This window comes from Dicentrarchus labrax, unplaced genomic scaffold, assembly GCF_905237075.1.
Source record: "Dicentrarchus labrax unplaced genomic scaffold, dlabrax2021, whole genome shotgun sequence".
Taxonomy (NCBI): domain Eukaryota; kingdom Metazoa; phylum Chordata; class Actinopteri; family Moronidae; genus Dicentrarchus; species Dicentrarchus labrax.
The window spans coordinates 8,347,147-8,588,380 of NW_026136715.1; the positions used below are offsets into that span (position 1 = coordinate 8,347,147).

Genomic DNA, 241,234 nt, shown 5'->3' on the forward strand with positions numbered 1-241,234 from the left:
AGAGTCTCCACTGGTTGCTTGGCAACCTCACGGCAAAGACAACACTCAAGGTAGAAATGGAAATAACCCCCTGTAAAACCACAAATTGTTGGAATGATTTACACAGAAACAGTGAAATTAAACCATATTATCAGTTGGCCAAGGAAAGTAGTGACAATTTGACATCCATTAAACTTTTTACACCTTGTTTCGGAAGTAAAATAAAAACCTTTAAACAATAAACGTCTAAAATGTACACATTTATACAAGCTATAGAATGATTTTCAGTGCAGTATTGGCAGTCTCTCCCTTGTCCCATCCTTGTCTGGATGCATAACACTGTTTCATTATTATTAAATGCGGCCATGAGACTTGAATGCATATGAATACACCACACAAAGCTGATAACATTAATAGAGTCCAATTAATGTGTGTTCATTAAAGTGCAATTGTTAAGCTCTGTTTTAATTAAGCAAAAAAAAAAATCATCTCCATTCAAGATAGTATGTATGCATAATGGCAAAAGCAAATAGATGAAACCTCTCAGCCATAACCAAACTACTTCCAGTCTATTCCTCTGAGTCGCCTATAGAGTTGCCTGCAGTAAAAGAAGGCTAATTTAGTTCAGACACACACACACACACACACACACACACACACACACACATATGTACACAGAGTATAGCCACAAAGAGAGACAAGGCGAATTGTGTTTACATTTTTATTACAAGTGTCAACTCCAGATGAGGAAAAAGTTGTTAAAGGGGAATAGAACAGCGATTCCATTATGTTTTTCATGTGCCCCAGGACAGTTTATTTTCTATTAGTGAACATGAACTACTGTCCCCAATAGACAGGCACAACTGGGGGAAGGTTCCCGGCCACATATCACCTTCAAACTGATATCAAATAAGCTGCCAGGAATGTGTTATTTGTGACTGCTTTGAATTGCGAGAATCAAATCTAAAGAATTGTTCAGAATCTTTTAAATAATATCATTATTTGCCTCATCTGTTAAGCAAAAAGCATTTTTCTTGTGTACAACATACTCCAGTAAAGTGTGAGGCTATAACTCCTACCTTAATCATCTGATTTTGACTGCTTTCATTTTGAATTTAGGATATTACTTTTATTTTTAAAGCCATGTATTATGACAGGTGCTCAGAGATAATGCTATTTTGACTGGCTTTAAAGGTTATTTTACAGATAAAGAGGTAGCACTGCACAGATTTCTTAAACTTTTGTAAGAAGCTGCAAGAGACACATCTGAAAGTCACCTAATGAATGTCACACCAGCTCCTTTGAAAATGAATCAAAAAAAGGAAGTTGTGAGTGCTGCTGGTATTTTAAGAAATAGAGGCACAAATTTGAGGATGCGTGTTGACTATGTTGACATAAATCCCACTGGAGTGTAAAAGATTCTTCCTTATTTCAAACTTTTATTCCAAAAAGTTAGTTCTTGTTGAGAATTTGAAAAAACGAAATCTCTTATATGACAAAATATGGCCATAAAGGTGGCAGCATATTATGTTACAGACAATAAACAACCACAGTACAATACATACTGTGTGCAGTATACAGGAATAAAAAATTTAAATCTCAATATGTTTGTAAAAAAAAAAGTTAACAGAGAAAAGAGTGCAAGGATGGTAATAATATGGAAGTCACACACCAACTTATTCAGTTTAAGTCCCAGTGGATTTCTTTTGGGGTTTTTTATGCAGCCTCTGTAGCATTGGAGAGAAAATGTACCTCCATGAGTTCCTGATCTATCCAAAGCTTTCTTGTCCGAGTCTACTTAAGAACAGTCAGAGAATCTTTGGACCTTTAACTTCAATAAGCTTTGTATTTCTGTATAATATGAATATATAAATATAAGATAGGGGGGATGGTTCAACAAGCAAGACTTGGGGATGAGACTACTGTTGGACTTTCTGGGTTTGCCTTGCAATAATATGTCAGATCTACTCCTCTGTGTAAAGTTAAATTTCAATCCAAGTTAAATCAGTCACTGAACATCTTCAACAACATACAAATTTCAATCCATTCGCAGAGATTAAAAATATATTTGTTGGTTTCTTCCCAGAGTTGGCATACATCATTAACAAGCATTTGTCTGCCTTAAAAAGACTTCAGTTGACAAAACTGAGCAAAATTAAAAGACTCAAATTATTAAAAACTTAAGGGCTGCAACTCACAGTTATTCTCATTATTGATTCATCTGCCGATAATTTTTCTTAATCAGTCATTTAGTCTAAAGATTGTCAGAGAATAATGAAAAAGCCCATCAGGATTTCCAAAACCTCAAGGTGATGTTTTCAGATGGAATGACACACCCCAACCTAAAGATAGTGAGTTAATAATCACATAAGACAAAGAAACACTGCAAATCACAATTGAGATGCTGGAACCAAAGAATGTTTTTTGGCAATTTTGCTTGGGAAACCAGTGGTTTTTAAAGTATGGGATTGTGGGCCTCCCCTCAGACAAAGTCCCTTAGTTTATACTTGCTTAGCTTCGCTCAGTTCCTGTATGCCTGTGGGATCATGATTATGTTACTTGAATCCACAGATACTCAACAATTGAGCCAAGATAGCCTGATGTTTGATGTAACTTCAGACTTCACTAAAACATAAAAAGGTCCGCCCTGGCATTTATTTATCTCTTTAACCAAATCACACACATTTAGGCTATTCTTGTGACCTCCTTTTGATAACTAATTGTGATATTTGTTCACATCCATTCACTGAGCCTTCCTTGAAACCCCCAACAGGAGACACTTGCCTCCCACTTTGAAAACCTCTGGTTTAAACAGTATGTTGAGTAATTCATCTGGTCTGAATGTTCTGCAATAATACTGAATAATGGTGGTTTAAGGTCACTGTAGCACTGTACCTGAGTTATTTTGTAAACTGTAATGTAGAACCACCATCTATAATACTGTTGTCAGCTGCATCACAAGCTCCTGAAGGGTTTGTAAAAGGAGCTGCAAAATCACACATTGTTCTGATGGAGACAACGCTGTTTACGAAGCCCCCTTTGTCACAAAATGTGTTATGCGATGAGCTTTCAGTGAATCTAAAAAAGCAGTTTCATTCATCAGCAAAGGCATATTAATCTATCCTCTACAAATGGGTGATGTCATTGATTTAGAGGAGGGGCTCTCTAAAATATCCAACACATATCATTGCCATTATTATCATTATATGAATCTTCACAGCGCTGTTAATATTAAATAAAAGTTTGCAAAGCATAAATTACCTTGGACCACATTATAGCTCAGTGTAGAAACTTGTCACTACCAAACAATCACAATGCATAATTGCGTTAAGTAAATGTTCAACAAACTGCTTAGAATCCAGCTGTTTTCTACTAACACAGCATGTGGCATTCATACAAGTCTGATGCCTCAGACAGGATGATTTGCAGTCGCTGTATTTGTGTTATTATAAAGTGTCTTATCATTGCGAAGGTAAAATGTCTGACTGAACTCAAGAGATAAAAGAGAGGCAATCAGGATGAGTACAGAAGGAAATTATTCATATAAAGAGGACAACTGATGAAGTGGTAATAACGGTAAACATTCTGTTCTGTTAGTGGCTACCATTTGCTTCAAGGCACTGAGTCTCCAATGTTTCCCATCATTACTATAAGCGGAGTTCCCTCCACAGGAGCACTCAGTTTAGAGAGACAAACAAAAGCATGATGTAAATACTCTCAACAGTGAAGAAGCTCCTCTTCGATTCTCTCTCCCCTTTCTCGCCATGATTAGCATTTCAAACAGTCCTTGTTTTGCATCAGAGATCCATGCTTGTGTGCATGGCCTCACAGCCTTGCAGGTGGTGGCCTGTCCAACCAGTCGGGGAAAAAAACAGCCTGTGTGTGTTTGTGTGTGTGCTGGCATGATTGTGAGAGTGCCTCTTCATGGTAAGGAGTAGTCCAAAGGGATCTGACCTCTTTACAAAGCTCAAAGTAACTCAACGGGACAGCATTGTCTACAAATGCTACTTAATCATAAATTTCTCAGTATTTGTGGTTTCTGCTTTGATCGGCAGAGAGAGTCACAAGCCACTGACAGGATTCACATTCTGCCTCCTGAAAATCCACAAAATCTCCTTTTAAGTGTCTGCCAGCAGGCCCATCCAAACTTTGATTGAGTGCATCACAATGTGCTCAGCATATCAAGCAATGATAGGGACTTTTGCAGTAGCTTTTTTGAGTTGGAAAAACGTGCGTCATTTTAACTTAAGTCAATTGCTAATAGATTGTCCACTTCATGAAATTAACCCCAACCAAAATCCTGCTCAACCCAAAATAAATTAAAATAATGAGTTCCTGCAGTTTAAAGCTCAGCCAGGAGATATCTAATTAAATCTATATTGTTCTTTGCTCTATCTGACGGGGCGTTCACTGTCCTCAGAGTCCAGTGTTAGTTAAGGTGACTGCTGCAGGCCGGGAGGGGCTCGTGCTGATTAGATGAAGCTTCTGTTTTGCTACCGTGCCACCTGAAAACAAGAACATGTAGAGTTACACAATTATTTTTATATATTTTACAAAAGATGCTGAGGGATAAAATGTTATTGTATTCCGTTCTATTTTCAGTCAAACACTTGCTACACCCAGTAGGCAAAGAGCTAGTCCCTATCTCAAAAGTTTGGAGTCTGGTATCTTTTTTAAGCCTCCATAAAACAAAAATCACAAGAGCAAAAGTGGATTGTGGTGTTTATCTGCTTTAACGTAAAATGTGATTGTTAGCATTCCAGGCTTACTGCCTACTGTAGTAACTGAGCGATATTTCAAAAAGCAAAAAGCATTATTTTGTGGGGTTTAAAGTTACATTACAAAAATATCTGATCAGGACTGGAACATCTGGTGTGTGAACCAAGATGCTATCAGAGTTTAGAGTAATATGCTCTCCGGCCAACGTTTACGTTTGGCATACTTATTGGTTATTCCTCATCCTCATATCCTTTTTTTTTTTTCTTGTAAAAGTGAAGTATACAGAAAATCAGCTAGTGACAGTTGGTTCCCTGCTTTTGTTTTTACCTGTGTGTGTAATGAAAGACAATTTTTTTTTTTAAATAACTAAAAATGTCAAGAGGTAAATTGGCCTTTGTTATCACTGTAATCTGTATATGTACAATGCGGGCGAAAAGGTCAACTATAGTCTATTCCAGTGTTGGAAAGTACATTTCCTTAAGTAGGCTATTGTAGGATACTTAAGTACAATTTTGGGGCACTTAAACTTTACTTAATTTCCATTTCGTATTTCCATTTCACTCTGTCTACTATGGTAAATATTCTTTTCACCCCACTACATTCATTTGATGATGATAATGCAACAAACTACCCTGCAGTATATACATTAATTAAAATGATATCAACCTTTATCAGCTGCGACATTAAAGGGATCTACATTAATGCATCAATAATTACTCTCAAATGGTTCATTCTGCATAATAAGTGCTTTTACTCTGGGTACTTGCTTATATTTTTGTGCATTAAAGTAAAATTCTGAATGCAGGACTTTTACTTACAGTTTTTTCTACACTGTGGTATTTCTACTTTGGTAAAAGATCTGAGTATTTCTTCCACCATTGCTCTCTTTTGTTTCATCCTATTGTTTAATAATAATATAGTATGATGGACCACATGACAACTGGGTATCTTTTGATCACTGGCTGTGTGCTGGCAGTGCTAACTTTTCCCTGTTTCTATAAAATGTTTCCCCCATGAATCATACATATAAAACAGTTCAACAAAAAGGCAATTTCTAAATGCAGTGGGGTTTCCTTTGGCCGTCAGATTTAATTACATGGGTTTTAGTGTTCAGTATTGGTTTACAGCTTATTTCATGTTTGTCCTCTTGGCCCCATCATTCACCAGATTATAGAATTAAGTTTTCTGAGCCCACTGTGCCTGGTTGAGAGCGAGAGGGTTGATATGACCAATGGGAGCTGTGATTATGCTTGATTGTGGTATCCTTCGGCATCAAAGGGGAGCTTACTAAAATAAAGCTTTATGATGAGTATTCACAAGTCTGTCTGCCCCTGTTTTGCATAAGAATAATGCAATAAAAAAGGAGAGTTACCGTATGAGTGCATTTAAGCAACTATAAATACCATGTCTTAAACTCAAGCCATTTTGTGTCATGTCTTTTGTAAAGTGTTGGTGCCGCTGTGACTCAGACTAATGCAGGCCCTCTCCTCACCTTTGTGGTCTTTACTTTGTTCCCAGAGATACATGACCAGCCAGTGAGGTCAGGGAGAACTCTGCACTCCTCCCCCTCAAGACATGGCTCCATTTTACACCACCACTTCTGACGCACAATAGAGGCTGGAGAAAAACACACCACAGCGGAAGGTCACTTTTTAGATGGAAGGACTTCAAAAAAGGCTTGTATGGAATAAAATGTCTCAATCAGATGTCACACTCTCTGGTCCTTGACAGCCTCAGTATCAGTGGGCCCTGGTTAACCTGACACTGCTTTGGCAAATAATATATTCATGTCATGACAGAAATTTCTGGTCAAGAGAGGTAAAAGAGGGTTCCAGTAATATTACCTTCAACACAAGAGGGCAGAGCCCTTGTTGTCCCTGCCACCTGTCCTGGGAAGCAGGAGCACTTGACTGTTTGAGAGCGTTCTTCAATCTTGTTCCTATTGCAGCAACGATGAGCAGCGACCACTTCACAAGTCCCTGTCCTCTCCTGTTTTGACCCTGTGGAAGAGAATTTTGAGGAAAAGGTGACAATTTTTATACTGTTTTGCATGTAAGTAGAGGCAGCTTGAGTGACTTAAGTCTCTCCAGAAGGCAGTATTATAGTCAAACTGCAGCGATTTCTTGGCTTTATTAGATGTTACATTGAAATAAATACAGCAGTCTTTCTGTTACACGCATGTAGGTGACCAAGGAAGCAGGCCTAATTTTTTATGTTTCTAAAGCTACAGCACCACCAAGTGGATAAAAAGCATCATGAACAGAATAAACATTAGAGGAGAATTATCTGCCCCACATCTGTTTCTGCATCATTTGCTACAAACATAAATAAAAGAGATTAAATGTTGTTTTTGGTGGTTATTAAACTACTGATGATTCATGCTGATACACTTAAAGGAACAGTGTGTAGGATTAAGTGGCATCTAGAGGTGTTGTTTCAGCTTACAACCCACTCGCCTAACCCTCCATTCCAAGCTTGTAGGAGAAACTATGGTGGCTGCTAAACTCACAAAAAATACAAAAAGGCCCTATCTAGAGCCAGTGTTTGTTAGAGCCATTGTACAAATATGGCGGTTTAACATGCCGGCATCAGTAGAAGAGGACTCGCTCCCTCTGTAGATAAAAACTCATTCTAAGATAACAAAAATATAACAATCCTTACTTTCAGGTGATTATAAACTAATAAAAACATACCTGTGAATATTATTTTCCATTTCTGGCGATAGAGCCTCCTAAATGTTACACGTTGGACCTTTAAAGTGGAGTTTAAAATCAGACTAGAATCAAAGCAGAGCTCAAAAAATGAAACGTGACAAATCTAGTTTTCTAGTTATCAGGTTGCGGAACTGGTGAAAAGTAACTAAGTACATTTCTCAAGTGCAAACTCACTCATAGGTACAAACTACTTTACTTTACTACTACATTGGGAAAAGTATATAAAGTAGTTCAAATGCTGCTAATGCATTATGTTTTATATAACAATACATAATAATTCAGTCACAAGGGACATTTTTCTGCAGAACCAGTACTAGTTACATTTGATACTTTAAGTCAATGTCTCTGATGATTTTAAGTAAACTTGTAATGGAGTACTTTTGCATTGTTTTATTGGTACTTTTATTTACGTACTCCACCACTGCAACATGTAACACTGTGCTGGATATAATTACCTTCAGCTAATTAAGTGGCAACAGTCAAAGTGCATTGCCAATAAAATCCTTTTTACAGTATGTTAAGGGATTTCTAAGGGGAAGCACCCGGGGTTTCAGGTTCTTGTTGCTTTAACTGAACTCTCAACCAGGCGACCAGGCTGGTGACCAGGAGCTATAATGAGTCCCTGAGGGGGTGTGACTGGTCTGGTTGGGTCTGACACATACCTGTCTGTCCTCGGGAGCTTTGGTTGCCAGCGGACACTAGCTGGCTGCAGAAGCCTACTATACAAAGAAGCAGGAGGCTCCAGTGTAATATGCTCAGCTTCATCTTGCCTGCACAGAAAAATAGGTTCATTAGAATTATGCCAATAGTTTTCCCTATTAAGTGCGTGATCATAATGCAAAATAATATGGCTTATTAATGCTTTGGATGTCTCCTGACTACTGATATGTGGTTCATAAGATCATTGTATCTATTTGCTCAATTATGACTCTCACATCACCAAGCCAAGCCAAAGCAAATGAAAGAAATGCCAATTAAAGTGCAATAAAAGGCAACTTTGGAAGCAGATGAGAGTGGGTCCTTACACTCATTTCTGACTCACATTATCCCCTCAGCTGTAAACATCTCTGCATTCAAAGCTAAACTCTCCCTCCAAAACAAGTTGCATTCCACATGAGTCACAGAAAAACTGGGACGTGGACTTTCATGTCAGTCTACAGCAATAACTAATTCAGGACAAGAAGTAAAACATCACTGCTTAGTTTGCTGAAGGCGTTTTCATTCAACACTTAACCCCATATAACTTCCAGGCCTTTAATTAGTCAGATTATTTCCTCGATCTATGCTTATTCAATACGATAAATGTCCTGCACAATTTCCCAGAGCCCAATCTTCAAATTGCTTTGTTCTGAGTCCAGAACTTAAAGATATTAAACTTGCGATAATGTCAAATAGAGAAAAAGCAGACATTCCTAACATTTAAGAGGCTGTTGCAATGCATTATTTAAAGTCAAATAAAGTTTAACACATATTTCTCATTTATATTCAGTGATAGTGGCATCATTCCTTATTAATCAATAGCTAATTATCCATCCACATGACTTTTTTTTGGTCATTTGTGCAAAAACACCATGCCAGTACTACAAACTATCACTGTATTACATACACACATATGCATACTGTGTTGTACAATATCATCAATTAAAGTCAGTCTGCCTGCCTTATTACACTTTTACATTTAATTACAGAATCAACAAGATAATGCACCAAAATAAAAGACATATGGAAGTTAGTTCAACAGTAAGTTAAACCACCACTGAAAACCGACGTTTGATAGTGATTGAAATGGATATTTAAAATATTCAACCACCTACCTGTGTTCAGGTTATTGATATACACGATAAGCCGCTGCTGACGCCTCCATCACTGTTTGGCTGCACATCATGCATACCATATAACGATCGTCTCAGCGAGGATGCAAAAGTTTGCATCAGCTATGATCCTCAAGTTTCTCAAGTTTTTCTGCCTCAATTCAGCGAGAAAAAAAATGCTGTTAAATAACGCCCCAGCTGATAGAGATAACAGCCAACAGCTCAATGAAAACCTGCGCTTTCACACATCAGCTCCACTCCCTGGAGTTAGTGTAGCCTACCTCTCAGGCAGGATGTGATGTGAGAGATGTGTTGGTCTGTGAACTCGGTGGGATCACTCCGATGAGCAAAGCCTGTCAGCTTTTCCTGTCGGGAAAATTAAAACTTAATCAAGACAGAAACCATCTGTCTGCCGGACAATATGCGGCCACTTTCATTAGCGCCATAAGAAGCTTAAAGTGAGTATTGACATCCTGTCGCACAGGGCACAGAGGATATAAACTGCATCTGAAGGCCAAGTGGTTTGTTCTCTTTTTTAACGATATGTGTTATTTTTGTGTTTTCTTTGAGCCCATATTTGAAAACAGACATTTTATTTATGCAGTCAAGCGGCAAGGGTGAGATTTCACACCCCTTAAGGTTTTCCTCATAGGGTCCCAAAATGAAAAGATTTGCAATCTACTCATTAATCATATCACACCACTCAAATTAACATTTTAAAAAAATTAATTAGTTCTCACCACAAAAGTAACACAATTGCACAAAAAAATGAAATATTTTTAACTGCTTCGTGATTCATCTAGAAATAGATATAAAGGGCTGGGCTGTCTGTAGCCTCATATTAAACTGCAGATTTGCATTGATCCTTTCATATAACTCTAATAGGAAAGCAAAGTGAATATGCATATTCCCAAAAACACTGAAATTATTCTTTTAAGTCATATACTGTCATATAAAACCATTACTTCAATAAATCACCCACCCATTTGTTATTTTAATCTCAATAACAGATTTCCTCTCAAGTTTCCTATTTTGGTGTGTTGTGGGTGTCCAGTTCCTTTTAATACACTTAAAGTTCTTGAAAAATAAACAGTGAAGTCGCCAGTTTTAAGTGAAGAAAGATAACAGAGGCTACCTCTACAACCATGATAATAAAACTTTATTAGAGCACAGTGCACATCATTATTCTCATTTGATTGACAGAGAAATAGCTACAATATAAGTAAACACAGGACAAATACACAAAGAAGTAAACAACGTTACTAATAGAAAAAACAATGTTGTTAAATGACTTCATATTCATATGATAACCAATCATGTTGCACAAGGGAGACTCATCTTATTTACATTATCATATCGATGTGTGCTACTGCAACATCACAGTAACCTTGTGATGCTAGTTTGCATTCAGATGCAGTCAATCTGAATCTGTGCCGCGCGTCGTAATGTTCAGGCGGTGAAATTGAGCTTGAAGAGAACCGTCTGGGGGGTGGTGACGTCGGCCACAGCCAGTTCCTGTCCATCCGACAAGCCCAGCTCTGCAGCAGAAGAAAAAAAAAAAAACATGTTCCAAGTATCTTATCACGAATATCAGCAGCTATGAGTCACTTTGGACTGACTGGGAATGGTCAGAGTACCAGTTCTTATTACCTTTCAAAGTCTTGCAGAGGTTTGGCCTGGTTCGTTCCTCGATGGATTTAACCGACTGGAATAAAATTGCAATAATAGTTTAAAGGGTGATTTATAATGAAATGCGGGTTCTCAAAGAATAAATACTGTACCTGCAAATACAGCGTCTTATTCTTCCCTTCCAGAGTTGTGGTGATGGCCGGGGATTTCATTTGTCTGGAAAACATTTTGTGCACAATTTTAACAAAATCATTTAAAGTTTTCCTAAAGAGGCCAATTATTTTTCTTCTGAATACTCACAGAGAAGCGTTCTCTGTTAGGTACTCTAACACCTCCTGTAATTTGGCAGAAGGAGGGAACTGGAGATCCTGAGGAACTTGGCTGCAGGCTGAACAATTTTCCTGCCAATCAAAGATGATAAAGAGTGAGCTGGTTATTCTCTGTGCGGCAAAATGTACATGAGGGTGAAGCGATTACTGACAATTTGGGGCCAACAAACCTTTCGTTCAGCTTCAAAAGTGTAGGTGTACAGTCCATCCACGTCATTAAAGACCAGGTAATTATTTAATGGAATATATGCACTGAAAAATATAATCTGAAGTTTAGTAATGTTCATTTGACAAACTAGCAGATAATTGGGGTGAGACATTAAGATTTGTTCTGCTCCTAACCTTGTCGCAATTTTAAAAACTTCTGTGGCACAGGCAGCTACGGAGAACAAAAACAAAATTAAGTCCAGCAATGTGAATTGTACAATTGTTTTCAGAACAATAAATCATAACTGACTGTTCGCTAAACGCTTCCTTCAAACAGCAATTTTTTCTCCCCTTAAAGGTTCCATAGATCATCAGCATGTGAGGATCCATCATTTTTCCCTGGGACATTTAATGGTCTTGGTTTGAAACAAGAACCCTGCTTTTGTTTACATCTGTAAGACCGACAGTTTAAAGTACTTTCAAGTGGTAAATCTGCCCTTTATCACTGTAAACTGGATCTGTGCCTTGTAAGTTAGCTCTACAGGCTACAAAGAGATTACAAAAATGTCTGTCAACATCCCTGAATACCAACAACTACTGCCTCAAAAACATTTCATACCAGCAATAACAGCATTAGTTGATGCCACAGCAGGAATGATCCTCTTCACAACTCCTGTGGCACAAAAACAGTCGAGTTAAATTCTAGCACACTGTTAGACACTTGTGAATGAGACAGTTGTCGATTGTGGTGAGAAATGTAACATTTCCCCAAAAATAAATATTGTCTGATGTACCACATTAGCATTAAATAAATTATTGTCTTTTAATTCACAAGTTCACCTTGAGTGAGTCTGTATGTCACTCCTGTAATGCTAAACTCCGCAGCTCTTTCTTGGGATCTTTCGAACACCCACTGGATGTGCTCTGGGTTGTCTCCATCTAAGCTGGTCTCTAGTTGAGAAGAAGACCCTGATTGTTAGCCTTTATTGTAGAGATGTACAGGCAGAAGGTTACATAATGTGATGAGATTGAAATAAAAAAAGATGTATTTTAGCTTACCTCCAAATGGCTTTTCTTTGGGCCACTGTAAGATTCTGGCATATTCAATGCAATGTTCTGGTAGCCTAGGCATTGACGCAATGGTGCACATGGGGAAATTAATCTGTGGATAGTAAAATTAAAGTCAAGAATAAATCATTTAAATTCTGCACAGTGAAGTCAGCCAAAGTCTACCCCTGCTATAATACAAAAACTATAAACTTGAAGCTGCTCATTAAGAAATTAATTTTATACTCTAATTTCTATGTTTTGGCTGGATCTTTGGTGCAAAATGGTCCCTACTGTGCTGGTTTTGCACTTCATCTGTCTGTATGTGACACGTTTTTCTCTAATTTTCTGGCACTATGTCTGGTCGGGTTGTTATCACTGCTTGTGTTTATGACCCAAGTCTTTTTTCGCCACAAACAAACAGCTGCTGCTGCAGATGGAAATGGGAAACATCACCTCCTGTGCACCACAGACGCTTTCTCCCACCCAAAAGGCAAGATGAACAGCTGATGTGAAAGCTTTCATAAAAACTTAATTGGCTGGTTAACTATTCTGTCATATCATTTATCCATTAATAACAGAAACAAATGGCAATTAATGTATTTATATGAATTTAAAGTAGAAGATAAATTGCTGTTAAAAAGTGACCTGTGGTGGGTACAGCTCCAGTGTGCAGTCGATGCATGCAGTCATGCCGGGCAAAATGACTCGAGCGTTTCCTTTGAAGCCCTCTGTTCCTCCATCAATGAGGGGGATGATGGAGCTGGGATCCAGGACTCCATCTTCATAGCTCAGGAGGGATATCTAGAAAAGTCAACATCAATCATAACTCACCACAGACTACACTTATGCAAGTCTGATCAAAAAGTATATTAAAACTGAGATACAATAAACTAAATCAAACATCTCTTTCCTACCAGCATCCCGTTCATCCAGCGTCTGGCAATGATAGAGTCCAGTCCACAGACGATGATGTGGAACTCTGCAAAGAGAGGAGTGTTTTAAACCTCTGAGGCGCTTGCTTAGTGAGCTCTGCTAATGCATAGACCATGTAAGAAAAACGCTTACGCCTGTAGAAAGAGTCATCAAAGTCTTGGATCTTTTTAAAGTGACTGCATGTTATGAATAAGGAACACAAATCGGGGGACAAAATATTTTATACAATTGAAACAAAACCTGATACTATAAGAAAAAAACTAAAAACTAAATGTTTTTTTAATTGTTGCGGCAAAGGATACGGGACAACTTTACATCCAGGGATACGACTGTTGATAAAGTCAGCAGCCACGTCTGCCTTTGGTCGTCCAACATCTTTGGGTCTAAATTGATGCATATAAGAGTTAATTGTAGGACATATGAGATGCTGAATGTAATCTGATTTTATGACACTGGAATGGTTACGATATTACAGCGACCTAGAGGAAAATTCAGGGCCATCAGACTATTACATCATTACATAGTCATATACATCATACACATTTTGATCTTTGCTAAGCATTAGGTAATGAATTAAAGGAAATAGGGATGGGGCCGATCCGATCCTGTATCGGTATCGGGACCGATACCAGCGTAATTCACATATCGGAATTTCCCGATCCAACCTGCGCAGATTTTCTGCCGGCCAGTCTGCTAGCTGACTGCAAACTGTGGAATGGATTTCCTGAACGGAGGCGCAGCTCAATGAGACACAGAGTTAAGAGACAAGCCTCCGCACAGGAAATCCATTCCGCAGTTTGCAGCCAGCTAGCAGGATAGCATTGAGCAGCATTGTGGCTAGCCAACATGTCCGTTGTGTGAAAATACTTTATACTAGAAACACCGCAGAGCAAGACAGCAAAATGCAATGTTTGCAAAGCCGTAATTCAGAGCTCCCTCACGTCGTAGAACACTACGAACGCAATCAAACACTTAAAAAAAGCACCACACGAAAGACCACGAGGATGTTTTAGGCGAGCTGTCAGGAATCACTTCTGGAGTCATTCCAAAAACAAGGTAAACTCCAGGCAAGGGATTACCGAGTGTGTGTGTGCGCGTGCGTGAGTGCGTGCGAGCGTGTTAGATGTTTACAGTTATTGCACTTTTCTTATATTTCAGATAATTGACATTTTCAAAACCTTGATTTGTTGATGCTACAAGAGCCAGTGTACTTGATCTGTGCTGTTCAGATGCACACTGTTTTATTGATAGTGTGTGTGTAAGATGTTTACACTTATTGCATTTTTCTTATATTTCAAGACTCAAATATTTGACATTTTGGGAATTTAATAAATATCGACATGACAATAAATTTGAAACCCTTACAGTTGCATATTTGTTTTCAGAATGGGATTCTTCCTGTTAACAGGATTTCCTGTTTTTCTGACTTCCTTTTCTGACCTTATGCTTGCCTCAAGTTGCCTTTTGGGACATACATGCATACATACGTACTTATCATACTTGCCTGTTGAGAGGAGTTTATTCATATTATCTCATATAAAATCAACAACAATGATAATAATAATATTAAAGAAAACAGAGCTCTGGTATCGGAATAGTAAAATGTGGATCGGTGCATCCCTAAAAGGAAATATTATAAAAATGATTGAGCAATGTAAATAAGTATCTCACACCTTTTATTTGTCAAGTATTAAACCACTGTTCAAACTGTAAAGAGGGGGAAAAATGGAGGTGAAACATACCTGAAAAGAAACTGCCTGTTGAGGTTGGACACGTCAATTGTGTCCATATCAACGACGTGAATAAGGCGAAACCCAGACAGAGCCTAAAGCACAACAAGACGATGTAAGAACTTATCTAAAAAGAGCAACCACTGAAGACAGTTTGTGTTTGCTCCGCTTACAGGATAACGTACAATAAAGCTATTTCCTACCAGATTTTTGAGGAGTTCACATCCAAGTCCTCCTGCGCCAATGACCAGAATCTTGCATGTCTCCAACAAGAACTGTAGAGACTGTGGAGATGAAAGAAGTACAACAATATTTAAGGAAAATGTGCTGTGATTTGCAATATGACCATAACTAGACGGTGTGACCACACTGATTCAGTTAAACATATGAACAGAGTGCTCTCCGTCTCCGAGACGGTATTTCTATGTCACCTCAGTGCTTGGCTCGAAGTCAGGATGGGTGAATGGGCCGGGTCTCTCCAGAAACTTCTTCACATGATTCCATCGGCCATCCCAGTCGCAACCACCGTCCCTGTGTCCACCATCTACAGCCATTCTGGACACAAAACACCCCAAAATACACTGAACTTGTACAATAACGTAAATGAGCTCATTTCTTGTAACTTAAACCTTTAATAATACTAGTTATTCCTCATAACATGCATTTTTCAAGGGAGACATTTCCTGATTGTTGTGTGAAGAAGGTAGTGAAATAAAGCAGCTGGCCAAAAATAGATGAGAAAAAAACAAGCCACCATTCTAGATTTCATCTGTTGTGCATAAATGATGGCACCTAAACTTAACTCTTATTGATGACTGATAACTCAACAATCTAAATCAAACACTCTAAGTTGGTCATATGAGTCCCCTGGACTTGCTGTGAAGTGTAGTCTAAAAATAGTGCCTCACTTAATCTCTCCAGATCACCCAACCTAGTGGTCTTTGACTATCTGCTGGGATAGTGGGTCCCAACTAGGGTTGCATGTGGTAAATAAAATCATACTGAGATTATTTTGACAGGTATTGTGATTGCAATATGAGTCATGATTAGTGGGAATGATCCCTTTTGCATCACAATTTTCATTTTCACTGAAAAAAAAACTATTAAAATCATGATGATGTGATATTTTTCAGGGTCTGTGTACCAAACAGAGAACACGATTTGTAGGCCAGGGCATCTCTGCAACACGATAGTACTTCGTTTTATATATAAAAATGTAGCTTCTGTACTTGATTATATTGCACATAATACTTAGATTAATTGTTCAGCCCTAGTACACAAGTGTTTATTTGAATGCATAACTGACTCTAAGTTTACTTGGTTGTCACTTTTGCATTTTAAGCACGCACACACACACACGCACGCACACACACACACACACACACACACACACACACACTCGAACCGCGCTGCTGCAGGATTAGTATGTAGCGTGTAAAATGGTACACAGCTATAATGTGTAGATCATTCCGGGTTTGTCTTGCAGGGAGGACACAGGGTTGGTGCAGCGCACTGTCTCTGCATTATGTTTGCCACTGTCAATAGATACGTTGTGTCAATGGATGCATTGTACAACCCGCTAACTGCATTATTAAGGGTGTCCCTTGCTAGAAAAATGTTCATTTTCATGAACTGGTCCAGCAGTCGCTGCTCAGAGTGCAACGCAAACCTGCTGCCAGTCAGACCTTTATTTAGCAATCGTCACTAACTTCTCAGTGAGGTCCTCTATTCGCCTTCTTTTCTTCTCCCTGGAAGGAGAAAGCAAAACGGGGTTCAAGCGTGCCGGGTTAACATCAAAAGGCGAGAGTTTAACTACCATAAAATCATCATTTTCGTCCATTAAGACTTACGGCTCCACGGCATCCGCCATACTTTCACGGTCCCATGTCCTCGATTGTGACTGCTGTGTTTCCGAGTGTCAAAGCTGCACACAGCAGCAGTAACAGAGAGACGTTATTCCTCATTAAACTGAACTGCATATTGGACTGATTCTGTAGAATATTTATGTTTCCCCATAAAAAATGACCGTGAATAAGGTAAAAGATGTTATATCAGATTATATGTAAATGTTTGCATTATATATATATATATATATATATATATAGTTTACATGAGATTTTCGAAAGCACAGTGTGAAACGCTGCTATATTTTATTATTTTATTTTTTTCCGGTTGCAATTATATTGTGCCAATATATTGCTCTATTTATTATTGATAATATTTGTAGTAATTTAATGACAATGATAATAATCGTAATCATAATCATAGTCATAATAATAATAATAACCTTTTTATATTTAACGCATTTAAAGATAATCAATTTAACAAGTTTTCTGAAATCTAATAACTAATTTAATAACTTTCTGGGCGTTTTTTTTTTTTTTTTAACGTTTTTGATTCATTAAACTTAAATAAATCAAGATGCGCATTCTAGTGCGCAAGTCCGCTCCGAACCTTCAAGAATCTGACTCTCGCGAGATCTTGAGACTCCGGGCCCTCGTTTTGACTCCGCTCCTCCCCCGAGCTCAGACGGCGATCAGCTGACCTGTCAAAATATTACGCAGCGCGTGTGGGGGTATGTTTGTGTTTGTGTGTGGCTCAGAGCTAACACGTTGAAGAGATGGCAGCCAAGATGGAGCTTGCACCCCTCAGACCGTGGGACGACTTCTTCCCCGGAACTGACCGATTCGCCAAACCTGAGTTCGGAGACTTGGCGAAGTGGAACAACAGAGTGATCAGTAATTTGCTGTACTACCAGACGAATTATTTCGCCGTGGCTCTGGCGCTTATCCTCATTGTAGGGTGAGTTCTGGCACCATGTTTAATTAGCCCGCATACCTTCTACCCACACCCATCATGACCACGCAGGCTATTCCTGTAACCTCCTCTGAGACACTGTCACTCTTTAGTATCATCTGTCCTTTAGGCATTTAACCTGGCTCGGGTTAACGTTATAGCAGTTCACGTTAAACACATTTTAGCTGAAACTAGTTAACTTGAATATCTTCGTGTTCAGTAAACAGCAACGCTCAGTAATGCACTGCATGTTGTCAAGCGGAAAACAACAGATCCTTTTCATTTTAAAAAGTAATTAACGGATGTTGAATTAGTGAGTGATACCACATTAGATCTGGAGCCTCCTACGCTCACATATCCCTGCTGCTAGCTGGTCGTGATGGCTGTATTAAGCTGGTTTCATAGTTGTTGTTTTGTTTTTTTTTAATACAGGATGATGTAGTGGAAATCATGAGTACAGGCCTTACTGCAGCCATCTGCCCTCCAATGGCTTACACCAGCTGACCAGGATGTTAGCTATTGTTGATACTACCAGCAGGTTGTGCTATTTATTATTTTTTTTTTTTTAGAAATCTTTCATGTGCAATGGGTCTTCTTTCATGTTCCAATTATTCAGGTTCTTTAACCCGTTTGGCATGTTTCTGGGAGGAACTGTGGTGGTTCTGGTTTTCATGGGTTCAGTGTGGGCAGGAGAGAACAAGGCCATCGTCAAGAACTTCAAAAGGAAGAACCCCACTCTGTTTGTCATCGGGGTCATGGCCACCAGTTACTTCCTGCTGTCTCTGTGTGGTGGCGTCATGGTCTTCATCTTTGGAATCACCTTCCCTATGCTGCGTAAGTCTCACTGCAATTGTTCCACATGGTTTTCTTTTTACTGAAGGGAATAGAGGAAGAAATCACTCCCTGTGTGATACAGCATTTTTTTTTTTTTGTAAAGCAATACAGTGTCCGAATTCAAAGTGTGACATTTATGCACTATATCGTGAAAACTTCCCACATTAAAATGAAAAAATGACCATAGACTACTTTCTCCTGCCAGTCCCACATATAGCGACATGTCACATTGTCCCATTCTTACACTCATGGCAGAAGCTGCCATTTAAGGTGCCAACTGCTCATCAGAAAGGAACTAATCCCATTCACACACACTCCCACCCCGATAGCACAGCATTGGGAGGAATTTGAGGTTCAGTAGTGGGACAGCTGTAGAGGTAGAGGAGCCGAGGATCAAACCGCCAACCTTCTGATACCTTCTGCCCCTATAAGATGCAGTGTGTCATATTTCATAGGGGCGAAAAGTCCACACAGTTGTTAGTGGTGACCAGCGTTGGGCTAGTTACTCATTTAATTCATGACTCATTACTTATTACTCTCTGCCAACAGTAGTTAGTTACACTGCTGGTTATATTACTTTTCCCACAAAGTTGATAATTGTGTCTGTGGATTTCAAATCAGTAAAGGGCGACAACAAAAGTAATGTTGTAATTAAATATTTTTGGGTTGGGTAATATTATTACTGAAATCTATCTGAAATTAGTTGCTCTGTTAGTTAATAGGGAAAGTGATATTATGACTGTAATATAATTACTAGTAATTAGTTACTGCCCAACACTGGTGCTGACGCAAAATGATGATGAGTCATATAAGGGCCCAAAATCTCATTTTACTGCTCACTGTAGACTGAATATATTGAGTGTCTAATTATGTAAGGAGTTGTGACACAGCCTCGGTTTAGGCAACGCATTATCAGTTTCTAGTATTGAAGAGGATTAGGGCCTGTGAAAGTTTAGATTTAGCTATACAGTATACTCTGACATTAATCTTCTTTGACAATTTGGACACATAATAATTCAATAATTTGAATTTGACAAAAAAAAAAGGTTTTATTTAGTGCAAATGTTCCACAGCTTTCAGTCACATCTCGTAGCCTTTACTAAAGGGTCCAGGTTGCCTAGTTGTCATGGAGATGGTTCAGTCGTTACCATATGAATATGAAATTGTGGTCCTGTGATAACATTGTGCTAAGAATCTTAAAATCCGTAATGAACATTCAAGCCTTTTTCTTTTCTATTTCTTCTCTTTTAAAAATGTTTTTGCCAATGTTGCCCTAACCTCTCCTGTAGGTACTTCAAAAACAAAAGAAATGCGCTGTTAGTCATTTTTAATAGTTTGCTTTTGGCTCCAACTACTCACACACCCACCTGTAATTTTAGGGCTTGGCTGCTGTAAAATTAGATTTAGTTATGAGGAATCACACACCCGTTGCTTTCTCATTTTTCTGTATCTTCTGCAACGCTGTGATTTTAATACAAAAATGAATTTTGAGGCATCTGGTTAACACTGTTTATTTTACTTGCATTTTGCTTCACTACACTTGAATTTAACAGATGTGAAAAAAACATGTATTCTTTTTAGGAACTACTTAAACTTCTTTTAGAAATCTTTTATAGATTTGGTGTTTTTTTTTCTATTTTACTTTAAACTCCCTACAGTATATTGGAAACACTTGTTGGCTAATGCAGGGAGATGTTGAGTCATACTGGGATTCATAAACTGAGGTTTTTCTCTGGGTGAACAAGTTTTTCCGAATACTCTCTCATTCTGACTCACTGTTGGGATTGGACAGTACAGTATTACTGACATGCCTTCACTCGTGACACAGAATGTAATATAAAGTCAGCATTATAGGGCGAGCTATACTGTAGTTTAGAGTCATAGTGTTGGATTTTGCTTGAGCTCTCAAAATACATTAAAAGTCAGACCGTCAGCAGAGTGGTTTAGATAATTGATGTGTTGGGTCGTTAGAACAAATGTAGCAGCTCTAACATCGTGGCGGATAGATGAGACAGTTTGATCACTTCCCAGGAGGCCTGCCCGCTGCTTGTGTTGACGGGTTGCCATGGGTTGTTGATTTGTACAGAACTACATTTACTGGCTGATGTCATGCACTCAGTATCCGCCTGACATGGGAATAAAAGATATGCCGAGCCTTAAACCGGCTTTAGAGTTGCAACACTATGATATTTTGTTTCCTTTTTTTCCGAGATGTATTCAAGAGAAAATCATGTAGAAACTAAAATGTATCTTTTCATTTTCACATTAGGAAAAAAAAACAAATAACTTGTTGTTTTTCCTGTAGTCTGTCTGATTCATGCCTCGCTGAGACTGCGCAACATGAAGAACAGACTGGAGAACAAGATTGAGGGCGTTGGGCTGAAGAAGACCCCCATGGGCGTCATCATGGACCTCCTGGATCAGCAGGAGGAGAAAATGAACAAGATTCAGGATTTCATTGAAAGCAAACTGAAGGAATAAGGCTTTACACCAAAAGTGTGCCAAGGGAAGTCAGTGTCATACAGTGTGGATGAATTCAATTTCCATCATTATGTGTCTCACATTTGTATCCCCTCTATTAATACATGTAAAGTTACTGATGTAACATTCATGCATTCCCATACTTTTTATCCATTTTACCTTATTCTCTTGCACTTTTGTGTTTACATTATCTGAAGCATAAGGATGGATAATGCCATTATAACAAGTTTTGCACAATCACAGCGTGGATTGGATGTTGAAAGGCAATGGGCAGTAAAGGTTACCAAAGGTGTCAAAAATAATTCCAAAAACAAATCATTTCCCTTGATAACGCACTTTGTTTCACACAATGACTGACTATTTATTTCAGAAAAATAAAGCAGAATGTCTGAACACAATATCTAATGCAGTTGTAAGATGCCATTTATATTTGTTCTCAAAAAGAAATTAAAATCCTCTATGTTTGCTACCTCAAAACAAGCATGTTTAATTTTCTTCTCACTGAGTAGACCCACAGCAAGACCCAACATCCAGTAAACTGCTTTTTGAACAGCAATAATTCCCATCTTGTTACTTCAGGAGCTGTATGAATACTGATCTGAGACCAGTTTGCTTTTTGTGGAGACAGTTACAGTATATGCCCTGACTAAAAATACTTGAGTTTAAATATTCCTATTCTCAAGAGATTTGTGCGTACAGTTCCTGACCATACAGGCTGGCCTGAGTGTATCCCTTCTGATCACAGCTATGCAATATTGAAAAATGAATGGCACATGCAGCTTTATTGTTTGAATATTCTATCATGGTATGTAAACATTTGTTGTTATTTCTGATGTATCTTTATTTTAATAATATAGCATGCAGAAATGTATAAAATGGCAAAAAAAAAAAATCATAATGAAAAGTACATTTGGCAGTGATACAAAATTACTGATTAAACTGATTGACTTTAATTACTGTTTGCTCTCATTGGAAAATACTGGACTAGAGACATACGGACCTCCCATTTAATTTTGGGATCAAATCCCTTTTTTCCTTGTGAAAAGAATCCAAATTAAATTTGTCATCTGTAATGTTAAGTGTTCATTTTATACTGCTACTCCTGATTGTTGATGAGTAAGTGCAGTTGTTTCCTGTTGTTTTTCACACATGCACACTGACTGCAGTTTGTGCATGCTACTTTCACAAATGGCAGTTCAGAGAGATCCTTTATGTTTTATGGATGCTATATTATATATTATCTGTGTTTATGTGACTTTTTCATTCTCTTCAAATCACAAAACTTTTAAGTAAAACATGTCTGTCCTCTATAAAAAATAAAAATAACCTGATTTATGTTGCAGTCTTTTTCCAATTGAGTCTCAGTGTGAATATGTAGATGTGCTTATTTATAACAAAATAAAGTTGTTGTTGTCTTATTTTGGTTAAATCTTCCTGAGAAACAAAGTTGTGAATTGTAGGCTATTGCTGAAACAAATGAAAAGCTTATTTATAACACAACTGAATTAATGATTATCCCCTCCAGGATTATGCAATGCCATTTGATTCAGTTTGATTAATTATCCACATGGCATCAGTTTTTTTCAGAATTCTGACTCATCTCCCTTTCTTCAAATACCCTCCCTGTATAAAAAAAAACAAAAGGTTAGTAATTAGAATTTTTTTCATATCTGTTCCTCTAAGAATATGAAAAGTAGAAAAGAGCAACTGCGATGATTCATTTGGGATCCATTTAGTTTGACACTGATATTAATAAAAAAGAAGACTACAATCCCCACACAGTGTAAGTCTAAGTGTTTTATAGCAAAATGCAAACATATGGAACAGGTTATGCTCCAAAATGAATTGTCTAACAATCAAACAAACCTATTCTAAAAATATCATTTTAGCACAAAATCTAAAGAATGTGTCATTATTTTGGAAATATACGGATGTGTATGTAAGATTTTCACCTGCATTCTCTGTTTTTTAGAGATGACAGCTGCTGAAAAGGTAACATAATAATAATGTAATAATATGTTTTGGCAATGAACTATTTAAATTTTATATCTTTATTGTTATGATAAAGACAACAGCAACAATTTAGTGCAATAACAACACAAGAGTGGAACAACAACCATCCAATATTTGTTATGTATTATGACAATATAGTTCACTCTTACTGCGCACAGTTCGTTTGAGTAGTTTTCGAGTGACTAATGCCTAATATGTGTAGAATAAACATACAGTATGGTGAAGAAAAAACACACAGCTGAAGTTGTAGCCTTAGAAGAGGCTTGTTTCACTTGATTCCAGGCATTTAGGGAGCGGCACCTGCAAGAAGCAACAAAGGAAAGAATAAAAAGATGACTTGGATTTCTAGACCAGTAGATGTATACATGGATACTTGGTGTAAAATCATTATAAATCATATTAGAACACCTTATAAGCTTTAAAGCATGTAAGATAATTTAATGGTCTTCTCCTTTAAGAGCTGTGACACTATCATAGCAACCCTTTTTATCAGTTAAAAAATCCCAACTTAATGATCTCACAGTTCAAACTCCTGGATACTTACAGATTTAAGATAGGCCACGTTGCTCTGTTTGATTTCACTTAGGAGCTGATCACGGGGTGTGGGATCAACCTTTGGCGGCACTCGTCTGCGAGGGACAGGCTTCAAAGTCTTAATCACATCAGTCAGGTTTGCTCTTTCATCTGCCACCTCGTCACTGCCTACATCCTTCACTTTAGGAGTCTTCCTCAGTTGGAAACTTGCCCTCCCTGGTCTTATGTCATCCATCTCCAGAAAGGGGTCACGTTTCTTGGGAGTCCTCTTCAGCTGGACATCCCTCAGTGGGTTTGCTGGTTCGGCACTGGGTTGTTTGGGAGTGCTGTTGGGTTTGAACTGCTTCTGAGGCTTAGGCTGTTCTGCCTGGTGGTGTATTTGAGGTACAGTGCTCAGTTCTGATGATGGTGGGATGAGCCCATGCTCCTGCAGGAGTTCTAGAGGTGGTATGTACCCTAGCATCTCAAGTAAACCAGGAGGCAGGTTAAGACTGTTCTCGTACCTCTGCATCAGCTCCCTCTGCTCCTTCTGTTGCTGCTGCTTCTGATCCTCCTTCCTCAGCTGCCTCTGGCGGTCAAGATTTCTGGTTAAAATGTTGGTCACCACCATCCTCGGCCCCGGCTGCTCAAAGTGATAGCCCATCTTCAGGAGGGTGTTGTTGGCCTTGAGCAGGCGTGAGATCTCCATCTCGGCGTGGTGACCCAGCATGTGCCTCTGGTTGTGAAAACGCAACTCTGTGAGGGTCTCATTGAATTGGAGGCAGCGGATGATGGCGACGATGCCCTTTCCGGTTATGAAGTTGGACTCAATATTCAAAGTCGTGATGCTGCGATTCTCTCGTAACATGTTGGCCAGGTTGAAAGCTATGTTTTCATCGACACCGGTGTTGGCTATACTGAAGGTTTTCACATACTTGTTCTTCTTCAAGGCGTTGACGTAGTCTAAGAGCATCTCTTTGGGAATGTTTTCTATGTTGTTGAGGTTTACTTCAGTGACAGAGGGGTTGTTTTTGCGGACTTTGTCAAGTGTCGAATCCAAGTTTGTCTCATTTCCCGAGGGTCTCGATGTCATTTTTATATTATTCAATGCCAGCTTTGGAATTTTTAACTTGTTAATTTTTCTTTCTTCCTTCTGCGGGAGCTTATCATTGGCTTCATTTGTCTCAGGCTCTTCTGGAGCCTCTTCGGGAAGCAAAGAGTCTGTTGTTTTAATTTCCTCTTTCTCTTGAACTTGTGATGTGCTGTCTCCTGAGGGTAACTCCTCCTTCTTCTCGTTTGTGTCTGAAAAAGGCTGATTGTTATCTGCATTGTTTTCTGGTAGTTCTTCTTTGTTGTTGTCTGGAGGCTCTACATCTTTGTCTACATGTTCAATTTCTTCTGTTTTCACAGATGACTTCGCCTCTTGCTCATCTTTCACATCCACCTGTTTGTCTTTTTCCTTCCCCTCATCAACCTCTTCAATAATTTCCTCAATGATCTCTTCTATAATTTCCTCTCCATCTGTACCATCTACAACTTCTTCCTCAATGACTTCCTCTATTACTTCATACACTTCATATTGCCCATCTTCTGTGTTTTCTTCTTTTTCTTTCTTTTCAGCTTCCTCCCTCAAAGTTTTCTGATGAAAACAACAAATCACACCAATGTTATTCTATTGTGCTATTTGAAACACTATTTGGTGTTTTTCATTCTGCCTGTAACATTTCATATTATAGGGTTCATAGTTTCGAAGGTAATACTGATACTTCATTCAATTCATCTGTGAACTTTTGAGGGTTTGACTTCTTACCTCACTAGGCAGCAGAGTGGCAGGCACTCTTTCTTCCTCAAGCATACGTGTGGACTCTTTCTCCCAGTAGAGGTAATCAACCAGGGATCTGTGGTCAAATGTCCCTGTAGGAGGCTTCTCCGTCTGATCCTTTTGTCTCTGTCCAACCGGTACAGTCTCATCTGGGGCAATAATAACATCCATCTCACTCTGGAGCTCCTTAAGCTCCTCGGGTGAAAGCATAGCAAGGATTTCATCCTCATCAATGTCCTCTTCGTTGAGATCCTCAAGGTCTCTACTGTTTGACATGTTTGTGCTGTGTAGTTTCTTTCTTCTGCTGTTATGAAAATGGAGGATAAGTTCAGTCTAATCTATGACTCAGGACAGAGCAAACTGCTTCTGACTTTGACTTCAGCTACAATCCGTTTGCTCCGGCCTCATGTGGAGTCTAAAATTAAACCCTGTGAAGTGCATTGGAAGATATTTAAGGTACAAGCAGGGGAAAGACACGCTAACATTCTTCTTTCAGCCCCTGCTCCCAGCTGGCCTAGCCATCAGGATCTTTTGGGATGACAGTTGCTTCAGGCAAAGGGAAGTGTAGGACTGACAGCAGCAGGTGGACCATTTTCACAGGGCTGGTGGGGGGTATGGACACAGAGCTCCTCCGAGTCTCCCAGAGCTCTGTAGAAGCCATAACCTCTGAAGTGCTGCACAACAACAAAAACATGAGCTCAAGCCAGATGAGGTAATTTGTCTTTAGGGAAATTGATACTAACAGTTGAAGAAGAGGCATTTCTTCTGTCTGACTTTTTTTTAGATCAATACTCAAAGCAACGTTTGATACATAGCTAGTGGGAATTTCTTGGCATACTTGCCGGAATAAATGCACAAAAACACTGTACTATCCAAGGTGTTGATACAGATACGGACAGTATCTCAGACTTGATCTTTGACCGATGTTATTTTTATTTTTAAATGCTATAATATGATATGATATAATATACAGATCTGGATACAGAGTCATAAACTTGGATCTTTCCAGATACAGATCCTTTTTGTCCAGTGCCTGAAAATTAACATTTTATTTATATAAAATAAGAAATCAAAAACCTTACAGAAATAGTTTTACATTTTTGGGAAACAAATTTACTTATTCACTCACTTACAAAGTTCAGATATAAATGGGGTGTCTAACACCTCATCTAACTCTCAGCCAGAAATCAAATACCTTTAAGCCTATTTTCCAAAATGTCAGAAACAGAACCTGAACCGGTTGTTTACCAGCCATACAAGCCTCTCAAAGAAAGTGACAACAGCCATTTATGTGTCACACATGTATTTATTCACATCCTTGTTCCCAGTGGAAAATATTTTATGACAACATCTAACAACATATAACTACACACTGACTGTACAAATGTGTGAGAAAACAAACAACAAGACATGAATATGGATTTTACGGCAGTGGTCTTCTGTTAATATAAAAACAAGTTCTTATTTAAAAAAAAAAATCAATATTCTTACATGCATTTTAAAACACATTACGGCACCAAGAAAGACAAATGATTCTATAAACAATATTGACATAATACATTCTGATTCAAAGTTTAAAGAAAGTAAGAAATGGAAATTCATCGAAGACACAGTCTGCTCTAATGAATGGTCAATTCAGTTCTTGTCATGTCACACTGTGAACATGTTCAAGCTTTGTTTTAAATTTGGATGAAATATGTAATTATTATTTTATCATACTTAATGAGATGAAAGTGGTGAAAATCATCTTTATTCTATAACCTACTGTTTTGTATAAGGCAGTAGCTAGTTCTTGTTAAAATACATGGAGTTCAGTAAAAACACATGTTGTCTCTTTTTTCATATTTAAAACACAATAGGGTTTGAATCCAGTGTGGTTGTGCAACACCTTAAAGTTTCTTGACACATTCTCATCTGCCTGTACAATTCATCCAATCCAAGGCACATGGGAAAGTCATTCAAGAGTGTCATCACTGTGTTCAGAGGTTACTTTAACATGAGGACAGCGTACACATAGACTCTGCCAAAACAGATGAACATCTCCCAAGACATGGTTATGGCAGCATGTGTATAGCCTGTGTTTTAACTTCATCCCCTTCATGTGCTGCTGGCCATGGCTTTTGTGCCAATGTTTGGTTTGGTCCTCTTCAGCGGATGCTCATGTAGCTTCCATCCAGGTGAAATCTGTACAGGCAGCGACACAAGAATATGTCAGATTTACTGTAGTTCAGGTCTTTGAGGAAAAGGAACACATGGCTGAACCTTGTGAGAAAACTGAGGAATGGAAATGGAAATGCAACACACCAAAATGTCCACAATACTTTGTGAAGGCATACATGGTTTTGGCTTCATAGAGTGAATGGAAACTTCCTGCTTTTTAGCCACGCTAGTGGTTCAATGTCAGTCGGTCAGTTCATCACTTTGGTCCAGACTAAAATATCTTGCTATAGGATTGATTGCCATGACCTGTGATTCAGAAATGTACTGATCCCTGGAGGATGAAGCTATGGGGATCCCCTGACCTTTCCTTTAATGCCACCATGAGGTTGAATTTGTCTCTTTTTAGTGAAAAGTTTTGACAACATTTGGACAGATTGCCATAAAATTTGGACATTCACTTTCCACTCAGGACGATTGGTTGTAACTTTGGTGATTCTCTGACTTTTCGTCTTGTGCCTAACATTGAAATAATTTATCTAATACTTTGGTTTCTGACCAAATACATGCAAAACTAATTCCCATCATCCTCAGCTGCACTAACATGCTAAGCTAACATGGTGACCATGGTAAAGAGTACATCTGCTAATCATCGCCCTAATTAACATTGTCATTGTGAGCATATTACCACGCGGACATTAGCATTTAGCTCTGCCTAAAAACAGCCTCACAGATCTGATAGCCTGGCTTTAGAGTAGCTGTAGGAGTCTTGTTACTTTCTAATCATGAGATAAACACCTCTCAGATATGTGCTTGCCTTGGTGTAGGTCAGGTGCAAAATCATCAAGATAATGAGTGAAACATTTTCGAGCAAACACAAAAGCGATGCTGTGCCTGAAGAAAAAATCAACAGACCACACTGAAAATGTGGATGATTTGATAAAATAAGCTATACAGGAGTAACACACGAATGAAGAAGGGATGTCAAAATGGAGATGACTGGCAAACACGACACAAAACCCGCTGTGTTTTGTCTCACCCTTAAGTGCTAGAATGGTTGTCTGATGGTTCATCTGTACTAGTGGCCTCAGAGCCAACCACCTCAACTGACTCAGATTTTTTAGGCATTGTGTCAGAAACTTTGTTTTCTGGAGAACATCTGCACACGTGGGCGTTAATCATAAGTCAAGGCAAGAAGGAAGAGAGGCAGGGAGAAAAAGAGAAGATCCTCATGGTTACATTTTTTATGAGCTACATTGTTGCAGGTCATACAAACAGAATACAAGATAAAAGCGCTTTCTTAAAAATGCAGAGAAATACAATGTGGTGTTTTATCTAGAGGCAGAGCAGACAACAGAAGCAAAGGCCTTAAACTGCAACAGGCCTGCATTAAAGGAAACATTGGCAGAGGACAATACTGTATCCTTAAGCATTTTATCTAATATTCCACTAACAATTAAACTGAAAGAACAACCCCCAGCTGTGTGTGACTGACTCACTTCCTCTTGCATCCACAGCTCAGTATAGAGGTTTAGTAAACTGCAGCACTCACCTGTTGTGTGTGGGACTGCGGTTGTACGGAGAAGCAGGAGCTCCAGGGTGTGGGTACTGAGGTGTGTCGGGTGAATCGTACTCTGTCAGGCCGACTGCCAGCTGGTTGCGCCAGTTGCCTGTGCTCTCCACTGAGGACACTGCAAACAAGGCAAAAGCAAAAACACTCAGCTAACGTTGGAGTGTATCTCAGTAGTAATTGTTGTTATTGGAAACACTCTTCTGTCCATCTTAACGTCACTCTTGCAAAACAAACACTCAACCTTCACATTATGTTATAACAGTACTGTTACTGCCACGTCACACTGAAACTTTTCAATTTTATGTTGTAGACCTACAAACGTGACAAACTTGCTGTTTTACTAAAGTAGAAGTACCAGTTTGTGCGTTTTATGTATCATAGTTACATTTAAATAAAATACTTTTAACCCCTTTCCTTAGGGTGCAACTTAATTTCCTGATCCAAACAATAAGTGAAAAGCTCAACTAAAACCAACATAAATAAAATAGTCACTGGGGGGTTAGCAGCTCTTAAAGCTTGATGGAGGAATTCAAAGTGAAGGAGAATTAAATATGGAAACAAAATAGCATATTCACTGATATCTATTAAGTAATAAACAACCTACAGCATGTATATGTAAATATATTTATCCTTAATTTAGAATAAGACCAAAAACTGGTTTTATTAAATTGCATTGTCTTTATTTTCCTTCCTACACAAGTATTACTGATTTGATTTTTAAAACTGCACCTGATGAAAAGGAGGTGGTTCTGCTGGAGTGGCTGAAGGCGGCTGGCATGGTCTGGTAACCCAGGCTGAGCTGAGAGCCACTGTCGAAGTCATATCCAGTCAACATCCCCCTCCCTCCTTCCCTATGACCCTTGCTTCGGTGGTACCAGCCTTTCAGATGCTCCGCCACCAGGGCCTTGTGCATGTTCTTGGCCAGCAGCTCATTTCTCGGCCCCTCTCTGTTCCGCGGCGGCCTCACAGTTGCGTAGGGATTCTGGGAAATACTATCTGCCCGGTCACTGCTGTAATGCCTGAATCTGTCATGTCCATGAAACCCATTTATTTGGTAGGAAGGGTTGACGTTGTAGTGGCCTTCTACTTCATTTTCATACACGTAGGCACCATTAGCGTAAGGCTCCATGTCCGGGCAGGGGTAGCCAGCGACATAGTAGGCACTGGGTGCATAGTGTGCTGAGGTCTCACATGAATAACTACAACCAGAATGGTGCTGGACCAAATTGGGCATACTCCCGGTATTTCCATACACTTCTACTTTCCTGTGGAGACGATGCATGGTTGAGGTTCGGGAGTCTAGTGTACTGTAGTGGGAGTTGGCCGCCCCGCAGTAGTCCAGACTGGACTGGCTGGTGTAGGATGAGCAATCCTCTAACACCTCTGTGCTGTTGCTGCGGTGGGCTGGTGACAAGATAAAGACGGGCTTCTCTGAGTCTGTGTCTTTTCTTAGACGGGGCTGTGACTCCAGACTTCCACTGCGATGCCTGAAGCAATGAGAAGACCCCTCCGACCTGGAGAAGGGACACAACTTTTAAACTGTCTTCTAAAACAACAAAATCAGTGATGGAATAATATTTCTGGATGTATTAGTTAGAATCAAGGTTAGGGTTGAATGTTAGGGGGTCAGAGAGAAGCAGGAATTTGGTTGAAGTGAAGTTATTGTTGAGGAGAAGGAAAGATTGGGTTAGCAATGCAGGGGAGCAGAGATCACACCTGAGCTGGCTGCTGCTGTAGGCATTGCGGGTCATAACCGGGGTGGGAGGCATGCTGCGTGGATCTCTAGGAGGTCTGGGAAGGGTTTTATAGGGACTACTGTGGGTGGAGGAGACCTCTCTTGGATTCTGGTAGTAGTGGGAAGCCTCCTGGCCTTCAAAAGCTAATCTAAAAGGGTGTGGCATTAGGAGAGGATCCAAAAAAAAAAAAGGAATGAGATGTGAGGAAAGGAATGAGGCTGCAAACATGACACGGCACATATTATGGACTCTGCCCAAACATGATATCATTGCTTAATTACAACAGTTCACCTTTTCAGTAAAAGTGTGAAACAAGTTACACATCACACAAAACCTCATGGTAACAATTAGCCTGGGGGCAGGAAATGTGTTCCCCAACCTGCTGTGGTTCTTGCTATGGTGAATTTCTCTAGGAGATCCCTGTCTTTCCACATCATATTCTGCTCCCAGCGATCGCATCGGACTGAGTTGAGGGGAACCTTGCACCGACCGTGACCGTGGCCTCTGACTGACACCATCTGAGTCGTCTGAATACAAACAGTAACAATACTGACAGTTGCTCTTTAACAAGTACTCATAATACTGATTATTACAGCAGGTCAACTGATGATTTTAATGCACCAGAATGTATGTCTGACTCACCATCATCCAGTGGGAGACTAGACAGCGAGCTGCAGTCTGAGCGGACAAGTTCATCTGGAGAGAAAATAACTTTATGTTAACTGTGAATGTATCTAAATGATAATCCGGCAACAAGGATCAACCTGCACCATACCTGCAATGATCACTGAGGCCCGCTGTGTGGGCTTCTTTCCCTTCTTGATTCTGTACTGGTTCATCTCATCCTCTATCTGCTGGAGTTTGTGCATGGCATCTAAACAGTTTCTCCTCCTCTTCTTCTTGACTGTTTTGCACAGTTCTGGCTCATTTGCAAGCTTTTTAGCTGCCTCCACAATCTTTTGCTGCAGGGCGAATCTGCTCTCCAGGTTCCTCAGGAAGGGATCCTGCACAAAAAGACAAGCAGCACATCCCCAGAGAGAACAATTAGAAACAAGACTTCTGCTACACATAGTTTAATCAGATAATAACTATTATAATAATCGATTTTCCCTTTATGTCAACATAAGGTTATTGATGGTATTTTTAAATACGCTTCAGATGCAATACTCCTGTAAATTAGTAGCTGAGTGCACTAACTGTAAACAAACAGGACTAGTGCATTTGTCTGGGACTATTTTCAGCTGTGGGTTTGGTGTGCTAGTAAGTATTTGCAGCATCAGAACAATGTATGTGGGATCAACTCAAAATAAACTACAGTGCCCATGTTCATCTTAATGAAGGAGCATGTCAGGAATGAGATATAGCATGCTTTGCCCACACAGACAATACTTGGTAGTAGGATCAAGTCATTGTTGATTTTTTTTGTGGGATTTGTTCACCCAGCAAAATGTAAATAAAATAACTCAAAAAGTGTAATATATGAACTTAAACATACATGATACAGACAAACAGTGTTACACAGATAAGACATGAACTGCTGCTGCATTTGATTAAAGTTGAATACAGACCTCATTGTAAGGGAAAAGGTCATCTAACTTGAAAGCAGTGCCAACTCGCCGTCTGACGTGTGGCGGTCTTTCACCTGAAGAGAGGGGATACTCTTTTGGCAGCTTGCCAGTGAGCTCCTGAAAGCACAAAACAACAAGACCCTGATGAACTGAACGTAACAGCAGAAACATCAATCTGCCCGCTGCGCAGAAACATGGTTTAATAAAATGCAGCTGACTGAATGTGGCTGTTTAGAAAACAAAGACAAATATGTGCGAAATATAGTACCAGAGTAAAGGAGCGTAATACAAAATTATTTCTCACCGCCTCTCTCAGGCAAATCTTCTTCAGTTCTTTTGTTTTCTTCGCCAAAATATCTTGGATCTCCTGCTCTTTTTTTCTCAGCTCAGACAGTTTCTCTTTCTTCTGTTCTTCACTCATTTCAGAGTCTGCGGAACCTGTGAAAACAATATTCTTACTACTCTAGCTAGCATGGCATACAGTAGCCTTACAACACCCTCTACAAATGACATCCATGTCATGATACTATATGTGATATCGACTCTTCAAAATGTCACCTTTACTTTTTAATTTGCAAACAACTCAGTGTTTATCCTTCACAGCACAAATATGATCATGACATGCTCATGTTTGTTCTACAAATAGACTTAATAGAGACTTGATTCAATGAAACAATAGACTGACAATGAACTGAAATAACTATAACCAACCTGTAGACACCAGGCTCCCATTGCTGGCTGTTATTAAATTATTCTTTAGGCCAGCATCTCCCAGTCTGTTTATTTTTGCTCCTCCGTGCTCTGTGAGATCCATGGCAATTTCCTCTACACTTCTTGCTGTTCCTAATTTAGCCTAAAAGAACAAAGAAGAAAATGCACAACAAAGATTAGTGGATGGAAAAGTATTAAAAGCAATTTAATAGTGACTGATAACTGATAACACTTACTTTGCTTTGCTTTCTGTCCAAGTAGAACTGGTGCTGGCTGATAGCCATGACCCAAATGGTTTTGATCAAAGAATGGCTGGCATACCACGTGTGGATGAGTAGGCCTGTCTGCCCAAAGGTGCGCTTGGTTACTGCTCTCCTGTTGCGAGAAACACACCGCAAAAAAAATTACAGGTTGAGACAGAGTTTTTATCACAATTAAAATAAAAGGTACTGTCATATTAATGATCTCTTTGGAGAGAGTGCTAAGTAACTGTTAGCACAACTAAAATAAAAATCAAACAATCAAACAGTCGGTTTAAGAATTACAAAGAAGAATCTTACCTGTGTGGATCATTAACTTCTACAGCAAATTTCTTCTCCCGGAAGTACAAGTTTTCCAGCTGTTTCCACTGGTAAAGCTGCCGGTAAAAATGAGAATTAACAATTAAGACAATCAGTTTCATGCTCTATAACTCACGACCTGAAAGAGAGATGAAAAGCAGCGTAAAGCCTGGAATAATGGCTTTAAAATGTGTCTATGTGTGCCACAGTCCTGGTGAATATTATTCAAGTTTCTAAAAAACCATCTATAGTATGATGGCCATGAACATCACATAAAGTATTAGGGGGGAAAACGTAGTGCAGGTGTTTAGAGGGGCCTGTCTCAACCACAGTCATTAAAAAAAGCCAGACTGTAACATGAACTGTCATTACAGTCTGGGCCGCCTGGCATGCCAAGTCTGCAATAATGCAGGTGTTAGAGAGCAAAGAGTGCCACATAGGGACATTACACAAAGACTCATCACTGTATACAACACTTTCCATGGCTCATCACGTCTATCCCCATATCACCCAGGTGCTCACTGACAACCGCCAGATATGAACAATCTATTTGGGTCAGTGACTCACTGTGTGTCTGGACAAGATCTGAATGAGACACAATCTTAACAGACAGCACACAGAAAATGATATTGCATGTGGATGCTTTGAGGAGTATTCTGTATCCCAATGCTTCTACTGTACAGGGTTAACATTCAGTAAGAAGTATGGAGACTGGACAGGCAAACATCCACCCAGTTTTATGACAAAAAATATTTTAAGATTTATTGATGAGTTAAAATCAACATACAAAGTAGTATGGCGACCAGACAAAGAAGTATAGTATCAAGTCTTACCAATATAATAGATGTCCAATAGTCCTGTTTCTTAGTTATTAAATCCTCCCAGGCTTTGCTGTCAACACAAACACATACTTTGTTCCCTCTTCTGTCAGCTCCTGACTTGTTTCCTCAGGTATTCTCAGAACATGCTTGATAACGCCCAAATCCAGCCCCTTTTCACTTTGACATCACCAGCTCACTCCCTCTTCTCCCCTCTAAAACACCTCGCTGCACAGCTGGCCGCTTGCACAACTTTGGAACTCAGCAGACAGAGATGGATTGCACCATGTCGAGTGATTGAACAGGACAACAGTGTTGGTAAATGAGCGTGAATTGATTTGAACTTTCCAACTGTTCTGTAACAGCACCCGCACTGCATGTCTGCACCCAGCTACACAGTCGCATACTGGAGTCACAGACTGGACAACATAACTGACAGATCACTCACATGGGTGTTTCTTCTATTAACTCACAAGCTAAAACAACACCACTGGAACAAGAAAAGCGGGTTCAAACTGTAAGGTATAAATGTTTCTCAAGGACTTTTACACAAAACTCACTAGCCTCATTCAGGCACACTGCCAAAGCTCTCTATACTGAGATTTTTCTTCAGTTCTTTCAAGTCTGGCCTCGTCTGCTGCAGCTGAAGCCCAGCGTTTATTGGAGTGAAATAGATGATGCATGAATTAGTGCTGGTGAATCACCACGCTATGTGCAAAAGCAGCAATCCTTACGCATGCCCTGTGCTATCATGTCCACAGTCAGACAAGAAAAGCAGAGCAATAGCGAGAGCCATTTTAGAGACAGAGCTGCAGGAAATGTTTACCTTTCGAGGTTTTAATTTATCCTGCAGGTCATACTGGCCAATGCCCTTATAGCTGATTCCAAGCCACCACGGGATCCCTTGTTTATCCTGTAAAGCAAGAACACAGCTTGATGGTTGACACAGTTTTAGGTGCAGCAGCTGTCATTTCCCATTAATCACAGCAAAAGCCCTACCTTAACTTCAAAATAATGCACACCATATGTGGGCAACGATTCCACCAACGTCAAATACCTGAAAAAAAAAAAAAAAATTATCAAAACCACCAGCTGCTTTTTTAACATGTGCATGCGGTTTACCTTGGAAATGTGAAAAGATAGAACTGGGAATTTGATCTCTCAGTGTGATTCACTGGACTGCAACTGAAGAGGAGTTATTGATTTCTATCAGATGATGAGAAAAGGAGTGCCAGAGAGAGTCGGCAAGAAGGGAGGGCTAATAGAGGTGAGAGGAAGATTAATGAGCCTAAAGCTATATAACATTCATCGTCTAATTACTAAGAGCGAATTGCAGCAAATACACAGTTTTTTCTGTACTTACTGCACAATGGCCTGTCCTCGGGAGACTCCTTTCAGCTGTTTGTAATATTCAATTACTCGATCCTCACTGCAATGTCACATAAAAAAGACACCTTTTTACTAAACAGACGTACATTCTCAGATTAAGCCCTTCTGTATACTATGTGTATGTAGCTCCATAACTGACAAAATGTAGTAAGGTTATCAGAAATATAACTGAATACAAAATAAAACTAAATGTTTAATTTTAGCTTTACATTTTTCCTTGTTTCAAAACATTTTTTATTACATTTCCTTCACTCCCAATCATTTGCTCAGTTCACAAAATTATATTTAAAGTTATATAATTTATTTTATTATTATATAATTCAAATAAGCATTTCCTGTAAGCATACCAGTATGCAAGTGATGGGTGTTCCTTGAGTACTTTGGTGGGAAGAGTTGGAAGTTTCTTCAAGTCAGCTCGAGTGTTTTCATCACTGAAACAATGAAAAAATGTTGTGATGACAATTTTGGAATCTGGAGATATGCAATTATTTATTATTGAGCTTTTTTCTTCAAGTGTTTCTGCATCTTGAGCTTGGCCAGAGGGAAAGGTGCAACAACCACCAGGTCCATAGTCTGCTCCATGAATCCAAGTCCCTCCAACATCCTCACATTTAAAAAAGGTCTATAAAATGACTTAACTGCACTCTTTGACTAAGTTCTACCAGTGGTGGAATGTAACCTAGTACATTTACTCAAGTACTGTCTTTAAGTACAATTTTTAGGTACTTGAGTATTATAGTACACCTCAGTAAATTTATCTGACAGCTGGAGCTACTTGGAAGATTAAAGATTACATATACAAAACATATGATCAGTTTATGAATGGTTAAGAATAACTGTCTGACAGTATATAATGTAGCTATCAGCTCCACCTCGAACAGCCACAACATTAAAATTCTTCTTACACATTCATGCATTAGTAATGTTAATTCAATAATGAAATATGTAAGAGAATACTGAAGCACCCGTTCTGCATGAATACTTTTACTTGTTGATACTGTGAGTACATTTTGCTGATATATAAATAAACTATAAACTGGCATTTCTTTTATTTTCCAACATCTAGATGCTGCTTCAAAGACTTTTCCACACAGCCAGGACTAACATTTTGGTGGGAAAGTACTGAATCCTTTATTTTTTTGCCTTGCAAGTAGTCACTTTTAAATATACTGATTGTAAAAAATGGGGAATTAGTCTATAGCAGTTGTAGTTAGAGCACCAACAGCTAGCGTAATAAAGAATCTACTCGTATGAAAAGATGTCTGTATTCCTAAACCATCACACTTAATCACATGGTCAAAGCCAGGTGGCCACCAGCACCAAGTCCTGCAGTATCCTACACATATAATATCAAAGAGCAGTTCTGTTTAACACAGATAATAGTTTCTCTCTGCAATGTAAAGGTGTCTCTGCTCTGCAATACTTGGCTTCTATCAGCACTATGAGATTCATTAGTTGCCTGGTGCAAGCTTCTCAGCAGTCTGTGGTAAGCCTCACATAACACTGCTATTGATTTTTGTTGTCTGCACTCTGGAGAAACAAGTGACCTATTGAATGTCTTCGCTAAAAGCTCACTATTAACTTGTCCTGCTGCTGTTAAATACTTCTTACCCAGCTGATAATATGCACTTACCTTGTGTAGTCTCCCTTCGCCTCCTAGTGATAGAGAATATATCTTATCAGATTGCATGCTTTAAAAGGATTTTAAATGCAGCAATTAATGTATGTATATGAGACTATTAAAAACACTAACCTGCAAAGCATTTGCAGCTAATTTGAAGACGTTCTCACTTTCCACTTCTATAATCTCCTGGGAGACATAAATGATCAACAAGGAAACAAATCAAGGGGATGCAAACTGCGTTCTAGATCCAAACATAGAATCTTCTCTGTGTTGCCCTACAATAACCTCAACTTATTCTCAAAATGAACCCTTGTGTTTTTTTCTACTTTCTTAGACTGTCTACTTTACATTCCAGCCAACAGAGTGAGAAAACTGTGCCCTGCAGCCACTGTCTGCGGAGCTGAGGTGCTACAAGGGTCCAGAGACACTGAATCATCAGGGAGCTGCTGGGAGAAAAAAATAAACTAGCAGAATCATTTTGCATTGCTTAAAACCCCAGAAAAACAAGAGAGAAATACTTACATTGTAGACAGCAGATTTTGCATTCAGGAAGAATAACTCCACTGTTATGATGTCCTTAAGATGGGTTATGTTTTCTACGTAAAACCTATGAAGGATAAAAGCACATGCATACACAACAGTTTAATGGTTAAACTGAGATAACTTATCACTATGTTATTGCTGATTAAAGGAAATCCTCCACTTTATAGTGTTATGTGTATGCTTCTATAGGCAGTGTGAGGTTTGGGTGAGAGAGTATGATGATGAGTAAAAGCCTGAAAACCACCAGAAAGATGCGAGTTGGAGACATTGATAAATATTCAAGACAATCCAGATAAGAATGTTTAACACAGAACTACCCAGGACATTTTGTTGACAACTGACAGCTATGCTCCACAAAGTAGTGCCCCCCGCTGGAGAAATTAATTATTACCTGACCAGGAAGTTGAGGGCAATGGGCCCAGACTTCTTTGAAAAGTCATGTTCGAGAACTCTGCGGTCCATCTGCAACCATTTACGCTGACCACTGCAAAAGCAAACACACTGAAGCATCAGAAAGCTGTGTTTTGTACAGATGTGCGCGCACACATACACACACATATGGACATCTGTAAATATTCAGAACACTGAAGAAAAAATAAACTTCACATTTTACATACTTGTCATCAAAAAATGCCAGTCCAAAGAATTCCTTCTCTTTGAGGTTGAAGTGGGAGGAAACCAAGTCGAGGAGTTCATACGACAGCAGCTTAGGCTGTGGAAGACGATTCAGATTTAGTTGGAAATACACTGTTATTCTAAATATTAGGTAAGAAAGTGTCACAGATACTCGAGAAAACTATTTTTTTCTGTTCTCTCCCAAGAGAAGTAAGACTGAAGAAACAACTAGAGAGCAGTCAGTCATACTGGATTGGGGATTTAGTGTTGTGCTCAAGGTCACTTAAACAGTGCAGATGTTCGGGGACTTAACCCAGATCATGCTTCTGAAGGGAGGTCTTCCAACTCAGTAAGTTAACCTGCTGTGCCACCCAAGCATATATTTTTAGGGAATGTGATGGAGGAAACATACATCCCTTCCAACCTTTTAATACATTTTGGAATATGTTCCCACTTAAATCATGTCACATACATTTTCTAATTACATTACTGAAACATGTCTGTGGTATTATTTTTAATAACAGATTTATTTTTGCCACTTGGGGGCTGACATATTTTTTTAAGTTGGAGAACATCTTAGAAACAATAGTTGGTTACACATTGGGCAGATACAGAGCAATGTTAGCATTTATTTGAAGTTGTGGATTCTCTCCTTTTAGCTATGGAAAACTGAAACAATGAGCCGAAAGACACTCATTAAAGCTGAGGGGAACTGCAAAGTGAGGTAATAATTCTTTGTGGGTTCATCATTACCAGCAACCCCTTTCACATTAGTCATGTGTCTCATGTCATTAGACACATAGTCATTTGTTCTACTGTAATTATAGAAAAATATTACTTTCACTATCACTTTAAGTTGGGAGCGCTCATACCTGAACCAGCAGCTCCAGCTTCCTGTCATCCAGCAGCTGCACTTGGCACAGTCTGCCCTCAGTCATCTGCAGGGAGAAGAAAAGAGGAAGATCAAGGCTTGTGTCACATTGCAAGATATTCCTCATCACAAGGCACAATGACATCAGGTCTTGTGTTTTGGTAATGGCCTGATACGTCTTGTAACACTAAAATATCTAGGAATTGCAAATTAAAGAGGGTGGGGATAAATTACTCTGAGGACCTAAACTGAAAAATGGCCTTGGTGGTAAATACAGAAGAAAAAAAAACCCACTGACGTTGTTAATGACAGTAAAACCATTGTTTCAAGGATTTGTTGCCATAGCAACCAAAGGAAGGATTTTAAGCTCATTTTGAACCTTTCCCGCTTAACTTTTACTCTTTTAGCTTCTCAACCTTTCTAGCATTTACGTAAAGAAATATCCTGTGGTGGGAGTCAAAGACTTACATTTTATTATTTATTTTTGTTTTACAGATTATGATTTTACTCACAAAATACACGATCATTATATATATATATATATATATATATATATTATATATATTATGATCTACAGATTGGGTTCAGACTTGAATGACTTGAACATCATAGTAATTAAATAATATAATATGAGGTAACATAGCATTACATTTTCAATGTCCTGTATAATGAGTATAAGGAAATTTGCCAATAATAGTAATATTTTGAAAAAAGGACTACTTGTAATGGAGTATTTTACTTGAATACTTCTTCCACCACTACTCATAGCTTCATTGTTGCAAATCTTTCACCTTGTTCAAGAAAAGATCAATGCATCAAGTGCCAACCAGCACGCGACTGTTTATGGCAGCAAACCACAACCTCCTATCAGATTCTGTCTTAACTCTGCATCCATTAAATTCAGCACTCTGGTACTTGTACCCACACGATAAACAGGAAATCATGTTTGCTCGTGCAAGATCATTTTGACCACAATGCCCTTCAAAGAAAGCTGCTCTTCACAGAATCAAGTTGACCTACTAAGAGATACTGAAAGCATTGCACGTTGGATAAATCAGATAGCCAGTAAAAATGACAGATTGAGGTTGACCAGTTTCACAAGAAAACCTGCTCACAAACTGGAAAAAAAAACACATCAGACAGATTCAACTGCTTCCTCATCTGACAGAATGAGGCTGATCACAACTTCACACACTTGGAGTGAACTGAGCAGCTGCTGTACCTGGTAAACCTCTCCGGGGAGAGTGCAGGTGTGGATGCATCCCTGACCAGATCTCATCCTTTAATACGAGTCTCCTCTTGGATCCAGACCATGAAATTGTTAGCTCTGACGGAGTAGCAACAGACGACCGGGATTAACCAGCAGCTTGTTTCAAACAGGTTACTGACTGAGCAGCCAGGCCTTCTTAGCTGTGTGCAGCGACGGCTTATACAGTGTAGCCAGTTTATGCGAAATCAACAGCTGACTGAATGAGGGCAGGCTGGGTCAGACTCCTGACCACACTTTAGGGTTTACTGCCTCTTAATATGAACAATTGGGGTCAGACAACCATACACAAGTGGTCAATAAAGGTGGTAAAGCATGTCTGTCCTGTCTGCTAATACAGTTGAATTTACTGAGACATTTTAGACGGTTCGTGTGTTCTTCTGTGGCTGAATGCATATCAGAATCTTGATATCAGGTTTCTCTTCCTTCCTTTTCCTGTGCATTTTAACTGAGTGATGTTATTTGATAATGGAGGCACGAGCGATTCCCACAAAGGTGACTGAAACAAGTCTAAGAGGCTTTACTTTACACACACTCTACTTCTCATCTATTCCTTTCTCACATTGCACTAATAAATGATTAAACAAATTCCCCCGTTTCCTGAATGGGCTGGACATATCCTGTCACTCCTTTAAATTACACCATCTGTATTGCTTTAACGAGCACTTTGTCAATTACAACCTCTGAATGATGTGTCTTTCCTATCACCACAGCCATAAATTCTCTTTCGTGATCTAAATTAAAAGTGCAAATTCAATAAATCCAAGTAATTCGGTGTGTGGCTTCTAGTGACAGTCACCAGGAGTATTATTACATTGATTTGAGCTTGATTTAGTTATGACTGCATCATGGTGGGGTCACACAATTTGTCTGTGTAATAAGCATGACAGTACTCCAAGCTGGAATGTAAAGTAATGGAAGCGGCCACTAGATGGTGCAGGGATTAATATTTTAAGTGGAGAAGAAGTTCATAGAGAAAATGGCCTCTTAAACAAGCATCTACCACTGAGGAATTTTCATAAGCAGTTATTAGCTTAGCAGACGAGAGTCAAATTCAGCTGGGATGGCTCGTGCTTATGCAATATAGATGAAGTGAGTGGGAGGAGGAGCCATGATTTTTAGGAATCTACACCATTAATCATCTGAGGGCTATAATCACTACAAGAACTGCTATTTATATCTGAGAGAGCAACCCAGCAACCCTGACTAACCCGGCAGTTTCTCTGTCACAACACAGAAGACACTCTTTTTCAAAAACACAATAATAGAGATACACAATAATTACCAATCCACACTAACAACTAGGGCTGCAACTTATGATTAGGTTTTAAAATATAGTCAAAAATGTTCAACACAACATGCTTGGAACCCAACTTGACAGCTACAAATAGCTTGTTTTGTCAGTCCAAATGTCAAAACCCAAAGATATATAGTTTACGCTCACATAGGACAAAGAAAATCTGTCAAACCTCACGTTGGAGAAGCTGGAATTAGCAAATATTTGGTGTTTTTGCTTGAAAAGTGACAATGAATTGATTTTTTTGTTGATTGATTAATCAGCAAAACATTGAAGCTCTACAAAAAACTGCAAATAATTTAAATTTTAACTTGTCATCTTATGATTTACTTTTCACCAAATCAACCAACCACAAACTACTCATCCTCAATAAATGGCCGTCCTTGGATCCTGTGGGGTTAAGACAAGCACTGAACCTTTATGTAAAAAAGACACGGAGGGAAAAGATGAAAGAACTGTCAGTCTTTGTGTTTGTCTCTCCAGAGACTGGACAGGCGCTGGTTGAGTATTGCGCCGCAGGGTGCAAGTTTGGCTCTAGTCTGGAGCCTGAGGTTGGCATATAGACAGCTTGTTATAGTGTGCTACAGTGAAATATCCCATTGGAGACTTGGAGGCGGTACTCATGTGGCCTCCTTCACAAAGAAACAAAGAATGTTGATTTCAATAAGACTGGTAAGATGTAATCCTTTTCACATTGAGCAGATGTTGTAAACCAAAAATTAACACTTTTATAATTTTAACAGAGAAGAATAACGCCAAGCTTCAAAGTTGTACAAGACGCTACTGTAACAGGAGAGAATTTCTCTGTCTCCTGAGTAAACTAGCTGTCAGTGTTTAATACGTTACGGTTAAATGTCATGTCCAGACTGCAGCCCGTCTTATCTCAGTTTCCCGTTTTCATGCATTATTTATGAAGGCTGGTATCACACGCAAGTCAGTGTCTGCTCTCTGTGCTTACATGTTCTTTTACAGACACCCACTGCAATCAGCCAAAGCCTGAAATTATCATAGTTTGCACATTCCCACGCTATTTTAGTTTATATGTGAGAAAACCTGTGCAAATTAATATGACAAAATTTTAAACTCAACAATTAAGTGTCTACTGACTGGATTCGCACCAGAAGACAAAAAAAAAATCCAAATAAAACTTTCCTGTAAGTTCAAGTGAAGACAAATAGACTCCCTAACAGGATGTGACATCCAATACACTGGTTGTAAAGGGAAACACGCTAAGTTCTGTGTTTTGAGAACATGAGATTTCACAGTTCCTCTGTCATGTTATGACAATGTACAGTGTGAGAAAATGGCTTTCTGTAGCTGTGGCTGACCCCCATTGCATGATTAATGACTTCACTCCATGGATTCAAATATGGTATTTTATAGTGTGAAATAACTGATATCATCATTTGATTTTTGGTGTTACATAATGACAAGAAAGTCTTAGCTCTCCTAAATAAATCCCACTGATAAGATGCTTAATTAGTAGGCCTACGTGTGTTGGCAGTGCCAAAATAAAAATAAAACACAAAAGGCAAAACTACACAACAGCAACCAGCCCTGGTTACAGAGGCTGTGGGCTGAAGGATACAGCACAGGATTATCTCAAACCTCATCAGATATCTCATCATGACTCATGTTGTCAGCGGTCAAAAGGTATCTGTCTAGTATCATCTCCCAAAGAGAACCAGTCTGGCTGTTTGTGATATCCGGGAAAATTCGCGAACACAATGAGACTCAGGATATTAAGGAAAAATTAGAACCTAGAAGAAATATTAATTTTGTTTTTTTTATAAGGCAGTACCTCAAGGGCAGGCTGCATCACAGAGGAGTGATTCATGTGAATGATGTCATCATGCAGTACAAGTTCCTATTCCCAACACGAAAAGGACATCTACAGAGGCAGCAGGACATTGTGATATATTTTCTCATGACTGTCCTACAACTGCAAGTGGCAGCAGGGACAGTAGTGGTCAAATCAGTCTCTGTAGGATTGTAATGCTAGCAGTGCAAAAGCAAAATAAGTACACATATCCAAGTGAGCCATAGTGATATTTGTTATTACTTAAAGGACCAGTGTGTAGGATTTACTGGCATCTAGCGGCGTAGTTGCATATCGCAGCTCCCTCGCTTCACCCACCCCTTCCAAGCACAAAGGAGAAACTACAGTGGCTGCAGGAAAATGTAATGTCTCCATCACGTTCATGTTCATCATGTTTTCTCCAGAGCTGTGTAGTAAACTCACAGAGTGTCAGTTGCTGTCGTCAGAACTGACCTTGAGTGATTGTGGCTGTGTTAAAATGAAGAAAATCTACATGTTCAAAAAAAGAGACAGTGTTTGCATATTCCTATATGATAGTCAAAAATATTCACTTAAACACTGCTCAGTGTCTGTGTCTCCCAGCCTACCTGTAATAGTATTTGCAGAGAAATTCAAAATGTTCATTTGACCCAGATAAAATGCTATTTTTAAGTCTAAATAACAACTTCTCTTGTTAGCAGGTGGAATGTTTAAGAAGCTCACCACCTTAGTTTAGCATGTAAGCATTCCAATATTTGCTGCTAACGTTTGAACTGAACACAAGTAAAGTATAGCTGAGGCTGATGGGAATGTTGTTTCGGACAAATAGACATTTTGATCAGATGATAGAGATAAAGCCTAAGTTAGTACTGTTCATCCGGGACTATGTATGCGATCCACCCAACAGTCTAATAGTGAAGGAAGCTAAATATTTAAACAACTTTCGGGCCCCTAGTGTTCATTTAAACCCGACAATGCAAAAGTGCCAAATACAATACTGATGACTTTGCAACTGCTAGACTCTTACTAGTAGTGGGGCTTCGACTGTAAAGTTTGTCCTGATATTGGCCCTGGAAGAGAGGCATTACCTTGCATGACATTTATATTTTGGCAGATCTGTTTGTCCAAAGCCACTTACATTAAGTGCATTCAAACTCTACAGGAACAAGAGCTAGATATCATCAGAGGAGGCCATGGCAGCTACTAGAAGCAAATGGTTTTTTATCCATCGGTTATTCTGTGCACAGCCTACACTTGGGTCTGACAGAGGTGCTGAAACACTCATTAACTTTCTAAAATGAGTTCAATGGGTTCTTCATCTGGAGAACAAGACTGAGCTCTTTCAATACATTTCACACTCTTTACAGTTTGATATTTTGTCTGTAAGTAAATAAATATAAAGTAATTAAGTATACATTTTGACATCAGCATGGTACAAATAAGTGTGAATCATGACTGAATATTTACACTGCATTTCAAGGCAGTCTACACAGTCTATCCAAAATGATCTAACATTTAGACGTTTGTGTTTCTCTATGTATTCCTGGATCTAAGATACACTTGTTTTTTTTTTTTGGATAGGATTGGATAAAGACTAAAATAAATTTGAAAGACTCTTTTATTGGTGGACTGAGTTCTTGCAGATCAAAACAGTCGAGTTACTGAATTAAAAACCTTTAAAGAACACACCAGGACTTATTCAAAATAACTACTACTAATCTGCCAGCACTGAGCTCTTGCAATTATTGAGAGCTTTGCCACCAGTTGCCCTCATTTCTGTGGGTTTCACAGCTGTCCCCACTGGCATTCCTGATATCACAAACTGCAGAGTTTCATTACAGAAAACTGCAGTGACTTTCTGCAGAGCTCAGGGACGATGCACTGAGGCACGAACGTGAATGGGTGGAGAAAATGGAACATGACCAAATTACATGATCTGGACCGAGAACCAGAGTGTCTGCAGCCCAGTGAAAATAATCACATCAGAGCAATATACATGAGTGTAATCACATTATATTTATTGTCTTTACCTGAACTGACAGCATGTGCCAAGGATCAGCTGATAAGTTGAAAGTGGATTTGCTAATCAATCAGTTTTGATTTTTAGGACTGCAAGTGAGAGAGACTAAGTTCTAAGTCCTCACCTGCCAACCTGTTTCGCTTCAGTGATGCTTCTCAGCTTTCACCTTATTATATATATATCAGATTTATTCCCTCTGTGGTAAGTGTATGAATACAAGATTACTTGCCTGTCCAAAAATAGATCTCTCCCTCTGTCTTTAGCACATTTTCTTTCTTGGGAGGCTTTGATTCCTAAATGGAAGTTTGCCAGCTGAGTGCTGAGACATTTCTCAGCAGCATCAAACAGAGAGAGGAGCATCTCAAACTGACAATCAAGTGATCATGGTAACATATATTTAAAAGTGTACTGAGTTTTAACTGAGCCTGGTTAACGTATTGAAGGAGTTAACTGACTTTAGTGACCTGACGCCCTTTAAAAGAGTCAGAAATGCCCTCACAAACTTGACTGGTGTGATAAATGGCACAGGACATCCTCTCCAACAAAAAGGAAGAGCGACAAAGTTTCACGCTGGACACGTGTGTCATACAGACATCACAACAACAATTCCTGTTTACATGCTTTAAATACACTGAGACATGCGTCTCTTCCTTCAACTGTAAGATAACATCAGCAGGTCACTGTCAACCATTGCAGGGTTCATCCTTGTTTTTTACCAGTGTGGTAAAAAATAGACATCCAGAACCTGAAAGAACAATACAATAAAATGAAGAAACAAATCACGAGGTAACAAGGAAGATACCTTGGCCTACCTGCACCAAAACTATAACAACTAAGCTACTACTGTCCTCGTAAAACTAAAAATACTATATAAGAGTCACTCTGGGCCACCAATTATCACCATAGTCAAAAAACACACACACTTCAAAATAGAAAATTCTAATTATGCACAAAAAAACATAAAAATGTCCAATAATAAAGCACTGCTTTGGATAGGGATGCTTCACAGTGCTGCAAATGGGTAAAATGATGATTCATCCAGCGTTTTTTAACATTCACCAAGTCACACTATACCTGAATCAATTATACAGCCTGTATCTTCATAATAGATTCAACCAGTCCAGTCAAATAGCTTATAAACTACTTTTTTGACTTAAGCACACATCTAATAGTGCCACCTCATATCCACTACTATCACAGTATTGTCTCCTATAATGAGACTAGCCCATCTCAGGGCCAGTTTCCACTGTGCAGGGAGAACAATGAATGTGCTACTGTGGGCTACTGTACTGTACATGGGTGGTTTCCACCTGAACCCCCATGACTATACAGATGTGTCAAATAAAACCACACTCCTCCTTGTTTTACTGAGGAAACACGGCAGCCGCTGCGGAGAGCCAAACCCATGCTGTTGTAATTTTCATTGATGCCCTCTCCCCGGATCACATGCGTCCATGACTCGGTCTACTTTTGTCTCCTCACATAGCTCACTGAGGCAGGGTTGAGTCTGCTCCATCACATCATATATCACAGCCTTACCTTTGCACTCCTTATATCCCGCTTAGCTATCGATGAGGAAAAGCCTATCCTGCATATTGATCATCCCCCAGTTCAGCTTTCTCCCCGGCTGCTTTTGCCAGGGAGGGGAGCCACCGTGCAGCCGCTGTCCGTGTTCATCCTCCGGTACTACTGTAGCGCACACACTCGCCTCGTATTGAGCCACACTCACCACGCCTTCACCCGCCGGCTATTATGTGAACATCCCCTCCCTTCCTCCCTCGCTCCCTCCCTCCTTCCCTCTCATCATCCAGCAGCTGCCGGCCGGCCTGGTTCACACTGAATCCCCATAATAATGAAGTGTTATAGCCGGAAGGCTGTGTGCTTCATCCCTCGCTTTCCTTTAAAATGCCTATGAGGTTATGTTTAATTTGATTATTTTATTTTTAAAATATTTGTCAGCCCTTAAAGCAAAATATTTGCTCCCTGCTTATCCTGATCAACAGTGACCTTATCACACAAGGCGGTTTTTTTTTCTCTCTATTATCTCCAATATCTTACAATATTCAATTATGGGCCCATTATGTCTGTTATACTCCACATTTCATTTATGGAAGCCTTATTCTATCATATAACATCCGTTTATCGTTTATTTGGATTTCCATTAGTGGTTACCATGACAACAACTACCCTTCCTGGGGTCCATGTTAAAAATATAATGTGTAATTAACAAACATTTTACAATATCACAATTACACTCCACCAGAATTACAATAAAACTAAACATTATGACAGACAAATACAAAACCTGACACTTAAAGAAAATATAATCAATCAGGTTATTTAGATTTAGTGTAGCAATAAAATACGTATACATACAGGTACCCAACCTGTACTGTTAGTACAAGAAAGAAGAAAAAGGTCAGGTAATAAGGGGTTAAAAACTTAAGAGGGGCATAGAAATAAATTACGCTATAAGTGCTTCATAAATTACTAAGTGACTATTTATTCATTAGAGGGTATAGTTATGTTTCTGCTGGGTGACAGTAATGACTGGGAATTTGCATGTAAAGTTGTAGTTTTAAAGGTTATTTTTATGTTTGTAAAAAGATTATTTAATACTGGACTGTAAAATAAAGTGGTCCTTTGTCCAGCCCCTGTTAATCCGTTGTCCCCTGTACTTTTCCACAGGGAGTATTTCCTCGGTACCGTGTGTACAAAAAAATTAACTTGCAGGCTATAATTATAACTCTCAATTAATTTGCACATCCAAAGAAAGTTAAGAAATATTTGATAAGGTAGCATAGCATGACTTCTCCTCACCTGCCTTGTTAAATAACTGTGGGAATAACATACGTCATGTTTTGCTGTATCCCTGTAGTATTTTAACACCTTTCTTGTAAATATTGTGACATTGCTGCCTTTTAGCTTAAGTATGACTTTAATGTGGGTTCCTGACAATCCAGTTAACAGGTTTTCTTTTGTATGCTTTAGCCTGCTTGGATGCACTGTATTTGCACAAAGGATTCTTTTCCCTAAGTACATTGACGTGTGGCAATAAACAGGATCTGAGGGATGAAAAACGTGAGCTGCTGAGGGGGATGTCTTCAGTATGTGAGACAAGAGACAAAACACAGGAAATGGTAACTGTCAACAGTTCAGACATCTTTGGTGTTATCACAGTTTGTATGACCATCAAGAGCAGCTGCAAGAAATGACAAATCATTGCTGAAAACCGACACTGACAAATTAAATTATTATTACTATGTATGTCATGTCTTGTTTTCAGAATATTTAATGCCTGAAAACCAACCCAAAAAACTTTGCAGCTTAACCCTTCAGTTGACCTACATTGAAATGTGGGTCAAAGTCAACATTCAGCACTATTTACAAGAGAAAGTTTACATGTTGCTCAAAAGCACAACCAGATTCAGTCGCCTGTTTTCAGACGTCCCCCTTGGCTTTGTGTTGAGCAGAATATATACGCTGAGCAAACTCAAAGACCAGTTTAGTGGCTGTTATTAAGCTACCAAGCCAACTAATACGTTTATGTCACTTTACACATCAGTTAACAGCTTTGACATGTGCAATACAAAAGACACGATACTACTGAACCAGTTTATTGGTGTGCGTTTCACATGTGATATTCATTTCTGCTGAGGAGTGACGATACCCCTGAAATATTCATTAATGTCTTTACTCTAACTCAGCTGGTAGTTTTCCAAAGAGACAGGCACAGTGTCCCTTTTAAAAGCTCCAACAACATTTAATTCTGTTTAAGATATTGAGATAGATATCATGGAAAACACTGACAGTTACAATAAGAACAGCTGATAAATTGAGGAAGTGTATTGTTACTGCTGTATGTCCTCACAGTCTACAGTAAATGCTGTCGCCTGTCAGCAGAATGAGGCTTCCCCACCCCCTTGCTCTTGGATGTCTGACATCAGACATGAATAAGTATCTCATTAAGATCCCCCAAAACCATCTGTCCAGTCAGTCTCCTCCTTACAGGAAGATGCTTTCATAAACAAAAGAGTAGAATTCCCCCATTACCCTCGTTACCCTCATTAGGAATTTAATTCTATCATCAATGGCAAGCTGTACTTTTAATACATTCAGGGAACTGGGGTACGTCTAAGACAGTGCTATTTTTTGTAATAACTCTTACCAGAACAGTGTAAACATTTTTTTCATTTTGCAAGTCAGCAAGAACAAAGTTGGTTGCTGTTCATCATTCAAGTTTGTACACAACTAACAGATCCACAGTTGTTACAGAAGAAAATGAATACACAGAATGTACTCTCCAAATCCTCATCAGTCTTTTTGTGCACTAAAAAATGCATCTACTTCATAACTACTGCATGTAAGATGTGTATATATGCATAATTTATTGTCTGTGCAATTAACTTTCTGCCTCCATTTAAGCATAGTCAAATGTTGCTTGGCAGAAGGTTTATGCAAATCCACCCACACCACCAGTAACAACAACAGAAGCTGAAAGAGCTGAGAAACAACATGAACTAAAAATCTGTGGTCCCATACAGAAATTCTTTAAGTCAGAGTGCTGCAAATGTTGTGTTCATAGATTCTGATAACATTTTGAACAGTAAATGGAAAAAATGATCTCATGTATGCGATCAGAAAGTTTTGGAAACATGAGCAAGTCTCCTAACACAGTGTGACACACGGAATAAAAAAAATCCCCTTTGCACTTCACATTTTGAAATAGCAACAAAGAGAGGACTCTTCATTGGGCAACAATAGCCACCTGAATTGTTTAAATTATTCTGAATTGTAGCATTTAAGCACATTCTTGTTTTAACATTCTCTAACTATCTATTTTAACTTACAGGGATATAATTAAATGTGTATTATAAATCAGGAGATATTAAACTCACAGACCATATGGTATCTCACTATCCTCAAGAAAAACACACTTGAAACTTTGCAGTATACTTACTCCAAATAGCATGGCCCAGTTTATTTTTCTATTATGGTAATTAGTATGTTGGCCACTGGGTCTGCTTCTTGACTGTTTTTCAGTTTTCTTCTCAAGACAAACGGATCAGTGGATATGGATCATTAATGTCATGGAACAACCGGACACCTTTGGCTCATATTTCAGGATCTTGTTTTGACTCCAGCGTACAGGACGTGCTCTGTGGCAAACGGCTGCAAGTCACTGATGATTGGCTGATGGCTGTCTACCATGAAAGACTTGTGGGTGAAAACAAAAAAGGTAAATAGGACTGTCTCTTCACACCTGAGCAGTTTCTGAAGGTTTGGGTTCAGAACATTTCTATTGTTGGCCTACAGTTCAGTTGATGCTCTGTGTTAGGCAGCGATATTTAAACTGGCTGTAACTGCCTATTAAATAAAACACTGTGTAAACAATAATATATTAGCCTTTGTAATAAAGACCATGTGTGTTATCTCATGGCACATGGCCAGTATGTTGCTGGACATTTGCTTTCAGTCTGCACTGAGTGTGCTACAGCCTGCATGCACATGTTGTAATGATGGGGGGGGGAGAGGGGAGTGATAATCATTTATCACATATGTAACCTGTTGAATTTTTAGGGTTTGAGAAAGCCATCATCGTAGGTTTTGGCTGTCACAGGTACATGTTTAAGTCAGTAGACCCCCATTCAGAATATGTCTGTAGGGCAGGTTTTCATTCTGGTTTACATAGGAAGGTCATACAGGTCAATGCAGTGCTCACACAATACTGGGTTAACATTACTTCAGTACTCATGGGAGCAAAACCACTGGGTCACTAATCAAACCCAAGACAATGGGTTGTCTTGATCCAGTGTTAGTGTTATTTTTCTAGATTACTGCTGTTTTATTAACCCAGTCTACAATATGGTTATTTTGACCCATTATTAGACACAACAAGCATGTTTTACCTTAAAACTGTCACAAATGTATTATTAGTATTACTAAAACCAGTGCACATGACATTCAAAACTGCAAAGGACATAACATGTAAATAGTGACAATAGGGACATGTGAGATTAAAAGGAGAAGCATTTTAATTTGGCTAAATGACCCAACATTAATAAAGAAAGCAACAATAACACTGGGTTCAAACAAACCACTGTCTTGATTTTGAAAGCTGACCCAGTGGTTTTCTACCCATGGGAATTAAATTTAGCGGAGTATGTCATCTGTGCGATATTGACTCAGTGATTTTGGTGTGTATCCAAATCTATTTCTCATCAGGATGATATTCCTTGTAGGTTTCAACCGAATCATGTTTCAAAGGCAGAACAATTCAAACTGAAGTATCAAATATTTATATTCTATACTCACTTGAGGAATTACAAAGGGCATTGTAGTCTACAAACTCTGGGGGCCTCCCTCAGCTGGAGGCCCTGGGTAATCAGTGCCGCTATTCACCCCAAAACAACACCCAGAATAATATGTGTTGTCTAGTCTATTGTGTGTCTGGCTCTGTCCTCTTTGACTGATTTTGAAACCCCTGCAGGTCCTGCATCACGTCTCCTCTTCTGACTGTAACTGAGTTTGCTTTTTTTTATATATCCCTGTGTTGAATAAAATGCCTTGCACAAATACTGGAAGAATTCTGATTATCTTTCTAGTGATGTCTGTCTTCAATTATAACCAGGCCATTTTAACCTTTATTTTTAGTTTTTTAAGTCTGTGCTTTCCAGCAGACGCATATTTGCATGCTGTTTGCATTGGCAAAATGCAGACTTAAACCAGTTCAGCAGGATGAGGTGAATGCAAATATTGAACTTGAATTTCCATTTTGTAATAGAAAGTGCCCCCTGTGGGCCCACAACAATGCTTTTCCTGGCTTTATACTGCCCCCAAGTGGTGGATAGGACTCCACTGAGGAGACCAAACTTGGTGAGCAGAAAGCAGAGTGCGGGGCTGAGAAGGAGACAAGCAGCAAAGTCAACTCAGTGTGCCTGCACAGGAATCGGAGGGAAACAGAGACATGAGGGCCGACAGAGTCTCCAGGTCTGTTATAATTTGGGTGCATGATTTCACAATTTGCAGACTGAACTGCTAACACGAGAAATACAACTAACAACGTAATGAGTGCTGCTCAGGTGTGATTCATTTTTGGTGTGGAGAGTGCTTTAGAGAGAGAGGCTTTAGATGCAGTGGTAAAGTGATCTGCAGGTCAAAAAAAATCCTTAACAAGAGCTGCAACATATCCGAATGGAAATCCTTGTCATGATTAAACATGATGATCAACAGTGGCTGGTTCATACTGGAGCATGCAGCGGTGTTTCAAGGTCACTCATTACACTTTAAGTCCCTGAGCATAATAATGATAATAATTCACCTGTATTGATTTTTCATGCATCAGTAAGTGCTTTTCCAAAAATTAAACAGCTTCTATCAGTCACATAGGCTGCATTTTTTGTTTAATTACAGGGATATGGTGGAGGATAATTAACCTTAATTCGGATAATGCAAGTTTTCATCCTAATATTATAGATATTTATGAATATGTATTATTGTGGTACGGTCAGGTGTAATTTGAGGTTACTTTCTCTAAAGGTTGCCTGTAAAAGCTTTACAATCCCGCAGGTCGCAGACCAGCTTTTTTTGTGACTCAAAATCTGTGTTTGCATTAAATCAATAAAAAATAAGCAGTGGCGATAAACAGCTGTCCACATTGCGTAACTATGACCGAGGGAAATGAAACTTTATGACTCTGGAGTTTCGCTGTGCGAGCTGACAAGACCGTGTAAAATCCCCCCACGGATAGTTGCAGCCAATGAAAACCCTGCTGACATTGACAGCCGAGGTGCATCTTGGTAGCTGCAGTTCGTGGATCCCCTGCAGCCCGTCGGCAGCGCTGTGCTCGCCGCTGTGGAGGGACTACAGAGCTCTGGGTCCTGGACAGAGGCGGCTCGCGTTGACAGCGGTTGGTACTGAGCGAGGTATACGGCGGCACAAATACCATCCGTCTGTGTATGTGTGTGCGTGTGTTGTGTGTGTGTGTGCGCGCGTGTGTGTGTTTTTTTTAGGGGTTTAACGTTACCAAAAAGTTGACATCTGCAAGTATGCAGTCCGAGTCGGGGATAGTTCCCGACTTCGAGGTCGGAGAGGAGTTTCAAGAGGAACCTAAAACGTACTACGAACTGAAGAGTCAACCCTTGAAAAACAGGTCAGTTCTTTAGCTGAGGACAGTTATTTCCCACGCTGCAGCGGTTTTGGTGTTCAGGTGATAATTAGGCTGCAGGACTTTCTGACTGTTGTCCGGAGTCCCCCAGCGTGTGTGTGGAGCCGTCTCCACGGGATGGTACTGGAGCTGGTCCCGAAGCTCTGGAAGTGGGATTCAACTTGCCTCTCATTCCTTATGGTTATCCTGCTGGTATGAAGTTATGCAACACTTGGGTGTTGTCTTGTCAACATCAACTTCAAATATTAGCCTTGCAGAGGAGCAGAGAGGTTAGTTTGGTGAGATGCTGCTCACTTTTGTTGATGGTTGATGTGCGAGCTCAAGCTGATGGGTGGGTTTGTTTCCATTTGGATTCTCTTAAAAAAAAAAATCATATAACAATAACAGTGAGTGGCAGTGTGCGTGGAAAACATGTCTGCAGGACAATGACTGGTTTGATTTGTCTAATGCTATTATGTGTTTTAGTTGGGGAAGTATTGTTACATTTAATTATATTACATTATAAATTACATTAATCTAAAAAAAAAAAAAAAAGAGAGAAAAGATGCTTTGTACCAGAATTAGCTACTAGCTGATTTCCTTCTGTAGTCCATGTGCAGGTGAAAGAAATCAATAAGCAAACCTATAATCTCCACTGTGGTTGTGGTCAAATGACTAAAGTCCATCTACAGTGGTGATACAGATGCTTCTTGCAATGGAGAGTTTCTTAAATTCACTGCAAAAAGTTTACAGTTAATCTCTCGGGCCTTTCTGTTTATTATATTAGGAACTGCTGTTGGAGAAAGTGCCCTGACAAAACCAAACCCTATTCAGAAAATAAATAATAATAGTTCCTATGGTGCCTGAGGACGTAAACATAAACAGTGCAGTTGTGACTTACCAGAAAGCTATTTTCAGCTTTGGCATATTGAGGCCTCTCCAGTCAACATTAAGTTGAGTCAGGTAAATGTGGTCTGCTTTCACCCATTTTTTCTGGAACAACTGCACAGTGAGCGTGCTGTCTGACATGTCCGTTTGTATGCATATATGATGTCGTATTCAGATGCTATTGGTGCAGACAAATTCATAATTATCTGTTCAATGAAGGACCAGTTTGACAATTTGGGAATTATTCTCCTTTGCTTCTTTTTGCTGAGAGTAAGATGAGAAGATTGATACCAGTTTCTCTCACGTACCTGTGTTAAATATGAAGCTGGAGCCAAGAGATGATTAGCTTAGCTTAGCATAAAGACTAAGGGAAACAGCCGGCCTGGCTCTGTACAAATGTAACAATATCCGCCTACCAGCACCCCACAGTGACGACAAGACTTGTCATTTTTACACTTTAGTTTTTGTATGAAATAAGCAAACAAGACATAATGTGTTAATTAGTGAGTTTTAGAGGTGTCAGTAAGAGGTTTCTCTTTTGCAGACCCAGGCTAGCTGTTTGCCCCTGTCACCCACCTTAATGCCCAGCTAAGATAAGCGGCCTGCTGGCTGTAGCTTTATATTTATGTGACTGGTATCTCTTTTCTCATCTATATCTCTCAGCAAGAGAGTGAATGACAGTATTTCCCAAATGACGTGATGAACTCATACAGTTATAATCTCAAATCTCAATGGACGTGTTTCGACTTAAGTTACAAAACATGTGCTAATTATAGATAAGAAACTGAATATTTTGGTCTCTAAGGAGTGATTTACTAACAAAATATATAAACCTGTTCTATTTTTAGTTGTGACAAATCAATATGACTCCTCTTTGCAGGGAGATTTTAATGCATTATGAAAAACTTTTCAGCTGTGATATAACCGGGAAGTTGTGAAACTCACCACTTTGCCTCTGATAGCGAAGACGACAATGATGACGACAGTTCATCTATTAACAGATTTGTGCCTAATTATCTGTATTTTGTGTCCACGCGTCTCTGTTATGTTGTTAAGCGGTAATAATACATGGCTTCATTGTCAGGGTGAGACATACAGAGGACAGTACACCACTGTGTTAAGACAGAGCGCTTATTGCAGACGTTTGGTAGACTCCTGATATTTTTTTTTCACCCTCTGGCTCTTGACATTTTGTTGCAGATTTGTAGTTTATCTCCTTTCTCTCTAAATTCAGCCAAAACACAAGTTCAGGGAGGGAAAAACTGTCATCTTGCACAGCCGCTAACCTTTAACCTAGTTTGGCATTTTTTAAACTAATTTCTTCATTAGTGAAATGTCATTACACTGATACACATACATGGGCTGAATCTGAGCTGTGTTGTGTTGTTGCTGGCAGAGCAGTACTTGCAGTCAGTTTCAGTTTAAGAGAAGTGCCTGTGCTGGTTGTGTAGAATTACAGATTTCATGTCATTTTCCTTGAAATATGTGAAGTTGTCTGAACATTTGTTTCGATTGAAGGTATCCCACTTCCTCTTCCCATCACATGAGGATGACCCAGCATAATAATAGTCATGCTGACTGTGTTGTGAGACATTGTTGCGCAAAATGGATAAAATTAGTTTGATTGATTATTAACTTGTGTGATGTCTTGTCATAGCTAACCCTCCCCCTGACGTTTCTAAATTTAAAAAGTTTGACAAAATGTCATTTGTTTTTTTGCTGTCTCCGTATCAGTTTGACGGAGCGCTCAGACGGCTGCAGACGATGTGCGAGACTTTTTGTGCCTAATATAGATGTGAGACAGGCGGTGAAACTAGTCTTCTATGCAGTGTAAATAAGCTGTATAAATTTAGCAGTGGATGTGTTATATCTGCAACTGAGTTGGGGGATCAGTTTTTTCAGGCGTCCTTAGCATGTAAATCACCTACAAATATTTATGCAACAGTCAGATTGAGAGCCTCAGTTATGCTTTCTAATGCTTGGGGTAGCTGGATATTTTTCAAAAACTTCTTATAGATCCATATTCTCCCAGGTATTGAATGGGTGACAGGGGTTTTGAATTAGCATGAAAATGAGACTTTTACATTGCTGAATATAAACATGTCTTTCTATGAAAACCTTTTTAATTTAATATAAGCCAGTGTAATAATGTGTAATGCCTTGTGCACATGAAGACCCATGCAAGAGTTTTGTCTAAAAAATATTCAATTTGAAATGAACACAATTATGATTTTAGTCTGGAAATATTTGATCAAAGAATAGGGAAAAAAGACTAAGAATATGATCAAATGTTCAAGGACAACTTTAAAATATACAGTTTGCTACAGATACAAATCAAGAGTACTGAGGTTCAACATGGCTGGCTTGGTATCAGACCTATAAAGATATTGAACATATTTCAATATCAAACACATTGTTATTCTACCTTTATAGTGTGTTGGCTGCAAACTTGTGTCAAGATTTGTGTTCATGAAACTGGGGACAGACTGTAATTACGATTCAGAATGAGTGTTTAATATATCAAAATAAAGGCAACGTAATCTGCGTGTTTAGGAAAGCTGAGTCAGAGGGGGTTATGAAAGTCGGTGTTGGTAACAGCTTGTTCCCTTGGGGAGTCCCAGACAGAGATGCCGGAGAGGCCAAACAGTTTCATCTATGATCTAAGACAGACCGAAGAGCTAAATGACACGGACAGGTGCTGGTGGAGTAAAAGACGGTCAGGACAACTGGCAGGACAACCTCTTCTGTGAAATAATGATATAATAATAATAATAAAGAAACGTTTGTAGCACATGTGCGCTTTACATTGCTACACTGGAAAATCCTCACAAATGCTGGATTTTTTTGTTTTGTTTCGCTTCATGAGTGTTGATAATAGGAATATGTGATCTTTGTCAGCCTCTGTTGGTGACCAGTGGGAACTGCAACTACACTGAAAACATCACCTCCTACACATCCTCATATCTTACAAGGCAGTGTGCCCTGTTATTGACACAAGTGATTAAGTTACCGAGAACAGTAGTTTCATAATGATGCCTGATGCAATACATTGTAGGGCTGTAACTAACAATTATTTTCATTATTGATTAGTTTGCAGAATATTTCTTGATTCAGCTATTTCTTTTTTTAGTCTATGAAATGTAAGAAAATGGCTGTTAAAATATCCCAGAGCCCAATGTGACGTCTTCAAAAAGCGTCTTTTGACCAAGGAGGACCCTAGAGTCACTGAAAGCAGCAAATTCTCACAGTTTAGAAGATGAGACCAGATACTTTTTGTTATAATATCACTTAAACGATACATTGACTAATTCTTTCAGCTCTAAAATACTGTGATTGTTTGATATGGACACACTGACCATTGTGTTCTGTGTGAAAAGACAGCTTGCACAACCTATACTGTTCAGCAAAATAAATAACTCCATAACACTTTCCCAAGAAAAATTATACTCGGTTACAAAAGTATTTTTTTTAAGGTTATTGTGTGTAAAAATGATGACTGAGTGTTTCAGCTCTGAATCATTGTTATGGTTTCCATTATAATGTGAGAATGTGTTGGTTGTTGTTTTCACCCTTGGAGAAAATCGAGAACAAGCCAGCCTTCAGAGTCTAGGGAAGAGCTGCTTTGTTGTGTTTGTACAACATCCTTATTTACATGAACTTTAAAAAACCTTATGGACTCACTCAACCTGCTGTAGGAAAGTGTATGTAATCCTCATCCTGACTGTCCTTGGATGGTCTGGTTTTCTCCTTGTTGGAGCACAGAGGGAGGAGAGGGAGCAGGAGCTAGAGCAGGCCGTCCTGCTGAAAACAAGTGAAGGGAATTATGAAGGGCACAGAACCTAATTACAGAAATAAGACCCGGCAAGTTTGAGTTATTCCAACCGGTCTTGGCTTCCCGGAAATACCATGCAAAGAACCTGATTATCTCTTTGGATGCTTTAACAGCTTACCCTGTTTTGTTTTGGCCGGCTATGAATCCCTTTAGCAACACTGTTAATTTGCAGGGAAATGGGGTTTACGCCAATTAGAATTTGCTCCAATTACATGTTATTTGTGACATTTATTTTACTTTTATTTATTTGTTTTTTATGAAAAGGTGATTGTTTTGGAGAACATTGCTTGGCTAGGTTTAAGTGGCAATGACAAGTTTAACAGAGCGGCAGGTTTTGCAGAGGATGGTGGGAAACCATAACATTTTAAATTTCTGATTATATGCTATTTTGTACATATCTGTATTTATAGTTTTGACCCTTTGTGAGAGAAAACAAGACAATTGAAGATATCACATTTGGTTTTAGGAAATTGTAAATGACATTTTCACTATTTTCTATTAATCGAGAAAATACTCGGCAGATGAATTAGCATTGAAAATGATCGTAGGTTGCTGCAATACTTCCATCACACACTTTTGTTTAGTGTGGTGTACTGTTTGCAGTACATATGATATCAAACATATAGAGATCTATCTACATTTAGCTGTGTTAACCAATAGAGTGATTTTCACACTTGTATGTCTGCTTATCTATCTCCTTTACACTTCATACAATTCATGAATACACAATAACACATCTAAATGTAGATATGTAAATGTATCTGTTTGGTATTGTATGTGCTGCACAGTAAATCACACTACACAAGACTGTTATGCAAGTATGGCTGCAACTTAGAGTTACATTATTTCATGAAATGTCATTATCGATGAATCTGCCAATTATTTTCTTGATTGAGTGTATAAAATATGCAACATAACATTTCCTGAAACCCAAAGTGATGACTTAATATGTCGAAAACCCAAATATAATCAATTAATTATCACTTCAGACAAATTTTGACATTTCTGCTTTAAAAAATTACTTACATTTAATTAAACTTAATAAATGTATATGTTTTCAATTCTCAGTCAATCATCTAATCCATTATTTGACTTACTGTCTTGGCTCTATAAGTTTTAACATTGGTTTTGCCTGTCATGTTCTATATTTTCACATTATTCTGTGTTGGTTTTGTTTGGTGATGCTGTGACGTTGTTTTCCACAACCTATATACCAAGTATATAATTTGCAGAAGCTGTGTATTTAACTCGTCACACCAATGTAAATACAGAGCTTCTGCCCTGTCAGGTGTACTTGGTTCAACTATTTACCTAGTGGTAGCTGTTTGTACAGTTGTTTTCCTCTCTGTGTTTCTCACCTCTTTAAAAAAGAAAAAAAAATCTGTTTCAAACTGTGTTAAACTGCATCCCCTGGGCGCAAAGCCTACATAACTGATGGACTAGACCTGCATACAGATGCTTCCCATTATCGCTGATTTGTTTGCTACTAACAGCCTTCTGGGGGTGACGCCAGCTGCAGCACACTGGGGTGTTGTGATCAGCAGGAGAGTCCGAATGGATCAATGTACTGTCATGTAGGGTCATAATCACCGGGCCGTGTTCCAGCTAAGAGGTCGTGTAGTTTACGAGGAGGGCCTGATCTGTGAATGAGCCACCTGCAGTCAGACAAACAAAAGGAGAGGATCCTTCAAGCAGCTAGTTGCAGGACAGTGTTTTTTCTGGTTGCTTGGCTGCCATCTAACATGAGATCTCACTAGTTTGCCCTTTCTCACTGTTCTTGCACAGCGCTCCCATTATAGCGGTGTGATGTTCATAAGTCAGTGTGTATTCCCACTTTTTTCCCCAATAAGCAATTACAGAATTGTCAACATGTCAGAGAAAGTGAGCTGAGCCAAGAGATGAACAAGCAGCTCATGGTGGGAGAATGTTGTTTCATGTATGGACTTAAGTGATTCCTGGATATAGTTTGATTTATGGTCTGATAAACGACAGTATGCAAACAGTGTGTTCAAGTTGTTTCTACACCATTATATTGATACTTATATCACCATGTATTTCACTAAGAGTTTATTTAACCTGATATGAAAAGACTTGATTTGCCCGAAAGCTGAAGACTTTTCTCTACTTGAAGAAGAACATGTCAGCCTTATAATCGCTTATTATTGCAGTTTAAACACTATAATGAGCAAAGAAAGCCTCAATATCCAGTATAAATCATATGACTGATATTGACTTATAATTGACTTATGAACTGAATGACTAACTGTTTCTCCATGGGTTGAGAAAATCCCCTTACTTCTTTATGATCTCCCGTTTTAAATCATATAAAAATAATCTTTGAATAATAATTTATGTCTGATGTGGTTTTTTCCACAAGACATTTCCTAAAGTTACAGTCCTCATGGAAAAATCCAGAATCTATGAATATGTAAATACCTTTCATTATCATCAAGTTTAACTACTAGACATTAGACCTACAGCCAGTCTATTCAGTTTACAATGATAGAAACTGTGAAAAGGGTCGAATCCTTATATTTAAGAAGCTGGAACCAGCAAGAGTTCTGGCATTTCTGCTTAGAAATCATCAAGCTAATATATTTTCTGTCAATCAACTAATTGATGTGATATTTGCAGCTCTACTAGACACTCAATGTCTCATATTACACTGAAATGTCCATTCTCAGTGTATTGGAAGCTTTCCACATCACACTTATGTAATCTGCATACTGAACCACGAGTGGCTTCCAAACTAGTTGTAATGTCACACACTGTTCAAATGTACATGTCTTACATTCTGATTTAATGTGAGTTCGGAGAATCTTTCCCCCTTCAGCAGATCAGTGTACACAGCCTTCTAGTATCTGCATACTGAACCAGGAGTGGCTTCCAAACTAGTTGTAATGTCACACACTGTTCAAACGTACATGTCTTAGATTTTGATTTAATGTGAGCTCAGAGAAACATTACCCTTCAGCAGATGTACACACAGCCTTCTAGTATCAAACTCTGCACGAACACCATTCTGCACAGTTAAGCTCAAATATCCAAGTGAAGTAACAAAAAAGCAAAACACATTTTTGAGTGGAGGTGCACTTAAAGCTAAATGATTTAAAACTGGATTATCTGAAAAATGCATTCACACAAAGATGAAAACAGAGCTGTTTTTTGGAGATTCTTGGCTTTCTAAACTCAAACTTGGTTGTAGGCTGTCCGCTTAACGGTGGCAACACATGTCTCAAAGTGAAACAGTATCTGTGTGGTTTTAAAGCAGCGTGTTGATGGACAGTGTGTTCAGTGGGCGCTTGCCCTCTCCTCTGCTCTGCTGTTGCACTGGACGGGGCTGGTCCTCTGCCTGGGACTCTGTGTGGCGATTGGAGATTCCAGGCCGGGCCCCGGAGCCTCCCCCCTCTGACACACTTTCAGCGCTGCACCACCAGCATGACTTTCATTGCTTTCCAAGGGCGGGTGGTGCACCTTCAGGAAAAAAACAAACAAATATGGAGGCCGTAGGAGTGCAAGTGTACCGACCCTGCTCATTTGACCGTCTGTGAGTATGGCACCTCTGCATCTGTGCTATTATTTGCATGCGTTAAGGCATGATTTTGGAATCTATTGGTGTGTGTACAACTCTATATGTACACATGAAGGACAGTGTGCACAGAGCTATGTGTGATAAGTATATACAATCATAGCTTCAGCTGATTTCTCCTTGTACAGTGTTTCTGTGTTGAATAGTTTTGCCTGGTTCTGATTAATAATCAAAACCAAATAGTTGTTTGTCAAATCAGCGTTGTTGAACTTGATTATGGGTATGTAACTTATAAGTGAGAACTTATAAAGTTTAAAGATTTTGTGTCACTTTAAATATTATAATTCATCTTTTGGAAGGTGAAAAGATAATCACAGAAGCGTTTGAAGATGTTTGTGTACAATAGTAACATAAATTATTTCTGAATGTAATGCTATTAGTTTTTAGATGAGGTTTTTGTTATGCCATTATTGTCCATTAGGCAGAGCTATTAGGTCCAATCAGCTGTAGTATTAATGGTGCAATGTGTCTGTTCTGCACATTATTTTCCTTTAACAACTCAGTGTTTTGACTCAGATCAGACCTGCACTGAACACTGTTGCTTATCTTCTCTTCTGTCTGGACGCAAAGCTGTTTAATTTCCCTGTTTGATTAATGTCTGTTGTTGTCTGTCTGTCTGTCTGCCTGCCTGCCTGTCTTTTAAACCTGCATCAAAGACTCAGCTCTGACTGTTTGACTAATAATGAGTATGATGGAGTAGCGTAGTGAGCAGAATCAGAGGAATCATGAGTTGGGTGGGTGGGGCTCTTCAACACTGTGCAGCCATTGTTGTTTTTTGTGTTTTTTTTTCTCTTTGAGATACACACAAACATGAGAGGAGGTGCGCGCACACACACACACACAGAGTGAAAAAGTTAAAAAGGACAAAAGAGCTTTTTATGTGTTTCAGTGGTCTGTTTGGTAAAAAGCCAGCAAACAGCCAAAAGGAAGAAACAGAGAGAGAGAGAGAGAAGTGGAGCTTTGCTTTGCAGAGAGGCTTCTGGTCATTCATGCACACACACAAGTCAATCTGATAATCAGGAATGCATTATAGAAAATTATAAGGAGCTACAACTCACAATAGATCTCTGCTATAAACCATTCTCCTCTATTTCAACACATGTTAGGATTAATTTCCTGTCATTATTCAAGCGTAATTAAACTCTTCAGCTACAGTCCTTTGATGGTGTTGATATTGTTAACTTTTCAAATGAAGTACAGCCTGACCGATACATCAGTATGGCTGATTTTATCGGCCGATATTAGCTTATCACAGATTTGTTTGAGGGCATTTAGAAACAGTGTCGCCATTACATGTGTTGTCCACCAGAGAGCCCTGACAACTTTATATTATGACTGTAAACAGTGAGAACATATGTTGGTCACAGTTCTTTAAAAAAAATAATTTAAGGGACTCTCATCAAAAAGTTGCTTGTGTTAAACAAGAAACAAATATCTTCTAAAATATTGTATAAATATATATAGATAAATGCTATTTTCAAGATGTGACAGCACAGTTTGAATGTAGTTGCCCTGGCTTTACAAAGATTTTGCTTTTTCACGTTTAAGCCATGCTAGTGGCTCCAGGGATGGCATGCTCAGTCTGTCCACTTTGGTCCAGACTGAAATATCTGAACAACTAAATGATGGATTGCCATGAAATGTTGTACAGACATTTATTCTGCCCAAAGGACAAAACCCACTTACTTAGCTTCAGGATAACATTCTCTCTGAGCCGCCTTGGCTTTACGAAGCACTTGTTTAAATTCTGCTTTTCTCACCAGCATTAAGCATTATTTGCCATTACAGTAAGTATAATTTCTGTTAATATCATTATTTGTCTTAAGAATCTAGTAGTTGGGCCTAAGTACCTTCTAAGGCCTCACAATGCTGTAATCTGTCCCGTTTAAAATTTCTGCTTCATTATTTATAGCTTTTGTATTATCATTCTGAAGTCGACATAAAGGGAAATGTGTAATGTACCATTACTTGTATACTCAATAGTTCATTAAGTATATAAATATGTATATATATGTGTATATAGTTATATATACACTATCAAATATTGTCTGATTTTTTAGCCATAACTAAATAATTTTAGTGTGAACTTTAAGTGGAAGGTCCACGTGTTTAAAGACAACAGGTCTGTCTTTGCTCTCTTTTTCTCTCTGGTGCCTGGAAGTGTTGCTACACTGCATAAGGGAGGGTTACTTTAAAAATGGGATTCGATACAATAACTGTTAAAAATGTCAGTCACTTAATCCAGGTATCATAATATTAAAGTAAAACAACTTGGTTTTGGATTACCTGTGTAAATGAATAGAAGAGAAAAGAAATGTAAATAAAATGATGTGTATTCTGTAAGACAACAGAGCAATGCAACGTTAGAAAGAACTAAATATGGAGAAATTGTCACACAGTGAAAGCAGTATTTTCACTGGAGGCCATGATAATGGGTTGGCAACTGTAAGATTAGCTATGGTTTCACTGTGCACATGCATGGTAATATATCGTCCATTTAAAAAAAAAAGGATTTTAAAATTGTAATCCTGCTAATAATCCCCATTTTATAATGTAATTGTAATTGATTACAGTTACCTTTTTTTTATTCTGATTATTTAACTCTAACTACATTTAATCTGTTACTCCCCAAGCCTGGCCGTCATTGTTGTTGTTGTGTTTGAGGTGACAAAGAATGTGTGAATGTGAAACTATTGTGTTCTCTGGTTTAAACTTGAGGGGCAGCAGATGTAAAGCTGTTAAAGAAGCTTTCTCTACAGAGACGTTGACACTCAAGTGTCTTCAAGTTGACTGATAAGTTCAGGTTCACTTTTAAGACTCAAAACAAATAAAACATTAGAAAGTGAAAAGGAAACATCAGTTCACTTTTAAAGTTTATTCCATCTGGAAATGAGGAAGAAAGGGAAATGAAACTTTCAAAAATTCAAACACTCAAACAGCGAGGCAGGTTAAAGAAAGAAAAGAAATCAAAGGATTCAGCTCCAGCAGGGGAAATGAACAGAAAGAAAAGCTGTTAAAACATTAGATCCAGTGACTTTTGTTTGAAACTTAAGGGATGAAAGGAAACACAATCGCCCAAAGTCACACAGACAAAGGAATTATGCATATGAACACTAAACCTGATTCTATGTATTGGGTGAAGTACAAAGGACCTGGACGAAAAAAAAGTAGCTGTCGGATTGAGAGACCTCAAGTGCTGCAGTACTTTCAGAGAACAAGCTACAGTCTTTGTTCTGCTGTAATTCAGTCATTAAACCTACTTGTTAATTGATTTATCCGGGATCAATAATCAGTTTATCTGCATCAGCATTGCCTTTAGAAGTGAGTGAGACAGTTTATGGTAATCTTATAAGATGAAGTCACTGGTATTTATAATGGTCAAAAAAAGTGGTTTTATGTTGTATCGTAGCATATTTTTGCTCTTGTGCAGGGTTCAGTGGGTGTGGTACCAGACAATGAGATTATATGCAGTGCTGGGGAGGGAGAGGAGAATTATGGTATGTTGAGGGCTCAACACCCACTGAATACGCTGTCGACCGAAGCTGTGTTTGACTTCACTGGCTAATTAGTGCGATTACTGCACAGCTGGATTGGCCAGACGTTTTACTGAGTTTTGTCAAAAGGATCACTCACTCGATGAAGGCTTTATACCGACAACTTCTGCTTCAGCAGAGTCTCTCTATTTTAGGACTGCAGGACTCTGTCTGGGGAGTAGCCGTCTAAATTTAAGAGAGTGGGAAAATTGAAGCAACCTTTTTTCACGAAAACTGTTCCTCTTTTTGTTGTGTTACATTCTCTCTAATGGAATACAGCTTTGTGAGTGCAGGTGGAACATTTTAATTGATGCCATAACAATGAAGTTGATTCATTTGTTGCATTTATCTTTTTAAGAAACAAAATAGTAACTGCAGGAAAGAAGGGGTGCATTATTTTCATTCGCCAAGTATTTTCTCGAGTATTTTCTAAACCCAAAGACATTTCATTTACATCATAAATGGCAAAGAAAATAAACAAAATCTTACATCTGAGTAGCTGGACTTTGAATTATTAAACTCCCCCTCCCCCAAAAATCTGTTTTTCTTCTCGTTCCTACAGTTGGATGTTTGAGCTTCACTGCAGAACGATGTATGTGCAGAGTTTGACACTAGAAGGATGTTTTCACAATTATCTGCTAAAAGTGGAAAGTTTCTCTGTGCTCATTGCAAATCCGATTTCTCTCACCTACAAGCATGATTCGTAACATCCCAAATAATTCGGAAGTCAGTCCTGGTCCAGCATGCAGCTTATACAAGAGTGATGTAGAAACTTGAAGCCACCCGTGTAAATACAGTAGGAGACATCTTGTGTCCGGCAGAAACACTTTTAATAATTGCATACTCATAGCTTCTGGACTTTTTAATGAGGTAGAAGGAGTAGATGCCTTTTTAATGATTTTGATATGAAAATAAAGACACATTATTGTACCATGCAGTTTGTTTACATCTTAATAAATGTCAGGAGGGGATCTTTAACAGATTATTTCAATAATTGATTCATTTTCTTTCATTCAGTTTATCAATTAATCGACTAATCGTTGCAGCTCCACGGTTTAGATTTTCCTTTTGATCTCTGCCCCTTTCAGTCATCCTCATATTAACCTTTTATTTCATCTTCTGTTCTCCGCTCCTGCTAATCTTTCTCCCCTCTTGTCTCTTTTGCTTGACCTCTCTTTCCTCGTCTGACCTCTCTCTACCCTCTCTCTGTTATCACTCTCTTGTCTTTTCACCTCACCTTTCCAATTCCTCTCCTCTTTGCTTTCTCTCGCTATCTTCACATCCCCACTGTCTCTGCTCACTCATCTGGCATCTTTCTCCCCCCCCCCGGCAGCAGCCCGTCGGACCAGCACGGCTCCTCCAAGCCCCCGCTGAGCTCCTCGGCCATGACATCACGCATCCTACTGAGGCAACAGCTGATGCGGGAGCAGCTTCAGGAGCAGGAGCGGCGAGAGCAGCAGAGACAACAGGCCTCCCAGTACCCACAAACCACGGCGGCTCAGACCCCTGCCATCAATGTCAGTGTCTCGGCCAGTTTACCGCCTGCTGCACAGGTGCCAATGGAGGTGCTCAAGGTAAGGAACCGTGGTTGTAGTTTGTGATGGCAGGGAGGAAGAGGGAGTATGGCAGCATGAATGCATGGGTGATTAGTCAAAGTTATTACAGTATATGTATAAAGTTTCCACCTCTGGAATTAGAAGCTGCATGTGTCATTGTTGCAGTCTGAACAGTTCAGGCTGCTCTGTATTTATAGAGTTTATTAACTCGTGTGTGTGTGTGTGTGTGTGTGTGTGTGTGTGTGTGTGTGTGTGTGTGTGTGTGTGTGTGTAGGTGTGTGTGTGTGTGCGTGTGTGTGTGTGTGTGTGGACAGTCAGCCAATTGTGGTTTTACTATGACTGTGTGTAAAAAAAAAAGCACAGGAGTGAGTGAACTGTGTTAAAATGCGTATATGGGGATTATCTTTCCCGAGAGAATTCCTCTTTAATGCATGCTGTGCTTCCAGCCATTTGGATTTAGCCATCTTTAATCCTATTTGCTCAGCTAGATTCACATCTTTTCATAGCTTTGATTCCCTGGCAGTCCGAGGGACAGGAGACTGTTAAGATTTTCTGTACGAGTAGAGACCGTTGTGCTTGAGGGTACATTTTAACAAGGCACTTTGGTAAGTTTGTCCTCTTCATGTGTTTCCATAGAGAGTTAGTAATCTTATGAAATGTTGATAGAAATGTGTTCGGCTGTGTTGTGTGGCGGTGAAGATGTGTATGTGTTATTCAGAATTTATGTGATGTTGCTATTTTGTGGTCACTTTTATTCTCTTTTTTTGGTGGTTTTTTGGTAATTATTCAGTGATGAATGGTATAAAAAACTCAGTGTTTGTGATTTGGAAAGATTTGCACAATTCGAAGATTTAGGTTTTTTTAAGTTTTTCTTAAAAAACACTTTAGTGAGTCCTTTCAGTCTCTGTTTTGTGTTTGTAAATGTGCTTTTTACCTCCTTTGCGAAGGGGATGAAAATGTTTGTGGAGTTGGTCATGAGAACACATGCATATCTGTATATTCTTGTGTGTAAGTAACTTTCCAATTCTCCTTTTTTTCTTAGAAAGACTAAGTTTAATTTATTTAAATGTGGGTTTTTTTCAGTATATTGACTTTTGAACGAATATGTGACACTTACATATGATCATGTTTGTGTATTCGACTTTCTTAGGTAATATTTACTAATTTAAAATACTAAGTGCCAAAAAATCAGATTTTTGTACAACATCACTGGTATAGATCCTTTCTTCACTTAATGTTCATTTGCGTAATGTTATCTCAGACATTGTTGTTTCGTAAAATATCACATTCAGAAAGATAGTGTAGCTGCTATCAGGCTGTTTGTACTGTAGATCATAAGCACACCCCTCGGTGGAAAAGAGTAGCTTTAATTAAAGGACACTATAAAGTTTTAATTGTATAATCTGTCATTAGGTAGAGTATTGTACGGATATACTGGGAGCTATTGAGTAATCTTTGTTTAACTAAATCCATCCACAACACTTTCAAAGATTTCATGGTTACTTGCTCAGCCACACTTTCATCACCCTGGATGTGTGTGGCATGGGCCAGCAGTGAAGGACAAATACAGTATATCCATTGAAAACATTGCCCTCCTCAGGCAGCATAAACATTACTTACTCTCCATAATCTGCTGCTCTTTGAGAGGTTTAGGACGCCCCCAGCCCGAACCCTCGCCCTGTGTACAATACATCAAGTTAGAGTAATTTTTCTGCTTTGGCGAGAGCTTACAGACATTCTTCATTGACTGAAGCCCTCAAATGAAAAGGCCGTTCAAGCTTGGCGCTGTTGAGCTGGGTTAACCTGCTCCCCTGTCTGTGGGTAGATTAGCAGAGTCCACACAAAGCTCAGGGGTACCAGGCAGAGCTGCTGGACCTCAAAAAGTGCAAACATTAAGCTCAGATGAGTTTATCTAAAGACTGATTGGACCCTTAATTAACCAAGTGACCTCTGACCTTCTGGGGAATAAGTAAGGGATCAGTTTAGGGATCAAGACAAAGGCGAGCACAGCCTTACCACACACCGAACGCTAATTCAGTGAAGAATGCTCGTAATTAGCCCCCACTGCTTTCATTTCGTGGCATATTTAAGAGAAAAAAAACACTGCTTTGAAATTTATGTAAAATAACTTCCTAAAAGGGTTAAAAGAAAATTATTTCTAGACATTTTTTTTCAAAGGATTTATGGTGCCATGAAAAGAACAAAGTATTCTTCTTTTGGATTATACACTCAGTGCAGCTCGTGATCAGTGTTCATCAAAAAGTATACAAAGATGCCACACAGATATCTCATTTGGGTTGATTTGTGAGTTGATGTAACAAGACATTTAATTGAAATGCTCATATTGGAATCTTTAATCTAACAAATGACATGTTTAGTGTGCATTGTGCAGGGCAATCATTTCATGAAATTCAACATATAATCTTAGGTGCATTGTTTCGTCATCGGTCAATATTGCTTTTTTTTATTACAGCCGTGGATAAAACAGCAATCGACACTGTCAGATCCTATGTTTTAAACTGTTATGCTAATTTTAACACACAACATGTACCATTTAAGGACACATGGTTTGTCTTTCGTTGGTAATTTGCCGAGCTTTTGCATAATGACAATATATCAGAGGTGGAGAAGACCACAGGTTGCTCTTGATCTAGCTGCTCGCATTAGCATCACAGTTGTTGTCTGCAAGTTCCACGGAGAACGTTAGCAGCTTAACTGTGAGACAAAGTGGCCTATTCTTCTAGCCTGCATAGCAAATGGGGGCATTCTTGTTAATGTATCCTGGTAGGATCATCATGGAATGCCCAAAGCACCCAAGTCAAAAAAATACAAATCAGTGTCCTCTCCCAGTACAGCAGGGCGCTTTGTGCTTGTTTCTGCAGAGTGTTTCTGACTCTTTGGGGGTTATGTTGCTGATGCCCTCTGGGCTGTTGATGGCTAAAAACGAGCTGATAAACAACAAGCTGTCTTGTTTGCTGTGGTTGCAGATGCTGTGAGTTAGCAGTTTATGTCACATTTCCTAACAGTGTATTTTGGAAAGAGTACATTGAGTGAAGTTGGGTAGAATTCAAGTTCTGCTGGGGCTGACAATCTCTCTACAATTTAATGCCCTGCCCATTGGCTTTTACACAAGTTGACAAACTGAGTGTTTAGTGTTAGAGACGTATCACAGTTTATCCTGGACTCTTATAGATCTAAGACTAATGCTTATATATGAACCCCACCATGTTTAGACTCCTTATACATATTTTATATTCAGAGACAAAGACTCTGTAGAAGTCTGTGTAGATGTGTCCACTTTGTATACGCTCCATGAAAAGGATCCTTTTTCACTGTCTCCAGTCTGAACAGACACTTTTTCACCCCCAGATCAGTTCCTTATAACAAAAAGCTACAGTATGTATTGACAAGGCCGGCATGTTCCACCCTGAGGTCTGTAGGTCCCTAGGGGTTTCCAATGAACCCAAGAGCCGTGAGATCATCTAATTATCTGTGATAATTTAGGAAATCCCTGAAGACAAAAACACGCTGGAAAAACCACCAATGCTCATTTTAATGTAAAGACAAAATTCAGCCTGTTGCGACTATTCTATTTTCATAATTGATTGATCTTCTTATTATTTCAACAACAACTATTGAATTAAGTCCAAAACTGGAAGATATTCAGTTAACTATCATCTGTGACAAAGGGAAGTAGCAAATCCTCACATTTGACAACCAGGGAAAGAAAAATACTTAAACCATGAATCAATTGAAGGCTGTTACCAACTATTTCATTGTCAATTAATCTGCTGGTCGTTCCCTCAATTAATCTCCCAGTCTATAAAATGTTAGAAAATTCTGCTTCTCAGTTTCCTAAAACTCAGGCTGACGTCTTCAAATTGTTTGTTTTATCTGACCCAAACTCAGAGATATTCAGTTCATTATATCAAAAAAACAGCAAATCCTCACAATCTGTCCCTAAAAAAAAAAAAGAAAACAAAAAATTAAACAATCAGATGATGATCAGTAGAGTTTCAAATAATTTTCTTTCAATAATAGACTAATCCAATGACGGACTGATCATTTTAGCTGTGAACATAATATCCGCACTGAGGAAATCATAGAGGAGGAGTCAAGATCTTTACAGACTGAAGCCAAACTGTTGCATCTAATGTAATAGAAGGTTTATATAGTCATACTTGGGTTTTATGGGGGCACCTTTTACTTTGTGTTGTGCATATAATGTCCTTAATGACCTCTTTGTTCCTATTCTTAGTGCAAGAGAGCAAGAGAGAGACAGTTGTGTGGGGCTCCTACAGTAATCCTTTGTACAGTGTCTTTGTTTCTATTTTTAGACGGTGACAGCTATCATTTCTGTGGATGTGTGAATTTACAAGAGACAAGGACACAGAGAGAGAAAGAGAGACAGAATCAGTGGGTCTTTGTCTCTGTATAATACAAAATCTGTAATACTGTACATATTAATAACAATAATAATAGTAATTAACTTTATTTATATTGCACTTTTCTTAACAATGTTACAAAGTGAAAACAATAAAAACCCTGTGTGCATACAGCAGTGGTTTCCAACCATGATCTAAAAAAATAAATCTGAGATGGTTAACAGGACAGAAAAATTGCTCTTTTTAGACTTTTCTTACTGTTACTGTGACTTGTGGAATATAAAAATGTTTGAATAATGCTGTAGTTGTACTGCTCACAAACTGTATCAATATGCAACCTGTGATACGTAGAAACAAAATAGGCAAAATGATGAACGACTGACCAAAAAGAAATGCAATTAACATTTTTTAGGAGTGAAAATATTAGTTTATAATGTTATGTTATATTTTGCAGTATTTGGCAAAACTGCAAAAAAAAAAGGAACCAAAGAGAACACAGAACCACAGGATTTACAAGAAGAACTGTGTTGTCACATGTTTTGATTATTATTCGTATTATTTCGTAATTCACTTCTAACAATTACTTCACCAGATATTTTTATGAGGCAGGACAAGTCAGGGCTGCCCAAGATGGGGCTCAAAGTTGGTTTCTAGTGAAAAAAATAAATCAAATATTAAATTTAAAATATTATAATATGCCTGGCTATTTATGCTGTTTTATTTTTTGTGAGCTAAACATTCCCTTTCAAATATGTAGGATCCCTAACTCATTATATTTCATAAGCTAAGCATGGCAGGCACTTTGTGACACTTTGCACAGGGAGTAAGTCAATTAAGGGGACTCGGCATCCTAGTACCATTTTAGGTTTTTTAACAATACAGTAGAATAGGTGTTTGCTTTTTGCTCACGGACCACCATTAAGTTTCAGTTTTGGCCTCCAAAGGAAAATGTTTGGGCACCCCTGCTCTAAGTGGTTGAGCAAAAGCTTCAAAAATAAAATAAAAACAGCCAGGATACAAGACAGAAAGCTGGGACCAAAGCATACTTAAATATTTGTATACTCTAGACAATACCACTAATTGTATTTATCTGCTTGTTTTGTAAACCTGCTGTAAACCCGACCTTCAGAGACTCAAAGCAAGATAAATAACAAACGTTGCCATTGCTAAAGCAGCTCTGGTCGCTCTCTTTCTCAAAACCAGCTGCTATAAAATGACGATTGTTCCCACACAGAGAAGGACAGCACACTCAGTAATCCTCCAGGTCAGTGGGAACGCCTAAAGTGTTGGAACTATGGCGGGAAGCAACTGATGAGACAGACAGGATTAACTATTTTCTTATGTGATTTATTTATATGAAAACAGCTGACTGACTGCAAATTAAAAAGATGCCACTTTGACTGCAGGAACACAACAACAGTGTGTGTTACGTCTGTGCTTTTTATACTGAGCATTTTAAATAAACATTAAATTACATTCAAACACTTTTAACACAGCTAGGACTAAATTCAAACACTACATTATGCATAATTGTAATTCTTTTAATTTATTTTTTGTATTCTGTTAAGGCAACACTTTGCTTTTTAAAATTTACTGAATATTAATCCTTTCAGATCCCTTATTTAATCTTTAAAGGTTTGACTTTCAATTGGCTTTCAACTAAATATTTAAATTTAGATATTTAAGAACTAATAGATATTTGAGACTGACATTCAAATAACTGAAATTTATGAATTTATTATTTAGTAGATTGACAGAAAATTAAAAAAGTATTTAAAAAATGTGTTGATTGTTTACCATGGACGTTTGCTGCTTTTCTTTTTCTTCTATTATATTAATTACTCAAAACAAGTCATTTGAAAATGTCAGCTTGGGTTTGGGGAATTGTACATTTTTGCCTTTTTGTGACACTTAATGGACCAAACAATTAATCAAGAATGAATTAAAAAAAATAATAATCTAACGATTACATTAAAAATCAACAGACCTTGCAATGTAATTGTCAACAAATGTCCCGAGATAAAGAAAAACTTTTTTTTAAATCACAGACACTATAGGGGGAAAAAATAAAATAGTAAAGAAAGAAATGATAAAGATTCATTCAAATATTTATTAGACTGTGCCAACTTTTGTCAGACCAGAGTCAACCCTAATTCAATTGAATTCAGTCAGTTTAGTTGATAAATTATTAACTAGTATTCACTAGTATTAGGTTGTTTACCAATAGTTTATGCGTGTGAGTGCAAATAATTGGATTTCCCATTTATGGCTGCAGTTCCTCCATCTGGATTAGGTTTCTGAACACTCTGCTACCCTTCACAGTCTATTTTCAGGACCAACGTCACTGTGGTCCATAATGTATAAAGCATATCATTTTTTTGATAAAGTAATGCTTGTGACGACTTTTGTGTTGATAATCTGATAACAGTGGTAATGATCCTGAAGAACTTATAATTAGAAACATTATTATACAAGAGTTAAACACCATAATGAATGAAAGCAAAGTAAAGACTAAAGGAGTTTATTAGTGACTTTAGCCCGCAGTGTGATGTGGTTGTTCTTAATGAGTCATTGACGTGCTGCAAGTATGCCCCTCTCAGTAGTGTCAGCTATACGACCCTGTAATGATGATTTTCAGCCCAAGGTGATCTCAGTCATACCTGCGGGATATATGGTAATGCACCTCTCACATGAGTACCCCCTGCAGAACAATGATACTGCGTGGAAAAGACACTCTGAAAGAGTTGTTGTTCCGGTGAGAAGTGAAAAAAAATTGACAGTCAGAAAGACGGTCGTATAACCTGACGTGACGTCACATGAGTGGGTTTAATATTCAAAACAAAAGGGGAATGCAAACAAAGAGATGACAGGTGTGGTAGGTGATAAACTAGTGTACACTTCACTCTCCACAGAGTACACAAATAATGTTTAAAGGTTACATTGCATGAACGTAATGTTATAAGGAGTACGGTCTAGACCTGCTATATATGATAAAATTTAATTGAATTGAACGTGCACAAAGTGGACTTGTGTTTAGTCACATTATATTATCTTGATCATCACTGTGTTTTTCCACAGATATTGAGTATCCATGAGCAACATAAGTCAATGCATTTTCTCTTTTTCTTAAGCTCTGTATATCCTGTATTAAGCTGCTGTTGGGAGCCAGTTAATTTTTTATTTATTCGTTCAATAACCACATCATTTAACTGTCAAGCTCAGTGTGCAGACTACAGGAGTTTTCACAGAAACATAAGAGGTAGCTTAGAGTTCGTCTAGAGCCTCTGACCTCCTCAGCGCTGTTAATGAATCCAAATCCTCTGGGCTTAAGCAGAACAAATACATCATTTTAAAAAATGAAGTAGCTGAGGCTGTAATTCATTGATTTTGATTTTGTATGCCTGTTGTTGACAATTTAAAATGTCTGATTAAAAATGATAAAAAAAACGTATTTTAGAGACACGAGGAGATGCAAGCTGCAGACAAACAAGGATTTAACAGACTTTATTCTTTGTGCTGTGTTAAACTGGGAAAGCACGGCTAGCATCCACGGGGTTAAAAAAGTGGATGCGGCAAAGTGATAGCCCCAGGCAATTTTCAGTTAAAGGGCCGGCCTTGCAAAACAAAGGCACTAACTGTTAGCACCACATCCTGACGTCAAGTGATCACCATAAAGGAATAAATTCAGATTTTACATAAAACAACACAAATTTGAAAAAGCTCATTGTGCTTTAAAGATTCCCTGACATGCATAACTAATTACTTTTCTTGCCTTTTAAAAGATGAGCTGGATGTGTCTGTCCTCATACTTAGCAGGCTTAGTCTTCTGGTGCAACCAAGAGGGAAGCAGCTACAGCACTTAGTTTAGATAGGAGTTAAGCACAGAAGTTTAGGTTTTTTTGTTCTTACACTGGACGGATCAGTTAATTGTAAATTATGCTTGAGATGCTTGGATACTATCCTTATGAGGTATGTGTAAAAACTAAGTTATCTTTTATCTTTTTTGGAGAAGAGAAATCTTTTTAAATTATACATGGGAAATAAAATGTCATTACGAGACTAAATTCTTACCTAATTTACTATCTTAAAGCCAATACAGTTGTGTCATTATCCACAACGGTGCTTATTATGTGTCTACACATACATCAGTTGTTATTTTATAAACCACAGAATCTGTTAGTCATTGCATCAAAACAATTCAGGCAATAGACAAGAAGGTTTAAATATAGAATCCAAATGTGAGCAGTGGAATTCAGCAGCAGCACTGCTCCATTTAAAATGTGACAAACACTGTCTCTGAAGTTTGTTTATTTGCCTAGAGTAGCTTTTCTGTATCATTAGTGCTGTGTGGGGATTAATGATCCACAGCGATCAAATGTATCCATAACTGGGGAGTGCAGATGGGTGTGTTTGTGTAATTTTTGTTACTTAAAATATGCAGACTATGAATGTAGAAAAGCAGACAGTAGCAGTTAAAGAAAAATATGTAGAAATTGTTTTCTACTGAGACTCTTTGAGATAACAACACTTGAGAGCGTCTCAAAAGAAAAACACATCGAAGGCTTTGAGATCTGTGCGTGAGTTTATTTTAATATTACAGTCAGTTCTGTGCAATGCTAGGGACAGGCACAACTTTGAGGTATATTTAGAGTCTTTTAATCTAATAAAAGACTGCATAGACAAAAAAACATGAAATGTGACTACGAGAATAATATAGTATCAGGTGGGATTATTTGAAATGAACGTCTCCTTCTCAGCGACATTTCATTCGGTGTGACTAAGTTGCATATTTATATGATTTATTTCTCTTTCCTTTCTCCCTTATTTTCCTACCAATAGGTCCAGACTCACCTGGAGAACCCAACCAAATACCACATCCAGCGCTCACAGCAGCAGCAGGTGAAGCGGTACCTGGGAAAGCTTGGCTCTCAGGTGTTGAGCTTGCCCTGCCCCAACCAGTCCTCTGACCACGGGGGCATGCCGCCAGGGCCGGGCAACAGCGCCCCCAACAGCCCTATGGCCTTACTGACGTTGAACGCTAACTGCGAGAAAGAGGTGAGTTACTTACGCAGACTTATCACAGCGTCTCACAGTGACACACACATAGACTTTTCATTTTTGTGACGTTGTACTCGTTTAATCAGACTTATTTGTTTGTCCTCTGCCCTTTGTGTTGTCTTGTTTTAGATGGATGATGTCATTGATGACATTATTAGTCTGGAGTCCAGTTACAGTGACGATATCCTCGGCCTGATGGACCCAGGACTTCAGATGGCTAACACGGTATGTGTGTGTTGAACATGAATTAATTCTCAACAGTGAGCCTGTATAAAGATCGAGCACTTTGCTCTTTTAAAGTTGGTCACATGAGGGCATTCTGTTTGGTGTGTTTTGGGATAACAACAAATGCTTTGCTTTAGCTGTAAGCTGAGTGGCTACAGTCGTTTGATTGTTAAAGTTAGAAATACTGTTTTATTAAATACTGATTTATTTGGGGAATCATTCCTGGTGTCTTCTTGTCACTGTGAAGTTGCCAGGCAACCAGTAGAGACTCAAGGAAATCACAGCACCCAGCCAAGCAATATTCCCACACGTAACATGTGTCATTTTTACACTTTTTTAAACAAATGAATTATAGTGTGTTAATTAGTGAGCTTTAGAGGTGCTGGCTAGATGTTTCCCCCTGTTTCCTGTCTTTATGCTGTACTTAGTGGCTGTAGGCTGTAGCCTTACATGAGAGTGATGTCTATCTTCTGATCTATCTCTTTTCCAAAATGAGGAACTATTCTTTTAACAGCGGCATCATGACCATTTGCATATTTAAACATTTGTTAAACTTTTGTCACTGTATAATGGATTGGTTTAAGTCACCACCCTTCCCATCATGCTCATCCTGTGATGCTGATTAACATCTATACAGAGGGGGTGGTGTGATCCTTGCCTAATGTCTTTACTGTGTGTCTTCAGATCCCTGTGCCGGCTAACCTCATGGACATGTATGGTAATCAGGGTATGTCCCAGCAAGGTCTGCCAATTAGCAACTCCTGCCCTGCCAACCTGCCCAACATCAAAAGGGAATACTCTGGTAAGCAAACTGACACAGTAAAAGACATACACACTTTTAAATGCTTGGTTTCTGTCATTACAATATATCTATAAAATGTTTACAGATCTGAGCTGTGAGAATTAACATTAATATCCATTCAGCTTCTCTATTGCATGGAAAACACCAAGGCTCTAACACTGCATATGAAGCTGTACTCTCCAGGCCTTTGCAGCCCATAATGTAGCATTTTATTAATAGTCCAGTTCTTGTAATCCTCCTCAGTGTGGGGGTGTTGACTGTACATGACTGACCTGAACATTTTTCTATCACATAGTTTCACAATCCCCGGCCATCATGCATATGCTGGATAAGTCTGGATCCTGTGGCAAATTTGACAACTATCAAAGGCCTGAAGGGTTCCCCGTGGGTACGTGTGGTTAATTGGCTTCAAAATGTTAGCCGCTGCACATTCTTTAATACTTGCACCTGCACTGTTTTGTTCTGTTTTATTGATCATCGTTACCATTTCTTTCAGAAGCTGAGGTAAGAGCAATGGCAAAGGAAAGACAGAAGAAGGACAACCACAACTTGAGTGAGTTTTAACTGCCCTTAATTATATATATATATAATTCTGTAAGTGTGAATGTTTGAAAATACTTATGGTTGCCTTAGTGTCTTTTTCTTTGTTACAGTATAAAAAACACTGAAAACAAATTTTCAGATGATGTTATGTCAACTAATCATGGATTTTTTTTTCTCTTCTGTTTATGTTGTGTAGTTGAGAGAAGAAGACGGTTTAACATCAACGATCGAATCAAGGAATTGGGAACTTTAATTCCAAAATCTAATGACCCGTAAGTTACTAATTTTTTTGCTTTATTTCTTATTCAAGACAGATTTCCTTAAAAATAAGACTCATCTCTATGTGTCTGTCTTTAAGCCTGAGATTGAGTATATTAATTATATGTTCTGACTGTACACTTTAAGGTTAAAAGCATCCCTTTAAGGTCACTCTTTCCTCATTCTCTGCCCTTCCTTGTGGTTCAGGGAAGATCACAGCAGCCCCTTTTGTTGTGTCTTTTCACCCGTGGTTGTTTTGCTAAACCCCAGCTGGGTGCTCCACCCACACAACCGCCTTCATGCACACAAACTCAGTGACTGACCTTTCACAAACAAACCTCGCTTAACATAGTTCTTATTATGGATAACACATGATGAATAAGAACATGTATGGGACATGTGCTTGTTAGAATTAAATTCATGACTTTAAATGCCCGCCTTTAAGGCTTTTGACCACTTCAAACCTAAAACCAAAGCACCTATCAGTTGGATTTATAACAGGGATTTTCTCTCATTTTGTCTAGAAAAGATTGATCTTACCCAGCGCAACCTCCAGTTCTTCAGGGAGCTCAAGGTCGTCCTTATGACTGCTTGTGATCTCAGTGACCTCCGCGGCATAAATGTCTAATGCAGCATTCCCTTCTCAGACTTCAAATCACCCCTGTGACCTGCAGCAGCTCTGCTCCTTATTCCTCCTCATTATTCTCTTCTGTCTCTTGTTTGTCTAACTGAACAGCAGCTAGTGGACAATTAGAGCAGCCCGAGTCTAATGGAAATCTGTAATCTGATTTTAGAGATCGCTGTTTGTTTGACATCCAAAAACTATACGATCTAAGAGACTGTACAAATAATGGCTCCTCTGTGATTTTCAGGGACATGCGCTGGAACAAAGGCACCATCCTGAAGGCGTCGGTGGACTACATCAGGAAGCTACAGCGAGAGCAGCTGCGAGCCAAGGAGCTTGAGAATCGCCAGAAGAAGCTCGAGCATGCCAATCGACATCTGATGTTGAGGATACAGGTAAACAAACTTCCATGACATCTTTTGATGGGAAGGCGGAGTCAAAGAGTTGTAGAACTGCAGTATCCTATAAACTAATAATACAATTAGAAGGGAAACTACAGTATGTGTCGTGCACAGAGTGTAAAGAGTGAAAGATTTTACTCTTTAACCCCTCATTCCACTGATGTCAGAGGAAATTATTACACTTTTATGAAATATAACGAAAAACGAGTAGGGACACTAATTTGCAAAGCAAAGGCCATGTATTCGAGGAAGCCGGATGTTTAAACCATCATCTTGAAACTAACTGATCACAAGACAAGAGGCGCCAGGATCTGTGCGCACAGCTGACATTGATTGATTGATTGATCACATTGAGCGTTTGCTTTACAGTAATTCTTTAGAGCAGCAATTTAGTTTTTCATTGTCCTGCTTTTGTCAGGCCTCACTGTTCGTCATCTGTTCTTATATTGCCTTCTGAATATCCTGCTTTTGCTTTGCATGTCCAAGCACTTTGCAAACACTTTGTAGGTATTATTATCATTATTATCTGGGGAAAAAGAAAACCCTCAGAGTTTTTTCGACTGGAAAAGTCAAGACAAAGGGCTCCATCAGTCACAGTCAGTTGGGGTTTTAAAAAGAAAAGTCACCTGCACTTAGCACGTCTGCCAACTAATTTCCTTGGGGAAACTCTGGATTAGTAAACTGTTCCTTTATTGTTGACCATCCATGGAGAAAGTGAAACAGTACAGTGATCTGAGACCCATCCTGGCACAAGAATAGAAGACTGTGATTGTGATAGACATTATGGCAGAGAGTGAAACTCTTCACTGACTAACCTGTGTGTGTTTGCAGGAATTAGAAATGCAGGCACGGGCTCACGGTCTTGCCGTCGGATCCTCAACACTCTGCACTGCTGAACATGGGGCCCGGAACATTAAGCAAGAGACTGCTCTGGAGGACTGTCACCAGGACCTGTACACGCTCCACCCCCATCACCAACACCACCCCGCCTGCACTCCAGAACAACCCGGCACCCTGGAGCTAAACGAAGCCCAAACTAACTACCAGGAGGGCCACTACAGCGTTCACAGCAAGCCGGGCAAACTCAACGACATCCTCATGGAAGACACCTTATCACCGGTGAGAGGGGGAGACCCTTTGCTCTCGTCCATCTCCCCAGACGCCTCAAAGGACAGCAGTCGCAAGAGCAGTGTAAGCATGGATGAGAATGAGCAGTGCTGTTAGCACCCCCTACTGGAAGACACCTCGTCTGCATCTCCAGCCCCTCCATCCTGCTGCAAGTGTTCCTGTCAGTAGCTAACACACTCCCAGCTGCTGGAGAGGCTTTGTCTTGTTTGTGTTATTTGTGTCTGTTGTGTTTTTTTTTTTCTCCCCACCCGTGTTTACATGTACTGAATCTTTTCCATTCATGTTTTTTGTTTTTTTGTTTTTTTGTTATATCTATGTCTTTTCAACCTTGATTTCAAGGACTGATTATAAAGTATGTTGGCTTTAATCAATACTTTGATGACAATGAGTTACAAAAATAGAGGTTTTTATATTTAAAAAAAAAAAATGCATTTATCTTTGGATAGAGGCTAGATTATGTTTATTTCTATTGATTCCAAAGAATCTAGGGAAGTTATAAATCATGGTCAGAAGTGTAGATATTTTGTGGTGAGATGAACACTGCTTTTTAAATCACTAGCAATAATAGAAGAAATAAATCTATTTATTACTATAGTGCTTTACACTCCTTGTGTCTTAGATTATACTTGAATGTGTCAATGCCTTATTAAGATGTGTATACATCAATGTTGTATTGCTATGCACATGTTTTGGCTGTTAGCTGAGTCTTTGTCAGTCTTCCAGTTGAAATTTCTTCCTTGACAATATTAATCATTTATAGATTTGATCTTATTTATGTATCTATGTAAACAGGACTTTATGTACACATTCCCCAAGAAAGATTAATTTATAACAAGGTATTTCAAAGAGCCTTTTTGAAACATCTGAGATAATAATGAATAAAAGCACGTTAAAAAATATGAAGCTAAAATGTCTCCTTTAAGAGAATTAAAATGAACAAAATCAACATTGATAATGGCTAATTTTAGTCCTTTATTCTGTGTCACAATGAGCAAGAAAGCAACAAAACAATCCAGTAAAAAGAAAGAAAGGTCAAGTTTCACCAAATAAATGCATCCTTTAACCATCCAGTGCTGTCTACTCAGCAGGGTGTACGAGATATATTACCACTGTACATTCCTCTCTGCCAAAACCACTGAAATACTTAAATTTAGCAAAGAATTAAATAAAATATTTTTAATCTCTAGTCTCAAAACTAGTAGGATCTTAGCTCAAATCAAAATTAAAGACCCTGTTGTAGCCCTGACACACACAAGAAGCTGATTTCACTTGATAGATCTGATTATCCATCCATTTCCTAAATTATTGTTTTTTTACACCACTGCGGTGACATTTCACATTCAGTATGTTTTTTTTTTTCCATTATGTGAACATTTATATTGCCAAGGAGTATAAGGAGACTGCTTTGGGATTTTGTATGAAATGCATGACATTGTCAAAACACTGGAATGACCTCTGTAAAATGAAACATGGTTTGTTCGCCTTTTTTATCTAAGCATAAACTAACTATTGTATTTGGCTTTTCAAATGCATACAGAATATTGTATGAGATTGTAGATTCTTTATGGTGTACGGTTGTTGTATATTTCAGCAGTTTGTTTTCAGCAGTTGTAGCACATTGCATAAATATGCCTTTGTTAAATAACTACCTGCCATACATCGAGAGCCCTGTTACAGCACAGCCTCCATTTTGTTAAACTATGCAATGGTTGAAGTTGTGCCTGCAGAGCAGCATCATGTCTTGATAATGTGATCTCCTTATGAATTAGTCTAAAACAGTATCAAAGTAATTGTCTTTTTAATTGATTTAAGTGCCTTACAGTCGTTTCTGTTTCCTCAGTGATGTAACAGGAGTTGTAGACAATGATGCAACATTTTGTTGATGTTTATACTGGTGTATGGTGCTTCATGGATTAACTGATGAGTGCCAAGGTATTAGAAAGCAGTAGGAAAGGGCCTTTTGTCAGTACAAGATAACACTTTTAGCCTCTCAGACTCAAGAGCCACTAGAAAGTGTTTATTATGGAACCCCAACATGTTCAGTATTAAATAAACAAAGAAGGCATTATGAATTAAACAGAGTAAAATATATATTCCAATACATTTGAAATAATATAATAAATTATGAAAACCCATCCTTATTATTAAATGTTATTTCATCATTTTTGTTTTCATATTAAGTGCTTTTTTATTTATTTTAATTTTTACTTCTGTACAGATTTTTTTATTTCAAAGTGCCCTTTTCAAGTCTGTTAATTTAATTGGATAATGGCATTTTTCCCAATGACTATTTCATTTCAAAATTGTCTGAGGCAATCACCGAGTCCCCACTACAGGTTTAACAACAGATACAACATTTAGCCAGCTAGCTTATCAGCTCCAGTTAGTGAGAGCGATGCCAATGCTAGACTAATACTGACTACCTGCAGCAGCAACCAAACACAGAGTACAGGCACAGAAACTAACCTCTATTTTTGGATAGGTTTTTGGATTATTACTCAGCATCTAAGCGAAGAGCCAGTGTTTACAGCAGCAGCTAACTTATTCATTCAGAGTTATCTTGGAAATGTTTCTAAAGTTATTCCTCAGAGAAAGACAGTTGATTATGTGAAGAGCGAGAACATAAATCTGTGTAGTGGTTGTAGCCAACAGGAGCTAGGCAGCTGGCTGGCTGTGTTGAGCCTGCAGAGGAGGAGACATGTGAAACTCCTCTCTCATGAAAAATAACATTTTGAAATGACATTGGGGAAAGTGCAATGGTATGAAAATAAGAATGATGAAACAACATTTCATTGTAATGAGTTTAGTTTTAATCATTTGTGATATGATTGCGTTAGCAGCGTGACGTGGCTTTACGTCAATGTCGGTTGCTCCAGACCAAAATATCTCAAGAATGATTAGATGGATTGCCATTTAATATTGTGGAGACATTAATTGCCCAGTGGATCCTTATTACTTTGGTGATCCCCTGACCTTTTATCTAGTGCCACCAGCAGATTGACATTTTTTACTTCTAGTGAAATGTCTTGACAACTATTGCACAGTGACATTTGGTTAAGACATTCATGTCACCGTCAGGATACATTGTAATTAATGATCCCTGAACTTTTCAATTAGTGGCATCATCAGGTCATAATTTCAATTTCTCTGATACTTTTCCAAATATGATTTATGACCAAAAACCTGCAAAACTAATGACATTCCCATCAGTCTCTACTGTACTCTCTGTTTGGTGCTAATCAGCAAATATTAAACTCTAGACACCTGCTTAGCATCAGTTTGTTAACATTGTGACTGTGAGCATGTTAGCATGCTGATGTTAGCTCAACAGAGGAGCTAGCATAGCTGTAGACTCTTAGTCTTTATATTATATTTTGCTTGTTTATTCATATGTTTCACAATATCTTATTTATTATTTAATACTGAACACTTCGGGGTGGGTGTGCATTTTGTTTTATCTTTATTGATGTTAAATACCACGATGAAGGCAGTGTTTCCAAAGTTGTACTGAATATTCAGCATCATTATGAGACTATGAAGGTAGTTTAAAGTGATGACTGCCAAAATGTGTTGCCAAAATAAAATATACAATAAGTTTATGAATTGCCATTTTAACAGCTGAGCTAATGCACCTCTGTTAGTGGTGTTTTTCATCCATAGTTACAAGCAATATCTAAAAACATGATGGCAACCAGGCCGTATGTAGACCACCAACGGGTGAAGTATATTGTGAAAGTTCATTCCTGCAACACTGGTTTGACAGAAAGAAAAATTAAAGTTCTACTTGGTAACAGTTTTTCCAGAGCTTTCAACTGCATCTCACAGTCCTTCTCAGCAGATGGAGATAGCTCAGCTGTCATTATGTGACACTGAAGTGGTATGGAACCTCTCTTGTTAAGACCATGAGATGTAGTTAAAAGCCTGGAACAAGCTAGTAAATGGACTTTGAGTTGAATTTAGTTTTTTCTTTTGTCATAGCTGAATTATGGCTTCAGTGGAATGCAGAATGACTTCAATCCCATGTACTGAGCCTTAAATAGTGCAATACACACAGGCCTGTAGCATTGCCCTTAGACTGAACCCAGATCAGCTTTTTTTTTGAGTGGAATAGATAAATCATCTAAACCCTGAAATGTGACTGGTTAGAATGAACATTGGTATCACACGTGGTAGCGGTGGCACTTAATTTAAAGCCATCACTATGACTGATTTCTCATAATGAATCTTCCAGCTGTTAATTATTATGGCACATTATGGGTAAACCACTAATGAAGAATCATCTCTTCTGCTCATTCCTGTGGTTCACACAGACAATGTTTTCTGCTGATGTTGCTACTGTTCTTATTGTTACAGTTTATATAAAATGAATGTAGCAATAGTTACTGTACGCACTGGTTTCAGATTAGTGAATTCAAACTCATTGGTACTCAATGTGGAAACTATCTTGTGAGAAATATTAAAAGTTTATTTGAATCTTTGGAGAGCTTGTGTTTTTCTTCCTCAAAATCTAAATTAGATAACAAGATAATGTTTTACCTATTTACCTATTTAGCATTTATAAGCAGTACAAAGACATTTTGTAAATGGTTTATAGCATACTATAATTTAGTAGTTGTAAGCAAATATAAGGACATTTTAAATGTTCATTAACGTATTTGTCAATAATCATTACTCCTATGATATACATTTATACTTATTATTTAATGTTTTAAATGCTGAATACTGAAACGGTTAACCTATTTGAAGTTACAGTTGCAAAGACTTTTTGCTAATGTTTTAATTTGTCCCCAGAAGAAGCACATCAGTACATTTCTGGTAAGCTTGAAAGGACATTATCCTCAATAATGTCATGGGAAAATGTTGATAAAATTAGAAAAATGTTAACGAACATATTTCATTTAACAGAGGAATGGTGTTTTACCTGTACTTACCAAGCTGAAAAGGGCAAATGATTGTTGACAGACAGGTTTCATGGTTTATTATTATACCTGCACATCCCAGTCCTGTGGGAAGAGGCATCCTCAAAGAGCCAGCAGAGTGCTTTAGGGGCTCCTTGGGATTTCTGCACCATGGCCAGGGTGCAGTCCTGGTGCCACACAGTCAGCTCCAGGCCCAGGTCTGCTGTCAGTGGCCCCCTCTGGTGGGCAACATACACTGAAGGACATATCGATGTTGACCGCAGCACTGGCAACAATTGCTATGCTGTCAGAAAAGATGGAAATATATCCTGGTTGTACATTTTTGTGGATAAAAAGTGTTTGTATGTATATTCTCATACATAATCTACACCTACTCACGCCTATTGCACAATTTGCAAACTTAATAGGAAAGTTTAGAGGCTCTCCTCATTCTAAATCATTTTAAGCTGGTTTAACTTAAAGTTCCAGTGCTGCTTTAAAAATGTGATTGAATTAAACTTAGATTGAATAATTAGTTTAAAGATACAGCTTGGAGTGCAGCAGCTTCCTGCTCACACCCTCTGTTGTGGGCTGTTATTGGCATATGGTAGTTCAACATGGCAGACTGCTCCTGAAGAGGACCTGCTCCCTCTGTAGATAGAAATCGGTCTTAAAAACGCAACAATTCTTATTTTCAGGAGATTAATGAAAACACACGTTTAAATATTAGGCTATATTTAGTTTCTGCCAATAGTTCCTCCTTAATGTTAAATTTCTAATCTAAATACAAAATATGATTTGGATAATAATTTGTGTCTGTGTTTTTGCCACAACAAAAGTTTAATTGATTCATAAAATTGGATCTACCCTTTCTCCTTCATTGAAAAATCCAGAAGCTTTGAATATGCAGCTATTGTTGATTTAAAAAAAAAAATGTCATTATGAAACATTAAAATAAATTGCTGGACACAACATAACTGATACATTCTCAGTTTATGTGCTTTCGAGGTTTCAAGTTTCAACATCACATTTGTGTAAATTACATATTGGGCCACAATTGGCTTGTAGTAACAAGTAGTTGTGATGTCACAAAATCATGCTAGTATGAACACTCTCAGATTCAAGCTTACAGAGTTAGCAGAATAATGTGTCAAACTCTGCAGAAACATCTGTGAAGGTCAAACATCCAAGTAAACAATAAACAAAACACATTTCTGACTGGAGACAGACTTTAAATATTGCATTACAACATCCCTGGCAGAGCCAACAGACAGAAGTTAGTAGAAACCAAGAAAGAATTGGGGGTTTTGGAGGGAGCTGGGCAGTCTAGATTTTGGTTGTTGAGAGACACTTTACAGGTCTGTCTTTAGTAGCTAGAGAAGAGTCAACTGTCAACTGTCAGTTGACCTTTAGCAATCCCATTATGCAAATACCGATGCTAGCTTCTACTACATACCTGGTGTTGTGAAAATCACTGTAGATGCCTTAGCAAGAAGTCATATTTGCATTGTTAATGAGCAAATAACCTGAAATTGTCCAAACTTCAAAATCTATGCTCATAAATTCTCAGAAATATGCTGATGAAATTAGCTGTATGTAGCTTTTGTTTCCAAGAACTATGAAAATCAGTTTAATGAAACCTGAAATTTGTAACATTGATAATCTCAATAAACATTTGGTATCTGATATCTTCTTAATAAATTTACAATAAGGGACTGTTTTTTTGTTGTTGTTGTTGTGTTCAAGTGCTTGTGTGAAACTCCAGAAAGGAGCTCCTCAAACATATTTTTAAAAAGGATCAAAGCTTGTTCACACAAATGAGCCTACTAGCATGTAAAAAAAATACTGCTCCATATTCAATATAAGATAGCAAACATTGTTTATCAATCAGGGGTTTAAATGCACCATAAGTTGGTTTCTGCTTGCAACACAATCACCATCTACAACTAATTCTAGTCTAAGCACACTCATTTTTCTTAGCATGAACTGCCAAAGATAGAAATTGGTCAGAAAAATGTAATGTAAATGTAATTGTGCTTTCCACAGTTGGCAGTAAGGTTAATTACACACACTTGGGTGTTCATGGTCTACCACATGCATGACTATCAGGAAAATCATTCTCTTGATCAGTGATCATGCAATGACAAGCACATTTAACATCTCAACACCTAACATCATAGTAAAGTGGCAACTGAATATATGTAGTTCTCCGGCGATGCAAAGATGTCGCCAAAACCACATCCAGTTCCAAGCATGTAGGAGAAACTACAGTAGCCATGAAACTCGCGAAAAAGGAAAAAGGTCCAATCTGGGGCCAGTGTTTGATTTGTCTGTGGTCGGCTACTGTACAAACATGGCTGTCGAAGATGGACGGTAGAAGAGGACCGGCTCCCTTTGTAAAAAGGATTACGAAAACACCACAATTCTTATTTTCAGGTGATTATACACCGATGAAAACACACCTATGAATATTACATTCCATTCCTGCCAATAGATCCTCCTAAATGTTTGTGGTTTCATTTAGTTCTTCACCCCACATATGCCTCCAGAGAAATGTTACTTGTTGTACATGTTACTTCTGAGATCCAGAATTTTTTCTGCACTGAATGATTCTCATTGTTCTGACTTGTTCTCATATAGCTGAAGATAATAGGCTGATACTGATACTGTATGCTATACTGTAGCTTTAATTCAGTGTTTACTTTTTTAGGGATTGACAGAGACAACTGCTAAAATGCTGCCTGTAACTCACATCAAACTTTGAGGTACGTTATTTGAGTTCTACTTTATACTTGACTACGTATGGGGAAATGTTTTAAATTTTCTTGGACTACATTTATTTTACTGTTTAAAAGTTAATTGCTACTTTTCTAATTGTTAATGTTAGATACAAAGATTATGATCAAGGTAATGCATTATTACAGATTAAACCACCTATCAGTACATTAAGCTGTTAGAATTTGCTCCACCTTGACCAAATACAATATGAAAGTAATGCTTAATGTATCAATAATGATAATTAAATGATAGAATAATATAATACTGACAGTGACTTTTCAGCATAAAAATTAGCCTATTTTCAATTTTAAAAGTATTCGCTGATAATACTTCAATGGCATACTTTTATTTTAAGGGGAACTTTATGTATCAAAGTTGTAAAAAAAAGTTGTATAAGGCCTTTTGAGACTCAAGAGGGAGCTATGTGAAATTTGATACTTGGTCTTGAGTGATGTCAACGTTGGTTTGAGCTGAATTCTACCACTTTGAAAATGTAAGTCATTTTTGTAGCTGCTCCTCATCTCAGCGTGAGTCTAGCAGCTCAAGCCTACATCAGCCGCTACAAGCATTATACATCTGAATCTCTAACTGACTGTTGCCAGCTGAGTTGCATTGTGGGTAATGAAGGTGCCAGATTTTGAGAGGGAATATGAACATGTGGAATGAAAAAGACGTGTGTTGATATATTTTTGTCCCTCGTGGACATTATACATGTACAATGCTAAATCAGTGGACTACTGTTTCAACCAAACATTTGAATGGGGGAGGAGTTTTACTTGTAATGGAGTACTTTTATGCTACTTTACTTTACTATGGGATCTGAATACGTCTTCCACGGCTCTATGTTTCACACAAGTGACTGCAGCCCAAAATAGAAAGGTATTTCACCTTATATTAGTTACTATATTCCCAGTCTCCTAAATGTCTTCAGCCTACTCTATCATGCTTTATGGAGTGACACTGGGAACGTAAAGGATGCTATGGTTCAACATGCTGTACATAACCACCCCCACTCTGCACTCTATCCCCTCTTCCACCCTGACAGGATTGCTCATTGGCATTTGAGTACTTTGCTCTCTGTGGCTGTAACAACAAATGAGGAGGCTGAAACATCATAAACTGGTGGCAAAGGGTGGCAGTAGTTACCTGCTTGAATAATGTTGAGGCACACAAGCTGGAGATACATTTCCACAAGGCCAAATATGAAAAAAATCTCAGTAATGCAGGCAATTTTTTACATATGTGGGAATAAGACAAGACGGTCATGCCATTTGTTGAGCATTCAAAGATGGATAATCTTTGGGATTCTCTTTGAAGTGAACTCTTTGTGTTTAAAGGTCAGAGGTGAAAGGCCAAGGAGGAATCTCTCAGCGATAGCAAACTTCTGATATCTCCATTGCAAGCTCTATGAGTTCTCCCGCGTCTTGACAGGAGCCGCAGCAGTTACAGTCCAGTTCCAGCTTGTAATTGCAGCAATCCTTTCCCTGCTGTTCTCTCTCACTGGATGTCTTGATGTATTTGTACGAGGGAAAACAGCGTCTCACAGCCCTCTCGCATGTATCCGGTAGCAGGACCATTAACTCGTGAAAACGGCAGTGCAGACAGGCGAGAAGAAGTGCTGCACAGTCATCTGGTGGCGGTGACAAGGTGGTATAAAAGGAGAGAAGGTTAATGATTTGGTGAGAAACTGAAGTCAGTGTCAGGGTGTCTCAATTTAATTACATCAACTGTTGTACTTTAGATGAGTTACACAATACCTCCAGTGTCAGGCTGGTATGAATCATCAGAGGAAAAATGACTGCTGCTGTTTATAAACTTGTCAGAACACAATGAGAAGCTGGATCCACGCCACTCACTGCCACCCCGGGCATCATGGGAACTGGGATCAGTGTCCAGTTTGTCTGGTTCTTGCTCTGAGATGGTGCTCAGTCTGCGTACCCCACTGACTGAATTGCTGCCCATCATCTTTTTAGATGGACTGCTCAAAACCGGCTTGGGGGTGCTTCCTTTGAAAGGATGATGCAAGCAACAGAGGGATCATTTTGGATGCACAGACATTACTGATGTTATAAAAATTCAGTGATGGTTCAGCAGCCCAGTCCAGTCTCTGTCAGGCAACTTACTCAGATCCTCTATGAGGCTGTTTTAATTATTCAGAGCACCATTAACATGCAGTATGTCAGCGAGGTGAGACTTGGAAATGTATAATGGAGGAGGTTTGCTCAATAAAACTTCAGCGAGGAGAGATTATTGATTTGCAAGCTTTTATTTGGATCTAGTTTCCTGGATTGAATCAAGCCTGAGGAAAATATATACTGTGTGAAAATATACTCCCCCACTAACATTTGGCATGCACCACTTCTATCAATCACTCGGCCATTTTAACTTACACACTTTCATTGCAGCAGTAACTAACAATGACTTAACTTGAGCAGTATTTAGCCTAATTAGACATAAACAACAACAACCTACCATCACACACATGGTCCCCTATTTTCTCAAGCTCGAGACAATCCTCATCATTCACAGGAAGCTTTAAAGGAGATGTCATCTTTTGCAGAGCAAAGTGGAGAGAATACACATGGAGTGAGAGACACATGCATAGCCCTTATAATGGTATTATAATTTAAATATCCTGTCTAAAGACAGCAATGAATCATTATTGCATTGTTTTTATGTGAAATTAGAGAATCATGCAGGAAATGCGTCCCAAAGTGCCAGTATACTGAGGTTGAAAATGAACAAAGCACATATTCCTTAATGAATTCTGTCAAATCATTCACTATTAAGATTACCTGCCTGTACTGGTTAAATATCCAACAGTGTAATCCGTAGCATCTGCAACTGTGAACCCCTCTGAGCTTGGACTTGAGCACCTCCCATCATCATGCACACACCCACATTGTGAGCACACTCCACACCGATCAATACTCGCCACTCAGGAAGCACAACTACAAATCTGTGATGGCATAATGCACGGAAGATCCATTCAATTATGGCATTATATGTCAATGGAAAGTCAAGCCAGGCCACTTATCAAACACCTGGATGCAGAAAGGAATGACAGACAGGACTTGCGTAGAAAAAGCTTACCGCAATTTATTGCCTTGACTCCTCCAGTGCTTCTAACACCACAATGATTTTGTAGGCCATTTATTATACCACATCTGCTGACAGCACATGGGCGAATTTATAAGATTTATAAAAATGGACATACCACAATACCACAGTGGAAACTTTGCCACCAAAAACCATTTGCTTTCTTCCATTACCTTCCATTAAGAAGTCATTACTGTTGACTGAGAAAATCCAGTCAAAACGACACCCAGCCATAATTTTATCATGCAAAGCAATGATTAAGGATCACCATCAAGGCAATCCAAAAACCAGATCAAAGACACATAGACTATTCACATTTATCATGAGGAATTTATTATTCATAGAGATGCATTGTTTTACAATAATGGTAAATCTATATTATCTACTTTTACAAGCTCAGTTAGAGCGAATTCAGCAATGTCCGTGGAATGGGTGAAAAAGACCAACAAGAATAAAAAAGAAGCTAAGTATTCTTTTGATCAATTGAACATACCTTAAATACAAATATATCAGGTCACGTTGGCAGTGAACGTTTTCATTTTTAAAGTAATATTTTTTTTTTTACTTCCTCTACAAATCTTTATGACTACTAAAATAAGATCAGGTAGCGTGGCCCCAGCATATCATAAAGTTGCTATACAGAGGGAGAGAAACTTTTCATTGTGAAGTGCTAACTATCAATGTTCCCTTTCCTTTGGCTTCTCTGCTCATCATGGTCCTTTTGTGTACAGATATATAAAAAAAGAAAAATCATGAACAGACAGTTTCACAAATATTGTGATCTCACTCTACTGTACAGACAAAAATGAGAGCTAGATTAACAACGAAAAATAAGAAATGCTGATAAATACAAAAAAAAAAACTCCCCAGAAGAGACTGTTTGGTTACGTAGATGAAGCAGTTGTTTTTGGAAACTTTTGGAATAAAAAGTCAGACACGCCGTGAGTGAGGCGGCCTTGCAGTGGAGAGCTTGGACCTCATAGAGAAGGCACGCGATCGAAATGAAGGTTGGGTCTCTCCGGACTGCCGTTGTCTTCATCCTGGTTCATCTCTGGGCTGTGGCCGTGTTCGTCTGTGCTCTCCGGAGATCCATAGGGATAATTTTCACTTATCTCCTCGTCCTCCTGCTCCTCTTTAATGCTGGGGGGAAAAAAATGCAATCAGAACTTGTGATTACATAATTACATTAAATCACAGCTGTGTCAAACACACTTAGAAGATACGGGAACGTAGCTGCGGCGATGAAACTTACAAAGCTTGTGGAGGGGACTGTGTTGCACTGCTGTCACTTTGGTATCCAGATCCATTAGCAAGGGCTCCATTCATTTGCTCTTGGAGAATATGAGGCAGGGAGTGCAATGAGATGCTGCCCATAGATGCTGGGTGGTAGAAAGAGTTGTTGCCGTCTAGACCACCACTCTGAAAGATTTAACATCGACAGCCTTTATATTTATATTTTAATACTGCAGCTGTAACAATTTTCAGACTACTGCAAAATGTAGTATATGGGCACTGTTCTGCACTTCATCTTTGTATGTACACTGCAGCAGCCTCATGTTATACATACATCAGCTTAATTTATAATCCACTATTCAAATGTCTCTTACCTGATGAGCAGACCCAGCTGAGCTCTGACGGTTCTGTGAGTTCTTCAGGAGAGATCTATTAATACAGAGATGCAACAACAGTTATATTTAATTTAGCATTAACACCTAAAGGAGCAGAGATAAGTATCACACTTTGGGGCTGGCAAGAACAATATCACTGTACACTAAACCCCCATCCTCTGAACAGCAGTTGTTTAATCATAGCTTAGCAAACATATCCAGCCTGTCAAGCTTTGGATTTCATCCCATGTTGTGTGCACCATCTCTAGGAACTACTCAGTACAGAGTGACACTCGAAAGTCATCTAAACCCGTATCTAAAGAGTTTGAAGGGGATGTCTTTTTTTTTTTTTTTTTTTAACCTCCCCAAAAACAAAAGAGCAAAAGTGTGATGAATGGATTAAACAGTGTGTTCAGTGTATAATATTACAATGCCCAGCTAAAACTGCTGCAACCTCAGCTAAACTTGTTATCTGAGATAATGTTACATTTGCCAAACACAGTGATTAATCTTCATCCTAAAAGCCTAAAAGTGAAACGTACTGAAAATATGAACAAAAAAAGCATAAATCCGACCTCTCTGTCTTGCTTATGCAAGCATGTAAAAGCTCAGCAGCCAAACAGAGTTATGTTATAATGAAATATCAGTCTGATTTTGACATTTTTCATCATCATACATAATGATACTAAGACTACCAAGCTCTAGTGTAATGCTGACTTTTCATGCATGTAGTCAATAAATGCGTATTTATATCCCCTTTTTACAGGGTCCTCGTTTTACAACAGGTCAGTTGCAAATATTAAAGGGTCTGCAGGAGAATGTTTCAACTAACTTGTGGACCTAACATGAGCTGAATCAGTGTGCTAGCTACAGCTGGTAAGTGACCTTTGTCAGCTGACAAAACCTCCAGTGTTTGGGTAGAAGCAACCAGCCTGCTTTTGTCTTCATGTCTGAAATCAGGGACCTATGGTTAAAACATTTTCAAGCAGTGAATTTGCCACCGTTAGCATTATACACTACATATGTACTGTGCTTGAATGGGAAACATGAGTGGCGCAGCAACAGTAACCATGGGGGGCGGGGCTTAGTGAACAGTCTAATGCCCTCAAATTGCTGGCGCTATGAGCAACTGCCAATATACACACTGCGCCTAATAAAATACACAAAAGTTAAGAGTTTGAGTCATCGTGGCAAGACACAGCAAACCAGATGGGATTATTGATCATCTACTGACAGTGGTGTTCCAGAGGGATCAAGGCTGTGTGAAATATCTAGGTTCGGCTTGCAGACTGGCGCAACGAGCAACAAATGTGGCACTTTGCTATATTCGCAAAGGCATCCATTTGCTTGTATGAACATGCCAAATTAGATTTTCTTTGCAGCACACTTAGACTTAGAGACTCCTTTGAAACCTTGCTTACAGTAAATACTGTGCCTACTGATTAGATGGAGCTAGAAGGTCAAAAATGTCAGCCTTGTTTTCACTTTGAGAAATACCTTAAAAAGAAAAAGAAAAACAAACATGGTTCTGGCTTAATGTTCAAGGTATACCTACCCATTACCAGCAGTCTTCTGGGGCCTTCTTCTGTGGAACTCAATCTCATCCACTGTCCACACAGCTCCCTTCACATTTTCCAAACGTACAAAGCATTTATGGAGGCTGAGATTATGTCTGACGGCATTCTGGAAGTTTAAAGAAAAAAATACAATTAGGACTTTCATACATACATACGTACATACCTAAGTTTATCTAGTTACATTAAACTAAAAATTTAAACTCAATTTAGACCTGTCCTGATTAATATGCTAATATCCAAAGTAATTTAATATGAAAGAGTTCATACCTTCCAAGTAGCTGCATTGCGCCTGAAATATGCAAAGTTTCTTGTGAACCAGTTGTAGATTTCATTTAATGTCAGCTGATTGCGAGGTGATTCAAATATTGCCTGAAAGAGACCAAGAGCATGTAAGAGATACTAGAAAGAAAACAATAAAAGGTTTGAAAGGCCAATATTGTCATGCAAAAAGGTGAATTCTTATTTTCAAAAGGTATTTTAATATTTTTGTGGCTTGTTAAAGTGAGTGAAGCACACATTACCTGTCTTATGAGAGAAGCATATGTAAATGGAGGTCTAACTTCTGTGCTCAAGTAGAACTCCTTATTATCGACTATATCTGTGGAAAGACATTAACAAGCAATATTTATACATAAACATATACAGAATGAATGGGAAACAATACAACTAATATATAATAAGTAATAAAACTGAAATAAAAGGTATTAGAAATAAGAAAATAAACCCCTTCTCTGTGTCCCTATGAGTGTATGTTCACATGCATCTTAGCAGTAGCATGTTTCAGCTTGAAACAAGCAATAAAAAAAACTCCCTATTAATGAAGTCCTAGTTGCTCTGACTGTTACCTTGGCTCACAGAGCGGCTATATCGCCTCCGTACAGGGGTTCCAGTGAACAAGCTATTGGGAGTGAGGACTGAAGGGGATTCCGAGAGTGGTGTCAGGGGAGTGGATGGTGCCGTGGCACTCTGAGACACGCTCATCGGAGGAGGGCCTTTGGGCAATGTTGCCTGAGAGAAGGATACATTAGACACCAGATTGACCTGAAAAAACAAAGCAGTTAAGTCAGCAAAACGTCAGTGTAGCTACAAGCAAAACAATATTTATTTTAATTGTATGAAACAGTCATAGCAGGTACTTACAGGCTGCGCTGCGGGTTTGGGTTCAGAGGACTTGAGATGAGCCATCATGGCTTGCAGTCGTTCTTTATCCTTTTTCAACTGTGTTAGATGAGAGGACCGAAATAGAAGTTGAGACTTTGTGAATTCACGGTTTGTGTTAAATGACGAAATGACATTCGGTGTGGGAACTACTTCTTTTCTGGCATCCTGCAAAGTGTAATTATCTAAAGACATCACTTCTGTTTCCAGGCCTGGTGTGAAAACACCACCACTGCTGACATTTAACAGGAATTCACTGTCAGAGTTTTTAGAAAACTCTTCCTTTTCTTTTTCAGTATAAAAAAGTAATAACCCTGTCTACCAAGCAATGGTTAAGTTACAGTTTTAAAAGTAAACCACTGTTAATAAATCAAAGATGTGTGGTCCCTTTTGTTGTTTGACTTAAATAGTTAATAGTTATAAGAAAATAAATCAAATACCTGCAGTTCCAACTGCTGAACCACTTGCATCTGAACACGACACTGTGCTGTACTCTTGTCATCCAGTGTGTGTTCACTGTTCAAATGCCTGCAGACAAACACATTTAAAATCAAGACATGATTCAGGAAAACAACATGTTGTACAAGCGGAGAATCGTGGTAGAGAGCATAAAATAATAATTTCATTTGAAAAACATTTCAATACTTTTTTACACCAACAAAATAGGAAATACTTCATAGTAATGTTCAGGAATAATGCTGACATTTACAGTTCCTGAATATATATACAAAATATTGAACATACACACATTTCATTCCTATATATTTTCCTATATCTGTGCCACTGCACTGTGAATGAACATTACGGCAGCTTTAGAGGTATGCAAAGTATCACCACTCACTTGAGAAATGCCTGAAAGTCTCCAAAGACAGTCTCACAGCCAGGCCATTTACACATGCCATTTCCATACAGAGGATGGCTATTCTGTGTGTTTTCATCCAGCGACCCACTGCAACCAGGACGAAAGTCAACCACTAATAAATCAACATCTTGGTACTGCTCAAGCATACATCAAAATTAAAGTTGTGACAGGATAGTATAAAAAGCCAAATCACCTTTCTTTCCTCTTCAGAAGAGCGTGATGACCGTTGGTGGTAGATTGTTGACTGGAAGACTCTCTTGTGTCTCCACCAGTGGACATGATGCTACCGTTCTCACAGCCTGAAATTGTATATATATAGACACACACACTATTAATAAATGGTTGTGTTCTGATACAAAGAGGTGCTATTACACTTGCATGAGTCACTTTGTAATGTCAACCAAATTAGCTTAAGATCATAAAATATACGCTCAGCTGCTAGTTTATTAGGTACACCTAGCTAAAACTAATGCAGTCTAATACAACAGTCCTGCAATAAATCCTGCCTTCATGAAGGTTTGTTTTTTGTTGAAACTGTTTTAGAGAGGTGTTTAGTCAACTTTCATGATACTTTTGGAGGATACAGTTTGTGGTACTGTTGAACTATACTGCATTATACTGAGAGGTGCTTCAGCCTACCAACATTGATCCTGGCCTCACTGTTCACTTAATACTGTCAAGCACAAGTGAACACCAACTACTGTACTTGAAAGTATTTTACCTAAATTCCAGTTGTTACACAGCATACCTGACGCTGTAACAGGGCTGGTGGGTAGGACAGACAGCAGGCCTTGTCTCTGCAGGTTGAGGAGATGTTGCTGCTGCACCTGAAGGAGCTGCTGCTGGATGGCAATCTGCTGGGCTGTCAGCTGTGACGAAGAGATCACACGTTTGTCAGAAAATGTCTTCCACTTTCTTCACACTGAATACAGCTTGTTCTGTTTTTTTTTTTTTTTTTACAGTTTGATTCAGGAAAGAAATCTTTATCTAAGGTAAATCTATTCTATAACGATATAATAGAGAATGCATAGGACCAATAGAGATCACACTGGGCATATTTTGTAGGTTTGAAACATACACAAAGCCTCACTGGGCGACCATAATGTCAGGGGCTGTCTATCACTTATCTTATGAGGGTAATGAAATCAGCTAAAGTCGTTAGCTATTTAAAGGGAAAAAAAAAAACATATATTTGAGTGGTGATCAAGCCTGATGCTGCTTATTTTTATCATAATGTTCTCTGTCAGTCAAACATTGTGAGCTGAAATAGACGCTATCAACTTTTTCCTCCACTATTGTGGTGTCCAACAGACCTAACAGAAGACATGCTCACTCTAATTTCATCCAACTGGATAAAAACTATGTAGAGCACAACACATGACCAACACCTGCTGCCTTGTGGATTTTTGTTAATTGCCAGCAGTGGATACATATTAAGATTGCAAGTGAATGACGGATTTCAGAACATACTGGGATAGCCATAACTGATGTCAAACAAATAAATGCAAACAACTGAGTTAACTGTACTGTTTTTTTGGCTTTTTTTTTTACACATGACACGCACATTTGAGCCCAGAAGACTGCAACTGTGGGTACTGGGAAGGAGCAACATGTGGCTTTTGAACATGTGACGCACCCTAAATGGATAAACCCAAGGCACTTGAAGTGGAAAGATAGCACGCAACAGCCATTAAACTAATTGGAAATCATTACAAATAAGTATCTTCCACAGCTACAAAACCTCCAATGTAATCCAGGTCTGTTACTTTTATAGTTTTACCCTCAAGTGTTATTTTTGTATTACGTACACACTATGTAGAGCAAGGAACAACGTGTTACTCCTTGTTGTCACAGAGAACTGGACATTTTGAAAGTGATATCCGGTATGAGTAACTGGTTAAAATAATTATTATAATTTAAGTGTTAAGTATTCTGTTATTTAACCCTTAGTTCTACTGACCTGAATCAGACTAGTCCTATTTCTGGAACTGAATATCTTTGTGGCATAATAAATACTGCTATAATGATCAAATATTCATGAACTGATAAAAGTTACCTCTTGACTAACAATCCCAGCATTCTTCTGTTGCAGCAGCTGCATATTTAGCTGTTCTTGCTGATTTTTGAAGACCTCTTGGATTTGCTGCTGCAGAAACGTGATTGAATTTGAGTTAAGAAAAATAAAAACATTGAGTTCAATGCGGACTATGACAAACACGTAGCTTCTCTGAAGATACATTACCTGGTGTAACATGAGTGCTTTCTGCTGCTGGAGCAGGGCTTGGAGCTGCTGAGGACTGAGGATCTGCTGTTGTGGTGTCTGCTGCAGCTGCTGTGGGGCCTCTGCTGGTGGGGTCATCATGGACGACGACGCTGGAACCTGCTTTGTCAAAAAACAAACAAAAAACAAAATAGAACGGTAAGTTAAAATCTATACCACAAAAGTACATGAAAACACACAAGAAAATGAAACACTGTAAAAGACAAAACACTTCAAAAGGCAGATTTAATAGACACAAGCCAGTTACAAAAAAAGAAAAATACAATATACAATATGTAGGCTATTCTGGGTGTGTGCATTTGTGTGCAAGCTGCTTTCATTCATCCTATTTGGACTGCATTCTACTGCAGACAATCAGTACGTTTACATGTAAACGAGAAGCCGTATCTCTTTAATCAGGGTGACGGATTATGAGACGCAGCACAGGAGTGACCTGATTTCTTTTTCATACATTTAACAAAGTTTCTAAAAGGGTTTTTTTTTTTTTTTTTTTTATCAAGAGCAGTGAGCACCTGTGCAAGACAAAAACTTCAGAAAACAAAAGTTTCACTGTGACAGCAGTGGGGAAGGAGAAAAACAACCAAGATTACTGGTAGTGATCCATCCTTGTATCCAAAATAATTAAATCCAAAGTACTGCTAAAACTGAAACTGAAATAAACAGGTCTAAATAAGTTCCACAGCTGAATAGTAGGTTATTTGTGCAATTAAACACATACGCACACAGAAAAAAATCATGCGCTTTCTCACTACAGTCTGTTTTCTCACTTAACTGAAGCAGTGTTCTCTGATGTTAAAGAGAAAAAAAATCCTCTTCACCATAAAGTGTCAAATATTTTTAAAAAGAACAAAAGTAACAAATGAAAGATATATAAAAACAGTAATAAAAGAAATGCAGCCATACATGTGTTGTACAAAACATTTGCATGGAATTGGATTGTATCGGTGTAAGTGTCGGCACTGTGTCTGATTTTCCCCTGTAATTATAAATGTAGTGAGCATACTGACTCCAGTAAATTGTTAACGACTTCTTATGGACCCCACAGACACGTATAATGTCAAACTGTCAAACCTATTCCTATGTAGGGCAGCAACTAGCGATTATTTTCATTATTAATTAATCTGATAATTATTTTCTGGCTTAATCGATTATCTGCTTTGTGAAAAATAATTTCCCATAGCCTAAGGTGATGCTTTCAAATGTTTTGTTTTGTCTGAGCAACAGTCTGAAACCAAAAGACATTCAGTTTACTATCATGTACGACAAAAGAAAGCATCAAATCCTCACATTTATAAGCTGGAAATTTCTCACATCATAGCTTAAAAAAATGCTAAAATGATGAGTACATTATGGAAATAACTGTTGCTTGATTTTATTAATTCAATTAATCAACTTATGGTTGCAACTCTACTCCTATGCCTCTAAATCAAAAAATAATTTATACTTACTCACAGTACTGCTTATTTATCATTCTCAGTTCACTGGTCGATCTAGCAAGATGAATTTGGCTCTACTGCCATTTCAGCTAAAAATGAACCAAACAAAAACAACTGCATGGCATGTCTAAGAGGAATTCTCCATCAAAACAACAACAACAACCAGTACCACAAAAACAACAACAACAACATCCTCTGCTAGGCATGCAGCAATTACCATACCATCCCCCTCACTGTCAAGCCTAGCAGCTCAAGGGATGTTTACAGTAAACATAAACAGAGTAATCAAAATTGCACAGAGATATAAATAATGAATAAAAAAGCATACAGAGCATGTTTATGAAAACAGAACTTGAGATTCGTATTTTAATTAAGGTCTGAACCACAAACAAACATTTCTCTCCAAGGCAGAGTCTGTTTTGAATCGGGTAAACAAACTGACAGTGAATTTCACACAGGCTTTGGGCTAACAATAACAGATGACTGCCTCCTAGTTTGTCCTTTCTTATGAAATTCAATGCTGCAGAGGTGGCCACCAAAGCAATGAAAACAGGTCTATCCCACAAACAGAGCCAGTTGGCCCCTCTATTTTTCTGTGGACACCATCAACACAACAACAGCCCTTGCCTAATCCCTGTTGCCATGGTAGCCAGCAAGTCCAAACATCTTCTGTTGTTGTTATTGTTGAAAGTCATACCAGTGAGCAACTGAGTGTAAACACAGATCTGTTCCCGCAAGACTGGTCTTGTGAACTCTGAGATGACTGACAGCAAATAAGAACACTGAGAACTTGCAGAAAAACAAACACAATATGCCTTCACTTATCAGATTTAATTTTACTAAAACATCATAATGGGTGTGGCACAAGGAAAAGCGGCAATTGTAAAAACACACACACTTGGTAATAAACTCCACTGAACATTTAACAGCATGAGATCTAAAAATATTTAAATAACACATTTTCATTGACAGAGACACATTTTAAAACCTGATAAAAAGCAGTGTCCTGTGATAATCTCATGAAACAAATACAAACAGAGTTGGACAAACCTGTTAGTCTCCATTGAAAAGTCTGCTTTAGTTGCTGAAGGAAAAATGCTGCTCAGCAATACTGCTCTGCCTGACAATCCAACAGAACCTCGCTAACCCTAAATGATGTGAGCATAAACAAAACTAACAATATACCACTGATCCCTCCGCCCACCAGGAGTTGTGCTCTCCCTCCCCTTCTGAACCTCAGTATAACCTCCCCCCATCCCTGTGCTCCCCCTCAGCATAAATATAAAACACTGCAGTTTGGAGACACAAAGTGAGAGGTTCAGGGATACATTTACATGTCAAAAAACAAAGTACCCCGCATTCTCATACAGCAGGGAGCTGTGAGTCCTGTGTCTGTTATCAACGTCTACCTGGTATGTATGTATGACAAGAAAAGATTTGATGTTTGGATACCAGACCAGCGGTGAGGAAATTAATATGTAGGATATGTAATTGTGATCCACAGTTTAGTGAAGTAAAAGCAGCTGCATCAGTTTCAACACATATTTGTAGAATTGAGAACAAACATTTACACATGTCCCTAAGCAGCTGTATGGTACTTTAACAAAGTAACTGCACCCAAAGGGAAAAACTAAACTTTTCCAAACACAACATAATTCCTTCACGGCTGCAGCAAACAATTCATAATGTATGAATCAGCCAATCCACTTTTTGATTAACCGTTTGCTCTAAGAAAATGTCAATCACAATTTTACAAAACAAAGTAACGTCTTAAATGTCCTTGTTTTGTCCAGCCCAAAAACCAAAGATATTCAGTTTACTATCACATGAAGCAAAAAAAAAAAGCAGCAAATCGTCACAATTAAGAAGCTGGTAGTCTCAAATGGCTCACTGGGTCCAAATTTTAACATCAAAAATTGTCTGAAATCAAGACTTTGCTGTCCGAGATCCTGACTATGCAAGACTATGTGTTCTTTCAATTTCACCAATCATTTGTTACAATCTCGACATATCAAATAATAACAATATCAACAATAAGCTATAAAATGTACTAGAACCCTGAAGTATGTTTGAATAGGGCTGAAACTAAAGATTATTTTCATTATTGATTAAGCTGTAGATTAGTTTCTTAATTTACCAATCATTCGTTTTGTCAATAAAATGTGAGAGAATACTGAAAAATTGTCCATCGCAATTTCCAAGAATCCTAAGTGACATCTTTAATGACAGTACTTGCTTTGTCCCACCAACAGTCCAAAGTGCAAAGGTATATATAGGATAACTATCATGTGAGACAGAAAATCTACAAATCTTCACACTCGGAGAGCTGGGGCCTGGAAATGTTTGTATCAACTACCAAAAAAGATGTAGCTTAATTTTGTGTTGATCTACTAATTAATTAATGGACAAACCATTTCAGCTTTATACATGTCTGGTGTAATCATGTCATATTTTTGTTGAATATGCAAAGACTGTGCACCATATATATTACAACATTTGTAAACAACAACAACAACAACAACAGAAAAACCTATGCTTTTAAAAAATGATGCTACTGTGTTGTATGGATGCAGCTGGATATGACTGACCCTGGGTGCCTCTGGAGGAGGAGTCTGGTTGCTCCTCAGTCGACTCTCATTCTCAGTATTATTCCCGTTCTCTGTCTGACTTGCTGGAATGGCGTGGATTGTTGGTTCTGACCCAGACTCATGCATCTGGACTTCACTGAACTGAGAAAGGAAATAAATATAAATGAAAACAACAGGCTAAAGCAGAAAACTATCATAACATAAAGGGTGCAGATAAACACAATGCCATTTATTTGGATGTGTTTGACAAGGCTTTTACTTGAGAAGGTGATAAGAGGTCCATTTTCTGAGAAAAGTGTAACAACAGACTCTGAAATAATCCAATAATGCACTCTTGCAGCATGTCAAAGAAACTTAAGTTGTGTTAAGTGACAGCACTAAAAGTTAAGAGCTACAATGTTAAAGCTCTACCCTCCAAGACAAACATTCTCTTCTACAAGTGAGAGAGAACATGCTAGGTCTATTTGTTGAATAACCAAGTGCTGCCATGACTACTGTAAACACAGGGGCCCTGGCTCCGTGTTTATGTGCAAACATATCTTCCTTCTGGAACAATTTACCATTAACCAGGTGGTGCGATAAACGGCTGTGGCAGGTAGTACAATACACAAGTAGGCTTTTATGTATACAGCTTGGGAGTGTTTGAGTCAAACGTTAAGCAGCATAAACAAAGGTAAATAAAGTAGGCAAACAAATAATGCGAGCAGATGGAAACCTACACAGAAAGTCATAAATGAAACACACAGCACACAGCCTCGAGAATAATGTCATTATTTTCAGAGTTACTCAACTATAAAATTCACATACTGAAATCAATCAATCAGTTAGGCATCGCTGGGTGCCAACATCAACATTTAGGCAACATCTGACAGATGATCTGATTAGACTTGCACTAGACAAACTCATGACAAAAACTGTACCAACAGTTAGCTCCAGACAAATTAAAGAAGGAAAAAGGCACGGTTTCCTGCATTTGAAAATGACTAATACATGAATACTGAGTAGTTAGTTATGTCTAGCAGCAATGTGTCATTCATAGACAAGTCATAACTTAGTTAGTTTAAACTGATTCATCTAACACTGAAACTTATCTAATCAAAAACAGGCAGTTGTTGGTGAGGTTCCCACTCGGTTTACTTTTGCTTTCAGGATCCAGATTAGTTCTGAAGACAAAGGGTAGTATTTCCTTTCAGACATTTTTGAAGATGTCAGGGGTGCTTCGGGTTGTAAGAACCCGACTGACTACTGGGTCCGCATCAGTTTCATTATGCATTATTTTATACAGACAGATATTATGTGGCTAGTGCTGTATTATGATAACTTAATAGCTGTGCTTCAGTGCAGCTGTTTTTGAGATGGCCTGTTTTAATAAGCCTGTGATTATTTTTTACTGTATTTAAAGTATTCTCACCACAGAGGCAACTCTCCAGCTGTGGTGGCCACCACTCTTCAAAAGGATGTAAAGGAAACACTGCAAAGAGGCCTTTTCCTTAAGAAAGAGTAAACAATATACACCCTCTGCCTCAAGGATATATTTTCTGACAGGTGGTCTCACACATGAGCTATTATCTGGTATCATCAAAACATCTACGATGACAAACTGTACAGCTCTTCATTAATTCATTTAAATCATCAAATAAACAGTCATACTGTTCACAATGTCTGTTTTTGTATACATTATCTCTGTTTTATCTTTCTTTATATTGTTTGTATGTTTATTTATTGTTACACACCAATATACCAATGCAAATAGCTAAATAATGTATATTTAAATCAGTGAGGTTTACATATGCTTATAACATGTGGATAGGAATGATACGGATATTACATTTATCAGAATTAACTTGGATTTTGTTTTTTTGTTTTTTTGCTGTGAGGCATTATAATATCAGCATTTTATAAAGATCACAAACACTTAATATCACCCATCCAAGTATATTACTTACAACTACAACTAGACTGGATGGAAGCCCTATTTGATTTATCAGTTTATGATGCACTCAATCAGTTATTTGGTCTTCATTGTCCAACTGATCATCATCACTGATCATTCAAAATCTTGGGTTGACTCGGCCAGACCCAATACTGTACAAACTTATTATTTTCGTTCAATAATGTACTCGAGGCACATTTTAAGAAGCTAATATTACCCAAAGTTACCGTACACCTATAACCTCTACAACACAGCCCACCATTTCACCATCAACACCTTTAAACGTTTTACTTAAAATTCTGAATGAACGTCGTCGATTAGCGTTATAGCAACGCAATTAACCATTCAGTTAGCTTAACGCGATATGAATGGCACCGATATCCGTTAACAGCAATCACTGCGGTCCGAGGTTTGCGTTGAGGACTCGAACCACTAACTAGGGAGAAAACGGGAGGTTTATAGGTTAGCATGTTAACTATGTTAGTGTTGTATATCCGCTGTCTTTCATAACCTACGTTAGCTGGACTGCGAAACAGTTGTCGAACCAACCTTGCGGGTGGCGTTTATGTGAACCGTACAACAAAAGCTAGCAGCCTGCCCCGACGCTAGCTTGAAAGAAACGTTTCTCTCGTCTCTACGGTTTTAACACCCGACAAAATCACAATGAACCTAACGTCACATTCAGTATTCATTAAGCGGGTGTGGGCGCGTTGTTGAATTAACGTTTACTCACCGACTTATGTGCGGGCGGACAGTCTTCGGAGTCGGGGTGGTGTCTGTGGATGGACCCTCGGAGCAGTGGCTTCCTTGGTAGCGAGCTAGCCACAAGTTGCTAACAGAGGGCGTGGCTTAAGTAAAAGTAAACAATGGTGACGTCACGTTCACACGCGAGACCGTTTCAGATCGCCTGGAAATGCGACGCGGAGCCGGAGAAACTCTCCCAAAATAGGTAACATTATTCTTTCTTTTCTTTTTTGTTGTAGAAAATGACACATTAACAGCTCGTGTGCTAAAGGATTCCTCTACAAACTGGCAGTTAAAAAGAAAAGACGAATGAAAGACAGGAGTTAAACTAATCATCTATTATCGATATCGATATTATCCACTGGAGAGCAGATACAATTGAGTGACCTCCAAAATGAAATCGATCATTTCCACATGGATCTTGCAAGGGCGAGTGGCTAGAACCGGGAGAGAATTATGCAAATTTGTAACCTCTAAAAGGAAAATATATGACATAATTAAAAATTGATAACAGAAGTTCCTTCAAGACAAAAAAATAACAATATGAAAACCAACATATGTCACAACTTAATATGGTTTCAGCTGAGTCCATCCTGGATAACATTAAATCTTCTATATAGTTAAAACATTTCTGTGGCAGGAATGATTAACTCTATGAGGGAAGGGAAATCCCCTGAATCATCACTTCTGATGTGATATTATGAATCATTTACTTTTTTTAAACTATTCGGACATCCCCCATCAAACTAAAGCGTACAGTAACCAGATGCACGCAGAGAGGCATGCATCTCAGTCCTGTGCAAATGCGTGTCTCACTGCATCACTCAGCACTCAGAGTAAGAATAAAAAGGCATTTCGTATAGTTTGTACAATCCAAATGTAGCTCAATACAAGCATCCTGCTTAGTGTGAACATGTTAAGTGTTTAGAGGCAGACTGATACCCATGGTACTGTATAATAATGGTCACAGAAATAATCTTTATGTAGTTATATTTCTATGTGCAATTACATTGTAAAGACAAGGCTGTCTTCACGTGGAGACTAAATTCTTTTGTTGCTCCAAATGTAGCTTTCTTGTAAACTATTTCTTTTTATATCTATGCTTTGAAGCAACCACAAGAGGGACACATTTTCTTCCTGGCCGTCGTGAAATGGTGGCCTACTCCTGAATGTGCATGAGCCTTTATGACATAAAGGCCTTCCAGTGCCCCAGTTAGAAATCCACACTCATTGTTGCCCCTGTGGCCATGTTGTAGGATTTATTTTTGCAGCAAAGTATTCTGTAGGTCATTTCTTTCGTATGTATTTTGATAATTTGCATAATTTCATTTCATTCATAATTTAGATAGGGAACTACATGATGTGGTGCACCTTGTTGTCTGTGATCATTTGACCTACTTTTAACTTTATTTTTGACATTAAAGTAGGCCATCATATATAGAAAAAGCTGTCCCTGTGCTTCTGCTTCACCCAGGTAGTTTTCAATCATTAATTCATGTTTATAGTTAATGCTAAGAGTAACCAGCATTTTAATATTATCTACATATTATGATTTGCTGCAAAAACCTAGTGGGAAGGAAAAATGATTAAATCCATGTACACATATTTGGATCTAACAACAGACATTGGAGGATTTTCTGTCAATGAACAGCCTGTTATCTTTATTAAAAATAAAAAACAGGGTCTAAAAGGTCCAACGTAATATGCTGTTTTTTTATTCAATGCAATATTGATATTCTCATGACACATACAGTAAGTTTTCCAAAGAGCAAAAGGTGAAAGTTTTGGCGTCTTTATTTCTCAAACACGTGTAAAACTAATACAGAAACATGACTATATTCAAGTCCAACATGCTGAACAAAGATGACATTCTAAACTGCTGGTAAACACAAGGCACCATCCAAGATCAACAATCAGTTACAAAGTCTGAGATCTGAAATGAGTGGTAAACTGTGTATGTGCAAGGGTACATTATTGTTTTTCACTTATCCTATATGTGCTTATAACATTATCACATGGACAACAGGAGAATAAAGGGAAAATCAAGCAAGTTTGGCAGAGTTTGTGGTCTGAAAATTAACTCCTCCTGTGAATAGTCTTCAGCAGAAACATTTGATTTGATTAAGAAATCATAGCAGCAGTCTTTCTGTGGGTTTCACTGCATACTCCATAGCTACATATAAATGATCTCAAATGTATAAAAAAGAAATATGCTCTACTCTATGCAGTCTAGAATAGTCTCACTCCCTAACTCATACTCTCCCTCACACATAAACACAATGACAACTAATGTGATTATGATTTTCAATAATACAAATACAGCTGTTTACATCACAACACCACAGAAAAAACAACGTTAAAGCATGTGGATTTGAGAGACATTGAAAGTGTTTTTCGGTGCAACAGTCGTAAACATCTCTGATTAGCTTGTTTCATACTGATTTGACCCTGCTGCCGTGGTTGCATCACTTCAACAAATATTCATTATTTGTACAAATACACTAAAAAAGGTCCAAAGCAGTCCCTCAAGATTTAGAGCAACATCTTTTTTTTTGTGTGTGTGTGTGTCTCTCCCCGTGAAAGATTTTGTGGCTTCATGTGTTTATTGTTCATAATCTTTCCTAGGGCCAATATTATCTACAAAGGGTAGGTTTCACCAATTTAATTTTGACACAGGTCATATGAACACATACAAACCCCCCACATAATTTCAACGTTGTCATCTTCACTCAGTTACTATTAAAAGCAGAAAAATGAAACCAAAAACAAATTCAACAACACAGCTTTTTTGTCCATTAAAAAAAGTTAACACAAAACCAAGGTGTATTTGGTCTCAGTTATCACTACTCCACTTTCTGGTGTCTTAAACACACAGTAAGAAACAAAGTGCTTGATTTAGGACAGATGCTTAAAGAAAATGACATCACAACACTGCAAATTTGCTGCAAATTCTACAAAATAGAAATGATTGCATATATTTCTCAGCATCTACTCATGATGTTTTGTGTACTGAGGTCATTTTATTGTAACAAGAATATTTCTTTCACAATCCACTCGTATCCTAAAGAAGAAAATAAAAAAAAAGAATGTGCAATTTTCTGCTCATATTTTAGCATTACAGCATACTAAACATTTATGTTCTCCAGTATAGGCAACAGTATTTTGGCAGTAACATACAAAACAGAGAAAGGAGCTGACTAGAAAAGCTTTGTAATGTATTGTTAAGATAAAGGTTTATGGAACTAGGCCTCCTCTTAGATCAAAAAATGAGATTTAATTCAAAGACCTAGCTTTGTCTGTGCTTAGGAAACTGCACAAAATACATTTTTTTAAAAATCTGACTGTACATGATCTGCTGTTTTTGGTTTTGCTAAATTCTACAGTATAAAACATACAAACACTGCCATAGATAAAATCAAACTAAAATGCTTTTTGCTTTCGACTAAAATAAAAGTATTTTGGATATTGTTATGAATGACAGTAGTGCTCAGAAGATGGGAATCTCCTTCGATTGAGATTCATAATCCATGGGCTACATTTTGAGGTAATTAAGATGACACATTAAGCAACTACTGTACGAACTACACATGTGCCAAGATATCACCCAAAACATGTTCATAAGCAATAAAACATGTATATCTCTAATGTCTTGATCGACCTCCCTCAAAAGCGTGGTGCTCCTCATGTGCTGAAATATAAGCAAAAAGAACAATTACTCAGAGTTTATGGTTAAAGTGATTAATCTATAAAAAAATAAAATAAAAAAAACACATGATAAATCATTGTTAATAATCCAAGCAAATACTCACGTTTGTAAAACACCGCTTTAAAAGGTATTTGTGGAAGGAGCTCATGGATCCTTCCCAAGATGTTTGACTCTGTAGCACAAGAAGCATTTCCATTCCAGACCTGAAAGACATCTTCTCTGTCTCTTACACTGACGCTGACCCCGACTACTTCATCATCTGCAAGACCAGCAACAGACAATGAGATTAATGTGAGATTTCAAGTATTGTGTTTATATTACAGCAAATCCATTTTAATAAAAGACCTAAAACCACTGCACTTATATCATAACTCAAATCAAGAACTTTACCTGAGGCACAATAATCACTGAACTGTTCTCCAATAGTGGCCAACAGCAACTCCTTCCACACAACAGACTGTAAATATGAAGACAAACTTGTTAAATAGTAAATAATTGATGAGCAAATGATACATAATAAACACTTATATTGACTATGTAACTCACAGTGCATTCTTTGGGTACTTTCATCTTCCAAACACCACCTTTAGCATTGCTTTCTTCTTCCCTATATGAAAAACAAAAAAGCAGGTGACATTACACAAGACAATTTGAAACTGCTTCAAATACTATACATACAAAAATAAATTAAATATAAACTTACCAGAGTGGTTTTCTTTCGCCTCTCATCAGATGGTAACTACATCTCAGTGGCAAGCTGGAGACGCCGGGTATGTTGTTGTAAACTCTCCAAAAGTTCTACTCCAGTGCCAAGGTGAACAGAAGAAACAGGTTATTTTATTGAACATTAACTGGCACTGGGAGCACAGACAGTTGGCCTTGTTAATATTTCTCATTTTTATTGTGTAGAAAATCGCTGCCAAAACTCCTTTCCTTATTGCTCTGAACAGCAAGCAAACTAATTTATGAATCCTTGAGCTCTTTAACGTATTATTATGCATTATATTATTATGTTTCTATGTCAACAAACATAGATCATAGTGATATTACACATGAAATGACACATCATGCTGACAAAAAAATGGAAAGAAAACCCCAAAACAATCATGGTAACACCAGCATAAACTCAAAACAGCTTGAAAATGCTGTGTGTAATGTTATTGAACCTCAGCCTGATGATTAACTTGTATCACAGCATGTTGGGATGCTACTAGCCAGTGCAACTACTAAACCCTGCATACTGTTCATCAGCGAAGGACAGAGCATTGAGTTTCTGCTGATATGTGCTGTGGCCTTGGTGCGTTTGAAGAGAGGGGGGTAACAGTAATCTTGTTAGTTTAAATAAGAAAACTTAAATTAAAATTTGGCAGAATGTGTCAACGCTGTGCTTACTATTGCTGTGCTCTTGTATCAGGACCATAAAGCATCTTACCTGGACGGTCTCCACGGTGTAGATTTTCTTTAGGTTCGACTCACATTCAGCTGCTGTTGTTCCTGGTAGAGATCTGACAAAAACAAGACAGACATTTAATTAAACTGCATTTATTTTATTTGCCCCTACAACAAAAAATGGTTGTAAAGCTCTCAGGTCCTCTAATGTGACATTTTCTAAATACATTCATGTCAGTGCTACATTACTCAGACATGTTTCCGTGAGCTGAGCAGACAAGCCGGTGGGGGATGTGGGGGTCAGATGACAAATCAGTCAGTAAACAGTAAACAACATTGACCCCATTTGAACACAGCCTCTGATTTGTACAGTACACACACTGTGGACGATAAAGCTTATGTAACTCACTTGTTGTGTTCAACTCTGCTGTGATTAATTAAGATTCATTTGGAAATCACTCTTATTAAAACATCTGAAAATTACATTGAAAACTTATATAAATATATAATAAAGAATAACAGTGGCAAGTTTGACCTACATAATCCAGCAGGGGAAAAAAAAAAGAGAGACATATGAGCAATGACTCAACAAGTTTTATAACAATAACACCTGTGCTCATGAGAATACAAGTAAATGCAAAAGGATGAACTCAAACTGACCTGGACTGAAATCAAGTGGAGTCATTATGTTTAGCCAGTTAGTCACATTCACGCCCCTTTTGTTTATTTTAAAATCCCTCAAGTAGAGGACTTGCGTATGTAGGTCAGAGAGGAAAAACAAGTGGGCAGAAAAGGCGCCTCAACACCATTAACAGGCAATTTTCTGTCATTTATGAAGACAAACAACCTCTGTCGGTGTTAAACACAACGTTACCTGGGTTGACTTCCAACAGGCCCTGATAAATTCGTCATCTTCTTTGTTCTCATTAAAAGATCAGCTGCTACAAAGAGTTTACCCACTTGACCCTGGCGAAAGATTAATAACATAACGGTGGGGGGGATAACTAAGCAGCGTCTTACCTATCGAGCCAGAAAGTCCACGGAGAATGTAAAGGCAAAGTGTCGTTTTCATTGTTATTTGAAATCCTTCCCATATCTCTGTCGCTGATGTGAATGTTGTGCTCCAGCAGAACCGGGCTGCTGCTGGGTGATGTGCTCAGCGGTAACGCAGCTACTGGGACTGCCATTGTCACCTACTGAAACCTGGAGGACTTCGTCAGAAAATGTAGATGTTTCCCACCGGGGGGGGGCTGCTATCGTTATATATAGGTTCGTTAGGTAAAATTAACCCCGACCAGCTGCTGACTCATTGGTCGCTTCACCGGTTTGCGCCGTCACAACAACAGAAAAACGATGACGCCCGCCGACTAGCTGCGGCATCTACAGCCCACCAGAGCGACCCAGAAGTCTCTGTCACTGGAGACTGCACATACTTTAACTGGAAATATAACTGTTTGCACTCTGGCAACAAAACAATGTCTTCAATTCTTGCCACAGGGCGGGCGTTCAAGTGCTTTGTTGATCTCAGGTTAAACTGGAACGCATCTTCCGCAAATGCGAATACGTAATTTTTTTTTTAGACATGCGCAGTCAGCGCTGCCTCCAGCTTTGTTGGGTTGCTACCTGCTACTGCTAACTAGCAAGTATTTCCTGCCTGTGAGTGGACACAGCTATGGACATCGACGCGCTATTGGAAGCGTTCCAAGGCAATATTTACAGATATTTGAATTGATTATTGATCATTAGTGAAGGGGTTTGACATTTGTTTTGTTGCCTTCAGCTAAATCGGCACTGTTCGCTAACTACGTTACGTATGTTACCGTATTTTAGCTTACTAACAGCGACTATCGTTCAGAAAGAGACGTCTAAGGACCAATCTGGTCTGTCTGTGCCTGTCTTAGCTTGTTACATTTTATTTGCACCGAGAAAGGAGTTGGTCGCAATCTTCACTTCTGACCCATTTATTGTCTTTCTGTTAGTTAGAGATTATGTAAACAGCTAGCTGGGTAGCGTCACAATAAACATGCTAACTTACCAACTTTTGCAGGAACTTTCCAGTTAGTAAACTGAAACTGGTGTTTGGCGATTTTCTTATGTGGCAATAATCTGGTTTCCTTCCTCGTTGAGATTGTTTTCACTTGTCACAGTTGATGTTTGGCACTGTACAATCATTTAATCATTGCTAATGTGCAATTAATGTGCCAGAAGTATCCTGAAACTAAGCGGGATTTAACATTTGTGCAGAATAATTATTGACAGAATGCTTTATTCTCTAATAGTCACATGCTGCCGGGCTACTTTTAAAACTTTAAACTTAAAGTTAAGCTTAATACAGGTACAAACAGTATTTTGATCTATTGGCGTCATATATGTGTGCTGTTTGTATTAACGTTATTTCTAATGAACTAATTCCTCTGTGTTTTCATGTGGGTATTCACAGATTTCGAGAAGAAAGGCAAGCAAGAGACCTGTCCTGCTCTAGAGCAATTCCTGTGCCATGTGGCCAAAACAGGGCAACCAATGTGAGTAGTCCACAAAGGCTCAAATAAAACATTATAAACTTTAAAACTTCACACACACCAATGGTGAAATGCATTTTCTTGCAAATCTTGTTGCTCTTATCAGGGTTTTTGTAAAAATATGTTCCAAGACTTTTCATTGTTTTGTGTGTATGACATGCAAACTTGCTTTTTCAATATCTTCCAGGATCCCGTGGTCACAGTTCAAAGCGTACTTCGTGTTTAAGTTGGAAAAAGTAATGGATGATTTCCAGGCTTCAACACCAGAACAGAGAGGGCCACATAATCCCAATGTAGACTATGTTCCCTTCGAAGAGATGAAGATGAGGATCTTAAAAATAGTGGATGGTTACAATGGGTGAGTAAAGCTGATAATAAGCAACTGCGCAAATGACAAAGAAATCTTTCCTCACAACCATATATGCAAAACTAAATAATGTAACAGTTAAGTTATATGTATACATCAGTGTCTGTCCACAACATTATTAGTGTTCTTCCTCTTTTATGTTTTCAACTGGATGAAACCATAACCGACTGATATTTTTGTGTGCATTGAATCTAAAAAGAGATAATATTAAAGCCTTCAAATCAAAATCAGATCAGCTACAATCACATCTGAACCGTTGTTTCTATTTGCCAGAGTCGTGTTACTTCCTCCTCTTCAGTATTGTACTTAATGTTTTGCATGTGGCTCTCCCAAAAACAGATTTGCATATACACTTTTCATTCTCAAACCAAATCTTGAATTTCCACATCCAACTTTCAGCTCTTTCACACCCAAAGTCAACAATTACTTTAGTTGAAATAGCAGAACAAATAGGAAACAACTGCTATTCTCCTTGGTGCATGAGTTGGAGTTACACCTAACATTTTAACAATAAAACATAATATATATATATATATATATATATATATATATATTATATATATATAATATAAGAAGCAGTATGTTGAAATCATCATTAATTGTTCATGCCAGAACTTGCGACCAGCTGTGACTAGTGTTGACCATGTTTGTCCAGATTGATTTTTCTTTTTCATTGTGCTGCCAGGTTTAGCAAGTGCTGATGCTTGCTGTGTGACTAAATATATCTCCTGATAACATTTCTAGAATCCCATTTACCATCCAGCGTTTGTGTGAACTCCTCACGGACCCCAAGCGCAACTATTCAGGAACAGACAAGTTTCTCATGGGTTTAGAGAAGGTGAGCACTATCTATGTAAAAGTCCACACACTGTAATGTTTTCACTCATAAATAATATTTATGAATGTTGTTTTAAACAAAGTTGTCTTTGTTTGTTTCTTTCTTTGTCTTTAAATGGAATTCTAATATGTTATGTTATGTTGCAGAACGTAATGGTGGTCAGCTGTGTGTACCCCACGTCAGAGTAAGTACATCAGCCTTTAAGCGTTTGCTCCCCTTGCACTTCTGGCTGTGGTGTTTCTGTTAAGCTGCTTCTGATGCACATTGACAGCTCCCTTGAATTTGCTTATTCAGTCACACTTACAAAGTTACAATTAACAGCCAGTTGTTTTTGTGCCTTTCTACTTCTTTCGAAGGAAAAATGGGGCATCCAGTGTAAACAGAATGAATGGAGTGATGTTTCCTGGTAACTCTTCTCTATATTCAGACAGGTGGGAGCCACATACTTGTCAGTGATTGACTTCCACAAATCTAAAATAACCTCATACACCAACAAGTGGAAAGTTGAATTATTTTAGAGCCAAATATCCAAAAACCAACAAGGCTATATAGTAAGGGCAGTTGCCTGTCAGTTTGGGTCTTAGTAATTCTGCTGATTTGCCATCTTGTGATATGACATGCGTGGTCGTTTTCTTCTTTTTTGCAGTCGAAATGTAAATGGACCAGGCACACCAAAACCGCTCAACAGACCAAAGCTGTCGAGCTGTCATTCGCTTTCGACCAACGGGCTTCCTGACTGTCCTGTCAGTAAACAGCCGGAGCCAACCACAGAGGAGGTGGAGGAGCACCATATCAGGTGATTGAAATAAGAATGGTACATATATACGACATTGGGAATGAGTGTATAGTATACTGAGTGAGTCTATGCGATATTTTTGTCATTTAAAATGCAGGGACACTGATAATATATGTCAAGCCCAGACATTTCCTCCATTGGGGGAGTTTTTCTCTAACCAAATCCAGGGTCTAAGGACAGACAGTGTTGAATAATGTACAGATTGTAAAGCCCCCTGAGCCAAATTATGATTTGTGATTTTGGGCTATACAGATAAAATTTGACATGACTCGACTTGAATACATGTGGTACTAATAGCTTTAATCTTAAGTATAACATATGATGAACCGATTCCCTGTGTGTCTGTCATTACTGCAGTGATTCCTCGCCATCAGAAGGTGAAATTGCACCAAACAGCGGGATAAAGAACAAACACCCGGAGGAGGAGGAGGAGGAGGAGGATTCTGAGGCTGACAAGCATGAGGTCAAGAGGCTCAAGTTTGATGAAAAGGAAGAGGATGAAACAGAAAGCGAAGAAAAGGAGTCATCTTGTTGTAAAGGGTCAGAGAGCTTGGCAGAGACAGCGGAGTCTTCAAAAGACTCTTGTGGTCAAGAGTACGACAGTGGAACATCTTGTGACAAACCTACTATTTCAGAGGATCATGGTAAGTGTTGTCTCATCTTAACTGACAGACGTATACTTAAGTATATTGTTTCAGTGCATACACTGTGGGTATGTGTGGTGTCTTTATAGACAGAGGGCTATGCTTTAGCTGAGATTAACCTTTTCAAAACAGTGAAAAGGTTAACCGTGTTGTTTTAAAATGGATCTCTGTAGTACAAATCTCTGTGCTGCTATTGTTTTCATAAAGTGAATATGAGAGAATCTAAACATTAACATGTGAGTATTAGAATGAATGCACAACACCGCTGTCTCTTTTGGCAGTCAAGTTGCATTGTGGTTGATGTAGGCGGCAGGTTTCGACAGGGAAGACGATTGAATGGAATAAAAAGGACGATATTGTTCTGCTGCAGCGATTTTTATCTTCTTTTTATGTCTTGAGTCTGGCAATGTTACGTACTTTTTTTAAGGTATGCTTGAAACAAACAAAGTATTTATACTCGTGCCGAATGGCCACACTGCCATCACAGCCTCCTCCTCCTGGCTGACTCCCACTGCCTTTGTGATCTCCTTCCAAGAATGCTGTCTTTTGTGTGCCTTGTCTCAGTAAAGTGAATCGTACGATTTGGTATAAGTATAAACCAGCACACTTTTGGACTGTCTCTCTTCAAAAGGCATTCACTGTGTTGCAGTTTGTTGTTTACACTTGAAGTGACAGAGGTAGTTTTTAGAAGAAAGAGCTTGAGAGAGTGCGAATGCAGCCAACCCTCCAATTTCCGTGTTGGAAATGTGTGGGAGGAGGGTTTCAGATGTTATTAGCCAATCTGAAAAGCACTTAATTTGAAGCCAATTGAGGCCCTATTCTGACTTTAAAGTTTATTTTAAACTCTCTTAAATTGTTTCTCCTGGTGTAATTGTGGACTACCAGAGTATAATAAGTCATAATTATTTCCCTCATGATGCCAGTTTCAAGGTTTTTTCCCTCATTTCATAGCACTGATGTTTCAATTTATGCATTCAGATTTAAAGGCCTACAAGATATATTAGTTAACACCCACAGACTGTTATTGTTATTCAGAATGTAACAGTAGAATGTTTGAAGCTGCAATGGTTATTTGATCAATAGTCGATAAATAGTTTTGAGTCATTTGATAAGAAATAATGCCCAAATTCTCTGGTTCCAGCCTCTCCAGTGTGTATGTATTTAGGTTGTTTTGGTCTTTAGTAAACGGAATATATTTGGGTTTTGGTCGGACAAAACAACACGTCCCCTTGGCCATGAAAAGTTATGATGGAGCATGCATTTTTCACAAATTTGTGACATTTTATGAAAAAACAACTGATTATTCAATAAAATAATTGCCAGACTAATCTGTAATGAAAATAATTGTTTGCTGCAGTCCTAATGTTGTCCATTTTGGTCCTCAGAATCCAGCAGCACACAGACAGAGCCTTCTGAAAGGGAAGAAGACTCATCTGAGAGGGAGGATGTCCACAGTCCGAAGAATGACAGCACTGCAGATCAACCCGAGGAGCCTGCTCCATCAGAGAAGAGTACAAGCTTTGAGCAAGAAAATGGGGAGAGCAGCAGCAGCAGCAGCAGCAGCGATGGAGAAGGCCTATCCAGTGACAAGCAGGTCCCTTCTTCTAGTAATTCACCTGAGTTATCAACAGAGGGCAACGCTGACAGTTCAAACAGTACAAAGACTGCAATAGAGCCTGGAGAACATGACTAACTTGAAGTCCAGCCTGCCAACTGACTGTTTTTTTACACTGTATGATACCACCCCAAGGGTATATCTGTAGCACTGTGGACCTCTAGACTTCAGGACCAGGGGTGATGTGGACCTCGAGATTCCTCATAGCAGGATCTTATTGTCCTCTAAAGTTTCAACTACTCAAGGCCGCTCGATGCCTGGTCTTTAAACTGGAAGGAAATGATTTAAAGAAGATTACGGAGACTCTACTTTTTTCACTGTTGACTAAAAGTTTTTCTAATCTTTTTTTTTTTTTTTGCTGATTTTTATATCTGAGCATTATAATTTAACCTTGATAACTGATGTATTCTACCTTGTCATTAGTCATTTGGCATGTATTTCCAAAAAAGATACATTTGACAGTGTGAGTTGTGTTTTGGCCTGTTGTTTTGACTATCTGATGAATGTGTGAGGACACTTCACAGACGTCTGTTTGCTTTTTCTATGAAGCACATACCATAAGATGTATTTCTTATTAACATTAATATTGCACTTGTTTGCATTGACCCCCTTGAAGGATGTGGAAAATGTCAGTTTTGCTTTGTCACTGTATGAAGCCAATATAAACACACAAATTGCCAGTAGAAACCCGTTTGCTTTGGTAGAATAGTGGTTTGGCTTAAAGGAAGCCATTTCTGCATCCAAATCTGTCAACAGAACACAAGGTACTTTTACACTTTCTGTATGTCATACCTTAGTTGTACAAATGTCCCTTTTTGATAGCTTGGATTTTTACAGTACGTATCTGTAAATCAGTTTTTGTAGACTTGTAATACATGTCCACTGCCTTTGTAGAACTGATAATCGCTGGAAATTGAATGCTTGAGCTTGTATCATAGTATTCATGGAAAGCAATAAATGCTAAAATTTAAAGTGTGGTATGTTGAGTTAATATTAAGGGAGTTGTTCTTTTGAGTTGCAAATCCAGTTACGTTTCATACCTGCAGAACAATGAACTATGGGAATTACCTTTTAGCCACGCTTGAGGTGTGTCTCTTGAAATAGCAACCTATTAATAGCGATATGGGTGACTCCTACCTCGTCTGTGATTTCTTAATTATAAACAGGGGGAATGGTCTTAACCCTGTATTAAAAACTATCTGTAGTCATGTCTCTCCTAAAAGATGTTGTTACAGAGGTGGCTCTGGTCTGGGGGTGTACTTTCAGCAGCACAGAATGATCATAGAAATATTATTGAAATACTACTGGCCGCACTATGATCTTCTCGCTTTTTCTGGCTACATGTTTATACTTACCACTTTGATCATGACAGTGATACCATTCTATATAGTATATAAGCTACAATGTAGTATATAATTGAGTATTTATAATATATAATGTAGAAAATATTATAGATCCAACACGTAACTGACAGAAGGGCGGGGCTGAGGAAAAAGTGCAATTAAAAATCTGCTACTTCAGCACCATGGACAGTGCCATGGATTTATCAATAGACAGCACACAGCCATAGATTGTAACCTGCACAAACCTCAGTCAGATAAAGGATCAATGAGTCTGGCAGACTAGACTAACCTATTCAACTAAACAACCCCTCTGCCGAGGAGAATGCATTTTGGTCATGGAGTGGCATCCTCCCTAAAATCATCGAAGGCTCCTACCCCATACTTCGAAAGATCCTCTTGTCAAACACTAAGTCATGACAGTACACCAGATTTCTGTCTTCAGCTGTACTTTGACTTTAATGTTGGCATAAAGTACTAACATGCTGATTGTACACCATAACATTCACACACTAACATACCGACATAAGCCAAACATACTACATTATTAGCCATTTAGTATTTCAAGTTAGTAAGCTAACATGCTTAACATTCACTACGTTCAAAGTATAAGCATGGTAGCATGCTTTTTAAATCTTGTTTTTGAAAGATTGTTTTTTGTCATGTTAGTGGCATGGCTCAAGGGATGGCAAAGTCTGTCAGTAGGTCAGTCCACCACTTTGGTCCAGACTAAAATATCTTGATAGATCGCCATGAAAATGTTTACTGATATTCATGGTCACCAACGAGGTGAATCTTACTGACCTTTGTGAACCTCTGACTTTTCCTCCAGGGCAACCCTGAGTTTGACATTTGTAGTTAAGACTGAAATATATATAGTTTGAGAAGGTCTGAGTTTTAATTCATGCTGTGATGAATCTCAGCATCTACTAGGTAGAGACATTCATGGTTGCCTGACAATGTATTGATTTGGGTGATCCTTTAACTCTTCCTTTAGCACCACAATGAGGTTGACGTTTTTGTTCTTTACTGAAATACTATTGGATGGTTTGCAGCAAAACTTGGTACACACATTCTGGTCCCCAGAGGATTGATTGTAATAACTTAAATCTAGCGCTATCATCTGGTCAAAATTTTATTTCTAATACTTTGGTTTATGCACAAATACTTACAAAAGTCCTGACATTCCCCTCAGCCTCAGCTAAACTTTGTATTTAGTATGAATTAGCACAGTTTTACATGCTAACATGCTGAACCAACACAGTTGATGGACAATGGTGTGGGCATTTGGCTCAAGTACAGCATCACAACATGATAACATGGCTGTAGAATCTTGTTATTTTACTGAGCCACAACACAGAGGAAGTGTAAGTGTTATGGAGATGACACAGGAGTGAAAATGAATGGGGACCAGTCCTGTAAATGTAAATGCAAATACAAATGAACTAGACCTGCTGAGTATAGGAATGCAACTTATGTAAGATGATTGGATGGAGGAAATATGGGTGAGATTTTAAATATCTCTTGTGTGAGAACAGAGAGTGTGGATCATTTTAATCATGCGAGGATGACATCCAGTGACACTTCAGATGGCCTTGACACTTCTAAGCTAAGATTATCACTATCCCTGTTGTCAGCACATATCGCTGACATATAAGGTATTGGGCCAGGCCAAGATTTCACCTGTAAACAATGGCTATGGTTACCACTAACACTGGCACTGTTATACCAATGAAAACATGCATTTATTTCCCTATTTCCATGGACAACTTCACTTCGTAATCCTCGAACAAGGCCTAGATGTATCCACCCATTTCCCAAATACAATTGCCCTCTTGATGCCTAAATTGTAATGTAATGTCCGTTCATTAGTGAATTTAGCTGCAACACATTTATTATAGGCTTCAGTGATACTGAAACAAGCATGTAAACAATAATCAGGGTAGCGGTAAATAACCCAAAGGTCAGAGCATTCATGAGTTACTAAACACTGTGTGTGAGTCATCAGACTGGTCAGTAACTTCCAGGACTACTGGGAAAGATTACTTAAAGGTGTACATCAGCGATTTAGTTATGAACCACCATTAAGGGACTAAGAAGAGACAGATTAAGAAGAACTGTCAAAATGTAAGCAGCTGTGCCTGAGATATCCTGATTTTTACTGTCTATAATGGATGAAGCTCTTCCAGAAATGATGAATACTACATTTCCCATAATGCAACTACTAGCATCTTTTCATTAAAAACAGACCTTAATCATGAGGTTTCTTTGCGTGTTTTACCTTTACACACACGTAAATAGTTTGAGTCATACCATGCAAACATTTATACATACAGTGACGACTGTGCTGTTAATAAAATGTCTATTATACAACAGACGTACTTGAAACCTGTTATTAGGGAGTGTGTTTTTTACATAGCTAACATACAGTGTAGGCCACAAGGAAATCCTCTAATGACCTGTCTGTAAGATAATTGATTGTGACAAGTGCCCATTTCTAATCCCTTATCAGTCTGTATCTCATCCTCACTTTCAGATGGGATTTGCTGCTATAGAGAGCCCAATAACAATTCAGCTTGTATGGACTTCGATGTAATTTTGATCATTTTGGTCTTTGCTGATTGGCTTCAGTAGTTAAGGACTATCATTCCAGGATTTTGTAATGTAGAGGGAAGCTTTGAAAGCATTACCCAGGTCAAATAGTTTTGTGTAATGTAAGAAATAATTTCAGTCTTTGGGGAATAGAAGAAAAGAAATTCCACAATGGGTCAGCGCCTGAGCGAGGAGAGTGACCCAGACAAGGAAATTGATGTGGCAGAGCTTCAGGAATGGTACAAAAAATTTGTTGTGGAATGTCCGAGTGGAACTCTCTTCATGCACGAGTTCAAGAGCTTTTTTGGCGTCACTGATAACAAAGAGGCTGCAGATTACATTGAAAACATGTTTCGAGCCTTTGACAAGAACGGCGTAAGTACAGACTTCTGTTGTGTGGACGTATGAGCTTAACACAGTCATTTGTCTCATTATAGTGTTGGCACTACACTTGCCACAGTAGTAGTGAGATTTGTTAATTGCAATTAAAGCCCATTATTGAGCATATCCTTTTAGAGCTGGAAACAATTAGTTTTGATAACAATTGGGTATATAAGGCAAAACAACAGCTTATGAAATGTGTATATTTGTTTTTGTTTTTTATTATTCAGTTTGTAGCATAAATAATGAACTGAGAAAATAATTATTAGTTGCTATCCTATTATTGTTTCCTAGTAAGAAGACTCTTTGTATTCTCTCTAGTAAATTACAATACAGGCATTTAGAGACTCTCTAAAGTCTGTAAAGTCTATTGCTGTACAGACATTTTGTCTGTCAGAGAAACATTTTGCTCATAAACGTCCTCTAAGTGGCCCTTTATAACATTGTAACTCTTTTTCTTGATGTACACAGGACAACACCATTGATTTCCTGGAGTATGTGGCAGCCTTGAACTTAGTCCTGAGGGGTAAACTGGAACATAAGCTCAAATGGACATTCAAAATGTATGATAAAGATGGAAGCGGATGCATTGATAAAACAGAGCTTCTTGAAATTGTGGAGGTAATATTGACTATCATGCAGTAACTATATGCAACTATTGATCTGTAAAGCTTTCAAAACATGTGGAAGAATATTTCAGGATAATAAATTGTTGTCAATGTAAGAGTCATTCTGACATACTTTCCTTTCACTCTCAGTCCATCTATCGACTGAAGAAAGCCTGCCATGGAGAGCTGGATGAAGAATGCAATCTGCTGACCCCAGACCAAGTGGTTGACCGGATATTTGAGCTTGTTGATGAAAATGGAGATGGTGAGTTATTGCAACAGTTTTATGACAGCTTTAAATGCCTTATGAATAATGCAAAAGAATAATGTGTCAAGCTGCTGTAATGGCATTGTGGGGCGTTAATGCTAAAGTGTGCATGTGGTCATTGTTGTTTGTGTATATTGAAATGAAAGGTGTGTCTCAGCTGTACAAAGGTACTCACCTTATTAAAAGTAATGAATTCAGGAATGAAGAAACGTATAGTAAAATAAAACCTAGAGAATAACCGTCTCTTGTCACGCAGGGGAGCTCTCGCTGGATGAGTTCATTGATGGAGCACGGAAGGACAAGTGGGTGATGAAGATGCTGCAGATGGATGTCAACCCTGGGGACTGGATGAATGATCGGAGAAGCAGTGCTGACTTCTAAGGCTGGAACATGGACTGTCAATATGTCACATACACACATCCTTCATGTGTGATTTTGTATCTACTGCAGTTTATATGTATATAAAAGAAGAAAACACCACAGAGATTCTGCCATTGTACTGCTATATTTTGCTTGCAAAGTGGCTACCTGTTTATTACTTTTAGTTCAGGTTTCACACTACAACAGTAGTTTTAAACTCATTTATAGAAATCTATGGACTAGGTCTGGTTATACACCTGTATTTTATAGAAGCTGCAGACGTACAGTGCTTACTTATATTTTCTTTTTGTTTCATAAAATGGATTAAATAAACATATTTAAGCCCCTACATAACCATGGTTCATCATAGAGAGGTGCTTTCACTTATTCAGGATGATTATAGCTCTTATCAGGGTTGTGTGGGGCTGTGTACAGACTGAGATTGATTGACATTTCCGTCAGTTATTGTTACACCTGTTAGGGTGGGACAATGGACAGGTTGCACAGCAGACATTTTGACTTGTCAAAGACAGAAAAACACACGTGGACCAACACGCACAGTAGCAGGAGCTCCCCTGCAGAATGAACTGGAATGCAGCTGTACGCCTGTCTTTCCTGCTAAGGCGTGCCAAAATGTATACTGTGCAACCAGTCTATTAATAACTTTAACATTTTTATTGGTGCACTCAGTTTGGTCACATAGTCCCCTCACAGCTCAGCCCAACTTTAGCCCGAATAGAGATCTAATGAAACAGGATTTAAACAAAAACATCTGGGAGCATTTGTGGGATCTTTAAAAACAATAAACACAATTTAAAAAAAGAAATTGTCTGTTTTGTTTTTTTTACATACATCTGATGTATTCAGTAAGTGAACTGTGCATTCATTTAAGAATTGTAAATAATATCATTTCAAAAGTAACTACAGTCATAGATATTACATTTTAAAAAACTACTATACTACTATTACTAAAACTACTTTGCAAGATTAGACTGTTTTCAGCTAGAAATAGTCGGTGGGGTGAGTTTCATTCTTCATAAATATTCTTATGAACAATGTTTGTACAAAAAGGTATTAAAATTGTGGATTTAAATGCATTTTTTTTTACACAATATCACACAGAAAGCAGAGCAACATGAAACAGAAAGAAAACTATAAACCACTCCACGAAGTCTCATATTTTCTCGCGACTCGCGAGAGGACAGACAGGATTCGTGGCTAGCTTCCGCCTTGCTGACAGACGACCCTACTGAGCTATCACTGCCTTTAAATAACACTAAGACGGCAACCTGCTGTCAACTGTTTTGTAAGTTATACGATAACCTTTACTGTTGCATGATACGTCAACTAACACGTCTAAAGCTAAAGCTGAATGTCGATAATCCTACGTTGTTTTAATGTGAGTCCACGACTGTACACACAACTCCCCGGACAAGTGCTCTACAATCTATCAATGTCGTCTGAACTTAAGAAACCAGTCAGCACTATCAAAATGAAGGTAAAGCTTACATTCAGAGGAAAAAAAATAATTCAGTGTTGGTTTTTCATGTGCATAAAGAGGTGTTCCTGTCATAGTTTGCCTTTTCAGTACACCAATGTTGTTTGTTTTTTGTTCTGTCGTTATGCTTCCTCACACGGTGTAATGCTGCCCCCTCCTGGCCAGCCTGAAAAAGACAGCTGGAGACTGAATTATGTCACTGGGAACCTGTTCTCCTGTCCTGAAGACGAGGCTTTGGCCCACTGCATCAGTGAGGACTGCCGCATGGGGGCAGGCATAGCTGTGACGTTCAAGCAGAGGTTCAGAGGGGTAGATGAGTTAAAGGGACAGAGTGAGTCAGACCTTTTATTAAAAATTAAGCTGGAGGGAAAATGTCTTATTTCAATATGGCAATGTGCAATATCCAAATCAGTAAAACGTGTGCCAAGACACCATCGCACTGAAGTTCTGTGGTGCTGCAGAGATGTCCTGGCCTACATATATTTTTCTCCAGATGTAAGGAAACATGTTTGTTTGGTACAGACCCCAACAGATTAAAAAATATAAAAATAAGTGAAAATAAATGTGATTTTCTTTTGTTGTTTTTTAAAATTTTTTAACCATATTGTGCAACTCTAATGGATGTACTTCTGCCTCCACCATCCCATCACATGAAAATATCCTTTATGTCTTACCATTTTGTACACATTTAAACACATCTGTGGGTTAGGACAATTCTTTGCTTGCTTTGTTCACCAGTGGGTCAGTGATGTTTAAGGGGTTTCAAAAACCATTATCTTTGGGGTTTGTCTCTTATTCTAAAGTGGATGTTGTCTTTTTATATCCAAACAGAAAAGCTGACGGGACAGTGTGCTGTACTGAAAAGAGACAGACGTTTTATCTACTATCTGGTAAAGATATAATAGTTTATTTTAATTGTTCCCTTTGCAGATTTTCAACAAATGTTGTAGTTAATCTTTGTATTGTTGCCTTCTTGTTGTTATATTGCAGATCACAAAGAAAAAGGCCAGCCAGAAACCGACCTATAAAAGCCTGAGCGATAGCCTGGAGCAGATGAGGTCACACTGTGTACTGAATGGAGTAACAAGAGTATCAGTGCCTCGGTTTGTAGCATTTCCAGTCATTTAGTGATACTTCATTAAATCATGTTCAAAAGAGAAATACTCATTTGCTCAATTAATTTAATTAATCTTAAACAGGACAAGATTTATGTTGGTTCTGTTACTCTAACAGTTGAACATTGTGGTCTTTCCTCTTTGTCTGACAGTATTGGCTGTGGCCTGGATCGTCTGAGGTGGGAAAAAGTGTCAGTGATACTGGAACAGGTGTTTAAACCCACAAACATCTCCATCACAGTCTACAGCCTCCCTGAGAAAGCAGAGACCACAGCAATGAAGGAAAACATGCGCAGATAATTGATGGAAACGTTTCTTTATTTTAATATTAAAGTTTGTGTTCTTTTCTGTATTATTCCCATGTATTCAAATGTTGTCATAAATGACATGGAAATAAATGTTGTTTTTTGCAAATGAAAGTCAACCGAACCCTTATGAACTTCTGTACATAAATTATACATAGCACATATTTCCACTGATTATTACTATCTCCAGTCATCCAAATGTCCCCTCTGATTCAACATATTGTCCCAGCACACTGAGCCTAAAATATCAGGTATCTCTTTATTTTCCCATTCATCCACCTGGCAATTACATTGTTTATTGAGCAAACAGTGTATTTGCATTTCTTTGTGGGCATCATATAACTTTTAGAGTGCTCATTGTAGTCTCTGCCAATGGTTGAGGTATTGTATGATCCATTATTGATCTACTGGGGGTATTGTACTTTAATTCAGCCGGGACATATTGGAGGTACCAGATGTGAGTCAAAAGAAAGAGGGACAGGAAACCTGACACCAGAAAGTCAATCCCACACACCCATTTTCTGTAGGATGGGAATGCCTTTATACATATTGTGGAACTGAAGTAGGAAGCAGAGAGCTAATGACACGCAATCTCCATTCACAGCAGTCTATTACATTCATTCGATTAAATACTCTAACTAAAGGGGGCTCCATTTAATATTTTGACGACATGTACTCACTGTATGTGAGTAATTAAAATAAACCTCAGTAGCAGTGAGACTGTCTGAACAGGCTCTCTAGTTTGCTTCCTGTGACCCTCCCACTCTCCTCTGGGGCACCTTCAATAATTCATGAGGAGAAGGCATTAACCGCTGTACACTGCGGCTGCCTTCCCATTTGCCCCCCATATATCCTGGCTGGCTGGAAGACTGTACTTCGGCATCACTGCAACCAACCCCCACTCTCCTCCTCCTCCTCATCCTCCCTTCCCATCCCCCTTCTTGCCTGGCAATTAGACTCCACACTGCAGCAGAGCCACCTAGCTGCAGTGAGTGCACGGAAATCTCCCTATATCTGACCTGCTGTCACACCTTTAGCATGCTACAGCTCGTGGGACCGTGCATCCAAATTTCTCCTAACCCCCCCACTTAACAGCCCCTGTCTCTTTGTTCCCGTGCAGCTCCTGCTTGTCCCACTGCGGTCCACTGATTCCCCCGCTGATGCTCTCCCCCATTCTCACTCTTTTCTCTACCACATACCCCCCCTTTTCTGTCCTCCATTCCTTTTTTTTTTTTCTTTGCCCGATGCGTATGAAATTGCAGAGCTCAGCATTCTTCTCCACTGGCACTTAAAAAAAAAAAAAAGAGAGATGAGCTGGGCGGGAAGGGTTTCTGGTGCACCACATAACTGGCCCCCTTCCAATTAAAGAAGAGAGCTTATGTTATTGAAGAGCAGCTTAGCCAATCAGGAGGCAGTGCAGGCAAAGGCAGCAGGAAAAAAGCAGCAGAGCGAGTGGGCAAGAGGAAGAAAAAAAAAACTGCAGTGTGTGAGTGTGTGTAGTTTTTATCCCTCCCCTGAGCAGATCTTTATCAATTTGTGTACTCCTGTCTTGGGGTGCATTTGAATGGGTATCTCTGTGTGTATATGTGGCAGAGTTTATAGGAGGACAGAGTAAAGGTGTGTCTAGAGGGCTGTGTAAGACTCCTGACTTATTCATTCTGAAACTGGAAATAAGAGAAAGTAAGAGAAGATTGATTATTTTTCTCTCTATCTCAAAGTGTCTCGGAGCCTGTGGAGAAGGGGAAGAGCTTGGTGTCCAGAGGAGAGGAACCTGCACAAAAAGGTAAGCAGCTGGGCTCCTACCACAGGCATGCTGGGTTTTTACACTTCTGAAGTTGTTTTTGGGTTGTTGTTTTTTGTCAGTGTTGTTCTGGCTCCTCTGCCTTCTTTCAGTCCTTCTCATATAATTACATATAAGTATGCACATGGATTTTTACTTTAATGCTTTTTTTTTGCATTATAAGGACTTGAGAGAAAAGCGGAGGTAAAGGGAGAGGATGAGAGAGAGGGAGGGGGAAGGTTAGTGCGGGACTCCCTGATGCTTCTAGGCAAGTTTCTGTGCACACGGTTCTCTAGTGCTGCAGTATCCCATTACATCCCTGAGCGGAGCTGCCTCAGCATCCAACCAGTTCCAGGCAGAGCTGCTCAAAGCATTTACTAGCTTTCTAAAATAACAGTTTTAACTTATATATTATCCCTGGTTGGGATAAGAGTAAAGTTTTGTCCCTTATACTGTAAATTCAGTGCACGCTGATAAGCTCAGCGCTGCAGCCCGTTCTGTCGTGCATGCTCTCATTGTGTATTCTGGGTGTCATTGGGGTTGCTTAGATAACAGATTGAATTGGCTCTGATAGCGTTGGAGCATGGTGATGAGTTTTTGTTTTGTTTATCCAGTGTTCTGGGACTTCCTTCAGTCAGAGCCTGCAGCAAAAGTACGCTCTCTGATTGGGTAAACTAGGCTTACTGACTACAGTGTACCAAAGAAGCAGAAAAAATAGTATTATCATATCTTTATGCCTTCACTGGAGTATTTATGCACCTAATATATGGTTCATCATTACTGTTAAATGAGCTCAAACAGCAGAGGAAAGTTAAGCTTTCTTTGTTTGTACTGAAGGACAGGTGATTCATACTAACACATTTTTTTTCCAGTATGCATTCATTATCAGCTTTATTTACACACATTCACAGTTTATTTAATACATCCCACTGTCGTTTTTTTGGAAGTCTGACCTTCACCATTTGTGAATGAAGATATGATACTGTCCAGCAGTGGGCACTGTGTGTTTTCTCTGTTGAAAATGTGTGAACACTGGCCTGCTGCAGAATGGGAGGAAATGTGGATGGACTTGGTGTGTTTTGTGTGGGCACGCTGAAAAATGTTATTTGACAGGATTAAGAGTACAGTCTGTACTGGTGTTTTCATGTTACTTAGAAGAAAGGCTAATACCTTTTACCCTCGGATAGTAGATGTAAGCACATGACATCTATGAACCTGACCAGAATCACTGATCCCAGTAACTGCTTTTAAATAAGGTTTAAATTATTCAACACTGAGTTATATGCAGGGATAAGGAGAGGACTGGGAAGGAAATGATAACTCATTTCAGCACCATGGACAGCTCAGAGCAAAGGCTTTTGATAGGTGCTTCCTTCAAATTCCTTGAAGCAAACCAGTATTTGGTAATGAGGGTTGGATGATAGTTTCAGGCAAAGCTAATCCTTCTAACTATGTCTATTTAGATGACCTGACAAATGTCAGGCTGTACACATTTTCTGTCTCCCTATTTGATATCGCAGTTGGCTGTGCCCATCCATTCTTTTGCCTCTTCAGTTGAAGACATGAAGAAAACACTTTTCATTATTCATGCACTTCTCCTTTTTTAGAACACGGCCCGTCTTAAAGAGAACTATGTTTTTGCAGAGGTGCAGAAAACTCATCTCCTAGCTGTTTCCTTAAAAAAAAAAAAAAAAACCTTGGCCCTTCCTGTTGTTGTCTACCTGTATTATCAATGTATGCTCTAGGTGGGAGTGTCAGTGCTGTGTTTTTGTTCTACCTTTCTTTTCACTGCAAAGCTCAGAGTGACACATCAAACTGTGGGATGAAATTGACTGCAGCAGCAAAATCGTTCAGGTTTGACATCTGCTTATTACATGGTTCTATTTGGGTGGTAACACAAAATCAAAAGGATGATATTATTAAAAGAGCAGAAATAATACATTATGTCTGCTGATAGTGGCTAGTAGCCAATTATGTTTCCCAGAAATCAATTTAAAAACTGTTAAGGAGGTGGTAAAAGACAGCGGTGGCATGTTACATCAGTGAGAAGAAAATATAAAACATATACTGGTTGCAGCCCATACAGTTCAGACATCTGCTGTCACACAAAGCTTTGTTTCATGTCATGGTTGAGAGCGAGCAGGAAAATATCTCTGCGGGATGCAGCCGGCATACTGAGAAACTCATTCAGATTGCAATGATCAGAAACCTCAGCTCTTTAATGGGAAACGGAAATGAGACCCCTCACTGTTCCCAAGAATTAGCCAGTATCCCTCTTGAAGATAGTAGCAGAGTGTGAGAGATGGAGGAGATTTAAGCACTTCTAATTAGGTAGAATGACTGGTTTAAACACACAGAGTTGTATCTTGTGATTCAAGTATAATTAAGTGTTGTAGCAGCTTCTTGAATCAGGCTTCACTACATAAACAGCCCCAGCCATGTGCTAAAATTTACTACAGTAAATGCTAGGTTGGGTTAGCAAGGTACTTTTCAAGGTTTATCTTTGTATTGTCTATTCTTATGTATGTATATAAATCATATACTGTAACTCTTTCTAAGATTTGTGGGTGTTTTGGAGGAAAGGAGCAGCTGTTGGGCTTGTCATTGCTTATCCTCTGTCCCAGACTGTGCGACATGGGTGTTTAGTTTGCCCCTATAAATGATGGTGTATGCAACATAGTGGAGCAACAACGGCTGTCACTGTGACATACTACAGTTAGCAACAATCCCCAAACTCTCCATGTCAGGACAAGGAGAGGTGCTTTAAAAACTCAAAACCCTTGTCTAGGCTGCACAGATGAAACACTGCAGATGTTGAAGGTGAGCAGACCCTCTTGGGGATACTACAATGACACTGTGATGCATACAGTGAAGTGTCGGAAGGACAGTGTGTGTGCCCTCTCCATTACCAGGAAGAGGGCACTTTATCATAGTCTCCAAGGAAAGGTTACAGGATGTATTTATGTATGTATTTGTGTAAATGTGTTTCTAAGCGTGCATGTCGGTGTGCATGTGAGTGACAGGAGAGCAGGATAGTTTAAATGAAGAAAATAGGAGTAAGTGTTGGACACTTGGACTACAGTCAGCTTGAAGAGTCTGGAGAAAAATTGGCATGAAAAGGACAAAAGCAATGAGAAGACAGTGAGGAGAGGAAAGCAAGACAAATGATACAAGTATGGGCGAGAGAGGGTGAGAGAGCGACAGATTGAGAGATTGTCAGAGGCAGAGCAAGAATGGAAGAGAGTGGGTGTGCATAGCAGAGCTACGAGCACTGCAGTACATTGCAGTGCCCAGCCCCCGCTGTGTTCTCTGCTCACCATCCGGTTCCATGCACTGAAAAGACCCCTGCAGCAGCAGAGCTGCACAGCACAGAGGGCTGCCTGCTGATGAACAGCAACCTCACAAAGAGCTTTTTGACCCGCCATTGTGCATTCTGAACGTCTGATGATGCACGGATTTTTGGAAACACGGTGTTCACGACAAAACAGCCGACCAGCGCCTGCCAGCGCATTGTCATGTAGGGAGGGGGAGTAGTCAATTCACGCTCCCCCTGGATTATGTAAGCATATAACACACTCACTCTACCCGATACCAGCTGAATCATACCACCTTCCCTGGCCATATTTCCCTCATTAGGAACATCTGCCTCAATGTTTGCTTTTGTTCCAGAGGTAGCATCTTTGCAAACATAGACAGACATTTTATTGAACTTATTGAAATAGCAACAATAGGGAGACAAACAACATGTGCCCTTAAATAGCTGGTGTTTGTATACCTGTGGTTTGACATTTTGTTGATGATGCCCTATGTGGTGAGAAAGAAATAATGATTCCATGAATAACTGCTGAGACCTTCATCTGATGTGGGCCTACTTTAAGGAAAAAATGCTATTTATTTAGTTTAAAGTCAGGCCGTGTGCAGTATGCATGAATGACTCACACAGGGTAGCCTCACACTTAAGTTCTGTTAGATTAATTATACAGCTTTTGGCTGGGCAAGCAGTACTCTCTCTCTCTTTCACACACAAACAGATACACGCAAGGACACAGACACATGCATGCAGATGTGAGATGAATCTTAATCCTGGAAATGAAGGAGAAGCTTGTTTCTGCTTCCATAAACAGTTGCTACGTTTCCATCCCACTGCCTGCCTGGGGGGGGACGGCCGAAGCGTGAGAGCTTCCCTCTTTGTATGTTCTCTGGTTTCCCTCTGCTTTGCTGATGTAGCTGATTCACATTGCGTAAGCGTGGACTCCTGTGACAAGGTCTGATTGTGTCTCTCGCTGTGTTCAGGAGTAGTTGAGTCAATTACACCTCGCCAGACAGGTGTTTGAGCTGCTAAGTGCGTTTGCCTCGGCACATCAGACTGTGTTTGCTTCTGATTTGCAATGGAATCAGCACCAGGCTTTAAAAAAACGATAAGGCAAAAATATGTGCTGGTAGTGAGTCACGCTGCAACTACGGATAGTAATCCAACTTGTAATCAATGCAAATGAATTCATTCACATCAAATGTATCAGATGTTCTTATTATTGTGTTTATAACATTACTGGGGAAACATATGTTAACATTACAATGACATTTTTATGTAGGTCATCAGGTGCATTACACTGAAAGCAGTGGTTTAAAAATAGATTTAATATGTTATTAACATGTGTAGTGATTTTCTTCCTTCAGTAAAAAAAAGTAAGAGGACATCCAACCTTTAAAAAAACAAAGAGAGAATTGCTACAGTCGTGTCTTTAGTCCTTGCAACAGTGCACTATTCACAAGGTGGTGCTTGGTGGAAAATGCCCTCTTTGACTATGGATAGTTGAAAATGTAGACATGAAGGGAAAAAGGGAGAAACACTCTGTGGTCTGTGTGACAGAGACAGAGAGAGTGGGAGAAAGCGGTAGTGTATTGTAGTGTGGGTGAGCTGCAGCAGGGATTCGGAGTGCTGCATTGAGCTGCATAATTAATGTTAAGAGGGTGGAGCCAAAGGCGGAGATAACTTGCCATGAAGAACAAGCCGCTGCAATTCTTCGTGAAACAGAGCTCCTTTTTTGTGTGTGTGTGTGTGTGTGTGTGTGTGTGTGTGTGTGTGTGTGTGTGTGTGTGTGTGTGTGTGAGGAATCACTCTTGAGTAGGGGCGAGTATGGAAGGGATATTTTGATGCAAAACCAAGGAGGCACGGTCAGTCGTTTTGGTCCAGCTCTGTGTCCCCGTCCCATCTGCTCCCTCGGCCCTCAAAGCCAATCACTCTCCACTGAGCTGCACACCACAGCCAAATGCCCCGATGCTGGCTGCACGGCTCTGTTAATCATCCAATTTGTAGCAAAACAGCTTCCTATATGACACATCTGGTGTAACTCTCATCTGGTCTGTCTGAATTGAGTGGGAGTGGCTTTATTCTGCAGGATGGTGTTATATTTAGTCATCTTCTTTACAGATTCGAGGTTGTTGTTCAGTGTTGTCTACATGATGAGATTGTGCTGACTGCTTATAAAAGGACACATTCTTACAGGAGGCCTGCTGTTTTTAGCCTCTTTGTCTTTGGAGACAATCTCTATTATTCTCCGCTCGGTTTTATTTTTAAACACGGTTTCCCCGCATTAGAGACATCTCCCTCCTCAGTCGTCTATTCGGCTTGCACATACAAGCAGCATGCATGTATATTTAAGCCTGCACATAGATACACGTGTGTTTGACAAAGATGCAGACGGGGTATGTGGTAAGCTCTTTGGGATGTGAATAAATGTTTATGGAGGCATGTATTAAATACATCCAGGGTTTAGTACTGTACGTATGAGAGTGTTTGTCTTGTGCTGTCAGTGCTCCTCTGTCTCTAGGGCGATATGGCCTGGCCGGTGACCACCTCTATACCACACTGCTCTACTTGCACCACTGTCACCTAACCTCATCATCACTGTAGCTGTTCTGAGTTCTTGACATCCATTATGCTGCAACATGCCCAACCTTCATGTCCTCACAGATTTACAGTAAAGCTTTGCATGCTTGTAAAATAAAAACCATTCTCCATATGTTGTATTGAATGTGTTTTATATCCTTTTTTATTTTCAACTCAAAGCGTCTGCCAAAAGCTACTGTGGGGATCTGTCCTTGTCAAAAGGGCTGAGGGATCACACAGAGGCATTTGAAATGCACCCTGTGTCGGCTCCAGGCCTCACTATACACAGAGCGGAAGCCAGTAATGACAGCAATTTCATTCCAGTCCCCCAAGAGCCTCAAAATCACACTTAAATTACAACCTCAGCATTATCAGGTGCAAGAAGAGGCAGATAGAATTGAACCTTGGAGGTGGAAGCACAGCAATGGTGCAAGGTGCATCTTACTGCTGTAATATCAAGCTTGTTAAGGGGCAGTGATTTAATCTGTCTAAACAGCAACAGTTGACTTTATCATAGCCTGCCAACAGTTGTCTAAAGAAACATGCCTTCAGGGTTTAAAATCTAGTTCAAGGGTTTTGTATGTATTTTCCTCTGTTTTTTTTTCTTGCTAGCCCATTCCAAAAGGCATCTGGCAGCAGAATCTGAAGGTTTTTTTTCTGCTTAGAGAAACAACACAGGGCCTCATTAAATATATTTTTTTCTGTCCCCTGAAATCTCAGAAATGAGGAGACATTTTCTGTTTTCTTTCTCTCTCTAGTCCTTTGGGGTTTTGCAGTGGGAGAGCTGAGTTGCCATTTCTTAGAGTTGCCAAGTGAGAATCTGCCCATCTGACATTCAGAACGCTTGGAGCGGTGCAAACATCAACAGAAACCTTTTTTTCCTGCGAAAAAATAAACTCAGGGTTTGAAATAGTTCCGAGTGTGTGACATACTATGAAATGTCTTGAAATTAGTTTAAACTGCAGGCTGCTGTTGTGAGGAATTTTGTAATTTTATTGTTTTGTGCAACCTGCAAGCTTCAGTGATCTTTGCCTTTTTGTTTGTTTATAAATCAGAGGTATACAAGGACTTATGTTTTTCATTAGAGCAACACTGTGCAATGCAATATCAGCCAGAGAGCGAAATAAGGAGAAGCGAAAAGAGAAGAGGAGGGAGAATACTTTAGCTGTGTGAGTAGGTGCTCAGCATGAAGGCTTCTTCTTTTCTCTTTGAGTTTTTTGAGGCCAGTGTGCAGGCGAAGGACATGGCATACAGAATATAAAGAATAAGAAGGAGTGCTCATCACGGATACTTTTGAAAATGCATTTTATTTGTTGTGGAGCATGCTTTAGTGTTTGTACCTTTGACATATGATTTAAGGATGATCTCTGTATAATAAAGCGCTTTACAGCTTTTTATCAAGATAGTTTTGTTCTAAATACTAAATGGAAAAAGAAAGACAGAGTATTAACCAATGGTTCAATGTCATAAGTACATGTACTTAAGTGCTGTACTTAAGTACACATTTCTCTTATTCCACTTTCTTCTTCTACCGCACTACAATTATCTGACAGCTTTTTTTTACCCCAATGCAGCAGAAATGATTAGTTGATTAACTGATTGACAGAAATTTAATTGCCAACTATTTTGGTAATCGTTTAAGTTCTTTTTAATGTCAGGGTTCTGGCTTAAGGGTTGAGGATTTGCTGTTTTTCTTTTTAATTGTTTTAATCATTTTTATTTGTGATGGCATTTCTAACTATTTTTAGATTTTTTACAAACCAATCAGTTGATCAATTGAGAAAATAATCAGCAAATGAATCCACAATGAACATAATCATTAGTTGCTGACTACAACAGTAAAATCCTACTTTTACATAAATGCATGAGTAATAATAATCTAATGATATAATATATAATAATATATTAGTCACAGGGAGCATTTTTCTGCAGTGGGTGCTTTTACTTTTACCACTACTGTAACATTTTCAATGCAGGACTTTTACTTATCATTTTTACAGTTAAGTATTAATACATTTTACTTCTGTAATGGAAGGATCTGAATAATTCTTCCACCACTGGCACCACCAGTACTAAATCACGTCTGTTGGAGTTAGATTCATCAGAAAGGTTTGACCTCCAGTGTGGTATCACAGTTTTTAGTGGCTTAAATGAACATCTCAAGTTGTGTGAGTGGCAGGTCACTTATGGTGCTTTGTAAATCTGAAGGTGCTCTGCTGAGTGTTGGACCATCCTCTTCAGTCATTCTCTACTCAGGTCATTGTGCTGCTGCCATTCCCAGAATAAAAGATTTTCTGTGTTCATTTGTATTCAGCAAACCTCAGACTGCCTCGCGAAGAAGTGTCAGTAGCAAACAGAAACAAACGTCTACTAATCTAACTTTTCTTGGTTTTTAAAAAGAATGAAGTATTATGTGTGTTTTGGCTGTGTGTGCCAGCCAAGTTGAAGAAATCTTGCAGATTCAATCGCTCCCAAAGAGATTATTGACTTGACAGCAAATTGGTTGGTGTCTCCAAGAGGATGATGGAGAATTGCAAAATCTATTTCCTCCCATGATAAGGCTGGTAATAGTTGGGCCTCGCAAGAAGGACACGACTTTCATTGTACTACATTGATCAAAATAATTGCTCCCATCCCTTTGTCCAGTCACACAAGCCCACTCACAGCACTGTTATCTGGAGCTGTTCGTAAATACCTTTTTTGCAATCTTGTTCTCATCTAGAGAGTTTTCTTGAATCATTACACAAAGTCTCGTGATACAGAGCTCCACATTGCACATCGTGTCACAAACTGTGTGTGTTTATTGGTTGAATAAGAATTGTTTTTGAATTATATAATGGCTGTGTTAATCGCCAAGAGCTTGCATGAGAGTGGTTGTATAATATCTGACAGCTCAGGAGGAAAAATAGGTAAACAAAAGGGGGAAAACACCAAGATGCCACTGTAGTTGCCATGTATTCTGCTCTATGCTGGAGGCAAATTTGCACTAATTTGAAGTGACTCACAAGTCTAATTCTTTTCTCCATGTCAACAACATTTTGGTCTGTGCATTACCTTTCCTACCATTACAGAATTCCCTCCTTGCTGTCTAAAACAGCTGATACTCTCTATATGGACTGACATAATGATTAATGTAATTTGATAAGCAATCTGCCAAACAGGAAACACACAACCCTCTGTGTCTCTTGAGAATCCTTTGTCCATCTTGATCTCTAAAAGGCCACACAAGTGCTCACCCTTATCCTCTGCTGTCACTGGTCTCTAAGATCTTTTCTTTCTTTTTTTCATTTTAGGGCTGACCCTCGCTCAAATTCTCCTTTTGTGCCTGCCAGTTACAGACACTCGTCTGTCATACTTGACTCTTTAGCCAGCCAATATTGAGGACAGAAAACTGACTCAACAGCTTTAACCAAAAGTCTGAGCACAGCATTATTCGTGAAGAGGAAACCAGCACTGTGCCGAATACCAAAACCATTGCCAATTCTGATCACCTGTGACTGATCACAAAAAATTAGACATTTTGTGTATCCTATTTTAGCTGTATCAAATCACTGTTTGTATCTCACCTGATATCCTTTGGGAGACAGAAACTAAGGAGCAGTGCAATTCAGAAATTAATTACAGCATTGCCCTCACCAGATAATTAAAATCTAGCAAAGTAAACTACATCTGTCTGCAATACCTATTTTACAAAATGAGTTGTGTTGCTGTGAATCATTTTAAAATCCATTTTGTTTGTAGATAAAATTCTCAGTGGTTTTTAAACTTATAGACAGGCAGCATTTTAACCTGTAAGTGTCGTGCATCCTTGTATATTGTCTGCTGTTATGTAAAGCTGACTGCTGTAGAGAGTCTTTCAATGCAATGCAGGGTACGGTTTAGTTTATCTAGGACATGGCTGGTTTGTGCCCCCTCATTGAAATGCGTCAGAGGGGCTGTGAAAGTCAGCTTGATATTTAGTTGTTGTTGGGGTTTTTTTATCTGCCTCTCAGACTTTCTTACGAAAATGTCCTTGACACAGTGGGCAGTAATTCAGTTAGATGTTCTGCCTTAAGAAATTCACGGGCGGTGCATGGGCAAAACATTCACCTGCCACTGCAGAGACCTGGGTACTGCTCCAGCTTGGTCATGTGTTCCAACAAACACAATTGGTTATGACGGTAGGTGGGAAGCCGGTGAGGGATAATGTCCTCCTCGCTGTATAGTGACTCCTACTGGTGAGTTTAGATGACTGCATTGAGCATGGTTTGATCTGAAGGATACTACGACCTTTGTGCTTGTATCATTGAGGAGTCACATTGGTGAGCATTGACAAGGACCACAGAGGGAATTCAACAGACAATTACAAGCTGAAAAAAAAAGAAGGGGGCGTTTCTTTATGGCTGTCCCCCCCCTAAATATGAACCTAGTCGACTAGTAGTTAAACAGCTCTACATCTTTGATTGGTATATTGATAGAGATTGGACTGATGGGACACCACACCTATCCTCCTTACAGTTTACTTGAAGGCTTCTTAAAATGTTATGTACTGCTCTTTGTATTGATATCCTTCTTTTATCCAGCCTCATCTTCTCTGTTGATTTGCAATACCCTTTCATCACTGTGCATGGCCCAGTTTGCAGTCTGAATCCGCACTATGAAAAAGTTTGATTGTGTGACGCAATTGAGAGCTGTGATCGGTTAACACTGTCTTTGGATTTGACGGGACTAATTTATTTGACATCTTTGCCAAAATCTATGCTATCAGACATGGGTAACTTACTGTAATTGCTTTAATTTGTTTTTCACATTCAAGAGTTCTTTATAGTAGCATACTAACACAGCTGTTAAATAAAGTAGGTAGAATATTTTGTGAACATGCTTTGCATAAACATTTGCATAAACAGTGAAGAGGAAGAACTGCATCCTTTACTTCTGTAGTTGTTCACGTTAAAGTTTTAGGAAGAGACTCTTTGAAGTTGTTGTAAATATCATCTTCTGTGTTTTGCATTTTCCAGGCGGAGCTATTATTTATACAATTAAATCAAATAGGTTGGAAAAACAGGGAACTGTGGAAATCTGATTGACTGTTGTTTTTTTAAAAAGGGAACGACTTTTCGGCTTGGCTCAGTCTCAGCTGGCAAGCTTGCTGTCCGACACCATGTTGGCCGGGTTTCCCCAGTGCCTCATCACTATGAGAAATGAATGGACTTATGAGGAATAGCTGATTGTGCTGTGCTCAGTCTGAAAGCAAAGTGAAACTGCATAGTGCCATTACAGAGTAATTCATACAGACACTGAAATTGACATTTTTCTCCTTATCTAGTTCCCCGCATACGGCTGAAAAGTTTAAGAATCTCTTTACAAACGTTCTTTTCATTTTTGCAGCCTCACCATTTTCATATTACAAAATGAAGAAATGAATCCAAATTGGAAAGTTAAGCTGCAATAGAAGTTAAACCTACTGTGCATTATGTGTTGGGGCACATTTTAAACAGCTTGTGCTGCCAGCTAAGCTGCAGCTCCTTATGGGGTTTTTCAGACATACTGTTGGAGCGTTTAGTGAAGGCAAAACGGAGCCCCTGATTTACGAAGCATTTGCACTGTGTAGAGTTTGTATAATATAATATATATAATAAAATGACAAATTCAGACTGCGGTTCAATATGACTTTTTATGTTTGTTTTTTGCTTTTAATTGAACTTTTTAAATGGCTGCTGTTTATAGTTTTAAACATAGGCAGAATCACCCACAAATAAGGCAGTTATGAAACACAGAGGGTATACTAGCTGGAATAATTTCTCCTCCAACTGTGTGAAGCTAAACTCATTTACAGATATGTCAGTATTTATTTAATGACAATACTAGATGACATTAAACGCTGCTGGTGCGGGCTGTAATGATGCAATGTGTTAAATTTGATGCAGCTACTAATCAAGCACTGCTGTTTGGAGTGCAGTGCTCTCTTTTAAAGGGGCAGCGTTTATCAAATTGTTTTAACTGAATAAGACTGACATTCTTTTTGTCTGAGCGACTGAACAATGATCAGTTTATTTAATCAAAGGAGGGTGAAATATTTGGAAAATGCAGGGCTGTATACACCTTTCAACTCTTTGAAGCATGTTTAATTCCACAAAGTTGCATTTATAAGATCCCTTATTATGACCTTTATGCTTCAGTTAACATTTCACAGCAGACCGTGGAGAGAGAATGGGTGAAATACAGTCTACGTGTCTCACGCAGAGACATCAGGAAATGTCAACAAAGCAAATAATTAGACTGGTTATTCTTTGACTGGGTGACTGACAAGACGCAATATTGAGGTTGACATGCAGAATAACTGATAATCAACAACATAATGAGAACCCACAGTGACTTTGTTCTCCTGACATATCTGCAGTTTTGGGCACAATGTAGTTTCCTGAATGCTGTGGTGACAATTGCATATTTTCTAACACCCAATAAGTTATTGAATAGCTGAGTTACAAAATGGACCAAGCCATTAGTCCTTTGACATATACCAAATGGAGGTGATGCTAATTTTACTAAATGTAAAATTAAGTCAGTTAATCCAATGGTTAGGTTTGTACCAAATGGTCTACTTCTAATGTTTTAAAATGGTTGCCAGTTGCGACTGTATATCTATAAAGGGAATATTGTGGGGAGTTATTTTTTTTCCCCCAGAAATAGCATTGTAAGTCTGCAAACTGAGCCCATGGTTTTGTCAGCGATTAGTCAGATGTCAAGTCAGGCCTTAGCCCTAAGAACGAAGGCACTGCATTATTGAAGTATGGGACATTTTGTCTCTGAAGGAGATTACATGTTGAAACACCAGTGAGGGTGAAAGATCCAGAAATGGGAAAGAAAGAATCATCCTTACATTACGTCATGTGGACTCTCAATATTTAATGAGGGAATATTTTTGTAACATCTTTTAGCCCAGGTGAATCAGACAAGATGCATACAGAAATATCATCCTGCTCACATTTACTCTGTGAAGAGACTCTTTCACTTCTAAATTTAAAAATATCACATACTGTATATATCATGGATATATCAATATGATGCATGTTTTATACATTTTGACCCACAGTTTATTTTACCTGCTTTCAATCTTTCCAACCTGCTATGACAATGGAAATCAACTCAGACTTAAGGATCAATGTTGTTCTGCACCCCTGTGCACATAGCAACCACTGGCTTTGACAAGCAGCAGATGGTGTGCTATACAGTGATTTACTGCTGCATAGCCGGGGGTGCAGTACTTTTTGCGAGCCTTTCTCCTCCTGAATAATTGATAGAATACTGTCAGTTGGCTGTGTAGGATTTCACATATTGTCAATTGAGTGGAAAGATTTGGCTTGTGGTATGTGTTTCTTCAAGGCTTTCTGGTTTTTAATTGTTAGGGCATTAGCTCGCATCTGTTGGGATGCTGTAAGAGGTAGAAATAATGGTTACTATTATGGTGAAACCTGATTTAATGCAGTGTAGTAATCCTAAGGCTACCTGTAAACCTGGGGTTGTTTAGCTGTAATAAAAAAGAATGGACAAAGACGAGATTTAACTTGTTTGAAGGAAGTGACATTATAAGTGGATTTGATGTATTACGCTGTATCACGTTATAATTAACATGGTCAAACCTTAGTTTCTTTTCATCAGCAAGGTAAATAAAAATGTTGCTGTTGTTGTTCTGTTTGGTCACTGATCCCTCCTGGTTGGAGTAACTACATCATGTTGTGCTGCAGTTGTTGTTTGCAGTACCTGAAACCACCATTCCAAATTGTTTTGCCTTGTTTGTGGGCCCTCCTTCATGGTCAGTGCAGTATTCATCAAAAGTATAATCAGTAATATTTTTAATATGCACAGTATAGAAGTCACAAAAAGTATGTAGCGTACCTACTGAATTATATATGTATGTGGCACTTGACTTTTATTTTAAGCCCTGTATAGTTTTATTTCTAATATTCCTATAATATCTTTGCCAGCACTTAACATAATAACAGATGGTAAAGCTTAGCAACTTATAATGAGCTGAAAATACTGTAATCCTTAAGTAAGTCCCACATTCTAGTTAAAAAAAAATGCTAATTCAAAATGGGACACAGATCTACGTCAAATATATTTAACATCTTATATAACTGCCTCATTTATGTCACTAAACTAATTATAGAATTAGGCATTTAAAAAACTATGTAAAACATCTATATCTATTTAAAGGCCCAGTGTGTAAAATTTAGTGGCATCTAGTGTCATTCAGATTACAACCAACTGAATAAAGCTCGCCTTCCAATAAACTACGGTGGCCGTGAAACTCGCAAAAAGGTCAAAGGTCTAAATCTAGAGACAGTGTTTGGTGTAGAAACGTAGCGATTCAACATGATATACTCCGGAGAAGACGTAGATAAAAGCAGCTAATTCTAGGGTAACAAAAACACAACAAATCATATTGTCAGCTAATAAAAAATATACCTATGAATATTATATTTATATCCTTACACACTGGACCTTTAAAATACTACCAAATCCACCAAAACAAGGTCAGGGGCTTCCATCAAGCGATACCAGAAGAGAGAGAGCAGCAGGGAATGGCTTCTGTGTGATATGAAATCTGATTTTTAAAATACATTTTTTGCCTTACAGAATACAGCAGTGAGTGGGCTTATGGACTCCTTAACGAGGCCCCATGGGGAGTGTGGGCTATGGGTCGGCTGCTCCTCCTGCCCTCACATAAAGCCCACTATTGCTTCCCAAGGTACCAGTGCAAAATCTTGCTGGAACAATTTGATGGGCTCATAAAACGGACTCATGTTAGGGACTGGGGCTCTTTTGGATAATTCAGCGGGCATTTTGGCCAAAAAGTGAAGCAAGTTGTGAAAACATTTTCTAGCCCCAAAACTGTTTGTGTTTTGTGGCCAGCTGACACTGACTGCCAACACTGTCTGATGGCTCCATTGTAACACAGTATACAGGTCCAGCTACTTCAGCTACTATTTCCCACAGTGTACAAAGGCTGTTAATGTTTTATGGAAATATTGATCAGTTTGGTCAAGGTTGAAATATTTCAACAATTATTGGATGGACTTCCATTTTCCATTTTTGTACCAACAGTCATGTCCCAAGAAGATGACTTTTCCTCTTAAGCCACCAGCAGGTTTTGATATTTTAGCTTTTGAGAAATGTCTTGATCATTTTTGGATGGATTCTTATGAAATTTGGTACATATGATAATTTTCCACCATAGGGCCAAAATTTCAATTTGTCCAATACTTTGGTTTATGAAACAATTCTAGCTAAACTAGTGACATTCCTATCAGCAAATGGTAAACATGGTCTTCACATTTGCTTAATATCAGAATTTTAGCGTTGTCATTATGAGCATGTTGCAGCATGCTGACATTAGCATGTAACTCACCGAAATACAGGCTCACTAAACTGCTAGCATGGCTGTAGACTCTCAAGGTCAAAACAGTGCCGAACAATGCGCCTTAAAACAGCCGCCCCTATTATCTTCTTTGAATAACCCCCATACCGACGGCAGCTACTCAGCATCACTTCATGCCACTGTCCTATTTCTAGCATTGGTTGCGCCTGAAATTATAATGGCAAAAAGACATTACCTTGCAAACTCTGCAGATTGGCATGATTTTAAGCTAATGTCTTATGGTAGACACAGTATGATCAATTTTAGTATGATAAAAGTAAACAAGCTTCGGTGCCAGTATGTCTTGTGGTGTGTTCCCACCAAACGTGAAGCAAATATTCACCCTTTAATATGAGAGTTAAAGGGTGAATCTAGAGTTCGGATCAAGAAGGGCTATGATAATTTAGTTCATAGTAAAGTAAAACCAATAGCTAGAATCAAATAACAGACATATTTTAAGCACTTACCAAGTAGTCCAACTTCCTTTCTTACTTTTCTCCGAGCAATCTCCTTTTTTGTCCGTTCTTTGTATAGCTATGAAGTAGTATCTCAGAGCTTTGGGTGCACACAGACGGATACAAGTGCAACTCCGCTCGCAGCAGACGAGTTGAGAAGTGAGATCCACTTTTTAATCCCAAAAGTGTAAAAATAAACTCAGAGCTCTCCTTTTGCCAGAAAACTTCTCCAGATCAGAGCAGAATCCAGTGTGACTTTGAATGTTTCTTCCTCCAGGAGTATTAGCCCTGGCTCTGTTCTGCAGATCTCCCTGGGCTCAAGAAACTGTCTGTCGGCCAGCAGCAGCTCTGTTCTCCACTCCTTACCAAAACCCCCTCGATATGTCCAAATATTACACCAAACGTTCAAAGTTCAATATTTTCATCTTGTGCGGATTTTGCATGTTAGCGCCATTCACGTCTACCCGCGCAAATAATTTTATTCGCCTTTGGTGGAAACGCACCATTAGCTTTTAGTCTTGTTTCATTGTTGCCTTGTGAACAAAATGTTCCCCTTCTAGGAGTGCCAGTTTGGGTGTTCAAATTTTCTACAGCAGTATAACGTTTTAATCACTTTGTGGTGATTCTGGCAGTGTTACAGCAAGCTTCCTTGTGCTTCTATGAAACCTAAATGGCTGACTGGTTAAGAGGTCAACTGTCCATATGTAGATTTGTGTCTGTATTTATAATGATAATAATGATCATTGAATTGTCTTATTCTTATAACTGCTCATGTTAAACTGCTATACCTTCTTATACGCAGAAGGAAATGTATAAAATTATGAAAAATGTTAGGACATTTTTGGCTGTTTTGAAATTAAATCAAGTGTTATCTTGATGGTCACCAAATTCAGGCTCCTTAAGGTTCATAGCAGTTCCAAACTGATAAGTACACAATTACCGTAGTGTTTCTAACAGGCATCGATTGGTCTTGTCTTCTCTTTCCCTCCTTCCATTGATTGTTGATGCCACTCTCAGATTACAAGGCTACGTGAGGGCAGGTGATAATACTCTTCTGTCTGGCTGCACTAACATCCCTAATGTACGTCTTCTTGTCTTTCTGATTGTCCCTAAAGGTCAAACCTTATTTTTTTGGCTACAGAAGGTGTTTTTCATAGGTTTGTTCATAAATATTTGCCTATTCATCAATGAATGCATTAATTCATAAACATAAGTTACTATTCATGGATATTAGCTACGGTGCTGCTGATCTTTTCAGATATTTTTATAATTTAAGCACGTCTTTCAGCTGAGAACACTACTCCTGATTTGATTGTTAACCACTAGACATCCATGCAATCTCAGTGCCAGCGTGCACACATTTTAATAGCAGGTAATATAAGAGACCCTTGAAAAATAACATTCTGAGTTTTCATTTTAATCAGAAATTGATGTATTAAACATGTCTACCTTTCTCTCCTTTTCCCTGTGCTAGTATGTTTCAAAGGTCACTGCCTAATTTAGCTTTTAATGAGCCCTTAATTGAAAAGGACTCTGTCTACTTTACAGATGATCTCAGTTAAATATCGCAATGTTCTTAGGTCAAATCTTTCCACCATTCAATGATGACTTTTTGAATACATGAGAGATGTGCTAAGAGGGAATGCTGTTCCTTTTTTTAAAAGGTAAGTAACAGTATACACGATTAAATAAATCATCCGAAGAAGGCAAAAATGTTGAACTGTTAAAACGGCTGAAATTTTTCACTCACAAAGGAGCTGTAGATACTGTACACGTTACATTTAAGACTATAAATGAGAGGATCATCATGATCGGAAGCCACGACCTGCAGTACGCCTATTAAAGGTATTTGTAATTCAGTTCAGCATCTTGTGCTCAGTGTCAGACAGTAAGGCATTACTAGTAATACATAATTACAGCAGAAATATTACATTCCCCAGCAACTAGTAATATTGCTGATACATTTCAGTAATAATGTTACCCACTCCAAAAAAAAATTAAGCTGGTTATATTTATCCAGTCTTTTGTTCTTTTTGTAAGCTGGGGATTATTTTAACATTTTGTTGGCAAGAGACTGAATTTGAGTACAGCATGATTATTTGGACTAGCCCAACATTTAGCAGTCCGTTCATTTCCTTATTGACTGTGCTCGCAGAGGAAAATTGTTTTTAATGGTTATATTTATCCTTTTTTTTTGTAAGATAATGTGGAAGAGAATAATATAAGAAAAAAATAAAAAAAAAAAAAAAAAGAGATCATCATGAGAGGTTAGCTGTCACACTCAATCTGTGTTTGACTAATGGCGCAGTGGTTTCCAAGATTTGGGCCTGCCTTGTAATAGAGTTCACTGACGATGTGAAGGTGAATGATCCCCATGAGCAGCCACTCTGTTTTCCACTTGCGGCTTGTCTATCGTTTGTCCTACAATACCTTTGACCGCATTACAAGGAGCAAATAAGAACATCCGCCCTCCTCTGACAAGCTGATCTCTCCTGTAGTTTCATAACAAGACCACACTCTTCATTCCGCAGCCATTTCAGACCTCCAATTCATGAAAACCCCATCATAACACAGAGATGAATTGTTGCGTTGGTTTTTGAACAGAAATGTGGCACTCACTAAACAGTATGAGAATAGATTGTTCCTGCAGCCATAGATAGACCTTGGTAGGTAATATGGTTTATTATGTTGAGAGGCCCTGTCCAAAAGAAATAGCGGCTTGCAGAGCACATTACTAAAACCTATTTGACATTTATAAGAGTTTGTTGGTCCCCTGGGGAGTTTGTTGTTTTTCCAGTGCCACACTGCTCTCAGGAAGCATGTAATTCAAAGACATTGAGGTCTTGAGGCTTTTGAGTGTTTCTCGCCTTTTCTATTTGTCTTTGCACAGATTGTCCTCTTCAGTAATGGTCAACCAATTATTTCCATTGAGGTGATAAGCTGTTAACTTGGAGAATGCATTGTACAATTAGATCTATCAACATGCCTCTCAGATTTATGCAACGTTAATGCTAAAAAGCAGAGAGTGAATTGATACATTTCATTATTTACTTAATAATATTTAACTTCCCTCTCTGTCTGGTGTGGTTTGTAGTGTTATGTTTCATTCACTGGGCAGGCAAAAAGGGAAGCAATTAATCTGGAATTGTGTGCTGTTTCGTCCCTGCCGTTGACCATTTCTCAGGGACCGGATGATGAATTGCCTTATTTCTGCACATAAACACAGGTCTTGTCTCCCAGTGAAGCAGGTAGCCGGAGGGAAGTAGGCGCTCTCCACGAGGATTTATGGACAGTAGCTTTGTGAAAAATAGCACTTGTTTCAGATAAGTGAAGTAAGATCATTGTTTTCGTAAAAGCTGTGAGGACTGAAAAAAAAATAAAAAAGAATAATAAAAGAATAATCAGGGCTAGATCTCTGCTTAAAGGTGCCGGATCACAGTCCTTAGCTGTTCTCCTGCCCTCGCTATGCGTGTAGGTGCAACAAGCTTCTTCCAATAAGGGTTGAAGAGCCAGCAGCTGGCCTTTTTTTACTGAAATTAACTGTGAAGATGGTATTGGAACAAATTCAGTGATTGTGATTACAAATCAGACAAACAATTAGATTACATAAACAAGACCAGACATAATGTAAAAATTAGTTCGTAGACTAACAAGGAGACTGGATTCACAAAAGTCCTCCAGCTAAATATTTGGCTCCCTGATTAAAGCTGAAATTTGTATCTTTAATAGTTTCCATAAACTTTTACCAGATTTTTGCCAATTGACTGTAGATAAGAAAAGCAAATCCCAATGAATGTTACCTCGTAACATCTAAAGCCCTTGCCACACTTCTCACGTCTGCTGCACATTGTGGAACGACTTCTTCATCTAAATGAAACAAAAATCTACAGCTATAGCCCATTTGACAAAGAACATATATTGGGATATTTCAAGGGTATATTATTGTCATTCACAAACATGGTTATAGAATTAAATTTAGATATAGTTCCCTTTATGCTACCTCCAATAAACAAAAAATTAAATAATTTGTATCTATTTTTTATCATTGAGTCATAGAAAATTAAAAATATGAGTATTAACTCACTCATAAACTCACAATTTAGGATTGTACCAATAAATTCTATCCAGTGATTCATCTAGTTAATATACACATGAAGTAAATGTAAAAATAGTCAAATACACAACAATCAGCCCAACTGTAATTCAGCAGTTAGCTGTTACCTACTTAGAATAGTGCATTATCAAGCTAGCTACTGGTAGCTCAGCTAGCAGTAAGCAAATCATGCAAACAAAATTCTACTAAATCACAAAACAGCTGTGATAAAAGAGAAACTACTGATAATGCTCAAATAAGTGTGTGCGGGGAGGAGATAAGAGATTTGTTCAGACACAAATCTGACAAAATGGTGGACGTAACAATGTCAGTTAAGCTGCTATGGAAGTGTGCCAGTAGGGGTTGCTACTAGCAACAGCACATCCAACTGAAACCGTTAGTGACAGAGCAGTCGGGGGAAGCCATTTTCCTTTTTTATATAACATTATTTTGCCTTTATTGGTCAGGACAGCTCAAGAATGACAGGAAAGGGTGAGAGAGAGAGAGAGAGAGAGAGAGAAGGAACGACTCGCAGCAAAGGGCCACAGTTCAGACTTGACCCCATGGTCGCTGCTGCAAGGGTTAAGCCTTGAAGGCCGGGAGCCATTTTCAATTGCTAACATTCTTTATGGGTCACCATATTGACAGCATGATCTTGATTGGCTTACAAATAAACCAGTGATGGACACATCGTGTCAGGACAGGGCTTTGCCTATGTTTAAAAGTGATTCTTTTAAAGTGATTCTTTTATAGATAGACATTATTTAGGGAAGAGTAATTAATACGAATCAGCACTGTCAAATTGTCAAATCCTGAAAATTAACATGAAGAGTGGTGGTTTTTTTTCAAGTTAAAGTGAGGGCATTTTTGATGGACAACACTGTTTCTCTTTCTTGTCTCTTTACTGGCTGTATCAGAGCGTGAAGAAGCCAAAGTGTCATCAATTGCTTGTTTCTGCTGACTGTAAAAGACTCCCACAGTCAACAATCTGTCATGTAAGCAACCACCCATCACGCTCTTCACCTCTCACACCCTGGAAACTGTATGGACTAACAATAAAACCCACGGCAGCCTCCACCTTGATTTATATTCAGACAAGTTGTGCGAAGTGCTCAAATTCTCAACACAGAAAGCATTTGAAGAGGCCTTACAGGATTATTTAACAATCAAATCCTTACTCTGAATAATGGGATTGTACATGAACACAATATTTTCTATTTTACAAACAGTTATGGTTATTTCACATGAGAGATTTCTGCATTTCTTTCTTGCTCTGTGCTCGTTTCACTGGTTTTGAAGTGTGCGGAGATCAGTTGGAAAAAGGAGATGTGCACCAATGAGGCTTCAGCAACATTTTAATCAAAGCGTGATGACACTGTCAATCAAATCTCATAAAACTACACCCACCTATTCCTGATGAAGCAGATTAACTGGGGTTTAGAGTGTTAAAGTCTTAATAACTAATACTTAATTACTACTGTACTGTTTTTTCTTGTGGATAAATACTTAAGAACGTAATCAATTCATTATGTTCTTATTTATGATGTTTTCAAGTGACGTTATTTTTTTTCATACTTTATGTCCATATTTATCTTTTTACTCTTTTCATTTGGTATCCAAGTTGTGTTGACTGTCCTTCACAGTGCCACAAATCCCTTACCTACGTGACCTAGCTTCAAGAAGAGCCTCTTTACAAAACTCTATGTAGGCGTCATAGCATTTTACGATGTTGAAATCACTCTTCCCTGCCTGTAAAACACTCTTTGTGGAGGTATCTCAGATCAAATGGGCTTTTGTGGGTATGTATGTGCATATTCGTCCATCTGTGTGTATTTGTGTCATCAGAGGGCCTGTTCTTTAATGTGTTTGCCTGCCTTCCAGCTCTATGTTAAACCCCTGCATTGCAGCACTGCCAGTGGGATTTCAGCAGGCACGGCCCTTTTTTTTCTCTAACCCTCCATCCTCACAATAGAGAGATTAAATTTGGGCCAGATCCCTCCTGCGTGGAAAGCTCTTCACTCACACATGCACATCTTCCAGTGTTCATACGCTACGCTCCAGAGAGCACAGGGCAGCTCAGAGCCCCCAAAAGTCTCCTGTAGCTCCTTTTACCCCACATGAATCTCAACCCCCCCTTCCCCTGTCTGAGTGGGAGCAACAGTCATGAAGAGCCACGTGTCTTGGAGACAGACACAGACAGAGGAACGAGAGACTGAGAGAGAGAAAAGGAAAACATGGGATCCTTGGGGGCTCAGCTATTCAAGTGCTGTCTTAGAGGCTGCACAGTAATCTTGTTAAAGAATGGGAAGGCTCTGTAGTTTGGTGCTGAGTGACTTTTCCGGTTGTTTGGACTACACGGTCCTCTTCATCAAACAGAGATCAATTGGGGAATAAGAGGCAAAATAAATCAGAGGATGTACTTTCTCTTGGACAGCAGTGTGATTTCAGCAGTTTGGAATATTAGAAGAAAGGTTTATTTCACGTCTCTTACCATGGACTTGTTTAATCAATGAGACAAGCTCACAGTCATAGACAGAGTCAGTAAAAACAATAACCAGCACAGACAGCTAAAGCAGTGCTGCAGGAATAATTTTCACTTAAAAGTACTGAAAATATTTTCAGCTGACAAACTAAAAAAGATAAGGAATTTTGTAACAGAAATGTTGGTAAGGAATGGTGTGATAATATTTTGGAGAAGACTACTTTTGGTTTCAGAAGATATTAACATAAAAGGAAATTTCAAGCAACTGTTACCATTGGTGTATCGCCAATCAGGTCCGAAAATAGCATAACAGTGTATTGCAGTGTATTCATATAGACATAGGATAAAGAAGTTGTCAGGGCCTTTAAGGAGCACTTTTATGCTACTGTATCACAGAATCACAGTTGAGATAGTAGAGATCTATAGTATCATAACAAGACATTATTTGAGTGTATGTCCAAAGGTATATCAGTAACCTAAACAAGGTTCAGGCTTATGTGCTGATGACTTGGTGAAGTTTTTTCATGGGCATGAGCGTGATTAAACAATTTAGATTTGTTTGATATGTAGTCATGAAAAATGAAACTGAAAGTTTAGAAATTTGTTCACATCCAGTGACACCTACATCCTGACATTTAATGTTTTGGCTTATCAGTGTTCATTTTGATATGACTCCAATGCCAGCATGGTTCACTGGCATGGACGTGAAATGAAAACCAAGGGGCAGGGCCTTCATTAAATTCCCTTTTCGTTTTTTTTCCTGCATACTTTGGTCCCTTGGGGACATAAATAGGTGTGGGAAAGATCCAATTATGTTCACCAAGAGGCAATTCCCTTTAACGTGATTGTATCTGAGAATCTGCCCATCCGGGCCCGTCGCCCCCGTCAGCTTGCCAATTTATGATATTTCAAGATTTTTTTTTGCTTTTTTGAGTGAGATTTGACCTTGTATTTGTCCTGACTGGATAATGTTCATTTCTGCTGAGATTATGTTATTATACACACATTTAACAGGCAAGAACATTTGAGGTTAGAGATTCAAATCAGGTCTGATTGAATGTTTTTGGTTTTGGATTTTGAATTCAGTCCTTGTCGTTTGACCTTTCTGTTTGAATCAATGAAAATGCCACTTGTATTGTTGGAGTGCTGCAGTGTGAAGCAGTGTTGAAGCACTGCCTCTCTCCTCCCTGTCACTGCGGCCCCTCAGCTACATGCAAACAACTCACTTTGACAGTTTCATAGTATTTCTATGAGGACTGCAGGTATTTCACTATGCAGGAACCTAAAGGGTCCCCAGTTTATACTCCTCCTCCTATTATTCTTCTGTGCACTGGTATTCATCATCAGCAGTCTTGTTGTCTAAAAATGCTTTAAGGTACCTGTGATAGAATTAAAAGGTCACCACAAGAGGTATATTGAAAACGTTTCAGTATTATATCAGTGTTTGTTTTTATCATAGATTTTATGGCGTCAGCAGGACCGAATGATGGATTGATCTCAAGGGTGTTACTGACTTAAATAGCAACTGTAATGGGAAAATGAACAGTTTTGAGTATCTTTAGTCAGATCCATATATAATGTAATGCAATTCACAGAAGAAAGGTGTTCTGGTGATGGCAGATTTAAATTGTGTGAACTGTTTGCCTTCACTGAATTGCACAAATTGAAGTTGGTTATCTCTCCCTGTGGATGTCTTTCATGATACAATTACAATAAAGCAATTAAGTCCAGTGACTCATGAAATTGATTGTTTTGCAAAAATAGGAGAAGTAAATTGGGCCACAGATACAGAATATTCTCAAAGGTCTACAGAAGCACACGTACAGAATTTGACTGATCCCAAAAGTTCTTTAATTCTCCCATCAGCAGCATGTTTTTCCACTAGGGTAGCTTTGCATGACTCACACTTTAAAAACATCCTTATTTATCTTATACTGGCACTTCATGCAGCTTTTCAGTTCATCCGCTGTATGTTACAAGCTGTCTCTTTAAGCCACCGCACCATCCCTAAAAGCCTACTTTCTTCTGATTGGTCAGCTTTGCAGAAAGCCTGCCGAGGGGCTGATGAGCAGACATCAGCTAGTCATGTAAAGTCGAAACACTGCATTGGAAACATTGCATTCAGAGCAGTCTGAATTCTCAGCTTTTTACTTACAGGGATTACTTTTACATATGTTTACCTAATTATTTGACACTTTGGCCTTAATATCAACATTCATCATTGTAACAGAGAGACTGAGACTAAGGAAAAGCATAATAGGTCTCCTTTAAAGGAATAGGCTTTCTTGAATTAAATGAGAAGATCAATACCAGTTTCATATCTGTACGGTTATAATGCTACCACCAAGGAAGGGTTAGCTCGTTTTAGCAAAAACACTTGGAAACCTGGTTCTGTCCAAAGGTTAAAACAAAATCTGTCTATACTAGCACTTGTAAAGCTCACTAATTAAACAGACTAACATGTTTTATCTCGTCTTTCCATGGAAAAATCACTGTGACGGAGACTCAAAGGAAGTTCCTTCACCCGGCCAAGAAACAGTACAGCATATAATCCCCAGAAAAAACACAATTTGTCATTTTTACACTTGTTTTGTACGGATTAAACAGACATGTTTAGCATGTTAATTAATGAGCTTTAGAGGTGCAGGTAAGGCAGATTTTCTTACCTTTTATTATTATTTTCTTACCTTTATTGTATTATTCTGACAGAACCAGGATAACTGTTTCCCCCTGTATCCAGCCGTGTTGGGCAAGTTACTTTTAAAAAGTAATTAGTTACAGTTACAAGTTACTTCTTCCAAAAAGTAACTAAATTAGTTACTCAGTTACAAATTATAAAAGTAACTAGTTACATAAGAAAGTAACTACCCGCCCAACTCTACCTCTGATTGGCTTACCATGAAATTTTACTCAACCTCAGCCAGTCTCGTGCACTGCCCACTAACCAAGGAAGAACAGTAAAAAAAAGTCTTTGCTTCTCGGCTCAGAGACCTAGTTGGTCTGATGAAAAAAACAACTTCAATTATAGTAACGCACCGCATTTTTTGGCAGTAACGGTAACGGCGTTATTAATATGGGAAGAGCAATCAATTAGATTACTCGTTACTGAAAAAAGTAACGCCGTTAGTAACACCGTTATTTATAACAACGTTATTCCCATCACTGGTATCCAGTGTTCAAACTAAGAATCAGAATCAGAATCAGAAATAATTTATTGGGGGAAATATTTAGCCAGGCTAACCATATCCTGGCTGTAGCTTTATTTATAATGTATAGACACATCACAGTGTATCTTTTTATTTCATATTATCTCCCAAAATGTCAAATTATTTCTTTAACATTTGAGTATTTTTTTTACAGTGGTTGATAGAACAGCTGGGGTTATCTGACTTATAAAAAAGTAAATGAAGAATCAATCATGCTCTAAAATGTGTCAATTGAGTATATAATCTAATATAGGACTTAGGAGCAAATATTTATTTACCAAAACTAATTTTGTTCTCCTAAAATTATTTAAACCATAGAGATTGGAAAATGTGTTGCTTTGATTAGATTATATTATTTGTCTAACAGAAGCATTAGTCTGTTGTTGTTCATTTGTATACACCTGCCTGTTATATTTGTCAGTAGAACACCTCACATCCTGATAAATTAATCTTTAAAGGTTACCCTGGAAACAGCATTGTGGAGACATCTTGGAAATAGAAAGGTTCAGAATCTATTTTGTGAACTAAAATCTCTTTTGACTAAGGTTTTAACTTTGTGTGGTGGTTTAGCAAGCGGTTTTAGGTATAGCACATTTATTCACAGCCTGTTTGTAAAGAGAAAGTCATTACAGTGATACTTCAGTAATGACAATGATTTAATTCAATAACTGGTGAGCTGCAGTGTGCAACGGAGAGCTGCCAGTGATAATTCATTCGTCCAGCAGCTTGCGGATCAGAAAAGTTGCCTTCAGGCATATATCAGCTTGTTTATGTGAAGAAGACAGCTATCAATATTCTTCTCTTGACTCAAAATGATTTTTGCTGCAACCATTTTGCATAGTGTCCCTTTTGTTTTTTTTTATCCTTATTTTATTGTTTTAATTCAGCAATGCTCATCACACTAGCTTCATGGAGTGGGATTTAATACTATGGATTATCTTGAAGTGATGTTTTCAAATCTCAACAATACAGATGTTTCTTCGACTCAAAGAGCGAGCTAAGCCTCACTGGGTTCACACTGTCTTTCTCTTACAGGGTTTCTGACTGACAACATTCTCATTCTGATTGCCTCCAGCCAACCTTTCGAGGATTCAAGATTTGGCTGTAAGTATCCTACGAGCAAAGATATTATGTGCGTGAGTCGAGTCTCTGAGCCAGCACTGTGAACTTGAAGGTTGTGAGATAGAGAGAGAATGGGGGGGTTGGGGGAGGAGATACTCCACTCCATCAGAGCAGTCCAGTGTCATTGCCGTGACCGTCCTCTTTAAGAGAAGACAGATCACTGCACATTGTTAGATGCCTCCATCCTCTGCAACTCCCCTCACAGAAACATCATCCATTTCTTGTCATTTGAGAAATCCAGCTTGCCTACTCTCTCTTACTGTCCGCTGAAGGCACGGCCCAGATGGTGGACTGTCTATGGCTGGATGCTCTGTGAAACTGTCCAGTAATATAACACTCTGATGAGATGTGGGGTGAAACACTAATTGGCCTGAAAGGAAAATTCTGTTGATTATCATTAATTGCTTGGTAGGAATGAATTTTGAGTTATTTGTACTTCATACCAAATTATTTCAGGGGAATATTTTTGGGCTTCATGTGGAATCCAAAACTGAAATCAGTACAGTATTACAGTATATGTAAATTGGTATGAGCCTTGCGTTATCACATGTTTTGGACTCCACTAGATGTCAGCATGAAACCTTGTGTGTTGGGTTTTCCCCACTCTCCCATCTGTTCTTAGAAAAGCTTTGCATGTGCCAGGGAGGAGGGAGCCCACTGCAGTGTGTAGTGAAGTAGTGTAGTGAGAAAAGGCGTGGTGAGGATGAAGGTGCAGCCCACTGTGAACAAGCATGATTTACTGTTGGACTGGCTCTTTGTGTGCCAGTCTCCATCATACCCTGCACACTCCAGCACTCAGCTGATTAATCAGAGTCATTTCAATGAGTGATGGAAGCTCCAGTGCCTCAGGGGCTACAGAAAGCTAATAAACCTCAGCGGACAATAGCCACGCCTGGAAGGACGGTTACCGGCCGCCACTTTTATACTGGCTCTGTTACTACAGCCATCTGCCATTATCCAGCCCTCACTGCTCTGTGTCAGCCTCATCGTTATTAACATTGATCAGCTCAGCATCTACTGAATGAGAATTTATACCCTGGGGACTGGTGATATACAATTAGCTGTTTGAATATGCAGCAACATTAGAGGCTGTAGCTTTTAATAAATGCATAGTGATAGACCAACTGGAGAAAGGCACATAAATTTGTCCTTATCTCAGGTTTTGGGTCAAGGCACCATTGATGAATAAGACGAAAAAAGCAGTCCTTCTTTTCTATCAAAATTAAACTTAACATAATGAAGAAGAACTTAACAAAATCATATTTTAACTTTTTAAATCTGCATTAAGTCATGTTTGGGACTCACTATGTTTTAAGATGATAAAATCAACTTACAGTTACAAATCCAGTGGAAGATATTACTCAAGCTGAAAGACGCTCCGTAGAGCTGAGGTGGACTGTGATCCACTGTTAACATGAAAATATGGCTCATATCAGCGTTAAATATTGTGTTATTCCAAAGTATGAAAACGTCATCCAACTGCTTTCTTTGTCTGACCAACAGTACAAAACCTAACCCTAACCCGTGAATATAACACAGGATAAAGCAGCAAGTTGTTTCAATTACTGAAATTATCGATTATCAGTAATTGTTTTGTATATTAATCTTTTATTTTTTTAGCTCTACACACAAGGCTCATACATATATCCTTTTATTAAAATTGCCTTCCTTGTTGCTAAAATAAATGTTCTTATTATAATGTAGAATTACAATAGTTGTGAGAATTGATTTGTACAATCTATTAAACTACAGTTGTTATTGAAACAGATTTCATCTCAGAATTTGGCATTTAATCCTAAATTGCTGTTTTCATCCACAGTACCACTTCAATCGTCAGTTGCAGGAACAGAAACTGTAGCCGTTTCGGAACAACAGAATGGTTTCCCTCTCACTCTGCCAGATCTAAAATGGGCCAACACAATGAAACACAAAGTACTGCATTGGTGCAATCTTCTCGATATCTGCAGTAAAGCATCCGGCACAAAACCAGATCTAATCTCGTACTGCTGTCATTGTTGTATATTTACAACACATACATGAAGGCAGCATTCACACAAAAACGTTGAGATTGGGTGAGCGACAACAATGCTTTGCTGCCTCATGTTCAGGGCCACTGCAGACATAAATCTTAAAACTTCACTTGATAAAAAAAAACCCTAGATGCCGTCTATGTTTGTGCATGTGTTCTGCATCTTTTTATGCAAATGTAGCGTTTTTTTGTTCTCGTGTCACCAGTATAGAAAAGAAGCCTCAGTCTTTTTTCCTGATCGTCCTTCCTACTTTCCTTTTTTCCTCTATTCTTGTTCTGTGAAATATCTCTTCTGTCGCTAAGAAAACTACCTTGTTAAAACATAGCCATGTGACTTAAATCATTGCACAGAAGAGCACATGGTGTTACATGTGATTTGGTAGAAAAGGCTGGGTAGGGCATTGCATTTTAATAGCTTCCTATACTCATTGACTGAACAGCTTTAATACGTGGCTGTAAGCTCCATGCAGTTAGTCTCCACAGCACGCATGCCTTATTAAATATGTATTCTAAGTTGCACTGAATTCCTCTGGAGACTTGGCCTGTTTAGTTCAAAGTAAGGTCTGATGTGGGTTTTTTTCTTTTTACTCAATGAAATGATGCTGATGATTACTAGATTATCACTGTATTTGGAGTCTGCTGTAGCAGCAGTAGTCAGCAGCATAAAACTAGGATAAAACCATTCATACTTGTCATCTGTTGCTACAAATCATTATGCATGTGTTTTATGTCACATGGGACAGGTGCCAGCATTGCTCACCATAGGTGTACCCAGCATGCTATGAATCTTGTTTGGATCAATATCCTGTTCCCACTCAGACACTGAATCAGACCTGCTTTGGTTTCAGGGCACTAGGCTATAAGATAGCTCTTCCAATGTGGGAAAGAATGCACAAAGGAATACAGGCTGGATTAGCTTTCATAGATTCAATAGCAAGGCCTAAATGTCATACAGCTTTGATGATGAGGAGGGAATATAAACTATTCGGCTTTATTTAGTGCAAATCGCAGTGGAAGGCTGACATTTTACTTTCACCCTACACAAAACAATATGGAGGCGTAGATATGGAGGAAGAGCTGAATCAGCCACCTTCCAGGTTTGATTGTATGTCTGCTGACCTAAAGGCGATATTCTGTATGTTTTATTTTTTGTCAGCAAATCTGTTGCGAACAAGTTTGTCTGTGTAGCCAAAGCCTGATTCAGCTTATCCATCTATGATTTAGACCTCCATGCTTACGACAAATCAAATGTGTATCAATCCACAGCTGTAAATAGTTCCCTGGTACTGTACCATTTACTCAAGTTTGAGTAAAATTTGCCAAAAAAAAAATTTAGCAAAGTAGTTAGCCTTTTTTAAAAAATCTGTCAAAATCTTGAAACTAGTTGTTAAGGATTTACGTCTTCAGTAGGAATAAATTAGCTTGGTGCCACAGACAGGGTAGGGAAGTGGGAAAGTATAGCAACACGTTGGTTTTTATTTTTTTATGGCATTTGCTGACAGTAAGAAAAATATAGAATAACACTAGCCTCAGCCCTTAAAGTTTGTACACTTTTGAAACCTAAAACCAAAAGTGAAGAAATAAAGATATATAGAGTATGTCTGGATGTACAGAGCTTTACTTGTGTCAATTTTCTTAATGTAAGTATTATTGGGGCTTTACCTCCCCTATAATTACAAAATCACTTCTAACTCAAAACCAACAACCATACATTACTACCTGACCCCAACACTGATAAATGGTATTACCACAGACAGGGAACGAATTACATTCCTCTCTCTCCAGTTGTGAGTTTTGAAATTACAAAAAGCCATCTCTCTCTCCCTTCCATTTTCACTGATTGAGACTTTATTGATTTCTTGTTCAAGCGCTCATTGCTGGCCAATAAGGAGGGTGATTCACTTAGGGGACGATGATAATTCTCGGTGACACACAGTAATACCCAAAGGGCTCCAAACTGTCTGGTCGTCGGTGTTAAGCGAATGGGTGCGTCACATTTTGTTATTAAACAAGCTGATTTACACAGTAATATGCCTACTATAAGGGGAAAAAACATGGTGAGTTAAAAGGTTTGAGGGCATTAATGATGATTAAGTAAGTATTTATAATATTTTTTAATTTCTAAGCCTTTTTTTAGGGGATTTTTATACTCAAACCCTTCTTTACTAAGCTGCAGGTACTTATATGAAGCAGTGTGAGAAAGAAAGAAAATAAAGTGTTGATCAGCAAAATCTTTTTAAATCATGGCAAAAACTCTTGCATATTTATATCCTTACATACGCCATACCCTGCTAGTCTTTGTGCCGTTGTCGTAGGATTAAAATCTTCTTTGATGACAGTGGGAGTGGTGCAAGTCCAAAGACATAATTCAGATAAATGGATAGAGATGGTAAGAGCGAAAGAGACTCAGCAGCAGACAACTGCTGCGGTAAGCACACAGCAAATGACAGGCTTGTCTTCGTCCTATTATCAAGAGGTCTCATCTACAGTATGTCATTTTCTTCCATTTACTTATTTACATCCACTTTTTTTTTTCATGCAGTTGCAGCCTTGTAAGCTCAGGAACATATCTGAGCCTGGTGGGGTCCCCAAGCAGCGGTGCTGTTAGAGCCAGGGTGTGGGTGCCGGGTCGGACAGCAGAGCATATGGATGGTTTTGGATTGCCCTTATGCGCTGGACCGGTGTGCATATTGCTGCATACAGCACCTTGTGAGCAGCATCACAAATCAGCCGGCTGAGTAGTGAGAGCTGGAGTGGACGGGAGAGATGGAAGATGGAGAGAAAGCAAAAGGGGAAGGGAGAGGGAGAGGGGAAAGGGGAGGGGGATCCTTTCAGTGACAGAGATAGAAAGAGTGGAGAGAGGGAGAGGAGGAGGGGATTCAGAGAAACAGAGGTGGGGGTAGTCACCGAGAGAATGAGTGAGCGTGTGTGCGTGTATGTGTGTATGTGTGTGGGAGAACAAGTAGTGCTGCAGTGGAAACAGTGCGAAGAAGACTGCAGTTTCTGGTGCTGATGGGAGAGCGGTCGAGGGACGTTATTAAGGCATTGTAACATTAACCCTAAGTGCCTCTTTGGTGAATGGGTTAGCCTGTTGTGGAGAACAGGATTACGGAATTACGGTAGTGCTGGTAAGGGTGTATTTTAACTCTCTTCTCAGCATTGCTTGAACACATCTTGTAAGGAATCTGGAATAGAGTTGTAGGCGTTTAAGGCTGGGGGTTGTTACTGTAGTTGAGGATTTTTACAGAATGTATTTGACTTGCCTTTTTGTTGGTTTTACCATAAGGCAGGTGCTGTGTGCATGCTACTTTCCAATGCATGTGGTCCCAAACTTTACTCAAAGCTATTTCATAAGCATTCGTGAAAGGGAATACTGAACATCCTCTGTGTCCTGATGCGCCCCAGGATCCAGCTATGGACCTTGTCTTCATGCAATTTGTGTGCATCTGCTATGGTTCCACATCAGCAACTGTTTTTAGAAGGGGGGGTGCAGCTCTGGATCTAGATTATTCTCATTGATCATGCCTCATTTAGCTTGCCTGGTGGGTGTTGTACCTCTTTCCTGGAGAGTGTCCAGGAGGCTGCCCTGCTGACAGATGCTCTGCTTACCCCTGTAGTCACACCAGCATCTATCACAAGCTCCCTGATAACGGAGAAACAAACATTTGGAGCCAAGAAAACGGCACACTACACTAAAATACCTCAGGTCTACTGTATTGTGTCCACAATATAACAAAACAGACGTGGTGCTTTGAGAATGAGTAGTCAGACATAAAAAGAGGCTGACAGTTGTGCTGAGGAGTATAGAGAAGAGAGGGTGGGGATTTTATAAAGTGCTGCAGGATGCTCTTTTTTCTGCTGTCTCTCATGGGACATATAGCACAGGCAGCAGCGAGGTGACAGTACCAAGGACAAAACCTATCTTGGGCTGATTGTACCTTCTCCTACCTAAGGCTGACTCTTGCAAGTCAGCACCAGGCTTTTCATTAGCACAACAGAGTTTTCATTATATCCAATTTAATTCAAATTCATTATAACAAACAGACTACAAATAGATAGGGTATTATTTTAGAAGTGTAATGAGAGCCTGAGGTTTTTAGCCCGGTGTGAACCTCTGCAGTTTCAAAACATATCCAAATATAACACAATTTTTGCATTGTGCACAAAGAGAATTATGTATTCTTCTCTCTTCAAAGGTATTTCTGTCCTGAAGTAACATCATTGTGAAATATAAACCTGATTTATTCTTTCCCCCAGAGTCTCTGGTGTTGTAATTATCAGAGACAGTCAATGGCTTGTATTTGGAGCGGTCACATGATCACTCAGGTTTCAGGAGTAAACAAACACAGTGTGGACGATGTGTAGGATCATATTATATGTATATACAGCTGAGTATGTACTATACCCACATACACATGTTTACTTCCCCAATATGCTGAGTGCAGGAGACTATTTGATACTGAGTATGCTCTGAAGGTTCTTTTTTTGTCAGGCTCTAAAACATTCAGGCAGGCTCATTAAGTCCATACCTCAGGCTGCCGCTCCCATTGGCTCTCACACTGAGAAATACTCTCCGAGTCTTTCATACATAACCAGAAAAATGAGAGGATGCTTTGAAGTTCACCAATCTTATTTCTTTTTTCTGTTGGCTCCCTCCTAGAAGGCAGCTGGTGCCCGGATGCTGGAACTGCTCAAAGAAGCTGAGAAATAAAAGAGGCTTATTCTAACTGTGTAGCTTCCTAGAGTGTGTTGCTTGACTGGGTGTGCCGTCTTGCACCCAGATCACCCTTGTTTTCCTACTTCCTGCTGCTTCATTAGGTTGGTGAAGTATTTTCTTCAAAGCTTATTTTTTCCAAAGTATTCCACAAGCAAAATTAGGTTTGAAATGAGAAAGCCACCCATACTGGACTCTGAGAATGAGTCAGTGATTTTTCCCTCTGACAAATTAGCACAACTATCATTGTGATTGTTCAGCCGCTGTCAGCTTCTCACTCCAGGTGAGAGCCTTCCCAGTCCTGGCCTCAGCCCATTTGATGGTGTGTTGCTGGCAGACGATGGCAGAGAGCTCCAGTGTTAAACGGTCAGATGCTGTCACCAGTCACAGCATCCTGCAGCGCTGATGGGGCATTTTCACCACTCTTTAATCTTTAGAGGGAGACAAACGTGACAATTTTTATTGAGTCCTCCAGCAGCGTTTTTTCCCTCACACATATCTTCTTGGAGGAGAGCATTTGTGATGGTCACACAGCGTGACACAAAGCAGGGGAACACTTTGCTGTAGAGAATGAGTGAAATTATTTTCACTATGTTTCATCATACTGGAGATGTTTTGTGTAATGCCTACAATGTTTCAGCAAAACCTTTGAATTAATGCAGAGTTTTTCTGTATATAAAGTTACACATATATAGTTTGACATTTTGGGTAATACAATTATTCGCTTTTTTAGCAGGGAGCTAGAGGAGAAAATCGATACCACTGTCACATATTTGCAATCAGACGCCGGTTAGCTTAGCTTAGCATACAGACTAGAAAAAAGGAATGAGCTTCCATGGCTAAAGCTCACTAATGAAGTTGTTTTATCTTATTTGTTTAATCGGTATAAACCAAAAGTGTAAATACGACAAATTGCATTCTAGATGGGTTATGTGCCAGACTACTTCCTGGCTGGGACCAGAAACTTCCTGGAGTCTCTGCTGGTTGCCTGGAAACTGAAGAAGAATCAGAGATAGTCTGACGCACAACCCCACGTAATAGTGAATTGGGAAACAAATGGGTTTTTGTACGGAATTTAACAAGATTTATTGTGTTAATTAGTGAGTTTTAGAAGCTGGTAGGCAGCTTTGGCCAGAGCCTTGCTGGGTTTTTCATCCAGTTTCCAGACTTTTTGGTGAAAAGCTAAGCTAACTGGTTGCTGGTTGTAGCTAAATATTTAATGGTTAGACAAGAGATTGGTATCGATCTTCTCATCTAACTCTCCGCGAGAAAGCAAGTAAATATATTTCCCAAAATGTCAAACTGTTCCTTCAGTCATATTGGATGATTCCCTAACTTTTCCCTTTCCCTTTTTTAAAACCAGAATGTCAGTAGATGTGGCCTATCTGCAGTGCTGCAGAAGCCCTCTCCTCTTTCACATTTTCTCCACACAGCCTTACATGCAGATTGGGTCACTATCTCTGTGACAGAATGATTAATCGACCTATCAGGGGACAGGGAAAGGGGTTGCGCTGAGGGGGAGAGGGAGGATGTATGGCAACTGGCTGTAAATGATCCCTGCAGCTCCTCGCTCAGCATTCAAACCCTGGCGCCTCCCACCTCCTTTTCAAGGATCCCTCCTGATAATAGCTGAGTCACATTCAGCTGCAGGTGAGAATAAGCATTGTTTTATCTACACAACCAGGGTTGTAAATGAGCCTCTCTGGACTGCCCTTTTGGGTCAGCACACAATGAGATGTATGAAGGAGAGTCTTTTCTCTAATTCTCTTTAGTGAGATGATGTGCGAGGCTTTTTGACATCCTTTTTGACATCCTTATCTCGGTTGCTGTTCTCAGATCAGCAGTGGCACCAGCAGGATTTCCTGATGCACTTGCATTTTGTTGACATAAAGGTGTAATTGCCATGTTGACATCTCAGATTGATGGTCACAGTCTTTTTCTTGTGGATGCTTGTATTGTGTATGTTTGCATTTAGAGCATTTGTGCAGCCCTGAGGCTAAACACGGGGGTCTGATACCTCTGTAAATGTCCTGTCCGGGACGGTTGCTTAAGCAGTTCTGCTGACTGTGTTGCAGAGCAGTTGCTAAGTGTAAATGTCATTCACTCTGTTATTTGTTGGCACAGAGATCAATAAATGATTTATCGCCACAGTGTTGACCTAAAAAATTTTTATCAGCTCACCTTAGGAAGAAAACATTGTGGTTTGAAAGTAAGAAAGTAAGTCTGGCAACAGTGGAATAAACCTTTAATACTGTAAGATTTGCTGAAGCTATTTAAAAAAATAATGCCACCTTTAACTATAGACTACTTCTTTTAGTATTAAGCTATACATCCAACATTAACCCAAGTCAGGAAGCATACACACCTTAAATAGAGAGATGATTAGCGGGAGGTCGCTGATCACTGACGTCGGTGCCTTGTTAGTTGGATTTAATGGCCTAATTACTGTTTTGTCACATTACAGCATCCTGACAGAAGCTTGGCACTTTCCCATCGATGTATTGTGGCAGGAGACTTGAAGGATCGTGGTCAAGAGTTTCAAAATCTGTCTCTGGCACATGTTTTGCACCGTGTGTGTGTTTTTGGATTTGCCAGAGCTTTTGTCAGTCTCTTGGCTCTCTACCATGAAATGACAAAAGAGGGAGTGTTTTGCAACTACAGTAAGCTACCTTACAGAAATCTGTCTCTGCCACAAACCTGGCATTTATCTGACTGTGTGTGCCAGCTGAACACTGACATTGTGTGCACAAGTGATGGAGAAGAGATATCTTTATGCAGCGTGGTTAAAATTCGCAATAAAACCAAGGCGAGAATGGATAGCAAAGATTAGCAAGTAGCAGCAGTTATAAAGACTACAGTGTGAAAGGACTGAAACCGTAGAGTCAATGGCACCTCTCAGCTCAATATTTTGAATAACATTGAGTAAAAGACGGCAGAGAATTTTCATAAGTTTATATTAGTAATGATGTAATTTAATGAGCAATAGCAGAAATGACAATTGCTTTTATCATTATTGTGAATTTTTCTGCGTGTACAACTAAATATACTCTTAGGTTTGGCTCAGGCCAAGTTTCACACAGTATCTCATCCTTCAGTGGTAAATAACAAGCAATGCAGCCATCAGTATCCCCCCCTGTAATCCTATTAAAACGTGGCCAAAATGAGACCATTATGACGGTGGGAGCCCCAAGTCCATTTCAGCAGGGGTAAATTACCATAGAGTAGCAAGAGTTCAGGAACAAAGCTGCACATTATCTCTAATTGAAACAACTCCACCATCTCAGCTCAGCTCTCTGACTACAGTAATGCTCTTTCTGATGGATCTAATAAAATACTATGCCCCTTGTTCTCTAATTTCAGCTGAAATCGAGTCCAGACAGACCAGAGGTCAGCTGTGACTCAGCAGTTGTCGAGCCAATATTCTCTTCCTGCTTCTTCAAGTGTATTTATCATAAATTCAAGATGCGTGTCTTTGAACATTTACCATTTAAATGATACCCTCGATATGTTGTGCAACTTGGCTCGCACCTAAAATAGCTCAATGGGATTCGGATGAAAGAGTCACTCAGCATGAAAAGTAGAAATACAAAGTGAGATCACACACACACACACACACACACACACACACACACACACCCAGATGCAATTTCTCAGAAAGAGATAATCTGCCCCACTGTGAAAGAAATACTACTTTGCATAAATGTTGCATTGGCCTAATTCTGAAATTATCAAATTAACAGTCTCTTCCAGCCTTATAAATTACAAACTTCTTGAACATTTTTAAATAATCCAGCCCAGTTTACTGTAGCAATCACATTAGTGAGACTTGAAGGAAATGAAGCGGTGCAGGATGCGCAGCTAGTTCGGCTGGAGGCCAAGCACTCCACCCACCCACACATAACCTATAATGTCACAGATGGCAGGAGCCTCAGTGGGGGTGGAATGATTTCATTGGGGTCACATTGTTCAGATTACCTTGTATCTTCATGGACCCTGGTTGTTTGGTGGCCTGTGACAACCGAGCAGCCATCGCTGTTTTTTGCTTTGAATACAGCAACCTTTTCGCAGTGCCTAATATTCAATACTTAATTTGTCGCCCCACTGCTCCTGACTGTTGCCCCGAGCAGCAGTCACATGACCCCATGACTAGTTTTCTCTCCATTTACAGAAGCCATTTTGAAAGTGCCTGCTAAGACGTTTGTAGCTTTTGAAGCATGTGCTGGATTCAATTAGTATGGATGTAAGTCCAAATTTAATTTTTAACACATTTTCCTGAATCTATTCAGCCACACACACACACACACACACACACACACACACACACACACATACACACGTATAGATTGGCCACTGGCAGGCAGCTGTTTAAACTGGTATAGGCAAGTTGTCAGGGCCGGGGGGAAACAAAGGCCTTCGCTGTCTGGCTGCAGGTCGTTAATTAATTGTTGTTCAGGGTACTTGTTGTTGTGTAATGAAACAGCTGCATGACTTTACCTCACTCTCCTTAGGTTGTTTTCTGTTGGATCTGACCTGGGTGCTAATAAGCCTTCAATAAACACACCCACACTTACAACACAAGTTTGCTTATCTGCAGGCTGGGGTTTCCTGCCGCTGAGGAGGATGTCACACTATGTGGTCAATGGGTCACTGCACGCATGGCGTCAGATAAGGACACAGCATTTCATAGTCATGTGTGGAGCAAGGAGATGTAGTTATTTTTGTTAGAGTTTGATAGGTGGGGGGCTATTAAGTAAGACTACTTAGCCTGAAGACATATTTGAGTGTTTCTAAGTGACTCATATTTTTCTCTAATGATGATGAAGACAACATATGATGTGATAATCCATTAGAGTATGTTTTACATTTTCTCCTGCTAGTCTTATTTATTTCTTATGCTCTTATTTATTACAACAAACACATGCAAGACATATTAAGACGCAGACCACAACGTGCGTGATTTGAGTCTGGCTGGTGACCTTTGTTGAACATCTTTTTCCGTCAATTCCGGTCATCTTTTCATTGTCTGTAATAAAGGAACAAAATGCCACATAAAATAGTTGAAAGCAGTGGAAATCGTATGCTGTTAGGGTAAGAACCAAGGGTAAAGACATCATCTCTTATTGATTTTTGTCATTAAATCAATACCACAAATCATACAGGTGAAGGGTCAGATAAGGAGAAGTAGCTCATTTAGAGAAGGATTTTATTGTTTTAGGGTAAGATTTCCCTAATATTAGCAATAATTAAACAGTTTTTTACTGTTTGTGTACCAAATTAACCATGTCAATGACAAATTTCCATTGTCTTATGGAGTTAGTTTTTCTGATTCTGATTCTGGTTGTATAAGTTCAGTGTTTTTCAGAGGGAGATGCATTTTAATCTCTGTACCACAAAAGCAAAAGTGTTTTTTTAATCCATTTGAAAAGAATGGATGTGTTTGTTAAGTTCTTTTGAAATGAAAGAATCACCCAACCCAGCCTCCCACTATTTCCACTTACATTTATCATCTATTATCATGATTTTTACACATATTGAAGCCATCTGCCTTCACCTTCATGTGTCTTGGCTGGTAGAGTTTAAGAGACACGTTTAACCTTTATGTACCGCATTAAATGTTTCAGTAAAATTGCCGTGTTAGTACGTGTGGTTGCTACACCCAGTTTGTTTGTGCACCAAAGATAAAAGTGCTTGATGTCCATCCAACTCAGAGCACTGTTTTTAGTGATAAGGGCCAGATCATACCCATAGCTGCGCTGTTCTGGGCCGTGGAACTGAGCCATTTTGTTTCAGCTAATTCTGATGACTCAAATCCTAACGAAATGAGACGTACATTGGGAGATGGAGCGAGAAACTCCCACACATCTCAGTAGTTGAGTATTATATGAAATTCATATTGGATGAGAGGTCTATTTTTAACTTTTATTCATGCAGGGAATGTTTCCTGAGTGTGAGTGCTCTTGTTTCAGGATCACCCTGCTCTACACTTAAACAGATATTTACACCTGGAAGCTGCCCAATACAACCACAGTCTGATCTGGTCCACTGGAGCAGATGGAGGTTAAGAGCCTAGCTGAAGGGCATCTCAGTGGGGGTAGCAAGCAAGGGACAAGCAGCGCTCTTTTACTTCCTTTCCTAGATTTAATCTGCTGGTTCAGGGATTGAACCACAGATCTTCCGGTCATAATCCCATTTATTTGACTTTTTAATATTTCAATACAAGCTTTATAAGAGTGTGGAAACCGATGCATCTATCCATCATGTCACATATATATTGTTGTTTCTGAGTATGCGTAGTTCAGGTATGTCTGATTTGTAGCCAATATCTCAACAACTACTTGATAGATTGCCATGAACTTTACTACAGACATCCATGCTCCTCAGAGGATGAATGTTAATGACTTTGTTGATTCTCTAACTTTTCCTCAGTGCAACTATGAGGTTGACATTTATGGATATGAGTAAAATGTCTCAACAATTATTTGATGGATTGCCATGAAATTTGGCTCAAACATTCATGTCGCCCTCAAGATTCACTGCAATAATTTAGCGATCCCTTTCACGTTCCAAAATAATCAGGTTAAAAACTGTATTTTTCCTGTACTTTTGATTAAATTGATTGATTAAATTGATTAAATTCCCTTCAGCCTAAGCTGTACTTTGTGCTTACCGCTAATTAACAAATGTTAGCATGCTAACACGCACAACTTAGATGGTGAGCATTATACCTGCTGAACATCTGCATGTTAGCATTATGAGCATGTTAGCATGCTGACATAAGCCTTTAGCCCAGAGCACACCTAAGTACAGTATCACAGCGCCAGTAGCTGTAGACTCTTAGTCTTGTTCCCTTAATATTTAAATTATTAAAACAGCTCCATTCATTATGGAGCATTTTTGCCTCTGTCTCTATAGAGATTGCAGGATCGAGCGATCATGACCGACTTCAGTTCAGTTATTATTGTCCTAAAATGTACTAGAAATCCTGTGCAGTTTCTCTTCCTCAGATAATTCCTCACAAATATATAGTCGATTTGTCTGGAGTGCGTACTCAGAGCTGGCTGTGAAGCAGGACTAATGGCTGTCATAAAACAATAGTGTAAGTCTGTGTCCTCTCCGTCCGTCCTCACTGTTGTCCTCAGAGTGGAGGAGATAAAATGCTTGAGCACATATCCATGAATGGTAATTTAATTGGTCTGGTTTGGCCTGATGTCAGGGACAAACAGGATAAAATGCACATAAACCTCAGATGAAAGTGGATGCTTTTAACATTGTCACAACATCTACAGTAATGTTTAATTCAGAGCGGAGACATTGAGACCTCTGATTGTGGTTATTCAGCGACACACTCATTTTCAAATGTGTGATGGGTTAAAGTCATTCAGAGTCATTTTCTCAATAACTGAGTTTCCGTCTCAGTATATTATAACATGTTGGCTGTTTGTAACATCAGCCTACATAAAGGCAACACAAGTTATTTTAGAGGCATATATTTTAAGACGTATAAACTGGTCCTGGCCCCTGAATAATATAAGCTTATCCTTCCCGCTGTCAGCCTCAATTTGAATAATTTATCTGTGGCAACAAATAGAGGCAGAATCTCTGGCACCAACTTGGAGAATTGGCACTTGAGAAATTGGAAATTCCTTTTTTTTTTGCCCGTATCACCATGACTTTAATAAAATCACCAGCAGAAGCCTCCTCTTGTTATGCTTGTCATCTTTCTCTGCTTTCCGAATCGAGGTCTCGGCTAATCACTCATCACTCTGTCGACAGGCGGCTTTCAGCTGCACTTGTCACACTGTGATTTCTGGAACCGATAAGAGCTCTGATTGAACATTTGTTTGGCCTGTGGAAACACTGACGAGAGAATGGCTTGTAGTTGTTCATTTTCTGTCTTTCTACGGTTAAACACCTTTCCTGGTCAGGCACTGTTGGCTTGAGTACAGAGCAGCGTCCAGACAAAACAAAGGTGTGATACATTGGGAATTGATAGTTATTTCTCATAAATATTGTCAGTAACTGATCTCAAATCATTGTCCACTGACCTCACAGCACTGAAATATGCTAGAAACACTATGAAATGGCAGACTGTGGTGTAGACTGCCACAATCAATCATTTTACAAAATAAATTCTTGTGCACTTCCTCAGCGGAAATGGATTGTATGTTACAAAGCCAAAAGGTTCAGACCTTGGCTGAGTCATAAAAAAGAGCTTTGTCATATGTTTCCAAAACTTTGTCGCAGTTGTTTTGCACTTCCTGTATTGTACAGGAGTTGTGGACAATGTATCAAATTACTTTATGTGCAATTTTCACTGTATAAGTCACATGTTCCATCCTTTATGAATCATCAACACTCACACAAAGATTTATTCTTCTGTGTCATAGTGCTGCAGCCTGTATGAAGAATCACTAGATAATTTTGTCCTTACAAGCAAGGTGCTTCCAGCTGTCTCTGTTTTTGACATGGATACATGTGCATTGGTGGGCAGAGAGGTGTTTTGCAAAGAAATATTTCACTTTGATTTGATCCAAATGTATTAAACAATACACTATTTAGGTCATACTGTAACTATTCAACTAAAAAGAACTGAATGACATATCCACGGGACGTGTTTGAACTGTCAAGAACAAATTTTAATTAAAAATGTAACAGATTTAAATTAAGTTTATGGGTTTAACGGCAAACCTTGTGGATGGCTCTACTTGTTTGTATTTTTATTAATATTTTAATTAGTGTGTCTGTGTTTGATTACTGCTTTATGTGGATGAATTGTCTTGTAATTTGTTCTCAGGTTCATCTCATAAAAAAAGATCTTGATCTCACTGAAACTTACATCATAACAGATAAAAAAAAGTTCCCTTATTTTACCAGTGATTGCATCTGTGGAACCTGAGACACATCAGTGGAAAATCTTGCAAAACCAGTTTCAGTTGGCTTCTCTGTTTGTGCTCGGGGGTAGACCTTTTGAACATGTACTCTCTCAATACCTACCTACTCAGCAGCTGCAGAAAATCCAATATGACTGAAATGTTCTGCCAGTGCTCCCAAGTCACATTACATTGTATTTATACACATATACACATTTATAAAGAGACTTTAGGGTTCAGGACACTTCTGCATGCACATGGGGGCCAGGGACAGAACAACCAATCCTACAAAAGCGGACCCCCTCTACCTGAGCTGTAGCCACCTTTTGATCCTTTTTTGTTACTTTTTTGAAACTGATTCTATCAAAAGTCTTAAGTAACACAAACTCAATTCTTTAGATTAGAAAATATTCTTTTTTAAGCTGTCATTTTAACAAGCACTAACTTAGTTTTGTTACAGAGTTAGAGAAACATTCCTAATTAATAACATTTTACTAGGTATTTTCTTTTCACAGTACAAATAAAAATGACAAAATTAAGTCACTCTCACTTCAAATTACTAAAGCTACTTGATAAAGAAGGTTATTTTTAACTTTAGTAAGTTACATTTTAAAATATTGTTAGTTTTACTCAAAAATGTTTAGGTAATCAGTTTCAACAGTTGTTTGAGTTAAATGAACTTATCTGGTTTAACAGTGATTCATTATTTGTCTCCAAAATAAAAATTGGCTAAACGACTCAACCTATTACCGAGCTACTGTCAATAACTGCATGTGAATTTTGACACACATACTCACGAGTTTATCTGAGCGCTGGCCTCTCTTAATGACAGTGTTTTCATGCTGTTGGTTTTTTTCAGGGACTGTGTGTGCAACCTAAATGTCGAAGTGGAACTTGTTCAGGCATCAGACAACACCAATGGTCGCTGCTCAGACAACGGGGGCTAGTGCCTTGACTGTGACTCCAGCCCCTGTCGCATTAGTCTCCACTGACAACTCTACCGAACCGGTCAACAAGAACGATGCCTTCGACGAGATCAAAAACAAGTTCCTGAATGAAATCGACAAGATCCCACGTGAGTGTTGGACAAAACCCAAACCTGTTCCGATCAACCAACTTGTATTGATGTGATTCTAAGCAATGATTTTGGAATTAGATTTCCTTTTTTGCTGCAGGCATTGGCTGCCTCATAATGTCTTTATTTAGTATTGATCACTGGCTGCCCTTCCTAATGGCAGAGAAATCTAATTTTCATCCAATCTAATTGCTAACGTAGCACCTCTCACTAAATATATTTGGCCCAGGACATGACATGGAGTAAATGATTGGTTGGTCAAATGTCAAAGTATTTGCTTCTTTCTTCTCTTTCTGGGTGTGGATGTGCCATCTATACATTGGTCTGTATATTCTCCTCAGTGCCGTCCTGGGCCATCATTGCCATTGCCGTGGTCGCTGCTTTACTCATTCTAACATGCTGCTTCTGCATCATCAAGAAATGCTGTTGCAAGAAGAAGAAGAACAAGAAGGGCAAGAAGGGGAAGGGTGACATGGGAATGAAGAACCTGAAAGGGGGAGAGGTATGTTCCACCACGGGAGGTCGCATCACGGCCGAGGGGATTTACACCCACACTGCGCACAGAGTAAAGCGCACCACAGCTAACTTTAGCTTGTTCATGAGCCTATTATATAACAGCTGTGGGGCTTACAGTAATAGAGAGACAACATGCATGTATTGATAGGTTTGATTCAGCTAATTATAAAACAAGCGATAATTTAGAACAGCAGTCCTCGTGTTGCACATTTTAGTCACGTTTCCTGTTTGAAATGTATTAGATTACATATCGTTGATACAGACTGTTAAACTTTTTGATGGCATTCTAACCCAGTCAGTGTATTCTCCGCAGGTGTTAATTACATTCTTTATCCACCATGACTATGTTTTATTTTTCTCTTTCTTTTTTGTTATTTAATGTATTTGTCATGAACGTTATTGTTGCTTTTTTTTCTCTCACTTGTGCTTTGGGACTTGAGTGGAAAATGACAGGACTCTTATCTATTCAGCCTAACCATTGTTTTCCCAGTCATTAAAGAGTAATTATGAAAATAATTAGTAGTTAGCACAATGCTTTTTTTGGGGCCTATAATTATTATTTTCTTCACATGCATGACTGATAATTTGACAAAGTACAATAAGAATACATCTAAAAGAGTTATTTTAAAAGCCAACGGCCTTGCTGCACTAGATATGATTGTGCTAATGAGGAGGCTTCTCTATCTGTCATTTTCCTCGCTCCCTACAGTGTAGCTGACTGCATTTGCTGTGATTACCCTTCTTTGGTGTCTGCTGTGAGTTCAATCTCTGCCTTTGTCTCTGCTCTCCTCCTTCCTGCTTTGTGTCTTATGTGTGCTCCGTGTATCTTGACTGTGGTGGACTTCTCTGCCTACGGTAGGTCTGACAGCACGCGGCGCCCCTCTCTGGCCGCTCTGTGTAAGCGCAGACCAGGGCAGGGGGGAGCGTTGGGTGGGGGTGGGCTGGGCTTGGAGGGGTTGGATTGCAGTGATGATGACAATGAGTGCTATGGCTTCCTTAGTTTTTTGCAAGCTTAGGTGCTGTGGGTGCTTGAGGAATCTATGGGAGCGATTAAGCTGCTTCGCAAAATCCACTGAACTGATATGCCGCACCAACTGCTATGTCTTGAATATCCAGAGATTGCATTTTTTGGCAAAAAGAATAGAACAAAGATGTGTTTAAGTGTCTATGGTTTGAAATGAACATGAAACTCATCCTATGGTTGAGCCTTTGAATGACGAGTGCACTCAGCAACTCACTAGAGATCACTAACATGCATGTGCAAGGGGTAAGCTGGATATTTGTCAAATAATAGCTGAGTCTTTGCCTAACTGAGAGCTTTGAGCATGTTTCCACCATAACAGGCCTTGATTGTGCAACACAACCAAAAACTGGCATCTCACAAACAATTTATCTCCAGAGATACATTGACCTGGGTCTGAAATTCACACGCAGTGCCCAATTTGTGCAAACACGCTCAGAGTTCCACGACAGATAAAGCTGTTTGTATCTCTTGACAAAGACCAGCATATGCCCTTGCAGTAGGTACCATTGAATGGCCACAACTTGACTTGAGAGTAACTTTCCTGGATGACCCATGCTGCTGACATTCTAGGTGACAGTCATTGATGCCCTCTCTCCCTGAAGCACCTGGGTCTCACTGAGGAGAAATGGTGGGCCAGAATGTTTGCCCACATTTACAGTCAACTGCTGATTTCAGTCGATCCAAAGTTAAACCTACAATCAGTTAAAAATAACACATTATTCTTTGAATAAAACCTGAGTACTGAGCTCACAATTTTCTCCCACTGAGTTGACCAAAGGGCATACATTCAGACGTACCAAGTCTTTATCTTTGAACCCCCACTGGAAGTTTGAGAACAACTGTAAATTCTCAATATAGCATGATCCCTTCATGGATGTGTACATTTCACTCAGCAACACGCGTATAGAAATTTTTGGACCTGACAAAAATTTGTCATAGAGGTTTAAAACAGAACATCGAAGCATAACCTTTATCTGCCTTCAGAAATTATAAGGTAATTCATTTACATTTGCCATCAGTAAGAAACTCGGATCCTGCATTGTGTGGCCTGGCATGCTTGAATGAAGAGCATTTACCACAATAAAGATAGAGAATGCCACATATAAGGATATTCTATGAGAATGTGTGTGTGAGAGAGAGAGAGAGAGAAAGTGAGATTTTAAGCATGCATGAGAGCCTGCATGTAAGCAAATGTGTGTGTGCGCGTGTGTGTGTATGGGGGTGTACCATACAGTATGGTGTGTAGTGGGTATGATAGTGTGTGTATTATCTGTATGTGTGCCCTGTTCCTCTTCCAGCTCATCAGTGAGTAGCTGGACCCTCCAGTCTTACGAAGACATCAGTGTTTTTTCAAGAAGACAGCCATAGGAAAGTAGGCCATACTGAGATATTATCCAGCGTCATACAGTATCCAAAGTGAAAGTTTACTTTAATATTCACATCAGAGCAAATTGCTCTCACTCGATTAGTCATGACCGAGTCACTGAGTGTGATGTAAAGGCGAGAGATACATTATGCGAGGACTTGACTTATCGTCTTCATCAAGACCTGATAATCTCAAGAGCAGATAACTGACAGTGAACTGCTGAATTTTCTTCTAGCATATGATCAAGAGTCACAATAATTCACATTAGAGTATCAGCTGAAAAATCTGGACTCTGGAATAAATTGTGAAATATATCAGTAATTAAGTTAAGCTACAATAATGAGGCCAGAGTAATAACAGCAGCAAAATCCTATCAACAATACCAGTGTAAACACATTAATTAGACTTTGGGATGTCAGGAGGAGATAAACTGCAAACAGTAATAATGTCAGGCTTGAAATAAACCTGTTTGTCGAACAGCTTACACTATCAGTTGGAGGATATCCGTCTGCAGTTTTAGTTTGAGAGCTTTTCAAGAAAAGTGTCAAGAATCACTGCGTCAGTGGTTTGATCAAATCTGTTCCTCAGAGCTCTGTCCTTCAGTTCCTCTCAGTAAGGACACTCTGCTTCTTGTGACAGCTTGCATTTGAAATACTGTACACAGGGTGGACAAAATGACAAGAACACCTTGCACTATAGTGCAATGCGGTAAAATACAGTAGTTCTGCAGTAAATCCAAGTTTGAAGTGTTCAAGTTTTCTGACAAAAAGTCAGATCTTTGTGGTGTTTTGGAGAAAATATTCAATAATATTCTCCACCCTGTTTACTTGTGACTTTGGCTCATCTTTGCTGATACAGCTTTCATCTGTGTGGGCTATGCCGTCACAATTTTTCAGACTTTCTTAACTTTTAATGTAATATGACTCACTTGGGATGAGTCATATTTGGGATTTGTGTTGCGGCCCGTGTGACCACCCTTCGAAGTTGAAATCCTGTTTCAATCTATGTTCCCGTTATTTTGTCCATTCCCTGTAATATCCCAACTACAGGCAGCTACGCAAGTGAGTCATATTTATTTGTCAAAACAATTAGCAGTAATAAATGTTCACTATTTTGTGAAAAAAGGGGAACTTCCAGAGGTCTCTGCATGGCTGTTGTTTTAGATTGCAGTATATTGTAAGGTGTTCCTGTTTTTCTGTCCACCCCTTGTATACTGACTGTTTTTACTCTGTTGTTTCTCTCTTTTTCTCACTCTGTCTCTCTCTATCTCTCTGTACTCTTTGCACAGTAACATAGAGTCCTATTGAAATGGCATATTGTAGTCAAAGAGAAATTCCCCCACCTCTGATTTTAGCAGATTTTAACATACCTCATGAAAAAGAAAAAAAAAAAGAAAACAGCAAATGGTGTCACCCAAGAAATAGTGAAATCAAGTCAGGTTGCAACCGTGGTCATCGATGAACAGATTGCACTAGTAACACCGGGGTGAGCAGGGGTAAGTGGCAGGTAGGTGCTGTGACTAACCCGACTGCTGATGCCCGAGGTTTTGTGTTCAGCACAGCCGCCACCGCAGAACCGTCCTCTTACTCTTTCTCTTTGCCCCCAACCCCTTCTGTCTTTGCAGAAACAACAGGACGAAGATGACGAAGAAGATGATGTCGAACCTGGATTGACTGGAGACGAGAAAGAGGAAGAAGTGAAGGAGAAAGAAAAGCTCGGGAAGCTGCAGTACTCCATTGATTATGACTTCCAGGAGAACAAGGCAAGCAGACAAACTACTTGAGTAGCTTATTTGACATTTTCTTGTCAAGAGTCTGTCTGTCAGCATGTAAGCATCACACTCTACCACCATTTCCTTTGTGTGACATTTCATTGGCCTGTTTTTTTCTCGGCCAATAATCAAAAAAGAAAAACAGGATCATGAACTTAGTTAAGGATTTCGGGGTGTGAGCTGGAGAGAGAACTGAAAGACTGGGTGGTTACTGATTTTTAATGACATACTTCCTCTCTCCTACTTCCCCAGCTGGCTGTGGGAATCCTGCAAGCAGCTGATCTCCTCTCCATGGACAGCGGTGGCACCTCTGATCCCTACGTCAAGGTCTTTGTCCTCCCTGACAAGAAGAAGAAGTATGACACAAAGGTCCACAAGAAAACGCTCAACCCTGTCTTCAATGAGTCCTTCACTTTCAAGGTTAGCCGAAACACCTCGTGGTCACCTTTTCCTTATAAGTTATTAAAGCAACACATACGTGAAGCTGTTTGATAGGTAGACAGGTCCTGGTAAAGGTGAAATGCTCCTCTTGTCTGTCTCTACTTCCAGGAGTGCTTAGTAGGTGCTTAGATTCTGATTTCTTTTTCACAAGCACTACTGGCCTGGCTGTGATAAAAAGCAGCAGACACATTGAAGGTGTCCGACAAGGAGAATGTGGTAGAGAATCAAATTAAAGGAGAGGGCCACCTCTGGTGCACCTTGCCTGCTGACACAGGTCTATAAAAAAACAATTCAAACAGCTTTTCCTTGTCAAAGTCAGGCTAGTTTTGCTGAGGCTGCATGTTATTAAGGCAGGGGATTTTGAGCTCCAGGCCAAAGTCACAACCCATATTGCTGTATAGTTCTGATCTGACCTGCACTTTAAGGCCACGGTTTTCTGTCTTCCAGATTCCATTCCAAGAGATGGGAGGGAAGACTCTGGTAATGTCCGTCTATGACTTTGATCGCTTCTCTAAACATGATGTCATCGGCGAGATTAAAATACCCATGAACACACTTGACCTGGCAAAGGCAATTGAGGAGTGGAGAGACCTGGACAGTGCAGATCAAGAAGAGGTAAGAGTGTTGCATTTACCACGCTGCAGTTTTTGTCCATTACTTCCGCTGATGTGAGTTGTAGAGATGTGTGTTTTATTAGACTTTTGAGGCCGATACCATGATCAATATTTGAGAGTTTGAGAATGTATTTGAGAATCCAATAACAATATATTGGCCTTTTTATATTTTTTCTATAAAACCATAAACAAACATACTTCATAAGAATCCCTGAAAAAGATGATACCTTTTTATAATAACAATGTATCAAATGACAATCTGAAAACAATGTGAAAGGGGTTGCTTGTAGTTATTAACCTTCAGAGAATCATCATCTGAATCTGTAGCTGCCCGTAGCTTTATGGAGCTTTATAGCGAGTTTCAGCTCATCGTTTAGCTGTCCGACCTGCAACTTTAATGCTTTGATTCACTCCGACTGCTGTTTTCAGATAAAAAGTTATATTCAGATAAAAACACCCTGTACACTACGTGCTCAGTACCAAACAGCAGACCGACAATGTCTGTGACTAGTGAGTGAACATAGTGGAGCATTTAGCTAAAGAAGATGTTGTTTCTCTCAGGAGCTGGTAGAGGCTTAGAACAGAACTTCAAGCGATGGCTCCAAATGAATGATAATATTGCTGGATGTGAACTATATAATGGGTGACACTACATTACCTTCAGTACATGAATTTTGAATTTTGAATTTTATTATTATTGTGTCATGTATTAGCATGCCCAGCCCACAAGCGCTTACAAGACACCATTATAAAACATAGACAGACCAAAAACCAAAAGTAGTACATCCTTGACATTTTTGTAATTTTTGCAATTACATACAGATAGATATGTATTGATACAATGATATCTGAAATGAACAACTGATATTATTGGTATATGGACCAATTTATTAGTCCGACTCTGTATGTTCACTATAGAACCTTTTAGTTAATACAATATATAATACACAGTTTTTCAATATAGAGAAACCTGAACAGTTTACTCAGCTGATGACATAGTACAAAAATAACCATGAGCACAGGGTGGCAACTTTGTCTGTTTACCAATGAGATTCAGAGGGCTGAAGGACACATTTTTGTTTTTCTAACCAACTGTGTTGCTTGCTCTGTAGCCATGCAACCTATTATGTGGTGTTTTCATCATTATGCTGTACCAGAATATGAAAAACATGTTTTAATCAGCGAAGCCTCCCCAGAGCCACCTTAAGAAGAAATACTCACTGTTGTAGTTTGCAGTTTCAGATGTTTTATAAGCTTTGAAAAGACTAACTAGATGTACTCAAGAATACCGTTAATTCCTGCTGCTAAGACAAAAACAAATGGCAGCAGGTGTAATTTGTACTGAAGGTGTAAATTTAATATGGAATTCCTAAGGGACGGTTTGTATATTTATGTAGTGTACTGTACATGAGAGAAAAGAGTTCTGCGTCAGACCTCCTTTAACTTTTTCTCCCTGGCCCTTTTCCTCACAGCCAGAGAAGCTGGGTGACATTTGCATCTCTCTGCGTTACGTCCCCACGGCTGGCAAACTTACCATCTGTATTCTGGAGGCCAAGAACCTGAAGAAAATGGACGTGGGTGGACTGTCAGGTATATAGACAGAGCTGAGCATCAGACATTTATTATCACATCATCACACTTGACACTATTTGAAAAAAAAACAACAACTTTGGTCCGCTTAATGTGAATTTTGGATGCTTGCAGTGGGACTGCAACATATAAAGGAGCGTGCCTGTGAGCTCAGCCATTAGGTCGGCCCTGCTCTGCTCACGTGCTGACGTTGCAGTACTTACCATGCACCAGCTCTCGCCCCCCCTGGCTTCAGCATTGGCCCCATCTGTTGGTGCATTACAGCACTGCAACCCAAACATGCATGTGCAGTCAGATTGTATCTATCATGCCTTTTGCCTTCTTTCCATTTTTAGATCCTTATGTGAAGATTAACCTGCTGCAGAATGGAAAGAGGCTGAAGAAGAAGAAGACGACAGTGAAGAAGAACACTTTGAATCCGTACTACAACGAGTCCTTCAGCTTTGAGATTCCTCTTGAGCAAATGCAGGTAAAGACAAGGACTAACTTGTTAAAATCCTCTGTAGATCTATCAAGGGTGAAAAGAGAATCACAATATCTTACTGTAATAAAAATGCTGTTGGTGTTGGCTCTGTAAAGCAATCAAATATTCCCAAGTTGAGGATGGGAATACACCTGTATATATGAGCAATATTTGATGAATTATCACCATCATCCTCTAATTAGATAATTGGAAAAGTACATGTACTATACTAGACTATAACCAGTCTTGGGAGTAATCACATAATTAACATGCTAAGTATAAAACTTCTGAAACAAGATATTACAATTTCTGCCTCTTAGAAATGAAAAGTTAAATTAATAAGCAATAAAATGCACCCTTGCTCAGTTAAATACACTGAAGAGTTTTTCTTCTACAGCCTTATTTGGTTTGATGTGACCAGTAGCTTATGGCGGCTAATGTGTCCAAACTTTAGATAGATATCGCTGTGTTGCTAACATTATTGAGACAGTTTACTGACTCTGTGATTATATTGCTTTTAAAGGAATAGTTGACAGTGACATTTTGGGAAATGCTTTTATTCACTTTGTTGTCAAGAGTTACATAAGAAAATCGATACCACTTTCATGTCAGTCTGGTAAGTATAGGGCTACCACCAGCAGCCAGTTGGTTAGCTTAGCATACTGTAAAGTCTTGAAGTTTTGCTATCCATAGTTAGATATCTATTTATATCATCAAGATAAATATCTATCCATCTATATCTATCACTATGAGGTTGCATGGCAACCAGCAGAGACTCCAGGAAGTCACTACTACTGGCCAAAAAATTATCTAGCACATGACTTCCCAAAAACTACAACTTGTTTTTACATTTAGTTTTTTTGTGCTGATTAAACAAACAAGCTAAAATGTGTTGATTAATGAGATATTATTATTATTAGTCGGCTGACTGTGGCCTTTTATTTACTGTACAGTCATGAGAGTGGTATTGATTTTATCATCTTATTATTGCTATAAAATTATCCAATAATTGACTCTTGTGGCCTGTTCGTGGCTATGCATACAGTGCATACAAACTAATCTTTTTGGATATAATATGCTTATTGATTTCCTATATTGTTTATCTAGCAAACAATCAACAACAACAAATCAGCATGAAACATGCAATATATATATTTTATGCAAAAAAATGTAATTACGTGTCCTATGTAGTTTACAATAGGAAATACCTACAAATCAAATCTTTAATTTTTATGAAAATGGAAGTAAGCAGGACACTGAAGTCCCAGCCCCCACTGCCCCCACAAAACCCCCTGAGGGTTCTGATACCAACCATCGCACTGGGACCAAACCCAAACACTGGGCATTATGCACCATCAACTACAATACTTCTTTCTGTGAAAGCAGAATTTCTGTCTTTCCACCCCTCATATCCGTGTAAACATCACGGCATTCTGACTCTTCTTGTAATGCTTTCTCTCCATTCTCCCAGAAAATCCAAGCTGTGATCACAGTGCTGGATTATGACAAGATTGGCAAGAATGACGCCATTGGGAAAATCTGGGTGGGAAGCAAGTCCACAGGGGCCGGGCTGAAACACTGGTCCGACATGCTGGCCAACCCCCGTCGCCCCATCGCCCAGTGGCATCCACTGCAGCCAGAGGAAGAGGTGGATGGCGCCCTCGCAGCCCTAAATGCCAAGAAGTAAACTCCCAACGGAACACATCGTTCCCACTTCCACCTACCTACCCATGCATTTCCCATCATTCCCCAGGTCCCACATATCAGTGTATATTCCAAAAAAACACCCTAACTGTACATCTGCTCCCTCCACCCCCACTCCTTTCCCTCTGCCACCTTTCAAAAGATCCATAGATACCATTCAACATGATGGGAAATATAGTTTAAAAAAAACATCATGTTATATGAATTCATGTCATTGAAAAAAGAAGACAAGTAACAGGATGGACAGATACTCCGTTGATTTCCTTTAGATCTATTTTTGTATTGGGGTTGTGGTTCCATTAATAAGAATACAGAGTAGACTATGAAGAACAGTAAGAGTGCTATATGGTAATCTGGTGATAGAGGGGATAAAACATACATTCACTCATATTGTACTTCTCACCCCTTCCCTTTAGTGACACAGTTTGCTTAGAATAGTGCTTAATAATAAAAATGCTTTATACTGCCATATGATAGAGAAGTAACACAAGCAGGTCCATTCCTTAGGTGTATTATACACCACGTTCCACACCTGCCAGTTATCATACTAGATGATTCTGTTAGTTTGAAGTACATTCCTAGAGTTGGGTAGCAAGTAGGGATAGGCACATATCCAGTTACCCACAAACACACTGCCTTTTTGATTAGTTAACCTTCCACCCATCGTCTCAGGAAAACTGAGAGGAAACTGAAACTCCATGCCTTTTTTTATAAACGGGTTGTTATTATTCAAATACTCCACTTGATGAGAAAGAAACGTTGGATTCAAAAGCTTGACCGCTTGTTTTTTTTCGGTGACGTAAGGCTCACGACTAGTGTTAGTTTATCCATGAAATGGTATGTCAGGGAACAGGGAGTGATGGGTTTTCAGTAGTAAAAAAAAAGGGTATTTGTGTATTTTTTGACTGTGCAAAAAGGCTGCGTCTGTCATCTGTACGACAAAAAGTGAGGAAATATCAGAGCAGGTACAACAGAGACTGATTCCAACCACCAATGACATGATATTTACAAGGTGTCGATTACTGCCTGCAGTCTACCACCTCCCCTCCCAACGCCTCTGATTCTGTATCTCACTTGTTCAGTGCTACTGCCATTAGTCATGGACTTGACACAAGGGTTTTACTTCAAAGGAATCCCTATAACCGTCTTACAGTCATAAAGGAGACAAGCCTTCAAAGTAACAAAATAAGCAATTTTCAACTTACCAGGGACGCCTTCCAGTTAGCGGTGTTGTTCTCTTCATTTCTTATTTTTTCTATCTCTTTTTCCTTTGATTTATCCAATTGTATTTAACTTTATTTAACTTCAAACTCTTTTATTCCTCAAGCACTTTAAATCCAAAATGTTACGTTTAAGTACCCTCAGAAACCAGAGCTTTAATTATTTATGTTAGGAATAACTGCTGGTTAAAATAAGAAAAAAGAGCAAGGGAGTGCATTATGTACGCAGTTTTTTTGTTGTTGCTTTGTTTCCGCTCAGCTTTTTGTGTATGTGTTTTGATTGTTTGAATATTACGTTTCTCACTTGATTGCAAGGATATGGTCTGGAAGAAGGCACTGATCCATGTGTATTTTATACACAGCTTACCAAACTGTTGAATTTAATTGCACTACTGGGTATTATTCTGTTCTGTGGTAATTTGACACTGTTCTTTGATCTGTGTAGTTTTTTTTATTGATAAAATGTTGTGAGATTGAATTTTTCTGTGGCATATGTGGCATGCCAGAAAGGTCTCCTCATATAAATGGACTCCTCTGATACGAAAAGAGACACGTTTCAATCTAATGCTGTTCCCTGGCTCCTTCACAGGATATAAGTGGTTCAGTATTTGTAATTTAATATTCTGATGAAGAGAAATTTTGAGGATGAACTTTGTCCAAACTTGTTGGACTCATTAGTCCTAAATAAATTGGTGGAAGCTTAATTGTTAATTAAAATCCTGATATGTAAGGTGCTTGGGCCCCACTATACCTCCTTACAGGGCTAGTTATTAACTAAAATCAGTGCTGTCTGTGAGCACCAACAGCAAAAACTACCCATTGACTATGTGTGCAAGAAAATGCCAAGTCAATCTAAATCAAAGGTAGACAGTACCGCAACTTTTGGGGGGGAATTTAATGAATGTTGGCTCTTGTATCTTTCTCTGTTGGAAGTTGTTACACCTTATTTTTTTATAACCAACATAGACCATGTTCAAATTTCTGTTTCTCATATTTTTTCTTCTGTTGATGAAGCAGCACTAAAGAAAAGGCAACATGGAAGCAATCAAGCAACCCATTGGTGTGTAGTTTTGCCTATATACATAGTTCATACACGTTGATACTGCATGTTTATACAAAATACTGTACATAAGAGCATGTTTTAGAGACGAAGCAAAAATATCTCGTGTACGTAAATGGGTGTCATTTGTCATTTTAATAACACAACGAAGGGAAAAAAGATGCACTGTATATTTTCTAAAATGAAACAAATGTGTATTTATTTTCCATGAGGGTCATTGGAGAGAATGTCATACAAATATTAGAGTACTATTACTAATAAGAACCTTTCCACGCCTGAAATTCTTAAGCAAGTGTGTCGTCCAGTACTGTGTGTGAGTTCATGTAGGATGAAAATGTAGCCGCATGCTTGCTATCTAATTCCTTGTGATCCAGATTTTAATTTGATAACATTTATCTGCCATACATTTAGTTTCAGCACTTATCTGAAGGCCAATGTTTGACTTATTTCTGAATTTGATTCCTATTTCTAATATTATTTTTTTTTTTAAAGATATCTTTAAAATTTGTAATGTTTGGGATCGGGGCGGGGGGGGTCTCCAAGTCTATAAGATGACTATTTTCTATGAACAGATTTGGCACGGTTTTTTTCTGAAATAACTCTTTAGAAGAAGATTGAATAATTCTGAGATCGTAGGTGGATTGTAGGAGTTGTCATTTGTGCCAGTACTGACCCAGATTGAAGTCTGTTGGATCATATCTTTGTATGAAATGCATTTCCAGGGGCCAAAAGATGAATAATCCCATTCCAGTGAACACAAAATGACTTGGAATCCCTTCTTCTCTCTCTCTCTCTTTACCTGGACGTATTTATTTTTCACTTCTATTTAAATGACCTGAAACCCTTCAAGGCTGTGTCTCTTTTACTGTGTTTATTATACAATATGTGTATGTGTATACAAGATAAATGAATAAGATAAAACTAAAGCCATAAAACTCAAGCACTAACTCTTTAGAGCTCAGCTGAGTAGCTAGAGTTTATTTATGAAGAAAAAAAATCTGACATGTCTTCATTTTCCTTGGCCAGTGTTTCTCTTTTACATTCCGTTCAGAGGTCTTTGTTCATCAAGAGGGCAAAATCCATTTTACTGTATATGTGAGCATTGAGAACAGTTGTGAGTTTAGTAGAGTGAGTGTGTCTTTTTCTACTTTCAGAGCTGTTGATGTCCTTGTTTCATAGAGGTAGCTGATTTTCCAGTATTGTGATTAGTAATGTATATGCCTTGTTTTGATAGTATGAATAATAGATATAATATCACAATAGGTTCTCAGTAATACTGCTAAAATTATATATAAGAGAGTGTGTTCTATTCTTGGGCTGAGTGCAATTTATGAATCAAACTGGACTACTCTTCAAGTTTCTCTTCTTCCAGTTTAGCAGCAGAATGTACTTGTGACTAAATGTACAATCAATAACACACTGCTGGTGATCTGCAGCTCACACTGGTGTTTTTTTGTTGGTTCGTTTAGCGTAATTCTCAAGCAACAAAACAATAGAGATCCAACAATATTAAAGCATAAAGAGAGAAACGTAATACAGTGGAACCCAGGTTTCAGGCCTGAATCCCTCCCATAGAACTATGCATAGAGTTATGGTTTTCACAAACACATGGCAAAAAGTATATTAAAGAAATACATTTTATGTCATGCACATGGTATGAATTTAAAGAAGCACTTCCAAATTTGGGGAAATAAGCTTATTTTCTTCTTATTTGCAGAGAGATGAGGAGATCAATAGCCACTCCCATATTTGTGGGATAAATAAGAAGCTAGGATTATGAGATGGTTAGTTTAGCTGAGCATAAAGACAAGAACCGAGGGAAAACAGCTAGCCTGGCCAATCTGTCCAACAATAACAAAATCCAGTTTTTCCTGGTCAAATTTAAGTTTGTAGGGATTAAACAAATGATATATAATGTGAATTAGGGCGCTTTAGAGGTGCTAGTAGGTAGATGTTTTTTGGATAGAGCCAGGCTAGCTGTCACCCCACCTTTGTGCTAAGCTAACTGTCTCCTGCCTCCTTACTGAAAGGACAGATAAGAGTAGTATCGATCTTCTCATTTAACTCTTGGCAAGAAGGCGAATATGACTATTTCCCAAAATATTGAATTGTTCCTTTAAGTTTACCTCAGTCGCTGGATTTTCTCTGAAGTAAAAGTTAAACTGCCATCTATCTATCCTGACAACAATCTTCGATGTGTTGTGTGACACTGCACATTGTCTAATGCAATATTATATTTATTCGCTGTCCCATTAATGCTATTGACTGTGACCAAATGATGCACTGAGAATAATTAAAATTCCAGGTTTCAGTGCGTTTCTGTAATACTGCCAGTACCTGATTACAGTTGCCTGCATCCGTCAACACTGTTTGAATCTACAAAGCCAAAATAACAATTCACGCAGAGGCAAACAGAAAACATCAGATGACGAGGCAAATGTGATTACAGGTACATTTATAGCACATTTAAGAGATTTATTTATGGATTTCCTTTCACTGCCTGGGTCGCCACAGTCACATGACCACCTAAGTTCTATGGGGGACAGAAACTGAGAGCTGTGTGTGTTTGTATATGTGGGAAATATAGATGAAGTGTTGGCCCTTTAGCAGACACGATGTGAAAATACAGCACTAGAATATATTAATACAATATACAGTACAGGTCTGCATGCATGGGACACATTACTCATTCTTAAATGTACATCTTTGTGTGTATGATCGTAATACTCAAACAATCTTGGTTATATTTTAAATATGGGGGTTATTCTGTTCTGTTGATAGCTGTGTAAATGTTCAATACCTTATGCACAACTGCATCTGAAACAATGTGCTGTTTCAGCTGTGCAGAGACAGTTTTAGAGCACCGTTCACACAACTAGTCGTGTTTTTTTAATTTTTTTTTGAACAAACGCTGGGATTTAAAAAGGGAAACCATCCAAAGTTCAATAGATCATTTACCACCTTGTCAAAATGTGTTGAGAAGCCTCTCAGCGGGTAAAGTCACCACTTTGAAACATGTTGTCTTGTCTCCTCTATTACTCACTGTATTTCTTCTTTGTATTCTTGTGCACATATGTAATCACTCCTGTCGTTTTTGTTTTTGTGATGTATATTTCTAATGTAGAATGTAGGACTGTATTTGAATCAACGCCAGAATCACATTTGCTTTTTGTTTGTGTCTTTGTCCTGTTTATGTGTAACCAGCTATGTACCATCAGTATCATTAAGCTGAATAGGAAGCAGGCTCGTTGATTTCCCCTCTGAATCTGCTTTTGCTGAGCGTAAAGAATGCCGGCCTTCATGTTTACAACATGGACATACTGTATACTGCCAAACATGCAGGACCGTACCAAACTCCCCTTTTGAGCGCTTAGTCCTCCACCTCTCATCCCTGATGCAACTGTACTCTCAAGACTCTTTTCTTTTTTCTTTTTCACCTCTTTCTCTTCTTCATCATCTTTTAAAGCGTCGGGGACAGTCAGGTTGTGTCCTCTAGCTGTGTTTCTTCGTGTCTAGTGTCGTGGTGCGCGTGTTCATGTCAGTACTTGTGCCTACTGTGGATCGCATGCTTTAGCCCTTGACTGGACACAAACGTTGCTCACAAACTCCTCTTGACCCTTGTGTGGACAAACGTTGGGGATCCTTATAAAGTTATCAAGGGAACCAAATAACTTATTACAAATTTATCATATGTGTTACCAGTTCTGTAAAAAAACAAATAGGAAATAAAGGCCTTTTAATTACCATGACTTGTTTGTGTTTAATATGCTGTGTGTTCAGCTCAGCTGGTTCCTAATAATCTCTCTGCCTCTGATGCATAATTTATTAATTTCACCCAGAGAAACACTTTCATTCCTCTACAGTTTATTAAGCAACGTGAGTAAACCGATGAGTGAATATTAAGCTATCATCAACACATTTCAAACATTTCAATACAATACACCGCATTTTCAATATATCTACAGCACAAATAGTTGACATGTACTGTATCTTCTTCGTAGTTTTGAGGAAATCAGTTTGCTAGCTGTGACACTGGTGTTGCGTCTTGTCGCCCTGGTTGAACTCCAAAACCCATCAAATTGTTAAAGGAATACATCAAACACTGGGAACGTCACCTAACCCATTAAGTGAAGAGAAGACAGATCCCAAAATCATTCATGTCTCCGGCACATCATTCAACACTTGTAGCAACTCTACAGCTGAAGGAATTAAAAATGTGAAGCTGAGTCTGACTGTTTTCATACATTAAATATAGTAAGATTCATATATAACATAGTTTTGAACTAGGCATGACTTTATCTACCTTCCCTCTTTATAGAATATAGTGAAGGTGATGACTAACCACTACAAGGCAGCCACCTCTTCAATGGTTTTAATTTTGTTTCTCATGTTAAGTAGACTAACTAGTTAATTTTTCAAATATTGAGTGGACCCGAAATATTGAATATTTTCAATGTATTGCACAACACAATAAAGTAGCACCAGTAAATATGGCCTACAAAATAACAAAAGTTGATAGGCTTCATAAAGTTAGGATTTATTGCAGGGGTGTAGTATTGGATTGTATTAGATGTATACCTAATACACTGGCAACTCAGAGTACTTAAGTAATTATTGATTTGACTTAAGTTATTGTGACAATAGTATAAGCACAACACAGTTAATTCAAAATGTATGCAATCTACCACATATAATGAAAAGTGCTAGCAACAGTTTACTCCTCAAACTTTGGATTGTGATTGATATTTAAGATCACAATATTGTTGACACTAAAATGTCAGCTGTGATTTTCCAGCGCGTCTACCAGTGGATGAGTTTGGCATTTGTATTTTTCATCACCTAACAGGAAGATGGCCAAGAGGTCAACCAAAATAATTGGTGTACTCCTTTGACAGAAAATGGAGTAAACAAAGTATAAAGGTTAAAACTAGGAAATGCATAAATAAATAAATATATATATATATCTATTATAAAACATTACATAGAACACTTTCTTTCACACACACACTCACACTGTCTTCTCTGTGTAGCCATTCTTCGGTTTTTAAGTCATTGGATGTAAAATCCTCTATGAAAGACAAAACCGAAAACGGAAGAATGGCTACTGAACCACACAAAGAGCTGATGCACAGAATCCGGCAAACACTAAATAACGTTATGTGCTGCTAGTGATGCCCAAGTGATCAAAGATCAGGACTGTCCACTCTATACAAAGTGCATATACCCAGTACTCTGCCTTTGAGGGCTAACATACGGCCCTCTTCAAACAACAAATACAGTGAGGATATTATCACATGTTAGGTAAACAAAATTCTCATTTTCATTTTTGAAACCAGTTGAAATGGTTAGCTGTTTGCTGATGCAATGCAATATATGTGAATATATCTCAAGGCCCTGATACTTGGACCATAGAAAATTGTCAAAAAGCATGGATGTTAAAAGTTTTGGATTGAAAGTTTACAGAACTTTGAGTTTTAAAATTCAAATTTAAGTGGTGTAAGCTGTGACCAACCTCAGAAAGCTGTCAAGGCAAACACCCAAAACATGCATCTTATTAAGATTTAATATCATTATCAGGTAGTACAAATTTCAAAATGATTTATTATCATATAAAAATGAATGAGAGAAGCTGGACATTTTCTCAATTTCAATACATTCTTAGTCTGGAGCAAACATCTAGTTGCCATTAGAAGAGCTGCACCTTACAGCAGCTTCTGTAAAGGCTTCAACTGTTATTGCTGATGCCTTGACAGATTTATATTAACTTCTAGTTTTAGCTTCAGGACCCAGATCACCTGTTTGTTGCTTGGTGGGGTTTTATTTTACCTGTACAGTCATATATTCTGTTTCAAATTATAAAGATTTTTATAATGCCAAACAAGCCTTTGGCATGGAAAAAATTATGCAATCGATGACATAAAGATTCAATGACAATGATATAATTTAGTGATGATGAATAATTGGCTTCTCTCTTCTTTCTTAAGTAAAACATTAAAATATTTCTGCAGTGCACAATGTAGCAACAAACGTGAGGTCTCAATGTAATGTGTGGGTATAATATTAGAAACAGTACCTTCATGCAAACCCCTGGATTTGTTTGAACCGGGCCTTAAAAGGTTATTCAAACAGTACAACTGGTCCCTATTTGGTTAGTGTAAAATACTATATATTACAAAATAATAATAACTAATCAAGTAGAAACAATTGTTGTAACTCCATCATCACATACATTGAAATCTGACTGAAACTTCTCAACACTTCTCTTTTGATCTTCACATCCCAACAGGAATTTATTTCTGCAAAGCAGCCAATTCACCATAATTCAGAGAGAAGCCACAACTTGCGACATCATGGGTAATTAATCTGCCATATCAGGGTTGGAGCGTCCAGAACAGAAGCTTCAGACATCTTTTCATTTGGACAGTTTGCTGATGACTCGAATGAGAGCCCCATTCTCGTCCTTTAGCCTCATGTTGTCTGACTTGAGCTCTGTTAAGATCTGGGACAACAGGAAGAAAGAAATTATATTAGAAAATTATAGCATCATCACAGTTAACTGAGTGAGGAATATGACAAATGGTTTGTGAATACTGTGAAGTTTAAAATTTAAAGCTTCGGGTGGTAATGACACAATTGACCAGTACTATCCACTGTAATGATAAAATGTCATCAATCACCACCAACAACAAACGGACTAAAAGTTGTCTTTCAGTAAAATTTGAGGCCCGGTAATGAGGACATGCTTTACGGTACTCGATCATGCAAGTGAGGAGTGACTTTGACAGTATGTTCTGCATGTGAGAAGTGAAAGAGAATGTAGTGAAAGTCAAAGAGAGAGAAACTGAGAGAGGGTCAATTTCCCAAATCTAGGTCATGTCTCTCATGAGGAGCAATGACTAAAAATAACCACCCTCTTTGCCAAAGTATTTCCCCTCTACTAGAGACAAACAATAACCCTCTGCTCTATTACCGAAAACTGGTGAATGAGCAAAGGCATTTGGCATCAATATGTTCATAACCTATGGCAAATCACATGTTTGGAGCCCCTTTTCTATTATGTTTTCTCTCTTTCTCTCCACAGTATACTGAAAAATGTTCACAAAACCAAACACATAGAGAAGCAAAATCTGTCACATGTATATGCTTGTGTCTCACCCAGTGGCACAGGACTTGTTCATTTTGAAGGCTAATGATCTCACACATTTCATTTCCTTTGGAAGATTGACTAGAATGGCTATTTCCTTGGCAAACAGCTTTATATTGATTACACAGCACATAACACAGGTCCCACATATATTTCACTGTTGCAAGATCAATAACCTCTAAGAATGTGCGTATTCATTATGGTGCAGATTGCTACTTTAGATGTTTAATTTAAAAGATAACCAAGAAAAACAACGACTCTCAATGCAGCGTTCATGTCATGTGAAGCCCCAAGCAACATGAATGTAGCTAAAAATAAACTTCAAAGGAGGCTTATGAGAAATGTTTTTGGGGGGAGGGGTCAGCAGGGTGGCCTTCAGATTGCCATAAAGGAGATTGGGTTAAAAGAGTGCAGAGGGAAATGCATTGCAGTGTGGGGGAAGTGAGCATCAGGAGGGTGCAGGACCTGCCTGAGAGGAACACAGCAGAGGACGAGGGGGCTGTAGAGGCACCAGAAGGAGAGAGGAGTGTAGAAGTTATGTGGCTGAGAAGGGGAGAGGAAGGGGAGAAAGGAGGACACATGATGTCAGTGGATCAGAGGTCCTCTGTCTCCGGCATGGAGGCCGTCTCAGAGAGGCGGGCGAGGACACGCAGCATGGCTCTATTCTCAGCCAGGAGACTCTCGTTCACCCTCCGCAAGCTCTGGACCTGAGCCAGAGCAGGGAAAGCCTGCACAGAGGAGGAGAGATATACAGAGAGGGGCAGACAGAGAAAGCATGCAGGGAGGCAGGCCATGTGCAAAGAGAAAAGACTCATATAGAGACCGTATACATATCCACTCATACAGGCATGCGCCCACACACCTACACAGACAGGAGCAAACAACAACAGATCTGAGGGACTTATCAGCAGAACTTATATAAGCAAATTACACAACAGGGAGATTTTGAGAAGAAAAAGGAAAAGCTGAAAATCAGGAAAAGGAAAATATGAAGCCAGTTCTGCTTGGGTTTGTACTCATCAAAACTGGGCTGTGGTGAAGAGCTAAAGTGTTATTATACGCATAGCTTTGCAAAGGAGAGGGAATTAAAATTCCTACAAATTCACATAACCTAAAACTACTATTTCACGCTTCGCATAAGAGCCTAGTCGGTTATAAGTTGAAGGAAAAGAAATGATTCATTTCCCTTTCCTCTTGGCCTGACTTTTTGAGGTAAACCTCAATGTGGTTCGACAGAAATGTCTGTGGTTTGACGCGATTGCTAAGGGTAAACCACAGAACACACACACATAAACACACACACACACACACACACACACACACACACACACACACACACACACACACACACATACACACACACACAGGGCACTTGTAATGTTTCAGGCTACCCAAACACAAGTTTGTAGACCTGAATATGGCCACGAATGAGGTTTAAGAAGGGCTTCCAGCTGCTTCTTACAATACCAAAACACATTTATTAAAGCAATTTGAAGCTAGCCTGTGTTTGGGACCTAACCGTTCATGCATATAATGTTCTCTTGGTATTAGAATAAAACAGTTCACTTTCTGGAGAGGTGCCCTTGGCAAGAGGGAATAGAAGAGCAGAGTGAGGCAAGAAAGCATAATGACTGGTATCCTTTATTACAATCTCTTAATATTGAGCTCTTTGATATTAAATTAGATCTGACCACACTCTGAAGTCTTGCAGATAATTTTACACAGTTACAATTAATTATGTTTCAGATGATGTCAAGAATAATTCAGCCTTTCTGTAAGAAATATTAAACCCTGAAAAGTAATCTGACACTAACACATCGACACTATTTCGAAAGGGAAAACAAGGACACAGTTTTACTGATGTGAAACACCTGAAACCAGAACCAGTCGATTACAGATCTGCACTGTCAGCAGGTTCAGACCTGACGAGGTAGTTCCAGTCCAACCTTCACCCATCAATTGCAGTTGAAGCCGGGCTTGTATGCAGCATCTTTAGGCAGGAAGTGTAATAGTTTTTGCACATTTTGATGCTTTTTCACCTTGCAGAGTGTCACAACTGCAGGTTTTCAATAGCTATTCACACAAAACAGCAGCAGCAGTTGTAACACTCACAGTTTTGTAGGTGTTAAAATTACAGCAGCTGTTACTTTGTTTGCCTGTGGAAAACAACACTGACATTTCCGCATCTGCGCGATCGTGAGTGCGCTATCTTTCCTTTCCAGTAGGTGGTGTAGGTTGTCACTAATCTGACAATGACTGGGACAGCTCTGCCTTGTGGTGAATCTGTAACTCGCTAAATGTGAACAAGTGACTTTGTGAGTGGGTGACAAGCCAGCTTTCTGGCGTGCTTTTCATTTAAGGAAAGTAAAAAAAAAAGGATGTGTGCCTGTAGCATTTACAGTCTCAAGTACTTAGAGCTTATGATGTGATGTACATGGGTGTCCACACGTGTAAACATGCCCGGATCTCTGACAGAACAGAATCATGTGAGGTGACAGGCAGGTGTCAATCACTCTTCTGCGTCATAGCGACCACTCACCATCCCCCATCCCCTGAGACAGCCTGCTCTCAGGGCTGGTACCCACAGCGGAACCGCAGTGGGGCATCCTGCTGAGGGAACCACGACAACATGGGGATGAAACATCTGCTGGTGGCTTGTGGCCTATTTATGTCCTCGACACTGTCTGCATGTCATATTTTCTCTGACCAGAACTATGATTTTATTTTTCTTGAGGAATATATGACATAAGTATATAAGTTTCCATCCAAATGTAGTGCAAACCTTAACAGAAAACCTACAAAAGAAATGCAAATTAGTGCACGTTTCCAACTGGTACTGTTATGCTATTATTAGGAGGTTTCTCGGGGACACTAATTTTCCAGTCAGGTGCATTTAAACCATTGCAGAAGACAACAAGATGACCTAATTGTGACTGTAAAAGCACCAGTCAAACCTCAAAGGGTTAAAAACACACTATGTTTGTTTCATGTATTAATTTGAGGAAGGTCACAGTTTCGTCATCGCTCCACACAAATCAGATTTTTTTAATCTATTTTAGGCTCTTCAGTCGAGGTTTCAGTCACATGCTTCATGTACGTCATGGTTTATTTGTCTGTTTCCATTGCACTTGGTTGCAATTTGCTTTTTTAATACGCCAACTCTTGCAAAATGAAAATAAAAACAAGTGGTTGGAAGCCCACTTAATATAGCTGTAATTTGCACTAACAATCAAATTATAACCTCATTGTGCAATTTGTCACTGCTTGCACAAACTACACACATACTGTGCAGACCACATCTACTCAGGCCTGAAATCTCTCTGCTGCTGCTCTGCCTTGTGTTTCTTTGTGAAGCAGAATACACACAGTGCAGTGCAGGAATGTCTCACAAAAGCAGGTCTTTTGCTCTTGGACGGGGTTTGGTATTCAGCTGGAACTAGGTCACAATGTTCACCCCAACAGTGGGATAAGTGGAGCAGGGGAGCAGCAGCACAGGCTCCTCCTCAGCCTGGCAGGAAGTGGCCCAGCACAACACTGTGGGTAATGAGCCTGAAGCATTAACCTTCCCTCTCCTTGACTCCAAACCCACCTGGCTAACCAAAACCCTGCAGTGTGCTATGTGTGTGTTTTGCTCTGTAAAAACACTTTAGGCGTGCTTGATTTAGCATAGGTGAATGAGGCTTGGCTGGAGGTGTGTATCTAAGTACTGTTAGTGTTGGGGGGGGGGCACACCTCACTGAGATAAATGATGTGCAACTTGTATCAGACATAAAATATGCCATTTAAACCCAGGGTGAGTCTGCAGAACATATTTTTGCATGCACTGACCTTTAACTCATCCTCCATGTTTGACACTCTTTTCTCTAGAGCTTGTTTTTCCTGTAAATAAAAAAGAAACAACTAAACAAAAATGTGTGAGGAGCCAGTAGACTATAATTTGCAGTACTTATGAAAATTACAGGGGAACAGACTAAGAACAGATTTTGCAGAAGAGTGTGATCAAATAAAATACCAAAATGCCAAAAAGTTGGTTTTTTTTACACTTACCCTTTTCTCTGAATCAAGTACTGAAGATCTCTCTGATATTCTGTCCTGCCTCTAAAAGATAGAATTGTGCTGTTATTGTATTTGGAAAAATATCGAAAGACTATATATAGGACAGGACGTTATCATCTTTCAGTTTTTAGTACCTGAGTGACTTTCTCCAGCTGGGAACGTATTTTGACCAGTTCTTGTTTGCTGTCCTGCAACCTGGACTTGAGCCTCTCATTCTCATGCAAAGCTTCTGCATACATCTGAAAATGAACAGAAAAGGCTTTATTTCAGAGATTCTTCTAACGCATAAAGTCCTTTTTTTATTAATCAAAATTGTATTGATTTTTTAAGATGGGGGGGAAAATGCATGTAAGCAGTAGCAAGTGTCAGGTATTAAATAAACAAAAAGGACCTTATGTAATAAACAGTAGGTCTTTAAAAATGTTTAAAATGTTTTCATGAACAGATACATTGTCTATCTATATAGATAAAATAATTAAAGCCAAAGCCCAACATACAGTTTTAACATTCTTGTTTTTATGACAGAGTTTTATTGGATATTATATCGATGTTACCATGGTCTGCAAGGTAAATGACTGTTTTTGTCTATGGAGTCTGGTGGCGAGTGATTTCTGGTCTGGCAAATGGCTGTTTCTGGTTAAACAAAAGGTCTATTTCTGTAGGGATCCTTTCCGTAATGTTGTCAATGGAAAAAAAACAAGCACCTTTAATGGACATACTTTGACAGGCACATTTGTCCCAGATTAGCGACGCTTCAGCCAATGCAGCCCATTTTATGAATATATTCACATCTAACTTGGTGAATGAAGGGTTTATTATTCGACCAAACCAGCATTGGTGATTGTTGGAAAGATTGTGAAAGACTAACAATGACAGTTTTGGTGAGTATTTTGTTTCTGTCCAGTTTGAATTGTGTTTTACGATTATCTGCGAGGTAAAATGAATGCAGTCTGGTAGCCATAGAGCTCAGTTGTTTTATTGTTTTGACAAGATGCTGTGCTCTAGTGTGACATTTTGTAGCAGTGTATTTGTACATAACCTTTCAGCTAGATTGGTTATTTTATATCTATATATACAATCGATTTGTGATTTCATAATTACATCAATATTTATTGATATAATGAATAAATCAATGTAATATCAAAAACATTATCCAGAACCAGCTGATGCTGCTGATGTACATGCAAGAGACCAGTGTCAAATCCTTTATATAGCATTTCTAATGTTGATACACTTATTATATATTACCATATGGCTATGTGTGTTTCTTTTCTTTCAGTTTAATATGTACTTCATATATTACATATATTACCTATATTACACATTAGATGCTATTTTAGTCATATATAGATGTTACATGTGTGAATACTTCAGTTTATTAACAAATATTTCAAGAATTAAGATTTTAATACTGTGAGTTATCTAAATCTAATTAAATCTCCATCTGTTTGCCCTTGTTGGAATGGTATAAAAATAGATCTGCATGGTGATCCAACAGGTCGGGACCCCAGCTGTCTGCACCACATGAATCATGCAAGAGGGATTGTGCTTGTTTAAACTGAGAGTTACTACCTTCTTATAGTCTTTGGTAGTGGAGTCTTGCTCCTGTCTATTCAGAGCGGCCAGCCTCGTCTCCCTCCGTGTGTAAGAGCTGGTGCGGCCCAATGGTTTGTCTGTTGCATTCTCCCCACTGGAGTCATATCTAAAGCAACACATTCAGCACACAATGCTGCTTTATTTAGGGTGTTTATTTTTTATTTTTTATTTTTGTCAGGAAATACAGTTCAGTTCAGTTTGTATTGGAGATTAAAAACAATGCTAAATCCTTACCTTGACAATCTGTCATGCTGAAAAACAAAGAATAAACCATGTTAGTCTGATCACTCTGCACCACAGCATGGGAACAACACAGTGTAAAAAATGTTCTGTCGTGGTTATATCCAGATTTATTTGTTTGATAAGCCCAAACAGAGGCTTGGCAGTGAAATATATTCCATTTTGAGACTACAGAGAACACAAACTTCCAAGTGAATTATCACAGTGAGTTCAGAGGCCTAAAGTCCCAGAGGAAAGAAGGGCATGCTGAAGTGAGATATAATTCACCCCAACACTGCAGCGACAGGGTTCACCCAGGTCAAACCTCGCTGGTGAGCCCGGTTAATCTTTTAGAACAGGCGGCTGCCACGCAAATGCCTACAGTATAAAGATGACATCATGACATCAGTAGCTAAGTATCTCCTGTGTGACGGGTCGACGTCTGACCTCAGTCAACAGACTGATAGCAGACTGTCCTGGCAGGTTTTTGCTAGTCCAGTGTACATGGCTGCCAAGTTGCCTGTTGTGATCACATACTGAATTTGTTTTCCAGTCCAGGTATTGTGTTACATTCAGAGGAGCTGTATGTGTATTTTTTCTCTTACTGGATTTCACTCAGGTCTCATTATATTACCTCAAAGATGTGCAGATAATTAATTATCACAGAATCTGTAGGTGTAGTTTATGTGTCTACTGCCTCCCTAGGTTGTGTGTGCAGAATCTCCAACATCAAATTTTATGCCTAGCCAGGCCCGTTTGTGCACCGAACAAAACTGAACAAATAGATAACTCACTGCCATCAGCTGCTAAATGTGGCACATGAGAGGATGATAACTGGAAGTGTTTACTATCAGTCAGAGACTGGAAAAGAGAGACGGAGCAGGAGGGAGAGTATGACGTAAAAGAGGCCAGACTGATGCATGATGTCTTTGCAATATCTGATGCAGTCTCGTAAACTTTACTCCTAAACACAAAGATTTGGAGTTGCTCTCTTGCCAGGGAAAAAGGGCTTTAAACACCTGTTTGGACACGCTTTGCACTAAACGTCTTGTGCGGTGGTCCAAGCTGTTTGAGACAAGAAGCAGATGTACAGTAGACTGGCATTAACAGCATTATGTCAATTTATGTCCAAAGAAACCGAGTTCACAGTTGTTCAAATCTGCACTCACAATTGGCGAGTTGGGGGATATTTCATGCAGCGTCAAAGGAGCTATTCCTCTGCAAGTGTTTACATAACTAAGCCAGCGCTGCCTGTCCTTATGTGGTCATGTGCTTAAGCAGAGCCATCCAGGAAAAAACAGACCTCTATGACCTCAGATGAAAAAGGGCCAAGGATGGAGCCAAGAGGAGCTCTAACTCACTCCAGTCTCTTTGTGCAATGGTGAGGAGATTCCACGATCAGATTTGGTGTTCATTCATTAATCAACAGGGATGATTGGCCCCCTGGTTTTATGAATAAATTATCTTGATGTCTGCTTTTGGGCATATGAACTGTAACACAGCCCTTCACCAAATTCTTTCAAGATTAGAAGTTCCTGCATGCAAACCTATTTCACACTAAAGGATTAGCAAATTGGTGAAATTAGTTTTTTAAAAACTTAATTCCAGTGAAATCTTAAGTGAGTCTGGTGGGATTTATAGGACAGGAAACAGTAATACACGCTCTTACATGTATGTCTGTATCCAAATTGAACCAAAGCCAGAAACTGAATCACAGTTGCAATTCTACTTCTGATAGCAGCTGCACCAATGTGATTCCCTTGTTAGGAAAAAATAGAGAAGTCAGAAGTGGCAGATGTAACTCGGCAAACTATGTGAGGCAGAGCAGATGCAGGAGGAGACGATCAACTAGGGGGAAGAGAAAAACAACAGGATGTCGAACTGATGGGAACAGCCTCCAAACGGGTGCATGCTTGAACCACGGGCGCTATGTAAACACAACTGCTTCCAGTTTTATGGTTTGCCAGTACCAACATCATACACACCAGGAGGGGTGCTGCATGAGCTCACTGCTACAGTGTATAAATGATAATGTAAACAGCAGTTTGCAAGAGCCAATGAAATCATCATCAAGAGACTCTTCACCTTCTCTCACTCTCCTCTTTCACTACTTCCCCTTCGTTCTGTCACAGCATCACTCCTTCAGAGCTGACTGGATTTTGTAGTAGGAAAATCTGAGCTACACACACACACACACTCTCTCTCTCTCTCTCTCTCTCTCTCTTCTCTCTCTCTCTCTCTCTCTCTCTCTCTCTCTCTCTCTCTCCAGCCCCTCCACTGGAACTGACACGGCACACAAAACCATAAAAGACGTTTCTTCCACATTCACTCACCTTTTCTCACTCCTCCTTGTCTATTAACTCTTTACGCTACATCTGAGCCTTTTGTGGCCACTGACAGCATCTTCCTCTTTTGTCTTTTTCAATACCACTGAACTGCCTCACATTGAACGGTTGGAGAAGTATTACAACGTAGGGGTCAGGACCCCTTTAAAAGGGTCACAAGATAAATCCGACTAGCTGTGAGATGATTAATGTGATGTGTGAACCTGGATTCTGCCACAAAAATTTATATATACAGTATATTTTAAATGATTCTTTAAACTTTGCTTTTTTTTAATGAAATATTGGATAAATTTACCTCCGTGGCCTTTCCAATTGTATATTTAAAGAAACCGTCTTAGAAGTTTAGAGGTAAAACATATATTCAGTGAAAGTGCCATAACTCATAGACATCTGAACTCATAAAGGCTGTTTTTTGGGGAAAAAGTCTCAAGCCAAAATGGTTGGTTTAATCTAATGTGTTATGCTTATCAGATATTTCCTTTAATGTAGAAAAAAATTGTGAAAACTAAGTAGAAGCTATAGCAGTGAAAAAAGTAAAATATTTCCTTCAGAAATGTAGTAAATATACTCAGTTACACAGTTCTCCACCACTCTGAACATCTGCCAAATGATCAGTGTCATCCAATGATGCAAATGTGTTCCTGTTTATACTCCTTCCTGTTGCTCACAGCTGTAACACACATTGTATTTTACTAAAAGGTACCAGTTTCACATCAAACAATTGCAGCAAGAGCTAAAAATACTGCATCAATCTGATTCCATCCCCTTTTACGTTACATTTTCTCTCTCATGAAAACTCAACCCAATTCAGATTGAGCTGACATCATAGAAAATAAACGACTTTCACCATGGATCTTGTCGGAGACACTGACAGAAAAGACAGCATCCACTGGTAGCATTTGTTGCTACAAACTGAGCTAGAATGAAAACATGTCTCTAAATTGACAGAATCACGTTGCCTCTTATATCTACATTTCTTCCTGTCCCTTTAAATGTGGCTGTCACAAAGAGTACAGTTCAGTCTGGTGCTCTGACATAAACACAACAGCCAAAACAACACCCATGAGAATAAGCCACTTAGACAGAAAAAAGAAATAACAGGAAATTACAGAAGGAATGTTTCAATCCAAAAGTCTTTTCCAGAAAGTGTGGTCAGACTCTCATTGCTTCAGAGCAAATACTCGCCTCTCATTCACAGGGTCATCAAATAAGCTCAGCTGATGAGTGCTTCACAAGTTATTTAATTTTAATAAACTCATTTAGTAAATCAAAAGTGGCTGATTAATCATGTAAATTACACATAATCATGTTGAAATTAGGAAATAACTCTCTTCCTGTTTATGAAATGATAGATTATTTGCCTGTTTAACTGAACTCCCTCACTCACAATGGCACATGTAAAAACACATAAATACTTTGGCTTTAACTAACAGTCAATTCATCTGCCAGTTATTATCTTGAATAATTGTTTTGATTTAAAAATGTTATTAAATTCTGAGAATACACTTTCATATAATTTTCAAATCCAAGGTGATGTCTCTAAATTCTTTGTTTTAAAGATATTCAGTGTACTATCTTATATGACAAAGAAAGGTAGTCATTCTTCACATTTGAGAGGCTGAAATCACAGAATATTTGGTAGTTTTCGCTTTTTATTAAAACGATTAATGAATTATAGAAATTGCTGCCAATTAATTTTCTGACCAACCAACTAACCAATTAATTGTTTTAGTCTGAATCCAGAAAAATATCTATCAATAATAACCCGGCAAGAAACAAGAAATTGGGTGCTTTCTTTAAGTTTCTGGACAATACAAAGTCACTTGACAGCGAATAAATAAACTAAGCTTCACTAACAGCTTCATGAAAATAAATTACACATACACAAATATGACATTAGACACGTCTATACTGTTAAAATGGTGGTGAAATCATAAAGTTTAAAATCTAAAAGTTGTATTTCTCCAAAAGAAAAGTGTCTGGTCTTACTCTGTAGTTTTTGTCTGTAGGGGATGGAGAGGATGGCGGTGAATCTGTCAGTGACTTCCTGGTGCGAGTCAGGTCCTTGGTGCGTGGGTAGTAGGATGACATCTCCTTCCTCTACCCTGGACAGGCAGGTCAACTTCTACTGTAACATTCACTGAAGCCACCAGCAGATAACAGCTGTACAGACGCACAGATTCCCTCAAGCAACAGTGACGCAGCTGCCCATTACTGCAATCCTGGGGAATCCTCAGCAACAACAGGTGTGTGTATGTTGTGTGTGTGTGTGTGTGTGTGTGGGTGGGTGTAGGTGTGTGTGTGTGTGTGTGTGTGTGCGTCTCAGTCCAGCTTCACAGTCCCGTGAGCTAGAGAAAGCTGCAGCTAAGTTTGGAAGGATTTTAAAAGTGTGGTCACGCCTTCTTCAAAGCTCAGACAGTGAAGAAATTATCAGATAAAAATGCAACAGAACAACAACACTAAATAACTAAGAAATAACTCTTTAACTAGTAAAGCGAGCAAATTATCATCCCTTGTCTCCGCTCTGTTGACACTGAGGTATTTGATGAAATGTGAAAAAGTCCAAAAGGAAGCAGCCAAGAGAGAAAAGTTTGTTCCCAATGCTGTCTCTTCCTATGTTTCCCAAAGTTATACACACACTCTCTCTCTCTCCATCTACCTCCCTCCCTTGCTTTCTCTCTCTCCTTCTCCTTTCACTGCTTGGTCGCCCTCCCAGTCCCTCCAACCCCTCTACCTCCACCCACCCGGCTTCTCCCTGCTGTCTTCAGCTTTGGCAGCCTGCCAGAGGCTCTGCTATGGCAGGACTCGGCACCGAGGGCTAAAATTGTCCACTGATGTGGACTGGGATATGGGGAGGTGGAGCACAAAGCTAGAGTCGGAGGGGGGGCTGCTGCAGTTTGTGTCCTGGAAGGTCAACACACAGTATTACCTGAGGAGCCATCAACAACAGTGAGGTGTCAAGTAACTCTGTACACCCTACAGTGTGATGGAGAGGAGAGGCTGTAAGTAAAAGTGGTACAAAGTGATCACATGCAGCCACGTTTCCTCTTACCAAATGATGTTTAATTTATTATCACATTTTGATTTTGGCCTACAGCTCTGGTAATTTGGCTCATCCTGTGGCCTAATAAGGTTGGTTGGTTTCTTCAAAGTCACCTTCTAATTAAAGGATGCTTATTTGCTTTCTTACCAAAAGTTAGATGAGGAGATCGATACCACTCTCATGTCTGAAACAATAAATACTGTATGAAGCTACCATACAGCAGCCTGTTAGCTTAGCTTAGCTTAGCACAAAAACTGGAAATGGGGAAACAGCTAGTTATGTGTGAAGGTAACAAAATCTTGCCTGTTAGATTTATCTTTTCTGTTGAATTTGTACAAAAACCAAAGTGTAAAAACACAAAGTTGTGGTTTACGGGTGGATTTCACTGCAGCCCGCCAAGAAATAACGTGGCAAGTAAACCCTGTAAAACTGCAACTTTTTGTTTTTACAGTTTGGTTTTTGCACAAATTAAAAAATCCGATATACCATTTTAATTAGTGAGCTGTAGACGTTCTGGTAGGCAGATTTTGTTATCTCTGGAATGAATCAGGCTAGCTCTTTCCCCTAGGTTCCTATCTTTATGCTAAGCTAAGCTAATCGGCGGCAGACTGTCACTTCACATTTACCTTACAGACATGAGAGAGTGGTATCAAACTCTCGGTAAGAAAACAAATAAACGTATTTCCCAAAATGTCAAACTGTTCCTTTAAACAACCCCCCTTACTTTTTATCCCACAGTCTGCACAAGGCGATCTTCCTTTTATAGTGAGGTTTGCAGCGCCTTGCTGTTCCCTCATCCTTGCTCAGGGCAAATAGATAGAAGGAAAGATAGGAGTAACACAGAATTACACAAAAACACAGAAGGGGGGAAAATAGAAAAACTAAACCAATATGAAAGAGAAAGCAAAATAAATGAAAAAGACTTCTAGATTATTTACCAAAAAGACTGTGGTGACATGATGTGGCTCTCAGTTTAGTGGTAATGAACAATCCACACACAACACATTAACATAGAGACACTACTTTATCCCCAAGTACGCTTACTTGCCTCGTAAGCTCTTCATAGCTCTGTTCATAGTTTTGGTTCCTGAACTATTCTGTATTGTATCAGTGATACACTGTGTGGCATTTTGTGGCAGATGATGACCCATGTAAGTTCAAAAAACTGAAATGGGCTATAATAAACATCTGGTATATACAGTATACAGAGAATGTGACTTGGTGGCAGTGAACTACACTGGCGTTGTTGTTGGGGAGTTTTATTAAGAGTCAATCCCAACTGGAGTCCCCCTAGTCTGATCCTCACTCTTAGTTTCAGGACTTTCCATATGGGATATTATTCTCATGCATTTCATGAATACAGAAAATGAGCAACAGAAGCTGCTACCAGAGTTGAGTACTTGATTTTTGGAGTTAATGAGGAAGAGCAGGACGCCCTACTAGCAGGATCTAATTACTGATATCCCATCCAATATAACGTGGTACTGTCGCAGACAAACTGTCTGCAAAGGTAGTCTTGCTTGCTCTGTCTCTGTTTATTCCTTCTATCATAATTGCCACCAGCATCAACAATGCTACACCAAGTAGTAAATTCTCTAGCTGACTTGCTCTACACCTGTCTTTCTCTCTGTTGCTGAAAATCAATGTGGAAAATCTGCTCAGATCATCATGGAGTCATGCAGAGGTCGGCTCTGGTGATGAGCTGCCTGTCATGCTTCTGATGAAACCTCACTGCTCGGTATGATTATCACAGACAGATATAGTCCTCTCAGTAACGCTAAGAGACTCTCGTGTTACTAACAGATCACTGTTTTAGATTCCACCATGGCTGTGGCACAGCTGAACCCTGGAGTCAGTTCACAGGAAACGACTTTCAGTTCATACTATATAATCTTGTAAAAGTCACTCTTCGCTACCTTATCGCCTCTGTGTCTCCTCTCCTTCCTGTTCACTGTGATATCTATTTTTATCTTCTTTTTAGAAACACAAAGAAATAGAATATCCTCTATGGAATTGCTAGGCTGCACCCAGTAGGAGTGACAGGTTCAGGGTTCTTCACATGCAGTGCACAGGTGGAGAGAGCACAGTATCAGTTTAGAGGGGAAAGAGAAGAGAAAGTAAATCCCTCTGAATCCAGGGCTAAGACTAAGCAGAGAGCGTCTCAGTTTTGCCCAATATGGTATGGAATGCTGAGACACCTCAGCCATGTGATGTGAAGAAGCAAAGCGACTTAGAGGGAGGGTTGGTGGGGGGGTTGGTCTTCCTGGACTGTCTTTCTATGAGACATTAACCAGCACTTCTACTTAAAATAATCTGTAAACCCATGGTTCATGTCTATGATTGCAGTACATCTCAAAATATTGCGTCAGAGATCAGAGCTTTGCCTTTGAAGCATACTTAGCTTCTGGGGTGAGGGAGAAACAGGACGTGGATGTGAAACAATGGCGCTAATGAATATTTAACAATAAAATGATTGTGGCATAAGATTCTCAGCTGTGAGGTATTTAATATTGGGATGCCTTCGTCACAAATAGAGATCATTTTTACTTTGTTGACGATAACCAAAGTATGTCATGAGCACACTTAAATTTAGAAACATATTCTCAAAGGATCTCAATGTATTCGAGCGTAGTTTGTATCAAGTGAACTGTAAATACTCAGTTCTTTAGGCATGAAAAGATAAAATATCAAAGTCTTTTGGCTCCATCTAGTGGCCCTATGGGAAAACAACAGGAAATAGATTGCCACCAAGCAGAGTGGCTGAAATCATCTTTTTTTTATGTGACTGTTAAAAGAGCACAGTAGTTTCCACGTACCTCCGCAGTGTTGAAGTCTGAACCTTCGACATCGTAGCAGTGTCGTCTCTGTTGCTGCTTTGTAGCTAAGCTGAGCTGTGCTGCATCTTCAACAGGGTTCTGATTTTCATCTCTCCACCATCTCTCACCAGCTGCACATATAAAGTAAGTGTATCTATTCATCACTGCTGAAAATGTTCAGTGACACAAACGCTTATTGACAAATGTATCTCTAATGTTCTGTTTGGGTACTGGAGACCATCTTTCTTATAGCTCAAAAGACATATTTAGCTTTCGGTAGTTTTATCCCCCTGATATTAAGGACTTAACCTAATATTATGAACACTGCATAGAAACCTAATGAACTGATGATATGATTAATTATTTGCATTATTTTTATTAGGCTTTTGATCTATAATTGGCAAAGATACCTCTCCCAAGTTATAAATATAGTAACATATATATGTATATAGTTATCAGGATTTCTGAGTTTTATCATAGTTTGCCATATAACTGAGCTCAAACATAAGTAATGTCACTGCCCTACATAGTTATATAACATACTCTACATTTCTTTGTCTGTGAATGACATTTTGGCAAATCCTGTATACACAAAGCTCATTTAACCTATAAAACATGAATTATGGACATTTCTGTAATTGGTCAATTTGATAATACGTACAAACCCATTTTACCACTATAATATCTCTCTACATATTGGGTTTTAATTAGTTCAGATATATAAATATTATGAGGTAGCAGTACGGTGTGGAACCCCAAACAGTAAATCCAGTGTCAATAAAACACACACGCACAAACCATTAATGCTTTTCTGACCTCTGAATGAGTTGTTGCAGTAAGTCAGACCACAGGATCCAGCAACAGACGAATATGAAAGGTTTGGTATTGAAGACTCAGTGAGGGTTTCTAACCTGGGTTCAATGTTCCCCTGCTGTACATGCGTAAGAGAAAAATGAAGAACTTGATGATGAATAAACAACCTCCAAACTTACAAACCAACCATTTCAGTAGCAGGAAGAGTGATTTTCTGCATTAATTTCTCTTGCTAACCTCGTCCATTTTACTCCATTTTGGACTTATCTCTGTTGTTTCCGTGGACTCTGTCAGGCCGATTATTACTCTCCTGTCATCTGTCAAGCCTTTCCTCAGACAGGACCTTTCATCCAGAGTGTCTCCTTCCTCCATCTGTCTGTCTTGAGGAGCCAGACTAATGGTCTTCTGAGCCTCTTTCAGGTCTGTCAGAGTCACACCCTGCAGGACATACAACCTAATATCCGTCAAGAGTCAAACAAAATCCCATAAAACCTAAACTTCTGTAAATAATTTGTTCTCTACAATACCTGTGTTGACCTGCGGGTCTGTCTGGCATGACGAGACTTTGCTTTCCTCTGAGACTCCGCTTCTTCATCCCTCACTGGGGTCAGATACAACCTGAGTCAGTGGAAAAAACAGTAAGATTTTAAGTAATAAGGCTTCAACAGGGAACCATGACAGAAATGCACACAGAGGGTAAATACAGCAGAGAGAAACATATATATATTATATATTATAATGTTATCAATCTTTAATAGAATGGGGAGATTTTAGGTAACAAACTATATTAATTGGATGCAAATAATATAGGTTAATACTATGTATTGTGTAAATTATTATTTATTACTATTTCTAAAAGGTGTCAGTGTTAAACCTTAACAGTCAGACTCACTTTTCAACATTTTGTGTTTTGACTTTTAGACATACAGAAAGAACTTTAATGTTACTTGTTACTGTACAATTATGTATTAATATGATATCCATCTTTTTTGTTACATATAACAACAAATACAAAACTGCTGTCATTATAATTTCAAAGGGGAACTTCAATACATTTTAAAAAGCATAAAAAGGTTTGGGCTGAGTGATACATGATATATTTTCAGTGTGGACATTATGGCTGCAGCAAACTGTTAAGGGGGCCCTGGGCAAACATTTGTTGTTGGGGCCCAAATGATCCCAAATTCTCAAATACCAGACCAACTACTCCAGTACTGCAATAATAACACCTGGCTCTAGGTTTTATGTGTGTTTTACACAACATTATGAAGAAATATGCACCATGGAAGCACAATATGAACTGAAATAATAAGGCCACTAAGTAATAATGGAGGGCCCATTTTAATTTATACTGTAATTATATATATCCCTTTCTGCCAGTCTCCCACTGTGCCTATTTGCTAATCCAGTCTTGGTGGATATTTGCACATTAATAAAAATTAAATGATTTAATGAAACATAAAAGACTTGAAACAGACTTATGTTTGCTAAATGTATATAATAAAAAAATGCACATGTTTCTAATAATAAATGCAAGAAATCAATCTTCCTGCTGTGTGTCTTTAATTGTGGCTTCATGCTGCCTCAGCAGCATCCCACTGATTTACACCTACTTACTCTGATTTTACACGTACACATCATTTTCCCCTATACACCACCCAACATCTAATTTTAACAGGAAATACATCAAATTAAGGAAAAAAGATACTCTGAAAATGCGTTTTCGTTGTGACTTTAAGACATGAGCACGATTTCTCCCAGTGGCCTAACAGATACACAGAAAGAGCTGAGCAAGCATCAGCGGAGAGGCTCATGTTTTACCCAGAGAGGTGCCTGCCTGCCCCTCCTCTGCTTAGCTTTTACTGGTATTGATCTCTCAGTTGTGAAGTCACCCTGAAGCCTGACTGAGAGTTATCGGGCTGGTCAGCAGCACTCTCTACTGTATAATGTATAAAACACAAGATATGGACTCCATGACCACGCACAGTTCTATAGGTTGATACCAATAATGACACAGTAAAAGGATAAACCACAAAACAAGACAGCGTCATCACAACTGCTGATGCTTACAAAGATTATTTATCTGCATAACAATTATAATCAGGAGTAAAGTTATCCACCCACTCTGCAATCTGTAACGCATACACAGCAAAATTGTCCTCCTTTAAGCCACATAATAAAAAATAATTTAATAAGCTAAAAAATAGTTGCTAAGAATAATATCCTTAAGCCAATAATTACTAATGTACATAAAAAAGGCAAACAAGTAGATCAAAGAGAGGAATTCCTTATCAGTCCCCAAAGCAACAAACTACAGGCTCACATTACATCAGTTCAAAGAGGCCTATACAACACCTGTACAGAGCATAGTTGCTCTACATCAAGATGACAATCATGAGGGCTAGGAGCTTTGCCAAAACCGTGGCTTGTCAGGCTAAATAAATTCTGAATCCCGGAATAAAACAGCATGACTCAGTCTTTCCTGAAACGTACCTGGGAGCAAATGCTTGCATGGTGCCTGTGGAAGGTCAGAGACTGAGGCACTGAGACACTGCAGTAGTGATGAGTGGGAGAGGCTGGACAAAATGACTCTGTAACAGGCTAGAGTGCAGAAAGAGAGAGGGGGGGGGAAGGAGAGGAGAGAGAGAGAGAGAGAGAGAGAGAGAGAGAGAGAGAGAGAGAGAGAGAGAGAGAGAGAGACTTCCGGCCTATCTGGAAGATGCACACACAATCAATTTAGATTTTCTGTCTACCAAGATCTGATGCAAGCAATTCAGTTGAAAATGTGTGCAGAAAACACATTTCTGGACTCTGGTAATAGTAACTCATGTGTGTTGCAGTCTGACTCTGCTATATATACACACATTATGTTTGGGAGGGTTACCTGCCTTACCTGCCCATGTGGGTGTAGCTTTCAGAAACTTAGAGAAGACTGCTCTTCTGGGAGTAACACTCTCTCTCTCAGCCTGGCCTACAGCACAGGCCCTCAGCCCTTCTCTTTGTTTGGTTTGTTGCATTACACCACATTTCACTCAACCACACACCTCTAACATTACTGATATGACTGATATCTTGACACATCTCACCATTTAGTTGATATGTTTGGATTTGGAGTTAAATAAATTACTTTTTGACTGGTATATCTGGGTGTGGCCTTCCTTTTTGTTGCCAACCTCGAGCCAGTTACTAACAATTTGATGACATATTTCTATCTTCTCTGCAGAGTGCAGAGGAGGCACCGACTTATTCAGTCACAACAAAAATTTAAAGGACCAGTGTGTAGGATTTATTACCATCTAAAAACGCAAGAGACACCATCTACATCCAGTGTTTGGTTTGTGCGCTCTGGGCTACTGTAGAAACATGGTGGAATCTATGGAAGGCTAGCCGCGGCATCTGTAGATTAAAATGCCTCATTTTAAGGAAACAAAAACTACATTCAGGTCAATATACACTAATGGAAACATAGTTATGCATATTATATTTAATTTCTGCTTCTGCACACTGGACCTTTAAGTTAGGTCGAGCTAAGGAATTGTGTAACGTCTCCAATCTCACTTTAAGAGTTTTTTGGGTGATATTTAGGTTGTTCAAGCTGAATATAGTACATTGTTTTGATAAAACCTGAGTGCATTATTAGTTTTCACAACTGCAAAATAGTACAAATTCAGCTAAATGTATATTACAGTGCTTGAAAGATTGTTTCCTCCCACATACAAGATGCACATTGAACATGCTACAATGCACAGATAACCACAAATGTCTGGCTGTTTTTCCATCACAACTTAAGGATAAGATTTAAAAATATATATATATATATAACAGTTTCCTGTGCTTCTTTACTTACTGTTCAATAAAGGCGAAAAAGCCACAAAACACACACACACACACACACACACACACACACACACACACACAAAAATAAAATCTTTAAACAAAAACAATGTAGCCCCAGCCTGATATGGCTTTCAGCCCATTGCTTCCTGCTGAGGACAAATTCTGTTAGTGATATTCTCATCGGATTTGTTGATAATATCCTTTAACAAGACAGCATGGGGCTGAGATAAAAACAGGATTAACTCACAGTTAAAAGCTTCTTTATACAGTTTGTGGACTTGCTCATGCTAATTCTAATAAAATATCCAGGTAGGTAGGAAATGAGACCGCCACTTTTATCCAGCTTCCAGCACTGTTAATGTAATGTGATGAATATTAAATGTGTTTGACACAACAGCACATAGTCTAGTATACAAAAGTGAAAGAACCAGGGTTTATTTCAGAAACATGACAATGTGAGAAGTGCCATACTGCCCTAATCAATGCCTTGGCAAAACAGTGCATTTTGTAAAAGTGAGTATCAGTCTTAGTAAAAAAGTACAGTGATGTCCAAAAGTCTTACTATAATACCAAGAACTCTGTTGAATGACTTATCAGAAATGTATTCCACATTTGTGAGGCATGACTACACAAACATGTCATGTCTCCAAAGAAGTAATTGTATAACATATTTGATATTAATATTTGATATGTTAATTCTTCAAATCACAGCTTGAATACATTATTCACATTATTACATTTTTTTTCTTTAGATCATCTCAGACACACGGTCTTGTGATTTGACCTTATATTTTGCCTTTTATTTCTGTCTCCAGACAATGTTTAGTGGGGTTGAGATCAGGTGAGGCCATGAACAGCAGCACTCCACGCTCCTCCGTCAGATTTCCTGGCATAGTTTCGATCCATGCTTAGGGTCCGTGTCCTGCTGGAAAACTTCTTCTGCTGGAACCTAAAGCTAGGAGCTCTTGTCAAGACTCTGAAGCATAACGTAGTCCTTCTGTTTGGATCGTATGTGGCAGACCATGTCTATTTCAGCTACTGTTCAGCTCTGTTTTTATGAACTGTTGCAGTTCATCTGTAATAAAGACTTCTGGTTTTCAACAGTGACATTTTGGTAGTTTAGTCAAGGGACTGGTCTAGCCATTCAAGTGGGAACTACTACAAAACTAGCTATTTTTGTCATTTTCCTTTTACAGAATAGGTTAGCACAGCACAATTATATTGATCTTTATTTGCTGTTGCCAGTTTAGTTATAATTGTTTTGGATGAAAATGACTTGGTTGTGAAAATATCCCTCAAAATATAGCTGCTGTTGTTCAACACTGCAATAGCTGTCCGTCCATCAGGAGAGGAGTTAGTCCCTGAGGTGCTTCAGTGAGCTCTTCGGATAGTTACAAACAACTGCTTTATTTTCCTAAGTCAGTCAAAACATTAATAGTAGTGACAATAATGCATAGAATATCAGCTGTTAATCATTAAAGACACAGCAACACTACTTTATGCAAAGTCTGAACTGACTAAATAATGCTTACTTTTAAATAAAAGGTATTAAAGCTGTAGAATGATGTTGATGAAACCGAAGAGTTTTTGTTAGAGGGTTCAGTCTTTTAGACCACTGTATCTTATACTTCAGGTGTGTTCTGTCTGGCTGGAATTGTAATCAGTTACAAAAGTACTAAATCAAGCAGTACTGAATCACAGATATGTACTTTAAAAAGTAAAAAAAAAGAAAAAACTACTTTTGAAACAGGAATTATTATTTATCTTAACAAATATGCTTTTTTTCTTTTTTGCTAGTTGGCTGTTTTGCCTGTGTAAACAACTGGGATACATTAAGTTACGTTTTTTTTCCTCCAAAACATTTCAGGCAGTGACCAAAAGAAACACATTTTAATGTCACCAAGACAAGCATTACTTATGGCTTCAAGTGCATTGATAAACAGTTTATGCATTGGCTTCTTGATACGTCATTGGCTTTTAGTTTTCCAGTTTAGTACAGAGAATAACCTTGATATAAAAAAAAAAAAAGAGTGCTATGAAGAGTCGAAAATGCTCGTAGAAAGACAGTCATTCTTCGTACGGATTAAGGCTTTTGAGGTTGTTATTGGCAGGTAAACCCTGAATTACTAATTTTCTAACTTTATATCCATCTGATATTTTGAGGTACAGGTTTCAGCTCCGACTCCAGCGCAGTGACTGATTTCTTCTGACTAGGTCTGCCTTTCAAAGAGCAACCACATAATGAATACTGCACCTAAACAACAGCAATCAATAATGCCTTCCTACAGTATGTCATATTGTAGACTGTGACTTTAGACTGAGAAAGTTCCCATTCTTCTTGTTGGATGCATCCGGTGTGGAATTAAATCCCTTTCTGGTGACATGCACTCTGTAAAATATAAAACAAGAAAATATTAAAGAGGGATATGATAATATTTGATATATTTGATTTTGTTTGTTCTACCCAATGCAGTGATAAAATAAATAAATCCAATATTCATGGGAAAATAAAAAGTTCTCTCAATATTTTCATACTTACATTCATCCTCTAGTAAAGCATCATTTTCTAATTGTTCATCTCCTTCTTCATCTCCTTCCTCTGCCTCCTCTTCGCTGTGGCTCTCCTCTTCAGCTTCTTCGACATCCTGCTGTTCTTCATCCCTCTCTGACACTTCCTCCTCTACATTAAGTTTCTCCTCCTCAAGTGTCATCTCTTCCTGAACTGCTTCCTCTTCTACGCTTTGTCCCCCCTCTGCCATCTGTGTCGGATCCACTTCCTCCTCTTCTGATAAGGCAACAGACTCATCTTGCTCCTCCTTTACTGCCTCGACCTCCTCTGCAGGAGCTGCTTCATCTGTCACAGAGTCCTCCTGCTCGACAGGAGCTTCATCCTGTGCAGCTGCCTCTTCTTCACTCGCCTCTTCTTCTTTTTCTTCTTCATCATCATCATCATCATCTGCCACTACCTTTTCTTCTTGGTAGGATGCCTCTTCTTCTACACCTGCAGGAAGTGTCTCTTCTTCCACAGGAAGTGCCTCTTCTATTGGAAGTGCCTCATCTTCTAAAGGAAGTGGCTCTTCTTCTACTTCTACCTCTGCAGGAAGTGCCTCTTCTTCTACCTCTGAATCCGCAGGAAGTGCCTCTCCTTCTGCTTCTACAGTTGCAGCAGTTGCCTCTCCATCAGCTGCGGGAGCAACTTCCTCTGTCTCTGTCTGTTCCTCAGGCTCAGCAGAAGGTTGAGTTTCTCCCACCAGCTAATATGAGGAAAGTGATATGATACTTAATATTAGTTCATAGTAGAGTGGAGTTTGGACAGCAAATCATTTACAGGTCTGCTATCTGGACATCCAGGTGTCTCGGTAACATCATGCGACACAAGTATCTATGTGTATGAATGTGAGTGTAGAATCCATCTGAGAATCCTCGCCAGGCTATTAGCTCCTTTAAAATGAGATGAAAATCTCATTATGGTTCCCTATGGGCACACAGTGAGCAGAAATAGTAAAGAGACCATGTGCACTGACAGTATGTGTGTTAAGGCATGTCGGCATAATCTGCCATTATAGTTAATGTCAAATCTAATGATACACGAGGGTTTCTAAAATGGTCTTTTTGAAAACGTGTTTGTGGCAGTCTTCTATCTATAACCTATTTTATATTAAGATTAATGCGATTCAGTCTGGTTACAGACCCCTGTCTGCTTTGTTCAGTGATTCAAGAGAGCGTGACTTTGACCGATGTCTGATTATCAGGCTGAATCTGATTGGCTTGTGTGTTGCCTGTGTTACCTGGGTAACCTGCTTCTGTATGTTCTCCAGCTGAGCCCTGAGTCCAGAGTGCAGACTACGGGCTGCTGAGTTCTGATCCTGAAGACTCAGACGTACCGTATTGAGCTGCTCCTCAACATTGGCCTGCTGGAGCCGCTGGGACTGTTCACTGTCAAGCAACTCTCTGAAAGATAGAAGACACTCACAGTAAGAGTTTTGAAGTGAAAAACCTCTAGCAAAGAGCACCCATGGCTTCATTACATTGCTTTCTTTAGTTCTGACATCCGCAACTATAGCCTGTGAACCACATTTCCATTATGTTTATATAAGCTTCAAAGAGTGACGACTTACAAAGTAAGTTTTACGCAAACCATTCAGGTCCAAAAATCACCAATACAATAGAAATGTTTATACAGATCAAGGCAATCTTACAATGTGAATATGAGGCCTACAGACACCCTGGATCCTGGGTAACACAGAGACGCAGACAGTGGCAGCCAACAGGGCTTTGACAAAGTCAACATAAACTATGGGTCAGAGGAGGTGAGCTATTTTCCCCAACAGCTCCAAAAGCTGCTGCTTTTTCCACAACCTACCTGACAGTAGCCATCTCCAGTGTGCTGGCCTCAAGCTGAGTCTGGTAGGTGTCCAGCTGCGCCTTCAGTCTGAGCACCTCGGCCACCTGTCCATCCAGGGTGGCACTCAGTGTGGCAACCTCTCCACCTTTCTCCTCCAGCTTAGATTCCGCTTCTCCCAGGCTCCCTGTCAAGAACTCAACCTTCTGGGACAGCTCAGAACTCAGTGTGGCCAGGCCCTCCACTTGAATCCTGACACCCTCGAACTCCTCACTCTTCCCCTTCAGCATGGTCTGCAGCTGGCTCAGTTGCTCCAAAGACACGGTGGCTTGCTGCATCTCTGCCAGGCGGGCTTTCATCTCAGTGTGGAGCGATAGCACCTGAGCGGGGAGGTCAGATGTCCTGAGCTGTTCAGCTGTAGCTAAGGCCATTCCCACCTGTTTCTGGGCCAGTGCGTAAGACTCCTCCAGGGCATTCAGGCGGGTCTCCAGATTCTCCGAAAACTGCTGCTGCAACGACACATACAAGAGTGGTGCTGTCATTCTCACTGAGCTGGTGTAGTGGAGCAAAACCAAGGATGCTTTTATATTGAAATAATATGGTTGTCTATTAATTAACTTACAAAAACTACATTTCCCCTACAATATCAGGGTATACATGTCCATAAAATCAATAAAGCAATTTTAAAATACCAAAGCCCTTACAACACTTAGCCCCAAGCCTAGTGATGTAGACATGGGCTGTATAATAATTTAGGTAGAATCTGTTTAATTTCTCATTAAATCACAATTCTTTTCAGTCAATCAAATATGCCCCAAGAAAGAATATTGCACCTATTGCTGCCCCAGTTCCTCTAACTAGTCATTCAAACACCAGATTCAAACAATCAATCAGAATAGTTTGATAATGCATGGACAACTCAGTAAAACTTTCCATCCTTGCAAGAAGTTACAGGAAACAAATGGAATATTGAATGTGCATGAAGAAGAAATGGGTTGGTAAAAGTTTTAAAAGTGCAGAGACAAGCACATGAGTCAGAAAAAAAACCATTTACTGCTGGTACAGGAAATATTTCTGTAACAAGACTGAGCTAGCAGAGCTGTTCTCATGCAAAGTGTTTGCCACATAGGCTTGCCTTGACCAAAGGTGGAGTTGCATGACAGAAGGAGTGAGAGGAGTGCATTTGTTTTGGTTAAGTGCCTCTCTTGCTCATCTCCCTGCAACTTGATGAGTTGCCTGCAGCGACATAAGAATAGTTGGAATACTATGCACTTCACAGGTAAAGAGAAAAATAGCTCAAGGCAGCCATGAACCTCATTTTGTGTTGACATAAAAGGGTCTGTTCATTCATGCAGATACATAAAACTATAGGAATATAACAGTTTCTTAAAGTAGGACTAATACTGGAAACTAATACAGTATTTAGACATATTCTGTCATTTTTTCCAGAAATACAGATGAAACAATCATCACTCTCTGTTCTCCTATATAATCTTTCCAAACGCCTGTAAACAGCCTCTGAACTGGTGTTCAGTATCAAAATCACAGACTAAATTTAGCCCTGGCACACTTCTGTCTTGTTTATTATTATTTTGGCAGCATCCTCTGCACAGCTCTGAGAACATGTTCTTGACTGGTAACATACCACAGACATTTTCCACAGAGAACTATGATACTGATATGGATTTGCTGCATTTAAGTGAGTAATAAAGTCAGTGCTCCTGCGATAGTAGGTCAAGAATAATCCTCATTACAAACGTCGGCAGCTGTGTGGATGTTAGAAATAGCAGCGTTTTGTACTCACTCCAGTGGGGCTCTTGGCATTTTGAAATCTGATAGAGGCCTGCAGGTCTTAACTTTCCTCACTGGTAATGCTTTCTGTTGCCATGTGGTGAGGCCCTTTCTTAAATATGTGCAAGAGTGTGTGTAAATTATAATATGAAATGATTTATACTCTTTTCATAATGTGATATAGGCCACCGCAGGCAGCGTCTTGTGCTCCTGATGGCTGCAAACTCAGGTGATTAATCACTTCTCAGGGAAATGCTTATTTATTTATTTTATTAATCCCTTACCTTACTGCTTGACTGACGCATTTCTTCGTGGGAGGACTGTAATTTCACTATTTTCATCTGCATGCCCATGAGATTGTCTGTTAAGTAGGTTAAAGTTTGGTGCTGCTGGAGACAGAACCATGCACCAGTGGCACCGCCTATTACAATCATCAGAAATAAAACCAAGAGGAGAGCGTAATTATTCGCTCCAGAGCGAACTTCGGACTCCACAACATCATTCTTGAAAAAGTTATCTTCATGTTTGTGGTTGCCTTTCCCTTTCCGATGCTTGGCAGTCATTTTCCCCACAAAAGGACACAATGTTCTGGATAGGCAGAGAGGTGATATTCAAGGAGCCCGGTCGGTCAAAAAACAAAAGCGTTGACCGAAGTGCGAGCGGTGATTTTACTCCGCAAAGCTCCTGGCGCTGCGCAAATCGACTCGGTTTCAATCACTGCTCAATAAAGTACCGAGAGGCTGCAGCGAGATCTTGATGAGGAGGCAGAGCAGGAGATGAGACCACAGGGAGGCGTGGACCGTAAGGTAGCGTGTTCGTCCATTCAGGAAGAGGAAGGAGGAGTAGGGTTGGTGGGGGGCGGGCAGCTGAGTCTCCACCACCATGTGCGCTGCTGTCATCTAATGGCAAAACTACACGTCCGGCTGCTGTGCGCTATTTTTTACTGCAGGCCAGAGCTGCATGTGGCTTGCAGTGATTGCACACTTCTGCCATTGGCCACTGTGGGTTAGGATGACGTGACATTACAGAAAGCCCCCATGGCCCCCCAAGATTCATTTATTCATTCAACAGCTAAGTTTTAAATTGTAACTATGAGCCTGGCATATTCGGTGGCATGCACAGTCTGTGAAAATTTATATTAAAGGTCAACTCAGCCTCTAAGATGTTAACATCTTCTTGGCTTTTGCTACTTTCTTACATTCCATCAGAATTCTGTACTGGTTAAATCTCGTCATAATGTGGTCTAATTAATTGTTTTTTTTTTTTTTTGTCTTACTTATATATCAGCTTTACTTGTGTAATCTGTTTTCTTGCTGCTTGCATTAGTGTAAATAAACATTCATCCATCCATTATCCTTTGCAGGGTTGTGACCAGCTCACATTGGCGCAATAGGTGGGTACACCCTGGACAGGTTGCCAGTATTGCCACATATAGGCAGACAACCATTCACATTCAGAACCTACTTGCTGTGAGGCTCCACTGCATCACCATGCTGCCAAAGCTAAATCTGCATTAGGCAGATGGAAGTGATCCTAAGATGATTTCTATAGTCCACCTACACACAGGTGTTGCTGCAGTTTGTAAACTGGTTGTGTAATAATTAACTTCTCAATTTCCAAACATAGAGCATCAGTGTTTCTATTGGCTGATTGTGCACATCTGCATGGTCAAAGTTGAACAAAGGTGAACTCTGAACTGCTGTCTGGAAACCGCATGTTTGAAGTCATGCATTGCATGGACTTAAACATAAGTGAACATGAGCAAATATGTGCTGTACTGAAGTGTAATGTGACGAGTAAATAGAGGTTGGTGGCATAACGCAATTCCTTTAGCTCCACCCAACTTAAAGGTCCACTGTGTAACATTTCAGATAGTCTATTAGCTGAAATGGAATATAATATTCATAGGTATGTTTACATTAGTGTATAATCACCGGAAAAAAGTAATTGTTATGTTTTTGTTATCTTCTACTGAGTTTTCTACCTATCTGCACAGGTCACCTTCCATGCAGTCCGCCATGGCGAACTGCCATGTTTCTACAGTAGTCCAGAAGGGACGAAAGAACAAACTCGCTCCAGATAGGGGTGTTATTCAGCCAACATAGTGACTCCTTTTGGCTCTAGAAGGGAGGGTGAAGCAAGGAAGGACACTGGAACTACACTGCTAGATGCCACTAAATCTAGAGGTCTAATCAGCTGGGGTAATTGAAAACACCTGTATGTGTGTGCAGGGCAATTTAAAATATGCCCTTAAAGACCAGATCAATTTATAGCCCCTGAGATGTTTGTTACATTCTTTGTGTCAAAAGGTTTGCTTTAGAGTTTCCAACAAGTGTGGCTTAAATAAGTAGTAAATAATATAACATTAATACAAACAATGTGCTTTACAGTATTTTTCTACATGAAACATTTGAGCTGCTTTGGTTTTAGGGTCCTGGTATTGTACATGCTGCCTCACTGTCACACTGACAATGTTACTGTAATTAGTAACACCTGTGATTTTCCTATAATGACCAAAAGTCAGAAGGTCTTGCTTGGTATATATTGCTGTAATATTTGTGCAGTATTCCAGGGGTTCCAAAAAATCAGGAGTGCAATATTTTAATTGAGAAATGCTTTATTTTAATTTCAGTAGCAGTCCAATAAATATTAAATCCCATCTTTTTCTCATTGCAACTGGTGCATTACATCCAAGCAGCACAACCACTTCAGTTCAAACATCATGAATTAGATTTCTAAACCTTAAAATAAATACTGCTCACATTGTGGCGCTCTTACAGTCTTCACTCTGTATGGAAGAAAGATAAAATGATTTAGCATCATTAAGTATGTTTCTTTTATCATTTGAATTAAAGTGCAGGTGTGTTTCTCTCTCACCTCTGACACATAGGCTGGTGGAGCATTCAGCACGTCCGAGGGCGTTCTCTGCAGTGACGGTATACTCCCCCATGTCTTTGGGGCCTACGCGGAGAATCAACATGGAGCAAACTCCACACGTGTTGGAGATGTAATAGTTGGCGTTAGTGTTTAGGCTGATGTGATTTCGATACCACGTGACACGAGGTTTGGGATTTCCCGTCACTGCACAACTCATGTAGCATTCGTAGCCTTTGGGTGCAGTGTGAAGCTTCAAAGGCACAATGATGGTTGGGGCGCATCGCAAATCACAGTCCTTCCTGGTCGGTGTACTCACCACAAACTTTTCTACAAGACAGGAGATACAATATAAGATTAATTTTCTTAAAGAACTGACTATATGGCATTTGAGGTTGTTTAAGATGCATAAACACACCTTTCTTCTTCTCTGTCCCCCAGGTTGGTGACTCTGAGGGGGCAGATATTCCCATGTCGTTTTTGGCATAGACCCGGAAATTATATTCCCTCCCGTGCATGATATTGCTGACTGTGAACTTGTTATTGAAGAGCCTGTCAGCCACTGTGGTCCACGTGCGTTTGGCAGAGTCCAGTTTGGACACTGTGTAGTGGAGGCGGTCATCGCGCTTCTCATCAGGAGAAGGGTCCCAGATCACTGTCACTGTGCCAGGGACGTTTTCCTCCAATTCTACCGGTCCAGGAGGCTTTGGATCATCTGTAACCACAATCGGTTTTACTGGCTGATCCATTAACACATGTACCTGACATTCATGTGGCAAAACAAAATATATCTTCATTTTAGTTTTACCTGTGACTCTGACCTCTGTACTAAATGTCTCCTGTCCTGCAAGATTTTTCACCAAAATGGAGTAGATGCCAGAATCAGAGCGCTCAGAGGAGGGGATCAGCAGCTGGGATGATCCGTCAGAGTTACTGATTGTAACTCGCTTTGTTACTGGCACATTGTCCTTTAGCCATATAATATCTGGCCATGGGGAGGCCTGTAAAAAAGAACATTAGTAATATCCTGACAATTTGAACTCTGAATATAGCATTCTTTGAGTTCCCCTAATGGGTTTGTGAAACAACGGTTTGCCTCATTTATCAATAATAAAGCTCAGATATGAATCTCACCTCATAGTTCACTGTGATCCTGACAGAGTTTCCTGCCCTCACCACCATAAAACTCATCATCTTGTGGTTGGTGAACTTTGGCCTCACTAGAATAATGAATAAAAACAATTAAAAGTGCTTTGGACAATATTTAACTTCAGACGGTTCTTACAGTAAACTTAAATACATATATATGTGTTCTGTGTTGTTCTATGGCAAGAGTCCCTCATTTTAAAGACTAAGAATGAATGATCAGTGATTTAATGCGCTGAAAATATTGCTGTTAACATAAAATGGCATACTGATCATGTAGGTAAGCATTAAAAAAATAGCAATATGCGATTGTAAAGAAACAAAGTGGACTTTGAACTGTCTTCAAAATGTTAATGTGTAGCTACAACTAACAAGCAACATATTGTTCCTTAAATTTTTTAGAGTTGACATACCAGGCGAGGGCATTGCAAGGACATAGTTGGCCAACTCCGCTGGAGCGCTCTCTCCCCCATCATTAGTCGCAATCACTCTCACCCAGTACATGTCCATGGACTTGAGGCCTTTCACATTGAAGGAAGTAGTGATGATGGGGGTGGTATTACAGCGGGACCATTCAATGGTCTCTGCCTGCCGAATCTCAACAAAATATCCCTTTGCTTCATCCTGTATGCCTGGTTTATCCTCAGGTTTGGTCCAAGTCAGGACCAAGTGGGAATAAGAAGTTTCTGTCACCTTCAGGTTTGTGACTTTTCCAGGAGGCTCTGGGGTACATGACATTAAAATACCAAATGTAAAATATGTAGATTTAATCAGTATACAATATATGAGATGTATTATTAAAATCAGCAATAATACATGTATATATTTCATTCATAAACTTAAACAAATATTTTTAATTTTATTGTATTATTTTAAGATATGTACATGAATATATTTTCTGCAATCTATTGTTTATTAATGCGTTGCAACACTTACTCTTGGGATCCCGTGCAAAAACAAACTCTGATGGGCTGCTAAATTCACCAGCTCCTGAGAGGTTTATGGCAGTAACCCGGAATTCATATTCCATACCTGCCACAACATCTTTCACAGCATATTTCTTCTCTGGAAGTCATTTCAGATAAACAACAACAACAACAACAACACAAACATCAGTGTCATGGTCTTCAATGCCAACAGACTGAGTACAGTCAAATAAAACTGCAGACCTTTGATTAGTTCATCCATGGCATTGACAACGGTCCAGAGGTTACTCCCCTTCTTGCGTTTCTCTAAAATATAGCCGAGGATACGTGAACCTCCTCGGTTACTTGGTGAAGCCCAGGAAATGTTGATGCAGTCGTCAGAGGCACTGATCACCTGTGGAGGTGCTGGAGGGCCTGGAAAAGCTGAAGTATGCAGAAACAAAACAGGCATTGGCGGTTAAGGCTGTAGTCAGAGAGACTGAACTGATGAATAATAATATACCAATACGATCATCTTACAAATAATCTAAACTGCTTCGACATCTGTGCGGAGTTTTGTGTTGATTTACACTCTTATGGTAAATCCTTTGCTTTTTATAGAACTGCAGTTTGAAAATTAGATCAACAAAAATATTATATTTGATTAATCAATTAAGTCTTTTGTCCGGAATATTATTGGACATTGAATCTTGACTTCTGGGCTGTTGATCAGGAGAAAAAAAAAATCAAGTTGACTTGATTCTGTGATACAGGGTGCATGAGAGAGAACAGAGTGTAGACCAGTAGCAACCAGTAATGGAGATCAGCAGGGGGCAGTAATGACACTGAAACCGCTGATGATCGAATTGGTCTTTTTCACAGGAAAACATTTTAACATGTCACAACAAGAAAAGAAAAAAACTACAGTACCTTTTCCATTTGGATTCAGTAATGTTTGTGAAAGACATATTCAGCAGTTTCTGCAGATATTTGCTGATACCTATGTAAAGGATCTTTTATATGTAATTATTTAGAATTTATCATGCTGTTATTATTCTGCTCTATTTTTTACTATGTAGGTCTGACTTGTAAATGAGATCTGAATGCGAGTTCCTGATTAAATATTTGTTCGGATATTTGTTTATTTGCTGCACAGGCGCGTTATTGGCACATTGCACACCTGCGTTGCACCGTAATGGGGCTGCCCTGTCTGATACAGGCGCTCTGTGCGGGTCTGGTTTTGCGGCCACCCAGAGTTACATCTTGGGAAATTAGTTTAAAAACTTACTGCTCAGCAGACGGATACATTTCATTACCGGTCAATATAAACGTCTTTGAGGAAACCGAATTTATCCTGAAAACAGCGGTAAGTGAACGTCAAACGAGCTGTGGCTTCAAAAAGGGAAAAATGAACCGTCGGTGCTTTCAAATATAACAACGGTTTTTACATGAAACAAACTGGCTCATTTACACCAATTGTTTTTATTTTATTACCCAATAAACTCTTTGTTTATCTCCAGTTTGTTAGCATGGGTTTTGTGTCGGGTCTGTAACTAATAACTACAAAAACAAACCTAGGCCTTATGTAATGTTAGCTAACTAACACATGTTAACCTATACTGTATACACTACTAGTTAACTTTGTCAGCCAAATTACAATTAATTACATTGCTAACCAGATAAGTTACTATAAAAACAGATGTATTTAGTTAATACATCAATGCTACTAACTCCATTAATTGGTGTGAATTCTTTGCAGTTTTTGTAGTTTATACCTTTGTTCACAAATATCTCACTTAATCCTACATTTAGTTGAAAAAAAATGTTTTAGTTGATGTGCAGATTGATCAGTTAATGTAAGATTAAAGATACCAGCAAAAAAAGTGTTCTGCTATCCCAACAGCAACTTTTTCAGACTTCTCAAGGATGACCTTTAACTCTGGATAATGTGTCTGTGGAGTCTGGAGAGACTTGATGATCTTGATGAAGATCTTCAACAACACACAATGAAGGAAGACTTCAATCAGTGAGTGCAAGCCATTATCCTTTTTCAGTATGCTTGTGTTGTGCGTTTCTCTGTTGTCAGCCGCTGAACTGGCTTTTTATTAGTTGGCTGTTGTGTCATCACAAAGGCTTAAACACATGACACTTTCTGTGTGTGACAGATTTATACACCTTAAACACAATTAACATAGTTGACTCTGAGATCTGGGAAGGAATTTTATGTCTGTTGGCCTCAGCCTAAGGCATCTGCTTGCAAGGTTTTCTAAACTGTACAGAGGATTGGCTTTCTTTTAGTCCAAAGGTTGCTGTCTTTGGTGCGTTTCTGGTCAATGAAAATAAGTGCAGTGTGTTGGTTTGTTGTGTGACATGTTCCATCATCATCTTTTTGGTATTGTGGGGGAGTTTTAGATTTATTGTCAGTCATTGTCAGTGGTTTGTTTATCAGCATGTTGTGTTATGAGAAACAGTACAGATTAAACAATAAGATCTACATAATACATATTGTGCGTCTTGATGGCTCCGTGGTTGGCTCCGTACCCTCACAGCAAGAATGTCCCAGCTTGTAACCTGTCACCTGACCTTTATGTGTGCAGTAACAAGTTCTCTCCTTGCTTGGTTGGGAGCTCTGGTTTCTCTCACATGCAGGCTGAGTGAGATGAAGACTTGAATTTATTATCCAGAGGTGTGAAACATGTTTGTTAGGCCTGTGATTGACTTGTGACCTATCTAGGTACGTAGTATACCTCTTCAGTAGACCCATAAAACTCTTAATATTCAATAAGTAATGGTTGGACAACACCTAAGAAGGATACACCACACATAGGTGTCATTATTGACATTTAACAAAAAGTGAAATCTCAGTAGATGCAGTTTACCCTTTGTTATCCCTGTCTTCGAGACACAGTAGGAGGCATAGGGCGAACTGACCTGACAGACATCGCAGTTTGACTCACCGAGTGTGCCGGCTTGCATATCGTCAGTCTCCATCACTTCACTTGTACCCTCCGCGGTCACTGCCCGAATACGGTAACAGTATTTCCGGCCATGTTCCACATCTGTATCACGGTAGCTGGGCACACCTGGGATTTCCCCTATTTTCTTCCAGGTGTTGCGTCCTACTTGCTGTCGCTCCATTATGTAGTTAATCACTGGTGAGCCACCATCGTCCTTTGGAGGCCTCCACCTAAATTCAATACATACAGCTGAGCTCTCTGTTAGCTCTGCAGGGCCCAGGGGTGAAGTAGGTTTGTCTGAAACAAACAAAAAACAGGGTAATTCAAAGTTTGAAAACCCTTCCTAACTTTTTATATGTGAGAAGGCGAATGCTGCCTTAATGTTAGGGAAACAGTATTTCCGCTGAGGGATAATCATGGTGGAATTTGACAGTTCTGATGCTGGCAGTGTTTGCAGATGTAGCAACTTTTGTCAAGCTCTGAAATATATTTCCAAAACACATCTTTAACCTGTCACATTATCACAACCTGGGATTCTGCTTCAAGAAGAACAATAGCCAATCTTGATATATATTTTTTTCAGTCAATAGTATGGCAGTTTGAGAGCTGCATTTGCAAAATGAGTACCTAAATATGTCCTGTCACAGATGGGATCAGTAAAATGTGGCACTCCTTTTACCTGCTAGAGAAAAGACTGGCCTGATTTTTATTTATTTTTTACCTTTATCCACATGAGCTATGAAGCATTTAAGGGTACTGCTGTTTGCAGATTTTATAAGAGTAAAGTAGTTCTTCCTGCTCAGGTTGCTGCACAAATCACATCATTTGGCATCTATAAAGATGGTAATTTTCTTTAAGGAGTTAGATGTTAATGATTTCCTTTCAACTGATTTGACAGTTTTATTGTTGTTATATTTACAGCATACAAAAAAATACGTGGGTGATAGATTTTCCTTTGTTGAATTCCTGCATTGTCCTGTATTCACTCACCAAGCACAATTAGCTGTGAAATTGCCTCGGTGAAGCCATGCTCGTTCTTGAGCTTGATCTTGATCTCTCCTGTTTCCTTCCTCTGGCACCTGCTCAGGAGCAAGCGGCTGTGACTTGCAGATTTCTCAATCTTTGTATTGTTGTCATCTTGGAGCTCTTCTCCCTCTTTGTACCACTGAATCTTTATGGGTTCATGGCCAACAAAATGCAGTTTAAAAATGGCATTGTGCCCCACTTTAACTTTTACAGGCTCAGTGAATGCACTGAAGTCTTTAGGGTCAAACCTTGGGGGATCTGAAAAAAGAGGCCAGTTAGGGTCAGTGCAGTGTTTATATGGTATTTTGCTGTAGTCTGATTTGGACCAGTGGCTGTGACAAATTCTCAAACCTTTGACGTTGATCATCGCCTCTGTTTTACGACCATCTGCCTCAAAACGGTATTTCCCAGAGTGCTCTTCCTTGCACCTGATTATGACTAATTTATGGATTGCACCATCATTAGTGATAGTGAAATTGTCATCTGGGGATATCTGATAGTAAAAGGGGAAGAAAGATGAAAATAAACAAATGTAGCTACTGTGAGTTATTTTGTTGTTGAAATCAGTAACATTGCATGGCCCAGAGGGCTTTGTGCCCAGCTGTGCTGTGTCCCAAACTGGCCCAAAGAAAATCTGCCAAATGTTTGAAGTGCATCATAGGTGAACACGTAGTATATTAAATCTGTTGAAATTACCATCAGTGGATAACAAATTCCCAATCAAGAAAGTGTTTTTTTTAAACATTTATGTTATATATATTTTTAACAGAGACATGAGATGAGAGAAAAAAAGGGGATGGCATTCAACTAAGGTCCCTGGCAAATGAACTCTAGTGTGTTTACTGTTTTAATGTGGTTCATTTAGTCTGGTGTGAAAGCTGTTGAACTAAACAACGGGACAGAGACTGCCTGAAAAGGAGGGTCTCTGCCCGCTTTCGAGAAGAAGTTGGTGTGGTTCATTTGTAGTCTCAAAGCAAAGCCGATCAATCTAAGGACTGTGAGAAGTAGATACGTGATTTTTGGCATGAATTTAGTAGTTAAACTACAGTTGAATCCACCTGCTTATGGTGAACTGAAAAGCAATATCCCGATCTGTCTGCACTGTATAGCCTAGAATATCCTTGAATTGATATACAAAGCGCAGTTACAGTCCAAAATCATAATCACTTATTTCTTGGTGAGCTTTTTGTGACACCAGAAAAGATAAATATACTCCTAAAGGTGCTAACTGACATCGTGTCAGTGACCAATATTGGATGATGCAAGGTGGTGTTACCAGAACTGCCCAGTTATCTGTCAGCCTTAATACTTACAAGTTTGTTTGTAAAAGGTCAGTGTGAACATGAACCGCACCATAACTAAAAGGCAACAATGTATCATCTTTTCCCCTTGGGCCAAATGAACCCAAACTACAGGTGTGAAAGTGACCATAGATATCTAGGCCACCATAATTCGCTTTCTTGACAGACACTGACACAGTACTCAAGAAAATGATGAGTTTGACCTTTACGACTAACCTTTTTGCCGTCTCTGAACCAGGCTCCCTCGCAGTCTTCACTGCTGAGCTTACATGTTAACACAGCACTCTCATTGATGATCGCGGTGACATCAGACAAACCACAGATGAACTGAACCCCTGGATCTAACATACACAACAGTGAACAGTAAGGCACTATGATTATTTGCACTAACATCCAAAAGAAGTTTAACAGTGACAGAAAGAATAGCTAATGTTTCATTTTGTCGTCGTTATGTTTTGTAAAATTGTGCTTAATGTTCTTTATTGATGTATTGTTCAGATAGCTCTGCAATCTCTGCAGGGAGCTTTTTTGTTTTCTCCGGTTCGTACATGTGCTACAATATTTTCAAAACACACTTTTCTTCTTTAATGTACATTGTTTTGTTTAATGTATTGACTCTCTCTAGCCAAATACAGATCTGTCAGGAACACTCATGTTATATACTAAATAAAGATGACAGAAGAATTTGTTTTTATTCAGTGTAGCTCTTGGAGAGGCTCCCTGCTGTGTCAAAACAGCAAGTCAACATGGAATACAGAGCAAATTGATAAACAACATGCAGGGATGATCGTGAATAAATGAGTAATGAGTCGAAAAGAAGACCATTATCAGTTGCAGAGGAATTGATTGTAGTTGGAAGTGATATTTTTTTGTGACTTCTCTCTAAATGGATTTATGTTTGCATTGTTGTAATGCAGTCTTTCTCCCAGATTCTTTCTCATTTGTTGTTGACAGTATACAAATTGTCAAAGTGATTTAAGGTTAAACATGCAAAACCAGTGTGTACAAACTAGGGCTGTCACTTTTTCGGATTGGCTCCTTTCCATGCTTTGCTTGCTAGAGTCCTCCATTTTCATAGCAAACAATTTAACATGACTAGCATAGTTTACAGACAGCTCAATAGGGCATGCCATAGGCCCCTCTGCTGGATTATAAGGCAAACTACTTCAGACAATCTGTTGCATTTATAGACTGCAATTTAAGGTCTTTACACTTAAAAAATTAACCACTTTTGAACAATGTTTGAATAAAACTGACAGCCCTACTACAAACTATAACAGAGTTATGGTACTATATGTTATGGTCAATTAATGATTATGTTTTATGAAGCTTTTAGTTTGTGGTGGCTGCATTAGGTTCCAAGTTCTGAAGTATTAATAACATACGAAAATGTCATATAAATACACACATACTCTATGCACATAACATTAACCAGCTGGAATTCAACACTATTAGCTAGTGCTGTGTAGAGTAGTACTGAAATGAAAAATGTATTGATTATTTGATTATGCGATGCATCCAACTGGAACCCCTTCCTGTGATTCAGTCACCTTTTATGTTACTTACCAATCACTATATCTTCTATCAGTGGGCCTTGTCTTTTACGCCTTGAGTGTGTGGCAAAGCCAGTTGCATCTTCAGTCTCGTCACACTCGCTGTGGTCTTTAGGACCTGCACTTTCATCTTTTTAAAAATCAAAATATTTAACTCTGAACTGATTGAGATGTGTTTAATTATACCATCATAACAGTCTCAGAGTGCGCAGAAATGTATGGAAGTGAATCGTGACCAAAATGTAAATTAAAATGCATTTGCAGAAATGCCTTTTCATTTTAAGAATGTGGCTTCATTATTTGACTCATAAATAAAATTAATAATCAATCATCCTATTTGCATTTGCATTTTCTTCTTAACTGCACATTTTATGCCATAGTCAAAAAGAAAACAAAGAGGAGATTGCTTTTTAGTTTTCGTTATCTGCCCCGCAAAATAGTGCCCATAATTCGAAAACGATTTGGCAATCTGAGCGGCGCAGGAGAGTGACGTCAGTAGCTGCTCTTCTGTATTGTTATTGGTGGTTTTTGTATAATCGCATTATTACACTCGGGGGTTTGCTTTACCGTAAAATGTGCAGTTAAGAAGAAAATGCAAATGAAAATAGGATGATTGATTATTAATTTTATTTATGAGTCAAATAATGCAGCCACATTCTTAAAATGAAAAAGCATTTCTGCAAATGCATTTTAATTTAAATTTTGGTCACGATTCACTTCCATAGAAATTATGTGTACAATAAGAGTTTAAGGTTATCATAATACAATAATTTTAAACCTTGATACAGTATTGGTATAAAAAAGATACTTGATACCTCTTTCAATACTACAGCAGAAAAGGAAATAAAAGTCCTAGGTGCACAAAATAGAATATTTTTTCTTTGTTATAATAACAACCTACATACAGTCAATAAACACACCTACTATTTCTAGTAGGCTATTTCTTATTTCACAATATTAATTCTACTTAATTCACAATACAATATCAGAGAATGTCTCTCCCCCTGTGTTTTTCTGCAGAGCAGAGTGCAATTGAAAATCTGATTGTAGACCTGATAGCTTTGGTACTTTGGATACTATCGAACCTATGGAGGTTGTATCGTTTTATATATGTGGTATTGAAAAAAGTATCAGTATGTAAGTATCAATACTTTTGACAATCTCAATAGAGTTATACAGTATGTGGGGCTTATTAAACGAGTCAGTAAGTTGCTGCAGTGGCCCAGGGTTCGAATCTGACCTCTGCCCCCCTTTCCTGTCTGTCTTCAGCTGTCACTATCATAAAAAGGCAATAAAAAAGCCCCAAAAAATACTAACTCGCCTTTCACTCACAAGAACAAGCTGTGAAACAATATTAACTGCTTCAGGAAGCACAAGTTATTTTCTGGCCATTAACCCGTACTATTACCAATTGTGGTCTCTTACCATTGACTGCTTTCTGTGGCTGTTGGCTTTCCTTTGAAGAACCTGAATTCTTCTGGCCAGTAGAGTCTTCATTCTCATCACTGTCACTTGCTTCATCGTCACTTGCTAGCTCATTTGGATCTGTGTTGTAGTCACAGACTTCAGGTAGTATACACTCAGATGTACACAGTGGCTTTTCAGTAAGTTCAGAACACTATTGCATTGCAGTTTTATTATTTTTAACATTTTATTAAACTACATTAGTAGTTTAATAATTCTCACTCAGTTTCTTCTGTCAGTACTGTACTATACAGCATATCTGATAAGTGTGAGGGGTAACTGTGGTACATTTCCTCCATGCAATTAATAGTGTGGAAATTTCTCAATTTTAAAATGCATCGTGATGCGGATGAGGAAAGTTCTACATTGATGCAGTGACACAACATAATCTGTAATTTGCAACCTACAGCCAAAATTATGGCCTACTGACATTGATTGTTGATTATCCGTCGACGGCTGGACAATTAAGTTTTAAACAACGTTCTCTTGTATTGAAATAAGGACAAACATTGAGCTAAATGCATTGAATCCCTGACAGATGAATCATAATCGAAATGGAACAGTGAGGCCAGTGAAGATTCACACTTCTAGCAGTCAGTATGTTCCTTGTTGTTTCTTACCGGATGTGTGTTGTTTCCGTTGACTTCTCCTTGTGTGCCTTTGGCGTCTGACAGACCGAGTATAGTCTATATTTCCATCAGAATCAATCACTTCATTTTGACTTTTGGAAAGTTGTTGAATCTGGTTTAACTCTACATCAACACCTTTGCCACTGGATTCTGCACAGACATAACACACGAAAGAATAAATATGGTTTAGAAAATAAGTATGGATTTAACTGAGCAAAACACGTTTCTTAGGGATGGAACGGTTCGAGTAAAAAAATCTAAACTGTTCGGTTCGCAAGTCACGGGTCGGAGCATGTATGTAGTGTTCAGTTCAGTTGAAATAGGCTATGAGGTAACATTGTGTTTTGCGCCTTTGCTTCAGTAAAGCATCTCTCCCTCCCAGTAAGTAGTGGCAATCCCACTGATCCCCAGAGAAACACAGTGAAGATACGGTGGCAATTTTACAATCACGGACCAGGTGAAGCAAGAGTAAACAGCAGTAAACAGCTGGTGCTGATGTCATTCGGTACAACGTTGGATTGGATTGATTAACAACAATACACCTCCACACGCACCTGACACACCTGCTGTTGTTTAACCTGAATCACGGGTGGGGGACCAGCAAAGTGAGCAGATTAAAGTAGTTTGTGACTTAAGTAGTGAATTAATCTACTATATAAAGTAATGTATTGTATTGCCTATTGTAGTGAAGTAGCCTATTCTCTCGAATATTTTTGTGATTAGTAATGTGGCCATTTTATATAAAAATGAATCAGCATTTGTGTCTGAACTTATTAAAAAAACACATTATTTTAATGAAGATTTGACAATGAAGTGTAAGGCAAACATTTTTTTTTTGCCAAATACATGAAAAGCATATTGAAAATGGCAATGCCTTTCCCCCCTTGCTGTAGTAAAACGTACTGAACTGAACCGAAAACCGTGATGCCAAAACCATGATGAGCCGAACTGTAAATTTTATTTACCGTTCTACCCCCTAACTTTTCGAATTGTTTTGTCAATCACAAAGATTACCATTTACATAGATGTGGATATGAAGGGCAGTACATTTTCTACATTTCTACGTTGTCTTACCATTTTCTTTCTGTTCTGTCTCTTGACCATGTTTTCGGTATCTTGAATTATTTGAAGATTCAATGGAGTCCTTATTCTCTTCAGAATATCCTCCTTCATTTGTATCTGTGGTATGTCAGATATAACAAAATTGAATTTAATCTCTGAGTGATGTTGATCAGGTGTTTTGTGAGGAGCACATCAGTTAGTAATGTATTCATGTTTACGTTACCTGGTCGGTAATTTAAATTTACATCTGTAATTTAAAAGTTATGGATTATGGGTTTCAAAGGCATCGCAATGAACCATAACCGGAACGACAAATGGATTTACAATTTTTCTAATCTTTGGTGCAAAAAACAGCAAACCCAACAGAATTATATGCTGAATTAGGTGGTAAACGGCTGATCAAGATTCATAGTTAATGTTGACAGATATTGGCAGTCATATTATCACTCAGCTGCTTATATTTAGAAAGCATTGTGCAAAATCAGTACATACAATCTATTACATTGCAACCTAGACACAACTCGTCTTTTGTGGTCTTAATGTTTGTCAATATATCAACATTAACTGTAGTGTTGTTCCCGGTCTCCTTTGAAGTTCAACAGCAAACGTAGTGCTAAGAAAGCCTAGTGGTGGCCCCATGAAATTTGACAGCAATATAAAAGGGCTCTTCTCAGTATATCACACTTAATCCAAGCACTAAAGGGCAAAGACCATCTGTATAGCTGAGATTCAATCATGGTAAAAGTTCACAAGTTTGTTATTAGAACAAAGCACAATTTCTTGCGGTGAATTTTAAGAACATTTAAAACTACGTTTACACTAATTAAAAAGAAAATAATGCTGTTAGCAATGTTCTAGATGCTCAGCCTTGTGCGCCGTGAATGATTTAAGAACGGACTTTCGATCCTTTGTTTGGCTATATATCTTACCAGATGTTTCTGGTTTCCATTGGACCTTCTTTGTGTGCTTTTGGTGTCTGACCGATCCAGTAGAGTCTATATTTCCATCAGAATCCGTTCTTAATTGAACATCAACATTTTTGCTGCTGGATTCTGGACAGACAGAAAATAAGCATGGATGTTAACCAAACACATTTTTAAAAGTGTTGTCAACCATAAAAAAATGGTCCATTTACATAAGTAGGGATATTAAAAGCAGTTGTCTTACCAATTTCTCTATTATCTGTCTCTTGACCATGTTTTATGTGTCTTGAATTATTGGCAGATTCATTGAAGTCCTCATTCTCTTCGGAATAACCTCCTTCATTTGTATCTGTGGTATGTCAATTATATTAAAAGTTAGTCCACTCTCCTATTCTTTTGAAATAACAAAACCCAAACACACACCATAAACACACATTTTAAAACACCACTGACTACTCACAGTGCTGATTCTTAGGCATAGATCGACTTTACCTGTTACCTTGTCAAAATCCGCTTGACCAGATCTAGTGTGTTTCTTGTTCTTGGGTTCATCTACTCTCAGTTGCATTTCTGCTTTTGTTGCGCTCTCTGAAACATCTAATGTTGTAACTGTGCCATCTCCTCTTGAGTTTTGGATCTTTGCTTTATCTTTGCTCCCAGTTGAGTCAGACATGGCACTGGCTTTTGCAGCATTAGTCTTGTCCTTTACTGCTCTGCCATCTTTACCCGGTCCAGTGACTGCAGTTATTTCACCATCTCTTTCACTAGTGGTTAATGTCTTCTTGTCTTTCTGTTGTCCTTCTTCATATTTTGCTTTTACAGATGCTAAAATCTTCTCCATTTCCTCTCGGTTTTTTATTTGTTGTTCTCTTGCCACTTTCTCAAGGTCAGCCCGTGCTCCACCAGCCAAGGTAGTTTTATGAGCTTTCTTCTTACCAGCAGACGCTGGGTCACTCTCAGCTTAGAGGATATAAAATACATTATACATGACATATAACTCATAATTATGGCAGTAATAAGGATCACTTCAGCACACTTTGACAAATTGATTATTAGCGCATAATACTTTAAGATGTTACCTTCCACAACCAGCCAGGCACTGCAGGATGTAATGCCAGCTACAGCTGAATAGATGCCTTTGTCCAGCTGCTTGCAGTCCTTGATCATCAGCCTATGGATCAATTTGTGGTCTGACACGGTTATGCTGTATTTCTCTCCATCCTCCAGGACACTACCCTTGCCCATCCATGTGATCTGGGGTATAGGGTGTGTCAGGACACACTCAAAAAGGGCAGCCTCTCTTTCTTGAGTTTTAACCTCTTGAATTTTTATAACAAAGTCCACATTGGAAACTGTAAAAGAAATACAGGGAAGTCGGTGAACTATCTATTCAGTTTGTTAGACGAAGCTACTAAAATAGGTGATCTGTATACACAAATCTGAGTTGTTAACCTGAAGTAAACAAGTTGCCATTACTGTGGTGGGGTCTCGCTACAATATTTGTGCGTTTTAAATGCAAGCTGTCTTTGTATAATTTTCTACTTTAAATTCAATTCAGAGATCAGAAACCCTGGATGGATACACAGGGACAATGATAATTCTTTTCTTGTTTTTGGTAGATATTTTTATGCCTTTTTATTTTGCTAGGACAGGTGAAGGTAGACAGGTAAGGGGGGAGAGAGAGAGAGAGAGAGAAGGGGGGGACAACCTTTAGCAAAGAGCCGCAGGTTGGAATCCCTCGCCTTACCAGTTGATCTCCCATGCGCCCAAAGAATTTTCTGATTTGTAAAGATTTTCAGTTCCAATGTTCCTTGCTTGAACCTACGTTTGAAGTCTGTAGGGAAGAGGTTGACGTCTTCATCCACCTGATTCAGGCCTGTGTTGAGAAGGATGACGTCTTCATCCACCGGATTTAGCCCGGTGTCCTTTTGCATCAGGCCCTTGATTCTAAAATCTGTCCTCCCAGCACTCTTTAGGCTGTGTTTCTCTGTTGCATCTTCATCATAGGGAATTACACCATCCTACCAAGTACACAGACAAGTTACAGATAACCTAAAGCTTTCATATTCTACTTCTTCTAGACTATTTAAAAAAGGTAATTTCACCATACTCTATACTACTATATTGTGCATGTTTTTAAAAAAATGTCAAAGGATAGCTCTGATAAAAACCAAAAAGGTGAATATATAAACTGTATTTCAGTAATTACAAACTGATGAACCTTATTCTTTTAAAATAGCTATATTAATTATATAATCAATATAAATAAATAATAGGATAGTATTTTACTGCTGAAGCTTCACATGGGTGGTGAAGTCTATTTATAACATTTGACACATTGTACTGTGGTATTGTTAGCGTAGAGCAGTGCACATATCATGGACAGAGGGTAACATTCACTATATAGCAAATGGGGAGTAATTACAGACAGTCAATCTAATACTTTAAAAGAGCTCAACAGATAATCTTAATCTGTCTCACTGTGCTTCTTTAAGCACAATTTCTAGCTCTAATAAAGCAAAGTTATCTAACATAATTATACCTGGTTTATGATACTGACAAGCAATGGAAACAGCTGATTGAGATGGCAGTGGAAGTGGCAGAATTATTTAGATGAATGAGCAATAAAAATGGATGATAATTTGTCCTAAGTTAATATTTGAAACACAGTTCTCCCGCTAATTTTAACTGATAGCTGCATTTGAACTATTAAGCTATCACAACACACAAAAATATGTTAAGTTTGCTGAATATTCAGAATGAAAATGACTTTAATTAGTGCCAGATGTCTTCAGTGAAATGTGAAATCCATGATAGCTTGTTAACAACTACACTGATGATTTAGCAGGAGATAATGCATTTACTTTGAGAACTGACAATTTTCATACCTTACACATATTAGGCACTCTGTCCCTCTTCTTCTCCTCCAGTTTCTTGAGAATCAAATCCAAGTCTGCAAAACCAAACTCAGTACAGATACGCTCATAGTCTTTCCTGTCAGCGTTCAGCATCGTGTCCCAGAATCTTTTATCAGTTTCCCCATCTGCTTGTTTTTCCTGGTTTTGCTCTACTTTACTAAAGGTATTAAGCAAAAGTGTTGACAGCCACACAAGAATCAGTGATAAAATCCACACACATGCAGAAATATCTTATAAGGTATTTTAATATCTCACTATCATAATATCTGTTTTTTTACCTTTTCCGCAGCAGTTTTCTGAAATCTGATGGATTTGTTGAAGCTGAAAGCAGCAAATTCAGTATTTCTTAATGTCTTTTACAGCTATACTGTAGATTTGACGTCAGATAAAGCTATGGGGGAACTACACATTGGTAGGAGTTGCTCATGATGGCCACATGTTTCTCAGTACTTACATATACAAACTCTCAATTAAATGAGATTAAGTGTTAAAGTAAAATACAATGCCAGTTATAGACTTACCAACTCCTTGACATTCACAATAAAAACACATATCACAGGTCATGTTTATAACTGTATTGTGTGAACAACTCTTACCCTCAGTCACGTTCAGTGTTGTTGTGCAGACAGCTTTGCCATATTCGTTCACAGCGTAGCATTTGTATGTATCTGCTTCCACAGCAGACACTTTGTGAATCTAGAAACACAAACATGTAACATAGCAAATTATCTGATGCACAAGACTGAATTCACATAACAGAGAGCTCTTACTTTAATACTGTACAGTGTTAATGAGCTGTTAAAGTTCAAGCAGTATCTTCTCAAAGGAGTTTTACTATTGGTGAAATAATTTACTCACCTCTAATATATGCTCTCCAGTTGATTCATCATATTTACTCTGAAATTTGTCCTTGTCTGATATTGTCCCTTTGGTTCTTCTCCATGACACCTCTGGTTTTGGATCCCCTATCACCATGGCCTTGAAAACAGCTAATTTACCTGAAGGATATATAGAAATATAACTTTTTTTTTTTTTTTGGAAAAAGATGCAAATGTGGTGCTTCTTGTGTTTTTTGTTGGTTAGTTATTTATTATCATGCCTTTCTTTTAAGATGTTCCTTTATTTATCCACTGTGGGTGAAATTCAAGTTTGACACAGCAGCACAGGGGCAAGTGTAAAAATACAATAAAGAACAATAAAATAAAAATATAGACATCATAGAAAATATAAAGACTATAATGAAAATATATACACTATATGCAGTAAGAAATATGGTGTGCAAAAATATTTTAAACTGTATAACTAACTGTACATGTGAAGTTATTACAAGGTAAAGTTTGTGCAAAGAGTTGTGCATAGCAGGTTAAAGTGAAGCAGTCTTAATCAGTGGAGGTGGGAGATACTGGGTTAGGTGACTATACAATTGCATAGATATGTCAATTTTAGTTCTGTGTCATAATTAAACCCACCTTCTTTAATGGTTACTGGGATTGGTTTACACTGGAAATCTGGGGTGCTTTTTCCCTCTGGCATGTTTACTACATACTGCGTGATCATTACTCCAGGAGTCTTCGATCTTCTTCGGATGACAGCTAAACAAAGCCAGCAAAGATGATAATAAAAACCAGTTAATTATGAGCGAAGTAAAGTATTTTATAACCTGCAATTAAAAACAAACCAAACCAAAATCAATTCAGGACATAAATATTTAGACCAAATAGGAGTGCTGCTTTTGGTAGAACTAAACAGATTTCTTTTTTGGTACCGGTAGATGTCAGGAATTTCAAAAGTATTCAATGTGATGCTGTGTGTGTGTGTGTGTGTGTGTGTGTGTGTGTGTGTGTGTGTGTGCAAACACTTTCTTACGACCAAATAAATGGGAAATGCTACACACAAATCTCAGATTAAAAAAAAGTAACTATGTACATACAAGCCCAATATATTCCTGTTGTTTATGAGTTTACTGAAAAGTTACTTCAACCAATGACAGCTGCATGTTTCTACAGAGTATAGGTGTCCGCTATTCTACCTCTATTATACCAGTCGTGCCAGCTCATTGCTCATTAGCACAAATCAGGATAATCATGTTATAGACTTAGAAATTGGTGATTTGGTGTTGGAGATAGAGATATCTCCCACATTCCTGGAAAGCTGAGCTGTATTCAAATGGTTGCAGTCTGTAACTTCATCAATAAATGCCACTGAATCCTACACACTGGTCCTTTTGAAACAATGAATTGATTACCATAGTTGCAGATTGTTATTCTGTTGATCGACTAATTGATTAATCTCCTGTTTGTTTCAGCTATAGTATACATATTCACTTTCACATCAGGGTTTGGATGTGCACAGATAGAGGATCACACAAGAGTCGATGACGAACAACATTAATCCAGGGATTAACGATTATTCTGACAAGGACTGAAATAGGAGAATCAGTCAGACGTGGAACTAAGCACGACTGATTTGACACGGTAGCAAATAGATATTTCAGATTTCAGATTAACACAAAGACAGGACAGGTCACAAGCAAACACAGTATTCAATATTACCTGATGTATTATTCAATATTTATTCCATTATTCATAATAATGGATGTAGCTCAGTATTGTTTTCAAACAGCACAGTACTGCATGGAAAAAAAACACATTCTATGTTTGAAAATAAAACAGCTCTTTCATTTCACCTGTCTTGTTGCCGGACACCTCATTAAAACGTTGAATGTATTGATGAACGATGGAGAAGCCTGATGGAGAAAAAAAGACACTTGTTCAGTTAGAAGTACATGAGTGCATGCTATGCTATGGCTACAGGACATTAAGTGTCCTGCTGACATTTCTTTATATTTGCAGAAATGTTGATGATTACCCAAGTTTTATGGTGCACTTATTTGCCGTTATTTTTGGGTGTATGTGATATAGATAGAGAGATAGACAGAGTGAGACAGAGAAGTAATTGAGTGAGAGACAAGAATAAATGGCGGAGAGGCTGGATGTGAAGACCCAGTCAAGCATAATGTGGAAAAGGAAAGCTCATAGAGGCCTGAATAAACTGAAGCACTGAGAGGGTCACAGTAAAGGGCAGCAAGCAGGCAACCTTAATCCAGGGATGTTTTCTTCTCACCCTCAGTTTATCACTGAATCCTGAGAGAGAGGACCTTTAGTCAACTGACTGTTGAAGTGCCTGTCAGTTGGGCAAACTTAAACTTGCATACTTCTGAAATGAAGTAAATTGAGATGCTGCACATCATGGGGTTGGAGTGATTTTCACATTGCATTGCCTTTTACAGATACCATGTCAAATGCTGTTACAAAAGTTTTAATAATTGTTTCTTTAAACCTGCAACAACTGAGTTTGGCCACTTGGGGGCAGCAGAAACAACTTGACAATAGTGACATATCATCTGCAATATTCTTTCTCTTTTAGCTCCGTTTTTGGTCCCCACCAACTCCCGATATAACTGGCTCTTTAGCTGCAAAATGCTCCACTATGTTCACCACCTAATCACTAACTGTCTGTCTGCTGTTTGATGCTGAGCAGGTTGTGTACAGTGGGTTTTTAGAGCTTTTTCACTGAAACAGCTACTTGCTGCAGCCGAAAACAATGCCACAGTTTGAGAGCAGTGAGAATGAATCAAAACAGTGACGTTTTGGGCCGGACATCTAAGCAAAGAGGTGAAAATAAAGATCTATAAAGCTGTTGAAAGCTGCAGATTTAGCTGATAATTCTCACTAGCTTCATCACACGGAGACCCCTTTCACATTATTGGATTGTTTCACATTGTCATTTGATGTATGGTTATTATAAGAACATGTATTATAGCAGATTCAAACAAATATATGTTTGGTCATATTCCCATATTCGTTCAATCATACTTAAATAGCACCAATTGTTGTAGCACTATAATAGTTTTTGGGTAGATTGTTCATAGTAAAATTCTAAGATAGTAGTCAGGCATTCATTGGGTTTAAACACTAAATAAAGGACCAGACTCTCATTTTCTGCGTTAAAGAAGACAGTATTTCTTAAGTAATTCTATAAAGTATTGTTGAAGACTGAGCATTGCTCATTTTGCTTATACAACCGAATACTTTATGTTTCAAAGTGTGTTAAAGCCCCTGTCTTGATGTGCCAATCCGTCAGCGTATACAACATGGAGTGCTTTTCTACTCTTAATTGTTTGTTGACTGCAACAATTTGTTGTGTTTTGGCAGGATTAGTGTGAGCTCATTCCCACCGGTTTTGGTGATGAATTGGCTTACACACAGTTTTCTGTATATGAGACAATAATTAAGTTGGTTTGCTCATGTCAAAGAATCTTTCTGGCTGTCACTGCAGATAATCACCATCAAATAGTGGTATAAAACAGTGTTGTCAATGTTCACTTGAGTCGTGATTTTTCCCCTGCGTAATCCTTTCAGCAGAGCCTACAGTATAGTATTTTTTTGTTTTTTACAGTGAAGGTGTATATTACTTGATGTCTAGACTAAGACATGATCTTAGTAACATTTCACCTTTAGGCGATATTTATATTTTACAGCAGTATGTAATATTTTCCCATTAAATGAATGCCCATTAAAGACAGTGGAAGAAATTACATGTAAATGTAAAACAAAAATAAAAAGAGGAAAAAAAGAAAACTGGCTTATTTAAAATGAACATATAATATATACATATATATATATATAATAAAACCAGTCATTTATCATTGTCTAATGTATCTGAAAAAAATGATTTTCACAACTTCCTCTGACACTTGTTTGCTTCAGTCTGCTGTGGCACCAATTTATGTTTGCAATAGATGGACACCAGGCCACTTTATTATCACTTAAATCTGTAAAATGGAACAGTAATAAGCAGAAAAAAGACATTTCAATTGGAAGGAGGAATTGCAGTACTGTACTTCGTCTGTTGGTGCTGGGACCTGTGTTCTTCGCCCTTTTCCACATTTTGGCAAGAGTTAACTGTCAAAAGGACCTGCAGATAGAATGTGAACATAACCATTAATACCAATAATGAGACCATGTTCTTCTTGATGTGTAGTGTTTTTTTTTTTTTTTTTTACATTTTCCAGATCACAAGCTAGTATTACAGTACAGTATGATAATACTCTGTGCTGAAATTTAGATTAGCTTTACTTCATTTAAATAGTTATCATTTTTCAGACTCATTCAGACAGCCACTTAGCCAAAATATCCAGTCCTTCTTTTCTAAAGCACCTTCAGGCTGGTGAACGTATATACTGTAGAATAGCAAGTACTTCATTCAAAATGCATGTTCTCATTTTACAGGTACTGGCACTAGAATTTACCGAATCTTCTGTTAAGTGGATGAAAGAGAGACCATCATAGTCAGATTCACATATTGCCATTATGTTGACAGTCAGCTCTAACATGTGTTTGTGTAGGTTACATGCCTCATAAAATTGCCAGATCTACTGTATACCCATGCTTTGAGGCATATATGTAGAGCAAGGTCAAAAGGTGAACCTATTATGTTTATTATAACTTGAGGCTTGTTAGTTCCTGTGGGCATTACACACTGTTGGGAAAACATGTACTCATGCAAAGTGTTGATTAAACCAGATACTGCAATTGAAAAGCTTCTGTTGAAATCATTTGTTCTCTGAAGGTAGCCTTTACAAATGTATTCAGAAAAGGGTGGTAGCAATTACTTGTTATGTGACACAAAAACTATTACGTAAAGTTGTTTTTTACAAGAAAGCTTAGGCACATTGTTATATTCAGGATGGATCTGAGGGCTTACAAATTTTAAAACCGTGGTCATCTAGAGGCCAAGTCATACTAAGTGCACAACAAACACTGATGGTGCACAGCTTCCAAGCTATAGTTAGCTGTGTCCCTGTAACCTCACATGGTTACACAAAGCCTGACTGCAGACTATTGCTACTCTGAGATCTCCATTCTCAGAAATAAAATGCTCAGGATTAAATGCTCTCAGTACATTAATGCATTAAAAGTACTGCAATGATAAATACATTGATAATCTGACAAAGAGATGGATATCTCATTTATCTGTACATATTCAAAGTGGCAGTGATAATTACATCATATTTCTTATATCATGGGTTGGAAATAAAGGTGATAGCGGACTGAAAGACATAATCTCTTTCACACACCACCATCATAACAAAGAGTGAAAATCAATGCTTTAATCCTAGAAACCCAAGATTAGACTCAAGAGCATCCTGTAAATCCCCCTAGGTGTTCTACTTCTATCATTTCATGAACTCTAATCCACCTGGATAACATAAAGAAGTAAGGGCTGACCCATGTCAGGATGTACCCTCGGTCACACACAGACACAAACATACAGAGAGTGAGATTGGTTTACCTGTCTGCAGCTCTGTTCTCACTCCCACTGAGACTGGTTTATAGATGTGGTATAAACTTGCTGCCTCCTGGGTTTTACTAGATATTAATTCCTCTGGGAAAACATGTTTGATTTTGCTGCCTGCAAGCTTGTGCCTAGACAGTGACTGTCAAGGATAGCCTTCTTCTGTTTAGGCAGATGGATGCTCAAAGCGGGTGGGTTATTATTAAGGGGGAGCAGGGTGGGGGCACAGGATGAGGTAAAGAGGGATGAATAGCCTGAGGGAGAGGGAAGGGCTACCAATGACAAGTTAGTGGTGAAGTTTATCTCTCGCTGCAGTAATTACTGATGACAGCGTACTCATCTTTCACAGAACAGTTGCTGACAAGAAAATGATTGGTGAGTTCATTTTGTTTATGGAATCTGATTCTTGCAGATACAACATTACAGATACCATACACGTATAACTGTCAGAGGGAAAGAATCAGGTAGCAGTTCATTTAGTGGTGCCTGCAGTTTCTGTTAAGTAGATTCTTTATTGCTGAAAATACAAGCAAATGAGTCAGTATTTTAAATAATACAGATCTGAGTTTGAGCTGTCACCCGAGGCTGTGATTGAAACATTCAGCATTACGAGCTGCTTTAACTATGGTAATTTAATGGTGACCTTGGGTGGTAGCTAGCAGAGAGATATTGCTATTAATTTGGACTATGAAGCTAATATAAGAATGTAGCTGGAAGTCATACACTCCACTGAACTTGAAGATGGTATGATGTTGAAACAAATTTACAGTTTGATTCTGAATTGAACCCTAACGCCTTGCTACTGAAGATCAAACGTTGTGAACAAGGTACTTATCCCCTTGTCTGCTGTGTTCTTCTTATATTACAAAATATTACATAATCAAGGTTATGACATTTATGTGGTCTAAGCTCTT

At 38.8% G+C, this 241,234-nt stretch overlaps 16 protein-coding genes and 1 long non-coding RNA gene across 54 annotated transcripts; 6 read left to right on the forward strand and 11 right to left on the reverse strand.

Moving 5' to 3' along the window:
- Positions 1–686: 686 nt before the first annotated feature.
- LOC127377755 (chemokine-like protein TAFA-4) lies at positions 687–9,523 on the reverse strand. The gene is made up of 5 exons (XM_051425913.1): positions 9,227–9,523; positions 8,075–8,182; positions 6,543–6,698; positions 6,191–6,315; positions 687–4,484 (listed from the first exon to the last, which is right to left on the reverse strand). The coding sequence occupies exons 2-5, from the start codon at positions 8,175–8,177 to the stop codon at positions 4,473–4,475; spliced, it is 396 nt and encodes a 131-aa protein (XP_051281873.1). The 5' UTR covers positions 8,178–8,182; positions 9,227–9,523; the 3' UTR covers positions 687–4,472.
- An 838-nt stretch (positions 9,524–10,361) lies between these two features.
- On the reverse strand, positions 10,362–16,965 carry LOC127377636 (NEDD8-activating enzyme E1 catalytic subunit). 2 transcript variants are annotated; one of them, XM_051425717.1, is made up of 18 exons: positions 16,892–16,965; positions 16,751–16,789; positions 15,473–15,596; positions 15,245–15,325; positions 15,054–15,136; positions 13,614–13,694; positions 13,444–13,487; positions 13,293–13,357; positions 13,024–13,179; positions 12,388–12,490; positions 12,169–12,279; positions 11,948–12,001; positions 11,524–11,560; positions 11,352–11,433; positions 11,153–11,253; positions 11,005–11,068; positions 10,874–10,928; positions 10,362–10,761 (listed from the first exon to the last, which is right to left on the reverse strand). In XM_051425717.1, exons 1-18 carry the CDS (start codon positions 16,909–16,911, stop codon positions 10,673–10,675), a joined length of 1,389 nt encoding a protein of 462 aa, XP_051281677.1. In that variant the 5' UTR covers positions 16,912–16,965; the 3' UTR covers positions 10,362–10,672. The 2 variants fall into 2 exon arrangements, with proteins under 2 accessions (XP_051281677.1, XP_051281678.1); XM_051425718.1 differs by lacking the exon at positions 16,892–16,965 and having other exon boundaries at positions 16,727–16,777.
- Positions 16,966–17,588: 623 nt separating this feature from the next.
- Positions 17,589–22,487, forward strand: LOC127377516 (PRA1 family protein 3). Its single transcript, XM_051425459.1, has 3 exons — positions 17,589–17,843; positions 18,454–18,671; positions 20,977–22,487. The coding sequence occupies exons 1-3, from the start codon at positions 17,662–17,664 to the stop codon at positions 21,150–21,152; spliced, it is 576 nt and encodes a 191-aa protein (XP_051281419.1). The 5' UTR covers positions 17,589–17,661; the 3' UTR covers positions 21,153–22,487.
- Positions 22,488–22,934: 447 nt separating this feature from the next.
- lmod3 (leiomodin 3 (fetal)) lies at positions 22,935–25,926 on the reverse strand. The gene is made up of 3 exons (XM_051425458.1): positions 25,489–25,926; positions 23,710–25,317; positions 22,935–23,465 (listed from the first exon to the last, which is right to left on the reverse strand). The coding sequence occupies exons 1-3, from the start codon at positions 25,774–25,776 to the stop codon at positions 23,418–23,420; spliced, it is 1,944 nt and encodes a 647-aa protein (XP_051281418.1). The 5' UTR covers positions 25,777–25,926; the 3' UTR covers positions 22,935–23,417.
- Positions 25,927–26,786: 860 nt separating this feature from the next.
- Positions 26,787–47,776, reverse strand: LOC127377579 (FERM domain-containing protein 4B). 2 transcript variants are annotated; one of them, XM_051425603.1, is made up of 24 exons: positions 47,587–47,776; positions 39,667–39,732; positions 38,797–38,891; positions 38,571–38,663; positions 38,159–38,243; positions 37,766–37,822; positions 37,646–37,668; positions 36,360–36,443; positions 35,987–36,052; positions 35,623–35,680; positions 35,450–35,536; positions 33,806–33,882; positions 33,482–33,620; positions 33,246–33,387; positions 32,839–32,972; positions 32,535–32,651; positions 31,742–31,970; positions 31,609–31,662; positions 31,346–31,493; positions 30,947–31,114; positions 29,960–30,744; positions 29,210–29,348; positions 28,697–28,816; positions 26,787–27,684 (listed from the first exon to the last, which is right to left on the reverse strand). In XM_051425603.1, exons 2-23 carry the CDS (start codon positions 39,730–39,732, stop codon positions 28,699–28,701), a joined length of 2,964 nt encoding a protein of 987 aa, XP_051281563.1. In that variant the 5' UTR covers positions 47,587–47,776; the 3' UTR covers positions 26,787–27,684; positions 28,697–28,698. The 2 variants fall into 2 exon arrangements, with proteins under 2 accessions (XP_051281563.1, XP_051281564.1); XM_051425604.1 differs by lacking the exon at positions 28,697–28,816 and having other exon boundaries at positions 47,587–47,775.
- A 6,202-nt stretch (positions 47,777–53,978) lies between these two features.
- On the forward strand, positions 53,979–85,489 carry LOC127377504 (microphthalmia-associated transcription factor). Of its 9 annotated transcripts, none has more exons than XM_051425429.1 (10): positions 53,979–54,199; positions 67,369–67,609; positions 76,816–77,031; positions 77,164–77,259; positions 77,944–78,061; positions 78,357–78,449; positions 78,558–78,614; positions 78,801–78,876; positions 79,735–79,882; positions 80,720–85,489. In XM_051425429.1, exons 1-10 carry the CDS (start codon positions 54,096–54,098, stop codon positions 81,110–81,112), a joined length of 1,542 nt encoding a protein of 513 aa, XP_051281389.1. In that variant the 5' UTR covers positions 53,979–54,095; the 3' UTR covers positions 81,113–85,489. The 9 variants fall into 9 exon arrangements, with proteins under 9 accessions (XP_051281389.1, XP_051281390.1, XP_051281391.1 ...); XM_051425430.1 differs by having other exon boundaries at positions 78,561–78,614; XM_051425431.1 differs by having other exon boundaries at positions 67,372–67,609.
- Positions 85,490–86,917: 1,428 nt separating this feature from the next.
- LOC127377310 (uncharacterized) lies at positions 86,918–91,628 on the reverse strand. The gene is made up of 4 exons (XR_007887664.1): positions 91,488–91,628; positions 91,165–91,243; positions 90,450–90,698; positions 86,918–90,322 (listed from the first exon to the last, which is right to left on the reverse strand). It is a non-coding gene; the product is annotated as an uncharacterized LOC127377310 (long non-coding RNA).
- A 473-nt stretch (positions 91,629–92,101) lies between these two features.
- LOC127377070 (forkhead box protein P1-B) lies at positions 92,102–106,093 on the reverse strand. Of its 10 annotated transcripts, none has more exons than XM_051424664.1 (16): positions 103,560–103,716; positions 103,301–103,441; positions 99,238–99,378; positions 99,052–99,138; positions 97,717–97,864; positions 97,189–97,294; positions 96,975–97,082; positions 96,574–96,661; positions 96,116–96,193; positions 95,821–96,016; positions 95,497–95,573; positions 95,243–95,344; positions 94,954–95,081; positions 93,399–93,453; positions 93,044–93,210; positions 92,102–92,931 (listed from the first exon to the last, which is right to left on the reverse strand). In XM_051424664.1, the coding sequence occupies exons 1-16, from the start codon at positions 103,641–103,643 to the stop codon at positions 92,769–92,771; spliced, it is 1,869 nt and encodes a 622-aa protein (XP_051280624.1). In that variant the 5' UTR covers positions 103,644–103,716; the 3' UTR covers positions 92,102–92,768. The 10 variants fall into 10 exon arrangements, with proteins under 10 accessions (XP_051280624.1, XP_051280622.1, XP_051280625.1 ...); XM_051424662.1 differs by having other exon boundaries at positions 99,052–99,141; XM_051424665.1 differs by having other exon boundaries at positions 99,238–99,375; positions 103,560–103,715.
- Positions 106,094–106,107: 14 nt separating this feature from the next.
- Positions 106,108–118,823, forward strand: LOC127377072 (serine/threonine-protein phosphatase 4 regulatory subunit 2-A). 3 transcript variants are annotated; one of them, XM_051424673.1, is made up of 9 exons: positions 106,108–106,182; positions 113,513–113,594; positions 113,779–113,949; positions 114,703–114,796; positions 114,943–114,980; positions 115,153–115,227; positions 115,443–115,592; positions 115,950–116,236; positions 117,622–118,823. In XM_051424673.1, coding segments are annotated over exons 2-9 (1,125 nt in total). In that variant the 5' UTR covers positions 106,108–106,182; positions 113,513–113,592; the 3' UTR covers positions 117,930–118,823. The 3 variants fall into 3 exon arrangements, with proteins under 3 accessions (XP_051280633.1, XP_051280631.1, XP_051280632.1); XM_051424671.1 differs by lacking the exon at positions 106,108–106,182 and adding an exon at positions 112,631–112,778; XM_051424672.1 differs by lacking the exons at positions 106,108–106,182; positions 115,153–115,227 and adding an exon at positions 112,631–112,778.
- On the reverse strand, positions 107,754–113,201 carry LOC127377073 (eukaryotic translation initiation factor 4E type 3). Of its 4 annotated transcripts, none has more exons than XM_051424676.1 (7): positions 113,108–113,201; positions 111,116–111,188; positions 110,387–110,484; positions 110,230–110,290; positions 110,074–110,140; positions 109,787–109,942; positions 107,754–109,665 (listed from the first exon to the last, which is right to left on the reverse strand). In XM_051424676.1, exons 3-7 carry the CDS (start codon positions 110,410–110,412, stop codon positions 109,619–109,621), a joined length of 357 nt encoding a protein of 118 aa, XP_051280636.1. In that variant the 5' UTR covers positions 110,413–110,484; positions 111,116–111,188; positions 113,108–113,201; the 3' UTR covers positions 107,754–109,618. The 4 variants fall into 4 exon arrangements, with proteins under 4 accessions (XP_051280636.1, XP_051280635.1, XP_051280634.1 ...); XM_051424675.1 differs by having other exon boundaries at positions 110,387–110,481; positions 113,108–113,198; XM_051424674.1 differs by lacking the exon at positions 113,108–113,201 and adding an exon at positions 112,093–112,483 and having other exon boundaries at positions 110,387–110,481.
- Positions 118,824–121,716: 2,893 nt separating the features above from the next.
- On the forward strand, positions 121,717–124,216 carry guca1b (guanylate cyclase activator 1B). Its single transcript, XM_051426158.1, has 4 exons — positions 121,717–122,158; positions 122,636–122,785; positions 122,923–123,037; positions 123,297–124,216. The coding sequence occupies exons 1-4, from the start codon at positions 121,955–121,957 to the stop codon at positions 123,419–123,421; spliced, it is 594 nt and encodes a 197-aa protein (XP_051282118.1). The 5' UTR covers positions 121,717–121,954; the 3' UTR covers positions 123,422–124,216.
- Positions 124,217–124,596: 380 nt separating this feature from the next.
- On the forward strand, positions 124,597–126,432 carry oard1 (O-acyl-ADP-ribose deacylase 1). Its single transcript, XM_051425803.1, has 5 exons — positions 124,597–124,898; positions 125,064–125,229; positions 125,730–125,788; positions 125,889–126,001; positions 126,166–126,432. Exons 1-5 carry the CDS (start codon positions 124,773–124,775, stop codon positions 126,311–126,313), a joined length of 612 nt encoding a protein of 203 aa, XP_051281763.1. The 5' UTR covers positions 124,597–124,772; the 3' UTR covers positions 126,314–126,432.
- A 1,274-nt stretch (positions 126,433–127,706) lies between these two features.
- On the forward strand, positions 127,707–186,952 carry LOC127377330 (synaptotagmin-2-like). 6 transcript variants are annotated; one of them, XM_051425105.1, is made up of 11 exons: positions 127,707–127,804; positions 128,037–128,101; positions 154,660–154,728; positions 171,219–171,434; positions 171,776–171,936; positions 175,965–176,102; positions 176,364–176,531; positions 177,000–177,167; positions 178,639–178,756; positions 179,092–179,225; positions 180,691–186,952. In XM_051425105.1, exons 4-11 carry the CDS (start codon positions 171,239–171,241, stop codon positions 180,904–180,906), a joined length of 1,299 nt encoding a protein of 432 aa, XP_051281065.1. In that variant the 5' UTR covers positions 127,707–127,804; positions 128,037–128,101; positions 154,660–154,728; positions 171,219–171,238; the 3' UTR covers positions 180,907–186,952. The 6 variants fall into 6 exon arrangements, with proteins under 6 accessions (XP_051281065.1, XP_051281068.1, XP_051281064.1 ...); XM_051425104.1 differs by lacking the exon at positions 127,707–127,804 and adding an exon at positions 127,811–127,935; XM_051425109.1 differs by lacking the exon at positions 127,707–127,804 and adding an exon at positions 127,811–127,935 and having other exon boundaries at positions 175,974–176,102.
- A 98-nt stretch (positions 186,953–187,050) lies between these two features.
- On the reverse strand, positions 187,051–201,261 carry LOC127377331 (protein phosphatase 1 regulatory subunit 12B-like). Of its 4 annotated transcripts, none has more exons than XM_051425112.1 (8): positions 200,553–201,259; positions 196,234–196,250; positions 195,976–196,105; positions 194,538–194,642; positions 194,395–194,445; positions 194,176–194,226; positions 192,887–192,954; positions 187,051–189,702 (listed from the first exon to the last, which is right to left on the reverse strand). In XM_051425112.1, exons 1-7 carry the CDS (start codon positions 200,652–200,654, stop codon positions 192,916–192,918), a joined length of 495 nt encoding a protein of 164 aa, XP_051281072.1. In that variant the 5' UTR covers positions 200,655–201,259; the 3' UTR covers positions 187,051–189,702; positions 192,887–192,915. The 4 variants fall into 4 exon arrangements, 3 of the variants coding, with proteins under 3 accessions (XP_051281072.1, XP_051281071.1, XP_051281070.1); XM_051425111.1 differs by having other exon boundaries at positions 192,887–192,957; XR_007887667.1 differs by lacking the exon at positions 192,887–192,954 and adding an exon at positions 190,813–191,075 and having other exon boundaries at positions 189,605–189,702; positions 200,553–201,261.
- A 3,052-nt stretch (positions 201,262–204,313) lies between these two features.
- LOC127377241 (protein phosphatase 1 regulatory subunit 12A-like) lies at positions 204,314–207,804 on the reverse strand. Its single transcript, XM_051424962.1, has 6 exons — positions 207,729–207,804; positions 205,763–205,853; positions 205,473–205,673; positions 205,239–205,353; positions 204,423–204,553; positions 204,314–204,322 (listed from the first exon to the last, which is right to left on the reverse strand). The coding sequence occupies exons 1-6, from the start codon at positions 207,746–207,748 to the stop codon at positions 204,314–204,316; spliced, it is 567 nt and encodes a 188-aa protein (XP_051280922.1). The 5' UTR covers positions 207,749–207,804.
- Positions 207,805–209,491: 1,687 nt separating this feature from the next.
- Positions 209,492–216,058, reverse strand: LOC127377609 (uncharacterized). Of its 5 annotated transcripts, none has more exons than XM_051425674.1 (6): positions 215,490–216,056; positions 213,436–213,923; positions 212,861–213,023; positions 212,264–212,326; positions 211,612–212,230; positions 209,492–211,461 (listed from the first exon to the last, which is right to left on the reverse strand). In XM_051425674.1, coding segments are annotated over exons 1-6 (1,614 nt in total). In that variant the 5' UTR covers positions 215,769–216,056; the 3' UTR covers positions 209,492–211,459. The 5 variants fall into 5 exon arrangements, with proteins under 5 accessions (XP_051281634.1, XP_051281636.1, XP_051281633.1 ...); XM_051425676.1 differs by having other exon boundaries at positions 212,957–213,023; positions 215,490–216,054; XM_051425673.1 differs by having other exon boundaries at positions 211,612–212,326; positions 213,436–213,920; positions 215,490–216,058.
- A 1,816-nt stretch (positions 216,059–217,874) lies between these two features.
- LOC127377280 (immunoglobulin-like and fibronectin type III domain-containing protein 1) lies at positions 217,875–240,461 on the reverse strand. Of its 2 annotated transcripts, XM_051425015.1 has the most exons (29): positions 240,318–240,461; positions 238,867–238,940; positions 236,650–236,709; positions 235,433–235,555; positions 234,822–234,961; positions 234,560–234,659; positions 234,242–234,284; positions 233,934–234,120; positions 232,871–233,066; positions 232,125–232,397; positions 231,538–232,005; positions 231,290–231,394; positions 231,052–231,174; positions 230,135–230,239; positions 229,052–229,210; positions 228,393–228,512; positions 226,981–227,097; positions 225,631–225,755; positions 224,465–224,606; positions 224,078–224,371; positions 223,088–223,384; positions 220,395–220,574; positions 220,162–220,290; positions 219,639–219,947; positions 219,214–219,299; positions 218,888–219,080; positions 218,498–218,794; positions 218,083–218,409; positions 217,875–217,993 (listed from the first exon to the last, which is right to left on the reverse strand). In XM_051425015.1, exons 2-29 carry the CDS (start codon positions 238,910–238,912, stop codon positions 217,989–217,991), a joined length of 4,749 nt encoding a protein of 1,582 aa, XP_051280975.1. In that variant the 5' UTR covers positions 238,913–238,940; positions 240,318–240,461; the 3' UTR covers positions 217,875–217,988. The 2 variants fall into 2 exon arrangements, with proteins under 2 accessions (XP_051280975.1, XP_051280976.1); XM_051425016.1 differs by lacking the exons at positions 231,052–231,174; positions 231,290–231,394.
- Between the last annotated feature and the right edge of the window lie 773 nt (positions 240,462–241,234).

Bases quoted from the DNA above. Each gene is read 5' to 3' on its own strand.
- LOC127377755 (XM_051425913.1), bottom strand. From the start codon at position 8,177: ATGAAGCTGAGCATATTACACTGGAGCCTCCTGCTTCTTTGTATAGTA. The intron at 6,699-8,074 runs GTATGTGTCAGA...TCTCTTCCACAG, and splicing joins AAGCTCCCGAGGACAGACAG to GGTCAAAACAGGAGAGGACA. The intron at 6,316-6,542 runs GTAATATTACTG...GTTTTTCTCCAG, and splicing joins TCTGCCCTCTTGTGTTGAAG to CCTCTATTGTGCGTCAGAAG.
- LOC127377636 (XM_051425717.1), bottom strand. From the start codon at position 16,911: ATGGCGGATGCCGTGGAGCC. The intron at 16,790-16,891 runs GTAAGTCTTAAT...TTCTCCTTCCAG, and splicing joins ATGGCGGATGCCGTGGAGCC to GGAGAAGAAAAGAAGGCGAA. The intron at 10,762-10,873 runs GTAATAAGAACT...CTTCTGCTGCAG, and splicing joins CCTCTGCAAGACTTTGAAAG to AGCTGGGCTTGTCGGATGGA.
- LOC127377516 (XM_051425459.1), top strand. From the start codon at position 17,662: ATGGCAGCCAAGATGGAGCTTGCACCCCTCAGACCGTGGGACGACTTC. The intron at 17,844-18,453 runs GTGAGTTCTGGC...CCAATTATTCAG, and splicing joins GCGCTTATCCTCATTGTAGG to GTTCTTTAACCCGTTTGGCA. The intron at 18,672-20,976 runs GTAAGTCTCACT...TTTTTCCTGTAG, and splicing joins AATCACCTTCCCTATGCTGC to TCTGTCTGATTCATGCCTCG.
- lmod3 (XM_051425458.1), bottom strand. From the start codon at position 25,776: ATGTCAAACAGTAGAGACCTTGAGGATCTCAACGAAGAGGACATTGAT. The intron at 25,318-25,488 runs GTAAGAAGTCAA...TGTTTTCATCAG, and splicing joins CCACTCTGCTGCCTAGTGAG to AAAACTTTGAGGGAGGAAGC. The intron at 23,466-23,709 runs GTAAGTATCCAG...TGCTTCTTGCAG, and splicing joins ACGTGGCCTATCTTAAATCT to GTGCCGCTCCCTAAATGCCT.
- LOC127377579 (XM_051425603.1), bottom strand. From the start codon at position 39,732: ATGACTGAGGGCAGACTGTGCCAAGTGCAGCTGCTGGATGACAGGAAG. The intron at 31,971-32,534 runs GTCTGTATTCAA...CTTTTTGTGCAG, and splicing joins ACCTTTTCCCTTACAATGAG to GATCCCTTCCTGAGGAACCT. The intron at 30,745-30,946 runs GTGTGATCTCTG...TCCCTTCTCCAG, and splicing joins TACAGCAGCAGCCAGCTCAG to GTCGGAGGGGTCTTCTCATT.
- LOC127377504 (XM_051425425.1), top strand. From the start codon at position 62,192: ATGGACAGTGTGTTCAGTGGGCGCTTGCCCTCTCCTCTGCTCTGCTGT. The intron at 67,610-76,815 runs GTAAGGAACCGT...TCCTACCAATAG, and splicing joins TGCCAATGGAGGTGCTCAAG to GTCCAGACTCACCTGGAGAA. The intron at 78,450-78,557 runs GTACGTGTGGTT...CATTTCTTTCAG, and splicing joins GCCTGAAGGGTTCCCCGTGG to AAGCTGAGGTAAGAGCAATG.
- LOC127377070 (XM_051424660.1), bottom strand. From the start codon at position 103,643: ATGCTGCAAGAGTGCATTATTGGATTATTTCAGAGTCTGTTGTTACAC. The intron at 103,442-103,559 runs GTAAAAGCCTTG...TTCCTTTCTCAG, and splicing joins ACCTCTTATCACCTTCTCAA to TTCAGTGAAGTCCAGATGCA. The intron at 97,083-97,188 runs GTGATTTGGCTT...TCCTGGTTGCAG, and splicing joins CTTCTGAAGAGGAAAGAAAG to TGGGTCGCTGGATGAAAACA.
- LOC127377073 (XM_051424674.1), bottom strand. From the start codon at position 112,259: ATGGCAGTCCCAGTAGCTGCGTTACCGCTGAGCACATCACCCAGCAGC. The intron at 111,189-112,092 runs GTAAGACGCTGC...TGTTTTTGTCAG, and splicing joins TGGACTTTCTGGCTCGATAG to ATCTCTACCAGGAACAACAG. The intron at 110,291-110,386 runs GTAAGTTTATAT...TTTTTCATATAG, and splicing joins GGCGAAAGAAAACCACTCTG to GGAAGAAGAAAGCAATGCTA.
- LOC127377072 (XM_051424671.1), top strand. From the start codon at position 112,745: ATGGACATCGACGCGCTATTGGAAGCGTTCCAAG. The intron at 113,950-114,702 runs GTGAGTAAAGCT...TAACATTTCTAG, and splicing joins ATAGTGGATGGTTACAATGG to AATCCCATTTACCATCCAGC. The intron at 114,981-115,152 runs GTAAGTACATCA...CTTCTTTCGAAG, and splicing joins TGTGTGTACCCCACGTCAGA to GAAAAATGGGGCATCCAGTG.
- guca1b (XM_051426158.1), top strand. From the start codon at position 121,955: ATGGGTCAGCGCCTGAGCGAGGAGAGTGACCCAGACAAGGAAATTGAT. The intron at 122,786-122,922 runs GTAATATTGACT...TTTCACTCTCAG, and splicing joins AGCTTCTTGAAATTGTGGAG to TCCATCTATCGACTGAAGAA. The intron at 123,038-123,296 runs GTGAGTTATTGC...CTTGTCACGCAG, and splicing joins TGTTGATGAAAATGGAGATG to GGGAGCTCTCGCTGGATGAG.
- oard1 (XM_051425803.1), top strand. From the start codon at position 124,773: ATGTCGATAATCCTACGTTGTTTTAATGTGAGTCCACGACTGTACACA. The intron at 125,789-125,888 runs GTAAAGATATAA...GTTATATTGCAG, and splicing joins GACGTTTTATCTACTATCTG to ATCACAAAGAAAAAGGCCAG. The intron at 126,002-126,165 runs GTTTGTAGCATT...TTTGTCTGACAG, and splicing joins ACAAGAGTATCAGTGCCTCG to TATTGGCTGTGGCCTGGATC.
- LOC127377330 (XM_051425105.1), top strand. From the start codon at position 171,239: ATGTCGAAGTGGAACTTGTTCAGGCATCAGACAACACCAATGGTCGCT. The intron at 171,435-171,775 runs GTGAGTGTTGGA...TATTCTCCTCAG, and splicing joins TGAAATCGACAAGATCCCAC to TGCCGTCCTGGGCCATCATT. The intron at 176,532-176,999 runs GTTAGCCGAAAC...TCTGTCTTCCAG, and splicing joins ATGAGTCCTTCACTTTCAAG to ATTCCATTCCAAGAGATGGG.
- LOC127377331 (XM_051425110.1), bottom strand. From the start codon at position 200,654: ATGTCATCCTACTACCCACGCACCAAGGACCTGACTCGCACCAGGAAG. The intron at 194,227-194,394 runs GTAAGTGTAAAA...TTTTATTTACAG, and splicing joins TACTTGATTCAGAGAAAAGG to GAAAAACAAGCTCTAGAGAA. The intron at 189,703-194,175 runs GTCAGTGCATGC...CTGTTGTCCCAG, and splicing joins ACATGGAGGATGAGTTAAAG to ATCTTAACAGAGCTCAAGTC.
- LOC127377241 (XM_051424962.1), bottom strand. From the start codon at position 207,748: ATGCAAGCATTTGCTCCCAG. The intron at 205,674-205,762 runs GTATTGTAGAGA...TATGTCCTGCAG, and splicing joins AGACCCGCAGGTCAACACAG to GGTGTGACTCTGACAGACCT. The intron at 204,554-205,238 runs GTCAGAAAAGCA...TTATATGTGCAG, and splicing joins CTGCAACAACTCATTCAGAG to CTGGTGAGAGATGGTGGAGA.
- LOC127377609 (XM_051425672.1), bottom strand. From the start codon at position 215,768: ATGACTGCCAAGCATCGGAAAGGGAAAGGCAACCACAAACATGAAGAT. The intron at 213,924-215,489 runs GTAAGGGATTAA...GTGTCGTTGCAG, and splicing joins TGCGTCAGTCAAGCAGTAAG to CAGCAGTTTTCGGAGAATCT. The intron at 213,024-213,435 runs GTAGGTTGTGGA...TCTATCTTTCAG, and splicing joins CTGGAGATGGCTACTGTCAG to AGAGTTGCTTGACAGTGAAC.
- LOC127377280 (XM_051425015.1), bottom strand. From the start codon at position 238,912: ATGTGGAAAAGGGCGAAGAACACAGGTCCCAGCACCAACAGACGAA. The intron at 234,962-235,432 runs GTGGGTTTAATT...TATATCCTTCAG, and splicing joins CCCAGTAACCATTAAAGAAG to GTAAATTAGCTGTTTTCAAG. The intron at 229,211-230,134 runs GTAAGACAACGT...ATGTCTGTGCAG, and splicing joins GACAGAACAGAAAGAAAATG to AATCCAGTGGCAAAGGTGTT.